The 212293-nt window shown below is 48.4% G+C and overlaps 1 protein-coding gene across 1 annotated transcript; it reads left to right on the top strand.

Annotated features, from left to right (window-relative positions):
* Positions 1-50199: 50199 nt before the first annotated feature.
* LMX1A (LIM homeobox transcription factor 1 alpha) lies at positions 50200-202173 on the top strand. The gene is made up of 8 exons (XM_028104751.1): positions 50200-50275; positions 52530-52716; positions 153879-154111; positions 193132-193304; positions 196102-196179; positions 197472-197538; positions 200138-200308; positions 201921-202173. The coding sequence occupies exons 1-8, from the start codon at positions 50200-50202 to the stop codon at positions 202079-202081; spliced, it is 1146 nt and encodes a 381-aa protein (XP_027960552.1). The 3' UTR covers positions 202082-202173.
* The last annotated feature ends 10120 nt before the right edge of the window (positions 202174-212293 follow it).

The following is a 212293-nucleotide window of genomic DNA, read 5'->3' as shown; positions in this document are numbered from 1 at the left end:
AAAAGACCAGAGTACACCTAATTTGTTTTCCATCATTATCTGACCTTACATAGCCTGTTCTTAAAATGGAAAGAGAAAACCTCTCCCAGCTTCTAGCCTATGATTTCCTGGTGGTCCTGGAGCCCTACTGTTTGCCGGACAGTAAGCTCCTCGAGGGCAGAAACTATGTCTGACACCACAGTTAGACTATATATATAGCCCATCTTCTTCGAGTCACCATCCTGCCATCTGCAGGAATAGGACTTAATGGATACACAAATCTATGCTATGATTTACATGACGCCCCCTAGGGTTGTCAGTGTACAACATGAACAACTGCCCATGGCAGTCCTACTTACCTTTCCTGTGCCACAGGAACCTGATCTAGGACCTGGCACACAGCAGATGCATAGTAAACGTGTGTTGTTGAATTGGGGTCCACATAACTGGAATGAATTTCTTAAAGGGCATTGTGGATGGCAGTTGCCTCGTTCCCCATCGATCACTTGTCCTCTCAGAAGACCCTAGAGCTAACTCTCCAGTCCAAATACATCCATCCGTGGTCATACAATTTTGGAGAAATTAAAATTGTTTTATTCCTGGGGAAAGTTGAGGGATCCCTTAGCCTTGGACATTAAGCAATGGAATGATAATCTTAATTAAGCCGTTTTTTTCCCCCTTCTCTTTTTTATCTACATTTACCGTGAACCATGATGAAAATGACTGGAGTCGTGGGAGACTAAGACTTAATCGTAGACTCCCTGACCTCCCCTTTCTGCCAGTATAGCTCACCGGACACATTCGGCTGCCTTACAGGTAACATGTGGCTTCCAGGGGAACTCACCGTGGCCCACCATTCATGGGAGCTCAAGTGCCGTTCTGATCCTTGATCTCTGGAGCAAAGTACAGCCTGATGAAGGCGCAGCAGGGTGTCTGCCCATCCATCAGGCCATGTCCCCCAGAACTGTTGTCCTAGAACCCCACACTGAGCTTGGCCGGAGAGGAGTAGGCATCTCTCCCCAGGCTGGGTCCATGACATTTGGGGCCCCAGAGGCCATCTCCTTCCTGACCCTATTCCCCTCCCACCCCAAGATGAGCCGCTGAGTGGATGTTCAATCTTCCTTAAGGCCCGACTCCACAGCAACCACGAGAAGCTTCTCCAGAGAGAAACCCTCCTTGTTCTGCTCACCTCCCCAAGAAGAGGAGACAGCCGTAGAGAGAACACATTGTCCTATCAATGCTGACTAATGTTTGCTGAGAGTCACCACCCAGGCTGATGACACAGGTAAACAAAACCAAGGGACTCGCCCTCATGTTCCCCAGGCTTTTTGTGGAGCCAGGGCCAAGGCTCCGGGTGAATGGAGGCTGGATTCTGGACACAGCCCGCCAGAGCCCGCTCCTGGGTCTAGCGGCTGGTGGTCCTGTGTTTGGGGGGAGGCCGCTCAACCTCAGTGGCCCCTATTTCTTTCCCTTATTTGTAAACGTCAGTAATAATGCACACCTTAAAGGGGTGCCTGGGGGCCTCAGTCGGTGAAGCGTCTGCCTTTGGCTCAGGTCACGATCTCAGGGTCCTGGGATCGAGTGCCGCGTCGGGCTCAGGTTTTTGAGGAGATTACTAGAACATCCCATTCCACAGCCTGGTCAGGATTGCCCAACCTACTTCTACATAAGGAATCACCAAGTTGTGGTTTCTAGTGTTGCTTTACACTTTTCTTCTTGTTCGTATCTTCCTCGGTACGGTGGGAATCAGCCCCCCAGCCCCCCTGGCAGCACTGACAGCGCAGAGTGTTGGGGGAAGCTTGTGGGAGCCGTGGGGCCCATGTCCCAAAGAAGCTGCCACACTCCCCACCAGGGCGCCGGTGTGCCCCGACCGCTGTCAGATCCCCAGCTCTGATCTCTCAGGGGCTTCACCTCCTAGACCTTCATGTTTGGCTTTGCAAACAGGGACTAATAATGACACCTGTTCACAGGGCTGTCGAGAGAACCAAATGGGGTGATCTGTGATGGCTACGTGGCATGTGGTCAGCTCTCAATTAACTGTAGTTACACCATTATCGATCCAAATATTTCCACGAGATTCCTGTTCTGAAAAGAAAGTCCTCGACTCCAGGGATAAGCCCCCACCCCATGCCTCACCCCTACTCACACCTTCCTTCCTCAGCCCTCCTGCCCTCACCACGGCGGCCCCCACCCTCCAGGCTTACACTGCATCAGTGTCGCGGTCCCCTGCCGTCCTCGGATGGTCTGAGTGGAAGTCAGTGAGACGGCTCATGACAGCCCTTCAGATCCTAGCAGGGATGACCGAACAGGTGTCATCTGTACGGTAGACGTTTCCTGGCCTTCACCATTCCTGTCTGTCCCATTCGGTGTCACCAACCAAATGGCATTTGATTATAATTCTTTTTTTTTAAGATTTTATTTATTTGACAGAGAGAGAGAGTGAGAGCAGGAGCACAAGCAGGGGGAGTAGGAGAGGGAGAAGCAGGCTTCCCGCGGAGCAGGGAGCCCGATGCGGGACTCGATCCCAGGACCCCGGGATCATGACCTGAGCCGAAGGCAGACGCTTAACGACTGAGCCACCCAGGCGCCCCCGATTATAATTCTATGTCACTTCCTTGCTCCAAAATTTTCAAGGACCTCCTCTTGTCTCTTAAGCAATGGTGGTCACCAGGGGGCCATTTTCCTCTGCTCCCCACCCCCCCGCCTGCCCCCGGGGAAGGTTTAGTGATGTCCGAAAAGGTTGTCACAACTGGGGAGCTCTAGTGGGTCGAGGCCGGAGACGTTACCGAACATCGACAGGGCACGGCCCGGCCCCCCACAACAAAGAAGCGTCTGGCCCAAATGGCAACAGTGCTGAGACCGGGAAACTCAGCTGTAAAGCATCGTTAATGGAACAGAAAATTAAATGCGCTTTCCTGTTGTTTTAGAATTTTGGCTAAAGCCCCAAGGTGAGGCCAGGAGGCCCCCCAATGTTCAAGAGGAACTACTGGATGTACCCACATGAACTTAACTAAGATAGAAGAATTCTTTCTGTAACTTTTACCTTATATTTCTTCTTGAGCTTGTATTCACAGAAGATTGGAATTTAAGAAGGAAGTTCCTAAGAATAAGGGGTACTTGGGGGCCTGCTGTGGCTTTATCCCACTCCTCCAGGAGGAGGAAGGACCCCCATCGCCAAGCCAAATGAGGACCACAGAAGAATCACTCACTGAGACCGATCTCTCAGGACAGGGTACTGGTAGGAAGGGAGGCTGGTGCCTCCTTCCTGGCTGGATGCCTCGCTCAGCAGCAGAAACACCAAGTCACCCTCAAGGGAGGGAGTACGTACTGGGGAGGGCTCAGGGATACTTGTGAACATAGAGACTGATGCCTTCCCCTTGACTAGAGAGCTTGGAGGACAGGAATCCATCCTGAGGGTAACAGTGGGACAGGGGAGGGGGCAGCTCTGTGAGCCAAATTAATACTCTGGAAGGGAGTTGTGCTCAGAATTTCCCAAAGGTACTGAGCACCAGGGTGGCTCAGTCGGTTGAGCATCCAGCTGTTGGTTTTGGCTCAGGTCATGATCTCGGGGTCGTGGGATCGAGCCCTTCATTGGGCCTTTGTCAAGGCCAAGGCAAGGGGGCCCCAGCAATAACAGGCCATGGGTTGAGCTATTGTGGGCAGTGACGAAGGGCTCAAACAGGGAAGGTGTCATATCAGACATGCATCAGCAGAACAAGCCGAGCCATCGGGTGGGTCCTTGCCACATGGAATGCATCGACAGCACTACCTCCTTAAGAACGTTTCCCCTCTTCCCATCCTTCCCCCAAGGCCCCAATTCCCTGGTGGAGAGAGGGCAGGAAGACCCAAAAGAGGGGGAGAAAGGTGGAGGAAGAGGGAGAGCGTTGTCCCTGGGCCAGGAGTCAGGCCCAACAGGATGAGGCTTGGGGGGTCCACGTGAGGTCGATGGTTTCCACTGGCCTGGGTCTCTTACCTGCCAGAATGAGATGTTCTGAGCTTTGCAGGAGGTACCGTTGGCCAACGGGCAAGCAGCGGCGATCCCACAGAGCAGGCCTGGAGGCTGGGGCTGGAGGAAAAGAAAGCCTTTTCCTGTGTGTGTCCCCCTGCCTTCCAGCGCTTCCCAGTACCAGCTGCACGTGTCCAGACTGGGGCCACGGGCAGGCACCACTTGGCTTTGCTGTCTTTGCCCCTCAGCTGGGCTGCCCCCAACCCCCCCCCCCGCCGGGAGTGAGTACAGGTGGCTTCGTGCATCCGCTACAGTGACTTCATTTCACCGCGGACACAAGCCCGGGCTTTTTAAAAGCAGGGCGATTGAGGCTGTCCGTGGCTGCAGCTCCTTCTGCAGCCTCTGCTGTCTGTCCGTGCTCAGGCCTGGCCCCATGGCTGCGCTGGCCGTACCCACTCACGTCCCACTCCACCTGCAAAGCCAGCTCAGGCGCCACATCCTTCGGGCGCTTTTCCTGATCGCTCCATCCTTGTGATGTCACATTATTTTGTGTCTGCATTTCACACACATCCACACTGCGTTTGCCATTATGGGGTGGCAGCATATACAGCCAACGTCCCTTGTAAACACCCCGGGAACAGACATCATGTCTGATTTGTCTGTGTCTCCCCGACAGCTCTGGACAGGGTGCTCAGCCCAAAGCTGGCATTCCATAAATGTTAGGTGGGATTGGTGCCTTTGGTTTCACCCCCAAGATGGCAGCCTGTCGCCAGTAGTTCAGTCCTGCAGGGAGCCCGGGAGCCTCCCCACTGGAGCCACGAGCTGGAAAACCAGCTTCGGGCAGACTGCGAACAGAAGGTATAAGGTCTCTGCTGTCTGTCAAGTCACTTTTCATGGGCACAGTGGGCTGCGACCAAAGACGTGGAGGCATGTTCTTTGCCTTCAGGGAACTTCTAGCTGAAAACGGTACAAGGCACGAGGATCAAGGGATACGAAGCAATGATATGTCCTGTAGCACTTTAGAGTTTACAAAGACCCATAAAGATCTGTGATTGTCATGTGGCCCGGGAGAAGTGGGCAAGAGAACTTTTGTTAACTTCTTTTTTAAAATTAATTAATTAATTAATTAATTAATTAATTTATATTTTTTAAAGATTTTATTTATTAATTTGAGAGAGGGAGGGAGAGTCCAGAGGGAGAGGAAGAGGGAGAAGCAGGCTCCCCTGCTGAGCAGGAAGCCCGACGCGGGACTCAATCCCAGGACCCTTAGATCATGACCCGAGCTGAAGACAGACGCTTAACCAACTGAGCCACCCAGGCACTCATGTTACCCTCACTTTAAAGATGAAGAAAGTAAGATGCTGGGAACTCAGAGACTTGTGCCAGGACACACATGGTGGGCAGTGGATGGGACTCAGCCACTGTCCCTGCCCATACACAGCAAGTGTCCCCCCAGCCTCAAGACCTTTGCACCTGTATCCTCAGCGAACCATCTATTCTGTGCCCGAGAAATACCTGTCCATTGAGGGATTGGCACAATGAGCAAATATAAAATAAAAAGGAGGGTGTTTTTTTAAATAAACGAACTTGGACAAACACATCAGATTTAGCCTTGAAACCTTCTTTAAGACTTTTGCTGCGATGATATTTTCTTTGGAAAGTTCTCTCTTCCATTTGTCTTCAGAGCTGCTTTAGAGACCGCCTAAGAAACATGATCTCACGGTTCTATATTAAAAACTCATCAAATAACAACAGGGACAATAACTACCCATGTGACCCCGATTCACACTCGACTCCCATCTACCCAGAACCTACTCTACACCAGGCCCTGGGCTCAGTTACTTTCATACCAGCTTTATTTACTCTGTTTAATAGATTCAGCTCTGGATGATTTTTGGCTGTTTCCAAAAATCAAATCTGCTCTCTCTGCTAGTGATAATTTGTCACCACTGATGTCATTCAAAAGACTGGGGCTCAGGCTCTGAAGGTTCCTTCCCCCAAATTAGGCCATAAACCAATAATGTCTTTTCCCCCAGGGAGGAAGATTGGGGCCCCTGATGTGGAATGAATTTAGGGCATTCCTGGGAGGCACTGAGGGGGGGAGTGGAGTGAAAAGCACGCCCCCCTTCCCCCTAAGGCAGGCAGGGATGGCGGATCTGGGAAAGGGCTCTGCTAGCTTGAAGCAGAGGACTGGGGAGCCAAACGCTTTCCCAGCAGGGGAAGAGCAGCCTTCACCCCGTTCCATGGAAAACTCCATGGAAATGTCTCCCATGACAGTGTTGGAGCACACAGCCGTCTCCGACCACACTGGACTGGCCGGGGTCCAGGCCCCCCAGGGGGAGCTCCTCGTGGTCGGTGCAGCTGCGGAGATGCCTGCGACCCGCCCAGCCCCAGCGGGACACTTGGTGCCAAGATCGTTAGGCGCGGGCGCCCTCTGCTGCCGGCTCGGGGTATCACCCCCCACCTTCCCGGGAAAGAGGCTTCCAGGAGGTCTGGGAGGGACAGAGTTTTCAAGATGGAAAACAAACAGAAGAGTTTGAAAAACGAGGCTCAGGGAGACTCAGAAGGTCAGATATGCCCCTGGCCAGATGCCCTCTCAGTGGAGTTTTAGTTTCTGGGCAAATGGGCTCCAAAGAGGAATCTCAAAGAGGGAAGAATGGAGAATCTCATGGGGAATGCCTAGAAGCAGGTGCGGATCTCAGCTGGGAAGTACCACCTCCTTCTCAGCTGCCAGCCCCTCACCAGCTAAACACCAGCTAGATGCAGACCTGCAACATCTGCCACGTCACCAACATCACATGTGAAGTCGAAGGGTAATGCCACAGCAGGGCTGGCTCAGAGCCCGTTACCCCTAGGTGGCACCGCGGCCGCTCCTAGGACAACACCGTCTGCCCATTAGACTTCTTTCTCAGAGGCGGAACGGGGCCCTGGGACCGTGCTTGTGTGTGCGCTTCCAACGGGACTGTGTTTTAGGGAAACGTTCTGTTGTTCTTTGCTCGTGAAGACTGTGAGCCGGTTACACTGCCAAGTGTAAACATGCTGCCTTGGCCCTTCCCAAATTTGCAGAGCCAGATGCACGTTCCCAGCAAGTGAGGTCACCTGCATATCAGCTTACCTGGTGGAAAGAGAAGAGGACCAGGAGCTGCGGTTATGCGGCAGCTCCTCGTCTGACCCTGGTAAGGTCGCTGGACCCCTCAGGGCTTCGAATCCCTCCTCAGCGAAGTCAAAGGTTCTGACAAGATGATCTCTGAGTTCCTTCCACCTCACTGAGCCAGCCATGTCTTTTAGAACTTGATGGATTCTCTAGTCCACAACCTTCCATGGAAGTCTGGAGCTCTTCAGTACTGAGTCCAGAGAAAACCCTGAAAGATCCTATTCCTCAGAGAGCTCCCAATGTGAAGGATGAAACAGGTTAAAAACTGTTAAATTATTTACTTGAGCACTTGCTATGGGTTTAGTGCTCCATTAAACGATAGAGGTAGGAAGGTGGTTCCTAGCACCAGGGAAACAGAATTAGTTTATCCTTCTCAGCTGATGGCGAAGCCGACCATCCGAAGCACCTCTTTTGCTTAATTTTTCCCCCCTGTTATCTTCTCTCTCAGATCATAATCCTCCCAAAGGTAACTATTTCTCACGTATTTCTAGTAGGTCCTTGAAAATCCACCTTCCATTTGTTACTTCTCCAGATGACATCGATGGGAATTACATACTACTGTTTTATGTGTTCTTAAAATGTACGTAATTGTTTTGCTATCAGCAAACTCTGTGCTATGCGCTGAGATCGATCAGTGATGCTCTAGGTAACTCCGGCTAATTCCTCCTGACTGCTGCCCGGTATTCCAGTAAAATCCTCAGTGGCCCGTAGTTCTCTGCCAGGATAGGCATGCTTGCTTGAGTCTCCCTGCCAACTTGTGTGGGAGTTTGTCGGGGGATAGCTCAGGAATAGGAGTTGCCTGCATTGCAGTCACATACCCACGTCCCGAGCACATCCACGCTGCTCTCCGAGAGGTTGCAATATATATCCCATGTCTACACGTCTACACGATATATCCCATGTCTACACGTCCTTCCTAGCGTTTGGTAGAGGTCAAGTGATTAATTTTGTGGGCTGTGCATCAAGGGAGACCTTTCTCTGAATTGCCTTTCTCTGATTAATAGGAAAATTGGGCTTCTCCCAGGGTCTTTATTAGCCTTCCAAATTTCCAATTCTGTGAGTTACCTATTTCTGGTGTTCTAAGGGACTCGACCAAATTCTTAGTGACCTGAAGCCCCAACATTCCCCATATTTATTTATTTTTTTTTATAGGAAACCAATGGGCTCAGAACATTGTTCCCGTTCTCTCTTCACTCAAATAAATCACAGCAAGATTTATATGCAACTTCCTCAGAAAGATACATTTCACATCTTGGCAACAACTAGAATACATAATGCATGCGTACATCCTATCAGAAATTTGGGGTCAAAACTTGGACCGGCTTGCTATTTAGCACAGCTGCTAGAAAACAGAAAGGAGCCTGCCTATTTGATGAGCCTCAAATGACCAGTGGGATTTTGACGGATTGTTATCACTGTCAGTCATGTCTATCCTAACAGGGGTGCGGGAATAACCATCTCTCACATTCAGAGGCAGACACATAAGCACAGGCAAAGCCCCCTAAAAACTGGGGAAGCGTCCAGTTTTGCGTGGATATAGGGAAACAGAAATCTCAAGAAGAATACTGACACAAGTATGGCAAATCCGAATGCTGTATGATAGTGTGTTGGGTAGAGAATAAATGGGGGGCTGAATGACAATTTGGAAGTATCCTGAAGTTTCTGTTTTGCTGCTTATCTTAATTAAAAGTTAGGCTTGGCCTCGAGGGAGTTACTGCCCTTTTTTAGGCAAATGCCTAATACTTGATTCCCTCTTTGTCCTTCTTTCTATTGTTATTTCTTTTTTTTAAATTTTTTTATTGTTAGGTTTATCACCATACATTACATCATTAGTTTTGGATGTAGTGTTCCATGATTCATTGTTTGTGCATAACACCCAGTGCTCCACGCAGAACGTGCCCTCTTTAATACCCACCACCACGCTAACCCATCCCCCCACCCCCCTCCCCTCTAGAACCCTCAGTTTGTTTTTCAGAGTCCATCATCTCTCATGGTTCGTCTCCCCCTCCAATTTCCCCCCCTTCATTCTTCCCCTCCTGCTATCTTCTTCTTCTTTTTTTTTCTTAACATATATTGCATTATTTGTTTCAGAAGTACAGATCCGTGATTCATCAGTCTTACACAATTCACAGTGCTCACCATAGCACATACTCTCCCCAATGTCTATCACCCAGCCACCCCATCCCTCCCACCCCCCCACCACTCCAGCAACCCTCAGTTTGTTTCCTGAGATTAAGAATTCCTCATATCAGTGAGGTCATATGATACATGTCTTTCTCTGATTGACTTATTTCACTCAGCATAACACCCTCCAGTTCCATCCATGTCGTTGCAAATGGCAAGATCTCATTCCTTTTGACGGCTGCATAATATTCCATTGTGTATATATACCACATATTCTTTATCCATTCATCTGTCGATGGACATCTTGGCTCTTTCCACAGTTTGGCTATTGTGGACATTGCTGCTATAAACATTGGGGTGCACGTACCCCTTCGGATCCCTACATTTCTATCTTTGTGATAAATACCCAGTAGTGCAATTGCTGGATCGTATGGTAGCTCTATTTTCAACTGTTTGAGGAACCTCCATACTGTTTTCCAGAGTGGCTGCACCAGCTTGCATTCCCACCAACAGTGTAGGAGGGTTCCCCTTTCTCCACATCCCCGCCAACATCTGTCGTTTCCTGACTTGTTAATTTTAGCCATTCTGACCGGTGTGAGGTGGTATCTCATTGAGGTTTTGATTTGGATTTCCCTGATGCCGAGCGATGTTGAGCACTTTTTCATGTGTCTGTTGGCCATTTGGAAGTCTTCTTTGGAAAAATGTCTGTTCATATCTTCTGCCCATTTCTTGATTGGATTATTTGTTCTTTGGGTGTTGAGTTTGATAAGTTCTTTATAGATTTTGGATACTAGCCCTTTATCTGATATGTCATTTGCAAATATTTTCTCCCATTCTGTCGGTTGTCTTTTGGTTTTGTGGACTGTTTCTTTTGCTGTGCAAAAGCTTTTTCTCTTGATGAAATCCCAATAGTTCATTTTTGCCCTTGCTTCCCTTGCCTTTGGCAATGTTTCTAGGAAGAAGTTGCTGCGGCTGAGGTCGAAGAGGTTGCTGCCTGTGTTCTCCATTAGGATGTTGATGGACTGCTGTCTCACGTTTAGGTCTTTCAACCATTTGGAGTCTATTTTTGTGTGTGGTGTAAGGAAATGGTCCAGTTTCATTCTTCTGCATGTGGCTGTCCAATTTTCCCAACACCATTTGTTGAAGAGACTGTCTTTTTTCCATTGGACATTCTTTCCTGCTTTGTCAAAGATGAGTTGACCATAGAGTTGAGGGTCCATTTCTGGGCTCTCGATTCTGTTCCATTGATCTATGTGTCTGTTTTGGTGCCAGTACCATACTGTCTTGATGATGACAGCTTTGTAATAGAGCTGGAGGTCCAGAATTGTGATGCCGCCAGCTTTGATTTTCTTTTTCAATATTCCTCTGGCTATTAGGGGTCTCTTCTGGTTCCATACAAATTTTAGGATTATTTGTTCCATTTCTTTGAAAAAAGTGGGGATTGCATTGAATGTGTAGATTGCTCTAGGTAGCATTGACATCTTCACAATGTTTGTTCTTCCAATCCATGAGCATGGAACGTTTTTCCATTTCTTTGCGTCTTCCTCAATTTCTTTCATGAGTATTTTATAGTTTTCTGAGTACAGATCCTTTGCCTCTTTGGTTAGATTTATTCCTAGGTATCTTATGGTTTGGGGTGCAATTGTAAATGGGATCGACTCCTTAATTTCTCTCTCTTCTGTCTTATTGTTGGTGTATAGGAATGCCACTGATTTCTGTGCATTGATTTTATATCCTGCCACTTGACTGAATTCCTGTATGAGTTCTAGCAGTTTTGGGGTGGAGTCTTTTGGGTTTTCCACATACAGTATCATATCATCTGCAAAGAGTGAGAGTTTGACTTCCTCTTTGCCGATTTGGATGCCTTTGATTTCTTTTTGTGGTCTGATTGCTGTGGCTAGGACTTCTAATACTATGTTGAATAGCAGTGGTGATAGTGGACATCCCTGCCGCGTTCCTGACCTTAGGGGGAAAGCTCTCAGCTTTTCCCCATTGAGAATGATATTCACTGTAGGTTTTTCATAGATGGCTTTTATGATATTGAGGTATGTACCCTCTATCCCTATACTCTGAAGAGTTTTGATCAAGAAAGGATGCTGTACTTTGTCAAATGCTTTTTCTGCATCTATTGAGAGGATCATATGATTCTTGTTCTTTCTTTTGTTAATATATTGTATCATGTTAATTGATTTGCAGATGTTGAACCAACCTTGCAGCCCAGGGATAAATCTCACTTGGTCATGGTGAATAATGCTTTTAATGTACTGTTGGATCCTATTGGCTAGTATTTTGGTGAGAATTTTTGCATCCATGTTCATCAAGGATATTGGTCTGTAATTCTCCTTTTTGATGGGGTCTTTGTCCAGTTTTGGGATCAAGGTAATGGTGGCCTCATAAAATGAGTTTGGAAGTTTTCCTTCCATTTCTATTTTTTGGAACAGTTTCAGGAGAATAGGTATTAATTCTTCTTTAAATGTTTGGTAGAATTCCCCTGGGAAGCCATCTGGACCCAGGCTTTTGTTTGTTGGGAGTTTTTTGATGACTGCTTCAATTTCCTTAGTGGTTATAGGTCTGTTCAGGTTTTCTATTTCTTCCTGGTTCCATTTTGGTAGTTGATACATCTCTAGGAATGCATCCATTTCTTCCAGGTTATCTAATTTGCTGGCATAGAGTTGCTTATAATATGTTCTTATAATTGTTTGTATGTCTTTGGTGTTGGTTGTGATATCTCTTCTTTCATTCATGATTTTGTTGATTTGGGTCATTTCTCTTTTCTTTTTGATAAGTCTGGCCAGGGGTTTATCAATCTTGTTAATTCTTTCAAAGAACCAGCTCCTAGTTTTGTTGTTCTGTTCTACTGTTCTTTTGGTTTCTATTTCATTGATTTCTGCTCTGATCTTTATTATTTCTCTTCTCCTGCTGGGTTTAGGCTTTATTTGCTGTTTTTTTCTCTAGGTCCTTTAGGTGTAGGGTTAGGTTGTGTATTTGAGACCTTTCTTGTTTCTTGAGAAAGGCTTGTATTGCTATATACTTTCCTCTCAGGACTGCCTTTGCTGTAGCCCAAAGATTTTGAACAGTTGTGTTTTCATTTTCATTGGTTTCCATGAATTTTTTAAATTCTTCTTTAATTTCCTGGTTGACCCATTCATTCCTTAGGAGGATGCTCTTTAGCCTCCATATATTTGAGTTGTTTCTGACTTTCCTCTTGTGATTGAGTTCTAGTTTCAAAGCACTGTGGTCTGAAAATATGCAGGGAATAATCCCAATCTTTTGGTACCGGTTGAGACCTGATTTGTGACCTAGGATGTGATCTATTCTGGAGAATGTTCCATGGGCACTAGAGAAGAATGTGTATTCCATTGCTTTGGGATGGAATGTTCTGAATATGTCTGTGAAGTCCATTTGGTTCAGTGTGTCGTTTAAAGTCTTTATTTCCTTGTTGATCTTTTGCTTAGATGATCTGTCCATTTCAGTCAGGGGGGTGTTAAAGTCCCCCACTATTATTGTATTGTTGTCAATGTGTTTCTTTGCTTTTGTTATTAATTGCCTTATATAATTGGCTGCTCCCATGTTAGGGGCATAGATATTTACAATTGTTAGATCTTCTTGTTGGATAGACCCTTTAAGTAGGATATAGTGTCCTTCCTCATCTCTTATTACAGTCTTTGTTTTAAAATCTAATTTGTCTGATATAACGATTGCCACCCCAGCTTTCTTTTGGTGTCCGTTAGCATGGTAAATGGTTTTCCACACCCTCACTTTCAATCTGGGGGTGTCTTTGGGTCTAAAATGAGTCTCTTGCAGACAGCATATGGATGGGTCTTATTTTTGAATCCAATCTGATAGCCTGTGTTTTTTGATTGAGGCATTTAGCCCATTTACATTCAGGGTAACTATTGAAAAATATGAACTTAGTGCCATTGTACTGCCTGTAAGGTGACTGTTACTGTATATTGTCTGTGTTCCTTTCTGATCTATGCTGCTTTTAGGCTCTCTCTGTGCTTAGAGGACCCCTTTCAATATTTCTTTTAGGGCTGGTTTCGTGTTTGCAAATTCCTTTAGTTTTTGTTTGTCCTGGAAGATTTTTATCTCTCCTTTAATTTTCAATGACAGCCTAGCTGGATATAGTATTCTTGGCTGCATATTTTTCTCATTTAGTGCTCTGAAGATCTCATGCCAGTCCTTTCTGGCCTGCCAGGTCTCTGTGGATAGGTCTGTTGCCAATCTAATGTTTCTACCATTGTAGGATACATATCTCTTCTCCCGAGCTGCTTTCAAGATTTTCTCTTTGTCTCTGAGGCTCGTAAGTTTTACTATTAGATGTCGGGGTGTTGACCTATTTTTATTGATTTTGAGAGGGGTTCTCTGTGCCTCCTGGATTTTGATGCCTGTTTCCTTCCCCACATTAGGGAAGTTCTCTGCTATAATTTGTTCCAATATACCTTCTGCCCCTTTCTCTCTTTCTTCTTCTTCTGGGATCCCCCCTTATTCTAATGTTGTTTTGTCTTATTGCATCGCTTATCTCTTGAATTCTGCCCTCGTGATCCAGTAATTGTTTATCTCTCTTTTTCTCAGCCTCTTTATTTTCCATCATTGGGTCTTCTATATCACTGATTCTCTCTTCTGCCTCATTTATCCTAGCAGTTAGTGCCCCCATTTTTGGTTGCACTTCATTAATAGCCTTTTTTATTTCAATTTGGTTAGATTTTAGTTCTTTTATTTCTCCAGGAAGGGTGTCTCTAATAACTTCCATGCTTTATTCAAGCCCAGCTAGTATCTTTAAGATCATGATTCTGAACTCTAGGTCCAACATCGTACTAATGTCTGTATTGAGTAGGTCCCTGGCAGATGGTACTACCTCTTGTTCTTTTTGCTGAGGTGATTTTTTTCGTCTTGTCATTTTGTCCAGAGGAGAATAGATGAATGAAAGAACAAGATGCTAACAGGTTAACAACGTCCCCAGCAAATATACTCTAAACAAATCAGAAAAGAACTGAAACCAGGGGAAAAGAAAGGGAAAGAAAGAAAAAAAAGAAAAAGAAAAAGAAAAAGATAAAAACAAACGAAAACAGAACAAAGCAAAACAAAAAAACAGAATATGATCAAATATGATCAGGCTAGTGCATAGATCAGTGCCACACACTAGATTTTGGGTGTATTTTGGTCTGTTAGAAGAAAGTGCCTCCTAAAATTTTAAAGAAAGAAAGACTTATATATGTACAAAATAAGGGTTGATACAATGAAGGGATGGAAGATGACTGTAAAGATGAAAATTATAAAAGATTTTATAAAAGGAATTGATAAGATAAGAAGCTGTTTGAAAAAAGAAAGAAGAAGATTTAAAAAAAAGGGAGAGAATGTGATCAGGGAGGAGACTAGAACAAAGCCATACACTAGTGATTTAGGATATATTTTGATCTGTTAGAAGAAAACTGTATCTCAAAATTTTAAAGAGAGAACAACATATATATATATGCCAAAAATAAGGGTATCTACTATGAAGGGATAGAATATGACTCTAAAAATGAAAAATAAAAATTTTTTTTTCAAAAAGGGATGGATAAAATGTTGGTTGAAAAAGGGAAAAAGAAAAATTCAAAAAAAACCAGTTAAAAAAATTAACTTCGAAAAACTAATGAATCATGGTAAAAAAGCCATGAATTCTATGTGCCGTATTCCCCTAGCGCTGGAGTTCTCCCGTTCTCCTTGATCGGTAAACTTGGTCTTGGCTTGCTGTTCTTGCTGATCTTCTGGGGGAGGGGCCTGTTGCCGTGGTTCCCAAATGTCTTTGCCGGAGGCGGAATTGCCCCGCCCTTGTGAGTCCGGGGTAAGTAATCTGCTGGGGTTTGCTCTCGGGAGCTTTTGTTCCCTGCAAGCTCTCCGTACAGCTTTGGAGGATGAGAGTGAGAATGGTGGCCTGCTAATCTCCGCCCAGAGGAGGTGAGAACTCGGGGCCCCGCTCCTCAGTGCACCCCCAGAGAAAAGCTGTCAGTCACTCCCATCTCCCTGGTTTCTGGCCGCACTCCGTGCTCACCCGGCCTGTGACCGAGCGTTTCTATCTCTGGCACCCGACCCCGTGTGGAGTCTCCAAACCCAGCAGATCCCTGCGGTGCGCTCCCGCGCCACTCCTCCCGGGGGAGGGAGGGGGGGTCTCCCCGGCTCTGCCACTTGTTGGGTCCCTGCTGGAGGAGCAGTGGCCCGACTGGGCCGCGGATCACGATTTATGGCCACCCCGAGCTGAGAGCCCGCGCCTCGGCTCCGTCTCTGCAGCCGGCTTCCCCGCTCCGATCCCTGGGAGCTCTGCCGCACTCAGGCACCTCAAGTCTTTCTGTGACCCCGAGGGTCCTGAGACCACACTGTCCCGCGAGGGCTCCACCCACCGCTTAGCCACTGGAGCGACGTCCCTCAGCGGAGCCGACTTCTAAAAGTTCCGATTTTGTGCTCCGCGGCTCTATCAGTTGTCAGAAGCGGCCGACGGAGGCCCCCTCCCCCGCCGTCTATCCTCCCGAATATCGCCTCGGATTCACTTCTCCGCACGTCCTACCTTCCAGTAAGTGGTCGCTTTTCTGTTCAGAGAGTTGTTGCTATTCTTCTCTTCCATCTGTTGAGTTCGTAGGTGTTCAGAATGGTTTGATCCCTATTCAGCTGAATTCCTGAGACCAGACGAAATCCAGGTCTTGCTCCACCTCTATTATATTTCTTGATTTCTTGTTACCAATTGGCAGGGTTTTTTTTTTTTAATTTTTTTTTGAGAGAGAGAGAGAGAGAGAGAGAGCGTGCACATGAGAGAGATCACGAGCAGGGGGAGGAGCAGAGGGAGAAGCAGTCTCCCACTGAGCAGGTAGCCCGTCGTGGGGCTCGATCCCCACGGATCGAGGGATCATGACCTGAGCCAAAGTCAGACGCTTAGCTGACTGAGCCACCCAGGTGCCCCAAGCAGCAGTTTTAAAAATATTCTCTATATTACACCTTTGAAAGCTATAGATGTTACAAGTAGCTTCTCCCAAACTAATACTACTTACTAACTTGAACAGAATTTTACTTTTGAGGTAGTAGTCAAATCCATTCCCCTACTTTAAGGCTTACAATGCTGGAGTCTTGTAGGAGAAGTTCACCCCAGGGTTTCAGAAACACTTTCTCGTTCTGAAGTATGTACAAAATTAATCTAACGAGAGACTCAAGGAGCAAAGTACCTGCTCTGAAAGTGATAGATTTGGCCCGGAGAACACAACAGGCCTCTCTTCCCAAATTAAAGCTGTCCGGACCCACAGCGCAGGTGGGGAAGCTGGAGGAGGGACACGGCCGGTGGGGAGAGCAGCCCTGCTCGGTCTGTCCTGTGGACCCCAGGAGCGCATGGCTCACTGCACTTGAACACGCCCAGGGCCAGTTAGCCCCTCGGGCCTTCACTGATCCACCTTTTGGATCCGCCCCCCTCGAGGGGGAAATGTGACTGAATGTCTGCTCTCCCCATTCTCACCAATCAGACTCATCATCTTCCTTTCCACGAGGAGAAGCAAGTGACAGGGTGGAAAAGGGGGCCGAATGGTCTCTCCCAGGATTTCTATTTCCAGTAAAGTAGCAGAAGTCTTGTGTCTTAAGTTTGAGATGGAAATGTGAGATTAGGCACCGAGTAAAACAATGCCCTTCCCTAGGCAATCTGAATAGCTTCCTGTTACAGTTGAAGAGAATGTGGCTCAGAGAGGTTGAGTAACTTGCCCATGGTCACACCAAATGTGTGACCATGTAGGACCAGCAAGTAGTGCAGCCAGAATTAAAAACCAGTCCCTAGAGTCTGCCTGACTGTAGAGACAAGCTCTTAATTTCTCCTCGGTTACCCCAGACAAAAAGGCAGACTCTGACCCCCTCCGTGCTCTAGCGCTCTCAAATTGCAGATGCCCATGATATTGGATCGTCAGTGTCCGTCTCTCACAGTGGCCTGGTTGTATTGTTGAGAACTTTACTGCTGAGAGCCCAGCGGGCAAAAGGGCTTGCCCAGAGCCACCAGCGAATTGGGGCAGAGAGCGGGCATCCACCAAGCACCTCGCGAAGAATTCTGCCTCACTGCTGGATGCTTTCAGCCTTGAGCTCGTGCTCCAAAGAGGACCACTGTCAACAGCAGAAGACCCAGTACAAACCAACTTGAGCAAAAAGGGGAATTTATTGCCCCACAAGACAGAGAGTCTGAAGGCAGGGCCCCAGGCACCCGGACGATGCCTCCTGGACTCCCCACGCCGTCTCCAGGGCCTGCCTTTCTCCTTGTTAGAGCCATTCTTGGCAAGGGCGACCGAAGATGACTACTGGGAGCTCTGCATGGGAATCCCTGCCAGCGGGTGCTCACAGCGGAAAGAGAAGGGTTTCTCTCCCCACCGGATTTCCGGGGAAAGCCTGGTTCTCACAACTTCTAATCTGTTGGAACTGAGTTCCGGATACACCTGTGGGGCTGATGCCAGGAGCGGCGACCCCTGAATCACATGGGCTGAGACAGTGAGGCGGTGGTTTCCCAAAACAAAAAGGAAACTGAGGCATGGTCCCCCGAAGAGGTGTGGGGAGGTGAAAAAGCAAGCTGTCAACACAGCCGGCAAATTCAATTTGTGGTCACTCGTGCGTATTTCTCTATTGCGAGCCCCCTCCACTCCCAGGCCACCCATATGGGGTGCCAGACACGGGGCCGAGGGGCCTGTGTACATCACCTCATTTCGTCCTCGGTGCACTTCTGTGATGTGAGGACCACCACGACCCCCCTTTTTGTGATGAGGCTCTCAAAGCTCAGGGAAGTTCTTTTTTTTTTTTTTTAAGATTTTATTTATTTATTTGAGACAGAGAATGAGAGAGAGAGAGAGAGAGAGCACATGAGAGGGGGGAGGGTCAGAGGGAGAAGCAGACTCCCTGCAGAGCAGGGAGCCCGATGCGGGACTCCATCCCGGGACTCCAGGATCATGACCTGAGCGGAAGGCAGTTGCTTAACCAACTGAGCCACCCAGGCGCCCCAGGGAAGTTCTATAACTAATTCAAGGTCACATGGATAGTAAGGGAAAGAACCCAAACCCAAACTCAGGAACGCCTTGACCTAATTCACATGCCATTCACCACTGAGTCTAGGGCACAGAAGGCAGCTAATCCCAGGGAAAGAAGACTCCCTGCAGTCTGCAGATAATATAAATCTCTCCCACCGCTCCCCCCTCCCCACCCCACTGTAGCACAGAGAGCACAAATCCATACTTGCACTGCCTATGATTTCTTTTTGGAAATTCTGGATTTCAGCTCCCCTCACAGACACTTCCTCCCTTGGAAAAGGCTGACCACCCACATGAGAGGGCTGGTGTTGTAAGGGGACAGCTGTTTTGGGGTTGTCCACAGCCAGAGAGACATTTTATTTGTTTTTCAGCTGAAAAGAAGGATATTCTTCCCCCAAGTTGCCCGGTTCCAAACTGGCTAAACCACTTTTGTTCAGATTTCCCAAGCAATTTCATCCCCGGGGTGGAAACAGAGCATGGAGTGATGTGGAGCAATAGGACCATTTTGGGACAGTTATGAGTGAGTGAAAACAGGAGGTTATAATGGATGTTGTCTCTCAAGCCTTAACTCCGGCGTTTGTAACCAAGAATTCTGTCCCTCAGGTTTTGGTGGTAGGAACATAATGCTGAGCAGTTGTCTGGAACTACTTCTAGATGTTCAGTAATTAGAAACAGTGACACTGACTCAGGGGCCCATCAGCTGGGTTACAGAGCACCAATTCACGTAAGAAAAAGAGGGGAAAATGTTGGAAACATGTAAAGATAAACATCGAACAAAAATTAACGAATATTTCATATATATTTTAAGAGTGACTTGCATTTCTCCTTTCAAAATTGCAATGGCAAACATTTGGTATACGTAAGTCCTAGAAGAGGAATGAGCTGGAACCAAGGATGAAAATTTTTCGGTAATGACGAGAAGGCAGAATCCCTTGCTGGGGGGCATGCAGTCAATGGAAGGAGACAGTGTGGTTTAGGAGTGAGTCAGGTGACACAGCTAGGAAGTTAATTTGTCTGCAAAAGTGTATTTTGAAATGTGGTCCAGGATGGGATCAGACATGTTCCAATTTCCTCGAATAGCTTTAAAAGCTGGAAAACACCCAGCTATTGTCCATGACTTAGACATAGGGCTTCCTGGAGGCAGAGAAATGCTTTTTTGGAGTGTTCCTTCCAACTCAGTGATTTCTCAGGGCCTTTGCGTCTTAGGATGGGTGCGGTAGCAAGGATCTGAACAGTAAGGGGCCTTCTGTTTCTCCAGGGAGTATTGCTGGTTGGAGTACTGGGGCTGGGGCCACAAAGACTGTCTATGCATTGAACTCTGGGGGTCCTGGGGAGGAGTCCCCCAAACCTTCCCCAGGTGGCTGACAAACAGCACCTTGTTCATACCCCTTCTTTGTCCCCAGGTGGTGGGGGGCTCACCAAAGCATGTGACCATTACCAGGGGGGCCGGAAGGACCAGGTGCCAAACTTGGACCTGGCTCTGAGGTTCAGCGTTAGGTGGGCCTTCTGAGAAGTTTGCTCATCCGACATGCACTGCATTTAGAGCAGACATTTACTCTATACAATATACATGCAATATACATAAAGTACTTTTCCATTTATGCAAAAATAACCATATACGGGTTTATATGGTGTACAGAAATGCATAGAAGAAAGACAGGAAGGACTCGCTGAGGTGCAGATGGCTACTTCTGGGAGCAGAGTGGGGTTGGAGGCTAAGTGTGCTTTTACTTCTTACTCTACTTCTCTATTTCCTTTCACAATGAGCATTCAGAGGCATTCATACATCGCTTCTGAGATTCTTCGTGACATTCGTCATTTCTTTTATTAAATAAAAAAATGCATATGAATTTGTTTATTTTCTGTCTCTATGAGGACAGGGACTCTTGGGGGGATGTCATGGATGAGGGGCATCTATTTTTTTACTATTGTATCCCCAAAACAGTGTCTGACACAGAGGAAGTGTTCAGCATGTATTTATTGACCCAGTGAAAGAACTATCGACAAAATAAAAAAAAATTTGCAAAAATATGTATGTTCCAAATGCAGGGCTTATGCCTCTGGAACAGAGCTTGGCTTATGCTAAGTACTTAATATGTGAATTAATTAAATACTTTGGTATGTAAAGTTTGCTGCTTGCACTTAGAGATTTTAAAATCCAGACGCCCACACTTATAACCATGTTACAAAACAGATGATGCAAGATCTCCTGAAGAGGGATAAGCAAAGAGCAAAGGGGGTCAGTAAAGGGAACTATAGTTTCTGTCAGAGGTAATCAGAGCAGGCTTCACGGAGAAGGTGAGGTCTGGGAAGGATTTTGAAAGGTGATATAACAGTTTCTTGGGGCTGCCGTAACACATCACTAACAACCTTGGGCTAGAAGTCCCTAATCAAGATGCTGGTAGGCTGTGCTTCCTCAAGATTCTCGATTACGTCCTTTTGCCATCGAAGGTAATATTCACAGGTTTTGGGGATTAGGAAATGAAGGTCTCTTTAGGAGGCGTGTTTTCTGCCCAGTAGAGATGGAGAGAACTCTAAGAAGTGGAGGAGAGGAGAAAGGTGCTCCTCGCTTCCTTACAGGTCTGTTTCTCGAAAGCACTCCCCGGTTGACCTTCTGCATGCGGTTCTCCCATTTAAATCTGCTCCCAGAGGACCCAACCTAAAATAAGAACAACTGAGAACTTTGTTTTGTTTTTAAAGATTTTATTTATTTATTTTAGAGAGAGAGAGAGTGCGAGCAGGGGGCGGAGCAGAGGGAGAGGGACAAGCAGACTCCCCACTGGACTCAGAGCCTGGCGTGGGGCTCGATCCCACGACCCTGAGATCACAACCTGAGCCGAAATCAAGAGTCGGCCGCTTAACTGCCTGTGCCGCCCAGGTGTCCCTGTTTTGTTTTTAAATGTAGCAGTGGCCAGTGCGAGGCGTGAGATGGGGAGATCTTCTTGGCAGAACCACGTCTGATTCATTGGAGGACAGAACAGACCCAGGAAAACCACGTGGGGTCCCATCAGAGGAAGCAAGGACCTGAAGTAGGACGCAGGTGCAAAGAAGGAAGAACAGGCAAGAAAATCAGAGGCAGATCGGCCAGCGAGGCACTTAACTGGAGAGCAGCTGTGAGGGGGCGTGGAGGTTCTGAGCCACTGGCAGTGGTGGTCTTGACAGACAGGGCATACAGGGCAGGGCGAGGATGGGGGTGAGGGGGCAGTGAGTTGGGGCCGCTGGTGGGGCCTCCTGGTACACGGGCAGTGAGAAGAGAGGCCCCCACAGTGGGAGGTCTCCCCGGGATGAGAGGGGAGGCTCAGGAAAGCATTTTGGGCAGAGGTAACCAGTGAAGGAGGTGAAGAAAGAGCAGGTGCAGCTGAGAAGCCCAAGGGAGAAGAGCATCAGATGCTGCAGTGCGGCCCCGGGAGACCCATGGGTGTGGGTCCGTATTGCTGGTCTGGTAGACTACGGGTGGCTTGTCCCCGGCTGGAGCAGAACCTGGCTCCTCACCTCTGACCCCTCAACCACGCTCTCCTTTTCTCTGCCAACCCACACCCCCTGTTCCTTCCCTGGTGGGGGATGGGGTATGCAATTGGAAACCCAGATCACCATCCTTGGTCAGACTCCATAGAAGCCATAAATATATATTCATAGTGATAAAAATCCAGCCCAGTCACTACAAACTACAAGCCTGGAAGGTATTACTCTATTTTTTTTTTAAAAGATTTATTTATTTATTTGAGAGAGAGAACACACAGAGGGAGAGAGAGAAGCAGGCTCCCCGCTGAGCAGGGAGCCCAATGTGGGACTCGATCCCAGGACCCTGGGATCATGACCTGGGCCGAAGGCAGATGCTTAACCGACTGAGCCACCCAGGTGCCCCCAGAATGTATCCCTTTAGTTTCCCATAGAAATATCACCACAACATGATAATTTATTGTTCTTTTTAGACTGGGTCATTTTGGTGAAATGACTCAGAGATACTACTTTCTTGTTCACTGATATTTATACAAAGATCTTTAAAATAAAATGTTCTTATTCTTTCCAAGCTGAAAATGTTGGCCTTTCTGCACCATCCGATGTGTTTTCTCTTGCAGACAACTAAGGGCTTTGTGATATAACCTAGTTCCTACTTTTATGCCATCTCTTGGGATGCTCAGGGCCAAGTTTTGCAGCAGACTGCAGGGATACATTATGTTTGGTTTTCTGGTACAATCGTTCTTCCTATTGCTCACCCTCATTCACCCTAGCCTTCCTCCATACTAGCCCCTTGGTCTCCTTCTTTCTCTTAATAGTTTGATGGCTAACACTACCATTCATGACATGGCTTTTCAAATCCTTTCCAGAAATTGGCGAGATGTAGACACCAGACAGGGGGACAATCAAGGTAGACTTTGGTGCCATGATGGGCAGATGGTTGAGTTATTTGGGGCCATGGGCCTACTCCAGCCTTCTCATATCACACCACAGAGCCAAGGTCAAGATATAGATGTGGCTCATGGCACCAGGATTGTGCACCAAATCTGAGCCTCCCTGGCATTGTGCAGCACAGAGCAGGTGAAGGTGGCATGAGTCTCTCTGTCTCTCTTGTTCTCTCTCTCTCAAATCAATAAATCTTAAAAAAAAAAATGGACACCTGGGTGGCTCAGTCAGTTGAGTATCTGCCTTTGGCTCGGGTCATGATCCCAGGGTCCTGGGATTGAGAAAGTGGCATGAAGCCGCTATGCCAGCAAGATGAGCAGGGCAAGCCAATGGCTACCGTAAGTCCCTTCAGGCAAGACACACTGGCTTTGTAGAGAAAGACCACGCCATGGCCACCTCCCTGGATGTTCCTTATGTGGCTCAGGATCCGCAGAGAGGGATGTGGGAGACAGGTGAGGCTTTCTTTCTATTCTGTTAAGCAGCCTCCCCTGTGCTGATGATGAAGTGGGAGTGAGCCTTTGGTGCTTCATTGGATGGCTGATTTGCTGCACAATTCCACCGGACTCCTGGGAACCGGAATGTGCTCAGGCCCCCAAGGGGCCACTCACCTTGCCCCCTGCTGTGTAGCCCGACGCTAGGGCTGGACAAATCCCCAGCAGCCTGGTCCCAGCACGCCAGCCACGAGGCCACCCTGAGTCCTGCCAAGAGCTGTGGGGAAGCCAGAGGTCTTCTCTGCTGGCTCCCTGGCATTGCTGTGGTCACTCCACCAGTCCAGCCACGCTAAGGCCCCTGGTGTCAGAAGGACAAAGGCAAAGGGGAATGGAGGACCTGGATCAGGGCTCTCCCAAGAGCCAGACCCGAGGGTTTTGAGGGTTAGCTGCCTTGGTCTGTGCGGCTGGGAGGGCACCTCCTGGTGTAGGGGATTCCAAGTGAGAGCAATGTCCAAGGCTGAGCACAGGGACCCTCTTCAGGACGAGGCCTCTCGGGCCTGGGAGCTCCACCTTTCGGGCAAGGTTAGGCGACGCTTCCAGGTAGCCTTCTGCTTACTAACCTTCCCAGTGCCACCAGCTCTTAGCACCCAAAAGGGGAGCCACCCCTTGAGAAGTGGGTTTGGAGCCCCCAGGAATTGCTGGGGGTTGAGTGGCTGCTAGAATTGTGGCAGAGGCCTCAGACACGTTCCTCCCAGAGGTCTGAGGTCAACCATGGGCATGGTTCGAACACCCAGGACAAAGAGGACACTGCAGTGCTCACTGGGTGGCTATCGAGAGAGCAGAAATGTGTCCTGGAATGATCTAGACCAATGGCACCCGAATCTGCCTGTGCATCAAAGTCCTTATAAAATTATAAAAGCCTCTGAAAACCACGGAGGCCCGAGCGTTGGCCCTGATCTGTGGAATCACAGTCTCTGAGGGTAGCTGGATAGTTGTCTTTTTAAAGCTCCCCAGGTGATGCTCATGTGCAGGCAAGGTCAAGTCCAAGATGCTGACTCCATATCTGGGCGATTGGCCCAGAAGAGTGACTCACCGGGGCTGGCCGAGCCGGGCCCGGGACCCACGTCTTCTAGCCCCTGGACCAGGCTTGCCTCATCCCGTGACTGTCATGCTGTCCCAGCTGGGGCCTGCCCACCCCATCCCATGGCGCCCTCGGGGCCTTCCTGACCCCACGTGGCCACACGGTCATGCTGTGCCTGCACTTTAATCTGCTTTTTAGGAAAGAAGAAAATTTTACTTGTCTCAACAAATCAAACTCTAAGTTATGGTCCAGAACAAGGATTGTGGGTGGGCCCCACAAGGCTTGGAGAGGCATAAAAACGGGATCTCTTCCAGAGTGCGACGCATCAGAATATAGTGGAGAGGGGATCATGCCAATCAGCTTTGGAATCAGTTTTTGAATCTGAGCTTTGAATCCCGGCCTCGCTGGGCTTCAGTTTTCATGAAGTGTAAAACGAGGCTCAAAGGAGGACGTGTGATCACACGAGGCAACGTGCGTATGTGGGAGCACCTGCCTTACTAGGTGGATGACGTCAGAATAGGCTGGGTTTGCGGCTCTAACAGACCTCAAGATCTCAGCACGGAAAGCAGGGCTGTATTTCTCCCACATACCACAGGCTCAGGCGAGGGGATGGTGGAAGGTGGAGCGACCCAAGCTGATAGGCTCCACATCAGGCTTCGGGGTTCACATGGAAGATCACATGCCGGCTCTCAAATGTTTTCCAGAAGTAAGTGCATCATTCCATCGACATTCCATTGGCCAAAGCAAGTTGCAAGAATGTATCTAAGTTTGAAGGAGCTGCTCTCCAGAAGGGAAGAGAATGGGAAGCCTTGGAGAGCACTAGTCATGCCTACTGCTGTGTGTAAGGTCTGGTTAATGTCCAGGTGGCGCAAGAGCCATCACCCAAGACAAGGGCCCAGCTTCCTGGGCTCCCCTCCCAGGCTGAATCTCGTGCGTCGAAGCGCGCAGCTGCCAATGGCTTGCTTTCTGCTGCCTGAACTCTCCCGTCTGACTCATACACCCCTCCTCTAGTTGAAGACTGAAAAGAAACATTTCCAATGGTTACAAAAATGTCAGAGCAAACAGAAGGAGATTCCACTGCCCAGCCTTCTGGCTCAGGGATGGCTCCTTCTGCCAGGACTCATAATGCCTGTCGTACTTCTAAGTGGCTTGCGCTTGTCAGCAATCCTACTGCCTCGGTAGACAATGGAATTTGAGGTATGACTTACAAAAGATACATCACTTTTCAATACATGCTTTTGACGTGATGGCGTCGGTTTATGTTATGGGTCCCCGAGCAGGTGGCGCGTGGACGTCCACAGTCAGCCAACCTCCTCTAGAAGAATCCTTACCATTCTCACTGGCAGAGCCCCGGATTCGGGGGCTGTCCTGGCTCTGCAGAGAGCAGCAGGTCCACCGAAACCCCCATCCATTCACAGGAAATCAGAACACTCGGGGCGCCTGGGTGGCTCAGTGGGTTAAGCGTCTGGCTTCGGCCCAGGTCATGATCCCAGGGTCCTGGGATGGAGTCCTGCATCGGGCTTTTTAGTGACCGATTAGATATGCGTCTTACATTCAGCTTTCCTTCTGGATTTCAGGACTCAGTGGTGAGTCAGACCACTCCTTGCTCTTCCTGGAGCTGCTGTTCGGGGGAAGGAACAGAAAGACAAACAAGGAAGCCCAGAGGTAAGGCATTCTATCTCAGGCAGAGCACATGAGAAAGAAAAGCGTACGGAGGAGGGGGTTGCCTGGGTTAGGGAGGAGAAGGCTATTCCAGAGGGGCCCGGGAAGACTTTTCTGAAGAGGAGACAACTAATCCGAGGAGTGAATGAAGAGAAAGTGCTGGTGATGCGATACAGCTGAGTGGCCCATTGAGAGGGTGTGTGTGTGTGTGTGTGTGTGTGTGTGTGTGTGTGTGTGTGTGTATGCTCCTGTGTCCATGAGTAACAATGTCCAGGGCAGGGCAGGTTATAGGCCATCCTGTTTTGTGCAGATTGGTACATACATGGGACGTGTAGTTCAGTCTGCGGTACAGAGGGAGGTAAGAGCAAGTGTCAAGGCCCTGAGGCAGGTATAGTTTGGTCTGTTTGAAGAGCAGCAAGAAGGTAAGTGTGACCTGGTGACCTGCTGAGCTAGGGGAGGAGAGGGAAGGGATGATGGGCCCCATCGAGACAGGCCTTGTTGTCCACAGGAAGGGTCAAATTCTGATGCCTCCAAAATGTAGCCCCCTTTCAAGGCTCACACTGCCTTTCACCGTGCACGGCACAGCTCCACTGCAGAAAGGGGTGCGGTGCCATAATCACTGTACCTGGGGGTCCGGTGTACCTGGGGGTACAGTACAGGCTCCGGGGTCCAGGCTCTGTGATGACACAGGCTCACTGTGTCCCAAGGGAGTTTGGCATCACTTAGTAGCAGGCCTGGGAAGCAGGTAGAGACTCCTTTCCACCCTGCTCGCTTCTATCCACCCATTCCATCACCCATCCTTACAATGCTCGGGGTTGTGACTCTATTTTACTCCTGGGAAGTTTCCAGGGCTCTTACGGAGCCCCAGTAAGAGCCAGAGTGGTCTGAGAGAAAGACAGGAGCCTCTCCGTCTTTGGAATGGATTGTGCCACCCCAGAATTCCGTGAGTGGGGTACCCTGGGAGCTTCCAGCAGAAGGTCCTGCTGGCCAGCCCTGAGGTGGAACAGGGTTCAGAAAGCACACCCATTCTCGCCCAGCTCATCCACAACCGGCATCTCCTCACCGCACTCCATAACCCTGGTAATTGTTTTGCTTGGCACTCCAGGGTAGCAGGTCACGTTAGAGTCTTCTCTTTCAAATATTCTCCTGACATCAAAGTGGAAGGGATGTAAGGTAAGAAGAAATAAATTGGGGAGGATTCTGCATGTTTCCCAACTGCTTTCATGTCTGGGATGTGCAGGAATGCTGGGGTGGGCACAGAATCTGTTATCTCCCCCAGTTCAAGGAAGGCTGGTGGGTGGGAGTGTGGTGTCCAAATGCAGAAATGATCTGGACAGATAGCAGGGCAGTGGGCTGCATGAAAGCAAGAGTCAAGGGCAAGATTTTTCAAATTGAGATATCGCGGTGGGTAACTCAGGGCTGAGCCTGAGCCATAAAACAGGCGGACTGGTGGGGGTGTGGCCCAGCGGTGGGAGGGATGCAGAGTGACCAGGGGTGACTGTGGAGAGGGTCATTGCTTCTGTGTGAACTTAGGGGGGGATACAGCCCCTGCTGGAGCCCCCATTTTCCCACCTGGACATGACATCTTTAAGCATGTGATTCCTTGTCTCAGATCTGGCTGAACACTTCTGACTTGGGGACAATTTATTCTCTTCTGAAAAGGCAAAAGGTGAACTGAAGAACTAAGGGTGATTTCAGGATTAAACAGGGGTTCCCTGGAGGATGCCCTAGAAGGTGGAAAGGGTCAGGTGGCAGCAAGAACCATCACCGCGCTCAGAGGAGGAAATTTTTAGGGGACGGCGAGATTAGTACTGGTGGAAAGAAGGCTGGTGAACTGCTGGATCATGACATTTGGAGGGTTGGGAGAGTTTCGTTCGTGTCTGTTCCTGAAGGAGCCCATTAGAGCATAGGCACACAGGGCTCAATCACAGTACAACTGTGATTTTTAAAAATTTCTCCCTGCCTCCCCCTCCTTTTAAGTGAAATTTACATCCTTCTTCCTTATAGTGCAACTTGGCGGTACACCTCAAAGACCTTCAAAACGGGGGCGCCTGGGTGGCTCGGGGCGTTAAGCCTCGGACTCTTGGTTTTGGCTCAGGTCATGATGTTGAGGCTGTCATGGGATCAAGCTGCGGGTCTGGCTCTGAGCTCAGCATGGAGTCTGCTTCAGATTCTCTCTCCCTCTCCCTCCCGTTTACTCTCTCCCTCTCTCTCAAATAAATACACAAAATCTTAAAACAAAACAAAACACGGAACTTCCAAATGGTCAAACCCCTTCACCCAGAAGTTGTAGTCCAAAGAAATAATCAGGGCTAACAGCTACCATTAACCGAGTTTTCTGTGCCAGGCGTGGCCCAAATGATTTCAAGATATTATTTGGATTTTGTTCTCCACAATAACCTATACAGAAGATATTGTTATCACCATGCAATGTGTGAGGAAAATGAGGCGTAGGAAAATTTAGTGGATTTATAAATTTAGTAAAGGTATCATGAACAAGAAGTAAAGTCAGGATTTGAACCCACGTCTGAGTGATCCCAAAGCCTATTTCCAGCCTTAACAATCTTCTCTGTCTTTAGGAACAAATACAGTGATTTATGTATAGGGATTGATTAAACTAATTATGGCTCATACATCACGGACGTATGAGAAAGACACAAAAAGTGATGTACAACATTTTGCCATGGAAAACTATTTATATTATATTAAGTAAAAAAATAGGTCATGAATCATTGTGTACAACGTGAACCTGATTTTATGAAAAAACATGACAGCAGTTAGGTGCTAATGAAATAAAATGTTCATATTTGTTTTGTGTTGATATGGAATTGTGGGTGATTTTTTTTTTCTAATTAATGCTTTCTGTAGTCTCAACGTTTTCTTAAAAGAAGGGGTGTGGCTTCGGGCGCCTGGGTGGCTCAGATGGTTAAGCGTCTGCCTTCCGCTCAGGCCATGATCCCAGGGTCCTGGGATCGAGTCCGGCATCGGACTCCTTGCTCCTTGGGAGCCAGCTTCTCCCTCTGCTTCTCTCTCTCTCCCCCCCCCCCCCCGTCTCTCATGAATAAATAAAATCTTTTAAAAAAAAGGGGTGTGGCTTCTTTTAACCAGAAAAAGGTAAGAAATATCACAAAACAGTTTTTTTTAAATTTTTGTTTATTTTTTTAAAGATTTTATTTATTTATTTGACAGAGAGAGAGAGACAGCGAGAGAGGGAACACAGGCAGGGGGAGTGGGAGAGGGAGAAGCAGGCTTCCCCCCGCCCCCCCTGAGCGGGGAGCTCAATGCGGGGCTCCATCCCAGAACCTTGAGATCATGACCTGAGCCAAAGGCAGTTGTTTAACCAGCTGAGCCACCCAGGCGCCCCACAAAACAGTTTTTAAAAAGATTTTATTTATTTATTTGAGATAGAGAGAGCACGTGTGAGCCAGAGAGCAGAAGCAGGGGAGCAGAGGGAGAGGGAGAAGCAGGCTCCCCACTGAGCAGGGAGCCAGATGTGGGGCTCGATTCCGGGACCCCGGGATCATGCCCTGAGCCGAAGGCAGATGCTTAACCGACTGAGCCACCCAGGGGCCCCGAAACAGTTTGCTTTTTATTATAAAATTAATACCTGATCGGTATTGAAATTTTGGAAACTATCTAAAAGTAGAAGGAAGGAAATAGTTATTCTAATCTCCCTACTTAGCTGTCCAGGGACAACTGTTTGGGTGAATTTCCTTCCTGCGCATGGTCCGTTTATTGGTGTATTTTACACAGTCCCGCGCAGGTTTAAATAGGAGCTCTGCGGTTTCAGTGGCAACTGGGGGCAAGAAAATTTTATTTCTTGTTTAACTGTCTTCCTCACTTGACTGTACCGACTGTGAGGGCAGAGATGTTTATTTTTGTGTTCTTTATTGTATTTGCAGTTCATGGCTCAGTGCCTGGCGCTTTATAGATGCTCGGTAAATACTTGCTGAATGACTAAGTGGTGGGGGGAGGGAGGGCGTGGCTCGTGAGTTTTGCATACATTCCGGCAGAAGTTGTGCTTTGCAAGAGTTAGGAGAGAAAGTCCCTGAGGTGGGGCAGGCAAGATGGGGGGCCATGGGGGCGGATCTTAATGCTCATGGTTAGAAATTGAGATTTGACATATAAGGCCACTGGGACTCGCTCTGGCCTTCCAAGCGGGGATGTTACATGATCAAAACCAGGGAACGGAAACGTGACTCTGGCAGCTTCGAGGGAGGGTGGGAGCCGCAGAGGGAAGGGGTTGGAGGCAGGGAGGCCGGAGGCTGCCCTCAAAACTTCCTAGTTCTCGAGCGCCGATCTCTGCCTGGGGCTTAGGGGGTTCAGGCTGGGCTGTGAGCGCGCACACGGACAGGAAAGGGTCACTCGGGGCTCTGCTTCCAGGGCCCCGGGAAAGGAATGAGCAGCGGCAGAGACAATGCAGGAGGGCGGGGCCCAGGGTTTGGGAGGCCCGGGTGCCAGCCGCCTAGTGAAACTGCCATTATAGCAGCACCCCGATCCCCCCACCTCTTTTGGCTTCTTGGTTGCCTGGGTGTACAGAGGAACAAATTTGTGGTGTGGACGAATTCCAGGCCAGTCATCCATCATCCGCAATGAATACTCACTAAGCACTCATCACACACTCGGCAGCCTCACCCTTTCCAAGAGAGAGTTCTGGAAGCAGTCCAGGGGTCTGCCCAAGGTGACTTGCCAGATTCTCCCTTGAACTTTGCTCCCTCCCTTGCTCCGTTCCCCTGTTTTCTTTTATTCAGAAAAAGCAACAACAAACAGTTCCCAGCCCCCTCCCTCCGCCCGGCCTCGTCCCCTCCTGCGGTTTGGCAGGGAAAGCGCCTTGGCTGTCCCAGAGATTATCTAACGCCGCGAGCTAAGGGCTGAGCGGTCGGGGCGGGGCCGCGCGCCCCCGGGAGAGCCGAGTCCCACCCGCCCCGGGTCCCACCCGCCCCGGGTCCCTGCGCGCGGGGCGCCGTGTGTGTGTGTGTGTGTGGGGGGGGGGGAGCAGAGCGCAGGCGGCCGGCTGGGCCCCTCCACCCGAACAGCCCCCGCTTCTCCAAGCCTCAGTTTCCTGCTCTGTAAAACGGGAGTGGGGGACCCCGCCCTCCTCACGGATTTGCTGTCAAACTCCGAATGCGGGAAGCGTGAGGAGTACTTGCCGTGTGTATTACACAAGGACTAACATTAAATAGTATTGATTATTAGTAGGAGTGCAATTTCCTGCTCAACCGTTCTTGTAACCCTGTGCCGCCTTGTCCTCACAATGGGCTTGCGCGTTCCCACGCCTTTGAAGGTTTTGGGATACTGTTTTCCCCTGATTATTTGCTCAGGATTTGGGACCAACAAAAATCAAAATATTTCGTGTTTTCAAAAGCAGCAACATACAAAACACAATAAAACCCACAAAAGTAGAAATCCTTGCCTAAGAGGCTTATAACATTTCACTCGACAGACAGGGCAGTGGTAAAATGGAGATCTAATACCAAGGAAGGGGATTGAGTGCAAAGTGCTGGAAGGCAAAGCCACTTTCAGGAGCCCATGACCATTTTCTTGGAGCGTGGCATTCCATGCCACACAGGTGTGACTCAACGGCACAGCTGCCTGGGTCTTCTACCGCCATGGCCCCAGGCTCCCACCACACCTGTGCCTATATTGGCGCACCCAGGGCACTGTCCTGAAATCTCTGCTTTCTGTGGCTGGCTCCCCCAGCAGTCTGTGGGCTGCCCAAGGGCAAGGTGCACAGCAACCTTGGGGCCCCCCTTCGCAGCCTCGCTGGGAGCCCCACACCTGGCCTGTAGTTGCAGAATGGGTGGGTGGGCATGGCCGGCTGCTACAGTGGTGGTGGGGCGCACTGTGGAAGTGGGTGGGAGGAGAGGCTCTTTGACCTAAAACCATCCCCTATCCTCTCCTTTCTCCTCTCCTTTCCACACGCAGGAGGGCTGATAGGTCCCAGGAGCTTCAGGTAAGTACAGTGAAGGTGAGAGTTTTGTTACTGTGATCCACTTAAAAGGAAACAAGATCTAATTGTTGTCAGGCTTATCTTGTGATCCATTTGGGTGACTTCATTTTGGAAGTAACTTGCGAGAATTTACAAAATATGTTTCCGATCCCTCTCCTGCGTGGCTGATGGTCACCCCTGAGGACTCTAAAGGGAGTCTGGGAAATCTATCGGATGATCACGCCCAAAGGATCAGTCTTAACAGACAGAATAGGGAACCCCCCCCCCCCCGCCCCCAGCATCAGTAGCTGGAAAATCCAAGGGAGGTCACTCCCAGCAGCTGAGTTTACTCACCTGAAAGACCCAAACTACTGTGTCTGGTCTTTGTGCATCTCTCCAGGTGAGGGAAAAGATGAACTTCTGCAATTTCCCATTGGGAGCTTTCCTGAGGGGACATGCCAAGTCTGAGGCCTGGTGCTCTGCTTTGCTGATGACTGACAGCTGGTCAGGTAGGGGAGACTGTGCAGCCCTCCCTCTCCTGGGGCTGGAGGGAGGCATATCTGATGAAAGACGTGCACGGAGCTGGAACATGGATTTTTCCAGTACATGTGTTCCAGGTCAATTTGTTAAATATAAGTATCACTCTGAAATAACACAAACTTGGAATAAACCATTACACATTTCTTCTTTAACTTTGCAATACAGGGAATCAGTTCCTATCAAATCTACACTCTATTTTTTTTTTATTAAGGAAAGATGTTGTTCTTTCTGAAGGTAATACGTCCATCCTAGATCTCGCTACTCAAACATTAAGCCTTGTTAACCTCATGTGACCCACGTCACCTGCAAAGTTGTGCAATGACGCAAAAGCTCGCCTACAGGAAGCCTGAACACAGGACTTCATCTGGCTTTGTCTTTTGGAGGCTGCAATAGTTTGGGGGGGTGGTCCATGGTGGAGTTAGCAGTGCTCTGGGGCGTGCCCTAGGCTCTCGGGCCTCTGCCAGGCCACCTGAAGAGGAGAAGCAGATCACAGGGCAAGGGCCATCTGCCCCTGGAAGGGACGGTGAGACCCCAAGTTCCTTAAGAGGAATAGGGTTTGAAAAAGAAACACAAACATCGGGAAAACATCAGTGCCCGTGGGTACCTCGAGGCACCGAGTCTTGGAGTATCCATGAGTAGATTTAGCTGCACCAGTGGCCGTGGTGGGAGGGCAGATCCAGTGTCCTAGCTGGCATCTGGAGAGGGACCCCGTCCAGTGCCCCACACAGCAGATGAGGGCCCGCCGGGCTCCTGCAGCTCCCCGGGACCAGTCTTCCTACAGTCCTCCCAGAGCAAGCAGAAACATTTGGGTTGGAGTCGGCTCTGAGGCTGAAGTATCGTGGCCTGTGGGAGTGAGAGGCTTGGCTTATGTGGGGTACTTTGGGGCCACACTCTAAATTAGAGGAACAACTGAGACCAGCTTGTGAATGGAAATAATTACTGGGAGCTGCCTCAGAAGTTACTCAATGAACCTGGAGGGAAAAAAATCAGTCCTGGGCAAGAATGTTCAGCATATCATGGACCAGACATAAGGGTTTTGGGTTTTTTTGTGGGTTTTTTTTTTTTAATAAGCAAGATTTATTTGAAAAAATATTACAGCATTTAAAAACTACATAAAGTCTCAATTTCCACTCCTGCAGTGGTAGATTTGCTAGAACACATAAGACAAGAGGGCTTCTTTTAGGGGTTGTTGAAGACATTTCCCAGGAACTGTAGCCTGTTTGGCTCTGAACGCATGACTTGGAAAGAACCATGGCAACCTAGAAAGTTTCACTCGTCCCGTTTCTGATTCCAGGCTGGGCGCTGACAGATTTTATGTGTGAGTGGAGAAGGTCGTAAACCCCGAGTGACTACCCCACCCCTGCCCCCACGCTCTCTGGAGCAGTGGGGAGACTGACTTGTGCGTGTGGTTCCTGCTTGCAGACCAGATGTCAGTGTCAGCTCCGGGAGGGAGAGGACTGGGGACGGCCCAGGTTTGAAGGAGAAACACACACACATGCATGCACAGGACCTCCTGATTCGGAACCCATGATCGATCGGGCAGAAGTGTTCCAACGTGAAACCCATTCCCGCTGAAAAAAGGAAAAGGAAATGCAGGGTGGATGGCGAGAACAAAATTGTTGTAAGAATTGCTCGAACTACTTGAGAACAAGTAAGGTTCGAGGCCTTTTAAAGGTATTTGCATAAAATAAGTGTGTTGGTTACACTGATTAAAAAAAATTTTTTTTTCAAGATTTATTTATTTATTTGAGAGAGAAAGAGAGAGAGAGAGAGAGAAAGTGCGGGGATAGGGTCAGAGAGAGAATCTGAAGCAGACTCAGCCTGAGTGTGGGCCCCACGCGGGGCTTGATCTTACAACCTCAAGATCATGACCTGAACTGAAACCAAGGGTGGGTTGCTCAGCCAACTGAGCCACCCATGAGCCCCCCCAAACCCATTCAAAAATTTAAAGTAGCTCCTGCGATGACTTGAGTTGTCAACACATCTAGATGAGGAATTCTAGAAAAGTGATTTTCTGGATAATCAGTTTATGAAAATTCAAACAAGTTGAGTCCCCTCCCTCCTGGGTCATTACTCTGGAGGTTTTGTGGCAGTGGGCTGACCTATGACCTACAGACTCAGTGACCTGTCCCATAGGACAGCAGTGCCCGGAGTCACTGAGCCTTCCCTCTCAGCCTCCCCTGTTCTCTGCTGTCCTAACTGCCTAAATTCTCTGCTTTTTTCCTTCACGATTGTATGGTCTGTGCCTCAGTGTCCTCATCTGCAAAATGAGGAAATGACAGTCCTTCCCTGGTTTGGTTGTTAGATGGATTAGCTAAGTAATATATGGGAAGCAATTGGAGTAGGGCCAGTCATGTAGTAAGCGCCCAGTAAATACTAGCCCTTGATGTTGTTTGGTACTATTCCTATTCTATCTGTCTCCTCCTGTTCTTCCTGACTTGGATGTTGGCACAGTTTCACTTTTATAGGCACTGATAGTCAATGGGAGTCCCACTTTCTTTTGGTTAGCAAAAATAACTGAATCTCAGCAAATTTCCTGCTTTGGGCTATTTTTGGATATTTTCATTGCTGCGGGTGCCTGAAGGACTCTTTGATTACTTCTGGGTTTGTGGCTTTTTGGGGGGCAGTGGAATTGAATTAAATTGAATGGAGATATTAAGTGTCCAAATGCTGAATAAGGAAAGTGCCTCTGGATTTGAAAATAATAAAAGTGTATTTCATTAACAATTTTAATAGCTTGAACTTTCCAGTAATTCACTTTTGCCTTATTTCTAATTAGTCTGAGTTAGTGAGGCATCTTATATGTGCTGAGGGCATATTCTCTATATGTTTGCATATACTGTCCAACTTGGGGTTTATATCAGTAAAGGGGAATAGGAAGGTTTATATTTACAGTCAAATTACTACTATGAATTTTGTGTGGGGAAGACCTACTTGGAGGTTGTCTACTTTCTGCATCTTGTCTTTATTGCCAGTCTGTCTGTGCAGAGAGCAGGTGGTTCCCTTTTGGAAGGTTTCTGTCACAAAATTCTTTATTTGTTTATTAATGGACTCGTTTATTCATTCATGAAGCATGCATTCATTGATGGCTCACTCTGGGCATTGTGGAAACAGCAACAAGCAAAACAGCCCCTAATCTATGGACCTTACTTGCTGGTAGTGGAAACAAAAAAATCAAGCCATAAATAACCGAGTAATAAATCTGATGGTGATAAATGCTATGCAGACCAGGTGAGCATGTGCAGAGTGAAGATGGGAGCAGAGGGTGCTTGTTTATCTAGAGAGGTCCAGGGACACCTTTGATAAAGCAGTAATTGAACACAAACCTAAAGAAGTGAAGGCATGAGGCATGTAGGTATCCAGGAAATGAGCAGGGCAGGCAGAAGGGAAGGAAGTGCAAAGGCCCTGAGGTGAGAGAACATACTGAAGGAACTAAGATGCTCTGATTTTAAAGAGGTGGAGAGGAATTTGAGATATGTACAAGGTCACAGTTAAGCTGGTTTGAAACTCAGATTTGGAATAATGAATGTTCCAGATGACAATAAATCACATATTTATATTTATGTTTTCAGATATGCCAGGATGAGAAGGTTTTATCTCATTTGTCACCTCCACTGAATTTGAAGTGGCTGTTTGGAGCTTGCTGTGGAGCAGGAATTAGAATGGCTGTGGTCAGTTGTGTCGTCCACGGGAGTGAGTGTATGCTTGTGGGGTCTGGTGGGATGGTACGGAGGCCTCATATTTGCCATCCTGGAAGTAGAGTGGCTTGAGGAGAATGTACATCCAGGTTTCTAAAAGATCTCCTTGTTAGTGGACACTGGAACAAGACCTGGGAGAGATAAGCACCCATAGTCACCCCTGCCTTTTCAGCCCTGACCATCCCCCCCCCGACCTCGATCTGACCCCCTCACATACCTTCACCCTGCTTGTTGACAGAGTGAAGAGGGCAGAGGAAGGTCAGAGAGGTTCTCAAAAACTATTTGCATCCCCCCAAAGTTTCTTGGGAAGGAGACTCAAGCAAGGAAGTTAAATTCTTATTGTCCATTAGGAAAGGAAGTGAATTCTTGAAACAGGAATCCATACCTGCTAGGGATGGATTGTGTCTGCTCAGACACACACCCCTTCAGAGCCACGGTGCCCGGTCCCCAGAAGGGAGAGTGGTTGACCAGTTAGCTTCTCTCATCCTGGGCTCTGGTAGCCTGCCATCAGCTGGAGGAGTGACCCGCAAGTATCCGCTCAGTGTTGTCCTTGTGCCCTAGTCCCTACGTTTGGTTCTCTTCCTCCAGGCCTCTACACCCAGTAGTCCGAGAGTTGGAAGAGACTCCCTTTCCCCATCTCCACCCTCCCCTGCAATAAATACAGTGACTTCCACCAAGAGCTGCACCTGGTAGCTTGAGGGGTAAGCAGGACAGCCTTCAAACTAAAAGGGGACTGGGGTGGGTCAAGCAGAGGCGCGGGCAAATGGAGAAAGCTGGTAATAAAAATCAGAGCGAAGAGGGAGACGAGGATGCTGAAGCTTGTTTAACCCCATCGAAATGCCGAAAAAGAACAGAAAGATTTAGGTAAAGTAACTTTCAAGGTCACCACTGCGGTGCACGCAGGTGGGCCTGGAGGCGGGAAACGCGACCCTCGTGCCTTTCGGGCACTGGCCACCAGGGGGCGCCCGAGTTCACGGCAAAGTCCAGGTCCTGCCGGATCTGGGTCCGGGGCATTCTGGGAAAGGAGGGCAAAGACTTTCTTGATAGGAATCCTCGCTAAGTAATGTGTTTGAGTCTGTGCTTCCCAGTGATGACAGGGAGGAGGTTCTGCTTCCTAAACGCCACGGCCAGCACTCTGGGTCATTTCAGGGGCCCCTGACTAGGTGGCATTGGTCCGCCCAGAGCCCAGCTCTGTGTTAAGCAGAGACCCGTGGGCCATCGCCCTTCCTTTCTCCCTCCTCGGTGCCCGCCGGCTTCTCTTCCTGCTCTTTCTCCCCCGCCTTGGAGCCAGAGCTTGCTGCCGGACAGTTTTAATTTTTTAATTTTAATTTTTTCCAACCCTGGAAAATAATCTTTGCCGAGATCCCATCAGCCGCACGATGAGCTCCTGACATGAAGGTGTCTTCTTTCCTTGCCATTTGGTCCTTTTTGAACCAGTAGGCATTCTGTGCCCCCTTCTCTCGTGCCCAGCGTGGCTTCTTTCTCCTTCCCCAGGCGTGGTGCCACCTGGAAAGAAGTTGTATCTGAGAATTGTTCTCTGCCAGCCCAGAAACAATTGAGAAGACCCGCGAGAGTCTGACCCTCTCTCACCAGGCTATCGTGGGGCAGTGGGTACTTTTATTTTTCCGGGGTTCCTTCATCTGGATGATGGGGTTGAGGGGCTGGGTGAGAGTCCTCTGCTCTCCCCCCCACCCCCCGAGCACGCACAGGTGTGGAGCTGCCTGGCTGGAGAAGGACAAGAGGGCGCTAGGGTCCGAGGCTGAGCGGAGGCTCCAGGAGGATGAGATCCTAGCTGGTGGTTCGTGCCTGTTTCTCAGCTTGCAACCAACATCTTTTCCTTCTAAGTGCACATGAGGCGTTTATAGACTTAATTTTCCAGGCAGGCTGTAGGAGCCTCTTTGATCCAAGAATCTCTTGTTAGTTTTAGGCTTGAGCAAAGTTGTGTATCAGTTAGAGTCCAGTTGGGGAACAGAAGCCACCCCAGTTACTTAAACAGTGAGAATTTAATATAAACAATAGTTTTAACTAGTTGTCAATTAGGTCACTGAAAAGGCAGGAAGAGAACACTAGGTCATCATAAACGTAGCAATCACAGGAGACCCTACCACTTGTAGGACTTGGGGGACAAAGGGAAGAAGAAGGAATTATAAAAATTAGGACCTTGGGGGGGGTGCCGGGGGGGCGCAGTCAGTTAAGCGTCCAACTCTTGGTTTCAGCTAGGGTCCTGATCTCAGGGTCCTGGGGTCGAGCCCCGCATTGGGCTCTAAGCTCAGCTTGGAGTCTGCTTGAGATTCTCTCTCCCTCTCTGCACCGCCCTTCCCTAAAATAAATAAAAAATATGAAATTAGGGCCCTGGAGGATTGGCCTGGTAGACCTGGGACCCAGACCTCTGAGGGTGGGGCATGGCCAGCTGGTTTGTCTCTGACGTAGACACCGGGGAGCTAGCTGTGTGGTGTTGGGGGGATGCAGACGGCCTTCAGCATTGCTATTACTGGGGTGAGAAAATATTGCCGGGGCATCCCTCAGAGCCACAGATAGCAGTAAGGAAGCCCAAAGAGGCAAACTTCCAGGAGGAGGTAAATCCCTTCTTTCACCATCTTCACTTGGCAAAGGCTGACATGGAGTCATCTGGAAAAACAGAAAAACAGAAATGTACAGAATCCTAGCTCCAGCATCTCAAGAGTGATTTTAGAGCTGAGAGACCATAGTCTAAAATCTGGCACAGTGTGCTTGACTAGAATAGCAGAGGGGGTGAGGTGTGGGCAAGGGCGAGGGAGAGACGCTCAACCCGTATTTTTTTTTCCTTTCCTTTCCTTTTTTATTGCTGATACTTCAAGTCTAATAGGTTTGATGATCGACCCCTAAGATGTCAGACTGGCTGCCAGGAGGCTTATGTGGTTCCTGCACAGTAAGATGGCCCCATTCTCAGCTATCAATCCAGAGAAAGTTCTGTGCCGGCTTGCAAGGCACAGGGTCTTTGGGGCTGCTCCCCTAAGCTGGGACTGCAAACAGGAGTGCTGCCTCCCTCTTGTGGACACCTGCAGTTCTGCACGACGGCAATGTGACCTGCCCTTGGTAGGACTTCACCTACCCACCTTGAACTCCAGGAGTAAGGTGGGAGTTGGCTGGGAAAGGTCAGTTTTATTCTCTGATGTCAATGAGGAGTCACTGGTTCATGGTGACGGTGCCTTTCTTCAAAAGGGATGAAAGTCTCATCACTGAGATCCAGATCCACTGCATGAAGAACCCAATGGCCTGTTTGGCCAGCTGCAGAGACCCAAAGCTATCTCATCTAGACATCAGCTTTGGGCCTTGGAGTATCCTTTAGAGTGGGCAGGGTGCAGACCTTCTCTGGAAATAGCCCCGATAGTAAATACTTGAGGCTTGTGACCATACTGTGTCTGTCTCAATGATTCACTCTGCTGTCTTAGGGGGATAGCAGCCATGGACAGTAACCAAACAGAAGGGTAGATTGTGTTCAGATACAGCTTTATTAGTGACACGGAAGTTTAAATTTCATGTGATTTTTACCTGTCATGAAATATTATTCTCCTTTTGATTTTATGAAATTATTTAAACATATAAAAATCATTCTGGGCTTGCAAGCCTTATAAAAACAGGCAGTGGGTTGGATTGGGCCCATGGCTAGAGTTGATGGGCCCTTGATTTGCAGTCTTCAACAGTTCGGATCCTTAGGTGGTGCCACTGTGAGCTAAAATCATCCAAGCGGCTTCTGTACTACCTTGCAAGTTCTAGAAAGTTAGCTGTGTACCTACAGGATCCCACAGGCCGTGAGGTCAGCCTGAGCTTTCTGTGCCATCCTTTGCAGGTTTGGGGGGTTTCTGTGGGAGAAACTCGGGCTTTAAATTTTCTACCTTTTTTTTTTTTTTAACAAGACTGAGAAACTTATTCTCACTTAAATGTGTGGTGCTGGATTCTAACAAATTGCGCTGTCCATCTGAACCTAATACGTAGTCTGAAGAGTAGTGTAGTCTACCATTTCATCACTGATGAGAAGAATCACTCCAGATATCTTTAAACAACACGCACCCTCAATGCACTGAGAATATGATGGGTTTAATGACAATGTGATTTTTTACATGGTTTCCCAGAAACGCCATCCTTTTCAAAAGCAAGGTGCACTGTATTACAACTTATGTGCAACGTGTAGTTTCATTTGTCTCATGGATATTTAAATTGGAGATTCAGATGGAGACAGGGTACATATGAGGAACTCTGCAGGATTTTAAAGGGCTTTGGTGGAAAAAAAGTTGAGGGCAGTGTTACCTTTTGGGCTACAAAGTAGGGCGTGGATCTGTGTTTGTGTTGTCTTTGGGCTGTGTACAGAAGCTTGGAAAAAATGCCCAAGAACTGAATACCTGGTAGATGTGGGGGAGACGCTTCAATGCATCCGTTTTTATTCCCTGATGTGAGCCCTTTCTCTGCATCTCCCTCTTCCCTTTTCCCTCCCCACCTGTCAGCAGGACCTGACTACGGGGCTGTGAGGACACAAGGCTCCAGAAGACACAGATGTGTGTGTTTCCAGCGAAGGAGGCGGGCATCTAAAGGAACGCTGGTAATACCATGTGGTAAATGCTAAAGAGCCTGCAAAGGGACCCAGAGGAAGTGCTAATTACCTGTCCAGGAGCGGAAGAGGTAGGTATTCGGCCCGAGGAGGAAGGGAGGCGGACTGCTGCCTGAGGACTGAGCCTGTGCCCCAGCACCGGGGGGGGGGGGGGGGGGGGGGGGGGGGGGGGGGGTGGGGGGGGGGTGGTGCTGGCAAGCGTCTGGGCAATGTCTGTGTCGCCGCTAGGGGTAGGGGGTGGTGTCTGGGGTTGAGTGAGTGAGGGCCGAGAAGAAAAGGGGAGTGGGGGGATGAGGCCTGGAAAGTCCGTGGGGGGCAGTGTGTGAGAAGAAATTTGTACTTTTCTGGGGCTGGGGGGAGCCCTCAGAGGACCCACAGCAAACAGGGCGTGGGCCAGCAGTGGCTACAGACTGGGGGTCCCCGGTCTGTGAAATGAGGGGGGGTTGGACTAGCTGAGCCCCGGGTCCCTCGCAGGGCTGACTTTTTGTGACCAGGTCAGTGTTTCTTCTCTTTATGAGATCGGTAGACCCATCCCGCTGAGGCTCAGCCAGGTACCCCAGGGAGGCCTCTCATTCAGGCCCTGCCTCCAGGAGGGGAGCAGTCCTCTGCCCTGTTGCTCAGGGGAGAAGATACAGCCTGAGGAGAAGTCACCGCCTGGCCTGGGAGTGAGTCAGTGGTGGAGCCAAAGCCCGCTACCCAGTGGGAAGAAAGATGAGTCGCTAAAGAAACTGATGGATGTGCTCCTCCCTCCCTCCCCACCCTGCCCAGATGTTCTGGGAGACTCTGGCTGAACTCTGGGGCACACCCATCCATATTCCTGGCAAGCATGGCAGGCTGGAGTGTTTCACTACCTGGCTTTTAGCTGCTGCTGGCGCAGACCAGGACGGGATGGCTTAGTCCTTGTGAGGACTCCGTGATGCCCAGAATGGGTAAGACACCTCAGGTGGGTGCCCTGCTGTGGTTGGAAGGATCCCAGGCAAAGGTTTGGTCACTGGGACTTGGCAGCTCCAGACAGGGCAGAGTACTTTTCAGGCCGATGTTCAGGGTGGATCTCTCTCTACTTGCATATGAAATCAATGAGATAATGAACATGAAAACATTTTGAAAAGTCACCCAACGTCTTGCATCCCCATGCTGCTGCTCTTCTTGTGCATTTCCCACTTCTGTGTCTGTGCCCCCACCCCCCAAAGCTTCTTTGATTCCTTTTCTCCTTCGGCTGGTCTCACCTCCTGACTAAGTGGACACTGAGCTTTGTTGACTCGATTTCTGAGATGTCTTTTACATGCGTGCCCCTTGACTTCATTTCTGCAGTCCCTGCCCTGGCCCAGGCCCTGCGTTTCTTACTTATACTAGAGTGATAAAGTCTATCTGTTCTACTTCCCCTTTCTTCTTTTGAATTATCAGCCACACCGCTACCAGATGTCGTCATCTTAGACCATACTCCTGATTATTTTACTCCTCCAGTCCAAAGCGTTCGAAGGCTATCTGTTGTCTCCAGAGTGATAAACTCTGAGGTCCAGTATTCAGGCCTCCTGGCTGGGCCACTTCCCTGTGTTCACAGAGATCCTCTGGCTCACCTTGGCTTTTTGACCTTTGTGCTTTCACTCAAGCCCGGCAGTCTGCCTGGAATGCCTTCACTTTCAAAAACCTCCTGACAAGTCTTTTCTCCATCCTTCAAGGTTCAAAAAGGGTGGTAGATAAATTATGTACAGGATACAAAAGGTGGGAATCGTTATATTTTGGATGCATCAAAGAATCTTTTTTTAAAAAAACTGATCTCATTAATGTATTCACGCAGCATCGATTCATTTTGTGCGGGGCACTATGCTGTGGGTTGGGGTGGAAAGTCTCACTGGGTATGCACATAGGCACAGGGATCCAGAGCTCTGAGGATGAAGCATATGCCTTCTTTTTTTACTTACTCAGATCCGCAACTGCAACTCCAATGCTAGCGCAAAAATATCTGTGGAGTGGCTGTGTCCCTTTTTACTCCAGCTACTGGGAAGCTCAAAGGCAAATCGGACTCTCAGTCACAGTATTCATTAGCTTATTCAAACAATCACACATAACAGGTGCCAAGGATATACTCAGAGCTATGTTACATCAAACTGATGAGCAAGACATAGACATAGTTTCTGCCCTGAAGAGGCAACTATTAATTCTTAATATAGTTAGCACATCTTCATGTCTATTTTCTTTATTCCTGATCTGGTAGTTTGTTGAATCTATCTTTAGCAGGGTTTTTGTTTGTTTGTTTCAAGTTTTTATTTAAATTCCACTTAGTTAACATATAGTGTAACATTAGTTTTAGGACTAGAATTTAGTGATTTTATCCCTTACATACAACACCCAGTGCTCAAATATACCTTTAGTCTCATGTTAACTAAAATGACTTTCAGACGAGGAGAAGTACAGTCCATATATAAAAGTGAAAATGTTCCAACGCTGATCATGAGGTCCCAGATTTGATCTCTGTTGTCATGAATTATGTATTTTTGCTCCTCTGTCATGGGATCTCTCCTAAAGCCAGCTAGACATGTAAATATAACCGATACAAAGTTTGATGTGATCACGCCAATCTTGCAGGGCTTTATTTTTCTCTGTTCCACCTTGTAAACTCAGAGTGACCTTTCGCATTCTGTCACAATGAAAATATTAGCCCCAAGTTGTTATTTTGGGGCATGATTTGCTTTTCTGTTCCCAGTATATAATTTTAATTTTAAAAATCTAATACAGTATTGATAATAGTTGTATGGCACCTCAAATCCTTTCTAGAAACTAGGCAGGGTATATGATGGAAATAAAATAGCATTTGAGTAAACATGGTGTATCCGTCAGAAGAAATGAGAGCATGGAGGTTCAGGGGTTAGGGGTCTCCTCGGCGTTCTCTCAGAGGCCATTCTGGTTTAATGGACTTGGTGGGTGGAGAGGCAGGTCCTCTCCTTGGTCCCCTCCTTCCTGAAAATACCTGTAAGGAGCTAGGGCCTTGCTACTGGGTTGGTGGAGATGGGCTCTGTACCTGCTTAGCACAGAGCTACCTCTTTGCTGGGTAGTGCCTGCCCATGGGCACAGTCTGGAGGTGCTGCACCCCAGCACCGAATGCCCCAGTCCCACAGAAGGCTTTAGTCGGGCCTCCAACTGTCCCCCCAGGCCCCTGTGTTCAGGGATTTCTGCCTGATCCACTGACACATTCACCACGTAGTGACTGAGGTGTGGCGGGCACGTGAATCAGTGAACCAGGCCCAGGATTTTAACAGACCTCATGTCTTTAGAGATCTCTCTCTGTTTGGGTGCCTGGGGGGGGTTCACTCCTTGTGCCCCCCCCCCGCCCATTATTTCCAGGTTCTTGGTATTGAGTGTGAAGTATCACATGTAGATGTCAAAGATGGGGCTTCTTAGAGCCCACAAGTGAGAAGCTTGGGCAGGAAGCCTGCAATCTGGGGACTTGGTATGGAGCATGTGGAATTTTTCCAGAAGAAATCCCTTCTCAGGTTGGGGGCGGCCAGATTATACCCGAACCTCACTGGGTGCCAAAGTCTGTCTTTGCTCTGTTTAATTTAAGGCACGTTCTCTGGACACCCGTGCCCACATGCTTGGTATTAGGGCCACACATGTAAGTAAAATATGGTCCCAGAGGTGCTTATTGTCTCATGATGATGACAACGATGACAGCTAAAATTCACTGAACCCTTACTACGTGCCATTCCTGTGCAACGTATTTTGTATTATTTCATTTAACACACACAAATTCACCCCAAATTATTCCCTCGAGTTATTAAAAGGCGAAACTGAGGCTTGGAGAGATTAAGGAACTTGCCCAAGACCATCATAAGGGGTAGAGTCAATGATCAGTCCCAGGTCTCTGTGACCCCTAACTGCCCTCCAATGCCACCCTCCCAGTCAGAGGGCACAGGCTCTCTGGGGCACAGAGACACCTCAACTTCCCAGCGACAAGTGTCATGGCTAAACACAGGGACTCTGTCTGAATGCTGGTGTCACTTGTATGTGCTCCTGAGAACATGGCAAAGCCCAGATGATTTTCTATCAGAAACTCTATCTGCTCGATCCCCGGGAGGCTAGACAGGGCCGTGAAGGATATTCGAGCATTAAGTGAACCAGATGGATTATTAGAGGTTTCACAGCCATCTCTTCATTAACTCTTGAAGACTATTCTATTCTTTTCCTTGTACAGATAAGGACGCTGGAGCCTGGAGGAGTTGGCTGATTTAAGTTTGAACAGTTCATAAATGTCACAGCTGGGATTTGAACTCAGGCCTCCGTGTTTCCAAAGCCAGGCATGATCTTTCCAGTACACCCGGTTATGGCATGGAATCGACTAAAACTTGAGGACACTCTCTGTTAACAGTACTTGCTGGGGCTCTGGAGGGAAAGCATTGTGCTGGGTGCAGGAGAGACAGAGGAGTCTGCCACGGAGCCCTCTGCGAAGGAGCATACAATCCAATGGCGAGGTGGAGTGGGCCATGCAGATGATTCTAGACAAGATCCAAAGAATGCGGTGCTGTAAATGGTGCCTTTGTTAGCTGACCGTTCCCCTCCACCCCCAGTCCGGCAGCTGGTTTGGGATGCCCCCTTTCACCCCCAGAAAGTGCCGAAGCACCTGGTGCTCCAGCTCCTTCCAGAGATCTGAATTGTGAGCGCAGGACCAGGGGATTCCTGGGGGAAGATTTCCGAGGTCAGGAAAGTTTGCAGCTCCAGCGCCCCGCACCACACTGGTCTCTGGCCGCCCCACCAGAGTACGGCCTTCTCTGTGTCTAGGCAGTAATGTGTCTGCTTTTTTTCCTCTCGCTGGAAACGCACTTTGACACTTTTTAACAAATAACACAATTTTCCCTTTGTGTTTCCCTTAATAAAACACAGAAATGAGAGCAAGAAAAGGAAAGTAAAAAAACATGTTCCTGTCATCTCCACTCTGTAGCAGAATGTCCCCCCTCTCTTGCTGTCTCCCTCCCACCACGCGAGGGCCTCTGCCTACCCCATCCTCACTCCTCGCCCCAAATCTCAGCCACAGGCATTCGTGAGTCTGGTGGTGGTGCTTCGGTGTCTCTGCCATAGAAAGGGGGCTCCACGGCCAGTCTCCTGGTCTTCCCGAATCTTCCACAGATGGCTGCTTGACAGGGGACAGGTGATGGCGGAGATCTCAAAGAGGACCAGGGCCCCCTCCCAGGTGAAGAGGTACCGGCAGGTTACAAGGTCCCTGTGCACCCTCTTGAGGCTCCTTATTCATTGTTGCTCCTTATTTATTTGTTATCCTGGCTTGTCTTCCTCCAATGATGGCAGCTTCCAGACCAGCCTGGCAAGGGCCCTCTACTTCCTCCTCAAAGCAAAGCACTAGGCTTCAGACATAGTCCCTGGATCTCTTGGAATCTGCTTGAAGTTGTAGGATTCCTGATATTTGGAAGATATCTCTGCCTATCTCTTAACAGGGATAAATGTTAAGTTTCCACACTTGGGGCCAAACACCAGTTGTACAATTGCAATTGGGGGGGGGGGATGTGGCCTACCAGCAGCCCATGTGGAAAAGGACAGAGGGGGGTTTTGTTACTCACACACACAGGATGAGTCCGTGGCAGTCACGGAAAATGCTAACCCCCAAATCAGGCCATGTTAATGGGTGTTTTATGGCCAGAGAGAGGAGACGAGGTCCTGAACACACGATCACTGGAAAGCAGGTCTGGGTGGCATAATTTAGGAGGGATAGAGAAAAAACCGGAGCAGGTTCAGAAACAAACGGAACAGAACAGAGAGGGCAGCTCTGCCCACATCTGGCAGATCTTGGAAGTAGGATTTGACATTTCCAATGGCCAACCCTGAGCAATCAATGGACCAGATGTGGCTGCGCTAGGGAAATGAATTTTGACCCAATATAAACTTAACACTTGGACCAGACAAGCTTTAAGGTCACCTCCCTCTCTAAACGTCAAGTCATATGGGGTGTCTCTTCTAAAGCCTGTTTACCTCACTTCCACAAACTCTCAGAAAACTATTTCTGATAAAAGGGAGAATATGGCTTCTTCTTCATAAAGAGCTTCTGGACAGTGGGCTTTGTGGCCTCTTCGGTCATTAAAAAGGTGAAATCATAGCATTTGAGTCTAAAATGAAAAACCATGCGGCATGATCAGGAGAATCTTTCAAGATGGCAAGGTGTCTGTCGACCTACCCACGATGTCACCGAGGTGGCTCAGGCCAAAGTGAGATGATATTGAGGGAGGAGTGGGGTTCATGATCCCCAATTCATTGAGAGGGAAAATAAAGCATAAAAGAGAAAACCCCGAATACACAAGGTGTATCTTTAATGGTTTGGACACACCCCTTAGCCACATCAGTGTCTACCCCTGGACCAATTCTGCAAAGTACAATAAGGAGCTGTTGGTTCTACTGCCAACTCTACCCCATTGTTTCACAGATTTCAGACCGGGAAGGCCTTCCAGACCATCACAGACAGGAAGGACAACTGCACAGAAAGGTGAACTTGGCCTGCTAGACTCAGTGGCAGAGCTGGCCATGAAAGTGAGGTCCTTGGATACCTGACCCCATGAGCTTTCACCTTTCCTAGAGTGCCCCCCCCCACCCTAGTGAGCACTGCACTCACCCATCAGTTAAGTAAGTGGCATTTGTTAATCACATATATGTGCCTGGCTCTGCACGAAGGACCCCAGGGCTCATAATGGGATTATGAGACAGTCCCCGGGGTGAAGGTGCCCAAGAGCCAGCTGGGGGAAAGACAGTCCTACGCAACGCTTGTGAGTGGTCTATACTCGTCAGGCTGCCTTCCAGATGCAAAGACCATTTCAGGGATTGGGTCCCAGATCAGATGTTCTCATCTATCCCTATGCACTTTCAAGCTACTTATTCTCTAAATTCTTACACTAGTTAAACATAGCTCATAAATTCAAGACCTTTAGTGAAACCAAAACTCTGTTGGGCATTTAAAAATATTCCTTATGCTTTTATTTGCCTGACTCCATTTTCTTTTTCTTGCCTGACTTCTACTTTATATGTTATCCTAAGAATACTTTTGTAATTCATATTTTCCCCCCCACACGCTACTGGGGTGGCAAGAAAGGACAAAGGACAGGTGTCTGGGGACATGCCACTAGCCATCTGGGCAACATCAGAGAAATCTCCCAGCCCTGCTAAGCCCCAAAGATTCATCTAAAACAATGGATAAAACTATTTGTTCTGCCTACCTCACAGGTTTGTTGTAAAGATCAAGCAAAATCATGTGTGTGAAAGTACCTTGGAAAGTATAACGCAGCATTCAAATGTAAAGTATTAAAGTCTTTGCCCTTTTCCCTTGTTCCCCGAAGTCATGTTCTGGGTTTGGCTTGTGGCGGCTGGCAGACAGGACTTACCAGGGCGAGCGGGGTCAAGGCCCCCCAAGCACTTTTTCTTTAAAAGGAAGGAAGTGGTCCTGTCCTTGGAGAAGGGAACAGAAAGGGCTGGCTGTGTGGCATCTCGCCTGCTCAGGTTCACTCTGCCAAAGCGCCTGGCAATTCCAATTCAGTTCCCTTTAGGACAGGAACTGAGGGGCCCCCAGAGAATCCCGGTGAACCGATCCTCCTCGTGGTACTCACTCGGCTCCCGTTTTCCTCACCTGTAATATGGGGATAATAATTGTCTCCACCTCATAGGGTTGCTGTAAAGATTAAATGAGTTAACTGTGTAACCAAACCTGGCACATAATAAAATGTTCGATAAATGTGAGCCCGCGTTATGATTTATTTATTGAGTATCCACTTGGGGCCCGGCACCGTGCTAACCTCCTGGAGTACACGGATGATTAAGACCCTGGTCCTGCTCCTGGAGGGCTAAAGGTCTACCACTGTAAGCTAAGGTCAGGAGGTGTAGGGAGTTGACATTTCCCCCCAGTACTTTGCTCCCCTAAGTATGCCCCCTTAGCTGACTCAGTGTCATTGAGGGCTCGGTGTCTGGGGGGTCAGATCCCACCTAGTCTCTGCTAGGAGCCCCATTCGAGCTTTGGCCATGGCTCCTACGGCCTCTATACACCCCATCCCTGAACAGGTTTCGATCTGAACCCGTCAACCGCTTTCGAGCCCGGCGGAAGTTGGGAACTTTGCGGGAGCCCCGGCTGACCGAGAAGGGGATTGAGGAGCTCAGAGCTGTGGGCCTCCCCGCCCCCCACCCCCGCCCCGCGCCCGCAAGCAACCACACGCAGCCAACAGCTTCCCCGCGCTTCCGACGGCGCGGGGAGGGCCGCGGTGCTGCTGTCGCCTGCGGCGGCGGAGAGCGGCCGGGGACGCGGCGTGCGAGGGCCGGGGCCGGGGGCGCGGGGGGCCCGGGCGGCGACCCCGCCGGCGCGCCCCGAAGGAGCCCTTGCACGTGGAGGGGAGGAAACTTTGCGTGCCTGCGAGGCGGCCTCGGCGAGCTGGGCCGCGCAGCCGGGCCGGGAAAGGGAGCACGGCGGCCGCTCCAGGGGCGCGTTCCCAGCCCGCCTCCCCGCGCACCCCACCCCTTCCCTCCGCCGCGCGCCGCGCCGCGGCCCCTGTCAGCAGCGGCCGGATCCGCCCCGGCGCAGCAGGGCCCGACTCGCACCCACGACCCCGGGCCTCGGCGCTCCCTCCCGGCCTCGGAGAAGCCCCGGCCCTCCCCGCCCGCCCCCGAGGAAGCGACGCGGCCGGCCAGGACGTCCCGAGAAGGCCGGCCGCCCGCGGCCACGTCCCGGCCCGGCCCGGGCGCGCCGAGGAGCGGAGCCAGGGGCCGGCGCTCGCTCGGGCTCCCTCCCGGCCACGCCGGCTGCAGCCTCGAGGGCCTACGCCTCTCCCGGCCGCAGCTCCCCGCGGCGCCCGGCCCCTTCCTCCCGCCCCTGCCGCGGGGAGCGAGCTCGCCCACCAGGTAAGGAGGGCTGCGCGTTCCTGGGCTCCGGCTCGGGCGGGCGTGTTTCGGAAAGTTGATTTGAAATGCATCCAAGAGTGAGCAGGGCCAGCCGCGGCTCCTCCCCGAGGCGACTTCTTCGCTCGTGCAGACGTTGCCGGCACCAGCCGACCGGCGGGAGGACCGCCCCGCGCGCCCCCAGCAGCTCTCAGCGCCCGGGGCCCGCGAGCAGGCGGGTGCGCTCCGGCTCGCTCTCTCGGCCCCGCCTGGGCCGGGGCAGGTGAGGGACGCCCCGGGCCGGTCGGGGCGCGGGCCGTAGACCTCGCAGGCCCTCGTGCCTGGGCCCGGCCCCGCGAAGGGAACACCCCCTCCTTTTATCCCGGTCTTTTAACCCACGTCGCTGGGTTCCCGCAGAGCTGTCCCTGGGGCCCGCTATAGGTTAGGGCGGAGTCGGACTCGGGATGGGAAACCTGGGCCTGGGGACGGGGTGAGGGTGTGTGTACGGGGGGGGGGGCAAGCGAAGGAGAAGCGCCGTTGGGGGGCGGAGGTCTAAGTACAAAACGCGTTGACTTCAAGTGAAATCAGATCAGTCAGAGCAGTTCGCGGTGACTCGTCTCTCTCCTCCCACCCCACCTTTCTCTTGGCTGGACTCTACCCTCCCGGCTCATTCTGGTGACCCTGGACACTCCCTCCGTCCTTTCCCAGGAGCGTGGCGGCTGCGGGCTCCCGGTCCCCGAGGGCACGGACCCCAGAAGCATCGTTTCCTCCCCTCTACAGGTCCTTCCGGCCCGGCCCGAACATGCTGGACGGCCTGAAGATGGAGGAGAACTTCCAAAGCGCCATCGAGACTTCGGCGTCCTTTTCCTCGCTGCTGGGTGAGTGTTCAGGCCGTGCGCCCCGGGCGCACCCTCTTTCCACCAGACAGACCCCAGCTCTGTGCAGCCCAGCTCGCCGGGACCCGTTCGGCAATAAGGGAGACCGCGCCCCGCGTCCGGCACTCAGTGGAGCCCACGCTCCGTCTGTCCGTCAGTCCCCATGGGTCCTTCCTACCCCAAACCGACAAGCCGCCCCAGGCCTCGCTCGCCGGGCACCGAATTCCCCAAAGCCGCGAGGGGCGGGCGAGATTGCTCGCGGGCGTCTGAGTGGCAAGTGATTAAAAATACTCCGGGCTGGATTTTTAATCACGGAGCTGATCGACATCTCATAAACGCCGCCCGCTTCTCGGGGGCCTAGGGGCGAGCATAGGCAACCTGAGGCTCGAAGGCGCCCAAGTTCGAGGCAGCTTCTGGTCCCCACCAACTCCAGCCCCAGTCTCAGCCTCGGGCACGGCCGAAGGGCTTTTCCGGGCGGGTGGGCAGCGCAGCGCGGGGATTAGCCCGCACCGCAGGGCCCTCGCTTGGGTTTTATAATTAACTGGAGCCGGACCTCGAGGCGGGCGGCTTTCCCCGCTACCTCCCCAATCCATTTGCAGCGACCGCTAGGAGCCGCGAGCCAAGGGCCTCGGAAGGGTGTTCACACGCGCGGGTCTCGCTGATCTGAGGCCAAGGGTTCTCAACCCCACCTCCCACACCGACCTTGGTGGTTTTCAGGTGTGGGCAGCGGGTGTTTTAGTATTTTAGCGGGAGGGATTTTCGTTTTGTCATTTAAACCTCTTGCCTCTTTCCGTCCTTCGGAACCGCTAGAGCGGGGTGAAGGCGATGAGACAGTTTGGCTGGAGAAACCACATCCGGAGAGGAATTCCCCCCTACTCCCCAGATGAAACGAAATCACGCGCACTGCGTTCCCCTCTTTCAACCGCGATTTGGGAAACTTCTCGACTCCGTGCAGCGTCGGAAGAGCGCGGGGCGGGGGGGCAGAGCTGGCATTGCCCTGGCACGGAGCGCGCGCTACCTTGTGTCTACAGCGGGCGCCGGGGCCCGCGATGTGCGCTCCGCCGGCTTACGGCGGTTCCCAACGCCCGGGGCCTGGCCCTAAACGCCGACACAGGGCAGAACGAATAGAGAATTTTACAACTGAAGACTATCTCGCTACTTTTCTTAGCCCTCCCTGCATGCCCCAAGGCGACTGCCCCCACTCAGGAGCTGGTAGCGGGATCCCCCAAGGGAAAAAGCGACAGGAGTGTAGCAAGGAAATGGGGAAGGGTCAGGCCCTTTGGGACACCACGCACAAGAGTATTGTTATCAGGGGGCAAGGCCTTCTTTAAATAGCTGTGAAATGTGCCGACAAAGGCGGCCAAGCGTTCCCACATCCTAAAAAAGGGCACCCCCCCCAGCAAAATAAAGGAACAAAACAGACAAAAATCCAAGGGGGTAGGGTAGAGAGCATTCCCCATTTGCGTGGAGTGGGTTTGGTGTGGGTTTCGCTCGACTGCGCTGTAGCTGAGCTTGCGGGATTCCTGGAATGCCCCTGGCATCTCGGCGCCCTGCTTCTTTCCTTTTTCCCTTCTATTTTGATGCTTTGTAATTATGTATATGTCAACATACATATATACACATGAAAGTATACGTGTAAACCCACCTGCAACTTGTACTCCAACCAAGGCGCAGCACTTTGGGGTTCATTGCTTTCAACGATACTGTTTGCCTGGAGCGAGATGGTATTTTTCTGTACGTCTGAGACTTTTTAGGAAGGAAATAAAAATTTTAAAGTTTTCCCTCAAAAAATACAACAGAATTGCGTTTTAGCAGAAGAAAAAACCAGTCCCCCCAAATTCTTTTTATAGACTCGCAGTTTTCATATTAGTCAAAAGAGACAAGCATAGTGAGTGACTTAATGCTTAGGTGATAAACCTTGGAGCGCAAATTTATCTGTAGCCTAATTTTACTGGCTGTGCGCACATTTGCGCGAATACCTCGGTAGGTTTGATAATTAAGGTCCCTTATTATTGATTTACACCCCCTCCCCGGTAGAATGTGAACCTTCCCATAGAGCTGCTGTTTGTTAGAAACAACACCTGGTTCGATTTTTCTCTGTTCTCTAAAACGCGGTTTGGTTGATTAGCGGGGGCTTCCCAGGGTGGGGGCGCGGGAGAAATCCGTGGGCGTGTAGTGAACAGAGCGGGTCCCGGCCAGCTTTGGCCGGGATGCTGGGCCGGCGCGGTTGACCCGAGAACGTCTATTGCTGCTGTAGGCAGAGCGGTGAGCCCCAAGTCTGTCTGCGAGGGCTGTCAACGGGTCATCTCGGACAGGTTTCTGCTGAGGCTCAACGACAGCTTCTGGCATGAACAGTGCGTGCAGTGCGCCTCCTGCAAAGAGCCCCTGGAGACCACCTGCTTCTACCGGGACAAGAAGCTCTACTGCAAGTATGACTACGAGAAGTAAGTGAGCGCGGCCCCCACGCGGTCACCAGCAAGCGCTGGAGACTCGGTCCTCCTTTACCCCCATCGGCTTCGGGATGGCGCTAGAGGCACCCGTGCACCCAGAGACGCGGAGGGCCGGTTCACCCCCAGCTTGTAGCGGGCTGCCCTCCCCCGGGCCTTGGAGACGTGCACGGTGCGCCCTGCCACTGCCCGGCCCACAGGGGCGCGAGTGACGCCACCGTCCACGGTGTGCTCGCCTGGTATGCAGTCCTCCCAGGCTCCTACTCCGACCTGGCGCTTCCAGGGGGACACACCTCTGTGGGGGCTCTGACCCCATCCCTCTCATTCCCGGCTCTCCCCTTCCCTGGGGTGCCCTGCGGGCTGCCAGTGGCCCATGTCTGCTCACGGGGTTCCCACTCCGTCTTAGCCACGTGTCTGCGCCACCCAGGCGCTTAGGGCGAGCAGCGAGGTTTCTGCTCCCACGGCTTCCGTCCCCTGTGCGCGGTTCCCGCTTGGCTTTGTCCCCTGGCTTCGCGACAGACTGGTCTCAGAAATGGCGCGGGGGGCCCCCCTGAGCTCCGCGCACATCCTGTTTGCCTTTTCTCTCCCTGTCCCCGATCCCCGCCCCGTTTCTCAAAAACCCTGGGGCGCAGGGGCCGTTAGGCCAGAAACGGGGCCTGATCTGAGACTCCCTCCTCCACTGCACAGCTCCCCCTGCCCCGACCCCGAATTCCCGCGTGGGTGTGCCCTGCAGCCTTGCGCCGGATTCAGTTGTCTCCTGCCGACGTGACCGTTCTGGTGTGTTTGGAGGAGAATTAGGCGGCAGGTATTTAAGAAAGTAAATTATTTGGAATCTAGATTTTTGTAATGCCTAAAGCCTGGATGCGGCCTGGATGGGAGTTAGAAGGATTTCCTGGTTCTCGCCAGACAGGCCCGGAGTTGCTTAGTGGGTCCATGGAGAGAGAACTGCTTTTCCTTGTCAAAAGGGCTAGTCAATGCGGACACGGACTTCGCAAAGCTGTGCGTGGTACTGAAGGAAAGAAAAGCGGCGGCATCGCAGGCCTCTCTTTTTGCACACTAGATTGGTGTGTGTGGCCGAGGGGACGCGCGTGCGCGCCCAGGAGAATTCCGCATTTGTTACTGGTGAATAAAAGAGACAGCAGTCGGGAGGATAATCAAGGGAGGGGCAGTGTGCAGGAAAAGCAGTTCCTATCACGTTATTGAAAACACAGGGAAGGGGGGTGTGCAGAAGGCTCCATATAAGAAAAAAGAAAAAAAACCCACTGAGAACAGAAATATCTTCCTTTCAGGGTTGCCTGGGCTGTGAGGTTTTCTGAACACAGGCAAAGTGGTTACACCTAGTGACCACACACACACACACACACACACACACACACACACACACACACCATTTTTTCTGCCGGACAGTGCTCCTTTGCCATTCTCTTCTTGAATTTTACTAACCCTAATCCTCCTGTGGAAGGGGTACTGGGCATTTTGAAAAGATAACTTTACATTTTTAGCACTAAAAAGAATACACATTCTGCTTTGGACCCGTTGGACAATACAGGAATGAATAAAGAAATGAAAACACATGACCACTTTACAAAGTGGTAATTATGGTTAACATTTTTTAAAGAAGACATGCCCGTATCTGTTCTTGGTTGTCTGTTTGTTGCCACAGTGTCTGAGTGAAAAGTGCAATTTTTAGGGAATTAAGCAGATTTTGCCTGCAGAACTTCAAGTATCACCTTTGGATAAAGCTTCTGGTTGATTGTTCGCTTCCCCCCCCCCCCATCTTGCTTTTCATCTGAAGGTTTTGGGATGGTGTAGACCCAATCTTTATCTTTCTGCTTATAGATTACTGAGATGTCCACATCCTTCAGGCACAACACTAGCGAATTCAAAAGTGTTGGAGCTTAGGAAAGGATTTGGATTGTGAATTTCTATTCTGTTTGTTAAAAAAAAAATCACGAATCAAAGAAGGCTTAAGGGTCAACACAGCTGTCTGGCCAGTCAGATCTTCTTTAAGGAAGTCAGGCTGTGTCAAGAGGGGAAGAAACAGTTGTTGTAAAGTACTTAACACAACAATGTCCCCTCCATTTCAGCCCCCCAGGTTTGGCGCGGTTTGGGCTTATTAGGAGCCCACTAAGGTCAGTTCTCCTCTCTCACAGCTATTTCTGCAAAGGGAAAATTGCAGGGATCGACTTGCAAGCTGTTGGCCGGAACCAGGAAGATTTTGTAGAGGAACGCAAGCTGTATTGTTCAGAGAGGTGTTGACGTTACAATGAGGGGGTTTAATTTTAATTTTAACATCTATTTTGGAAACACATGTCCAAAATGGAGTTGCTCGCACTCGTTTAGCTCATGGCGCCCTGTCAGCACGGGTCTGTGCCCAACCCCTCAATATTTTTTTTAAAAGATGAGTTTTATTCTTAGTTTCTCCTCTGTTCCCCATCCCAACCCCATTCCCTTTTCCCAACAAAATGGGGTTTTAATATATCCGATCATCTTCAGCATCAGCATGCATCGGGGTTGCTGCGGTTGTTTGTTTCAAAACTAGGCTGCAGACAAATTCCTTTGTTCAGCCACCTGTTATCATCAAGCTTCTCTATGCAAGGCAAGGGGCTGTGTGCTGAGAGGCTATGAGATGGAGTTGCCTTCAGGGGGCTTTCAGCCTCGCCCGTTTGCCTTCTGTATTCTCCCAACTGTCAAGGATTTCTTAGAAGCCTCCTCTAAGTGCAGGAATAGGTATTGCCTAGGAGCCCTCTGGAATGACCAGATCTTTGTCATCCAGAAGGACGTTTTCAGTTACAGGTATCATGAGATAGTCACAGAGAGCACTTTTTTCCTCTTGAATGAACTGATTATTTAAAAATAATTTTGCCCTTTTGGGTGGATCTTTTTAAAATCTGAGGCCCAGACAAGGCAAACGGAGGGAGAGGAAAAAGAGCTGGAGGTGAGGTGGTGGGGCTGCATGGGGGTAAATGAGGAAGCACATCATGAAGATGCAGGTCAGGCATGCCCTGCTCGCCGGATTCGCCAAGTTGAAATGCTGTTCCTACACATTAAAATGAAAGAACGCATAGCTAGTGTGCAGTCTTCGGTGAAGGGCAGAAACATAATATTAACAAAGCAAGTTTATTGTATTTGTTTTAACCATTTATAGGTGCTTTCCTGGCTGTGGGCAGTTTTACACTTGAATTATTAGCTGCCTGTTCGTGGAGTCAGGTGGCCAGCTAAAAAGTGCAAATTCTACTCGATCAGCTAGTGGTTACACCTTCTTGGTGTCAAACACCAAATTTGTCTAATTAAAAAAAATGGAATGGACAGTGGCATCTGAGACACAGCCATTCATTTCAGACTTCAGGATGTTTTGTTAAATATTTGTCTCTTACACTATGACACCCTTAGGAGTCATTTATCTTCTGATCATCCAAAACAAATAAACATTTAGGGCCAGAGTGCAGAACACTGATTTATGAATGTCCACAGAAATTAAGAACTGGAGGTGATCTTTTTTGAGCATGACAGGTCATCAAAGAAAAATAACTAGTTAGGTGGGATGAGACGTTTACAGAATTGCTGAAGCTGTACCGAGTGATTTAAAACAGGAGGGTGCTATAGGTAAGGATGTTTAAAAACTGGATTCCACTCTTTTCAGTGTGCCTGAAAGTTAGCAGATAACCAAATATTTTCCAGCCTAGGGGACTTCTATTTATATAACTGTTGTTCCCTATTTAACTGAGTCCTCTGTGATCTGGGTAGTTTGGAGTTTTCCCTGAATTTGTTCCAAACAAATACTGTAGTTGGACTTCAGCTGGAGACAGAAGAGGCTGCTGAATAACGGGAATGTAGTAATACAATAGATAATTAAGCCTTCTGGAAGGGATCCCACATTTAAATCAAGTTTATATTGTTTCTTTCATGTGCCTGGCAGCTTGGTGCGTCAGCCGGGGCCCTCTCCCCTCACATGTGAAGTTTATCATTATCCCTTAGATTGTTCTGGACACCCTCGGAGCAGAGTGGGATAGTGCTGCTGTCATCAGGTCTGTTCTCATAACATCACAACTCCCCACATGTCAGCAAATCCCAGGCCTTGGGAGACCTTTCCTCAGAGGGCCGGTCCATGTTGTCTCCCCTTTCTTTTGGAGCAGACCAATTTTCTGAAGACAGGGACTAAAATGGGGGCAGAGCGGATGTCACATTTAGAGCTTTCTCTGTCTTGCCTTTGCCCTGCTGATTGGCAGCCCCTCGGAGAAAATGGCTGGGGTAATGATCTCTATTAGGACCAGTAATGAACTAATTTTGCGTTTTATCAAGGTAGTGTAGGGGGTGTGTGTGTGTGTGTGTGTCTGTGTGTAGGGAGAAGAATTAGTTAATTAGTTTGGTTTTATTACTGTGACATTACTTGCAGATCAAAATTGGGCATACAGTTACTCCTAGAAGGGAGCCCACAGATGAAATTACAGAGGCAGTTGTAGGTTTTTGCTGTACTTGATCTTTTGTTGGCCCCACTCCTGGTATAATAAAATGTAAGGAATATAAAAATCAAACACAGCTAGGTAATAAATTGATGTCTGCATTAAATTGCAGGGGGGTTTAGCTCGGGATAAGCACCGTCCACGGGCTGTGGCTGTGTGTTGGTGTGGGCCGAGTAATCTCTTTTTTTATTTGCAGGGTGATTGGAAACAGTCCTTGCTCAGAGGTGTTTTCTCTTTTTATATGGATTGGTCCCCGGGTAGGACTTCCTTGGAATCTAAGACTTAAAATTTTGAAATAAAATTAGACAGCACAAGTAGATATTAATAGTATTCTGGGAATTGTATATGAACATTGCTTTTCAGTGGAGGGCTGTGGGATTCTTTTGATCCTTACATAAATGGAGCACATTATAAAAAGTTATTTATCCAGTCCAGTTGTACATACTCTAGAGTCCTGGGACTTCTGTCATCTACCCAGCTAAGGAGCTGTTTTTGCTTTTAGATTTCAGTGACAGGAGCTGTTCTGAAAGTTCATTGTTTGTCTTGCCTTTCAGTTTCATTTTTCTCATTTATAAGTTTTGCATTCGCCAAAATACTGTTATTGATTTTAGAGAGGCCTTGTCATTGCTTTCTAATTCCGGAAGAAATTTTTTTGGAGGTCATGAGCAGGTATTCTTGCTCTAATGAGAACAATTCCATTTCTTAAATTATCGGCTAATTATTCTTTGCGGTCAAAGAAATTGTTTGGGTCGCGGCATTTCGAAGTGAAACAAGAGGCGAGGATTTAAAATATTCCTTATATTATCAGAAATTTAGTAAAGCCTCTTAGAGTCAACGCCCATACCACAGGTCATTGTTGAATCCCATCACGTTCAAAATGACCCACATTGAATCCCGATCACTTGAGTGTTAAGTACAGTTGTACAACATTAGGGAATGAGCGATGTGGGGGAAATGTGCAATCACATGGAAAGATTTAAAAATAATTTCTGCCATAACTGAACCCTTAGCCCTATTTGAGTGCTTTTCAATTCCTTTTTTTTTAATATCTTTCTAATGTGGATTTTTCAGTGTCCTTTCACATCTTCAGAGGGGAGCTCTTAGCAAGCCACTTGCAGGCTGAGATCAGGAGGATTGGGGGCCCCGCCGGGGGTGGCGTGCCTCTCCCAGCCTCTGTGGCGAGCAGCAGGGTCCCTCTCCCAGGAGGGCCCTGTCCTCTTGCCAGCAGGCCTAAGGCTGCCCCCTAGGAACACCTGTGTTTTTCTGAAAGTCTCTTAGTGACATGCAGAACGGTGTTGCCAGTGGCCTTTGCAGCTTTGGTGTGGGAAAGTTGGTGATTTTAGGAGCAAAATGAAGAAAGGGTTCTGAAGGAAATGATATTAGGGGACAAGAGACCAGAGGCCCTTCTTTTTCCTGTGTGCCCTGTTTTACTGGAACCTACAGGAAAACCGGCTTGGGATTTACATAGTCTCCGCAGTCTTTTTGACTAGCACGCTGCGGGACATTTTAGTCAATTTATCACAATTGGAATTAGTTATGTTATCGCTGACCAGTGTCGGCTGCCGCTTTGTGTCTCTTTGTCATATATTAAATGAAACCCCGCCAACCGCCTTGCTGAAATGAGGGAAACACCTTCCAAATGTCAAATTGTTATTTTAGTGAAGCACAATTATCTGTCTCTATATTTTTAACCAGGACGAAATTAATAAAACTGCTACGGGCCCTGGCATTAATTAGCGGGAGGATTAGAGCTGTATCGGCTAAAAAGGAGGTGTAAACACTGTCATCTTGCTACATGTTTGTTTTCACACTACTGAAAATAAATAAAATGAGACTTAGGATAGGGATTAAGTTTCTTTGGGCATTACACAGCAGATTCGATTGGAATGCAGCAGAAACACTGACGTATTAGCGAAGACATCATGGAAGGAATAAAAACCATGGCCCTCCATCCGTTTCCCACCTTATGTGTAGACTTGGTCCCATCACAGACAACCGCAGCTGAGTAATTAAAAAAATTTTTTTTTAAAACCTACCTCTGGGCTGTTCTTCTCAGTTGGCGAACCGAGGAGCTTGTCACCTGGCCACCATGCTTGGATTAGCCAGAACCTAAGGAAACCATTGCCGGATTCCCCATTAGCGTACCATAATGTCACAACAACTGAAAATACAAAAATGGACTGTGCTTTTCCCAGCCCTCTAGCTGAAGCTCCATGAAAGAGTTTGGTCTCTCCCAGCCTTTCCAGCTTCCAGTTTGGGGATCCTATTTTTGGATAACAGTAAACATGTCTGGGTTTTCTGACTCCAGTGTCTCCCCATCCTATTAGATTGCTGTTTGATCATTATTATCCTATAATGGACCAGCCCTGATGGATGGCTGGCCACTATGGGCTGGCCTACCTTGCCTGACAGGCCCAATTAAACTCTGCGCATATAACAAATATCTTTAGCGTCCAGCATTGCTGGGAATGGACCACATGCTCTATCTGGTGCTCACATCTGGCCCCGTCCCATTCTGCCTCCCCCTCACCCTCCTGTGCCCTGTGGAATTCTAGTAACTTGACTCTTGCCAGCATCAGATCTTACTTAAATACCATCTCATCAACTGTTTCATTCCCCCCCCCCACCCAGGCCATCCGTATGGACCATGAGTCCTCTTTTGATTTGCTCACGTGGGGGAAACTAATTAGTCTTCTGGATGCAAAAGTCAGAGTCCTGTCCCATGGCCACCCAGTTATGGAGCAGGGTTCAGCTCAGTCATTGGCAAGGGGCATACCCCTCAGGTTTGCACGATCCCATGACCCTTGCTCTTTGGGTGACCAGTTAGGGGCCCCTGCACATCTTCTGAGTGTGCCTCGTACCTCCATGGATGCCACCTTATGTGCTGCCACTCTAGATGGATGTTTCTGGGGGAGGGGGGGTGGTCAGAGAAGCACCTGCGTCTGATGCTGTCACCAGTAAACCAGAAGGAGTTATTTGGTGAGAAACCCGACTGGCATCCTGATAGGATGTAAACACACCATTCATTCTCAGCTTCTTGCTGCTTCTGTGGACATGGCACTTGTCCAGCCTGGGAAGAACCCTCCTTTATCTCTAGAGCACCAGGTTCTGCGGCTGCAGTGGGGAGGGATCTTTCTAGCAGCCTCCTTTCCTGTTCCATCCGGGCCCCTCAGCTACTCCAGCGCCACGCCTTGACTCACAGTTCTGGTGCCCCCTCCCTCTGGAGCCTCAGGAACCTTTAAAAGGATTTTTGAAAACAAAACAAAACAAAACACCCCCTCCTGAACTCAAGATTAGCCTCTTAAGCTCATTAAAGTTCCTTTAAATACCAAAATGTTGGGCTCCTGGGGACGATCCCCCCAAACCATATTTTCATTCTTAACATTGTTGTCATTCACTGTGCAGCAGATTAAGGGCAGCTCCCTCTGGGCCCAGGAACGGTCCCCTCTCTCTCTGCAGGAGGGTCCAAATATGTCTTTGTTTGAGTACTCCAATAGCCTGAACCTAACCAAGTAGGAGCCGATGCCACAGCTTGGCCTGGGGCCCCTAGCTCCATGCTGGAGAAGGGGTTGATGTCTTTGGGGGATAAGGTGGGGTCCCCAGTGGGGAATGGGCAGTTGAGTGGAGAAGGCGTGGCTTGTACAGTTTTCAGGAGCTTGGCGGCCACTGGGCCCTCTCCTAGTCCCTGGGGAGAACCAGGGTGGATGAGTGCTCCAGGGGCCTGGACTTAAAGGACTGTCCTTGCCCTAGAGAGTGAGGCTGGCTTGGGGAACCCTCTTTCTGGGACCCAGCAGAAATGCCAGAGCCCAGTTTCTGTCCTTTCCCCAGGCGTTGGCGGACGGACCATCCCAGTTCAGAGGTGGATTTTTCCGGCCATACCTGCCTTTGGCCCAGTGCCACTCTCCCCCTCACTTCAGCCTCTTTTCCAAGGAGCCTCCTTAATACACCCACCCCCTCTCTGTCATTTCAGGCTTCCTTTCCTAAAGCAGGCTCTTGGGGAGAGCTTTCTGGTTTTGACAGTGGAACAAATCCTTTTTAACATAACCATCGAGAGCTTCCTCCCCTGCTGCTGGCTCCTCTCACGCCTTCTCCTCCTGCCCTCCTGCATTGTAGCAGGGATTCCTTTGTGCATGTCTTCCGGCTGCACAGACAGTGATGGCCGCCCCCTTCACAGGGATCCAGGCACAGCTCCTCAGAGACGAAATCCAGTCGGCGGAGCCGCGAGGTATACTTTGGAAACCCAAAGTGGAAGAACATTCCAGAAGACCCTCTCTTGCATTTCCTTGGCAGGAGTGTTGCTTGGTCCCTGTGCCTCTCTTTCCCTTGGGGCTCTACGCACCTGGCATCCCTAGATTCATCCAGAGCACTAGTTATACCACCCCCTTTTCAGGATCTCAGCTCAGTCTTGCCTTCTTGCTTATCTTGTGCTCTGAACCCATCTTGTGACCTTTCAAATTTCATATTATCTTGTGTACAGGCTAGCGCTTGGTCTTAGTTATCTGTCAAATTGGACAAGCTATTATGAAATAATTCACTTGGGATGTACATGAGAATGTGGTGTTCTTTCAAAGATACTTTTTAACTCGAAGGGCATTCAGTTGAAAAGGAATGACTACCTTACAGTAGGATTTGAGGTCCTAGAATGGGACCAGTATAGGAGATAATTATGGACAATGCAAATACCACTTTGAAGGTGCTTTCCTGTTTGTCTGTGTATAAGGCTGGGTCGTGATTATATACCTGCTCCTTTTCTTCTGGGTTCTGCTCTTGGTCGGGCTCTTCCATTTCAAAAATCCATATCCATAGATGGAAGCGGTTGGACAGGTGGGTATGGTTGGTTTGGGCACTGTGTAGCTCCCTCCATTGCTGGAAAATAACTGGAAACACATGTCCTACTGTCAAGAGATGTCCAAACCACAATGTCCTTATTTGTATGAGGGAATATGCTCACAACCTCGTAGCGTTGTTGTGAGAATTGAGTAAGAAAATGAACACGGAAAGCTTTTTGGTAAAATGCAGAGAACTATACGAGGTTGGGTATTATTGCTGACTTTTTTTATATGAGTAAACGAATGTAGATTCTCAGGAGCTGTGCATGGTAACTCTGCATGGTGTAGTGGTTAAGACCATAGACTGTGGGTGTCTGGGTGTCTGGGATCACGTCCTTGCTCTGTTGCTCACTAGCCATTTCCATGGGCAAGAGTCTTACTTTCTCAGTGCTGGTTTCCTCTCTCTAAAATGGGGGTAATGAGGGGCGCCTGGGTGGTTCAGATGGTTAAGCGTCTGCCTTCAGCTCCGGTCATGATTCCAGGGTCCTGGGATTGAGCCCCACGTGAGCAGGGAGCCTGCTTCTCCCTCTCCTCCTGCTCCCCCTGCTTGTGCTCTCTCGCTCTCTCTGTCAAAAATAAATAAATAAATAAAATGTTTAAAAAAAATAAAATAAAACGGGGAGTAATGATAGTACCAACCTCATAGGGTCACTTTGGGTTAATATTTATAAAGTATACAGGTCAATGCTTGGCTTGTAGGAATTACCATAAAAGGACGTGTTGAAAAAAATGTATCCTTTTCCATTTTCTTTTTTTCTTTTTTTTAAGATTTTATTTATTTTTGAGAGAGAGAGAGAACAAGCAGAAGGGAGGGGTAGAGGGAGAAGCAGGCTCCCTGCTGAACAGGGAGCCCGATGCGGGACCCGATCCCTGGACTTTGGGATCATGACCTGAGCCGAAGGTAGTTGCTTAAATGACTGAGTCACCCAGGTGCCCCACTTTCCCATTTTCAAAGAGCCTTTGCATGTATTATCTTTTTGGACCCCACAACAATTTCTAAAGTTAGATAAGGAGAGGTTTTTTTTTCCCCTCCCTCTGCATTTTATAGCTAGGAAACTAAGGCTCAGAGAGGTTAAGAACTTGCCCAAGGTCATGCTGTTGGTGAAGAGGGAAGCTGGGATGCTGTCCCCAACCACGGACTCCTGGTCCAATGGCCTTTCCTCTAAATCACACCATCTGCTGCTTGAATTCTGGTGTTCATACCTCAGTGAGATCACAATTCTCAGTTTGTCCTGTTGAACCAGCTCTTGGAAAACAAGTCCCCACCTGCTAGATACTTGAGCTTTCAGGCAGCCTTCTGATGGTCAGCTGTTTATATATTGCGTGATTTTAAAGGAAGTTTTTTGGATTTGGGGATTGCCTGTGTGTGTGTGTGTGTGTGTGTGTGTGTGTGAAAGCTGCTAGCATACACCCATCACTCCTGTTTATCAAACTACACCCACAAAGCCATCCTGCCTCCATCCTTTCCTGTCCCATACCATCTGCATTGGGCTCCATTGTCCCTCTAGCTTAGTCGTTCTTCCCCACCGGAAGAATGACAAAAAGGCAGACAAGCATCCATTTTTCTCTCTGCAGCTCCCAGAGTTTGCTATTGGTGGCTTGTTCTGGGAGCCTGTCTGCACATTTGGCAGCAGAACTGTTAAATATCAGATCTGGAGCCTTCCAAACATAACTTCCATTGGGACTAGCTAGCAGCTGTCCATCCATTCCTTGCATAACCCTTTTCCAAGGTTTCTTCTGAACTGTGTTGTATGCTCAAGCAAGCCCCAGCCTCAGCTAGAAAAGATCCCGCTCTGCCCTGGTATGAGGCCGATTTCCAGAACTGCTGACTCCCTCTTGTTTATTACGTGACCTGGCTGGATCAAAAAAGGGAGAGTGGAATCTTGGTTTTAGGAAATACAGTATTCCTGTATTGTATTATTTCACTCACCGGTGCTGACGCTTGATTCACTTAAAACTAGTTCCAGTCAATTTTTGAGAGATGGAATGTGGGTCTGAATTTAATCTCTGTAAACTGGCGTGTAATGAAACTAGAGATTTCAGGTAATACAGCAGTAACTGGAATGCATTTTACCTGGTTGTATGCGGATTTCTCAAATTGAGAATTAAATGGAATCTTATAAACAGTTGGTTTATTAATTAAATCACTCATTCATTCATCTAATCATCAAACAGACTTATTAAATTCCTCTATGTGCCAGGTATGTAAAAAATGAGTAAGATGAAGCACGGATGTATTAACAATCTAGCAGAGACTGTTTAGAGACATAAATTAAACAGATGCCTAAGAGAAGAATAAGATTGTTTGAAGAGAGGCCTGGCCTGTAGGACAGAGAGCCCACTCATTTAAGTCCCTTGGTTCTGCATTACTCAGTGCTCTTCATGATCTCCATAGTGCTTGTCACCGTATGAAGTCTATATTTTTTGTTGCTTTGTGGCCTGTGTCAGTAGGTCATAAACTCTGTGAGGGCAGGGACCTTCCTGTTTTTGTTTGGTGTTTTGTTTCTTGAGACCTGTATCTCCAGCATCTTGCACGGTACCTGACACACAGTAGGCATTAGACAAATGTCTGTGGGTTGAATGGATGAGTTAATCAATGGGTAACTTGCTTGGGGTTGTTACAAAAGCTTCATGGAAGGTGACAGAAAATAAACCAATAAATAAAGGCATATTTCAAATTGTGGTAAGCGCCAAGCTACTGAATAGTACGTAGTAATACATAACCAAGGGACCCCGAGCTTTAGGATATATTATCACATAAGTCACGAGAAGAGGGGAATGCCCAAGGGGATGCCACATAGGCTAAGAAGAGCACCGGCATTCAAGAAGCCCATCCGTGGGCGGACGACGCAGAGGCAGGAGAGTATGCCAGGGTGAGTGAGGTTCTGGAAGACATGGCAGTGGTGGGGACTTTCCAAAAGTAGGGCTGCCTGTTTGCTCTTGAAATTGGCAGTTAGTCATTGGTAACCTTATCAAGAGTAGTTTTTTCTTTTTTTAAGATTTTATTTATTTATTTGTCAGAGAGAGACAGAGAGCACAAGCAGGGGGAACAGCAGAGGGACAAGCAGGCTCCCCGCGGAGCAGGGAGCCCGATGCAGGGCTTGATCCCAGGACTCTGGGATCATGGCCTGAGCCGAAGGCAGACGCTTAACCAACTGAGCCACCCAGGCGTCCCTCAAGAGTAGTTTCATCAGAGGCATAGAGGGGACGGGACAGCATTTTAATGGGTAAACGTAAAGGAAAACGTAGTTGAAGTAGCAGAGGGAGTGATATGACCAGCTCTTCTGAGAAGGTGGACAGCAGAAGAAAGATCAGAAGGAAGAAAACACAGTAGTACCTGGGGTGGAGCTAGAATGAAGGGAGGATGTCATAGGATGCGCTAGTCTTGAGCCTACTTCATGGCTCAGATGAGTTTCACCAGGAAGGGAAGGAGGTTGAGGATCCAGGAGAGTGAGGGGCATCCAACTGACAGAGGAGAAGACTGGGGAAGGCTCAGGGACCCACGCAGGGCACAGGGTCTGGCCCTGCTCTCCTCTGTTCTGACCATTTATATGCCCTTTGTTCTGTGGATTAGCTGGAACTGAACCACAGAACGGAGGCCAACAAAGGTGGGTCTGTTTTCTGTCACTCCTCAGGTAGCCACTGCAGCTTCCCACGTTGCTTCTTTCCCAAGGCCACCCTGGGTCAGGGGCCGGCGGGGGCCAGCGGAGTGAAGCTCCAGCCCGTGTCCTTCTTCTTCAGACACTAGTTGTCTTAGTGCAAACCCAGGCTGTCTGTCACCTCCCTGTCTCTGCTCTTCATTTGTCCGAACTCCATTTGGTTACGGCGTGGTCCAGGGTGTGCATGGTGTGGCCAATTCCCCAAGCCCGGAGCTCGTCAGCTGGGCTTGGCAGCTAGACCGTGCACATGTCTGGCAGTGGAAGGGCCTTTGCTTCCTGGGAGACTCAGCAGAAACCTGAAGAGAAGGGCGTCCAGGATGGGGACGTGGTCCTCCTTGTCAGCTGTGGTGGCCCGGTCTCTCTCCACCTGGCTATCACTGCTTATGGTCTCGTTCACACAACCGGTTCGTATGTGAACTTTCTCAGACTAGAGACTGGAGTGACCCAGAAGATAGCAGTAGGTTTTTCCAGAAGCCTTGAGCCTTAATCCTTCCCTTGCCTCTGCTTTGGCTGGGTGGGCCTGGGCAAATCACATAATCTCTTTGAGTTTATATGGTTTGCCTCCGTGCCTTTCCTTTGAGTTCTCGGAGGTGTGGAGCATGATCACAAACTGTCTGACGCGCACAGTGAAGGTGTGGGAACATTTTTGACAGAGAGTGGGAGAGCAGTGTATGGGTGGGTATGCATCTTTCCTTGGGTCTCGGGCCATCATAGCCATATGACCCTAGGAAAGAGAAAAGTAAGTAAGTGTCAAGGGGCCAGACCTCTTCACTTAGAAGGGGATGAAGCTGAAATTGGTGCTACCAAGGGAGTTGAATATTTTTCAATGGCTCTGTCTCTGTGGCCAGTAAATTCAGGGGAAAAAAATCAGTGACAGGTTATTTAATATCATAGACACCCAACTGATTCACGAAATGCGTTTTTCTATTTGATTTCGACTGAGCTCCACAGTGCTAGAAGGGAAAGCTGTGTGGAGCGCTGTGATGCACATTTCGGTACTTCATGATGAATTATTTTTCCATTTCCCTGTTGACAGTTAAAGGGCAAGGGCCAAATGGACTGCACTCTTTTAAGTGGCACCATGGACACAGTGGGATCTTTAGAAAGGCATTAGCAGCCAAACCTAGTTCATATCAGCTCAGGTAAATGCTCTTCCTCACTGGCCCCGTTCCCTCAACTCAATTATTAAAGGATTAAAGGACTTCCCCAATGAGCTCCCTTAAAAATTTAATGATGTACAGTATTGCAGGGGTTGAACTGTTACGACAAAGTGATTCAGCTTTGCCCTGGTATCACTAGTTAATCGGAGAGAAAGGAAGGTTCTGAGGCTCACGTTACCTGTAATAGGAGAAGACTCACCATCAGTAAGGTCATGTGCTCTGGCATCCCCCGCAGCTCACACTCCTGACTTTTTACCAGCTGAGCCATCTTCTGGGGGCAAGATGGAGGGACAGTATATCCTGCCTGTGGCCCTCCGTCCGAATAGTACTTACTCTTTCTTAGAGTTGGATAGCATTTTCAGGAGAAGTTGATGGAAGAGATGTGTTTAGGGTCATGGTTTGATATTGTCACGTCCATAAGGGGGTCGTTCGGTTCTCAGTGGTCACTTTTAGCCTTCTTGAACATGAAACACGTGCCCTTTTGTGTGTGGGGGGAGTAACACGTGTGTGCACATGCACACACACGGATGCACTCTGTCCCCTTGTATAACTGGGGATACGCACATGTGGGATCACTGGACAAAGTCAGAGGTGTAATCTGTGGCCAGAGAACTGAGTCAGCGCTTGTTTGTTTCCTTGGGGACCCAACCCGTATCCTCAGACTCATCAGCATCAAGGGGTAAATACTGAGCTAATAGCCACAACCAAGCTTAAAATCCACGGTCGTCAGTGCATGGTGAGTGTTGTGGATGTGCGGGTCTGCAGTGGGGAGTACAGCGAGGGGTGAGTGGCTGACACTTCCCAGGTTGGGGGCATCTGTCTTAATTGCCACATGTCCATGCACCTCGCTGACAGCCTAACTGATGAATCACTCAGCATGTATTTATCTTTTTAAAGATTTTATTTAGTTCTTTTTGTCTGAGAGAGCGCGAGAGAGCACAAGCAGGTGGAGCTGCAGGGAGCGGAAGAAGCAGACTCCCCGCTGAGCCTGGAGCCCGATGTGGGGCTCGATCCCAGGACCCTGGGATCATGGCCTGAGCCAAAGCAGACGCTTCACCAACTGAGCCACCCAGGTGTCCCGAATCACTCAGCATTTAGAAGCCCTATATTTCAAGGGTCATTTCTAATTTTAAAACCCTATTTGGTATAGGATCTCCTTTTTTGTTGTCATTTTGTTTTTTTAAATCCCATTCCTTATTTGGTTGTTCTAAAGTTGGAGTTCAGATTAGCATCATTTTTCCCGTATAGTTTTCAGTTTTCCCTTCTAAGAGGTGCATCTGTCTTGACTCAGTTTCTTTTCTCTCTGCTCTGAATTTATCATTTAAATGAGAATATTGTTGTAGTTAGGGTAGGATTTAGACCTGTGGTCCTAACCCTTCATTTTGGCCAGCCCGAAAGGTAAATTTTACTTTGTTCACTTATTTACCTATTCAGCTGTATTTGTTGAGGACCTACGACACGCTAGACATCGTTACAGGCACTTGGGAGAGAACCGGGAACAACAGCAAAGAGAGAATCCCTTAACTTCATGGAGCTGACATTCTAGAGGGGAAGGAAGACAGTAAAGAAACAAAATACACCTTCCCTCCCCTGCCTCTGATATCCACAAGTTTGACTTTTCTTCCTACTTAAATATCCATCTATTTAATGCTGAAACCCACCCCTACAATCGCCACTACTCCATTATATGTCTATTATTTTCCCTTTTTCCAGCCACTGACCACCTTCTAGCATATGCTGTAATTTACTTTTTTATCATGCCAATGTATTGTTTCCCCCATTAGCAGGCAAGTCTCACGAGAGCAGAGCCTGGAACAGTTTTGTTTACTAGTCCAGTGCCTGGAACGTAATAGGTACCCTGCACTGGCGGTGGAAGGCCTGAGGTGATGGATTCATTGATAAAGCTGTGTCACACCGGTGGTAAACAGAAGAGCAGATGGGAGGTGATTCCGGGGTATTGCCCTGAGCTGGGTATTTCACTTCTCCTGAGTTGGAGAAGACTTGAGGGGAGAGGGGGCCGTGGGGGTCGTGGGGGCAGCAAGAGTTTTCTTGGATGTGAACAAGATAATATATCTGCTTCTGAGCCTTATTTTATTCTTTAAACACTCCCATAGAAGCCAGAAAGGAGGGGGAAGCTCAAAGGAGACAAGTGAGTGAAAAATCCAGTAGGGCACCTGGGTGGCTCAGTTGGTAAAGCATCTGCCCTTGGCTCAGGTCATGATCCCAGGGTCCTGGGATCGAGCCCTACATCGGGCTCCCTTGCTCAGTGGTGAGCCTGCTTCTCCCTCTACCCCTCCCCCCTGCTCGTGATCTCTCACTCTCTCTCTCTCTCAAATAAATAAATAAAATCTTTAAAAAAATATCCAGCCATGTTGATACTTAGAGATTTTGTCTTAGGAGTAGGGGTTTCAAACCTGGGTTTTGCTTCAGGGTGTCCGTGAGTCCCTTGAATTATTTTCTCAGAAGTGTGTGTGTGTGTGTGTGTGTGTGTGTGTGTGTGTGTGTGCGCGCGCATGCGTGCAAGCGTGCATGGGTACACACGTGCACTTTTCTGGGTCCATAGATTTTGTCAGATCCTAGAAGCTGCCTGTCATCCCAAAATGGGTAAGAGTTAGTGATGTGGAAGAAAGGAGATCATGAGAATGGACCGCAGAAAGTCAGACGTACCCCCTTAGCCCCACTTCGCTTGTGGACAAGGGTTCAAATCTCAGCTCTGTTACTTGGCAGATTAACCTCTGAGGAATCTGCCTCCTTATTTCTTAAAAGGCAGAAACTATCTCTTTACATATGTTATAGGGATTAAAGATTATGTGTGTTTATACAGCATCTAGTAAAGATCCTCGGTAGATGGCAGCTAATTATACTAATAATTTACTCACTCATTTACTCAGCACTGCCAGCCAATTGTAGATTATTATTGCCCATATGGGCAATTTTATTCTCATACCAGTGGTTTGTTTCTTTCATTACTTTTAAACCTCAGCATTACTTTTCTAAGAATTCTCCATGGATGTACCTAATATTTTAAAAGGACATAAAGACAGACAGATTGCCTTGTAAAGTAAAAACACACATCAGATGCAAGAAAGAAAAATCAAGAGCAAGAAATACTTGGTTGGAGAACAGGGGCTTTCAAAGAGATAAAATCTACTTCCCATTGTTGGTTTATACAAACCGACTTGATAAACTTAAGCCACAGGCATCCGGTATTTATTTGTTACATTAATCCTAAACTGAAAGATAATTAGCAAATTTGTTAAGTAGGCTTATGTTTACCCTTCTTTGCCAACAATTGTGATCATTTGTTGGCGACTGAAGGTTGAACTGAGTCCTCCTGTCTTGATCACAGTTGTCAGGAGGAAATAATGTGCTTGAGTTTCACAGACGTGTGAACTTTCTAGGTCTCGTGTTATATTTAACAGAGGCTTAGTCTCTCTCAGAAGGTACTAATAATGATGAGACTTACTGAGTTATTGATCATCCCTTATAAGCAAGGCAGCAGAATGGACTCTAATTAAACAATTCGTTAATAGTAACTTGGCAAGTGGGCGTGCACTCGTTTTCACGTTTACCTATGATATGAATTTATTTATGCATATATTGTATTTTAGCCTTTTTAAAAAAAATTTATTTATTTGTTTTAGAGAGAGAGCAGGGGGAGGGGCAGAGGGGGAGGGAGAAGGACTCTCAAGCCGGCTCCACACTTGGCGTGGAGCCTGACATGGGGCTTGATCTCATGACCCTGAGATCACGACCTGAGCCGAAGCCAAGAGTTGGATGCTTAACCGACTGAGCCACCCAGGTGCCCCAATGAGTATTTTAGCTTTTATGAGGGAATTCAAAGTCTTTGTTTGTATTTTCTTTTTAAAATCACAGTTTCTCTCAATTCTTCTAATACTTACTTTGAAGCTACCATGAAAACTACTGGCAATGGACAGCGAGAGCCTAAATGAGAGAGAAGCCTGAAGAGTCTATGATAACAGACACTATATCATGTAATCACCAACCCTCATTCAAGATGAGGGGACTGAGGCTCACAGAGGCTGAGCTGTGGTCCCGATGTCACATGGTTTCTTTCTAAGCAGTGTAGATGGGAATCAGGCTCACGCTTTCCAGAGCTCCCTGCACAATGTCACAGCTGCTTTGCCTGTGGGGCAAAGCCCTGGAGATGTTGCCTGTTCTCATCACCAGGTTGTGTGGAAAGGTCATGCCAGTCCCTTCTGTGGAAACTTAAATTTAAGCAGTTCTGGGACAGATCTGTTGCTGAGCCCATAGGTTTAAGTCACCCTCTAAGAATGAGTGAAGTGATTATCCTGGACACAATCGCGCAAAACTGACGGAACAGTGATGGAGAAACGAAATCTGCAATGATGGATGTGTTAACTTGGTAAATGGTTCCTTCCACCATTTGGTCTGGGTTTGGACACATACATTTGACCATTGCGAACTGTAACTGTATCTTGAGCATAAGAGATGTTTATATATTATATATGTGTATTTGATATGTATCAACACACACATGTGGAATCATTGGATTTTAGTGACAGAAGGTACTTCGTAGATTTTGGATGGTATAAGTAGTGAAAAACAGGAGACAGGTTGCCTGATTTCTATTTTTTAAAAAAATATCTTATTTATTTATTTTAGAGAGAGAGAGAGAGTACATGAGGGGGGTGGGGAGAGGGAGAAGCAGGCTCCCCACTGAGCAAGGAGTCTGATGTGGGGCTTGATCCCAGGATCCTGGGATCACGACCTGAGCTGAAGGCAGATGCTAAACTAACTGAGCCACCCAGGCACCTTGACAGCCTGATTTCTAATCTTTATTTTTAAAGTACTCTTCTATAGATGGCATATAGCTGAGTCTTTTTTCTTTATCCATTCTGACAATCTCTTTCTTTTCGTTGAAGTGTTTTGTCCGTTAGTATTTGATGTGATTATTGATGTAGTTGGATTTCGGTCTACCGTTTTGCTATTTTATTTTCGCTTTCTATTTATGCACTCTATTTTTTTGTTCTCCCTTTCTCCTTTCATACCTTCTTTTATTTAATGGATTTTTAAAAGAATTTTGTTTTAATTTACTTATTGGCTTCTTAACTGTATTTCTTTAAATTATTAATTTTTTAATGGTTGTTCCCAGGATTATAATATGCATCCTTAACTATTCACAATGTGTGTAGAGTTGATATTATACCACTGCACATAACACTTAAGAACCTCGGAACTATATATACCCATTTACTTTCTCCCTCTATTCTGCTTGCTATAGTTGTTGGATTTTTTTCTCTGTTCTTTGGATTGTGTCATTTCTATTGATCTATATGTAAGTTCATCAACACTTTCTTTGTCATCTTTGATCTGCTGTTAAGCCAATCCAGTATATTTGTTTAATTTCAGATATGGTACTTCTCAGTTCTGGAGCTCGTCTGTCCATTAGCAACATATGGTTATTTAACTGTACATTAAATGCAATTGACTACAGTGTAAAATTCAGTTCCTCAGTTGCACTAGCCACATGGTAAGCACTCAATGGTTACATGTGGCTGGTGGCACTGTATTGGGCAACAAAGACATAAAACACTTCCATCATTGCAGAAAATCCTATCGAACAGTGCTGTTACAGAGTCTCTGTTTGATTTCTTTTTCAAAGTTTGAATTTTTTGGTGATATTTCCTATCTTTCCACTTTTTAAGCATATTTTTTTCAGGACATACTCAAGCATAGTTATATTAGATGCTTTAAAATCCTTGTCGGATAGGGGTGCCTGGCTGGCTCAGTCAGTAGAGCATGTGACTCTTGATCTCAGGGTTGTGGGTTCGAGCCCCACGTTGCATGTAGAGATCACTAAAATAAATTAATAAAGTAATTTAAAAAAGCTTTAAAATCCCTGTCAGATAATTCTAACCTCTGGGTCATTTTGGGGTCAATCTCTGTGGATTCTCTTTTCCCTTAAGTACAGGTCATGTTGATGATTTTAAATTGTGCCCGGGAAATGATACAGTATAGGTAACCTGAATTCTTATGTTCCTTCAAAGAGTATTCGTATCTTAAGAAATTTCTAGGAGGCAACTAACTTGGTTGAACTCAGACTGCAAACTCTGACTTTCCTAAGGTGAGCTATAGCTAGAATCTTAGTTCAGCATTTTGATCCTTCATTGGGCTGCTTGGAGTCTGCCCAGTGCACCTGGGATCCAGGGACCACCTAGAGATTTAGGCAGAGCTTATACATAGAATTAGGGCTTCCCCCTCTGTAGATCTCTCCAGGTTTCTTCTCTCACTTTTAGATGCTGTGATTGCTCCAAATTCTGTCTTCTGGTCCTTTCCGTCAGTGAGACTGGAACTTTTCCGTTCAAGTCTCTTCGTTACTCTGTGTGACTAAGCACTGTAAAAACAGGAAAACCACTCAGTTCTAGTCCTTTCTTCCATGTGCTGACTTCCCTTCAAGTCTGTCTGCTTTTGGTCATTATCTGGTGCCTTCACATAGTTATTTTCTATATTTTGCCTAGAGTTTCCAGTTACTTGTGGGAGAGTTGGGCAGTAGGAGCTACTCAGTTTGTTTCAGATCTTGACTCATCCATCTCCTGTGTGACCTTGTTACTACCTGTGATGCCTCGGTTCCCTCATCTGTAAAATGGGAATAATAATACCAAGCTTACAAGATTGTCATGAAGATCAAGGAGGTGCGGCAAGTGGACTTAGTTATTTCTGGCTGCTGTGAATGTGATTCTGGTCTCAGTCTTGTCATTTGTGTATGTGGAAGTCACTAGCTGAGGGGGGTGCACCCAGCACTGAACCCCGATCTTCAGCTGGGCTACACATATACTCCATACACACAAATGAGAAATAATGTCAATCTTAGAGATGGCTATTTGCCCATCAGAAATGTTTGTGATTATTTCATGTGCTGTAACTCTACACATTATGTTTCCATGGGATTTGATATTTGGAGAGGTCAGAGGGCAGGCTGACAGATTTTACTAACAGCCTTTTCTGTCAAATGCCACGAGAGTTTTTTCTTTCCTCCATTTGATTAGCTCTCATTCAGCTGCATCAGTGTGAGGCTTTTGGAGGGGAGTTATTTAGGCGTGTGGGCTCTTACTGCCTTCAACGACATGACTCTGTCCTCTCTTCCCATTTAGTGGGACTGTCCAGTTTCACTCCTTTTACATCATTCGTGAATCAGCCTCTCCAGGCCCATGTCATGCTGGTTGCCCTTCACTGAATGGCCTTCTGGTTGCTGACACGTTTTGGGGACAGAGAGGCCCAGTCTTGCTGCAAAAGTGTGTGTGTGGGGGGGGGGTTCCCCTACAGTTCTCAGCTCAGGACTCTCACCATGGGACGAGGTGTGCCCGAAGCAAATTGATATCATCATGAGCATCATTTTGTATTCTGAGATTTCTGCCCCAGAGAGACAAATTTTTGTCTTTTTCTCTCCTGACAATTGCCACATGAGCTGAGATGGTCTTGGGAAAGCTGTGTTCTCTCCATGGGGGGTTGAGATAAGACCGGAGGCCCAAGAGAGTGAGGTAATAGGGCACGCATCTCTCTTTATGATTCAGCAGGAAACCTAGAACTCACTGGAAGACTAAAGTCTGCCTGAGTCGTCTCTGAACTGTGACTTTCTGTTGGCCCACTTCCCTGAGGTTCACCCCCACAGCTGTGCCTCCCTCGGGCCGCCGGCCAGCACCCGCACAGGTGCACAAACCCTGAAGGTGTCCCCACCCTGTGAATCACCTGTCTCGGTCTTTGCTGGGTTCCTGGCCAGGTGCTGGGACAGACTTGTAGCCAGCTGGGAACACTGTGGAGGTACAACGGGGAGCTTGGTTTTCAGAGCCGTGGGGCTCGCATCAGACTCACATGTTAACTGTTTGCTCTCAGGAGGTAGCTCCGTGGGACTGCCTTTGTGCCCAGCATCTCTGTGCCCTGCTCCTTTCACACGCTGACAGGTTGTTGCCGGGGCTGGGACTAACAGTCTCCACCAGTGAACCCTCTCCCCAACACTCCTCACAGGAGCAGATACTTGGCCCAGTGGGCAGCTGATCAAAATCCAGAGGTTTCTGTGTGAAATCCTGAGAAAGTGCTAAACAAGGGCCTAGCTTGGTGTTTTTGTTACGGGGTTTTTCTTCCCCCCAGTTTGTGTCCCTTGCTCGTCTTCTCTCTCCCTGGCCTCTCTCATTGCTCTTCCTTCCCCCAGTCTCGACCGGGGAGCTAGAGGGAATGAAGCCCTGCAGGTTCCAGGCCTCCATACTTGATGGAAATATTTTCCATTAAAGCTCCTGGTTGGACTCTCTAAATAGAGGTGGTGGCTGCAGCAGGCTCGCCCCACCTCCGAGAAATCCCTGGTTAAGGCCTCTTAGTGAGAAGGATTTACAATTGAGACAATGCCGCTTTCACAGCTTTTAATTACACTTGACTCCTTCCAAAGCCTCCCGCTGGCTGGAGCTACCTTGTTGAAAAGGGCCAGGATCTGGACTGAGAGCAACGCGGGAGGCTCGGGGCTGGGCCGAGTGTGCAGACCCCTCGAGGCCCCCAGTCCAGCCATCCCCTCCCTGGCGGAGAAGCGCAGTCCCAGAGAAACCTGGGCCTGTTGGAGGGCGGTGACGGCCAAGTGTAGCGTTTGGAGCAACCCACGATGGCTGCCCTTGGGTCTGGTGTCGCCCCTAGTGGGTTCCGGGCTGGGATTCGGAGTGCAGTGCTCAGCTCCAGGACGCGGCGGCGGCCACCCAGCTCCTGCCTCCTGGCTGTCCTGCACACCCAGGGCGCTGGCACCATGTTTTGGCATCTCTCTCTCTTAAGTCGGGTTGGACTCTGTTGAGGTCAGAATGACCTAGAGCTTTTTCTGGGTGGCCCTATCGGCTGCAGCAGCTCCCTGAAACAGGGCCGGCGCCCGTGGTTTGTTCTGGATGATGTGCCAAGGGAGCATTAGCCCATGATTTGGGTTGGGTTGGGATCTCTTCTCTCCTTGGGTTCGTCGCTTCTTCCTCCTTTGGGTCCCTCTGTGGTCTTTCCCCGTCGCCCTTATCTCTCTTCTGCCTGCCTTGTTCTCACCAGTGAGTTCATCCACTCCCCTCGTTTCAGCTGGTGCCCCGAGGAGAGGGGCTTTTGGATCTGAAACCCACCAAGCCCCCCGGTACCCTCCTCTCATCTCTCGACCTGTGTTTTCAATGGCCTCGCAAGGAGACTTGAAGCTAAGTGAGGTGTTGAGCCAGAGAGGTCAGGGTGGGGCTCGTGCACCTCAGCCTGTCCACATTTTGAGCTGGATCACTGTTTGCCGAGGGGGCTGCCCTGGGCACTTGTAGGATGTTTAGCAGCTTCCTTGGCCTCAGCCCCCTAGACAGATGCCCGTCTCAGTCGTGACAATCAGGACTATCTCTCAACGTGACGGTATCCTCCACGGGGGCAAAATCTCGCCCAGGTGAGAGCCACTGGGGTATAGGGATACTAGGATCCACATGGAACTGAGCAAGTTTGGGGCAAGAGATGAGTTGGGTTTTTGAGATTTGACACTAGGGGTGTTGGCAGACACAGCCTGGGAAGAAAAGGATGCCGTCACTGCAGAAGGAGGTGCTGGTGACCAGAAGGCCGGGCTCTCTGGCCTCGAGGTTCTCCTCTGGTTCTCCCAGTCCCGGGACTTAGTCGGGCCTAAAAGAAGCTGGTCCAGAGGGACGGCAAGGCTCTGCTGTCCGTGACTGCGCTGGATTTGCACCACTGACCAGTTCACAAAGGCTGCCTTCATGGATGGCGCTGGCCCTTCCGGGGCACAGAAAGCAGGTAGAGGAGGAACACGCTGGCGGGGAGCTAGGAAGCAGTTGTGTCTAATATGGCCCCCATGGGCAGATGTTCCTAGCTGACCCTAAGAGACCCACGCATCGCCTCGAGGGTGCAGGGAAGTACTGAGCCTCGGAGGGCCATTGTATGGAAATGGGCCTCCCTGACGGCTCAGGCACGTCCAAAACCCAAGTATCTTCCCTCCTGTCTCGTCTGCCCGCTTTCCCTCCTCCCCTCTCCAGCCCCCCGTAATCACCATTCCCATCCAGCCTCCTCCAGCCTACTGGAAAGATCTGGGAGGCTGGTGATGGATTTGACTGAACAGTGTGTAATATAAAAGGGCAGAGCTGAGCCTGCAGGGACCAGGGGCTGCATGAGCTCCAATATTGCTTCCTCCAGCAGGGCAGTGCCGGGGAGCCCCTCTGGGATTACTCTCACAATATTACTGCCACCGGTGAAGTTGAGGGGGGGGCAGGCGCGGGGAGGGTCTCGGGCTAGCTGCCTACGAGGCCTGGAATAACAACAATAATAATAATGGCGATATTTTCATAATAGTAAAAATAGTAATAATTGTGTTTTCCAGGTTTATTAACTTTGGGAAGTCTGGTTTATTAACTCTCCTGGCTTATTAACTTTGCCAAGTCTTTGCTCGTCACAGCATCTGCCTGAGCCTTGCGGGTGTGTTTGAGTTCATCAGTCTCAGGCTTTCTAAGAGAAAGAGGGGCACAGGAGAGAGGGGAGGGGCAGGAGCAGTGATATTTGAAGTAATTAGACTTTATTGAAATCAAATGCCCGGGCAAGAAATGGTAATTAACTGAGAGAGGAGGATGCTCCGTGCTCCCTCATCCAAGGACCGTGGGGCTGTCAGAGATTAGCCTCATCTTGGGGCCACTGGATAGCTTCTAAAAGGCTGTGTTGGAAGGAATATTTTTGTTTAAAAATAGAGATCTCAATCGAACAGGATAGGAAGGAAGCGTACCTTCCTTCCCCTAGTTACCATTGGTACAAAATACAAAAAGGGAAAAAATAAAATTTAAAAAGCTGGAATGGTTTAATTGGAAATTCCCGTTCTGTCCCTGAAGTAATTCACTAGTGCAGATAATCCAAGACCCACTAAATGAGGGAAGAAACTGATTATGCATGTCTGGAGAGGTCAGATAGAAAACTTTTGATGAGGATTATGATGAGGAGGATGATTTGCCGGGTGGGGGGGAGGGGGACATTTCACTATTTTGAAACTGATATGATGGTACCCAGGGTTAGGGACCCAGTAGGTTGGTTTCCTCGGGTTCCTTCTGGGGGTTGTGTGGTTGCCTTTGGAGGGTTTTAGAGGTGAAGGTGTGGGGGCCCTCTGGGGCTCAGGGCTGGGACTGGCTCCTTGGAGAGCCATTCAGCTCAACTTAAGGAAGACTTTCCAGCACTGCTTTTGAACTTGAAGAGAGTGAGTCCCTTACTATAATGGTGGCATAGAAGGCATCCCAAATCCTTATGTTAAACATATATTTACTATCTGCGATCCTTCAGTACAAAGAAAAAAGCTGGCCTAACTCGATGACTTGGAGATCAAAAGAGCATTGGATTTGGAGGCAGGAAACCAGGTTTAAGACACCCTTTGAACCTGAGTTACTTTATGTGTGAAAATAGGGCCAATGATGTCTGACAGGGTTGGTAGAAGGATTGCACGAGACGACCAGATCGGAGTAATGCTTTGCAGACTGGAAAGCGCTCTATCCCTTCAAGGTTGAGAGCAATTATTGTTATTATTAATGTTATTATTGTTTTACGCATGTGAGCCTCCACGGTTGTGCAGTCGCAGACATTCTTTTTCTCCCAGCCTCTCTGGTGGTTTTGCTTTACGTTTGCCCTCCTGGCGCTGGACGATAAAGAGCCGCTGTGTCAACATTGACACAGGGATTGCTCTGTGTCTGGATGTATTCAATCAGTAATTTTCACTTGCAGCTTCTTTTGTCAGTGCTCTGAGACTCATGGCCAAAATGCACTGTGGACACGCAAAGGCTCTCCTGTATTACGGGGATTTACTTCTAATTAGGAGAGTATCAAGTTGAGAACCGGGCCCCTCATCAGGGTAGAGCCACTCTTGGGCTGATGGAAGGAGGCTTAGCGTGGAGGCCTGGGTGGAACCGTGTGGTCCCAGCCCTGAGAACACCCCCCGACTTTCAGCCCGTCATCCCTCTCACCTTCTGCAGCTGGTCTGTCCAAGGAGGCAGGGCCTTCTGAGTACTGGTCCCACTTAATCAACACTCATTCCCCCAAATCTACTGCATGCCTGCTATGTGCCAGGCACTCGTCTTGTTTTAACAAACCATCCTTCTCGCCGATTGACATCTGCATCAGGCTGTTGATGCGGCCACACAGTGGATGAGGAAATGATGTGGGTGAATTTCTCTCTAATTTAGAACACAGATGATAAAAAGATAACCGTAAGCATTCGGTGGGCGCTTTTTGTTCACTTAAACCTGATCCATTCAGCAAATGTTTGCTGTAGTGTCGTTGGGCCTATGGGAGAGAATAAGAGGAACAAGACAAGATTGTTGCCTTTTGGTGTTTTATGAGCTAGTGCTGGACTTGAAAGCCTAGGTGGGAATGAATTGAGAACACCGACATCAACAAGTGCAAAGGTGTAAATTAAACATGCACAGGCTTATCACGAAGGAGTCTCTCAAACGGGGTAAAAAGCCAATCAGAGAAGGTGTCCTAGAGGAGGTAGGTTTTGATTCGGGTCTTCGAGAAGACCGTTGGCAGAGATCAGGGTTTCCTAGGCGTGCTGCCAGCCATGTTGCTGATGGGGACTCTACATGGCGCGTTAAGTACGCACTTCCCACAGGGGCGGTCGTGTCTTCTAACATGTGTACAAGAATCATCGTGTCAGACCGATGATGTCCTAAAAGTGATCTAAAGTTTCCATTAAAATAAATCTGGTTTGGGGCGCCTGGGTGGCTCGGATGGTTGAACATCTGCCTTCGGCTCGGGTCATGGTCCTGGGGTCCTGGGATCGAGCCCCGCGTCGGGCTCCTGGCTCGGCGGGGAGCCTGCTTCTCCCTCTGCCTCTCTCCCCAACTCATGCTTTCTCTCTCTATCTCTGTCAAATGAATTAAAAAAAAAAATCTTTAAAAAAATGTGATTAAGATAAATCTGGTTTACCTAAAGTAAGTGAATGGATTACAAGTGATAAGTTATAACCATGCAGGTGGTGGAACGCTTGGCCTAAACCACATCTGTGGACGTGAAAATTCCTGAAGCTTAGGGGAGTACTGGCACAGAAGAGATTATCACTTTACATAGGTTGGGGTTTTATCATTTACAGTTTGATATGGTTTCATCTATTTTCTGTGGCCTGTCGTCCTGAGTGCTCCAGATGGTGGGCCGGCACACCACAACCTTGGCATAGATTGGAATTTCAATGTACTTAATTGTTCATTGAATTTTGACGATTTATTTTACACATGAGGAAATGAGGCTTGGAGAAGTTTCCTTACCCAAGGTGAGACAACGAGTGAGTAGTGGATTGGGGTTAGGTCCTGGGCCCTTTGATTCGGAGACAATTATTCCATCGTAGAGGAGTAAGGGGGTATTCCAGGTCGAGGCAATGGGACTGGAAGACGTAGAGTTACAGCTGGAAAATTGTGTTCTAATACAAGGGATGCAGCGAGAAACTGGTGCACTGAATTAGAGCATGATTACCATGAATTGAAAAATTGGGAGGGACAGGCGTGGGGATAGTTAGGGTTTTCAAAGGAAACATAGTGTATTCTTTATTATTATTGTTAGTAGTAGTATGTAAAAGCCATATAACATGAAATTGACCATCTTAACCCCATTTTAAAGTATACAGTGTGGTGGCTTTCAGTCCATTCGTGATGTTGTGCCATTGTCACCACTAACTCTAGAATGTTGCCATCATCCCCATTCCATCAGCCCTGTACCCATTAAGCAAACACCCCATTCTCTCCTTCCCTGAGCCCCTGGCAAACACTGCTCTGCTCTCCATTTCTATGGATTTGCCCATTCTGGATATTTTCATGTAAATCGAATCATGCAATATAGGGCCTTTATATCTGGCTTCTTTCACTTAGCATCCTCTTGAAGACTTATCTGTGCTGTAGTAAATATCAGTATTTCATTCCTTTTTGTGGGTGAATAATATTCCATTGCATGGATATACCACATTTGGTTTATCATTCTTCCGCTGATGTTTGGTTTGTTTCTATTTTTCAGCTATTATGAGTAACATTGCTGCGAATGTTCATATACAAATTTTGCTTGAACACCTGTTTTCAGTTCTCTTGGGTATATACCTAGGAGTGCAGTTGCTGGGTCACATGGTAACTTTACACTTAACTTTTTGAGGAATCATCAAGCTATTTTCCAACTGCAGCTACACTGTGTTTCATTCCCTCCTGCAATGCATGAGGGCTCCAATTTCTCCATATTCTCACCAGCGCTTGTTATTTTCCCATTCTCTTCTGATTCTAGCCATCCTAGTGGGTATGAAGTGGTATCTTACCGTGGTTTTGATCTGTATTTTCCTGATGACTAATCATGTAGAGCATCTTTTCATGTGCTTATTGGCCATTTGCATGTTTTCTTTGCAGAAATATCTCTGCAAATCCTATGTCCATTTTCAAATAGTGGTTTTTGTCTTTTTGTTGCTGAACTGAAAGAGTCTTTATCTGTTCTGGAACTACACTCTTATCAATTATGCGATCTGCAAACATTTTCTCCCATTCTGTGGGTTGTCTTTTCATTTTCTTCTTCTGATATATAGAAGCTTTAAATTGTAATGAAATCCAATGATCTATCTTTTCTTTTGTTTTAATTTTAAAACAAGGGGGTCAACGTGGTTGAGTGTTACAAGGTTGTAATGGTCAAAGACACTGAATTATGAGGTAATTAAATGCTTATTGGGGAACATTTGGAAAATATTAAAAATATAAGGAAAATGGAAATCATCTATAATATCACTATTTACAGAACACCCTCTTAGTATTTTGTTGTTCTTTCTCGTCTTTTTTTTTCCTCCCTTTTTTTCATGGGTATTTATGTGTATCTGCCTGTCTGATTGCCCTTTGTTTATTCATACTGAATGTACGTTCTTAGAACCTCCTATCTTCATTTGACTCTATGTGGTGAACGTTTCTCCATATCATTTGTCTTTGAAAGTATGGTATTATTGGTTATGAAACTTAATTATACCCTAATTTGTGTAGTCATTTATGTTACTATAATTAACATTTAGTTGATCTTCCTGGTAATACATATTTTATTGTATCTTAGATTATTTCCTTAGATTGCTGAAGGGAGGATTACAGCATAAAATATATTAACATTTTTAAAGGTTCTTGAGATCTTTTCCTTCCTTCCTTCCTTCCTTCCTTCCTTCTTTCCTTCCTTCCTTCCTTCCTTCCTTCCTTCCTTCTTTCCTTCCTTCCTTCCTTCCTTCTTTCCTTCCTTCCTTCCTTCCTTCCTTCCTTCCTTCCTTCCTTCTTTCCTTCCTTCCTTCTTTCCTTCCTTCCTTCTTTCCTTCCTTCCTTCCTTCCTTCCTTCCTTCTTTCCTTCCTTCCTTCTTTCTTTCCTTCCTTCCTTCCTTCCTTCCTTCCTTCCTTCCTTCCTTCCTTCTTTCCTTCCTTCCTTCTTTCTTTCCTTCCTTCCTTCCTTCCTTCTTTCCTTCCTTCCCTCCTTCCTTCCTTCCTTCCTTCCTTCCTTCCCTCCTTCCTTCCTTCCTTCTTTCCTTCCTTCCTTCCTTCCTTCCTTCCTTCCTTCCTTCCCCTTGAAAGGGACCAGGTTGAGTGAAAATCAGTTTGGAAATGGTGTTAAGCTGGGGCAGGGCCTGGGTATTTGTTGGTCAGGGGTCAAATGCCTTAAAAGGGGCCATACCATCTCTACCATCTCTGAGGTGGTCTCAGAGTGTTTTTTAGTGACATTGCTTTCTTGTCTCTCTTTTCACCAGAATTTACCTGTTTTCAAATATGAGGTATTTTGGAAAATATACTCATGAAACCCAATCATTTTTCTCCCTTCTGGTTCCAGGTCTGAATCATAGAATCAATGTGGTCTTTCTCACCTGCCTGTCCCTTGCCTCCCAACCATGTAGTAAAGTGACAAGTGCGTATTGTACGTTCTGTTGCTGAAATGCCTCTTGGATTTGCTTTGATTTTTTTTCTGTCCTATAGAAATAACTAGTTATTTATTTCTTTATTTTGTTGAAGTATGGCTGCTACACAGTGTAACATGGGTGTCAGGTGTACAGCGTCATGACTGGAGAAGTCTGTGCGGTCTGTGTTCACCATCTGTCACCACACAAGGCTACTATGACACTGTTGGTTGTACTCTCTGTGCTGCGCCTTTTATACTCCTGACGTCATCATGCCATAACTAGAAGTCTGTCCCTCGCACTCCCCTTCACTCATTTTGCCCATCCTCCACCCCCTCCCCTCTGGCAACCACCAGTTTGTGCTCTGCATCTGAGTCTGTTTCTGCTGTTTGTTTATTCATTGGTTTTGTTTTTTAGATGCCACATGGGAGTGAAATCATATGGTATTGGTCTTTCTCTGACTGACTTCTCTCACTTAGCCTAATGCCCTGTAGGTCCATCTATGTTGTTGCAGATGGTAAGATCTCATCTTTTTTATGGCCAAGTAATATTCCACCATGTATATATATACACCCACGTCGTCTTTACCCACTCATCTCTTGATGGACACTTGGGTTGTTTCCATATCTTGGCTCTTTGTAAGCAATGCTGCAATAAACACAGGAGTGCAAATATCTTTTCAAATTAGTGTTTTTGTTTTCTTTGAGTAAATGCCCAGAAGTAGAATTGCTTATTCACAGGGTACTTCTTTTTATAAATTTTTTTTGAGGAACCTCCATACTGTTTTTCACCAGTTGACATTCCCACCAACAGCACATGATTCCTTTTCCACGTCCTCACCAACACTTGTTAGTTCTTGTCTTTTTGGTTATAGCCATTCTGACAGGTGTGAGGTGATATCTCATTGTGGTTTCGATTTGTATTTCTCTAACGATTAGTGATGGACATCTTTTCATGTGTTTGTTGGCCATCTGTATACCCTCTTTGGAAAAATATCTATCTGTTCCTCTGCCCATTTTTACCGGATTATTTGTGTTTTTGCTGTTGAGTTGTATTAATTCTTTATACATTTGGATATTAACTCCTTATCAGGTATATCATTTGCAAATATCTCCTCCCATTCAGTAGGCTGCCTTTTCATTCTGTTGATGATTTCCTTTGCTGTGCCAGAGTTTTTTGTTTTGGTGTAGTCCCAATAATTTATTTTTGCTTTTGTTTCCCTTGCCCGAGGAGACCTATCTCGAAAAATGTTGCAACAGCCAGACATAGCTATCTAATTGCTGACCTTGCCCCTTGCCTTCTGTTGCTCCCTCCAGTCCTTTCTCTCTGTCAGTTTTGACTATTTACTGTGGTAAAACCAATCTAGTCTATTTGCTCACTTGTTTAAAATACCTGTACGGTCTCTCCATTACTTTCCAGATGGAGTTCCTCCCTCATAAACAGGTCTTTACAATCTGGTTTTTGTTGGGACTTTAGGGAAAACTTCTGTACTATGGTTTTCAGTGTTAGGATGTCATGAATATTAAGTTACTGTATTAACTTAATGCAACCTTTTTAAGGAGAAACGATAAAAGAAAAGGCAGTCTTTTAAATCTTGTTTTTGAAACAGTTGTCTGCTTCTGAGTTACTTTCCAGGAAGTTTCCACCAGCTTGTACTCCCATTAGCACTAAGGGAAGGTGTCAGGCTCTTTTCATCTTTCCCTCACTGACCATTTTTTTAAAAATAGATTTTATCTTCTATTTTTTTTAAAGATGTTATTTATTTGACAGAGACAGAGAGAGCACAAGCAGGGGGAATGGCAGGCAGAGGGAGAAGCAGACTCCCCACTGAGCAGAGAGCCTGATGTGGGGCTCAATCCCAGGACCCTGAGATCATGACCTGCGTTGTAGGCAGGTGCTTAACCAACTGAGCCACGTAGGCACCCCTAGATTTTATCTTTTAGAGCAGTTTCCAGTTCACAGAGAAATTGAGTGGAATGTACAGGGCTCGCTCGCCCATATGCTCCCTGCACCCCCATGTGCACAGCCCCTCCCATTATTAACATCCCTCACCAGAGTGGGGATCCATTTGGTATTGTTGATGAACCTACGTGGGCAAGTCATTATCCCCCAGAGCCCATAGTTTATATTAGGGTTCCCTCTTGGTGTAAATTTTATGGGTTTGGGCCAATTTATAATGACGTATTCACCACGATAGTATTGCACAGAACAGCTTCACTGTTCCACCTATTCATCCATTCCTCTCTGCAAACCCCTGGTAACCACTGATCTCTTTACCTTTGGTTTACCTATGGAGCAAAGGCTCCATTTACCTATGGAGCAAAGGCTCCATACCTTTGCTTTTTCCAGAATGTCATGTAGTTGGAACGACACAGTATGTGGTCTCTTCAGATTGGCTTCTTTCACTCAGGGATAGGGATTTCAGATCCTCCATGCTTTTCATGACTCCATAACCCATTTCTGTTTAGCACTGAATAATATTCCATTGTCTGGATGCACTCCAGCTTTATTTATTCATTTACCTACCAAAGGAAATCTTGGTGTCTCAGAGTTTTGGCCATTACGAGTAAGCTGCTGTAAATAGCCATGTGTCAGTTTTTGTGTGGACGTTAGTTTTCAGTTCCTTTGGGTAGTACCAATAGTTGGATCACATAGTAAAAGTATGTGTCATCTTGTAAGAAACCACCAAACTGTATTCCACGGTGCTGTGCCATTTTGCATTCCCACCAGCAATGAGTGAGAGTTCCTGTTGCTCCACATCCTTGCCAGCATTTGGTGCTGTCAGTGATTGGATTTTGGTTTTCTAATAACTGTGAAGGGGGTAGCTCGCTGTTTTTCATTGACCATTTTTTTTAGAGGGGGCGGGGCAGAGGGCGAGGGAGAGAAAGATTCTGAAGCAGGCTCCACGCCCAGTGCAGAGCCTGACATGGGGCTCAGTCTCACGACCCTAAGACCATGACCTGAGCTGAAATCAAGAGTTGGAGGCTTAACCAACTGAGCCACCCAGGTGCCCCTTCACTGACCGTTTCTTACTTATGAACATTTGCTGACTGATAGTGTTAAATTGGATTTTAGATTATGTAGGAATTTGAGTAATTTTTCAAAGGGTTAATGGCTATTTTTTCTTTGTCTCTTCTCTTATAGCACTTTTTCTTCTCTTTCACGTGTATATATGAATGAATACTTTATCATATTTACTAGATATGTTTTTCCTAATTTTTTTTTATCCCAGGGATGCCTGGGTGGCTCAGTCAGTGAAGTGTCTGCCTTCGGCTCGGGTCATGGTCCTGGGGTCCTGGAATTGAGCCCCGCATCAGGCTCCCTGCTCAGTGGGGAGTCTGCTTCCCCCTCTCCCTCTGCTGTTCTCTCTCTCTCAAATAAATAAGTAAAATCTTTAAAAATAAGTTTTTTTTATCCCATACATACATTTATTCTATAATGAAATGTTCCTTTCCTTTTGTGATTTCTTCCACGGCATTCATTAATGCTTGTTAGTCAGTAAACAAAGAGGAATGAGAGCCCACGTCTGGGCCAGGAAGTGCACGGAGCACTGTGGAAATAACCCTGAAGGGGCAGTCATGGTTCCTGTCTTCATGGAGCTTGGAGTTCCTGAGACCATTGACCTTTTCTTCTTGCCTTGATTCTTTCACAGTTAACTTTTCTACCCATCTAGAATTCTACTACTGTGTATTGTCAAGTGAGGAGATCACTTTGTTTTTCTCCAGTGTCCAATTTTCCTGACGTCTGTTGTAGGAGAGCTTCTCTCTTCTCCGTGGTTTAGTGTTTTTGTTACATGCCGACTCCTTGTACGTCAGAGGGTTTTCGGGGCAACTGAAATTGTGTCACTGACTTTCTATCAATTCTAAGGCTGCCAGTACCCTGCTATTTTAACTTTTGTACCTTATAATTTATTTTCATATCCTCAGTAGAGCATGGCCTCCCTTATCACCATAGTTTTTTTTTAAATAAAAACTTTTTTTAAATAAAAACAATTCATTCTTCATGCCGTACTTTGTATTTATTTTGTCAAGTTAGAGAAAAAAAATATGATTAGGATTTTGACAGGGATTGTCCTCAATGTTGGGAAAGGATGGCCTTGGTAAACCAGTCTCCTCCTTAAGGAACAGGCTGTGTCTCTGCATTTATGCAAATCTTTTCCATCTCTCTGTGAGGTTGCATTTTCATTGTGATGGTCCCACATATTCTGTTTTAGGGTTATTCCTAGATAGTGTGTGTTTCCTTGCTCCTGTGGATTTTTATCATAAATTTTGTTTGAAAAATTAAATGTTTATATATAAAAATGTTTACATATAGAAAAATTAATTCTTACGGATTGTCTTGTCTCTATATTTTACCCAATCTATTAATTTTGTTTTTCATGGCTTTCTTGGTTTGCTTCATCTTCAAATAATGAAAATGTATTGCATCTTCTTGTTTCCAGTAGTTGTAAGTCTATTTGTCTGTTTTATCTGTTTCTTTATACAGAACTTTTTAAGTATTTAAATATTGGAGGTTTAATAGGGAACATTCTTATCTTTTCCCTGGATTTTAAGGGAGGAAATTAATGCCTTTTTTTTTAAGATTTTATTTATTTGGCAGAGAGAGAGAGAGAGAGAGCACAAGTAGGCAGAGTGGGAGGGAGCGGGAGATGCAGACTCCCCGCAGAGCAAGAAGCCCGATGCGGGGCTCAATCCCAGGACCCTGGGATCATGACCTGAGCCAAAGGCAGCCGTTTAACCAACTGAGCCACCCAGGTGCCCCTGCCTTTTGGTTTCTTAAGTACGATGTTGGCTGTAAGTTTAAGGTTGACTTTTTTCTTTTATTGATGTATAGTGTACTATTAGTTTCAGAGGTAGAGGTCAGTGATTCATCAGTTGTATACAACATTCAGGGCTCATCACATCACGTGCCCTCCTTAATGTCCATCACCCAGTTACCCCATCCCCCCACCCCCTTCCCCTCCAGCAACCCTCAGTTTGTTTCCTAGAGTTAAGAGTCTCTTACGGTTTGTCTCCCTCTCTGTTTTCATCTTATTTTATTTTTCCTTCCCTTCCCCTATATTCATCTGTTTTGTTTCTTAAATTCCACATAGGAGTGAAATCATATGATATTTGTTTTTCTCCGACTTATTTTGCTTAGCATCATAACCCTCTGGCTCCATCCATGTTGTTGCAAATGTCAAGATTTCATTCTTTTTGGGCGCCTGGGTGGCTCAGATGGTTAAGCATCTGCCTTCGGCTCAGGTCATGATCCCAGGGTCCTGGGATCGAGTCCCATATCGGGCTCCCTGCTCCTTGGGAGCCTGCTTCTCCCTCTGCTTCTGTCTCTCTCTCCCTCTCTCTCTCCGTCTCTCATGAATAAATAAATAAAATCTTAAAAAAAAAGATTTCATTCTTTTTGATGGCTGAGTAATACTCCATTGTGTATCCATATATAAGGAATAGCTCTGTTCCCTGCGATGAAGTTGGTGGGCATTGATTGGTGTATATGTAAGAGAGAGGGAAAGAGATCCCAGCTGAATTACGTTCAGCTTCAACTGACAACAAACCCAGCTAACCCTGGTTTAAACAGAAGGGGAGTTTGTGTTTTTCCACACTGCAAGAAGTCTGGTGAACAGAGGTGATGTGGTGGCTCATCAGTGCCATCAGCAACCAAGCTCTCCCTGTATTTCTTCTTTCCATCCTTGACACAGGGGCCTTTATCCTCTTGGTCACAGAAAGACTGCAGCCCCAGCCTTGAAACCACATTCCAGGTGGGAAGAAGAGGGTGGGGCCTGAAGGTGAATGGTAAAAAGGGCCAAGAGTCACACCAGCTGAGTCTTTTCTCCTTTAATGAGCTCTCCAAGGGGCCACCCAGGGTGTTCTGCTTGTGTCTCATTGAGCCAGATGGGGGATCTCTAAAAGCAGAAATCATCTGAGCATGCTGGCGGATGAGCCAGCCAATAGTAGCTGCCCCAGCTTGGAAGCAAGTGGCTTGGAGCCCTCAGAGAAGAGAAATAAAGTAATACCTCAGGGAGCCGGCCGAAATTCTCTCCTGACCCTCTGTGCCAGCATGGGTAAGTCACTTAGCCTCTCTGTTCATGGGGTGCTGTCTGCCTAGACTGCCGAGAAGGGTGGTTGTAAAGGACAGATAAAGTCAAATCCTGAAAACGCTCCTATTTTCATGCTGTTTTTGGTGTTAGGATAATTTTTGTGTTTGTTTGTTTTTTGGTTAATGAGTAAACTGTTCTTTCTCCCTGATTTTTATGGCGTTATTATTAAATTACTTTTGCCTGAACAGAACCAAAAGGTGAACAGGATGTCAAGAAAGGGAGCCCGGACAGCTGTTAGCAACAGGAATGGCTCCTTTGTTTTTTTTTTTTTTTGTTTGTTTGTTTGTTTTGTTTTGTTTTAAAGATTTTATTTATCTATTTGAGAGAGACAAAGAGAGTTCACATATGCCGGGGGGAGGGGCAGAGGGAGAGGGAGAAGCAGACTCCCAGCTCAGCACGGAGGCGGGGAGGCCAACGTGGGGAGGCCAACGTGGGGCTCCGTCCCAGGACCTTGGGATCATGACCTGAGCTGAAGAACAGATGCTTAACCAACTGAGCCACCCAGGTGCCCCAGGAGTGACTTCTTTGAAAGGGAGTAGATATAAGGTGCTAAAACAAAAAGGCAGAAAGTTGTCTCAGCTTCTCCCCCAACAAGGGGAAGGAGGAAGACAGAAGGCGTCATGGAGCTGTTTAGTGCTTTTCCCCAGTCTGCATTGCTTCCCTCGTCTGCCTTGGGGTAAGAGAAATGCCTAGCTTCACAGCTTGATTGGGAAAAGCACCCTCAATCATGTTGCTTTTGTGGCAACTATTAATTGCTTCCTGAATTTATATAGCATAAATAAAGCAGGTTGCCAGGGAGTGAATTACCCGGTGGATAAATGGTGGGTCATTAATGTAGTGTTGACCCTGAACCCAGAGGATGACGTGAGATCTGCGAGAGCACTCGAGAAATTTACCAGAACCCATTTCAGCTGGAGGTGATGTGTTTTAAATCCCCCTGTAATGCAGTGAGGGGAATCAAATTAGATAATAGTTTGCAGAAATCTTCTGGGCTTGGAGCCCCACTCAGAGGGATTTTATCCTCTTGTGTTGTCATGCTTTCCTTTTAGGGCTATACCTGTGTCCCAGCCATTCCCAGAATGCCTTTATCGTCCACCGCCCCATGGCGTAAGCCCAAGTTGACCCATTGGAAATGTCATGGTGTGTGGGCGTTCCCTGTTTATTATATTTTGCATTAACAAGTAAATTCCGATTTTGCCTTATTCTGAAGCCTAAGATTCTAAAGAATACAAAGAGAAGGGTAAGTTCAATAGGTCATCCATCCATCCTGCTGCCTTATTTATGATTTGCTCCTTTAGGAATATCCAGGGCGTCCCTCTGTGGGTGTCACACCGTTGGGAGAGTTGGGGTGTGTGTGTTAATCGTATTTGTGGAGAGTGGCGTTTCTCGGGGCTTTAGAAACCAGAATCAGAGCTACTTGGGAGTCCCCTCTCTTGACTCTTCTCACTCGGACCCGCTTCCACAAATTCAGAGCACCTCCTGAACAACAGAATGATTAACCTTCGTGAGGGGCTGTGTGTAATACGTATGCTAGGTACCGTGGGGGGGGGGGTCACAAATGGATGAGAGTTCAGTTTCTTCTTGGGCACTTAAAGTATCAAGTCCATAAATGACCCTATCAGGGTAGGGTTTTGTTTTGTTTTTTTCCTCATTATTCCAAACTCACTGTCCCCGAACCAGATCCTGATCAGAAATGGGAAGGGAAGCCTCAGGCCTGTGGTGGGTGGAAGCCTTGCCCAGGCCCGGGTGCGTCTGGGGACGCAGGTGGGAAGGTGCTGTTCCTGCTGGCCGTGGGCCTCCCTTGGGCTCCCTCGGGCTCCCTCTCTTTGGTCCCATCCTTTCTCGTGCCGTGAAAGGGCAGAGCTACCTGGCTGCATGGCCAGCCGCACGTGTGTAGCGCAGGTGTGTGTCCCTGGGGGCCCCACCTGCCTGTGCGTGCCAGTGAGGCCATGTTAACGGGAAATTTAGATTCCCTGGTCTGCACCACCACCTCTGCAGGACCGTGAGGACTCTGCAAACACCACCCTCCTTCCCCCCCCATCCTTCCCCCCCCCCCATCCCCCAAGCGTTTCTGTATGTGGTTCTGCAGCAGCCTGTCAGCCCTGATCTTCAAGCAGAATTCCTCCTGGCTTTCTCTTCTGTGCCAGCCCCTCCCGCGGTGCTCTCTGCGCAGGCAGCGGCTTGAGCGTGAGCCATAGGCTCAACGGCCCGGGGTGCCTGCCACGAGGCTGGTGGTGTGGCTACCACGGGGTGATGCCAGTGTTCCCAGGACTGCCAGGCCTCGGGTGACCCGGCGTCCCCATGGAAGCTGGGTCCTGTGCTCTCAGGCCTCTCTACTCTGCCTTCCCACATTTCCCTGTGAGCTCTTGGAGCGAGTTCGTGGGACTGGGGAGGAGACAGGCACTGTACGATCCCCTCCAGTGCCTACTGATGACCTGCCTCTCCCTCACACACAAGGCAGAAAACCACCAGAGCAGACTAAGGCACTCGGCTAAGAGAGAAAAACCTTCCTCCTTCTGCCCCGTGCCCACCTGTCACACAGAGAGACGGGGCGAGGGTCTGGACTCTGATTCGGGCACCTTCTGGTCCCTGCTTAAGTGGCTCTGGTCCCCCTCCCGTGACAGGATGTGAGACACGGGCACAGGGGTGAGCCCTTTGGGCCTTTAAGACTTTCAAGTGTCAGGACCCCGATTTATGCCGTGTGCTCCCTGAGGGTTTTCTTAGCACCTTGGTGTCGATGAGCTCTCAGCCGCTGGAGACAGGGGTTTCCAGGTGCTGGGGAGGGGGGGCACGTGTCTGCAGCTGTGTCAGGGCTGGAGGGGACTCTCCAGAGCCTCTTGTGCCTGTTGGTTGCTTTTGAACTTCTGCCAGGGGCCCCGCCGGCTAGAGGGGCCACGTCTCAAGGTTGTCGGGCTGAGTGCAGGGTAGTGAAGTCCCTCGCTGAGCTGCACACTCCCTCGGAGTCAGGGTGACAAGGATTTAGTTTTACAGTGTTGGATTAAGGACCAAATACAAGATGACTTGCATAATTTTCTCTTTGCCGGCTCCTTAGCTACGAATAATGTGTTCTAACCTTCTTCCATAATGCCAATTACAGCTGTTAGCACATACTTCAAAGCCAGGATTCAAAGTACAAAGCTATGGTTAGGATTTCCTGTGCTGGTGTCCCAGAAGGCTTTCAACCAAGGTTGGAGCTGGAGGAGATGAAAGGCAGTGGGGCTTTTCCCGAGTGTTCTTGGGGTAGCCTGGATGCTGGGGGAGCTTTAGGGAAGGTGGGTGGAGCCAGCTCCCAGAACGGCTTGGCCCGAGGGAGGGCCAGTCCGGAGCTGTGACAACATCGTAATCACAAGGGCTGTGGCTTTCTAGAAGCCTGATTTTCACTGAGCGGGGAGGCCCAGAGAACGGAATGATGGGGAAAGAGAGAGAGAACAGGCCTGTTAAGGGACCGAAATAATTGATAGACACATCTTGCTGGACACGTCAAGAGGGACAAACAGTAGAACTCGAGACTGTCCTTTCTTGTGTGGGGATCTGATCTCACCTGCCGGTGGGTGACCAAAAAAGGAGCTACATAGCCAGTCCACCAGGAGCCTCCGGGGTGCCGCCTCCGGCGCTTTGGCCTGGGAGGAAGTGGACTGCCTGTGGCCACCGTGCTTCTAACTGGTGTGAAAAGGACACCACCGAGTGTCAACCTGCTGGCTGTGTGTCACTCCAGTAATTCCTATCAATGTTGGGTGCTTCTTACGGGGAAAGGCAACATGCCCGGCTGCTAGAGGAAAGGGAAACTGCCAGTTCTGCATCAAGGGGGAAGGTGCTAGAAGTCTCGTGGGTCTGGAGACATGGTCAAGCACTGAGAGACTAAAGGGAACAGGGAGAGAATTTTTGGGATGAGAACTGAAACAGATACCGGAATAAAACATTTTAAAAATGTAAAGGAGAGACTAGAAGAAATAAAAGGAAGAGAAGGAGAAGCCAAGACTCGACGAAGGAAAACCAGGGCAGAACCAGCTAGAAAGGGGGCTGGTCTTAGCGTTCAGGTTATGGCACCCTGTCTTTTGTCAGATCTTAAAGTCAGGAGAGGAGACTTGTGAAAATGCTCCCAGAGACCCAGAGGCACCCGGCGCTTAGAATGCGGCAGAGATGCTGAGCTCTAGGAAAGAAACTGAGAGTGGTGGGAGGGGAGGGTGGTGGGGGGACGGGGCAACTGGGGGCTGGCATTAAGGAGGGCACTTGATGGAATGAGCACTGGGTGTTGTATGCAACCGAAGAATCACGAAATTCTATCTCTGAAACTTAAAAAAAAAAAAAAAAAAAAAAAAAGGTCAGCAAAAAACCAGAGTTGCTGGAGTCCATTTGGAAGCATCCTGGAAAGTTTGATTCTTAGAGGCTGATTCGGTGAAGCCCTCTATCCCTTTGCCTCGCTCACTGCTTTGGCCTCCAAGGGACAGGCTAGCCGTGTGTTCTGCAGCTCAGAGGCCTCCCACGTGGGGACTGTTCCCCTGACCCCCGGGCATCTCCCACACAAATGGCTGAGTTGGCCATCATTTCTCAAGGAGGCACCTGCTTGTGGAGATGTTTGCCGCCTCACGTAGGTAGCTGGCTTTGGGTTCTCTGTTTGCTGTTACCCCTCCTGTAGGGGGGGCGCTGTGGGGTGAGGGCTGGCCCCAGCCATTTCCCCCCCTCCGCTACCCAGTCCAGCCCTGGGTTCTGATGATAGCTGGGGAAATGGCTCCAGGGGATCCCTCCTGTGCCTCTGGGCTTGTGTCTTCAGATGAAAAAACGGGAAAATGTTGAGATTTTATAAAGAGGGCTTTGCCAGTTTCCTTAAAAAGAAGCTGAACATTCACGTGTGCTCCTATGAGACTGACTTGCAGACTCTTCCTCAGTGGGCTCACTTGGCCTCTGGCTTCTCTTGGGTTTGACCAGTAAGAGGCACTGGTCGGAGAACTGAGGGCGGAAGGGGAATGAGGCCGGTGTCTGCTCCCTGGCCCCTTCTCTGGGCCACCCCGGCTTGTTGGCATTGTCCTTTCACCAAAAGCCTTAGAGGACTCTTTCCGCTCAGCTCTGTCTGGGTCTGTAGCTGCTCCCAACCCTACCTTGCAGGCCCAGGGATGGTGCGGTTCCCTGAGAGGCTCCCAGCCCGGCGTGCTGTGGCATCCTCTGCCACTTTCCCTAAGCCCTTTGAATTTTAAAGGGCAAAAGTATCTCTTAAAAACTCCTATTACCTGACCCCCCCCCCCCCCCCAGTGACAGCAACATCGACAAGGAGAGCATGTAGGTGTGTCACTGAGGGTGAAGTTGGTCGGTCCTTTCTGAAATGGTTCATGACACGAGGCAGCTTGTTCTGGCTTGCTCTAAGTAAAGTGACCAGAATGGGTTGGGGTAAAGAGCAGAGGAGGTGGGTTTTGGGGGCTTAGGATCCATGTGCCTATGATGTGAATCAGCTAGGCCATTAAGCTGGGATGGAGGGCAGCTTCATGGGTGGGTGATCCGTGCAGCCCTCAGAAGGGTCCCAGGCTTGGATTCATTCTCTGCTGTCCCATCTTGGTAATTCTTAATAATGTAAAAGTTAAAATCCTTAATTCTTAGTAAATAGACTGTAACATATCTTATATATCCATAAGGTACTAATATATACATAAGAATATGTATAAATATATATATTATAAAATTGTTTTCCTTAATTTTCCAACAAAGGGCCCCGTATTTTCACTTAGCCACTGGGTCCCATAAATTCTGCTGGTCCTGCTGGGATGAACCTGCCGGTGGATTCTCTTTTGTTTCCAGCTGGTGTGAGTTGAGCATGACTGTGACAAATCCTCTGCCCATGATAAGGCCATTGATTAGAATGCTACTTCTTCGGGGGACATTTTTTTGGGGGGGTGCAGCCTCTTTGTTGGAGCTAGAGAGCAGTAGTTGGAAGATAATGCCTCGATATTTTGTTCGGTTCCGTCTTCACCCAAAAGTCTGACCATCCAATCCCATCGTTGGCTGGCACCTAACCAACCCGAGTGAGTGGCTTGAAACAGAAGCAGCCGTATATTTTGGTACTGGGTCTGCAGCTCGTGTAGGGTTCGGCAGAGGCGGCTTGTTGCCGTGGGATGCAGCTGTCAGCTGGGGTGGCTCAGCCGGGGACAGAGGGTCTGTCTCCAGGATGGCACACCTTGGCTGGCAAGTTGGTTCTGGCTCTTGGCCTGGGAGCTCAGCTGGGGCTGTGGCCTGGGGGGTCTTGGTTCCTCTCCATGGGGGCGTCTGCACAGGGTTGCTTGGGCTTCCTTACAGCATGGTGGCTGGTTTCCAAAAGCGGATGATCCAAGAGGCAGGAGATGAAAGCTGTAGGTCTTTGTCCCTCCTACTGTCACAGCACCCACTCAGATCCAGGGTGAGGGGAGCCACACGGATGAGAAGAGAGTCAAAGAATTGATGATCAGATACCTAATCTGCCACATAGGCATACCTTTTTTACATGCGAAAAAATTCAAGGCAACAATGGAATGAAATCTCAGAGCAATAGCGAATATGGGGCCGAGCTGGACTCAGTGTCTATAAGCTCCTGATTTCCCAGACGATGCTCTGTCTAGCATACCATACTGCTATTTTGCATAATCTAATAAACAGCAGTAACTCTTCTCTGTCCTTGTGGCCCGGTTTTCAGCCTCAAAGCACATTGGAATAGTAATCAGGGAGCTATTCCAGTACTTTTTTTTTTTTTAACTGTTGAGACAGAGAATGTTGATTTAGAAAACAAAGGTAAGCATCCAAACCATAAAAACAGAAGCAATTCTCCTTTGTCTTGGTTGATGAGGGGGTGTGGGGCTAGAGCAGGACGTGGTAGCTTCTTGTTCTAGAGGCAGAGTGGGTGGTTTGGGACCACTGTAGGAATGGCCACAGGGGTGTTAGGAGTCCTCCTCTGGGTCGCTTTGAGGTTGGGTTAAAACTGAAGGTTTTTGGGTAACACTCAGCCCTCATGAATGGCCCGCCACACACCAGGGGCCCCTGAGGAACACCTAGGCGAACTGGGCCTTCCAGCTACAGCCGTCCTCGTTCTCCTGCAAAGAGCTCAAATGCCCATGTGCAGAGGCAGCTGGAAGATGAAGAGTCCCTTTCCCCAGAGCCTCTGGGGGAAGCCTACCCCTGGCTTCCCTGGGGTGCAGCGTCTGCAGATTAGAACTCTCTCAACCCAGGGTGATGGGCCTGAACCTTTGACAATTCTGGGAAAGAAGTCAGTGGTCTCCAAAGTTTGGAGTGTGCGGGCCTCTGGTGTGGCACTTGGAACCCACTGCTATCTTCAGACGTGTCTCTGCAAAGGCATGAGGCTGCGAAGAGCCAGCCAGTGCCCACCCCCCGCCCCCCGCATCTGTCACTTGCTGTCCTGGGGGTCGTGAGGGGCAGGGTACTCCTGGCATGAGTCTCTAGGTGGAAGCCGAATGGGCTTAGGGACTTCTGGTGGCTTGAGAACCCAGTTGAGTGGAGATTTCTTGCCACACAAACCCGTATGAACCTGGGAATGTGGCCCAGGGACAGCTGGGCCCGGGACTCACTTTACACCCGGGAGATTGTTTTGCGTGTGATTATGAACCTCTGATGCACTATGTATCACTTCAGGCCTGTCGTCTGGAAAACTCAGACGAGTAGATGCAGTTTATTCCGACTACTCTGATTCCAGTCAGGCATTCCTGGGGAAGAGTGAGGGGCCCCGAGGGAAGAAAAAATGTGAATCCTGTTGACTGAAATGCTTAGTTCTTGGGATTCCATTACATCTGCGGATGAGATTCCAGATAAGTCTAAAACTCCTTGAATGCGGGAAGAAGTGGTCAAGTCAGACGAGAAATAGACGTTCAGATCTGGGGACGTTGAAGCACATCCTGGCATAGTGGCAGCTTTTGTATAAAAAATTCTTTCATTGTCCTGCAGATGATCAGATTTACCCAAGAATATTCTAGAACCATCATCAAATACAGGCTCCTTCCCAAGTCCCGTCCATGGGGCATCCCCTCTGAATTGCAGGGACCTGAGTGTGTGCAGGTGGTTGGTTCTGCCCCTCAGCTGTGATTACCTCCACGGTGCCCAGCTCATACACCCTGAGGACTTCTGACCTGAGGACCTGCAGACCTCTGCAGATCATCCGCTAACCTAAGACCAGTCCAGAAACAGGGGAGCAGAGTGAAGGCAGTGGGGGAGAGGCAAGGCGCGTGGGCCGCGGCCATACCACTGCCCTGCTGGGTCGGGTCCAGGAGCCCGGTGTCACTTGCTTCTTCTGCCCAGAGACGGATCTGCTTTGTCTCCAGGCCCCTCAGCAGGTGTGGTGATGTCTGGCTGCACCCAACAGCTCCCTTTTACTTTCAGCTCCGCCTTGGGTGCCCTGTGGGTCTTGAGAGCGGCAGCTTTGAGTTCGCAAGGCTCCATCCGCTGACTTTCTATTGAGTCAGAAACAAAGGAGCAGGCAAAGGAGGCACTTCTCATCCCCTCACCCAACTCACTTGTGTTCTAATCTGCAGCAGGCCGAGTCTGCTCCTCCAGCGAGCCAGCTTGGGTGGAGGGGGAGCGGAAAGTTAGGAAGGTGGCAGGAGACCAAGTCTGGGTCGGAGAGCAAGGATCGTATTCACCCATCACCGAGGAAGAATTCAGGCTTATGCTGCATGAGGCGAGGATGAATTGCTGGGGGGTCCAGCATCCCTGCCTTCAGAGAACTATCCCGTAAGCCTAAAACTCTGGGACACAAAGCAGAGGGCAGGAGCCTTTAGTTACCGGACCTGGGTTCAAATGATGATGGCCACTGACCGCCGGCAGAGCGCTAGGCAACGTTTTCACATTCCCGAGGCTTTTGTTGATCTGTAAATTGGGGAGATGATTTATTCCGTGAGATTTTACTGTGACTGTCTAACGAAACAGCTTTGAAGAAAGGGCGGTTCAGGGTAGGTGGCAAGCATTGTCGCTCATTCCTCTAGACATGAGGAGGTAATGGTTTTCGTGGGTCTTGGGGAAGGTGGGTGGTTTGCTTCTTGAGCACCTGGTGATGCTCAGTGCCCAAAGGTGTGGATTCCTCCCCAGGGAGGCTGCTGAGAGCCACGCGGAGATGCAAGTTTCCCCCAGGAGTCTGCAGCACCAGCAGAACCCACAGGAAGGACTGGCACCCAGCTGGAGGTGGTGAGGGAGGTTCTTGGAAAAGAGGGGAGGACGAAGCCACCACGCAGATGGTTGCGGCTATTGTCAGAGCGAAGGCAGAGGGTCTGAGAGCAAGGTCACGGGGTTCCCTTGCATCTCGGGGCGGGAGGTAACAAATGAGCTGGCAGTCTGCCCTCCAGCCCCCCACCAGGACTTCCTCGGTTTGGCCACTGGGGGCTCTTGCTAGGCAGAGGTGCCTTCCCTGCCAGGTTTTTGTTATTAACGTTGATCCCATGTATCAGAGAGTGGAAAGCAAGCCTTGGAAATCCGCATCCAAGTGGGATTCAAGGCTCGCTGGAGCAGCGTGTGCCAAGGGCTGGGGGTGGGGATGCTGCGGCGGGCTCTTCGCTCAGCATCAGGAGCAAGCCCTAGGCATCATTCACTCTGTCAGGGTATCGCGGTGGTAATCACTTCCAAATGGTGGTGGGGTGGGGAGGGGGTTCCCCCCCAATCGCCCAAGGAATGTCTTGACTCAGGACGGAAAAGGAGGTTTTCCATAAGCAGCTCCTCTTTCCAGAGGGGACCAACTGTAGAACACGAGACGCCCCCGAGCCTCTCTTAGCATCATCCATAATAATAGCCATGTCAACCAAACGGAGGGGGAGGGAATGATAATCCAGGAGAGGGACACGTCCCATCATCTGACCTGGGAGTTGCTTTCAGGAAGAGCGGCTCATTCCTCCGAAAATGACACGTGACCTCTCGAGCGTCTCCTGAGGAGTGATTGTAAGAGTGTGCGTGGGCACCCGTTATGTCTCTAAATGGATGGACAGGCACGGTTTGTTTGGCCTGTGTTGCCCACACTGCCCGATTCCTTTGCATGGGGCCACAGGGAGTTCTCATTACCAGTGCCCATATGCACAGACACAGCATCTGTCTTCTGCCCAGGAGAACTCGGGGCTGAGCCCTGTCTCCTGCTGACCAATTCCCTCTGTCCGCTGCCCGGACGGGGAGGAGAAGGAGGAAGGTGGTGTGGCACGCACCGTTTCCAATAAGGACTAGAGTGAAAATCCTGCCGATGGTGGGAAGTCAGGCAGAGGCAGCCCAACCACCAGCCATCTTATCTCCAGGAGGAACCGAAAACTGTATCCCAGGTGTGTGATGGCGTGAGCACCGCCAACAAGCTGGTGGTGAGATTTGGAGACCTTCTGCGCTGACTGCATTTGAGGGCACTGTCACCGCGTGGTTCAGATAAATGGAGGAGGCACAAGCTGACCATTAAGGTTAACTTGTACTGAGTGTACTGATTGGCTGTTGCCCCAGGAATGCTGCATCGCAAAGCATCTGGAGACTCAGGACTTACAAAACCAAACCTGTGTCTTACTGATGTGCTCTGTATTGGTAGGGGCAACTCTCTTTTAAGCTGTTGGTCGCCTGGACTTGGCATCCAGTTTCGGGTTGGGTTCAGGTCTTACTGATCTTATTGGATCTGCAGCCATTGGGTCATGTTCTTGTGGAGGATGCTGGGAGCCAGACCACACATACCCATTGACCCACATTCCGTTGGCCACACAAGTCCTATGGTGTAGCCCAAAGTCAACTGGGGAAGGGAATTCACTCCATCTCAAGTGGAAGTGGTGGGAGGGGAGTGACTGTTTATTAAATTAGAAGCTAAAGCATCACACAAAGTTATGCATCTATAAATTCCACCAACTCAAGTTCTGAAGATTGAGAGGGCAGGGGGAGGGATGAGGAGGAGGGTGAAGGAGCGAAGGATGTCTGGTGGGTGGGTGGTTAGCTGGGGGTGGTAGTAGTATGGGTCCAGGCAGGAGCTGGACAGCGAGAAGGTTGGCTTCTCTGTAGACACATCGGGTGAGAGGGGCTGCACCAGCTCCCGTGTGCCATGGCCCTTGCTCGTTAGTTCTTATCTCTGAGGCCCCACCTCTGGAGCCAGCCTCTCCTGCTGTAGTTTTCAAGGAGCTCTGAACAGGAGCGTTTAGGCCTGTCATTGAGACCAGTAATAAAGGGAGAAGAACCAGATTTGAGTTGGATGTTGCCGATACTCGGGGTAGATTTCTGTATCCCTCTATTTCTTTGGAGCAACCAGTAAATACCCAGTTTGAATTTTCTGCTGTGGAAGGTGTACCCAGGAGCCATGGCCGGAGGAACAGCGGTTGTAGGGACTTCTCTGCTTCCCCACCCTCGTGCAGCTCCCCACTCCTGTCTCAGCCCCGGATGGAGAGGTTGATTTTTTGGGTGCAATATTTGGCCTATTGAGTCCTGTCAAACTTAAGCTTTAAGGTCTCCCTCTCGATGTCTTTTTTCCCCCGTGTGCTAGTTTTTGAGATCACCCCGGTGCAGATAATGTCCTAGGTCAGAAGCTCCTCTCCCCCTTGCCCATGTGTTTTTGGAGGCCCTCCCACCCAGGGCCCTCCCACCGCTGGGTGGCAATGTGTTGATGAGACCCTTTACTTTGGCAGAGTGCTATTTAGCTAAGTCACCCCTCCCTGTCGACCAGTCCACCTGCACATTTCCGTCTCCTCCCTTCCTTCCACAAACACCGGCTGTGTGCTGGGCACTTGAGACACACACACATGAAAGCAACAGAGACCCGTCCTTGGCTGTCAGGAGGCCCACATTCCCGAGTGCCTCAGAGACCAGAACTAGAGATCAATATAATGCAAAGTGCTAAGGTTCGCGGCAAAACAGTGTGCAAGTTATAACTAGAACATGAAGGAGAGGCATCCCAGCCTGCTGGTGGGGTTGGAGATGGTAGTCATGCATGGAGGGCGTCCAGGAGGAGGTGATGCCTGATGAGAATGAGCAGAAATGGAGAGGAGAAACTTGGCAGGCTGGTGGGACGCTAGAAATAAAGGCACCGGGCAAGGTGCACAGGGGAGAAAGCAATAGTTCAACATTGCGGGATTGCAGAGACGAAGATGGGGGCTGGCAGATGATGGGGCAGGGAGGGTCGACCAGGGTCAGATCAGGGACGTCTTCAGGATGTCATGTCAGGAGCTTGCATTTAGGGACCCATTGAAAGTCCCCTTTGAAGCAGGCAAGTGACCTGATAAGATTTGCATTGTGTTTAGGTAAGAGCATTAACTGTGTACAGTTCATTCTTAGTTATTGGGGTTGAGGGAGTAGAAAAAAAGCACAGACTCACAGCAGATAATTTCCATTATTTTACTGCTCATCCAAACCAGTCCTGCGTGCCCTTGACGACCAGGTTTAGAGGAGGCCTATTCTGGGCGAGATGGTCCCAAACAGGAAATGTTATGTTTTTGAAAATAATTGAGAGAAGGCTGAACTATGCTCATGGCTGCTGGGTGGGTTCCTTTTTCATTCTGAGACCAGGCTGTAGTCTTGAAGGATGAGACTTATTTTGAGAGGGAGAGGCAACATTTATATGGCATACCATGATTCTCCCAATCCCATGAGATGGGCTCTATTATTATTATTATTATTATTATTATTAATTTTAGATGAGGATCCCGAGGCCCAGAAAGATTAAGTAACCTTTCCAGAGTGACCTAGGAGCCGGGCTTGCCCACCTCACTTCTGACCACCTCCAGAACTAAACTTTAAACCAGCATGTGGCACAGTGTCTACCTGACTCCCTCCTTCCTCTGGGCCCAGAATCTGAACCCCTTGGATCAAGGGAGTGATAAGTTGTACACTTTAAGAAAACAACAGCATCTGGTCTGGGATAACACACACACACACACACACACACACACACACACACACACGTAGCTTGCACACAGGCTATTTAGAAGGACCACTGTTAGGGCAGCACTATTGGGGCAGACGGGTCTGAGAATCCGGCAGGGCCCTGAGTATGGAGAAGTGGCTTCCTTCTCCGGTCCTTCCTTAGCCCCACAGGTACCCACCTACGCCCCAGCATGCTTTGCCTCCCTGGGACCCGGAGGGCTGGTGGTCGGAGTGAAGAAGGCGTGGGCGTAGGCGGTGTCTGGAGGCGCAAGTCATCGGGCCGCTGAAGCCAAGTCCGTGACCAGCACGATCCCAGGAGGGCCAGCAGTTTGTGGTTACTTGGCCACTCTTCCAGCTGAGGAATGTGCTTCCCCCTTCTCATATGTCTTGTGCTTTTGTAAATTTTGACGAGGATCCATGAACAACCCAAAGCACCAGAGTGGGTACAAGGTCAGCCAGCCACAAAGTATTCCCAGCCCCCAGCACATTCGGCCTAAGTCAGATGCCACTTGTGAGTCATAAAGGAAATGATCACTTGGTGGATGCCTGCAGCAGGGACTCTGTGAGCTGTGGAAAGGGGGAGGCAAAGGCAGCCCATCCCAGGTTTACCTGCACATTTGGGAGCCTCTAGGAGTTCTCTGCTTGGTGTTGTAATCTTGGCACAAAAACAGTGTTCTCACTAGCTCTACATTCCTGGTTTTGGCCCAAGATGTATAAAAAATTATACATTATCTTTTCAAAGCTTGAGTATTTCATTATTATTATTTATACTGCACTCTTGATTTAAGGCAATTTACAGTCACAACAAAGTCTGTGGGCAGAACATCTGTGTGTCTCCCCCCCCCAGCCCCCGCCCCCGACAAATCCACATGTTGAACTGTGATCTCCAGTGTGAAAGTGTTTGGAGACTGGGGCCTTTCGGAGGTAATTAGGGTTAGATTAGGTCATGAAGGGAGGGGCCTCACGATGGGATTAGTGCCCTTCTAAGAAGAGGAAGAGAACGGAGCTCTCTCTGTCATGGGAGGACACAGCTAGAAGACACCGTCTACGGATCGGGAAGCAGGCCCTCGCCGGGAACCAAACCTGCCGGCACCTTGGCACCTTGATTTTGGACTTCCAGCCTCCAGAACTAAGCGCTTGTTGTTTAAGCCCCACAGTCTGGGGTGTGTGTTGTAGCAGCCTGAGCTAAGACAGCAAAGGTACAATAAAATGATTGAAATAAGAATGCAAGGAAAGGGGCAAGGCAATGAAGAGGAGAGTGTGGGGCAGGAGGTATTCCAAGGACACAGGCTTAGAGCATCCTTCAGGCGAACACATGAAACTTTGTTCTGAGTTTCCGAGGAGCCCGGGTGAAAAGCAACGATTCTGAGTTGGGGGTGGGTGGGTTCCACTGCTAGCCACTGGCAGCCTCCCCATGCACCTGGAGAGAGAAGCTTCACACTTTTCTCTAAAGAGGGGGAATCCTAGGGAAGATTATCCTAGGGTCACTGGGCAACTTTGTGGGCAGTGATTTTGTAAAATGATTATCTTAGGGTCTCCGGGCAACTTTGTGGGCTGTGATTTTGTAAAAAATGATCACCAAGCATTCAGTAATACTGGTCTTTCATCTTTTTTTTTTTTTAATTTTATTTATTCGACACAGAGAGATAGAGAGCACAAGCAGGGGGAGCAGCAGGCAGAGGCAGAGGGAGAGGGAGAAGCACGCTCCCCGCTGAGCAAGGAGCCCAATGTGGGGCCCAGTCCCAGGACCCTGGGATCACGACCTGAGCCGAAGGCAGCCACTTAACCAACTGAGCCACCCAGGTGCCCCTGGTCTTTCATCTTCGTGGTACCCAGGTGAAGTAAAAAGTGATTGGGCACAGGTATTTTTGATGGACAGTTGGAGAAACTGAGGGCAGGCCTTGGACCATCATTGTCAAGGGGTAGTTAGGGAGTGAGGAGGAAAGCTTTGACCAGCATCACCAACATCTGAGAACATCCTCTTCTTTCGGTAGAAAAGTGTGAGGGAGGGGGAGGGGGAGGGGGAGGCGGGAGGCGGGGGTTTCCTGTTGGCTCTGCTGTGTGAGCATCTGTCTGCATGGCTTTGGGAAAGCCCCCGAACTGCCGGTGAGTGACACGTGGGCCTTGCGGTGTCCTCCGCTGCAGAAGGAGAAGGCGAACGATGTTTTGAAGATGTCTTTGCCTGCGTTTCTGTGATTCGGTATTCCCGGCCCCTGCCCCCCTCTCCCTGGCCCAGTCCCCGAGAGCCAGATACATAAGTAAAACCAAGTGAAATAAGTCATCTCACAAAGAAATACTTCATCTTGAAGAAGTAAGCGGCTTTCTAGGGATAAATAACTTGGCAACAGTTGAAAACAAAGGAAAAAAAGAAAAGAACCCGTTTAATCTGTGTTCATTGTGTGTGTCCTTTCTGTTTTCACGATCCCATGGCTTTGCCCCAATTTTGTTTTCTCCTTAAAGTACATCTTGGAACCTGGCTGTCAATTTTGACACTGGAGGAGCATATTTAGCAAAGCTTTCTCGACTTTTTTTTTTTTTTTTTTTGACACTGAATTCCACCAGGTTGGAAGCCGCTTGGCTGTGTAAACAGGGAGGCGGGCTCGCGCCTGAGTTAGTGGTGCGAGAACCGAGAATGGTTTGGGGGGGGGGGTGATGCGGCGTGGTTGCGAGCCCCTCCTCATCCTGTGTGTGTGCGTGTTTCAAGCGAATTTCAGGTCTTAGAGAAACCCTGGCATGTTATAGTATTGCACTGGCAGCAGAGTGTGTTTGGGAGGAGGGTGTCTTCAATTCCTGCTAGTGTGGCGTGAGCCAGATGCTATGTATGTGTCGGGGGGGGCGCGGGGCTCTGGGTTTGCAGGGTCCAACCGTTCCGGTGCCAGGTGGGATGACAGGCAGGTAGGGGTAACACCCCAGAGGACCGGAGCTGTAGAAAGTTCACTTGTTAAGGGGGAAGGGGTATGAAACAGACGATCAGGGTTTCCACAGATGGCACAAGGTAGCTGCCCCATGGCTTCTCACCAGGTGCAGGATTGTGTTAAAGCCGGTCCTGGGAGCTGGTGGTTTTGAGTCCCCATTGTGCATATTGGCACAGTGGACAGTGAGGAGAATTTTACAGTGATTGCGTGCATAAGGAAAGCAGATATCTGGGCTCTGATTCACTCTCCATCAGAACGTACCGCCATCAAATGCCTGCCCCTCAGAGTCCCTCGCCCCGAGATGCCACCCAGGCGCTTCTCTGGCTTAGTCCCCCGTGGTCCCAAGTCTGTCTGTAATTTTCCTGGGTTCACCGGCATCCTGGGATTCCTGGGTAAGGAGAAGCAGGCGGGGTGGGGAGGGGGCAGGGAGAGTTCTGGGCATTTAGACAATATTATATGCAAGTGCTGTGCAAATAAAATGCAAATGAAAACGGAGCGCTCAAGCACTGAGCAAAGGTGATGCAAATTTGCTTTTAATTTCCGCACAGTTGCCCGCACTGCGGAGGCATCCAGGGAGGGGCCATGGGGAGCCGAGCAACCATGGGGAGACAGAGCTGGGCACTCTGTGGTCAGTGGCGGACTTGACTGTGGGTCTTCCTGCTTGATGTGCACATAAAATGCGGCTCTCAGGAGGAGAGCCGAGGAGAACCACTTTCTCTGCGCTTGGAAGTGAGGGAGGTTGGGGGAAGGGAGAAGCCTTAACTGGGGTCAGGTCAAGGTTCTGATGGGGAAGAAGGTTGTGTTGGGCACTTTCTGGGGTGTCTGGGGAACTCTGCTGAGGAAGATCCTAGAAACGGCCCCAGTCCCTTAGCGATGAGGAAGCCCTTTCTGGAAAGCCAAGGGGAGAATTAAGTATACAGGTCTCAGGTTGGGAGCACATTGTAGTTGATGACAGATTCTGGTGAGCTCTGAGATCAACATGAATTGGTGAGAACTCTGGACGTCAGCTGAGGATCGTATGGGCTCTGAAGGGTGCATCGGTCAGGGGTGGGCCTGCTACCACCTGTTGGTGTCATGCTCAGCTGGGCTTCTGATGAATCCATCACCATGTAATTGACTTCCCAAAGAGTTCTGAGGGCAGGGTTTTCTGATTCAGTGGCTATTGCCCCACAGAGCCTCTTGGGCAGCCAGTTTTAGGTATCTGAACCAGTGACCTGACAGTCATGCTGGGTCAAAGGGTCAAGGCCAGGCCCCAAAGCAGGGCTTAATTTTTCCTGACTGAGAGGAGGTCTGAAGGGGGGAAAAGAAAGGATTTGGGAGATGAAGTCAGGCGTCAGGAGGAGCTAACTACCACCTTTAATAGTATAGTCCCTGAAAGAATACTTGTCTCTTTTCTTTCTTTATTCTTGCGTTTTTTTTTTTTTTTTTTTTTTTTTTTTTGGTAGCATGTTTCTTGGTTGCCCTGTTATCAGTCATACATGCAGGAGCTCCAAGAGAAATATGTTTTAACATCCTGAAACTGAATTATTAAATGGGGATTAACTTGGTGTTGACTTTTCTTCATGGCTGATTTGCAGTATAAACTGGGTTTAAGGCATCTTTTGCTAAACCTTCCGGATTTCAGTGGATCGCATTGGATGAGCCATTCATTAAAGATTTCATGCTGATGTTATTTATTTAGGCTTTGATGCCCTTTTTCTGTTTTCCCTCCCCTTTTATTCAATAATGATATCTTTCAGGCGGAGAATACCTTCCATCCTGTGGTATTAAGGGCTTTCCACGATAGAGAGCATGGCCCCGTGGCCAGAAGTGAGGCAGGAACTCAAGAGTGTGAGTTTGGTGGCCCCGCCTGATCCCCAGATGGCCATGTAGCCAGGACTGGCTGCAAGGAGGCATAGGTCCTAGACTCCCTGGTTGGTAAATGCGTCTTCTAGCTGCTCTTGGAAACCTCGGATCCATCCACAAGGGAACTTGCCTTTTCGTTTTAGTCTTCAAACACCCAGAGAGAGGTCCATCACCACATTCTTGTCAGAGAGCAGATCCTGAAGGGAAGACAAAGGGGCCAAGATCTGCCGGAAGCACACTGGCTTTGTTACAACCGTGCATTCCGAACCCTGCTACCCCCCTAGACAAGTCAGTCAGCCTCTGTGAGTCTCATTTTTTCATCTGCAAAGTGGGAAAAATAAACAATACTCTTGGTGTTGTGAGGATTAAGTAAAATTATTCTTGTAATGAGCTCAGCATCTGAGAGATGCTCAGAATTTTCCTTCCCACATGCAGACACACTTCACAGCTGAAGTCAGAGCGTCGGCATCATTTTATGTTACCCTCACAAAGTAAGTACCTCCTTTGATCCTATGGCGTCTCTCTCTCTCCATCATTGTTCATGGCCGCCCAGTATCACGTGTGGTCATGTGCTATGCTTATTGTGGATTCTTTTGGCTGTTTCCCAAAGCTGCAGTCCCTTCTGTGGGCCTTAGAGACTCCTGTCTAAGGAACACGCTGCCTCTGTTCCTTCTGGAACACTGAGATGAGAGATGATGTCAGATGGCGCGGTAGCATTTCGCACAGACCAGCCACCTCGGCTCTGGCCAGAGGTCAGCCGCCCAAGTCCAGAATGGCACTTAGAATGTCATTCTCAGCCCCCCGGGGCCCCGTGTTAATTGGTCTCTTCTTGCGGCTGGGCCTCCCGACTGTGTGTGTCCGAGCCCAGGCCTGCAGCGCCACGGACGTGCTGCTCCATCTCTCTTTAGAACGAACCCTTTGGCCGATTGTACGGAATTCCTCCCATTGACCCCTGCTGACAGGGGCCTCTGCCCTGGTCGTGCTCCCCCACTGACTGGGCCACAAGCCTGTCAGCTGAAAGTTGCACTTGAGCCTCCAGAACCATTTAGTCTTTAAGTGACAGAGGTCCTTGCTGGCAATAAATTAGCTCTCGTCTCCCCAACTCCCTGGCCCTGCCGGAGAAAAGCACGCCTGCACTGAGAAAGGGAGAGGTCAGCCAAGGGGCTTTAGTACCTGCACCGGAGAGGATGCCTCTCTGGGACATTTTAGGTTTCAACCTTTATCTCGAGTTTTAACTCTTGCAAGTCAAGTGAGGCGACTTTTTCAAGGAACACCTCGAATTGTCTTTACGTCCTATGACTTTGCTTTCCTGGTTTAGGAAATGGCAGTTGGCTTTTAATGGGATAGACCCTTGACATATATTGTCACATTGAAGCTTTGCACAGCTTGGTGCAGTGAGCTGGGTTTGCTTATCCCCATTTTGCAGATGGAGGAATTTTCCAGATGAGGTATTGGGCTTTGAGAGGTTGAAGGACGTGCCAGAGTTCCCAAAGCTGGATAGCATTGATGCTGATAATGGGACTCAGCTCTACTGACACCAAGGCTGGGGCGTGGTGGAGCAAGGGTGAACCTTCTTCCTGGCTCAGTGGGCTGCAAGGTCTTAAGGTCATTTGGGACTCAGCCCTGGAGGTCACAGTAAGTGCCTAAAGTTGGTCTAGAGTCTTCTGGGAATCCATTTCTATTTCTACAAATGTCCAGCCACTAGCCCTCCCTGACCACCACTGTATTCATCCAGAATGCAGAGGCCTTAAGACCATTGCCCACCGTCTTGCTTTTCAGTGTTGAGTGTTTTGCTCCTTATGTGTGAGCTGGGGACATCCAGAGACTTTATATTAGACCATTTTACCATTTTAGCCTCACTGGGAGTTGAAACTTACAGGGTTGCTTTCAGCCTTGTGTTCGCTTGATGAGACAAAGGAGGCAGGATTCCTTTCTTGAGAAGCTCTAGGAACTGATTCCTGGGTCCTGCCCAGAGCGATTATACCAGGACCAGTGGGGATGTGGCTTGAGCATCTGAGTGTTTTAACCCCCCACCCCCACCCCCACCCCCACCCCCTGTTAATTCTAGTGTGCAACTAGGAAAGAGAGCCTGTATTTTAACCTCTGAAGGAAAGAAATTTTCAGTACCTGGGTGGACACAAGGGCAGAAGGTCTGAGTGAGCAGGGGATAGACAGTGGAGTTTACATGTTCATTCATTCAGGACCTAATGTCCCAAGAGTTGTGCTTGGGGCTCTAGAGACATCTAAGACACTCTCTTTATAGTCTGATGGGGAAGAGAGACACATAGAGAATTAACTGAGTCAGCTCAGACCAGGGCATATGTTGCTGCTTTGCAAACTTCCATGTAAGTGGGAATCACCCAAGGAGCTTGTTACAAATGCAGAAGCTAACACACTTGCTAAATGTGGATTGACTCTCCTGCTAAATCAAGCAAATTCAAACCCCACAGCCTTTCTTGTAACCTACACAGTAAGGGAGAGGAAATGCACATTCTTTAGAAACAAAATAAAACACAAAGTTACATTGCTTGTAACACCAGCCAGTTCAGGAAGTTCTTTGTAGTGTCTACTCATTCATACTAGAAAAAGCATGTGTGAGAGGGAACTCGGCTGGGGGGCCTGGACCTCAAATGCACCAAATCTGAAATGTACCAGATCTGATTTGGTAGCTGAGGGTGGGGGGCAGGCATCTGCTGTTTATGCTACACTTGAGGTATGGGGAGGATGCTCTAAGTGATCAGGGCAAAAGCAAGTAATTCTGAACAGAGACCGTGAAGGAAGGCTTCAGAGTGGGGGTGATGTTTGGTACTGGCCCTTCTGCGTTGGCCACACGCCTTCTTGGTGGCATTCCCATACCACATCTGCATTTTGTCGGGTAAAGCTGGCACCTCTCCTCTGAGATGGTAAACTCCGGTGAGCCCAGTAGGACCTTCCTTGGCTCTTCCATTCCCTGTCTCACGCTTCGTGCCCTGGTATGCATCGCTGCACCTTGCAAATGCTCTTCTTCCCCATCTGTAATGCCCTTCCCACTTCAACTGATAGATTCCCACGTCAGACCCCTTCTTGTGCAGGAAGATTTTGTGATCTTTTTGAGGAACATCTGTATAAGTTTGACACTCACCCTTTCACCATATCTTTTGGAGAGAAAGTATCTCAGGATGGGTAAAATCTGGCAGAGTGGGGTGAGGGAGGTTAGGAAGTAGCATTCTGCAAAGGAAGGAGTATAAGCAACACAAGAGAGTGTTCTTAAGGACTGGCAAGCTGTGGCAAGCCTTGGGCAGGGCACAGGGTTCGGTCAGGGTGGCATTTGAGGCCAGGATGGGTTTCATAGGCTAAGTTTGGACGTGGGGCTCTGATGTGGGCTTTTCAACAGCACGGTGATGTGATCAAATCTGTTCGAGAAGGAAAAGCATGCACTTTTGCTGACAGTGTGGAGCATCAGGTTGCTTCAGTGAATCTGTGTAGGTTGGAAAGAAATTTTGGGGTTAACTTACCATTTTGCTTTCCAGCTGTATGTCCCTTAGAAATATGTGGTTGTCTTTATGTGTATGTTTCAGTGATTTAAAAGAATTCACAAGAATTCACAGATTTATTGGCTTCTATTTATGTATATAATTTGGGTGGGATTTAAAAACTGGATCTTTAATCAATTCTCAAAAAGGTTATGACTGTTTCCAACCAGCCTTTTCTGGCCAAAGAAATATTTAGAACAAGAGAAGAATAAATGTTCAATATTCTCTCCTGTTGTTTAGGATGGTGCCCCAGACCTGAAGCAAAGATTCCAGGCCCATCTGTTCCATTTACTGCTACCAGCCACATGAACTTTATGTTTATTGCTGCTCTCCTCCCCTGTGCCTCCAGGGAGCTAGTTTTCTCTGGGGGTTGGGGCTGAGGATTGGCACTAGGGAGGGTCCTCTTCTTAAAGGGCCAGGACCCCTTACCTTTCCATTCATGGGTTTGATACTCATGTTTCCCTCTCTCTCTCTCGAGGAGAAAAGTATCTCCACTTTTACACACAAGTAGGTGGAATTTATCCACTGATCATACACTTTGATTGCAGTGTTGACACAGATGCCCCTGTCCTTAGGAGGGCTGGGGGCTTATATCTGAGCAGAAGAAAAAAAAAAGAAACTTAAGCTTTCTCAAGACAATGTCATTAGGTTATTTCTCTTCAAAAGAATAGTTATATCTGATTATGAAAGAATGACATATTTATAGAGAATTTGGGATATATAAAAAAGAAATGAAAATAATCTATCATTGTACCATCTAGAAATAATCACTGTTAATGTTTTGTTACTAGGCCTCATGTTTCCCCTCCCAACCTCCTCCCATCTCTATATTTTTGTAGGCATCGCATTATACATATTATCTTATAAACTGCTTTTGCATTTAACAATTAATCATTAACACTTTCCCATCGTATGAAAAGTGCTTTCACATTTCCAATATCAGTTTCAATGGCTGCGTAGTGTTAAACCGGATTTATGTGCCATTATGATCTAGGTGTTGGGCATCCTTGATTTGTTTTTTTTTTTTTTTTCAGGGATTCAAAGCTGAAACTCAGATAGGCTTTAGATTGGCATACATGTGTCCTCTGTAACTGCATGCAAACATTCATGTGCATTGCATTTTTATGGGGAGCAGTACCATTGCTTTTATTAGGTACACAGAGGTTTAACTGCTGAAGGGTCAGAAATGGATAAAGGTACTTATATTAAATCCCTAGAAGAGGAATTGCTGAGTCTAAATGGTCTGTACGTTTTTAAGGCTTTTGATGACTTTGCCCCATTGTCCTTCCAGGGGAGCTGTAGCAGTTGACCCTGCCCTCAGCAGCAGCCAGGGGTGCCTGTGTCCCTAGACCCCGGCCAACCATGGACCAACCCTAGACATCACGCCTTTAGAAACTTACTGTCAAGTTATTCCTGGCGTTCTGACTCTTGGCTTGTAACTTACCCTTAAGCTTTGTAGAGTCAGTACTACTGTTAGAGACGTAGGCACCCCAAATGCTGCGGGGGTTGCTGAGGTCTGGCTGAACGGGTTTATAACTAGAAGGTCTGGGCTTGTCCGCCAAGTCCGTACAGCCACCTCCCCTCCTGGGCTGACCAGGCAGGGCGGTGGTTGGCAACTCAGTCTCCAGGCTCATACTTGATTGTGTTTTCACATTGGCCCCTGTGCTTACTAGCTGCGTTACCTGGCGCAGGTGTGTGAAGACTCTGTGTCTCCGTTCCTTCCTGTACAGACTAGGGATCTAGCATTCATGCCCGTCTCACCGTAGGGCTCTGGGTGCACCCCCTTGTGTGGCATTTAGCTTCGTGTCCACGGCACGTACTCAGCCAGCATCGCCTGTCACTGTTATGTGCCCCCCCCGTGGCCTCCTGTGGCCTCCCGTGGCCTCTTCCCTCGCTCTCTCCAAGTCTTAGACTGTGAGTCTCCGTGTCACAGCTTTTAGAGCTGGAAAGCGTCTTACGTTTCAGCTCAGGTCTTTAAGTCTGCAGATGAGACAACAGAGGAGACGGACCGGCCCCCACTGAACCAGGAAGAGTGGTCCCTCCTGGTTCAGAGACTGGTTTTGAGGACCAGATATTGTCCGTAAAGTTCTTTTAAACTTGTGCACATTGATCCTATGTTAATTAGTTGTGCAATGTCTGCGTGGCCCATGACAAATGAAACCCAAATAGAAATTGACTACCCGGAACCCAGGTTTAACTGAAATCTTCCTGAGCCCTTGCTTTCCTTGAGGGCATCTAGCCCAGTGTCCTGCAGAAAGCTCGGCTCCAGTACGTGTTTCCGATGTTGACAGGGAGTATGACCAGTGCTCCGGGCTGGGGCAGAGGATTGTCAGCAGCCCTGGGTGTATTTGTTCCAGTTCCCTGGGTCTTGTTCATCTCTGAGGCCCACCACCTTGCACACATTTTGAGGGAATGAGCAGATGAATGACACCTCCCTAGAAGAGATAAAGGGGAATAATTTTCATCATCAGGCATTTTCAAGCCTCAATGCAGTCTCTTCGCTGGTGGGTACACAGGGGGATGCTGCGGGCTGAGCATCCCGCTGCACAGGTGGCCTGCAGGAGTGATGCTGGGCCTCTCTGCTCTGAACAAACCTCAGAGCCACCTCGCGTGTCCAGCCTGTCTTCCCCTTTCCCCTCTGCCTTTCACTGTATAACAACCACTCCTACGGCTGCCTCACCTTCTGAGCCTTGCTTCCTCTCTGTGTGGTTCTCAGAGCTTTTAAGATGAAAACAATATTTCCAGGGTGGGCAACTGTGAGTCTGCTATAAAAAGGAGGTTCCCAGTAGCTGTGCTCACTTCCCCCTATTTGCTAAAGAAAAAGAAAAGCCCAGGAACATGATGCCAAATTCTGCTTTTTACAGCTGGTGTATGTTGGCTGTCTTTCAAAGCCAAAAGTAAGTGTGTGTGCCTTTGCCAGCCACCCCTGCCTGTCCTTGTCCGTGGTGAGCAGCTGGGTAGCATATAGTGGTTCAGAGGACAGGTTTAAATCCCGGCCCTGCCACTTCCTAAGTTGTGTCCTTTCTGGAGAGTTATTTAACCTCCCTGACCAGTTTCTCATGTATGAAATGGAGATATTGACAGAACCTACCTCGTGGGGTTCAAATGAGGACCAAATGTGTCCAAGTGTTTAAAACAGCACATGCTACAAGTAGGCATTCAAAATTGGGCATCCTCATTATTTTGAATTCAGCTCGCACTTTTAGCCCCAGGAAGAGTCACTGATGATTAGACATGGTCCAGTTCACTTACCTCATTTTATAGATGAGGAAACTGACGCCCAGAGAGGTAAAGTGAGGGGCCCAAATCCAGTCAGCTGGTATGTCACATAGATGGAAAGAGGCCGACCTGGTCTTGAACCACCCCCTTCACCTCTAAGCCAGGGACAGACACTTGCTGCTATTCCCGAGCCTTTGACTCGTTTGTGCATTCTGGTGGTCACATCCTTAAAGCCAGCACCTGTATGTTTTCTCCTTCTGTATCCCCTCTGTAGACCCCATCATCTGCTGCCGCTAGGAACTGTCGGGAAGGTGGAGGGTATTGGTGATGTCTGGAGTTTGCAGGGTAACTGTCCTAACAGCCCTTAGGATCTTCTATTGGTAATAACTGTAAGCCATTTCTATCCGTATTAATGGTGAGCAATGGAACAGACAGGTGTCTGAAGTGGTGATATTTAAGCAGGTGCTGGATATAAGTTTAGCAGAGATACTAGGGAAAGAAGGCTTGAATATAGGAACTCCATCGCCTCTAGTCCCGTGGTTCTCAAACAGAAACCTGCATCAGAATCACCTTGTTAGAACAGGCTCCATAAATGTAGATTGCTGGGTTTCAACCCTGAATTTCTGATTCAGAAGGTGGGGAGGAGGGCCAGGAATCTGGCTTTCAAACAAGTTCCCAGGGTTGCTGCTCGTCCAGGGAGCACACCTGGAGAACCACTGCTGTAGCGTCTTTCAAGTCTGAGAGTCCGGAATTCTTAACACTCCTTGAGAGTCGTTAGCATCTTACAGTCGGCTGTGTTCTCAGCAGTTAGCCCAACGTCTGACCCACGGTAGGTGTAGTGGGCTGAAACGGTTCCCTCAAAGATACCCGTTCCTAACCCCTGCAGCCTGTCAATGTGACCTCATTTGGAAAAAGGACCTTTGCAGGTGTGATTAAGTTAAGGATCTTGAGAAGAGATTATCCTGGATTATCCAGGTGAGTCCTAAAGAGAGGCAGGGGGAGATCTTACACACATGCTCACAGACACACACACACACACACACACACACACACACACACACACACACACACACACACACACACACACACACACTCCGGGGTGATGTGAAGATACACGTAGAGATTGGAGTGATGTGGTCACAAGCCAAGGAATGTCAGCAGCTACCAGAAACTGGAAGAGGCAAGGCACAGATTTTCCACCAAAGCCTCTGGAGGGCATTATGACCCTGCTGAGACCTTCCTATCCACCTCGTGACACAGTTCTGACCCCCCCAGAACTGTGAAGAATAAATATCTGTTGTTTTAAGCCACCAAGTTCGTGGTCATTTTTCACGGAGGCCAGAAGAAATGAGTATATAGTAGGTATTCAGCAAACATCAATGAGATGAGTACTGGAGTTTAGATGCAGGTATTACGATGTCCATTTCATTGATACATAAACTGAGGGCTCTGTGGATCTGGCCCAGGTGTACTGCACACGTTTACTGGAAGGGAGGCCCAGGCCCGTCACCTATCGCTGTTTTCTTTCTGCTAGTCCGGTGGCCCTCCCCAACCTCCCCACTCCCCAACTACATGTTAGAACAATTGAACTGGGATCCCCAGCCATGGGGCCTATGTGTTGTTATTTTAGAAAAGTTTCTCAGGTGCTTCTGGTGTGCAGCCCGGGCCGGATACTGCCTGGACCAAGTTCTTCACGGAAGCTGGCTGACCCTGAGGTGGCAAGTAAGACCTTAAACGCGTGAGCAGCTTGAGCGTTTGTAAAGCACGCCTGTCAAATTTACCCTGCAGTGGCCCCCTGAGGCTGGCAGGGTGGGCGCTGTCTTCTTTCTGCAGGTGTATGATGAGGCCTACAAGTGGGACCCAAACTCAGCCCTCGACCCACACTCCGTGCTTCCTGCCTCGCAGGACAACATTGTTTGTGATTGTGTGCCCCTAATGACACTCACAGGGGTGGTCAGTCCTGAGATTTTGGACACTGGACACACGAACACTTTTATATATGGCCTCATGTGAGATGTGTGATGGGAGGAGAGGTTGGTGAGATTCAAGGCCAGGGAGCCCTCACAACATTTCTCTGCAAGAATTTCATGTCCCTCCCCATGGCAGTTGCTGGGACACTTTGCATCTGACTCTGGGGCCAGGCTTGGGAGACCAATGGCCCCAGATGCCTGTTAGAGTGCTCCGTAGCCCAGGGACCCCTCTGGAGAGTTCTGCAGTGCCATTTTGCTCATGTGAGTACCAGGGCCCCTGGCTCTCCTTTCTCTCGGTGACAGTCCGAGAAAGGTGGCCGAGCACACGTTCTGGTGACTTCGGGGTCAGTGGGTTTTTAAGTTGCATCCTCCACGCCCCTCCCCATGGCAACTGCAGGTGCACACTTCGCTGTGACTTCAGAATGGGATGGCAGAGGATGAGGTGAGGCCCTGGGGCACGTGGGCCCCCAGCTCTGGCCTGGTGTGTGGGGCGCCCCAGCAAGGCCCGCCGGTCTGTTTGCTGTGTCCACGCGGCCCAGCTGCTCACACTGGTGCCTCGCTCTGCCCATCGGATATTACCTAGTGATTTTTATGGGGTGAAATCTGAAGGAAATTTGAGGACGAGATCACTTCCTCTACTTTAATTAGCGGTCTGAGGCTCTTTGCCTCCAATGCAGCCGCTCTGCCGCACCTCTGCAGCGGGCTGGCTGCCGGGACCACGGTCGGGCACCGTGACTGTTAAGTATCTGGAGAGGGTTGTTTGTAGAGCTGGGTCAGGACTGCCATGGCCGGCCGAGTGTGTGTGTGTGTGTGTGTACGTGTGCGTACGTGTGCGTACGTGTGCGTGCAAGCACAGACACACACTCGCGGCGTCCCCCATACAGATGTTTGAACAGTCCCTGGAGAACGCACATTTTCTGTTGTAATAAAGGAAAACACAGTCCTCAGCGGTAACCTAGGCGACACGGAGTCCCCCCAGAATTGGACTCTTTAACCACATGTCGGCTGCTTGCAGGCCCGGCCTGGGGAGGGCCTTGGCTGGTGTCGCCCGCGCGTTGCCTTGCAGTTCTCTGCTGCGGAGGAGACAGCTGTTGGCTTGCACATAAATCCCTGGGGAGAAATCAGAGCTAAGTGGCTGTTACAAAGGGGTGAAGGGTTTGACTCTCACGGAGGCTAGGCCCAGGAGTGTCTCTGCTCTGACCCACGACGCTTCTCATCCCCAGACCCCTCGCTGCCCCTAATCTCTGCCCGTGTTTTGGAATCCCAGAGCTGGAAGGGGACTCGGGGGGCCACCTGCCCGTCCCCCCCCCCCCCCACCACTGCCTCTCAGTTCTTCTTTCGTGCTGGCCCAGCCCGGGAGAGCTGTCCATCCAGTCACCCCCTGGGATGGGCATAAATGTTGTTATCTCCACTTAATAACGTGGGGCTGGAGCAAGGTAGAGCATATTTGTTCCAGGGGAAATGAGAGCGGTTGTAAGCCTGGTGACTTGGAGGTGATTTAAACCCCCTCATCTGGATTTGTTTAACACACTTCAGTTTTATTATTCGGTTTTCATACAGGAAGTTAATGAATAACTCAGTCCGGCTCTATACTATACAACCAAACAAGGGACCCTGGCTGGGAGTTCATTCTCAGGACAGGCGTACCTCGATTTACACAATAGCAGAAGTCTTGGGAAATGGTCTCTACACCAGATTTTTGAAATAAGAGTCTTTAGAAGAATGAAGAACATAGCAGTCCACTGTGGGTTTATTGTTGTTTTTGAGGTTTTTTTTTTTTGTTTGTTTGTTTTTTTTTCCTGTTTTGAAGCGAAGCCAAGATGCATTTTGGAACATGGATGATTTTCCTCTAATTGACTTTTTATGGGTTTGTTGGGAATAGAGTATTCTTCAACAGGACTTTGTTTTAAGCTTGGGGATGGTGGCTCAGGGGACAGGTGTGGCCCTTGTAGGAGGTGCTGCCTGGGAGTTAAAATGAAGCGATACTATAGATGCTAGACTGTTGGAGCAGAGGGACTCATCACCCTTCCTGGACGAAGCGCACCGGTGTTCTGGGACACAAAAGGATAAAATAATTCACAGATGTAACTGAGTGGCTCAGGCTTCCCACTGAGCAGGGAGCCCGATATGGGGCTCGATCCCAGGACCCTGGGCTCATGACCTGAGCCAAAGGCAGATGCTCAACGACTGAGCCACCCAGGCGCCCCTTGGTCAGGTGGATTCTTTGGGAGGAAGTCCACTCCACCCCGAGGCAGCTGGCTAGGCAGTGGACTAGGAGGTCATTCAGACAATTAGCAGTTTGCATTTTTAAAGCTCATATGCTTCCTATGATCAAGACAAACACAACGGGACGGCCTTGATTTATTTTTCCTTAACTAACCTTAATAGTAATGCCCACTGTAATTGCCTCCTGGGTTTTAACCTAGGTGGGTGATAAGTGGGGCAGAGAGATGAGACTTAAGGTCATTGCACCTTGCACCCTGCAGAATTGTCCACTCCTTTCTGGTACCATTCTTTATCATGTGGTGTTATCATTTACTTTTCTCTCTTTCTAGACACAGCCTTGCAAATGCTCAGAACACCTCTGAGAGGTGTTCAGAAATTGGAAAGGGACTTGTCTTTAGAACTGGGTAGGCTGAATTTGAAGCCTGGGGCCCCACGTGATCTTTCTGGTTGGTCTCAGGCAATTTACCTTCCCGAATCTCCAAATCCTCGTCTGCAAAGTGACTGTGTGGCAAATAACCCTGTAGGGCTCTTGTGATGATCAAAGGAGAGAAAATATAGACAGTGCAAGTTTTGGTGCCTGGTATGTGGTGGGCACTCTCCCCTCCACCCTGAATGTTCCGGTTCCATCTTTACTGAATTAGGGGAAACTGAGGCAGAGGGAGGTTAATGTCCCTTGATCAGGGTAAAACCAACGTGGAATCCTCAGACTCTGGTTTTCAAAGCCGTGTGCTTTCTTTGTCCAGGAGCACAGAGGCAGGAGATTTAGAACAGTCGATGGTCCAGCGTGAAGTGAAAGGACCTGGCGTTTCAGGCTCTTCCCTGGCTCCTGGCTTCCGGGTGAGATTTATGCAATCTGTCAGGGCACTTCCTGCACAGGTCCCAGGCCTGCCAGAAAGAAAAGGAGGGCGCTAAGATTTACTGGGTGCTTTTGCATAAATTAACTCATCTGATACAAGAGCCCTACATGGTTGGAATGACTGAACCTCTCTTAAAGATGAGAACATCGAGGTTCAGGCATTTTGCGTAATTTGTCCATAGGCACAGAGATGGTGAAAGCCATGAAGGTGGGGGTCAACCCAGCCTGCTGGACTCTAGCTGCTGGCCCTTCTGCCTACCCCCCCCCCTCCCCCCGTACAGTGACTGCTTGGGGTCCTGCCTCCCCTTGGACTTCAGCCTTTGAGTCTGGACCAGTGCTGGGTTGGTTTTTCTCTACTGGCCAAGGAGAGGGGCTGTCCTTTTTCTAATTAACTAGTCTGTCCTGGGACTGACGCCGGGGAGCTGGGTCACGTGGCTGACAAAGTTGGGAGGCCTCATCACCCTTGGCCTTCCCACCCATTTCCATTCCCAGAAAACAGAGCCACTTTGGGGAAGCCAAGGCCCCTCAGACCAATGAAGAAGCTCACACAGCTTCTCTTCGTTGTGTTTAACAACACGTCCTGGCTAGGAAGGCCTCCCTACTTCTAGCCTAAGCCCTGGTCCATCAGGCAGAACCCGTTCCTTTTCATCTGGTCCTTAGTAAGATGGCCAACAGCTAGTCACAGAGCATCTGTCCTGACCTTTCACGAGGAAGCCCCAGTGCATGCACCATGGACATTTAAGCCTTTTCTCCTCTTCTGGGCAAGAGGACCATGAGCCCGTGCAGCCCTGAGACCCAGAGCAGCTCTTAGGCCAGAAGAGGTCTGTGGCATTTCTGAGCTGCCATGGCAGGGGACAGCCAGGATTAAAGAATCACAGAGTTTAGGGTGCCTGGGTGGCTCAGTTGGTTAAGCGACTGCCTTCGGCTCAGGTCATGGTCCTGGAGTCCCGGGATCGAGTCCCACATCGGGCTCCCTGCTCAGCGGGTAGTCTGCTTCTCCCTCTGACCCTCTTCCCTCTTGTGCTCTCTGTCTCTCATTCTCTCATTCTCAAATAAATAAAATCTTTAAAAAAAAAAAAAGAATCACAGAGTTTAGAACTGGAAGGAATACAAAACAGTGTTTCATCCAACTATGTCCTTTTATAGACGAAACTGCTCCTACAGTGTCCAGACCCTCACCCAGCATGGGTGTTAAGGAGCATCTAGAATTCCAGCAGAACCTTCTCTACCTGAGGGTTTTCTTCCAAGTATGTGATGGGCCCTAACTGTGAAGTGGAGGCAAGAATTTTTATTCTCCTAATGAATTCCTGTATCCAGACCAGAGACCCTGTAGCCTGTTTTCATATTAACATTTAAGTAAGTAAAGGAAACACATTTATTCTTTTTAACAATAGCACTGTGGACGTGTGGCTAAGATCTAAATGGTATTCTTCCCAACATCAAGTGCATCCTGTATGTCAGAGCTTGGCAATGTCACCTTTCATTTTTCCTGTCACCCATTTTGCAGATGGAGGGACTGAGGCACTCTGGCTATCCCAAAGGCAACAGTCATGGGTGTTCTCCCACATCTGTGGCTCCTGGTGGCCACGGAGGCCTGGTCAGAAATCCCAAAACTTCCTGCCATCTCTCCATCCCCTCTTCCCCGTGGGAGAGAAGAACACCCAGATGGAGGCCGCCTTTCTTCCCGCACGGGTCCTAGGTGGGTGCTAGGCGGCCGCTAGGCAGCCGAGGCTTTGTAAACGGAAGGACGTCCGTGTTGGCAAACCTGCTCACCCTCAGCAGACACGTCCATAAATCTGGCTGAAAACAAATGCTTTAACTAGAGGAGAGTTAAAAGGCCCTGTGGGCATATTCTAATCACTGCTCACGAATATCAGCCAACTCGGATGGAGGATGCGGTGTTCCCGGCGGAGGGGGCCTGGGTAGGCACCATGTAAAATGCTACTGTAATTAACTCTGACCTCCACCGCCTATGTGCTTGCTCCTAATATTAGCTTTGACTCCCAGAATGAGCCCCCAGTGCTCACTGGTGTGATGTATTCTTCAGACCTCCTTCACAGCCCTTCTTTAGCTTCTGTTCCAACCCCAAACACACACACACACACACACACACACACACACACACACACACACGCACACACACACCCTGAGCCAGGTGATCAGATGGTATCAAATGAAATCAATAACCAGGAAGATTTTTGTAGTCATGAAAAATGCCGTTTATCTCGAGAATGCTAGCCATCCCTGCATTTATGGCTCACAGTTTACAGCGTGCAAAGTGCTTTTGCATACGCGCTTGTTCCCTGTTACAACCCCGTCTGGCGGCAGGGCCGATACTCTCTTCATCTAACAGATGAGAAAAAACAAAGCTCAGAGAGGGGGCAGCTTGTCTGATAGCCCCTGGGTCAGGAGTGGCTGTGCCCTGGATTCAGACCTGGGTCTTTGAGTCTCAAACACGGTTTCTCACATACAAGTGTTCTTATGGACCAGAGATGGTTTGTAAAGTTGGAAGTTGGGGCGAGAGGGAGCGAATTTGGATCTTTTCTTTACTTCCTGCCAATGGAGTGATGATTATTCAGCAATTTCTTTCTTCTGTCTCCGGGCAACAAAGGGGTATTAGATGTAAAGGAAGCATAGCCTGGCGGTTCGTGATGTCTGGTGGACAATGACGAGGAAAATCCCACCTAGATGTTTGTGACTACGGCGAGTGTGTGTATCTTATTCGTTAGAAGAGCCGTACGTTTGAAAAATGTTTTTTAGAGCATGCTACCTGCTGGGCTCTGTTCTAGCCACTCAGACATGATTTCTCTGCCCACGGAGTGACATTAGATTTGGAGTAAAGATGCCAGTATGAAAAGCAGTGCTGTGTTGGGTGATGAATAAGGTGACCAGATGGGTACTTAGGGTGGGTGACCAGGTCGGGGGGAGGCTATTTGAGCTGAGATCTGACTGCCAGAAGAAATTGTTTATGTAAAGAGGGGGGAGAAGGAGGCTATTCAAGGCAGAAAACAGGCCGGTGGAAATGCCTGATGTTGGGGAAGAGCTTGGGGAAGACCCATTTGAGGCACAGAAGGAAGTCCGTGTAGCTGCTGTTGGATGAAGGGGAGTGGCGAGGCTTGGGTCGGAAAAGGAGGCAAGGATCAGACTGGAAGTTTAGTAAACCTGAGTAGGGATTTTGGATTTTATTCTAAATCCATTGGAGGAGCCACGGGAGGGCTTTCCACAGGGGAGTGAGGTCTGATTTACATTTTCAAAAGGTCACTCGCTGCTGTGTGGCTGAGTGTAGGGAGGCAGGAGATGGAGGTAGCAGTGGAGACGGTGAGAAATGGAAGGACTCTGGCCAGGAGTGAGAGGCCACGTCGGGCTGGTTGGCTTAGATTGTGGCAGAGGGATAGAAGGAAGCAAAGATGAGTGCTGGGTAGATGGAGGCCCTATGGGCTGCCGTGTGGACGACTGGGCACGCAGAAGGGGGCATGGCAGAGAGTTCTGTCTGGCCACGTTAAGTTGGAAATGGGTTATATATCCAAGAGGAGGTGTCAGGAGGCAACTGGATGTGAGTTTGGGGGGCAGAGGTCAGGATTTGGGGTTCATCCGCTGTAGATGGGATTGGAAAGCATGGGGTCAGATGGGTGGCCTGGACGGAGTATGCATAGAGGGAAGAAGCAGAGGCTGGGATCTAGGTTTGGGGTTCCAGCCAGAAGCAGAGGCATCGAGGCTGGGGGCCAGGTGTGCCACGTTCTTCCTTCTGTCTGAGGCCTGAGGTGTCTGCGCTCCTAACCCCAGTCAGCTGGGGTCACACCTGTGGGCCACGGATCACAAGGGGGCTGAGGGGGACGTTGATTTATCAGTGAAAACTCATTGCCATCTCTGGAGGGAAAAATCCCTCAAATTATGTGGATGATCTAAAAGTCTGTAGGACTCTGATCAGTCAAGAGGTAACATTCTCCATGTCTCCTATCGGTCAGGCACTATTCTGGGCAGCATGGCCTTGTTTCCAGAGGATGGCGCGGTGTGGCTTCAAGAGTGCGTGCGCACACACCTACGTGCCGATGTGGGCAGGCGCGATTTCCTGCGGGTACGGTCGGCTGAGCGGCGGTCCTTCACTGTACACACAGATGCACCCATCCATCCTTCACGTACGGTGGCCGCCTGGCTTCATAAGGCCTTCTCCTGTTCTGCCTGTGGTCCTCCTGAAAGCTTTCCTTTTGTGCACCTTCTCCCATCCTTACCTCCGGGAGTCCTGAAGTCTTCAGTCTTTTGGGGATGGACCTGGACTCTGTTGTCCAGCTCTGTGTTTGGCATGGTTCCTGGCTTCCACGTTTGCTGTGGCCACTGCTTAAATCTGCCAGACCTGAGTCCGTGAACGTTTAGGCCACAAGTTTGGGCCAAGCGGACCACTGTCAGAGGCCCCGGTCTGTGCTTTGGGGTTGGGTGTTCCTTCTCTGCTACTGCTTTTCACTGAAGGTGAGGGTTCAGGGTAGCCATGTGCAAAAAAATCTTCAAGAACTGGAGAATTCTGGAGATTTTTTTTTTCTTAGAAAGCTTAATATCTTGCATTTCTGTGTTTTCTTTCTCAGAAGCACTTGAAGTGTTTTCTGCTCCTTACCCCATTCACCCCCTGAAGCCCTGGGACTTCAGCAAGGGGTAGGAATTGTTACTCTCATTTTATGGAGGAGAAGGACCCTAACAGAGAATCCTGCCTGAGGTCAGAGAGCTAGCCAGGGCTGTTGGTGGGCCTCTAGCCCCCAGGGTCCGGTTCTCTGTATCCTGGAGTGGAGAGGTCCCTTCTTCTGCAGGAAAGGTGTTGACCTCATCAGATATGCAGATGGTACATTCGTAAAGACCCCTGTCTAGTCTCCAGACCTTCAGGGCCTGTCCTGTACTAAGTGTCACAAAGGGCCCATCCAGTGCACAGATCCTGGGGAATTTGGGTTAAAGGGTCGATGGGACACCACAGGGGAGTGAAAAGAATTGAAAGCTGCATTAAGTAATAATGAAGCTCAATAATGTTTGTGTTTAATCTCAGTTTTATAATAAGACTGCTTCCATACCTTTGTCATTTCTGCCTAGCCCTCTAAATTCTTCAGTAGAAAAACAGACCGAACCACAAAACCGTGCCTACCAGTTTCCCGAGCTGGCTTCCCATGTGGTGCACAAATACTTAATATTGCTAATGATAACCAGTGAGAGTGGCATAGCCAAAAAAAAAAAAAAAGTAACCTCCAGGTTGAACTTTGGGGATCATGGTAATAAATGGTCTGGTATAGCAGTGACTGGGCATGTGGGGTGTCAGTCAAGGTGGAACAGTGAGACGTGGAAGTGAACCTCCCCAACCCCACACCTCTGTCTTTAAGAAGTCAGCCCTCAAACCACCAGGACCGGCCCTGGGCGGGTGGGGGGGCGGTGGTTCATCAGGGCGAGGTGCTTTGGGGTGGGGGGTGGTTGTTTTTAAGGGTTAGGATCAAATTTAAAAGCACCACCATTCACCTTGGTTGCTAAGCCCCCCTGAGCCCGAGGTGAGGAATTCTGATCGGCAGAGTCTCTAGGAACCCAGACAAGGGGAAGCAGCACGGAAAAACGGGAGGCTTGGGACGGGTACCCTGGCCGCAGAGCAACTCGGGGCTCCAATAAGCCCGAATCTGCTGAGAATACATTTTACGAACATGCAGCGAAGTTGGCTGCCTTTGTTTGGGGGTTTGTTAAGCATTATCTAAAGAATGCCATGGTTCAGCCTGCTCGGTGTGAAGCCTAATTCTTCCCCTTTCTGGAGCCACGGCCTGGTGTGTTCAATTTTTCTCTCTCCGTAGGGCTGCAGGCTCTCTGGTACTCCAGCCAAAAAAACACTCATATTTTAGCAAGCTTAGTCCCAGTCTGGTTGCCAGGCAGTAAAACGAGCACTTGCCCGCCCCGGGGAGAGGGGGACCACGAGATGGAAAGGGGTCATGTAAATGACGGCTCAAGCCCTCCCCCCAAATCTCCACTTGAGAGTCTTTGGGGCAGTTGATATGTTTATTGATGTGGAGGGACGCTGCTGCCTAGGCCCAAACTGGGGCCACTTGTTGGAACTAATAATACAAATTATTTTTGTCATTACAGAGATGCTCATAGCGAGATAAGTTTGCCCTGTGCCACTTGGGGAGGGTGTTAGATCTTTGACGAATGCTCTGGGCAGGTGGCATTGATCCTGTTGAACCAAAGGGGAAACAGAGGCATAAAGCAGCTGAGCTGCTTGCAGGGAGAGAACAGATGAACCAAGCACCCTCATCCCCTTCCCTCCGTCCTCTCAAGGGAGAACAGCCCTGCAGATGGAGCTCATGCCGGCTTCTCTCTTAGGTCTTCTCTCGTGTTGCCTTGTAGGAGACCAGGCCACGTGCCCGAGAACTAACGTGCGCTTGGGTTCTGGAAACACTTCACTGTGTTGGGTATTAGGAGGAGGGCAGGGAGCGGGGCCCGCGGGCACGGCTCCCGGGGCTCCACTGGAGCAGGCAGCATGCTCAGGCCTGCGCCGGCTGACCGCAGTGGCTGGGGCCTGGTGGTCGGGGATGAGGCCTCTCCCCACTGGCTTTGGTCGTCATCGCTCGCTTGCTTCTCACAGACTAGAGTACTTGTCAGGGAGTAACTGAGGCCAGCCTCTGTCGGACACGTTTGGGGAGTTTGCAGCCCACAGTGAAGAGGCTCCTCCTCATCCTGTTCTGGAGCGCACTGACAAATGGAAATGCATGGAATGCCCACAGGACATGCACTGGTGGTGGATGTTTACCTTCTGAGCTCCTTGAGCCGAAATTGCAGTAAAAGCCCTCGCAGACACAGAGGAGCCTGCCTGCTTTGATGCAGGGCAGTGCCTACCTGGCACCCCCTTCTGCCTCCCGGGGGGCTGGGGTGCCCTGTGGCGCCATGAAACGAGGTGCCGCCCGCAGCCAGGCCTCTACCCTGGGTGCCAGGTGCAGGGTTAAGGCGCCAACGCCCTCTGTCCGGCCCCTGTGCCGTTGCCTGGCAGGTGAGTTTTCTCGGGGGGAGACCCCGGCTTCTGTTGCCCTGGGCTTGAAATATTACTCCCGCCGGAGAGCCAACCACCAGTCACACCAGGAGGCAGTCCAAAAGCAGCTGGTGCTCACCGCGCCCCTCCTGGGGCTTGAGGGGCTGGTGAGGTTCAGGGTCACGCCTGGCGCGGAGGGAGGATGGGGCAGACAGGGAAGGCCGAGACTAAAATGCCCATGGCAGCGAAAATGCAGCGTGTGATGGAGGGCTTGGTGTTGGCTGAGGTGCCAAGAAGCGCGAGAATGTGAGAAAGAGGCTACTGGAAAGGCAGGTCGCTGCCCAAGAGAGAGCCTGGTCCGTATCACCGTTCTTTCCCAGAATAGCTGGCGAGTGGCTCCCGGGTGCCCCGGCCCAGTTCTGGGTTGTTGGTGAGCAAGGATGAGTAAGTCATAGCCACGTGCTGGATGTTGAGAGCTGGATGCCTTCAAGGCAGTTAAACCGGTGAGGTCCTGGACGTCTCTGAGAAGGCTGAGTGGATGGAGACGTTAAGTCAAGGTGGTTTTATGAGCAGGGTCTCTGGGGCAGATGGCTTGGGTTTGAAGCCTGGCTCCACCACTTGTTAGTTCTATGACCTTGGGCAAGTTATTGAGCTTCTTGGTACCTCTATTTCTCCATCTTTATTTATTTAAAAAATTTTTTAAAGATTTTATTTATTTGAGAGAGGATGCATGCACACACGTGAGCAGGGGGGAGGGGCAGAGGGAGAGGGAGAAGCAGACTCCCCACTGAGCAGGGAGCCCGATGTGGGGCTCGATCGCAGGACCCTGGGATCATGACCTGAGCTGAAGGCAGACGCTTAACCGACTGAGCCACACAGGCACCTTCTATTTCTCCATCTTTAAATGGAAGATTAAAACAGTTCATATCTCCTACTTAAGGATTAAATTAGCTGACATATGTTAAGCCCTTAGGATAGTGCCTAGCACATGGTAGCTGACATTATTAGCTATTGTAGTTGCTCCCAGAAATTAGCCATTAGTGCTCCCAGAAATTAGCCATAAGTGCTCCCCATAAGCGCTTAGACACAAAGCCATACAATTTCTGGGGGTTGATAGACCTCCTGATGCCCAATCCTAGACCCCTGGATAAGAATCCCACTTTATTTCTTTTTCTATGTTACCCAGCCAACCGGAAGAAGCTGGATTCTTGCCCTCTAAGACGACAGATAGCCCCCAATCACACACACTTTCTCTGCCATTCTAGCAAGAAGCATTTTCGGTGCTACTGGGTGCAGTGTGTGTCGAGATGGGGCACACTCACCCGAAGATCAGACCTGCCTGTGACCACCATGGATGGAATGGGGGATCCAGGGAATCTGCAGTCCAGGGAGGGCTGGTAGAGCAAAGGAGGACTTGGGGCAGCAACACGGGATAATCTGTCTCTGACATGAACATACATTCACCCATGGGGAGACGCAACGTGAAATGCAGGAAGACGCAATGAGGGACTTTATCCCATGGCTGTAGACCCTGCCTGTGGCCCCCGAACCATCTCCCAGGCCCTGGCACAGCCCTGGAATGCTCCTTCCTGAGCGGAGGATTTGGCAGAGATGCCTCTGGAGGCTGGTGCTCCTGCTGGCGAGCCCCTGGCGGAGAGCAGCGAGGTGGGCAGATGCCAAGACAACTTCATCGCCTCGATGTGCCACCCACAGAGCCTTTCTGACCCCCGCCTCCTGCTGTCGCCAGTGTTTTCCCGGCTCCAGCCTGCCCTGCATTCGAGATTCCTCCGGGTCCAGCCAACTTGCCACACCTTCCCCATGTGCAGCTTTCTCCAGTGAGCACAGACAGATTCCCTTCCTTGGGTGCTCCCGTTCCTGAGCCAGACAGGCCAGTCTGGGTCCCCAGAGCTGTTGCGCTGTTGCGTCCCTCCTTGTAGCTTCCAGAGCACCTTCGAACCCTTTCTGTGCATTGCTACTCCTGAACACAGTGGTGGCATGCCTCGGATTTGACTGATTACGGATTTTATTGCCCAGATCTTGAGCTCAGCTGAGGCCTGGAACAATGTTTCTCTACATCTCTGTACTCTCAGCGCCCTGTTTCTCCCCTGTAAGTTGCAGGAGAATGGTAAGATCCAATTACGTGTGCAGAGTTTCTGTGAAGTATGCTCATGGGCGCGCTCTTACTGATATTCTCCCTCTTCATGAATGTCTGCTCTTCCAACCATTCTCTTAAGAGCTGAGGAATCTGTTTGCAATCCACGAAGGCTGCCATTGATCACACTTACAAAATTCGTTTTGCTTTTCTTTACAAAGACCGTGTGATGTAAAGAACATTGTCTGAGGCGATTTTAATAGCCCACTCGGGACAGGGTGATTATAACCTCACGTTTTGGGGCCTGTGTTCCCCCCTGGGCTAGAGCATAAGGTTGTGGGGCTTCTGGCCTTTCATCTCGTAAGTTCACCATCAAGTTACATGTGCCGATCCTTCCTGGGACCTGCAGGCCTGGGCTGCAATTTGCCAAAGCCTGCAAGGGTGAGGTTGGAGGGGCAGGGCTGTCTGGCTGGAATCCTTTTATGTTTGAAGAGCTCTTCTTCGGCAGGGGTCTGATTTTAAAATTTCGGCAGACTCATTATCAGAAAAGGAGGGGCTTGTTTCAGCCTTAAAGACCTCTTGATGGGCAGGAAAGGCAGAAGGTTTTCCAGAGTATGCTTTGACCTGGGAGTTTAAGTCTGTCACGGAGAATCAGAAAACACATTCTCAGGAATGTAGTGGGGATGACTCCTTTGAAGGGGTGCCTTTTTGGTTTTTCCTCTGTCCTTCCTGACATCTCTCATGCCCCTCCCCCACTCCCGCCTCCAGCCTCTGGTGAGGGCACCCCACCACTCCCGCCGGGCTCCGCTTTGTGAAGCCTCAGGGACATTCCCAACACACTTGTGGTTCTCTCCTGCCTAGCCCCAGTCTGCTCTCATTCTCAGAGTTGGCTAGCGTTCAGGCTCACAAGGAGGAAGACGCACACGGTCTTGCACTGTGAATGTTCTAGAAACCAGAGGGAGGGGAGCACAGTTCTCCCCGTTGTCTTCCCCGGATGCGGCACTTTCCTATTCCTGCTCTTTTCCCTCCCTTTGACCTGCCCCTACCCCGCTCCCCACCGTAAGAGCCCTGGGCTTAGCTGCAATGGTGGACCATCTTCTTTCCCTGGGGAGGACATGTTGGTGTCTGCATCTGGATTTGCTGGAGGAAGGAAAGCAGGGGGTTTTGCCGAGGCAGGGGGAGGACAGAGTGTGGTGGAGGGGGGCCCAGCGGGGGCGTAGGAGAGGTGACTAGAAGTCACCTGGAAGTGAGTCGACCTCTGTCACTTGGGTCAGGTTTGGTGGGGCACCCTTGGATGCTTTGATTGGGGTGTCCCTCACAAATGCTAACGAGCAGTTACATTGGGCCCACTAGCCCAGCCAGACGGCTGGCTGCTTGTTGGGGGTTTTATTCACACTCGCTAATGAATAACTGCCATTAAGGCATTAACCAACAAAGCCAAACAAGTAACTTCAGGGACCCAGAAGCAAATGGCTTGCCTGGGAGAGGCCCAGCCTAGGACTCAGGGCTGCCCAGTACTGTGAAGTTGGTTGAGTTCAGTAGCCCTTCGGTGGCAATTTCAGATGTCAGTCTGGCTGTGTTTGATCAATGCGAAACCTTGTTGATTAGAAACCATAGGGTTCCTTCCACCATTAACCCCAGCATTCCTCCAAATCCTGTTCTGCTGTATTTAAATAAAGAATCAAAACACGACGAAAAAACCCCTCTCACTGGTGATGAAATAATGGGAGAGCTTGGATCCCTCCTAAGTGATGGAGGGCCTACTATGCTTCAGCCACTGTGCTTTTCCTGTATGACTATATTCAGTCCTTCCAACGACCTTACGAGATGTTGACATTTCCACGTTAACAGTTGGGGAAACCAACTGCCTGTGAATGCGTCCCCACCAAAGCTTCACCTCTAGGGGAATTTCATTTTTTGCCTCCATGGCGCGTTACATCCGTGACCGCCATGGTAACGATGCCATAAAGTTTCAAGGGATTTAGCAGCCCCGAGGCTGTGGCTGGACTGCATCCCACAGCTCTTTGGGAGGGTGCTGGCCATCCATCAGTCCCGCTGCCACTTCTGATGTCTGCAGTAAATACTCACCCCTGCAGTCCGGCACCGGGAAGGTAGATTAGCTAAGGGCAGTTTGGTCATCCCTCCGTTCTTAGAATCAGCAATAAACCCTGACTTCTATGCCCCCAAAAACCTAACCCCCCAATTAGTTCAATTTCCTTCAGTGTAACCCAATCTCACCAAGAGTTACTATGTATCTACTATATGCTGGGTACTGCTATGTGCTAAGGATGTGAAAATGAATGTTGTTCCTCTAGGGATGCAATATAGTGCTGGAGACAAATATAAACCAGTACTTATACATACAGTGACATAAACCAAAGTAGAGGTGTAAAACTGTTCTTAGCACAGGAAGTTGGAAGGGCAAGTGTGTGTGTGTGTGTGTGTGTGTGTGTGTGTGTGTGTGTGTGTAGGGGTGCTGAGGGGGGGCATGGGGGATGGACAGGGGAGGCCATAATTGGACTGAGAGGTAGAGAAGAGAGAAAAAGTCATTCTAGAAACCCAGGCAGGTGTTCACTGCCCAGGACCCAGGGCAGTTCCATGGTCAAGCGTGGATGAGGGTATATGGTCATTTAACCTTTCTGGTCCCAGGTTTCCTAATCAGTAAAATGGGGATTATAACTGTGTCTGACTTGGTTGGTTTTGAGGGATAAATGACAGTCTAACATGTGAGGAGTGCCTTGGGCAGGTGAGACAGGTGAGTGAACATGACGATGCTAGGGTTTGTTGCCTTTTGTCTTCGTTTGGTGCTACCTTGGGGTGTCTCTCTGTGACCCTGTGTGCTTTTCCCAGTGGTGCCAGATTTAGGGTTGGCACTCCACCGAATGTCCTTTTGCACCCTCATCTGGAACTAGTAACTCTCGTTGTGTCACTTAGCTTTTCTCCTGTATATGCTCTGAACCTCCAACTGGTCGTTAGACTTGTCTTGGTAAGGCATCGTTTATATTTTTGTGATACTCATATAATGGGGCAACTCAGTACAATGGGTACTTAATATATACTTGTTTATTACAAATAAAATATGTGACTGCTGCAGTGTGTTTGGTGGGGCAACATTCATATGAAAAGAGACAAAACAAGGACTTAGGGAACTTAAGGAAGTACTCATTGTACAGGAGCCCAGACAAGAAGGTGAGGTCTGCCTCAGTGGACAGGCTCCAAGGGACCCCTGATCGGTTGACTTGAATTTTTTTTTTTTAAGAGGTATTTATTCTGAGAGATGGTGGAGGGGATCCCAAGCAGGCTCCCCGCTGAGTGCAGAGCCCCACGCAGGCCTTGGTCCTACAACCCTGGGATCAGGACCTGAGTTGAAACCACGCATTAGATGCTCAGCTGACTGAGCCGCCCAGGTGCCCCCAGTTGACTTTTTTTTTTTTAAAGATTTTATTCATTCAGGGCACCTGGGTGGCTCAGTTGGTTGGGCGACTGCTTTCAGCTCAGGTCATGATCCTGGAGTCCCGGGATCAAGTCCCACATCAGGCTTCCTGCTCAGCGGGGAGTCTGCTTCTCCCTCTGACCCTCCCCCCTCTCATGCTGTCTATCTCTCATTCTCTGTCTCTCTCAAACAGATAAATAAAATCTTTAAAAAATTTTTTTTCATTCATTTGAGACACGAGCGGGGAGGAGAGGGAGAGGCAGGCTCCCTGCGAGCAGGGAGCTCGATCCGAGGACCCTGGGATCATGACCTGAGCTAAATGCAGATGCTTAACCGACTGAGCCACCCAGGCATCACCCACCCCCCCGGTTGACTTTCTTGACAGATTTCTCCCTGTCCAGGTGATTGCATATTTGCGTCTGCTGGCTGAACGTGTGGATGCAGACTGAGTGTCTTGGGACTTTGCCGTTAGGAGGTGCCCACTGGGTGGTGTCATGTTCCCTGTGACGCTGGCCAGGTGGGCTCCCCTCTATAGACCATGCATCCTACTCACCCTTTGGAAAGGCCTGGGAAGGAGTCTCTTGGCACAACAGGCCACTCGGTGATGGTGATGACTTCACCATTGCTCCGGTAAGAGCTTGCTCAGGGGTCCATCAGCCGGACGCAGCACATTTGGACTTGCCTCCTTGGCCAGTGCCAGGACTTGCTCCGTACACACAGTGAGTGGTGCTCTTACCTGAGCCAGAGCACATCTCTGGCTCCTCTCAGCTTGTGTCTCCAGCTGTGTCGGTGCAAATCCAAACCACGAAATCCTTCTCCTGGGACAGACAGGAACATGGGTGCTGTGCAGAGGCTGAGCCATAGAAGTCCTCCCATTTCCTCTCTGCGCTGCCAGGAATATGCTTATGGATGCCTCTCCATGGCCCAGGGAAGAGTGCTCAAGGAAGATCTAAGTCTTGCCTTCTTCCCAGCCAGCCATGCTGTGTGGGGACTTCCCCGGCTGCACTCTAAGCTGAGGGCCTGTGGGCCCCAGGGTTACCCTCACTGGCCTCTTCCTAAACCACACTATCAATAACTATCACTCGCAGGCCCCATGCAGACCCCTAACAAACCAGCCGAACTGTTCTGGGCCTCCTGGGGGCTTCTGAGTTTCTTCCTCCCTCTTATTTCAGCACTCACCGGACAGTGGACAAGCCAGCTGACTTCCCAGTCTGTCCCCATCCACCCACCCCTTCCTGCCACTCTCTCTCCCTGCCCCCACCACCCGGGTCCTTCTAGCCTCCCTACCGTGGCTTTCAGCCTGTGTTGCTGGGGTGGTTGCACATTCTTGGGCCTGGGGTGTGCCCTTGTTTGAGCCTGGTGGTGGTGGGGACGGACTCGATGGGAGGGGAGGGGGCAATGAGTAAGGGGCCATCCACAATTTGACTGCCACCCTCGGGGTGGCCCCGCTGCTTTCAATGAGTGAACGAGGCTGGTCGGGGCTTCAGCCACCAGTGTAACCAGATCTCTGTGGGCTCTTGAAAAATGGAGCTCTCTTCAGCAGCAAATGTTTGCAATTAACTTTAACATATGGTGGAATTTGTTTTTGTGTCCGTAAAGCATGATAGGCAGTGAGGATCTGGCAGGGAATGGACCCAACTCGTCACGCCCTGGGCCGAGCTTGTGGGCGGGCTCTTTCCCCTCAGTTTGGAGCACGAGACAGTCGGTGAACTAAGCGGTCGTTGAAGGGTCAGCTGCGGCTCTGAGTCCTGTCTTTGGCTTGCCACATCCTCTTCTTGCCAGATGTTTCTACCTGTCTGGCAACGGCGTACGGTGTGGTCCCCTTCCTTTTATGATGGGGCTCAGTGGCCTCTGCCCTTAATGATCCTTGCTTCTCAGTTGTGGCCACTGCCCAGCTCCTGTTCTCTTGGTCTGTGCACCTTCTACTGCAGATGCCCCATAGGATCGGCATGCTTTGGTCAGCTACAGCAACAGGAATCATAGATCGGCTCTGTGACCAAATCCCGGTTGACGTCTATGTTTTAGTTCATGTTGGGCTGCAAGTAACACAAAACTAAATGAACAGGGGCTTACACCAATAGAAGAGAGATCATTGCCTAAATGGAAATGGGGGGTATGAGTTACTGGGTTGGTTGGGCAGTTCAGTGTCATCAGGGATCCAGTCTCTCTCCAGATCCCCTTTGTGTGTCTTCAGGATGCTGGCTTCATCGACCAGCTTGTCACTCAGTGCCTGCAAGGTAGCTTCCCAGCCTCCTATGACAGGGTCCAAAGTGAGAAGGAAGGGGCTGGGACCAGGGCTTTCTTCATTGTATGCCTTTTACACAGAGGAAAATCTCAGGAGTCCCTAGCAGACTTCCCCTATATCACTTTGACCATAACTGGGCCACAGGCCCACCCTCAGGCTAGTCACTGGCCAATGGGAAAGAGATTCGTCTTCCTGGCTTAGATAAGTCATGACTCATCCCTGGACTGGGGAACACTGCCACCCAATGAAGTCAGGGATCTCCGAGCAAGGTAGAAATGGTGGTCGGGAGGACAGCCAACCATGTGTGGTCTAGTGATCCTCCACTGTTAGAGAGGGCGATGGTCGATGGGACGCTTGAAAGTGCTGGGAGGGGAGCAGTTACTCCTGGGGACACAAGGCCATGGGATAGGAGATTGCAGTGGCCCACACCTCTTCGGGTCCTTGCGCATCGCGCCTCTTCGGGTCCTTGCGCATCGCGCCTCTTCGGGTCCTTGCGCATCGCGCCTCTTCGGGTCCTTGCGCATCGCGCCTCTTCGGGTCCTTGCGCATCGCGCCTCTTCGGGTCCTTGCGCATCGCGCCTCTTCGGGTCCTTGCGCATCGCGCCTCTTCGGGTCCTTGCGCATCGCGCCTCTTCGGGTCCTTGCGCATCGCGCCTCTTCGGGTCCTTGCGCATCGCGCCTCTTCGGGTCCTTGCGCATCGCGCCTCTTCGGGTCCTTGCGCATCGCGCCTCTTCGGGTCCTTGCGCATCTATCCTGTGTGTTGCCCCTAACTGCCATCCTCCTATAGCGCCGCTTCCTTAAGTTAGGCCTCTGCTCAAAGATGTGCCAAGACTCCCCATTTCCTGTGAAAAAGCTGTCAAACTCCACATTTCAAGGCCCTCTCCGTCTAGCTCAAAATAACCTCACATGGAGTGGAAAACACACACTTCCTGTTTTATCTCTTGATATTTCTTTGTGCAAAGCAGGCAGCAAACCGGCCTACTTTCTGCCTGTATAACTCACCTTGGGGTTTTTGTCTCCACAACCTTGTCCCTCTAGAGTCTCCATTTGGCATATCTGACTCCATAACTCAGCCTGCTCTGGTTCTCCTTTTTGTTTGAGGTGCTCACTTAAGTCCTCATTTCTTTGGAGAACACCTCCTTGATGGCTCCCAACTGGAAGTTTCCTGAGTCTCCTAGGAATTTCTGTAGCCCCTGTTATCGGTCTACCTACATGAGCCACAGAGAGCGCTGGAGGGGCATAGATGACCTTTGAGCAGGGTACAAGGTTTGCGCTGGCTCTTGAAGGCTGGGGAAGATTTGAGTTGGCTAAGAGAACAGAGATATGCCAGGTAGTTGGGGTGCAGGATGAGACTGTGTATTAAGAATGCACTAAGAGGGGCACCTGGGTGGCTCAGTCATTAAGCATCTGCCTTCGGTTCAGGTCATGATCCTGGGGTCCTGGGATCGAGCCCCACGTCCGGCTCTCTGCTCAGCGGAGAGCCTGCTTCTCCCTCTCCCTCTGCCTGCCGCTCCCCCTGCTTGTGCTCTCTCTCTCTGTCAAATAAATAAATAAAGTCTAAAAAAAAAAAAAAAGAATGCACCAAGATAGGGATGCCTGGGTGGTTCAGTCAGTTGGGCATCTGCCTTTGGCTCAGGTCATGATCCCGGGGTCCTGGGATTGAGCCCCACGTCGGGCTCCCTGCTTAGCGGGGAGTCTGCTTCTCCCTCTGCCTGGCACTCTGCCTGCTTGCACGCTCTCTCTCTCTTTCTGACAAACAAATAAAAAAAATCTTAAAAAAAAAAAAAAAGAATGCACCAGGGTCTTCAAGTTCCCACTTTTGTCTCCCCTTCCAGCATCTTAACACTTCTCCAGGAGCAAATAAAACCGGTGTGTGGTTACCCTATTGGGCAGCTCAGATATAGGACATTTGCAGAAAGGTCTGCTGGGCAGTACTGATGCAGACCAGGGCAGGTCTTCAGTGGGGCTGAAACCCTGATGTCCTTTGGCACAGGGGCAGTTCCCACATCCGTCCCATTGGTTTGCTGAACTCTGAGCTGGTAGTTTCTGGTGTGGGGATGGAAATGCAGAACAGTACAGACAGATCTTCGAGGCACTGAAGCTCAGCAAGCTTCTTCCAAGCAGGCCTGCTCTCAGTACCTGTTTAGATAAAACCCTCTGGAGGCCATCTTCAAATAGGGAGTCTAGACCACGACTCTTGTTCTCTTTTGTCTTGAACCCTCCACAGGACTGAAGTGTGCTAAAAGAGGTAATGGGAGTCCATGATTGAAACAGGAAATTGGGATCTCCGGGCAGCTCTTGGCAAGACTTCGGTGGCTTAGCCAGGGGTGAGGTAATGAGCCCAGAGCCTTGAAGAGGCCACATGCTGGCACTGTTGGGATTTCTCTCTGTCCTGTTCCTGGGCTTCGGGTCTCGTATACAGAAAGTACAATTCCTCCTCTGGGGATTCTTGTTGCCTGTCATACGGTCTTTGTAGTAGCTTTCAGAAACTCGTAAAAATGTGAAGCACATCGAGACAAAGCCAGGTTATATGGATAACCATGGATTGTTTTATAAACTGCTTTTAGAGATATCTCCTCATTTGCTGCTGAAGGCTGGTGATGTGGGTTTTACATACCCCATTTTTCAGGCTCAGAGAGGTTAATTAGCTTGGCTGAGGTCCCACAGCTAATAAGTGGTAGAGTGGGGTCTTAAATTCAGGCCTTTCTATGCTCTTTCCACTACAGTATCATTGCCCCTTCAATGATATTATAAAAAGACATTTTAGCAAACCTTCCACCTTGCTTCCAACTGGTACACGTTGGCACACGTGGGACCATTTCCCAGCCTTCCTCCCGAGTCACTGACAATCTCTCCCGGCATCAGACCTAAGGCCTCGATATTTTGCACCTTAACCAGCCACTCTGCTCATGCCAAACCAGCTGCTGCACCGTTCACGACCACAGCTTTATCGTCAGCCCGAGAACATCACAAGAAGGGTAAAATCTGAGGCAGAGGAAAACACCTTGGACTATTCCAGGGTCAGACATTAGTGCTGTGGTTTTGTGCTGTTTTGACTTCAGTGGGGCTTCTCTTGTCATTAGATCCGATAATCCAGAAGGGTCCAGACCGAGGCTCCTTCCCATACGCCTTCCTGAGAATTCTCCCTACGACACCGAGGAGGCTCACCCTGCTCTTGGTTAAGGCCCGTGGCCACTCCATGTGTGCCCTAGATGCCGTGGGGTCCCCGCTCACGTTCTTGTGGGGTCGCTCCAACCCCAGCACCTCTCCCCACCTCTCACCTGCATCCTGGCGATTCCTCTCCTCCGACCCCGTGCATACGTGCCACCACTGCTTAATTACTCCCTGAAACAAACCTTTGACCTGACATCCCCGTCCACCTGTCATTCCAGTTTTCTGTGCTTTTCGTGAAACTCTTTGAAAGCGCTGTTCCCTCTTGTGTCTCCCATGTCCTTCCACTCCACCCAGGCCTTCCCCCGCCGCCCCCCCTCGCTCCCCTCGGTGTTGCCCAGCCCAGTGCGTAGCGCTCAGTCCTCATCTGGCTGGATCTTGCTTGAGGGATTTCATCACTCCCGTTTCCTTGAGACACTCCCTTCCCTTGGCCCCCCCCTCCAGTTGCCTGTTTGTTCTCCTCTCTGCCTGGTTGCTTCTCAGTCTCTGTCTTCGCTTACCTGGAGTATTTCAGTAACCTCCTAACTGACTTTCCTCCTGTCCTTTCTCTCAGATAGACCGCAACCCAATCCCAAGCAGTGATAGCAATCCCGTTAAAACTTCATCCTACGTGTATACCCAAAGGAACTGGAAACAAGTTCACGGACACACACGGTCATGGCAGCACCCTTCCCAATAGCCCAAAGGCAGAGACAGCCCGAACATCCATCAGTGGCTGAATGGATAAATAAAATGGGGGTATAACCATGCAATGGAATATTAGTTAGCCTTAAAAAGGAATGGAGTACTGCTATATGCCACAACGTGGATGCTATAGAAAACAAGCTAGGTCAAAAGAAGCCAGGCACAAAAGGTCACATACCCTATGATTCATTTATGTGCACTCTCCAGAATAAGTATATAAATAAAAACAGAAAGCAGGTTGGTGTTTACCCACATTTAGGAGGAGGGGAGAATGGAGGAGAAACTGCTTAATGTGTAGGGGGTTTTATTTTGGCATGATGGAAATGTTTTGGAACCAGAGAGAGCTGGTGGGGTTGTACAACATTGTGAATGTGAATACCCCTGAATTGTTCCCTTTAAAATATCTGATGTGTCTTTTCACTCAATATAAAACAACTTCATCGAGCATGTCACGCCTCTGCAAACACCCTCCACTATCATCCCACTATCATCTGCAAGATCTCTGCCTATCCAGCACCCTCCCCCATGACGTCTCCAACTGCAGCTCTTACCACGTTTGACTTTGCCCACTCTGCCCAGCCACCCTGGCCTCTGTGCTATTTCCCAGCATGCTGGCTGTGCTTCTGCCCCAGGGCCTCTGCACCTGCTGTTCTTTCTGCCTGGAATGCTCTTCCAGCAGGCAGTGGTGAGGCTCCCTCCTTTCCAGCTCTTCACATCTTTGCTCAAACATCAGCCACTCAGTAAAAATCACAGCTCCCCAGCCCTGGCACTTCCCGTCCTCTTTTATGCCTGCATTTTTATTCATTGCACTCATCTGACATTTTATTTGGTGCCGCTTGTTTTCCATCAAAGGTAAACTCCAAGGGCTGGGAGTTTTGCCTGGTTTACTCACAGTTATATGCCTAGCACCTGGAACCGTGCCTCGATATTAGCAGTTAGAATTGTAGTCACTTAATAAAGACTTGTTACAGGTACTGTATGAATAAAACCCTTTCCTTAAATGATCTATAATTCAGGTCTCTCAGCTTTCTCTTCAATATTTGCTAGTTAGAAGGACCCTATGTGCCTTTGTGAGGGATGCCTCAAAATTCATAACTTTTTTTCTCCCAAGCATGCCCATAAATGAGTTGGTCATGACCTTTAAGTGGCTTTCTGGTTGCTGAAAATGCATTGTGGTGTTTGTCTAAGCTTCGTTGTCTCTGCCCCTCTTGTGACTGCATTTTTGGGGGAAGAATATTTATCTTCGTGGAAGTACTGACCTATCTTTAGAGGCATTCATCCCGTGACTGTAGTCTAGAGAGTCATATGTTTCAGTGATGGTGACAATCCGCACACTGTCCTTCAGCGTGGCTCTCTGGGTACGGTGGGGATGGAGGCTGGTGCTGGGGCATGCAGCTCCCCCTTCACCATGCAGAAATGTGCAGGGCTTGAGGTCGCGCTCGTGTTTGAATGCAAAGTCCTTCTTGCCTTTGCTCAAGAAAGTCCCTTCTTCCTAACAGACTGGGGCAGCGTCTGCAGGCTTTTTGAGAGGTAGCCTCACAAAAACCCCTTTGCCAAAAGATAAAACCAGCCCCACCCTTTGTGCCTAGTTGTAGGTGATCTGCTCCACGCAGTGATGGAAGCAGGCATTTCTCTTCTATCTGGCAAGAGGAGCCTCTCGCCTTACGTTTTGGCTTGGAAGAACAGGTCTTCAGCTTCCTCCTTGTTCTTCACATTGTCATTGGGAACCTGGAGGTCTCTGAGAAGCAGGGAACTGGTGAGCTACTTCATCAGCACCCTCTCTCTGGTCCCGCCTTAGATCTGAGAGCTCCCTTCCAAAAAGCTCATGCTCTGAAGACACTGTCTGGTCTGGAGACACCCTAGCTTGTCATTGTTTATTCCCATGGTGGGGAGAGGTTGTTGTGAACTTTTTTTTTTTTTTAAACTTCTGGTTGTAGTATGCTATGAAACCAAGCTGGATCCCCAATCCAAGGGAGCGCGCGGGCATGTGTGTGCGCGCGCGCGCGCGTGCGTGTGTGTGTGTGTATTGGGGGAGGGGCACACATTCACATCTGTACACGTAACTCGGCCCTGTGATTTCAAACCAGGAATCCTGTTTCACAGAGATTTTTGTGGTTCTTTAGCTCCTCATGTCTGTCCCTTGTTCTCTAATGCCCTGAATGGAGCTGGATGTGGGGAGCAGAGCCATATGAAAGGCATCCAAGATGAAAATTATATCCTAGACTTGCGCATGAATGTTGTGGTCAGAGTTGGGGGTGTATGCTGGCTGGCGTTACACACTTGCCACCATTCCTCCTGGACTTTGCATTTCTACCCAGTCCCATTTTTTGTTTCTACTAAAATTCCAAGGTTGAGGCTCTCCTGGGTTAGACCCAGCCTGGGCCGCTGATCTCAGAGCCTGGGCTCTCTTTAAAGAAATGGCGGCCCGTCTCTGGCCTTTCCTTCCTAGGTAAAATATTTCAGTATAAGTTGATAACTTCATTCATCCAGTTCTAACTTACGAGGAGCTTGGGTTGACAATGATGGTCATTGTCACATAGAACACAAAGTCACATAGAACTTTTAATTTGCAAAATACAGTACCATCCTACCATTTGATTAGGACAACACTCAGAGCTAAGTTAGGCAGTGATATAGTGGATCTTTGGTGGGTTTTAGCACTGACAGACTTGGTTTGAGTCCTGGCATTCCCAACCACTAGCTATGTAAAGTTGAGCAAACTACTTAGACCTTCATAAGCCTCTATTTTCTCACCTGCAAAATGGGAGTAAGTTTTGACAGATGAGTGACATGATCTAATTTAGTTCTTAGTGAGATAAGCTCATATTGAGCAAACTACTTAGACCTTCCTAAGCCTCTATTTTCTCATCTGCAAAATGCGAGTAAGTTTTGACAGATGAGCGACATGATCTAATTTAGTTCTTAGTGAGATAAGCTCATATGGAAACTATATTGAAAATCTACTTTGTGGGTGGCAAGAGGAAGCAGGTGGTCCCTTGGGGAGACTGCTGGGGTGATCCAGGGAAGATATGATGGGAGCGTGGCCTAGAATCAGAGCAGTGGACATGATGAGATGTGATCAGATTCTGGTTATATTTTGATGGTGGAGCAGAATGGCTTGTTGATGATTTGGATATGAGGTATGTCGGGGAGAGGAGTCAAGAATGATTCTGAGATACTTGTCTTGAGCAACAAGGAAGGTGGAGGTGCCATCTATCAACAGAAAAGGGGAGACTGTGGTTCGTTGGAGCAGATATGAGCCAGCAGGAGGTGGGGGAGAGTGAAGATCAAGAATTCTATTTTGGTTTTATTAAGTTTGAGATTTTGATTAGAGATCAAGTGAAGACACTGAGTAGGTAGTTGGATATACAAGTTAGATTTGGGAGGGAGATCTGGGATCGAGATAGAAACTTCAAAGTCCTTTAGTACATACATGATATTTAAAGCAATGAGACCAGATAAGCTCCCTAAGGGTAGGAAGACTGGAGAAGAGGATGAAACCCTTCAAGTTTAGGGAGGGAAGGAAGACCTAGCAGAGGACACCAGGGAGCAGTGATGAGTGAGATAGGAAGAAAACCGGGAGAGTGAGGGATCCTGGACACCAAGGGTCACAATATCAGATGCTGCTGATGTGCTCAGGGCAATGAGGACTGAGCAACATGGAGGTCACAAGTGACCTTCCCAAGAAGGTTCCATTGGAAGGAGTTAGACAGGTGCCTGATTGGACTGGCCTCCAAAGAGAGTGGAAGGAGAGGAGGAACTGGAGATAGAAAACAGAAGTGATTTCTTTTTGAACTTTTTTTACAAAGCCCCTCAAATAAATGGGGAAGTGGTTGGTAGAGAAAGTAGGATCAAAAGAAGGGTATTTTTTTTTCTCAGTATGGGAGAAACGAGGAAAAATAAGTGTAAAAATAGTGACAAAGAGGGAGGATATATGATGTTGATTCTGAGTAAGTGTGGAGTGCTGAAGTCTAGCGCCTGGGTGACAATTCGCCCTTAAGGAGCACAGCGGTATGCTACCTTGAGTGGAAAGGGGAAGTCCGGTATATAGCTGGGTCCTGACCACAGGGGGGGTTAATCAAAGAGTTTGATTTTTCTCACTTAAAAGAAGCCAAAAGGGGAAGTCCAAGGATGGTGCAACTGCTCAAGAATGTTTCAAGGATCCAGGCTTTTCTCCTTTTATGATGCATCCTGAACAGGTGGCTTTCACTTTCTTAGTACCAAGAGGGCTTCATCTCTAGGTGTTACGTTTAATTCCAGGCAGAAATAAGGGAAAAGGTAAAGAGTGAAATGTAATGTAAAGTAAGAACTCAAAGGTGAAATGTACGTACCGGCTGAGTCTCATGTTATCAAAAGAGTAATAGCTTTTTCAAAACTTCCTGCTCCTGTCCCCACGTCTAGCGGCATCCCATGTATTGCCTCCGAGGGCCACTCCTAGCTGCAAGGGAGTCTAGCAGGTGAGGGTTTTTTTTTCCCCCCTGGGAACCCAGCCATCTAAATTTCGGTTGTAGGGGGCAGAATATGAAAGCTTATTGGTCGTTTCAGTTAAAAAATGTTTTCTAATTGATCTTTTTATTTTTTTTAAATTGTAGTGAAAAACGTCTGAACATCTAACAACATTTACCATCTCAACCATTTTTAACTGCACATTTCAGTGCCATTAAGTACCTTCCCAGTATTGTGCTACCATTTACCACCATCCATCCACAAAACTTTTTTGGTGCAAGCCTGAAACTCCATACCCACTGAATGGCTTCCCGTTCCTTCTTCCCACAGCCCCTGGCCACCACCATTCCACTTTCTGTCTCTAGAAATTTGACTCTTCCAGATTCTCCTATAAGTAGAATCATACGGTATTTGTCCTTTTGTGACAGGCTTATATCATTGAGCATAATATCCTCAGTATGTTGTAGCATGCGCCAGACTTTTTTCCCTTTTTTGAGGCTGAATAACAGTCCATTCCAATATATTCCAATGTAGACACCGTATTTTGTTTATCTGGTCATCTGTGGATGGGGGCTTGGGTTTCCTTTACTTTTTGGCAGTTGTCAGTCACGCTGCTGTGAACGTGCTTGTACAAACATCTCTTTGAGTCCTTACTTTACATTTCCATATACCTAGAAACAGCGTGGCTGGATAGTATGGTGATTCTGTTTTTAGTCTGTTGAGGAACTGCCATACTGTCCTGCACCATTTGGCAGGCAACTGAGCGTGGGGATTCCAGGTTCTCGGCACTCTTGCCACACTTCCTGTTTTCTGGTTTTGTTTTTGTTTTTGTTTCTTTTGATTGTAGCTGTCCTAACGGGAGTGGCGTCTTCTGGTTTTTAATGGATGGGGAGAGAGTTGGGATGGAGGGGGAGTGAGCTGAAAGATAAAAAAAAGATCAAAAACAAGAAATAAGAACTGTCTTACTTCCACTGGGTCAGACGTCACTGAGAGCTTTCTGGAGCGCTCTGGACACCTCGAGTCTAACTGAGAAGGAAGGCAACATGATCTCATGGGACAGAGGTTGCATTGGAGGCTCAGGACACCTGGCTTTTTTACTCAAGGCTCCACCACTGCTGGATTTGGGGAGTGTCCGTAGAGTGCTCTTTACCTGTTTTACCTTCTGTGTGATGAGAATAACAGAATCTGACCCTCCCCCTTCTCACTTACATCAGAGCTGAGATGTTACACAAGATCACACATGTTTGAAATCTGTGAACGAAAGGCATTCTGGAACTTCAGATTATCCAGAGATATTTTCCATCCCTTACATGGAAAGGGAAAGTCCCACAGGGCAGCTCTTTGTGGCTTTTATGCGATGGGAGGAGATTTTGACTCAGATTGTTAGCCAATGTTTGTCTTTTCCTGTCTCCCCTGGAAGACTGGATGATCCTTGAGAACAGGTGTTGTACACAAGGAGAAGGAGCACAGTGACAACTGTCAGTGTTTTGAACATTATCTTGTGCTGGTGGCTGTACTAGATGCTTTAAGAACATCATCATTGTTCTTCGGAATACATCTAGTTCCTAATACAGTACTGATGGTCTCTGTTGATTCAGTAAGGAGCTCTTGGTTTGTGACAGTATGTCTTTTTTTTTTTTTTTGGATGTATGGCACAGTGGTAGTCATGAAAAGCGAAGGTGACAAAAGCAAACAGAATTCATAGAGAAGCAAACAGAATTCATAGAGAGCTCGGTGTTGCCCCCTGCTGGGATCTCAGAATCTTTCCCATCAAAACACCATCAATAATGCCCTTGTCCTTCCTACTGTTATAACACTCACTCACTCACTCACTCACTCACTCTCTCTCTCACTCTCTCTCTCACTCTCTCTCTCTCCCCCCCCATGGGTGTCTCTGTCTCTCTCTTGCTCACAGAGCCCAGGAAGCATACAGTCTTTGTAAGAGTATACATTGTGTTGGCCATGTGCCATCCAGCCAAGCCAAAAATTGTGGAACAATAGGAATCTGTGCCTGGAATATCAGCTAAAAATACCTCATTCCCTCTGCTCTGTTGTTTTCTGGGTATGGTTAAGAGTGTCCCGGGAGGCTAATGAGGATGAAGGGAAAGGAAAACTGACAATTTCAAAGGAAACCAAACCTTTAATTCCCTAAAAAGGAAACATGTATTTTCTGTATGTCTGTTTTATGTTTCTTGCCTTTTTTGCATGTCTGTGTGACAACATGGAAAGTCTATAATATGAGTTGTGCCACCTTGGCTTGGATCATTGGAATCCGTGCTTTTACCAGTCTTTTGCTCTACGGTCTGACTCATCGTCTGCTTTCCAGGTTTTGGTAAAGAAGCGGGGGAAGGAAAAGAAAGCGCTCCTAAGCAGGAGACTCACTGTCTCACACACACTTTCTACTCCTTCCACTGGTTCGGGTACTGGTTAAGTGCCAGGGGGACGCATTTCCATCACTGGTTGGGCCATATGTAACCTCTTTCATTTCTTGATCACTGCCCGAGCCTCAAGCTCTGGCTGGCCCTCTCAGTAGTGTCCACTTTCTCTGTGATTTGGGGTAGGTCCTCGATCCTTCCCTGGCATTGGTTGCTTTCCACTTATAAAATGAGGAGAGAGGTTGACTGATTTCTTGGGGGGAGGGTCTGAGTTGGGTGAGCAAGGCAAGAAGTAGGGTGTCTCAATGAAGGTCTACACGGTGGTCAACGGCCTCAGTAAGAAGCATTCATCTGAGAACTGAAATGATAATGGGGCAAGCGTTTGTCCCAAATATTTGTCAGATAATGTCAGCATTAACCAAATAGCAACTGTTGGTTTTGGTTGGCTAAACATGGAGCTGCTGACTTCCTGAACATATGCTGGGTGTTAGGCAATGAAAGTGGGTGTTGGTCAATACGAGTTGGCTGATGTCAATATTTACCTTGGGTTAGGGTGGACCATAGCCATAGTTGCCTGAATGAAATGCCCTGTTTCCTCTCAAGTATTTGTCCTTTCATATTTGCCTTTTGGTCTGTTCTCCTAGCATATGAAAGGCTTGTTGAATTTTGATTTAATTTGTCATATTCCTGAAGAACAAAGCCTTGAGACACACATGAGTTCTATTTTTGGCTCAGGCATCTGTCTTGATATCTACATGGGTAGATATGACGAATTGGTTTCAATAAGGGGAGTTGAGAGTTGCTGCTTATTGAGAGCAATTAGTATTGTCAGATACTTCAAATCCATTGTCTTAATCTCCAGAACATCTTGCAAGTAGTTACTATCACATTTTTTATGGATAAAGAAGCTGAGGCCCCAAGAGAGTCTAAGACTAACCCCAGTTCTCAAGGCAGAACCAAGATTTGAATCCGGGTTCCCTCAGACTTCCAAAGCCACGCTCTCATCATTCTGTCTCACGGACTCTGGAACAGATACCTCGTAAGGACAAGAAAAGTACTTAGTGCACTGTTTCGAGGTCAAAGCTGCCCACAGCCAGCAGTATTTTCAATGGGCGATGAGCCATGTGTGTTCGGCCCTGCCCTTCTCCGCGAGGCAAGCACCGAGCCTCCAGGACGTGCAGACATCATCCTTAGCGGTTCTCATCCCATTGTATGGTCCTCCTCACTGCTCCCCAGGAGCCCCAAGGAGACAGAGACTCTGATTGGCTCTGCCTGCCACTTATTGTTTTCCATTTTCTCCCCACTGCAGAGTCTTGAGACTGTCTCCTATAGAAGATCCTGCCACTTCTATTGTCCTTGCAGACTTTCCCACCGCCCCAGGACCACAGGCTCAGTTGCTTATTGTGGTGGTGTTGGCTCAGCCTCAAGGACAGAGACCTTGAGCCAGCTGACAAGGTTGCTCGTGTCACTACTTCTAAGGCCACAAGCCATGCTTTTGCTTCCCAATACTTTTGAATGCTCTTCTCTCACCACTTCTCCTTCAGTGTAGCCACACGGTCTCCCAGACTCCCAGCAGCAGATTTCCCCGACAGACAGTTTTGGCTTGTGGCCAATCCCCTCTCTGTGCCTGGATGACCTCAGTTACCAAGTCAACATGGCGCTTAATGTGCGCTGCTGTGCCGCCCCCTGGTGGAAAGGGTGGGAACTGAGCGAAACGCAGATGACTGCCTCCCGGGGAAAGAGCTCCACAAAGACCCCTCTCCTGCTTTCTCAAGCAGAAGTTCATCTCTTCGATTAAAACTAGTTTTGGTAGTGCCGGCAGCAAGACAGCATGATCTGCAGTTGTCAGCTGTCCAAGCCTAAAAGCAGCTCTGAATTTTTTTTTTTTTTTTTTTTTTTAATGTTGGGGCAAAAGAAGTATACAGGCAGTTGGCCTCAAGTGAGAATTAGGGTTTTTCCACATACTTATTTTGTCTTCCATCTTTCCACTTCATTGTCTATGGTGTGGAGGCTTTGAGAAGCTCCCTTGGAGGTCTGCAGGACTCTGGGTCAAGGTTAAGGAAGATCTCAGTCTTTCCAAACACACCCTCTGTTCAGGAACCTTCTGCCATGTCCCTAATGGGGGCTCTCTGTATATTCCTGCTCAATCCTCATGCATCCCAGGGCCCCTGCCGTGGGATGGCTCTGGGTTTGCATGAGGCTGCCATATTTTGCAGTATTCCTATATGTGGGAAGTAGTACCATCTGCCTCAGGGTGGATGTGCGGGATGATAGGGCATCTGGTACCTGGTGTCTGGAGGATGATGGGGCAGGGGTGGGAGAGATTGAAGGAAGCCATGGGAATTCATGGGTGAAAAAGGCCGGTGTGTTGAGAAGAACATGAAGCCTCGGTCGACCTTGGTTTTTACTTTGATATCTAGGGCAAGAAGGCGTTTCACCTAACCGTGCCAGGGCTGTTAGGGAAATCCAGATAAATCCCGTGTGGATGGGCTGGATGCAAACCCTAGCCCGAGGCCATTTCAGCAGGTGGGAACTCAGTCCTTGGCTCCATGATATTGTCAGGGCTGACCCCCAAGTTCACAGCCAGCACCGCCAGAAAGCTGACCTCTGATATCCTTACATTGTTCATGGCCTTGGTCCTGAACTACTCTCTCCATACTCCTTTATCTAATCCTGATTCTCCTGGTCTTGAACACTGTGATTCTTCATCTTTTTTTTTTTTACTAATTTCGCTCTCATATTCATATTCAGCTCTTTTTTCTCCATCACCATCATTACTACCATTGTGATAGATACCACTTTATTGAGGATTTACCTTGTGCCAAGCACTATGCTAAGCAGAGTCAACGCATCAGTTCAATTAATTCTTCTTGGGACTCTATGAGAGATAGGTCCTTTTCTCATCCCTACTCTATTAGATGGGTAAACTAATGCCCCCATAGCCTGACCAAGACCACCTGGCTAATAAGTGGTGGAGTAGGGACTTGGACCTAAGTTTATTTAATTACATCATCTTCCTCCTTGTCCTGTTTCCACACCCAGTCTGTCTCTGGCTGGGCTTCCTTGGGTCTTCCTGGGTCCAACCCCACTGGCCTATATTTTTGTCTGTACCTTGAAAATAGTGACCCCCCCCCCCAGGTTCTCGTGTGAATGGGGTTCCAGCAAGAATTATCTCATTTTGCGGTTGTTTGGGGGCCCGTGTAGACTTGCATGCAGGTGTTGGGTTCTACAGGGTCTCCCAAACACTATTTGTTCCTCACTTAAATCCATAGAGGACAGACCCCTTTCAGGGATCCCTTCAGGTACTTTGAGGCCCAAGAGCTGAGTAGCCTGAAGGGATCAACTTGATTTCTAACCCTGCCTTTCTCCCCCATGTGGACAGCAGAGTCTCAGGACCCAGCCATGGCTCTCCTGACATAGCCGTTTCAGCTGCTTGATCTTTTTACATATTTCTCCTGTGGAAACAGTGCTAGAGAGCCATAAGAGAGAAATGGAAGAAGGAATCTATGAATCAGACGCCTCAGTCTCTCTCCCAGGGAAGAGAAGCATCATGAATGAAGCTGAGCTGAAACCTTGTGAGATACTCTCTGAGTTCACAAAATAGTTCTATTTACTCTTCCCTCACAAATTCACTGTGGTGCTAGAAGGAATTTCACAGTTGCTGGCTCCAAGTGGGTATTTGATAGAGATTCATCCCCTTTTGTTTTTCTCCTCTCTTCCACAAGCTTTTCTTCCTTTGAAGTAAAATAACCGGGGGGGCTGAAATACAGTCTAACTATGAGGAACCTGGCATTTGGAATGGGGGGTGGTCTTCCTAAGATCACACCATTGGCATCAAATCCAGCTGTGTGTCTGGTCCCTCAGCAGGGGTCCCCGTCTTTCTGCTGTGATTCCTGCAGCAGAGGCCTGGGCTGGGGCCTCCCAAGCTTCTGTGCCTCCCTCCCGATGGCCTTGGACGTGTCCCTGAGGATATTCTCAGGTGTCAAGACTTCATGTCTGCTTTTTGAAATGCTCTCATCTCCTTAGCTGTAGAGTAGGATTCCCAACCCTGTAATAAAGTCGTGAATTATAAAAATGGGAGTGAATTAAGAAATTACCTAGCCCTAGTGGGTTTTGAACGTGCCTTAGGGGCAAATGGCTTTCTTCACACAGAATCTGTTCTAGAAATATATCCAGAGAGATCCTTCTTAGAGTGAGCTGTTGGTTGTAGCTGGAGTGTGCATATGTGAGTTTTGTGTTTTTGTGAGCCCATACACAATCTCTTTGGGCCTCGGTTTATATGCATATCGATATATATACATACACATATATAAACCTGTGAATGTGGATGATACGGTTCTGGAAAATATTTGGTTTGGAGAGTGACCGCAGCATGGCCGTGTCGTGCCGAAACACCTTCTGGAGACCTGGATTTGAGTCCCAGCAGTGTCGGTTGCCAGGTGCGGAGTGAGGAGCCTTGAGGAATAGAGACTTGCCCCCTCTGCAGCCTCTCGGTCCTTGATCTGCCACCGATCTAGGCAGTCCCTGGCCATTCGGGACAAGAAAGGCGAAGGACGGTGGCTCTTCTGAGGCCGGTTGGTAAAGGAGGAGCCCTTGAGTCCTGGTCTCCCTGCTGCAGTCACATACCTTCCTCTTTGCTGTTCCCAGGGGCAGCCAGCATGGGGCAGGAGGGCGGGAAGGCTGCAGCTGGGTTGTGGGGCTTCACTCCTGGTCCCGGTGGCATGGGGGCGCACATGCTTTGTCTCAGGCCTGTTCTCTGTCGGGGGGCAGCCCTGGATTCGTCCCCCGGGGCAGGACCACACTCCTTGGAGACAAAGTCACCCCCCCTCGAAGCTGGGACGTGTGGACAGACGGGAGCTCACGCTGCTGAGGAAGAAGTGCTCTCCCAGGATGGGACTCCAGGTGGAAACTCCTAAGTGTATGTTGCCACCTTGGGGGCAAAAAAATACCCCGAAGATCAAAATGCAGAGGCAGGGCAAGTAAGAATGATGCAAGCACGTGCTACCCCTGGTAGATGACAAAGTACCCCCCCATCCGTGTTCTCATCTAGTCCTCACCAGTCCCGCAGTGTTGGCATCGTTGATTGCCTTCTCTATCTGAGCAAACCGAAGCTGCCAGAGATGGAGCGCTCTGCTCCACGTCCTCCTACTGACCGCTTGGAAGTGGCAGCACCTGCCAACTCAGGCTCTCTCACCAGAACTAAAAGTGGTCCCTCTCGGAGCTTGTGGGGGGGGGGGCGCTACCCGATGAGGTGGAAGAGGACATTGAATGGAATTGAGGTGGAGGGCATGGGAAAGCGCCCGGGGGAGGGGGAGAGGGGGGACGAGACCAAAAATTCCTGAACCCCTAAGCGAAAGGGGTGGGTCTCTCCTTTGGGCCGCTCTGGCTCTTCCCTCCTACAGACTCCAGACACAGGGCACTGTGGTCTTTGCTCAGAGCCCGCTGCCTGCCCGAGCCTGGGAGCTGCCTGAGGCCAGGGCGGCCCGGACCGTGGACCGTGCGGAGGGCGTTCGCTGGAGGAAGGAGCGCGCTAACCGCCGGCTCAGTTTCTGGGACGGGCCCTGCCCCGGGTGCTTTTCCGTGAGCTAGAGGGTCTTGTGGCCATTTTCCAGGTGAGGGAATCCGATGCAAAGAGGAGATAAGGAATCATTCGAAGAGTTTTGAGGGGTAGGAAAATCTACAACGGTAGGAGAAGTGGGGAGTTATTATGTATGCCTAGAAGAGCCGGACCTTTCTGGATACCTTGTCTAGCTTTTCAAGGGCACAGCCAGTCTGCCAGGCTCTGAACCCAGAGTGAAGTCTCATTAGCATTCAGAGGGGGAAGGAACCGTGGGGGACGCCATCCAGGGCATTGGGAAGAGACAGGCTGTGTTTTAATTACGACCTGGACTTTTGAACAAATCCTTTTCTCTGCTTGTCTGAGCCTTAGAGAAAACAACTTGTGGGAGGTGTGCCGTCAGCAGCTGGGTCCATAGTGGGACCCGCACAGCTGTGTACACATCTGGCACACAGGTGGTGGACGGCATGAGTCTCTTCTCCTTGAATTGCTCTGGGGTTAGGGAGGGTAGCAAGAGTCAAGGTAGCGAGGTGAGGTTGGCCCGGTCTTCACCCGGAGCGGGAGGGCCGGTGGAGGGAATGGAGAGAAACAGCACTGCGCCCCCCTCTTCCCGGCCCCGGCATCCCCACTGCCCGTGACCATTCCAGGATTGGAGCCCAGACTCTTCTCCAGCCGCTCCTGAGTCAACATGGTGGGCTTTCTTTGTAGAGCCCCCTCTGACCCTCCCATCTCCAACTTGGGGGGAACTTTTAGGAGAGGGGGATGGAATTCAGAAGGGGGGAGGAGGGGGAGGGGAGTAATAAGGTAGGAGTTAGGCAAGCGCGGAGGCTGCCACCTGCTGCTGCAGATTCTTGTTCTTGCAGCGCTTGTTGACTCCCCGGGGCGTTCGCCTTCAGTCTGCCTAACAGTTCATTCCAGGGGAAGGGGAGGAGAAGGAGGGCTTTGGGGACAAAGGGCCTTTGACCAGCTCCTGGAAAAGCACTGATTAGTTTGCTCAGGTTGGCAAACAGTGACTAGGGACTAGGGGCCGGGGATGAACTGGGTGATTTTTCTCCCCGATGCGTGGCATCCAGCATGGGGGCAGGAAGTAAAAGCAAATGTTCGGGGACTGGTGTTGGATATGGAGACCAAAACCACACAGGGCAGCTGGAGGAAGCGGGGAGGAGAAGGCAGGGCTGCTGGTGTCTGGAGTTGTGGTTGGCGGCTCTTGCATACCTTGTCAGTGGCGAAAGAGCCATGCCAGCCCCTTGGAGGTTGAGAGACAGAGGGCAGGCGTATCAGGATGGGGATTTCTAAGGTGCTCCTGATGGCCAGGAGGGAGGGGCTGGTGTGGTGGCCCAAGGCCTGGGTTGAGAGAGACAGAGCAAGCTCATGCATTCCTGACCCCGAGCTGTGCTGGAATCACCTGCTGGCTGGCCTCTGTCCTGGGAGGCTCTTCCTTCGTGGTTCCATGGGAGGCAGCTTCCTTCTCTTCCCCAGGCCTTGGCTTCCTTCACCCGAAGAATCTGAATGGCCTCCATGTTACTTTGGCCCATCTGTGTGCAGTGCCTCCTTGGGAACCCCTCCTTCACTTTCTCTTCACCCTCAAAACTATTCCCTTCTTCCAGGAAGCTTCCAAGATAAACACCCTGGGAGTCATGAACCAGTAAAGTTTTAGAGCTGGGAAGTGATTCTGTTATCAACAAAGTATGGCTTGATGCCATTCTATTTTGTGTTCACTGGACACTGCTTTGTGTTGTTCTTGTATTCCGTTTCCCACAGGTAAATCTCTGTGGGTAGACATTATTTGTTTGTTTGTTTGCGCTTTCTCTCACTGGTGTGTGAGCTCCGTGGGGTTGGGGATGTGGTTTTGGATAATTTTGTGCCTACAACAGTGCCTGACACCAGGCGGACACTCCCTATAGACTCGCTTATGTACGTGAATGTTGCCAGGGTGGTGGTTTCTTTTCTCCCCTCCCAGTTAGGACAGGTAGTGCCTAGACGAGTAAGTGAATGTGTGAATGAGCTTTTGAGACGGGGTTGGCCACACTTAGGCCATGACGGTGGTTGGCCTGCCTATAAGAAAATGGTCTTCCGTTATTCTGCCTCCTCAGCTCCCACCAGCATGGGGCTCATTAGCAGAGCCTGGATGTGCTCTGAGTCCGCTTGTGTCTGGCTTTGCGATGAGAGGAGGGGTGAGGAATTTTCTGTACTCTGGCCGTTCCATCGGCCCCACTGCCATCCTCACCCTACACCATCTGAACGGTCCATGTCTGTTGAACCCTCTGGTATGTGAAGACAAACAGGGAGAGAGAGTATGTTTTTTTTTTTTTTTTAAGATTTTATTTATTTATTTGTCAGAGAGCACAAGTAGGGGGAGCGGCAGAGGGAGAAGCAGGCTCCCTGCTGAGCAAGGAGCCCAATGTGGGACTCAGTCTCACGACCTGGGATCATGACCTTAGCCGAAGACAGATGCTTAACCCAGGTGCCCCAAGAGAGTGGTTTTGAGAGAGATTCTTTTCTGCCTATTATACTACTATTTAAAGAAAAAAAGAAAGAAAAGAAAACTTGTTTATTTTGAGGAGATATAGAAATGAGTGCTACAATGAATGAATCCCAGAGATAGTTTTAGGGTGTGCTTATGCCAAAGGGCATAAGGCATAAGGCATAATTGCCAAAGGCAATTGTGTTATCATGAGGCAATTTTAAAAAGGAATAGATCTGCTTTAAATTTTAGTCTGTCTCAGACTAGCCTGAACTGTTATTGATCTGGGGGTGGGCAAGGAGAAGAATTACTTTTATTGGGACCTACTGTGTGGCAGCCCCTATTTGAGGCTCTTTGCAAGTGTCATTTTAGGAGAACCAGTTAGATTCATGGGTCAAATCAAATCAACTTTTAGTGAGTATCCACCGTGTGCAAGCGGTTGTGGGTTATAGAGCTTTTCCACAGGTTGTCTTCTTCCAATGCAGGCTGTTGGTGGGAGTAGTTACAAGCATGGGGAAAGTTAGACAATAAGGCAAGATTAAGATGTGTCAAGTCAGCCGTAGGAAGCGGTCACCCTAAGGCTTTTTAAAAAATTTTTTATTTATTTTTAAAAATATTTTATTTATTTATTTGAGAGGGCGAGCGAGCCTGAGCAGGGGGAGGCAGAGGGGCAGAGGGAGGGGGAAAGAATCTCAAGCAGACTCTGCGCTGAGTGTGGAGCCCGATGGCAGGCTCGATCTCCTGGCCCTGAGATCATGACCGAGCCGAAAGCCAGAGCTGGATGCTTAACCCACTGAGCCACCCGGGCACCTGGTGTTTGGCATCTTGAAACACCTCCGGGAAGCTACTGAATGAGCAGCACAGACAGATCGTGTAGAGGTATTCAGAGGAGGGGCAGTTTCTTCAGACTTGGGCAGGGCAGGCCAAGGCAGGATTCTCGGAGGTGGGACCTGCTATATCCTGAAGGGTGGTTGGGATTGGCTAGATTCAACAGACAAGGATGGGCTTCACAGGAGGGTGGGATGGCGTTAATAGGCCCAGAGGCAGGAAATCAGAAAGAAGTGCGGGGGCGGCGACATCGTCATTAGCCACCAGCTCTGACCACCAGGAGCCTGGGAGCCAACCCCCCACGCTTCCCTGTCTCCAAATTGTGGGTTCTGTCCCCTCCTCTCTGCCGACCATTGTCACTACTCGGCGGCTTTCCCTCCCTCGTCTCTCTGACTCCATTTCCATTCTACCCTTCATGCTTACAAAGAGTTCCTTTTCCTAAACGGGGCTCTTATCACGTTAAACATCGTTCAGCGACTCCCCATTGCTTGCCAGACGATGTCCAGCCTGAGTGTGTTGAGCGGTCACGACTGGCCTCCCCTGTTCCCCTGCTTGGGCAGCCTGCCTCCAACCCGCTGGAGCACGTAGCACACTCTGAGCCCTGGGCCTTCACACCGGCTGTTCCCTCTGCTTGAGATCCTCTCCTCCTACCCCGTTACGCCATCAGCCTGCCCGCCTTCCTGTCTTTCCTTTGACGGAGATTTACCGACCTCATGATAAAATGTGAATCACCCTCTGTGCACCTGATTGTTCCTTGTGCCCCCCCCTCCATGCTCTGAAGCCATTATTTGGATGCGTCATTAGCCTGAGCTCATTTCTGATAGGGATTTTCTTTCATTCACCTTGGCATCATTTGTACCCACTGCTTTGGCTGGGCATAGAGGGACACCTTGACGTGGTTTGCTGGAAATAACTGAAATGAAATGAGAAGTCCCAAGAGAGAGACTGAATCCATCGAATGCCACCACGGGAAGCTGTGATGCAGTTCCTCTCTCAAAAACCAGATTACACATCAGAATGCCCTGGCAAGCTTGCTAGGGGCTGGGGCTCCCCTTTTCTAACTGGTAGGAGGGGGCCTGGACATATTTGTGTTCCTGTTATTTGGTTTAAACTATAAGCTTCCCCAGGAATTCTGGGCAGCCATTGGGCCCCAGTGCGTAGACCTCCCTTTGGGAACACTGTGTCCTAGACCCACACCAGTCACATTCTGGGCTCAGACTGCAGCCAGCACCTCTGCCCCTGCTTTTCTTGAGCCTTGGTGAGGAACTCACCTGCATCCTTTGGTTCCACCCCGTCAGAGAATACATCACCCGGATTTCCAGTGTATTCCATTCCAACCAACTTCACCCCAGTTCTTGAACTCTCTTTTGCCGTTGGCCAGAGGCCCGCTGGGCCCAATTCGACCTTTCTCAAAGACCTTGCTTTTCTTTCTTCCCCTGCTGCCAGGCTGTTTGCAGTCAAATGTGGGGGCTGCTTCGAGGCCATTGCACCCAATGAGTTCGTCATGCGGGCCCAGAAGAGTGTATATCACCTGAGCTGCTTCTGCTGCTGTGTCTGTGAGCGGCAGCTCCAGAAGGGCGATGAGTTTGTCCTGAAGGAGGGACAGTTGCTCTGCAAAGGGGACTATGAGAAGGAGCGGGAGCTACTCAGCCTGGTGAGCCCAGCAGCGTCAGACTCAGGTGAGTGCCACGCGGGGGGAGGGCGGGGGGGGTGCGTGGGAGGGGTGGGACGGTGGGGTGAGCTCACCGTCTGCCTTGCTTTCTCCCCAGAGGCCCAGCCACTGGGGCAGCCTAGGTCCATGGCAAAGCAGGTGTGTGCATTCCAGGCAGTATCTTTATAAGGTTGGAATGATCTCTCGTTGGTCAGGAATTGTCGTGATGATGCCATATAATACGTTACCTCCAAATTCTGTGGTTCACGACTGTGAACGCCTAGTCACAGGTTAACAGGAGTGACTCTGTGTCAGGCTGAGGGTCTGCAAGTCACCTGGAATCTGCCGAGGTGAGCTCTGGGCTGCAGACTGGGCTCGGGTCTGCTCTGCATGGTTCTCTCCAGGATCCAGGCTTGAGAAGTGGCAGCTGCAGGGCATGATCTTCTCTTGCCAGGGACAAAGGTGCAAGAAGGCACGCTTAACCTTACAAGTGCATTTCAAGCCTCTGCTCATATTGTGTGGGCTAACGGTCCACTGGCTAAAGCAAATTAAAGGCTCAAACCCAAAGCCCAGGGGAGGGGAGGTATACTGCACGCCCTACAAGGCCCTGCTAGGGTATAGATATGTGATACTGTTAAAGGGAATGATGCACTGGAACCAGTAATTCGGTCTGTTTCCCCATCTGTCAAGTGGGAAAGCTGGAAGCTACCTGAGGCTGGGCGGGTCACGGAGAGAAAGGAACTAGAATGTACCACCCACCCAACCCCCACCCTTCCTGCCTTAGAGCGGGGGGGGGGGGGGGGGGCGGGGGGCGGGGGAGATGGCAGAGCTCCAGCAATTGCATAGAGTGCATTTCAGAAGGCCAGGGAAATTGAATTAAGTGTCCAGGTTAAGCATGTGTCTGTCTCCACTGGGTAGCATTCGTCTGGCTCTGCCCCTCCCTTCTCTAAATTAGTGAGAGCCCTGTGGCCTTCCTAATTCTTGCCGATCTCAGTGTAATTCCAGCCCCCTGAACATGCCTATAACCTCCTGCTGCCACCTCTTCAGCCGTTCGGGGACCTCTTAGACGCCCCCCCCCCCCCGACTCTTCCCTTGGCCTTGCGGGACTCCAGTGCATCAGTGTCTCCCACTCAGCTCTGTGCCTTACACTTTCATCCCCCCTCTGTCCCTCTCCTGCCCTTTGGGGTCTTGCCAGCATATTCTTTCAGCTTCTGTCTCGGGGCTCTTTCCCCAGGGAAGACTCTTCATCCCTGGCGTCACTGAGTTGACCCTTAACTCCCCCTCCTGGGCCACCCATCCCACTTTATTGCGGTTGCTTGTCTGGCTCTTTGTTGTTCTTGCCAAGTGCTAAGCCCCACGAGGGACGGCATGTGTCTCTTTCGCTGCTGTGTCCCCAGGGCTTAGCACAGGCCTGGAACACTCAGGGTGCTTGATAAACTCGTACAGGAGTGAGTAAACTCTTGAAACAAAAGCACTGCAGCAAGATGCTCGAGTCCAGGGGCTTTGGGGACAGGTGTGGGTGGGGGGGGCTCCCCCTGGCTGCCCTTACAGCCATGTGACTGTGGGCAACTTTTGGAACCTCCCTAAGACTCAGTTTCCACAGCTGTAAAGTCGTGATAGTCAGGCCTCCCTCACGGTTTTATTGAGGGGGAATAAAAGAGAGAATGCATACCACAGCCTGAAGCGCATTACACTGCAGGCGCTGAACACCTGCCTGCTGGTGGTGGATCCTCATACGAGGCTGTTTTGCTTCCTTTACCTCCCCGTTGGTTCTTCTTGCCTGACTCTGCTTGCAGCCTTAAGTAAGTGGACACCAGGGCAATCCCAACTCTGCCTGTCTTCAGTTTTCCTGGATTTGTCTTAATTTGGAGGCAGTTTCTCCTTTTCCGGAACGCTGCTACTGACACATTGGGAATCTCCTGCTGGGGTAATCGGGCCCCTTCTAACCAAACTTCACGGCCTCCGCTCGGTATAAGAAGGTCAGCTCAGCGCTCAGCATGGCTGTCTTGCGGTGCCCACCCACTGAGGCCTCCTTCCCGGAATATTGCAAAATCTCCAAAGGGCTTAGGTGCTATGGTGATCAGGATGCTAGTGGGACTCTGAAAAGGGACACGCCATTCTTCCTCACACGGGCAGATGTGCTGTGGTCTAGCCCTTCTTGGCACAATTGTGTGGGGCTTGACTATGAACTTACCCAGTCGGTCCCTGTGTTAAGGACTCACAGATTTAATTGACTACAGAATTAGGGTGAGGCATGAATGTACCGTCCCCCGCATCCCACCCCCTGCGCAACGACCAAAAAAAAAAAAAAAAAAAGCTGTATCTGAACAGTGTTAATAGAAATAAAATGTTCAGAGTATGGGAACTGCTAGGGGCCCACTTTTCTGACCCCGTTTTCAGCAACAGGTTCCATTCTGAGCATTTTCTTTGGAGGCTGCTGTAGACACAGTAGAGCTTTCTGGTTCATTTATGCACATTTGTTTGGCCGACATACCTTGAGTGCTTACTTTATGCCGGGGATAGAGTCAAAATGGGAATGACAAGCATGATGCAGGGGTGAGGAGAGCTCAAAATCATGTCAGATGAAGGAAGTATAGATGTTTAGGCTAGAAAAGTAAAGACGACATGAGGGCGTAATGGTTGCCTTCCCAGGGTTGGATCGGACCTATTTCTAACTTCAGAGAGCAGACTTAGAATTCACTCAGTTATCTAACAAAATCTTTGAGTATTTACATTATAGATAGGAAGGTAAAGGCTAGCAGTTCTGACTCAACATTGGGAGTGTTAGAATGTCATCCTAATTATTAGAGCTAACAAAGAATCAGGCTACTCAAAGAGGGAGGTCCCCCACTTGTTGGAACTAATACTGGTGTGGCGGGAGAGGAGAATGGTTCTACAGGATGTCCGTTGTCCCTTTCGACTTGAAAAATCTATCCTTGTTTAGCAGCTTTAAGCAAAATGATATTAAAATCTCAGCCAGAACCAAATGGTATTTTTTTTGTCAATTTTATCATTTTGTCAATTATATAAATATTGCCCGTCTTACATCAGAAAATGTTGCGTGTGCCAAATTCTACCTCACTAACAAGAGGATAGAGAAACAGGGTTGTAGGTTTTCATTCCTTTGTTCCCTCAGCAAAGCTTAGCCTGATGCCAAGGGGAAGAGTAAGTGATCAATAAGTACCTAATGAGCAGAACTCAATCTTCAAGGAAAGAAGCCCACCTCGTATCGGGGGGCTTACAGAAAGCAAACAATTTTAGGATGTGTCTCAGTACAAACACAATTTCTCCCCTTATATCTGTCTTGAGTGCTCTACATATCACAGGTACTTGATAAATATTTGGTGAGTGAATGATTGAATGGGCTGTCATCTTGAAGGTTTTTATCAGTGACTTGGATGAAGACACAGAAGGCAGGTTTCTTCAATTTGCGGATGACACAAAGCTGGCAGGGAACGCTCCTGGTGGGGCAGCTAAGACTCTCCATGTTCAAAAGGATTTTGACAAGCTCACAGAATAGCACAAAGTCAGCAAGATGAAATTGAACCATTGGCTTCCAAAATTCAGTAGTGATGATGTGGAACAGGGCCTGTTTGGGTGGAATTCCACATGGGGTTTCGTCAGTGGGAGCCACAAGGAATCCTGTATTAACAGAACTATAATGTCCCTAACTTGTAATTGTAGCTCCAATTTTGTATTGATTAGTGCACATTTAAGATATGTGGTCTCATTTTAAGTAATGCATTTGAGGACATCACTGACAAATTAGAGAGAGGGTCCAGAGGAGAGTGATTACCTTATCGAACAGTAAATAGCTAAAGAAACTCTGTATATTTAGTTCTGTGAAAATAAGTCTAAGGGAAATAGGAGAGTCATACCCAAGGGTGCAGACCCATGTCATGTGGACGAAATGACTGGTTTTGGTGTCCAACAAGGGTGCAGACTAGACCCTTTATGAGAAGTGGAAAGGCTTGTCTCTTAACATCTTAATCACAGTGGGTGGAAGACAAGACCAGTGACCTCTAGGGCTGCTTAAATGGAGGATTCTAGAATCTATGGTGCTATGATGCTGACTATTCCGACTTACGGAAAAGCATGGGGCACATTTGCAGCTCTAAGGGACACCAAATTTGGAGATCTTTAGCTGCTGTATCTCTTTTCTGGTGTGGCTAGAAAAGCTTTTATCCCGATCCCTGCTTTGCCAGTGGCCTGGAAGCAACCTCTCAAGAAGAATGATATTTGTAGCTGGGGTCTGACAATTTTCTTTGGGCTTTAATGGGCAATGTGAATGCCCGGGCCTCCAGGAGAGACCTAGTGACATTCATGCCTGTGCTCTCCTTCTCGGCCAGAGAATCACACGGGCTTGTGATTGGAAGGCACACGAGAGGTTCTTCAGTTCACATCCCACCAAATGCTCATGCGGCCTCCGTCAGTGTGTCTCCAGCCATGGGGAATGCTTGGTCTCACGTTCTGAGTGTGGATTGTCAGAATTGTTAGACAGAGCCCCAGTGTCTGTGTCCATGTACAGCCTCAACCTTGGTCTTGGTTCTACTTTCCAGAACTCACAAAATCAGCCAATCTCTCTGACATGTGGCAGCCCTTTGCATTGCAGATGGAGAGCCTCGTACTTCCTGAGTCCTCTGTTGTCCTGTCTCATTCTGCCCCATTCTTCCAACTGTCCTGTCAAGGGGACTGCTCTATCTGTAAACGTACAGCAGCCTCTCTAGAAGGTACCGTCCAGAAGGGCATGAAATCTTCGACATGTGGTCTGAACTAGCACAGTGTTATCACTTCTACTTGTCATGGACGTCATGTTCTATTGACATGGCCCATGATTTCATTGGCTTTTTTGACTGGGGTGGGGGCGGAGGCTTGGGGGCTGATCGTAGGCAATCATATTCTCCTGGCTGGTTCATGTTGCATGTCTTAGTTATTTACCCCCTTCACATTTCGACCTCAGAGGTCATCTGAGAGTGTCTTGTGCAACAGTTTTTAAAAACTTTATTTTGAAATAAAATTTTAGATTTACTGAATGATTGCAAAGTAAGACAAATTGCCATATAGCCTTCATCTGGCTTCCCCTAATGTTAGCATTTCACACTGACGTGAACGTTTTGATAAGTGCATCACGTGAACTAAGAAATTAACATCAGTCCAGTACTGTTCACTAGACTATATAAGCTAAAGCTATGGTTTGATTTCACAAGATTTTCCACCAGTGTCTTTATCCATCCCAGGATTCAATCCAGGATACCAAGTTGTGTTTAGTTTTTTGTTATTTTTACATTAAATTGCCTTTCCTTTTTCTTCATTTTTGGGATCAGGGACTCAGACTGTGTTTTTGGCTTGTTCATTCTGGGGTGTGTTTGTTTACCATTTTAAGGTTTTCTTTCTTGAAGACCAGCATGCATTTTAGATTATGCCCAGCATTGATTCCTTGGCCATTATTTTCTTCCAAGTTTCAAACCCTTGATTCCTCTCGGTTTACCCACTCTTCCTTGGTCAGAACCAAAGTCCAAGAGTAGATGGCCCTACATTCCTCCCTTTAGCTTCTGAGAGTTGAAACCATCAGCAGGGTAAGGCAGGGCTCTCTCTGGTGCTCTGCTTTTGTGGAGGGATTTTCCCAGAGGAAGCCCTGGGCCATGAAGGCCCTATCATGAGGATGCCTTTCTGCAAAGTAGGTTTTATGTTTAAGATAAATACAGCAATTCCATGGCCTCTGTTTATCCAGTCGTCCGGACTGCTTGGGGAGGCTTCTGCCCTTTCTTGCCTTGTGGTCTACACTCGCCTGGCCTTTGCACAGTGTCTGGTATGCAACAGATGCTCAGTACATGTTTCCTTACTGTGTGAATAAATTAACTTTGTCCGGTTCATATTAGCCTCTGAAGGCCTTAGCAGAGAAGCACAGATCTCCAGTATGGCGGCTTCTTACTGGAGCTGGAATGAAGATTCCTGACACATACTGGAGTTTGGGGATTCTTCCTTCTTAATTTTCCTTAGGATATGGGCTGTTGATGCTTTGGGAGATCCAGATGCCTCTCTTGTCACTCAAATTTTGCAATATATCTCTTTTTCCTTCTTTTCTGTGTCAGGTTTAGGCATTTGTTTTAATTTCCTTCCACAGCCTTGGAACTGATTTAAAAAAAAACCATTACAGAAGTATTTCTTTCAACCTATCTTGGAACTCTTGTTCTCCAATAAATTAGAGCAGAGAGGTAGTGGTTACCTCCTAAGTTTTGGAAAATGCCTGACTGTTCTATAGAATTATCCTTGTCAGTTCATAGTTATGAATTTTAGAATGCAGAATTTGAAAGAAAAAGTCAGCAGGAGGTATGAGGAAGTATCATTTTCCAAACGGTGATGCAGAGTGTGTGGGGTCTAAAGTTAGGTCTGCATTTGAGTCTTGCCCTACACTCCCAGCAGTGTGACCTTGGGAAAGTTACTTTGCTTTCCCAGGACTCTCTTTCTGAACCAGTGAGAGGTGATCAACAGCCTGAAACTTGGTCCATGTCCAGTAAATGGCAGACATTGATCTTATCTTCCAGTGCGAGGGCTGGGCAGCTCACAGCTCATATGCTTATTTTGCCAAAGATCCATCATTTCACAAACATCTCATCTTCTGTCTTTGCTCTTCTGTTTCAGATGCTTCTGGATGGCTGACCTGGGGCCATCTGAGGGTAGTACAGGGAGAGGGCCTGTGATTTTGGGTGGCTAGGATGTATGAACTACAGATGGACTGAGTCACCCCATGGGGCCTGCATGCCTCAGAGGTGCTCCCCAGTCTCTGAACATTGTAGCTAGTGCTGCATCCTGGAAAGTCCATGCAGAAGGCCAGGAGGAAACAGTCTTACGGTCACTTCTGGGACTTAATAGGAATTTCAAGCAAGAATGGGAAGCATGTGTTGTACTGAGCTACCATTCTTTTATCAACTGGGGAACTGAGGTTTAGAAGGATTCTGATTTGAGCTCTTTTGAGTGTCCAAGTATCTTCTTATTCCTGAACATAACATTTCCTGGGATGTGGTTATCCTGGCTGTGGATCTATCTGTGCCTCTTGGTCTGAGGGTGGTGGTATATCTCCCATCTTCAAATGAATTGCTTTTGGAGTGGATTATGCTTCTCTTCTGCAACACTGGTCTTCGAGTCCAGGAAGGACATTGAACCTGACAGTTACCTGTTAGTGAATGCACTGTGTTCCTGAATAGGCCTGTTAGGATCACTCTGTTACCCACTGTAATCTGTTTATATCTTTCTGGGCAGCCAGCTTATCAACCTTTAATTCAACAGATATTTCTTATAGATGCCTACATGGTCCCAGGCTCTGGGCTAAATGCTGTGTTTCAGTTGCTGAAAAAGAAGGGCAGAGGAGTTCGAGAATACTGAACCGCGCAATTCAGAGAAATATCTCAAAGCCAACCTCCTGATGCCAGGGGAATAGTGGGGCCCTGGTATAAAGTGATATAAGGAGGCTGAGAGCTGGGAAAAGGGACAGCCTGGAAATTAGTTTTGTCATTCTTTCCTTTAAGAAAAGGATTTTTCTTAAAGGAAAGATATTTTTTATTTTTTTAAATCTTTTATTTTTTAAGATTTTATTTATTTGAGAGAGAGAGAATGAGAGAGAGAGAGCATGAGAGAGGGGAGGGTCAGAGGAAGAAGCATATTCCCCGCTGAGCAGGGAGCCCGATGTGGGACTCGATCCCGGGACTCCAGGATCATGACCTGAGCGAAAGGCAGTCACTTAACCTACTGAGCCTCCCAGGCACCCTATGCTACTTATTTTTTAATTGTAGTCTTATCTCTATTAGTGTCATAACCCACCAACGGATCGTGACCTGAAGTTCGAAAAATACCATTTCTAAGGGCAATTTACTTGCAAACCTATCCCCAGGTTTTGGAATTGGTATGGATTCTTCAAATTTCAAGCCAATAACTATGTTTTAATCTTCTGTATATACCCATTCTGTCAGGTGCTGAGAATAAGACCAAAGACACAGAAGAGATCATCTGGCCCCAAAGACTTGGCACAGAGCCCTGCACAGAGTAAACACGCAATAACTATTACCCGCTTTCATTGTGGTTAACATTATCAAGGGGACATGAAAAGCACACACATTTATATCATGACTAACACAAAGATCTTTGTGGACATTTTCTGATTTATTAATCTGGCATCTCTGGATAGCAGGGAAGAGAAAGTTATAATTGCCTGCGTTCTTTACCTTGTTTTCAAAATGAAGTTTTGTCTCTTGTTAGTATCACAGCCGTGAAATTGACTACAGAATTATTTGTTGCTTTCAGTCTGGGGCTCAATGCTTCTTTTCTGTTCTGAACTTTTGTCTTCCCGTGTATTTGTTTTGTCTTCATATTATAGATGGAGAAATAAGGACACAGGATACTTGAGTCAGGGATAAGCCAGAATAAGAACTTAATTCTACCAATTACCAAGTCAGGACACTTGATACTCAGCCTCTGCTATAATTGTGAGTTGAGTATCTTTCGTGCTTGAAAAGTTACAGGCAATGTACAAACTCAGGCAATGCATTATCTCTTTTCCATCAACTGTGATTTAATTTTAGGTTTATGCTCACACTTAATCATTTTAGTAGAAATCATCATTTAAAATTAGTGCAATTGCTTCAGAGCATATTTAATCTGTCATAGTGTGCTGTGTGCATTCATTTCTCTTGCACAATCCCTAGAAGAACAAAACTGGTCAAATGGACAGCTGATCTTGTGATGTTCACGTGATGATGATGTTAACAATTATTGAGCCCTTACTTTGCAAAAAGCATTGCCTTAGGCACTCTAAACAAATTAACTAACTTAAACGTATGTCAGGCTGATGTGGAAGCCGATGTTATGATTATTCCCATTCTACAGATGAGGGAAGGGGACCATGGAAAAATCAGTAATTTGTTTAAGGTCCTATAGCTAATAACTGAAAGAGCCAGAATTGAAACTAGGGCAGTCCAGCTCCAGAGCCTGCATCATTAAGCATTATGCTGTGCTGTCCAATCGATAAAGATGTGAGGTCTATTAAAATAGACCTCACATTTTGTTCTCATGTTTCATTGACAGCTCTCCCTGGCTGCCTATGGCAGTGCTCCAGGTCCTCGGTAAGGACTTACTACCTGAGAGACCCCAACCGAAGAACCTTCTCACATATAATTAAAGCAACGAAAACAAGGTGAATTGAACTAAGTTTACACTCCTTTTCAAATCAGTCAAAAGTTCACCTTCTGTTTGAACTCCAGATCCTCCTCAATAATTAATTAATCACTGTCGCTATACTTCTCTTGGGCAACTCCTATAAGGAAGTAGGAGGTTTTGAAGGATCCAAAGACAACATGGTGTCTAAATATGGAAGTACTTGAAAAGTGCACACAAAAAACTTACTGGTTTTGTTTTGTTTTGTTCTGTTTTATAATGATTCATCAAACTTCTCCTGTGGTGATCTGATGGTTGTAGGAAAAACCAATTGACATTTTTGTCCAGATGAGAGGTGTCAGCTGTGCAACCCACAGCCCTCATTAATTAAGTGAATAAGAGTACGACGGTGGAGTAAATCAGTCAGTATCAAAACTTCTAATAGGCTTCGCTGATCTGCAATGTCCTACCATCTGTTATGACCCCACTTTCAGGAGAAATGCACTCAGATATGTTTTTCAAGTAGCAGTGTTGACATTGTGCCTGTATCTCCATCATTTTAAAAATATTTTATTTATGAGAGAGAGAATGTGGGGGGATGAGCAGAAGGAGAGGGACAAACAGACTCCATGTTGAGCACAGAGCCTGACACGGGCTTGATCTCAGGACCCTGAGATCATGACCTGAGCAAGAACCAAGAGTCAGATGCCTGACTGACTGAGCCACCCAAGTGCCCCTCTATCTATCCATCTTTATATTGGATCCTTTTTGAATACAATGGCAGGACTTTGCAGGATGACTAGTGAATGTTAGGGGTGAAATCTCTGGCCATGGAGACCCAAACCATGACTGACTTGTCATTACCTGAGCTAAATGACCAGAGACTCCCGTTTCTGGAAAAGGTTGGGGGAGTAAGTGCAGGGAAGATGCTGGTTTTCTTGCACTGACATGCCAGCCAAGCCCATCAACTTTTAGACTTCCAACCCAGAGGTTTCACGATGAATCTGAAGATGCTTTAGACCATATACTGAGCAAAAGGAGGAATCACCTCCAGTATTTCTCTGTACCATGGCATCAGTGACCTAGGAGAAACCCGAGTCTACTAAGGTTTGGTTGCAAACCAGCCTATAGCTTCCTCTGAGCACGTTGGTACTTGGTGCTGTAAAAGTATGTGGAAGACCAGGCAATATAAGAACCACTTGGATTCTTACTGGTCCAAATCCATGTTTGCATGCAGGGACCCAGCGGCATGCTTCCTTTTTCTTGGTGATTCTGAGTAGGGATTTGAGATGCATGTGCATGCATGTACTGGGTGGGATCAGTGGACCAAGCTGGTATTCAAGGTAAGTGTCCAGGAATTTCTTAGGCATCTGTGAGGGTGGCAAGGTAGTGGCTTGAACCAACTCAGCATCTCTTCAATGAGTGGGAATTTGCTGAGCACCTGCATCAGGCAAGGATTGGGTTTGGGGCGTGGGGGAACACATAGAAGTATATGATATCTGACTAATGAGTAGATATTTTGGGCATGGACTATGTAACAGGACTGCTACGGGTGCAGCTTATATCCTAGTGGAGAGGGACAGCCAGTAATCAAATAGGTAAGCAAAATTAATGTGCTCAAATGAGAGTGACTCTTCAAAGTAGTCGCCCTATAAGACTTATTCTTCTTATGTATAGGGCTTCTATGGCATGGGTCTTTAAGTGGGCCGGGGTGCTCCTGGGCTTCTGGTTAGTTTGTTTTTTTAAATCTCCCTAGGTGAGTCTCATGTACAGCTGAGGTTGAGAACCACTGGCCCAGCAGAAGGTGAAGGTCAGGGGGACAGAGTCGGGGCACCTCAATCAGTGTTTTCACCCAATGGCAGAGCTTTGGGGCTGATCCAGGGAGCTTCTGGAATTAAAACAAAAGGCAGCTGTTTCCTCAGAGTAAGCAGGGCTGGGAGATGTAGCAAACAGGAATCTAGTTAAATCTGAATTTTTGATAAACTGTGTTTTAAAGGATGTCTCATGCAATATAAAGTTATTGCTTATCAGAAATTCAAACTTAACTATGTCTCGTATTCAGTTAACCGGCAGCTCTAGATACAGAGACAATCTGGTGGGGGGCGGGTGGAGAAACCAACGGCTGGTGGTTGGTACTGGAGCCTGCAAGGGTGTATAGAAAGATGGTTGGTTGGTTGATGAAAGGTAGATAGGGAGAAATGTAATTCTGTCCCAAGGCCGCCGAGTGCCCTCCCATTTCCCTTCCGTGCCCACCGAGGCAGCGAGTGGGAATCGCCCGTTACCCTAGCAACTCCCCCCTGCCCTTGGCCCACAAGGGTCTGAACGACACCCCACCGAGGCGGTCAGCCGTCCGATCGCTTTTCTCTGGGGCGCACATGTCCCCTCTGGCGCTCGGCTGGAGCCCGCAGCGGGCACTGGGTGCCAGGCGCAGTCGCCGCGCCGCCCTCCCTCTCTTCAAAGGCTTTGGAGCCGGACGAGGGCGGGCGCAGAAGCACCCCGGCCCGCCGGCAGTTTGATGAGAAAATGCAGATAAAGAGCCCGGCGGTGGGGCCATATGTTCCCCATAATCTCCAAAGCCGTCGCTTCAATTAGAGCCTCCCCTGAGTTCTAATGCCCGGTCCTGAGTAAACAAGCCGCCCTGAAAGAAGAACTCGGTTTCCAATTAAAAGTGTACTAACATTGCTCCTTCCCTTAATTCCCGCGGAGCAAAGCCCCGCGCGGGCGGAGGCGCGCCCGGGTCGCGGCGAGGTCGTCGCTGTCCCCGCCGCCCTCGCCGTCCGTTCCCAGGTGACGTCAGGCGGGCCCGGGATTAGGCACCCCCCCCGCGCCCCCCGCCCGCGCCGCGGACTTAATTAAAAGTAATGCCACGGTAAATCCGCCCGTCGCTTCTGGTGGAGCCGCGCCTCCGGGCCAGCCTCGGAGAGAGGGCTTCCGAAGCAGGTGCTGGGGATTTGTGTGCTTGTGCGTGTGTGTGTGTGTGTGTGTGTGTGTGTGTGTGTGTGTGTGCGCGCGCGCGCGCGCATGCACGCTCGCTAGGGTGGATTTTAAAAGGGAGGGTCATGTTGTTGATTTGGGGGGTACTGAGATTACCTTCTTGCCCCCACGCCTCCACCTCTGCACACGCACTGACAGACGCACCGCGGGGCGAACCGGGCTTTTCCTTCTGGCTCGGATTTGGGCTCGGCTAGGGGGACTCGTGCATGCTGTGCTACGGGGATCCCTGCCTTCTCCCGCCAGGCCGCCGGTCTCTCTGGCCCCAACTGTGCGAATTGTAGGGCATAAATAAATGGTAGCCAGAGGTGAGGTTATTTAAATCGCAGGAGAGCACCTGCACGGCTCCTGGGTCCTCAGGAGCTCTTCAGAGTGCTGAATCCGAACTTCGCAGGCCCTTCAAGCTCTACCTGATGGCATTCTAAAACTTGGTTTCCATTGAATTTTTCTGTTTCGGCAGAACCGGTTGGAAGTTGCCTGGTTTCAGATGGGAGAGTGATTGACAGATTAACTTTCTGGCCTACTCTCCACACCCTGAAAGAATCAAAGAATTGAAGGCATTATCTGAAAAATTCCAGAAACATCAACAAGCAGAAAATCCTTGCTAGATCATTCAAATGCAAATGCTTTTCCTTCTTTCATGAATTATCTGCCCAAGTAATTACTTTAGTTTTTGGTTTGGCCTTGCTGGTGAAGACCCCAGAGAATTAGTCTCACTAAGGCCGTGGCTGTTGGTTTATTCCTCACTGTCTGATTGATGCTAACTAAATTAAATTGAGGCAAGTTCAACAAATATTTGAGGGCCTGGCAGACGCTGGGTTACATGTTAGTGAGGAAGGGAAAGGACCTCTGGGTTTACACACACTCAGGTTCTTCCATGGAGAAGAAACTCCTGTAACAAAATGATTACAGTAAAATATCATCTGCATGTATATTTCAGTAGAGACACAAAGTGCTCGGATCACAGAAATGGGATCAGTAGTACCCCCTTGGGGTATGGGTCTATATATTGGGGCAGAGGGATCAGGGCACTCTTTGGAAAGTACTTCACAATGAATGTGGCATTGCACTTGGGTCTTGGTGGAATAGGTCATTTTCAGATGATGAAAAGTAGATGAGAAAGTTGTTAGAAAGAATGGTGTAGCTTCGTGTGCACCCATTTGCAGGAGTAGAGTTGTATCCCGCCATGGGAGGAGGGGCTGGAATGTAGGGTTCTTCTGGGGGACAGAGATCCTGGTACTGGTATGAATGGCAAGATTGATGCCAAAACGTGGAAGGTTTTGTGTTTCTTACTTGGATATATTTTGATGGTTAAAGTGAGTCTGATCAGAAGTTTGTAAAATACACTTAGTTGTGAAACTTCTCAGTTTGTGCTTTCAACAGGGAAGTATGGACGGTGGAGTGGAGTTGGGGTAACATTGCAGAAGTGCGGAGCTGGGCAGGAGGCTACTGCAGTATTCCCATGGGACATGAAGGTTTGAACTCAGGCACAGATTAGGGAGGGGTTTCAGAGAATTCATTCCTTCATTTATTCATTCGACACCTGGTGGTTCCCTACATCATCACAGATGTTGTTCTGAGTGCTGGGGATATGGTGGTGAACAAAACAGGCCGAGCGTGTGCCCCTGGAGAGCTTAAATTCTAGAATTAAATGATGTTACATGTAGGAAGAAAAGTAGAAGTCAAGGATGACTTTGGGGTTTCTAACCTGTATGAATGGCGATAGCAGAAGCAGAGATACAAATTCAGAGAAGAAAAATCTAGATAATGGATTCAGGTGGGGTATGTTGAGTTTGAGGTTTTTTGTGGACAGCGTGGACGTCTGGTGGGCAGTTGAACCCATCTGTCTGGGGTTCAAGAGGGAGGTTGGGCATGGGTTTTTGAGAATCACAGAAAAAATGAAGGTTTAATCCTAGGTAGTTTTTCACCAGTGTCTTCCCTGATACAGTTGTCAGAATTTTTATGGCCTTGGGAAATAAATGAAACAAGAGCAACAACAGACATTCAGTAGGGCAGCAGTTCTCAAAAGAGTGTTCCAAGATTGGCAGCGTCAGTGTCTCCTGGAAATGTGTTAGAAATGGGAATTATTTTTTTAAAAGATTTTACTTATTTGAGAGAGAGAGAGCGTGCGCGTGCATGGGGAGAGAAGCAGAGGGTGAGGGACAAGCAGACTCCCCGCTGAGCATGGAGCCCGATCTCAGAAGCCTGAGATCATGACCTGAGCAGAAACCAAGAGTCAGACGCTCAACCAACCGAACCACCCAGGTGCCCCTAGAAATGAAAACGCTCAGGCCCTACTCAGACCTATTTAATCAGCCACTCTGGGGGTAGGAGGCAGAAATCTGAGTCTGTTGCCCAGAAAGTTTGAGAAGTACTGAACTAGAGCAGCCCATAGAGCTTATCAGATACCAGTCATAATGACTGTCGCCTTAGCATGAGCAGTGGGCATCTGTCCTTCTTAGTGACCATGGTCTGCAGAAATGAATCTAGATCTCATCCTGAGACAGCTGTCGATTGCTCTGATTCCATGAGGGAACATGTGATCCCAGACCATAACTAAGCCCTGAAGTGTTACGTAGTGATTCCCAACTTCCTTTTTTTCCTTCTAGAATAATCCTATGACAGGGTGGGGCTTTTTCCTTGTCCCATCCACCTCAGATTCTGACTAATACAGTCTTCTGTCTGTCCACATTTCCTGCTGCATCCCTAACCACACTATGAATGGGTGGATATGAAAGGACATGGGCATCAGATATATATCTTGGACCAAACAGTTCATGAAATTCCTTTTAACCCTGATTCTGTGGGATAAATCTCACACACACACACACACACACACACACACACACACACACACACACACATTCTGCAAGTCCCTCTTTCTTACCATCACCTCTGATGTCATTCATTCAGGCAGTACAGAGCCCATCCTCTGTGACCAGCCTCAGACTGCTCACCCGGGGAGCATAATCATACAAAAGATACCACCTCTGTAGTCGGATGGACTTTAACACACTTTTGAATCTGTCAGTGGGGAATACATTATTGTCTGAATAATTAGACAGCGATTTGATGTACGTTTTAAGTGTTTAAATGGTTTTATTTTGAAGATTTTATTTATTTGAGGGAGAGCGAGAGAGAGCACGAGTGGGGTGACGGGCAGAGGGAGAAGCAGACTCCCCGCTTAGCAGGAGCCTGAGGTTGGGGGCTCGATCCCACGACGCTGGGGTCAGGACCTGAGCAGAAGGCAGACACTTAACGACTGAGCCGCCCAGGCGCCCCTGCATGATTTTAGAGAAGAGAGAAATGGGTGAGGACAGGAATAGTCAGGGATTCAGCTAAGACAGTGTTTTAAAATAAAGGCTTTGGGGGTGATGGACACTGGATTTAATTTCTAGTTCTTCTTCCTGGTAGCAGGTGATCTTAGGTAAGCACTTTGACTTCCCTTCCCTCACTTGCAAAATGGCCAGTTGTGACGCTTGCAATAGGCTAATGTAAAGTGTTTATTACAAAGTAAGTGCTCAATAAAGAGAACTTGTCATCACTATGCAAGCACTAGGGACTTCTGCTGGTCCTTTTGACAGCCTGTTCATACAATGGCAAAGGAGAGTGATGAAACCTAAGACGTTGTGACACTCCAAGGACATCTCCCTGACTCACCACAGTACACTTTTCATACGGATGAGAAGCTGCTTGACAGGGACACAAGGAACCACAGCTGGCCTTACCTCATCTAACAGCTGGGGTGTGACGAGAGGGAATTCAGGTTCTTGAAGGAGGGACAAAGGACACCAGACACAATCTCTGCAATGTGGAACACGCCAAAGGGAATGTGACATTGGTTCTAGCATTTTCCCCAAGAATTCATCTAGAATTATATGTTGGGGCATTCAGTTTATTTGAACTGTGTTTCTTTTCTTCAGAAACAACAGGCTGCTCCTAGGAAACTCCTCATCTTAGCAGAAGTAGTGTTTCCTCAGGAGGAGGTGAGGCAGTCGCACCAGACGCCTCCTCCCCTGAAAAACGTACAAAGGAGTATTCACCCTTCACCGCTCCTTCCTTTGCTGGTGTCTCGTGGTTCTGTGGGATGCTGTAAGCCTACTCCACGTTATATGGAGTATAACATACTCCATGGGACTCATGGAGACCTGGTTTTCCCATCAGGGGGCTGGTAGAACCATGCACTGGCATTCTCTGGTGCTCTTCCCAGGTTGAAAAAAGGGATAGAAATGCCCCCCCCCGCCTCCGGCTGAACGCTGGGTCTTTGAGCCCGGACACAGTAACTCCCAACGTGGAGGTCTCAGGGCAAGGCAGCACATCTTGCCAGAATGTCAAGGCTCCCGTGGACCTCTCCATACCCTCACCTGAGACCCTTTGCTTCTCTAGCACAGGAGCATATCCTCAGCTCTCCCTCCACCGTGATTCAGGGAGGCAGGCTTTTTACAGAACCTTCCCCCATCCTGTTCATCTGCTTTGACCTTGGATGTGCCCAAGGATCAGAGGAGGACAGCAGAAGGAAGTTTCTCTTTCTCCTTGTCTGAGAGATCTCTCTTGAGAGTGTTCATCAAATGCAGATGACCTTCTGGTCTCAGTCCCCGTGGTGCCCTCTGTGCATTGGGTGGTCTGTGTAGGCAAATTTCCAGTAGTGGGAGAAACTTCTATCAGAGTATCCTGAAGGCTAGAATTCTCAAATTATAAGCTTTAGAATTTATAATGTTCAGAACAGTTAAAAATGCCTATTGTATTAGTTTAAGTATGGGAAGAAGGATTATTCAAATCTAATAACAACCCTAATTTTGCATCAAATGTAGGTTCATGGAACCCAACTAACCATAACTCTCAGTGAAGCAGAGTAGGTCATTTGAAAGTCCTCCTTTAGTATAAAGAAGGAAGTAATCAGCCAAGAAGCTGATATTAAAGATTTATTTCCTACAACATCCTTGAGAAAGTTTTCCAGAGTTATTCCCTGCTCAACCCAAACTCCCATACTTTCTACACATGCACTTGTATAAAGCAACTGCTTATGTTTGAAACAGTAGCCTTTAGGGCTTACTAAAAGAGGAAGACCCATACCAAAAAACAAATAAATACTGTGTCTACAAACTCTACTTAGTAAGCCTGAAAGATGGAATAATTCACTTTAGAAAAATGTTTTATTAACAGACTTTAAAGGGTAGTGTTTAACCCTATAGATTGAGTGTATGAGATTAACAAGAGTTGCCTCTTTCCACAACATCACTCCTGTGGTTCCAACCAAAAACACATAACTTAAAACTAATAATGAGGAAACCTCAGGCAAGATGTTGTACAAAATAACTGGCCTGTATTTTTCAAACATGAAGGGCCATGAAAATTAAAGGTTGAGGAACTGTCCCAGATTGGAGATTAAGGAGTCCTAACAACTAATTGTAGTGTCAGTTCCTGGATTGGATCTTGAACCAGAAGAAGGATATCATAGGGACAATTAGCAAAATCTAGATTCAGATTTGTAATGTATTAATGTCACTTTTTAATGTTGACAATTTTACTATGGTTATGCAAGAATATTCTTAATTCATGGGAGATACTGAAGTATTCAGTAGGGGGAAAAAGAACAGCTCATTCTCTGGGCAGCGAGTCAGTGAAGTTTTATAACTGATGTATTATTCACCTGTCTGATCGGCACCGTCGAGGATTTTGTCTTTTCACCACCTATGACAGATACTCCCTGTGGCACTGGACTCTGAGCCAACAGACTGGCAACCTGGATTGGGAGCTGCTAATACTAGGTGTATGATCTAGGATGAGCTCCTTCACCTCTCTGGAACTCCGTTTCCTCCCCTGTAATGTGAAGTCATTGATCTCAATGCTCACCAGGTTAATTTCTTTGATGCTGTCCTTTCTTTTAGCATGTTCCAGCAAGAGGCACCTGGAAGGTAAGTCATAACTCTGTGTGTGGATTTGTGATTAATGTAACAGGACAATAGGAAGCCAATTGGTTCCTCTTATCTCAGCCTGTGCAGGGAGTTATTGCCTTATATGTGGGACTGGTCCCAGCACCAGAAGAAGTGAAACTTGAGAAGTTCATGGGAGAATGCTAAGATTCAGATAGTCATCTAGATAGCAAATGCTGGGGCTTGGGGGGAGTTCTTTAGGCAAGGGAGAGTCTGGCTATCTGCCTTCTATGTTATTGACATTAAGCCGTCATAATAAAATTAGAAAAAAAATCATTATGGAAACAGAGCATAAGCTCAGAGGTGTCTGTTTAACCATCGTAAATACCTTCTCAGGAGGTATTTAGTCAAGATACTTTAGTGTGAGCCTTACTGGCATTTTGGGTGAGACAGTTTGCTAGTTTGCATCTATGGCCTCCATCTGCTACATGCCAGTCAGGTCATCAGGCATCGTACCAACCAGACAAAGAGCCTTCATGAATTTGCAGATGACCCTGGGGACAGAAAAATTCCTTATTGAGAACGATTGGTCAATTTAGTGATCATAACCAGACAGCATATTTGCTTGTATTTCCCCCTTTCATTTAGAAGATCAAGTTGAAGGGAATTTAAGACATCATTTATCACAACTCCGTCACATCATAGTTGAGGAAATTGAGGTATCATCCATGTTATAGTTACTACAGAAGGTGTGTTTAGTATCAGGCTCTCTTGCATCCACTGACATGGTCAAAGAGTTATTTGGGACTAATAATGGAAATGACCAGAGGGCTACCTATAACTTTTATTGATGGATGCTTTCCCTGAGGTCCTAAGCCTTGGGGTTTTCTAGAACGACTGGACCCTTAAACAGTTTATCTGGTTCAAGAAGAGTTAGGTGCCCAAAACAGAGCCAATGCTATATTTAATATTCTAAGGCACTTTTATTGGTTGCATTTTAACATATCCAAAACTGGGATGTGACTCATAAAATTGAGATGTAGTGAGAAAGTAAGGTATCAAAGTTTAATTGGTCATCTTTTTTCTTTCTTGGTGGCCCACAAAATAAGGACATGTCTTGTAATTAAAAGCATCTTGTATTTGATGGATGGTGGTAACTAATTTCCAGGACAGGCTGTAGGGATCATTTCAATTTTAACAGTTCCCAGAGGCTTGCAGCACGTGGCAACACCTGTCTTCTTAGTTGTTTTGTCTGTATATGACAAAGAAGTACAGATATTTGGAGACAAATTGAAGAGAGGCGCTACAAGCAAAAAAGATAAGCTGTCCAATTTCTCTCTCCTGTCCCTGGAATAGATTTCCATTAAAGTCTTTTCTGGCTTCCAGTTTTGTCTGTGGCCTTTTGGATCTGGCCATGGTGCTGACTGCTCAGAGCACTTTAGTACTGACTTCCAACAAATCTTGTACCCAAAGTCTAAATCCGGGAGTAATAATTGCCATGTCTCATTACCTAACTGCTATTCTGGCATAAGCATTCAAAATTAGTCCAAGAAAAACAACAATGTGAGAAGGCGATTTGAGCTAACTTTGGTTTCAGTATGGCTAGTGGTATGGAATGTCATGAGAGGCTTACCTGGCAAATGAAGAGACAGTTGCCCAAACCATAAAATCCCTTGTCATTCTGGGAACTGTGTCAGCCAGGGGCCAACCAGGAGGGTAGAAACAACTGTCAACATTTAAAGCAGAGTTTAATCCATAGCATTGGTTATACAACCAGGAGATTGTTGAGATGCAGACAGATGAGGCTGGTGAGACAGTCTACAAATTTGCAGCAGAGAGAAGCTGTAGAGTGACAGGTGATATAACTTCTGTGAACATCTGGTGGAAACTGGAGCTGCAGTGGGATTTTCAAGTGTGACTTGGAGCCATGAAAGAGATGTAACAGCTGCCAGAGACACCATCCAAGGCAGAGGGAGGTCGAGGAAATACTTTGGTTTTCCCTTTCTTCTGACTTCTTTGTAAATACCTGTAAATAATATGAATGATGGAAGTATTAGGATGTCTCTGTATATTGAAGAATATTTATTTATCCTTGAAGATAAAGCAGCTGTTAAGTCTAAGAACTTCTCAGTGGGAGAAGAAAATTCAGCTTTACAAAAGTTTTATTCAGGCACAGTTTCTCAGGTGCACATCCATTATTTAGAATGACACACATGATGTAAAGAAATGCTCTATTAACTTAGAACCTGATAGCAAGGTTAAGCTGTAGCCACTGAGCTAGCACATCAGCTACCTGCATTTCCCCCAAAGCTCAACTGTACCTATAATGGCAAGACATTTCCCACTGTCAGGCTGCTTGATAGCCTCCAATTCTCACAGGTGTCAGTGGAGATGAGACAGCTGACTGCAAGGGAGGGCTCATTTCAGGCTTGGTCTAAGACATTAAGCTGAATGGACACACTTGATAACATTTGTGTTTTGTGAGAGATGCTAGTTGGGTCATCTGGGGTTTGCAGGCAGAAGGGCTGCTTAGCACTTTGCCTCAATCCTGGAAGAGATGATAATGAACAGAGGTGGAGAGAGCAACCTGATGTGAGGGTAAAGGAGAGGTGATTCATGCTGCAGAGTCCTTTCAGGGGCTCACTATTCTCTTACCAGCTTAGGTATCCATGGCTCTGGTGCTTAGTAGCCAGCACACTTGACAGAGGAGGGAGAACTGGCCCCTGTGCTGGGTGTAGGGCGCATGAAGTTGTTGTATGCCTGTGGCTTTCCCTGTTCATGTCAATCTTAGGCCACTGTATACTCATCCCCACCTTTTCATCCAATCACACTATTATTTTTTAAATAGAATTCCATTCTCCCCTAATTATCAGAACTAGCAGGAATCACTCTGAAGAGGTAGATGAATTGAAAAGGTATCAAGGCCTCTGTTCACTGAAAGTAAGAATGCATTATGGAGAGAGTGACGTCAGCAAGATGGTAACATAGGTCATTCCTGACTTTACTCCCTCTCACAAGAACAACTAACATCTATTCAGGAACAACACACCGCTGAGTGAATTCTAGAACACGGGTGAGACTGAACCCCCCCGCCACCCCACCCCCCCCCGCAGCATCTCAGAGACCAAGCAATAAAGATTGCTTTAGAAGGCTAAGGGAATAGGCTGTGTGTTGATCACATTGCTTTTGCCACAGAACAACAAAGCACCATGAAGAGAGGTCTACCCTGAGCCACTGGTTCCTCAAGTGGGAAAAGACAACCCAGAAAGGGAGAACCAACCTCCTCCTCTGATCTCACATCATGGGAATCTGACCATGACAGAGAAGGGAGCAGGGCTTGAAACAACCAGCACATGGATCTTGGCAGACCAGGTTCATACCTACTGTGCCCAAGTAATAATCCCAACCAGCAGTTTTGCTCATCTGCAGAATCAAGTTGGAGGCACACTCTGACCAGAGAACTTGGTGGGGTATATATCTGCCTGATTTGGATCCTTAAATGAGTAGTTTTTTTTCCTTAGAGCCTAGTTTGCCCACACCTCGACAAGGTGCTAAATCACAGCCCCATCTGATCAGAAAGGCAGGTGACGATTCCTGGGAGCTATGAAGCATAGTGGTGCTCATGACAAGAGGTGGGCAGATAGAGCTGCTCACCTGCAGAACAGAGCCAGTGCTGGGCATGGGGGCTATGCATAGGCAGAGGGATTAATTCATAGCCAAGGCTGAGGGTATCTCCTGGCCCCTCGCAACCAGAGAGCCTGTTTGGAAAATTGAGAGTATCATGGAGTGGTCCTTCCCCTTACCACCCATGCAAGGGGGCTGAGATATAGCTCTGTGTACTGTGGAGAATATTTTCTGGCCCCATCTGACCAGAGAGCTGGAGACAACTCTTGGAAGCTCTGTAGCCCAGTGGCATTCAAGCCAAGAGAAAGGCAGACAGAGCAGATAGTTTGCAGGGCAAAGCTGGCGGCCCTCTTCAGCCAGGGAACTTGGGGTGTGGACTGGCTGGAGTTAGGACAACTTAGAAGAGCTGCTTTAGCTGCTTTTCTTGCTGTACCCAGGCAGGGGACCTAATTCATAGTCCCACTCATGGCTGAGTACAGCCTTCGGCTAGTCCAACCAGGGAACCTAACCAGAGCACACAGGAAGCTGCACAGATCATCCAACAGCATGATATGGCATTTGAACAGAGAGCATTGTCTGTGGCTTCCCTCATCTTCAGAGCAAAACCAGTGGCCTCACCTGACCAGGGAATTCAGAGCACACTTAGAACTGATTTGAGCCCCTGAACAGTGAGCTGCCTACTGCCCTGCCAGAGCAAGGAAGCTAATTCATGGTCCCATTTGTAGTATATAGTACCCAGTCCCAACACTCTAGTAAGCCTGACCAGAGAATTCGTGCAACTGCAGAGTCCAACCTAGAGCCACGTGTGCATAGGGAGACAAGCCAGCAGTCCTATCCAGCTGTTCTCAGCTGGTGGCACCCCCCCATCCTCATCTTTGGAGCTCAAACAGTTGCCTCACCTCAAAATAGACCATAGCAGCAGGCCCCACTTACCTAAAGACATTACCATCAGACACACACAGAAACCTAAACTGAGCTAACCGGTGAGGAGCTGTCTCTGCCGAAGCAAACTTGTAAAGTCTTGAAGAGGAGCCTCATTACTCAAATGCACGAGATGCTGATGTAAAGAATCATGGATCTCACACACACACACACACACACACACACACACATACACAAATCAGATAAATATGACACTACCAAATGAAAATAATAACGCTCCAAACACCCTAAGGAAATTGAGATCTATGAATTGTCAGACTAAGAATTCACAATAAACCTCTTAAGAAAGTTTAGTGAACTACAAGAAAACACAAACAACTAATGAAATTAGGAAAACAATGCATGAACAGAACCAGAAGTTTGACAAGGAAATAGCAACCATCAAAAAACCCAAACAGTAATTCTAGAGTTGAAAAACACAATAACTGAACTGAAGAATTCAGTAGAGAGTTTCAAAAGCAGACTCACCTTGCAGAAGAAGGAATTAGTGATCTGGAGGATAGGATATTGGAAATTACCCAGTCAGAGAAGCAAAACGAGAAAAAAAGAAAGAATGAAAAAAGTAAACCCTATGGGAATTATAGAACACAATGAAAAAAACAATGCATGATGGGAATTCCAGAAGGAGAAGAGAAAAGGACAGAAAGTATATTTAAAGCAGTAATGGCTGAAAATTTTCCAAACCTGAGAAACGGACATCCAGATCCAATGACTCAAAGAAGAAATTAAAGGAGAAATAATTTTTCCGAGACAAATGAAAATGGAAATACATCAGAACTTACGGGGTGCAGCAAAAGCAGCTCCAAGAGAGAAGTCCATAGCAACAAGCCTCTCCATTAAGAAGCAAGAAATATCCCGAATAAACAACCTGTCTCTATGCCTTGAGGAACTAGGAAAAGGAGAACAAACTGAGCCCAAAGCTTTCAGAAGAAGGAAATAATAAAGATTAAAGCAAAGATAAATAGAGAACCAAAAAATAGTAGGAAAGATAACCAAACTAGCAGTTAGTTCTTGGAAAAGATAAACAAAATTGACAAACCCTTAGCTAGACTAACGAGGAAAAAAAGGGAAGGAATCCAAATCAACAAAATTATCAATGAAAAAGGAGATAGCACAGAAATTCAAAGGATTATGAGACTACTATGAACAATTCTATGCCAATATACCAGACAACCTAGAAGAAATGGAAAAATTCTTAGAAATGTATAACTTACCAAGACTGAATCAGGAAGAAATAGAAAATCTGACTAGACAAATAACTAGTAAGGAGATTGAATCAGTAATAAAAATCTCCCAATAAAGAAAAACTCAGGACCGAATGGCTTCATTGGTGAATTTTGCCAAATATTTAAGGAATTAACATCAATCCTTCTCAAATTCTTCCCAAAAATTGAAGAGAAGGGAACACTCCCAAACTCATTTTACAAGGCCAGCATTATCCATATACCAAAAACCAGAAAAGGAACTACATAAAGAAAGCCACAGGTCAGTATCTCTGATGAAGGTAGATGCAAAAATTCTCAATAACATTCTAGCAAACCAAATTCAGTAGCACATTAAAAGGATCATTCACCATGATCACATGGGATTTATCCGTGGGATGAAAGGATGGTTAAGCATACACAAATCAATCAATGTGATACACCAAATTAATATAATGAAAAAAATGATATGATCATCTTAGTAGATGCTTAAAAAGCATTCAGTAAAATTGAACATCCATTCATGTTAAAAACTCTTAACAAATCAAGAATAAAAACATATCTCGGGGAGCCTGAGTGGCTCAGTCAGTTAAGTGGCTGCCTTTACCTCGGGTCATGATCCTGGGGTCCTGGAATCAAGCCCCACATCAGGCTCCCTGCTCAGTGGGGAGTCTGCTTCTCCCTCTGCCTCTGACCCTCCTCCCTGCTTGTGCTCTCTGTCTCAAATAAATAAATTAAAAATTAAAAAACATTAAAAAAAACATACCTCAACATGATAAAGGCCATATAGGACAAGCCCACAGCTAGCATCATACTTAGTGGTGAAAGGTTGAGGGTTTTCTTCTAGGACCAGGAAGATGATAAGGGTTCACCCTCACCATTCCTACTCAACAGAGTGCTAGAAGTCCTAGCTAGAGGAATCAGGCAAGTAAAAGAAATAAAACGTATCAATTGAAAAGGAAGAAGTAAAATTGTCTCTATTTGCAGAAGGCATGATTTTATATAGAGAAAATCTTAAGGACTCAACCAAAAACTGTTAGACTTAATGAATTCAGTAAAGTTGCAGGATACAAAATTAACACACAAAAATTCATAGCGTTTCTATACACTAAACAACATTTCTGAAAAAGAAATAAATTGATCCCCTTTACAACAGCATTAAAAACAATAAGATACTTAGGAATCGTTTAACTAAGGTGAAAGATCTCTACTTTGAAAATGATAAGACACTGATGAAGAAGAGGGGTGCTTGGGTGGCTCAGTCGGTTAAGCGTCTGCCTTCAGCTCAGGTCGTGGTCCTGGGATTGAGCCTCATGTAGGGCTCCCCGTTCAGCCAGGAGTCTGCTTCTCTTTACCTTGTGCACACGCGTGCTCTCTCTCTCCCTCCCTCCATTCAATAAATAAAATCTTTAAAAAAAATTGAAGACATGAATAAGTGGAAAGATATCTCATGTTCATGGATTGGAAGAATTAATATTGTTAAAATAATGTCAGTATTACTGAAAGTCATCTATAGGTTCAGTGCAGTCCCTATCAAGATTCCAAAGACATTTTTTTTTTTACAGAAGTAGAAAAAAAGCAGTCCTAAAATTTATGTAGAACACAAAAGATCCCAAATAGCCAAAAAATCCTGAGAAAGAAGAACGAGGGAGGAGGCATCACACTTCCTGATTTCAAGGTATACTATAAACCTGTAGTCATTAAAACAGTATGGTACTGGCATAAAAACAGACCAATAGACCAATGGAACAGAATCAAGAACCCAGAAATAAACCCAAGCATATATGGTCAACGAATATTTGACAAGACTACTTAATGGAAAAAAGACAGTTTCTTCAATAAATAGTGCTGGGATAATTGGATATTGACATGTAAAAGAATGAAACTGGACCCATATTCTATACCACTCACAAAAATTAAGTCAAAATGGGTTAAAGACTTAAATGCAAGACCCGAATCCATGAAATTCCTAGAAGAAAACAGGAACAGGGCTTCTTGACATGGGTCTCGGTAATGATTTTTTGGATAGGACACCAAAGCACAAGCAATAAAATAAAAAATAGACAGCTGGAACTACATCAAACTAAAAAATCGTCTGCTCTACAAAAGAAACCATCAAAATGAAAGATAAGCTATGGAATGGGAGAAAATCCTTGCAAACCGCATATCTGATAAGGGGTTCATATTCAAAATATATAAAGAACTCCTACAACTCAATAGCAAAAATCCCCAAATAACCCAATTTAAAAATGGGCAAATGACCTGAATAGACATTTCTCCAAGGAAGATAATATGGAAGGCCAACAGGCACATGAAATGTTGCTCAGCATCACTAATCGTTAAGGAAATGCTAATTAAAACTACAATGAGATATCACCTCATCTCTGTTACAATGGCCATCATCAAAAGGACAGAGATGGCAAGGAGAGAAGGTAACCCTTGTGCACTGTTGGTGGGAATGTCAGTTGGTGTAGCTGCTATGGAAAACAGTGTGGAGGATCCTCAGAAAATTAAAAATAGAACTGCCATAGGATCTAGCAATTCCACTGCTGGGCATATATCCAAAAGAACTGAAATCAGGATCTTGGAAAGATATCTAGACTTTGATGTTCACAGCATTATTTACAGTAGCCAAGACATGGAAAACCTAAGTGTCTATCAATGGGTGAATGGATGAAGAGGTTGAGGTATATATACACAATATTATTCAGGAAAATGAGGCAGTCCTATCATTTGTGGTGACATGGTTGGACCTTAAAGGCATTATGTTAAGTGAAATAGGTCAGACAAAGGCAAATACTATATGATCTCCTATGTGAACCTAAAAAAAAAATAAGCAAACAAAAACAAAACAAAAAACCAAACTCATAGAAAAGGAGATCAGATTTAGGGCTACCAGAGGGGATATTGGGGGGAGGGAGAATTAGAGGAAGGTGATCAAAAGTTACAAACTTCCAGTTACAAGATAAATAAGCACTAGGGATGGAATGTACAACATGATGACCAACATGTTAAGCTAACACTCATGTATGGTACATGCAGAATTGTTAAGAGAGTAAATCTTAAGAGTTCTCATCACAAGGAGAAAATTTTTTCCTTTCTTTTTGTTGTATCTATATGAGACGATGGATGTTAGCAGAACCTATCATGGTAATAATTTCACAACATATATAAATTAAATCATCATGCTGTCTGCCTTAAACATATACAGCAATGGATGTCAATTTTTTCTTGATAAAACTGAAAAAAAAAAAGACTCTGTTATGATTGCTGGACCTCCCTGTGTATACATACAGGGGTAGGGGTAGGCCAAGAGAGGGAGGAATGTTCTAGGTCAGTGATTCTCTTAAGTGTGGTTTCTGGACCAGCAGCATCAGCATCACCGGGGAAATTGTTAGACATGGGAAGTCACAAACCACTCCCAGACCTACTAGGGGCAAGACCCAGCATCCCAGAGACTCTGGGTGGAGGGAGAGAGGCCCAGCAATCCTTGTTTAACCAGTTCTCCAGGTCTTCTCAAATTTGAAAGCCACTGTTCCAGAGTCTAGACTATAATTACAGTGGTCTTAGGTTCAGAGCAACACCATGCTTCCTCTTACCTTTATTTCAACAATAAACTCTATACTTTATAAGCAATGACAGTATTGAGAAGAGTTTTTAGTGTTAAAAATTCAAAGCTAGCTAATTACATGAAGTGTTCGTGATGGTGTTATTCGCGATGATTTCCTCAACATCAGGATCATCTCGGGCCACCCAACTTCACTTAAGGGTAATGACCATAAATATTCTCCAGATGGTTGTAGTGGGGTTCATGACACAATTGTACTCAGTTTATAGTTAATTTAGGGAAAGCTCTTTCTGCAAAAAATACTTGTTTTCCAATCCCATGAGTTATCACCTGTGAAGGACCGTGGCCATGTGAATGTTGGTTGAGGATCTTGCACTTAGGAAGGGCAGCCCAGCCCGAGAGGGCTGAGGGCCTCCTCCTCCCCGCAGCTGTGCTTGGGGACCGTGTGTCCCTGTCACCGGATGACTGGCTAGAGGACTGATTGCACCATGGTCCCTGCTCCACGATGCTGGCCTCTCTCTGTCCACGTTTCCAGTTTTCTTTTCTTTGGTTTCGCTTCTTCCTCCCTTTATCCCTAATTATCATAATTTTGGGTTTCTCTTTTTTACGGCCTGCTGTCTTCTCCTCCTCATGAAAACATAACTGGATGGTGATGAAACTGAGGGCTGTCTGTGGGATCAAGAGCAATGTGAAAGAGAAATTCAGATCATAGTTTAAGGGGCGTCTATTTCATCCCAGCTGAGCCCCCAAGTATGGGGATAACTAGTAATTCTCCAATAATTTCTATAACTACAGGAAGTTGGTTGGCATTGGTGAATGGATTTGTGAAAAATGGGAAGACAGAACTCTGCAGTGTGCCAGTTCATGCCATGCATTACCAATGTGACTTTTGGCTTCATTCTGTCCACTCTGTATTAATTGGACATGAACTATTTAGCAACTAATTATTAATCTCCCGAGTGCTCAGCATGGTGCTGTGTTGTGGAGGATACAAGATTATTTAGATGTGTCTCTGTTTCCTAGAAGCTTATTCTACGGATATGGAAAATAGAATAATAATGATAATATGTATTCAGTAAGCATTTATTACGTTCTTACCATAAGCTTAGTACCATAAATACTATACATAAATTGTTTAGTTTAACTATTATAATTAGCCTATTGGGTAGGTGCTTTAAACCCCGTTTTACAGTTGGGAAGACCAAAACTTCATGCCAGGCAGCTTGGCCAAGAGCACCAGCTAAATGATAAAATGATGGAGCAAACTATTTGAGTCCAAAACACTGCTTTTAACCATTCTGCTATACTGCCTCCAGAAGTATGTCCTGACAGGAGTCTTAGGTTAGTCCCGTGTAGTACTTTTTTTCAAAAAATCCACACCAATGTTTATAGCAGCAATGTCCACAATAGCAAAACTATGGAAAGAGCCAAGATGTCCATCGACAGATGAATGGATAAAGAAGATGTGGTATACACACACACACACACACACACACACACACACACACACACACACACACACACAATGGAATATTATGCAGCCATCAAAAAATGAAACCTTACCATTTACAATGATGTGGATGGAACTGGAGGGTATTATGCTGAGCGAAATAAGTCAATCAGAGAAAGACAATTATCATATGATTTCACTCATATGTGGAATTTCAGAAACAAAACAGGATCATAGAGGAAAGGAGGGAAAAATAAAATAAGATGAAATCAGAGAGGGAGACAAACCATAAGAGACTCTTAATCATAAGAAACAAACTGAAGGTTGCTGGAGGGGAAGTGCATGGGGGGATGGGGTAACTGGGTGATGGACATTAAGGAGGGTACGTGATATAATGAGCACTGGGTGTTATATGCAACTGATGAATCACTGAACTCTACCTTTGAAACTAATAATACACTATTTGTTAATTAATTGAATTTTTTAAAAAATCTACACTTAGAGTTTATGATACTATTTTCAGCTCTAGTGGTTGGAGAATGTAAGGCAACATATAAAGTTGTCTTCTAATTCAAATATTCTTGTGTGACTAAAACATTTAAGGTAGACAAACATGGGCTCTGGGTTTTTGGAGAGGGAAGGAACTGACACAGAAGGGAGTCGAGGGTGGTCCCGGGAGAAGATGTGGATCTTTTCGGTACAGAATTGTGGACCTGAAAACAGTGTTCTTTACTCTCCCTGGTCCTTCAGTAGCCTCTTGCTCTATTTTATTTTATTCCCGGCATTTAACATTGTCATAGACTGAATTATGTTTTCCTTCATTTATTCACTGTCTGTCTTCTCCCACCAGAGATAGGAAGGCAGAGACTTTATTCCCCTTGTCCATGCCATCTCACCCCGTGTCTGCAAGAGAGCCTGTATGTGTAGGTGCACACCCGGGTGTAGTTGTGGAATGATGGGACATTCTGGATGAGGAGTGTGAGTTTCATAGTGGGGACAGACAGTAGGTTCCTAAGCCATCAAGAGACGTAGTAAAAATAAGAAAATTGAAAACATCTTACATTTTAATAGTATTTTACAATTTTTAAAAAAGTGCTTTCAGGGGCGCCTGGGTGGCTCAGTCAGTTAAGCGGCTGCCTTCGGCTCAGGTCATGATCCCAGAGTCCTGGGATCGAGCCCCACATCCCCGCTTCTCCATCTCCCTCTGCCTGCCGCTCCCCCTGCTTGTGCTCTTTCTCTCTCTCTGTCAAACAAATAAATAAAATCTTAAAAAAAAAAAAAAGTGCTTTTACCTACTCCTTCTTTTGAGTTCTCAAACCCTATCAGGGTGGCTTGGCAGGTCTTTATTCCCCTGATTTTCCAACTTAGGAGGGTAGGGCTCAGAGAGGCTAGGTCATTGGCCTTGGATCACATAGCTGGTGAGTGCTGGAGGTAAGCACAGAGACGGTGTATCTGACCTCACTTTTCCCTGCTCTTTTGAGTCTCTCCGTGTTTTGTGGGATGAATTAGAGTCTGAAGGTACAGACCTGGCCTGGGTAGTGGCCTCAGCTTGCCCCTTCAAACCAGCAGAGGGCCTAATCACAATCAGGACGTCTCTGCCAAGGGCATAGGCAGTCAGATCAGCTGTGGTCATCTGAGCAACTTCTCTGTATGATTAAGTCTGCAATGAACTTGTCCAGGGAGGATTCACTTCCCCATGAGAACATTAACAACGTTAGCCAACTCACTCAACTCCGCAGTCATCTCGAGGATTGTTGTCTGGGTCTTTCTTAATTTGGAGAGATAACTAACTCCTTGTCTCCCAACCCTGACTTGAAACAGTTTCATTTTCTCAGATAATTTTAGCCTCCAGAGGACTAGTGATTAATGCAGCAAAATTGGACTACTCCAAAGAGATACAGCATTCAATCCGCTTTAGTCTGTTTCTAAACCAGAACAGTTGCACTCAGACCTTATTAATAGTAACCTAGGACAATGTTGTTGTTTTTTTTAAGATTTTATTTATTTATCTGAGAGAGAGTGAGGAAGAGAGCATGAATGGGGGAGGAGGAGATGGAGAGGGAGAAGCAGACTCCCCACTGAGCAGGGAGCCCCATGCTGGGCTTGATCCTGGGACTCCAGGATCGTGACCTGAGCCGAAGGCCGATGCTTCACCCGCTGAGCCCCACTCAGGTTCCCCTTTAACCTAGGACAACATTATGCATATCACAGCCCACACCTAGTGAACCATTGGTGCATCTGGATTAATGAGCTTTTACTGAGGCTGAACCCTGAGCCCCAAATACCTGATTTGGCTTATTATAAGCTTCCAGTCTCTCTCTCTGGTGCTAGCCAAATCCAAACAACACAAGTCCTGGCTTTTGTGTAGTGCTTTTGTCTGTTCTTGATTTGCATACAGTGATGTTGGTGTAGAGGAATCTCGTGATATCGTAATTATTAGTATTTCCATATATGACAAGTCTGGGCATAGGGGCAGTCAGCATTCACACCTGTGCTCATCAGTTTGGATTGCATGTAGATGTGTGTTTATTAAAATGGGGAAAGCAATAGAACTCCAGAGAAAAGATGCAGTGTGTGTGTGTGTGTGTGTGTGTGTGTGTGTGTGTGTGTGGCAAGGTAGGTGTAAGCATAAAGCCTATTCAAATGTGAAGAGGCCCCAAACTGATGCAAATCCACAATAATCCCGGCAATCTGCACCAATACTGTCGTGTTTCCCTATAGACCTCACCTGGCGAGGTTCCATCCCACGAGCACCAGTCCACCAGGGCAAGCAAGTGAGGTGTCCAGGCTCTGGTGGCTGCCATCATCCCCAGAGTGGAGCTGTAGCTCCCTTCAGGGTCCTGGCTGGCCTGCTGGCCCCTCCCCCTGCCTGGCACAGAAACCCCCATCCATTGTGGGCATGGCCGTACGAAGGTGCCTTTCCAAGACACTTGACCTCCAGCCTGACTCAGGCGTGGACTTGGCTTCTGTCTGCTGTGCTCTGCAAAGGCTTAGTGCCCTGTGACTGGAGATTTTGGCTGGGACTGCAATGGTAAGGTATGTGTTGGGGAGGGAGGAGAGGTTCTGTCCCTTCTGGACAGAAAAGAATGGCTTTCCACCCCCGAAAAAGCCTTCCTGTGAGCCTTTCTTTTCTCCCTCTTTAATAACGGCGATGCCACCTGTAGGTGGCCAACACGTGATATTTTGCAAATACCAGGGACCCTTGGATCTTCATACCTATCCCATGAGGCAGTTGAGGCAGGGAGAAGGGATGTGGGGGCACAAGACAGAGCATCCCAACCCTGTGCCCTTGGGCAGTACAACTCCCTCCTTGGGCCTCAGTTTATGCATCTGTAAAAAGGGAAAGAAAAAAAAGACAAACACGCATTTCCTGCTTCCTGGGTTGTGATAGAAACAATGAAACAATGCAACTGTAAAATGACTCCATGCCAAGGATTAGGTAAGCATAAGGGATTTTTATATTATCTTGTAGATGAAGAAATGGAGTCTCCGAGATGTGGGGAATTTCAACCAAGGGTATACAGCTGAGTTGCAGAATTAGGGCTTAGAACCCAGTCTCCTATTTCATGCCCGGAGTGACTTTCTAGCATTCTTTATGGCCCCTGATAAAAGAGTGATCTTTCAGTGGGCTGTGGGACACAGAGCATCTGACTGTCGCCACTCTTAGGCCAGGATGCACAGGTTACTGTCCTTTACTTATGTCTGGTTTGCTGGTTAAAAAGTCTGTCTCTCAGGGCGCCTCGGTAGCTCAGTTGGTTAAGCATCCGACCCTTGATTTCAGCTCAGGTCGTGATCTCAGGGTCGTGAGATCGAGCCCCGTGTCAGGCTCTGCATTGGGCGTGGAGTCTGCTTAAGATTCTCCCTCTCCCCCCTTCTTTCTTTCCATCTTAAAAAAAAAAAAAAAAAAAAAAAGTCTTGTTTCTCTCCGCTCTGCAGGAGCGCCTTGGGCCTGGGCTTGGAAGTAGACAGGCCTTGGATGAAACCTGGTCCTGCCGTGGGGGCCCTGCATGTTGGTGGGGAGATTCCTGAACCTCTCTGAGGCTGTCTTTATTCCCTGGGCAGGAGCAGAATGAATGGTACTACCTGTCGTGCGCATTGCCATGGAGATGAGAGGACACGTGTGCCCTGGGCACAAAAGGGCTGACACAGAATTGGTGCCTGGGACATGGGCATTGTCTTCTGTTTCAGGGTCCCTGTCTAGTGCTGGGACCTGAGCGGTTTCCTCAGCCCGGGCTTCAGGGTGGATATCATCACCCCACATGGGCCCAGCAATTCCGGGCCTGGCGTCTGGGCCTTCCCCGGTCCACCCTTTTCCCATGTGGCTCCAGCCACAGGATTCCCCTTGTCATTTATCTCGTCACTGCCGACAGCATCGGCTCTGGGACATTGGGGCCCCTCTCCACCTGTATTTCTTCTTCCTCCAAGTTGTGTACCCTCCGATGAGGCCCTGAGGTTCCCTGTTGTGGTCCCTGGGTGTGCATTCATTTTCTTCCCCTTCCTGAGGTTAAAGGCAGGCTGAGCCCTCCAGAGCTCCAGCTTCCTGCCCTTGGCCTCTGGAAGACCTCGCCTCCCTCGTCCCTGTGTTTAAGCTCCTGCTACTAGCCTCTCTGGCTCACGGAAGTGTCTTTTCTAAATGCCCACGTTTGTACTCACATTTCTCACCATGCCCGAAGAACTTAGCCAAGTTCTGTGTGATATTTTTGATCATTTCGTATGTGCTAACTCTGTTTTCTGTTCCTTAAGAGCAAGGGGTTATGTCTGAGGTCTTTGTTACCCCTCCCAGTGCCCTGAGCAGTGCTGGGCTGGAGCTGCGTGCCGGCACACTGGCTATTTGATGAGCCCGCTGCCTGGGTCGATGTCTTGCTGCCGTGCCATTGGAAGTTCTGCTCTTGTGACATGCGGCGCCCCGTCTCCTATATCTGGAACTGCTGTGCGTTGTTTGTGTGACTCATTTGTAGTTCAGGTGACACCTGCACGATGTCACCTTCTCCGGTCCCCTCCCCTCGCTCCTCTGAGCAGAGTTATCGTTCTTTGACCATTGGACCTTTTTCCCCTTTCCGAATCTGGGATCTCTGTGAGAGGAGGGGGTGAGTCTTCATCATCTCCATATCCCAGGGTTGTCCTGGTCCCGTGCCTGACACGAGCCCATAATGGATGCTCATTGAGTGAAATGAGGCAGTGAACCGGTTCCAAGTCTGATCTTTCATGGGAACCTGGGTTTGGTCGGAGTCGAGACCTCCTTGCAGAACCATGTGCAAGGTAGTTTCAAACAGTAGTTTGAAAGTGTACTAGTTCTAGTACAGAGACTCGACGCTTCTAGAGGACTTCACATCTTGCCTCTTGGATTTTAGATGCTGCACTGCATCCAGAGTTGACCACCGCTCGGCTCCGGGAGAATGGAATTCCGATCCTGCAGTGCAGGGCAGCAACTGAAATAGCTTCCTGTCTTCATACATCCCGCCCTTCCTCCTTTCTCTCCCCCTCCCCCCACAGCAAGTCCCAGACCCTTCCTCTCCTCCCCCGGCCTGAAGGACATTTATGAGGCTCATCATGGGGGCAGCATCTGAGGTCCGTTCCTGCCTCTCCCTTCCCGAGCATGCGGGTCTCTCCCCCCACCCCTCCCACTACCACCCTCACCTCCTGGGCCAAGCTCAGATATCTCTTTCCCTGTTTATGGGCCGTTGGGATTTTTCCAACAACCTGAAATGAATCTACGAGGCCCCACAGGTAGTGGCAGCCCATCTCGGGGCCATAAACCACGGCTGGGTCTTTCATCTGTGATTGCTTATGTCATAAACGAGTGGGAGGGCCAGGCAAGGGGGAAGCAACAGCCCTGAGCCATTCCAGATTTTTTTTTTTTTTTATGAGAAAGGGGAAAGAAAGACCCTGAGAAACATGTTCAAACTTTATGCCAAGCAAATTCATTTCACTATGGCAGGCTGTGTGTGGAGACTCAATCTCTGGCCTTCCCCACTAGGAGTCAGATTTATGCTGTGTTTGTGTCTAAATGGCCTCCAGGGATGCTGACATTTGTTGTCGGAGACAGCGAGTGGTGTTCCTTTCATCTCCACTGAGGGGTGTCAGCTTAAATTATGAGGGATCGCTCTGACCTGCATCTGGGTGTGGGAGCGCTGGCAACAGAGCGGGGCCGGCTCCCTCTTGCATTCCCACATCTCTGCGATTTCAAAGTCGCTCTTCATCTTCTGCTCTCCAGGCTTCCTGCTGGTTCTGGGAGAAATTTCCTAGCTCTTTTCGAACGTTTCTTTCTCTCGGACCCATCGATAAGTGTGTATCCTAGGCATTGCGTGTTTTTTTTTTTTTTAATGGAGAAGTTGGGGTCCGGAGTCCGACAGCCCTGTCCCTGCGGCAAGAGAAGGCGGGAGCCTCGGTGAACATCCCAGGAGCAGCCTGGAAGTTCCCCGAGAGAGTGAGAGGGCACTGTTCTGCCCGGAATATTTACAACCCAGCAGATAAGGAGTAGGTGATGTTTAGTGATGGTCTGCCTTCTCCTGGGCATCTGTCAGCACCTTGAGAAGTGCCAGAAGGCCCCTCCCTGCTCTGTCTTCAGAATCCCTCGCTCGGCTCTGCCAGGACACCTGGAATTCCACAGCAGTGACTGCTTGGTTGGAGGCATTTTCTGTTCAATGCATAGATGTTTTTGACCGTGGGAGAGAACCCATCCGACTGTGCTCATCACTGACTCCTCGGTGTCCATCAGCAGAGCTCCCTGTCCCCAGAGTCAAAACCTGAAAGACTAGCACGGAGGATATGTAAGTTCTGATGGAAGACGGGTCAGGAGAGGTCTACAAAGGGATCAGCCCACTATGGTATGCAGGCCCAATCTGGCCTGGGGCCCGTTTTTGGAATACACGCCTACTCGTATTGTCTGTGGCTTCCGTGAGGCCTGCAAAGAGTAAAATAGTTACTGTCTGGCCTTTTACAAAAAAAAAAAAAAAAAAAAAAAGTTTGTAGGCCCCTGGTCTAGAGCATGAGGAGCTTCTTGGAAGGCAAAGGGTGGGACCTGAGGAGACAGAAGAGAGAGAGATTAGGAGCAGAAAACAGGAATCGAAGGGAGAAAACGTACCCCAAAAGCAATAGAAATACTTGAAACCGATTGTAATCTCATTCTTTCTGTCCTGCCCCTCCTCCCCCACCCCCCCCACCCCCGGCCCCCTTCTCCTTCCTCTTCTGAAAACAAATGTTTTCGTCTCTCCTCCTCCAGGGACCGGGAGAGGATGAATGAGCCACACATAGTGCTCTCCACATCCTCCAAAAGTGGGCACCGGGGACCAGCCCACGAGATAGTTCTCTTTCCTCCTCCCCACTGTTCCATGATGGAACAGCAGCTTTTGGGGAAGGTATGGGTATCCCAGACAAGGGGGGCAGTGCGCAGCGACGCCAGGGGCCTCGGGCAGCCTGCCTCCGGGGCTCCCAACAAATTTCAGCAATTACATCTTCCGTCTGGAACCGGCCCAGCTCCGTCTCCCTCCCTTCACCTTCCTTCCTGAAAGCACTCACAGGCTCCCAGCTACACAACCAACTCTCAGTGTTGGCTGGGGTCATGTCCGCAAAGAGAGAAATGAATGCTGAGTTTGTAAAACCTCAACTCCGACTTCCGTCGACAGGCGACTGTTATTAACAGAAAACATGTGTCTCCCCAGGTCAAGAATTCTTCTTTTATGTTGAAGTAATAATGGTGACGACGATGATGATGATTTAGAAGGCACCTGTTACGTTCTAGACAGCGCTAAACCCTTTACATGTATCATCTCATTTAATGCCAACAACCCCGTCACCCTCCCCGATGAGACAACTGAGTCTTGAGAATTTGTTCAAAATCACACATCATAACAGGCAGAGCCAGAATTTAAACCTGAGTTTGGATGACTCCAGAGCCCACATTGCTTTCCCAAGTGATGGCAGCGTATATGAGCCGTTACCAAGGAATCTAGTGTGACTTTAGACCTTATATTGTCATGAGTTTTGTTCTCCTAGTTGTCAATAAGCATTTACATCAGACCACGTGAGGAATGACTGTCAAGAGAGTCAGACTGACTCCAGAAGACATTTGCAAATATCATGTTATGGACAGAATTGGTTATAACACATGAGGTTCCTAAATTGTATGTTTTCTTTTATTGTTTTTATCTGATAAAATATTTTATGTGTTCCATCGCCTTTTTTAAAATTAAGCTTTTAATTTAAATTCCAGTAGAGTTAACGTACGGTGTTACAGGAGTTTCAGATGTGCGAGACAGTGAAGCCAACAAGTGCATTTTCAGATGTAGGCTGCACGTTGGATTTCATAGTCGTTTGTTCCAGATTCAGCCCCCCGTTCATCGCTGGCCTTACAGGAGGTCTGTATGCTCCTGCGGGAGCGGAGGGGGGGTGTCAGCCCATTTCCAAAGAAAACTCACTGAAGGCCTCACTGATACCAGAAGAGCACACTTTTAACCATGGGAGTCCAGCAGCAGACAGAATTCTTGGCCTCAGGGAGGGACCAGGCTTTGGGGAGAGGAGGTCTTCGAGCAGTGGGGTATAGGGCCTTGCAATGGAGAATGTGGGGAGTCAGTGGCTTTTTTCCCACGGTCTCTCTTCTTGTGGGGTCTTCTTATTTCCCTGTGGCTTCGAGTTCCTTTGTGCTCATTTTTTCTTGCCATTCTGAAAATATCCTTCTAGAAAGATCCTAAAACCCCTTCCTATGGAGGGATGGCTGAGGTCAGCTTACTGGATTTGCCCCAGGGAAGAGCTGCCTCAGAGGTGAAGATGCCAGAGTAGCCACTCCTTGTCATGAGGATTCTTCATCTTTTGTCTCTTCTTTAATCTGTCTGAGTTTTTCCCCTGTACTCTTGAGGGGAGTGAGACAGAAGGAAAAGACATTCTTTCCACATCTATTTCGAGCCTCCTGTGCACCAGGACCGGGTTAGTTGCTTTGCCCGCAAGAGCACTACCCTGAGCTGCCTGCAGATGCGTGTTATTGCTGCGGTGGTGCAGGTGGGGAAACTGAGGCCCAGTGCATGACCGCACTCCCATAGCGCTGTGCTTATAATGGGGGGCTGAGCTGGATGGAGACCTAGGTGTGCCTACGTCAGACCTGCTCAATGACATTGCAAGGGTCATGCCCTCAAGAAACTCACAGGTTAGTGTCCCTTCTTGTTCCAACTCTATGTCTAAATGTTCATAGAGAAAAGAAGCCACTGTCCCTTCAGATGGAATAGTCAACAGAAATCTAAATGAAAATGGCATATGCAGATGAGCATCCTTCACAGAGGAGGGTGGGATGAAGAACAGGGGTTGTGTGGCTCACACATGGAGGGTCCCCTCCACCTGGATTTCTTGAGGTGTCCAGAAGGGGAGCCAGCATCAGGACACTAGAGCCGGGGACACCCTTGGGATGGGGTTTCCCACTGAGGAAAGAGGAGAGCTGAGCTCTATGAAGACCCAGCGAGAAACAAGGTTCTTGTGGGGATTGTTTGGGTATGTAACTGCCAATGGCCTTTAATGCTGAAGGCTTTGCTTCCTTCAGAAGTTACTCTTCCTGTTGCTCACTGCTTATGAAGTAATCCACACAAATATAAATACAGTTACTTTAGTAGTTATTTTATACACAAGCAATTTTGGCTAACCACCTATGCTATATCTACTCTCAGTTATCAGTCCCTGCAAGTAATCTAATGCTGGTCCTCTGTGGCCTTTTAAACAGTAATATTTTCTACCCCTGGCAGTGGCTAGAATTTCAGACACAGTGTCTAGGAAATTATACAAAACTTCTCCAGGCCTAGACTTGAAAAAATGACGTCTAAGAAATAACATTAATAACCAGTGCTTATTGGGCATTTATTGTATGCCAAGCAGAGTTTTGAGTGCCTCATTGGTAAACTCATTTAATCCTTACAACTCTTCGGATGAAGTAGGTTCTCTTCTGTTCCAGTTTTGCAGGTAAAGAAACTGAGTCAGAGAGAGTTAAGTACCTTGCTCAAGGTCACGCAGTTAGTAACTTTGGAGCTAGGACACGATCCTGGGAGAAAGTTCGGAGCCATACAGGCGGACTTTCTGATTGCTGTCTCTGGATTTTAGAGGTATTTTCCTTGGTCCTTTCCTGGAGGCTTTCAAGTCAGTCCTACAGAGGTTACTGCACTCACCTCTAAAGGCATCCTGGGAACACGGACCCGAGTGCCTTGTTATAGAATAACATACAGCTCCAGGAAGTGGCTTTGAAGACCTTAACACAGTGTTTTCTGCTTCTTTTAGGCAAAAGTGATGATGAAGAAAGTCTTTGCAAGTCAGCCAATGGGGCAGGGAAAGGAGCTGCTGAAGATGGCAAAGACCATAAGCGCCCCAAACGTCCCAGAACCATCTTGACAACCCAACAGAGGAGAGCATTCAAGGCCTCATTTGAAGTATCCTCCAAGCCGTGCAGGAAGGTACGGGGGGAAGAAGAGGGGAAAGGAGACCGGGCCCCACTGTTTGTGTATACTGCCCTCCTCTGGAGTGTCCATGGGCACACGTTGCGGGGGTCAGGGTGGTGAGGGAGGCTGTTCAGATAGAGTCGATAGCCTTGAGCCCTACTGGAGACCCCAGATCCCTAACGCTGTGGCCAGGGAGACAATAGGATCTCCCTATACTTTTGTGCATCTATACCCATTTCAAGTGGCTGCTGGCTCAATTCATGGAGAGCAACAGGAAGAACAACAACAACAGGTACCAGTTGGAGGGTATAGACCCAGATGCTGTAACAAGGAGAATAAAAATATAGTGGCTAATAGAAATCTATTTATTTATTTTTGCTCTAGTTTGTTCCACTTGGATGGTGACTTTGGGCTTCACTGATGTCTTAGTTCATTCATTTTTGTTGCCGAATGGTATCCCACTGTACGGATGCGCCACAGCTTCTTTGTCCATTCACCTGTTGATGGGTGTGTGGGTTGTTTCCAGTTTGGGGCTGTGCAGATGGGTCTGCTGTGAACTTTTGTGGTTTAATGAGGTACGAGTTTGTTTCCATCTTATGTCGCAGCCCAGAGATGAGCAACCCAAGATCAGCAGGGAGCTCTGTTATCCGTCACATGGTTCTAAGGGGCCATAGGTACCCCCATCTTTTCTAGCCACCATGGTGGAGAAAGAGGAAGTAGAGGGCAAGGCATGCCCCAAGATCCTTTGCATCACTTACACTCATACGTGGTGGCCAGAGTTCAATCCCATGACTACACCTCCTCTAAGGGAGCTGGGCAATGAGTCTGCCTGGTTGACCACATGCCCTGCTAAAGCTTGGGAATTCAACGGTTAATCGGAAGAAGGAGAGAATGGGTACTGGGGACAATCAGCAGTCTCTGCCACAACCAGCTGTGCCCGTTTATTAAAGACCCGCCATTTATTGACGGCCATATGCTCAATCTTGTTACTGATACGATACAAATAAGAACTTTTTAAAATTGGAACTCGTGGAGGAAATACGTTTTTAAAAACCTTAGCATTGTTTTTCTCTATCTGTATTAGTTGGCTTTTGCTGTCAAAACAAACAAAATCTTAGTGGCTTCCAGCGGACATTGTGTTCTTGCTCCTGGACTGTGGCTTGGCTGTGGCCCAGCTGGGCTCAGGTTCAGGCCTGCTCCACCTGTCTCTCCGGGGCTCCAGGCCGAAGGAGCACGCTGTTTCCATGAGGATGGCAGAAGGCAGGAGGCCAAGTCACACCGGGCAAAACCACTGAAAGGCTCTCCTTGGATCACACGTACCGTGTCCACACACATCCCGTGAGCCAAAGCAAGTCATGTGGCTAACCCAGTGTGAGGCAGGGGGGAAGGCCCGCCCGTGGGAGCAGGGGAGGGAGGGGGCGTCCTTGCTGAACTGACCAATAATGCCGTTTGCCACCACCTCTGGCCTCCTGCAGACCTCTTTCTCTCTCTGCGCTCCTGCTCCCTGGGCTCCAGGGAAGGTGCTGGTAGGAAGTAAAGTAGCCCCAAAGTAGGCTTATGCAAGGACAAATGATCACCTCCTTCTATTACTACTGATTCTACGCGTGTTAGACTCCCAGCCCCTGTACGGCCCCGTGCCTGGTGCTGGTGGCCAGGCAGCCTGCAGGCCCCCAGCCGGTGGGGGAGAGATGCGAATGTACGTAACTAACACGGGGGAGAGAGCTGTGAGGACCATTACCGAGGGGCAGCTGGGAGCCATGGGAGCCCGGGGAAGGGGAAGGTCACTTCTGTCTGGGGAGTCAGGAAGGCTTTGTGGAACAGGTGGCTTTTGAGCCGGGCCCCTGAAAAATGGATAGGGTTTCAGCAGGTGGAAGTGGGGCTGGGGCACACTGCTATTTTAGTTGGCTTAGCAGAAGGATGTGTTTTCAAGATCTGGTTTAATCATCTCACTTCTCCTAGGCCTCAGCCCCAGTGGGGTGATAGAGGTGGACCGCTTCCCAAGGCGTCCTGTGAGCTCTTTGCTCCTGTGTCAGGCGTTCAACCCCATGTCCTGCCCAGAATCTAAGCAAGAGGGCGGTGTCTCTCAGCCTCGCTCTCAGAAAGGCTGAGCTTCTCGCCTTTTCCCTTCCTGCCCCCTTGCCCGCCCCTCAGCGTATGTCTGCGTGGAGGGCGGATGTTTCAACCCATCTCTTCCTTGGGATCCCGACAGTCCTGTCTCTACGGGGCCACAGCGCATGTGCTGATCAGAGCTGACTGCTTTCGCTCTGGCAGATTCCAGATGGCTCTGGTCTTACTCTCCTTGAGTGGGGCTCACTCAGGGTAACAGGGAATATGAATATTCATGAAACACTAAAAGTCACCTAGAGCTGTGAGGGACAGAACCAAAAATGTAGGTTAACGAATTGAGACGGAAGAGAACAAGAGAGAGCCGTTTGTTTTGCAAAGTGATTTTCGCCCTCCCTTCTCCTTAAGTAGGTCAGTACATAGACATGGATGTGACTCTTAAAGCACAATGATAGATTTTGCTAATGTTCCAGAACCCCTTGAAGGCCTAATTTCCAGAGTCAGAGAAATCCCTCTTGGAATGCACATCTAAATTAATTATCCCTTCCTTTGTTTACCTGGTGAAGGACCTCTCTCCACCTCAAGGGAAGCAGTGGTCTTGTGTTTGGGATCACACTGGCCATCGAACACCAGCCAGCTCCCGTGTAAGATGCAGCCTACGGGCCTCCCAGTGTGCCGCGTAGGGAATGTTCTGCCCCCTCCCCTGAGATGCCAGTGTTTCTCTATTTCTAATGTTCCTTTTGTCAAGGTGAGGGAGACCCTGGCTGCAGAGACAGGGCTGAGTGTCCGCGTCGTCCAGGTGTGGTTCCAGAACCAGAGAGCTAAGGTAATCTGCTTCATACTGTCGTTTGTCTCTGTGTGGCTGGTTTCCTGAAATAATAAATACTTGTGGGTGGGTTATCGAACCAGAACTCACTGGATAGAGGAGTTCTTCTGATTCAAAAATTCTGTTATCGATGGTCCTGTCAGCCACAGCAGCCCCGCAGCAGGGGAGAGACGGGGCATTCATTTTAGTGAAATGACTTTGATTTTCCTAGTGGCCGTGACTGTGAATCTGGCCAGCCGTCTGCTGGAATGAACGTCTTTCTGTGTCTTCTGGTAAAAGCGGATTCTTTCATTCACCTTTATCTAACCCAGCTACCAAAGTGCATTTAAAATTGCAAAGAGAAACGTCCATAGCACACATGTGACAGGACTGAGGCCATATCCTAGCGTGGTGGCATGAATCCCTTTCCTCAGTGGCCTCCATAGACACCCCAACCGTCATGTTACTGAGGTCTGCATTGCCCCGCCGTAGTCTTTCATTTATTTTAGACCTTGTGCTCATCCAGTTTCCTGCCCCTAAAAAGGCATGTGGCCTGTGGCCTGTATGTCGGGGGTCCTAATCTGTAGTGGGTGATAAATTCGTATCTCATTATCGGATCCTGATTGGCTCAGACAGCACGGCGCTGCCCTAACTGAATTCCTCAGCACGGGGCCATTGATACGTACTCCATCCTGAGAGGACTCCGTGTCTCCGTAGGTTTGAGAGGCCCCGTAACCTAATGGATTCATAAAGCAGAGGAGTTGGAAGCTCTGAGAAATGTTTGCTCGTTTTTGTTAGGGTCGCACGGGACCGTAACGTTCCACAGAACACCGTGTGAGAAGCATTGGGTTAAGATGCTCCTTCTGGGAAGTTTTGGTGGTGACAGGGTGCTCTGGGAGATCAGCTCCTTACCTGGAGTCTCCAACACCAGGGCCGGCAGACGGGGGGAGTGGGCGGGGAGTGCCACATCCCAGGTGACACCCTGTCAGCCAGCCCCTTGCCATGCAGCTAGGCTCGCCTGCGGTCCCCACATGCCACACTTAGAGCTCACCGGAAACTGTCACAACACAAGTGGCGATGTTTATCTGCTGAGAGGAAGTCCCTGTGCTTGTGAGCGGCCTGGTGCTTCCCAGCCAGCTGACTGCGCCCGGCAGCGGGTGAAGAGCCCACAGCAGCCGTGGACAGCCTCATGGCTGGCTCCTGTCCTGAGTCAGGCCGCGGGGGTGGTCTCTCCGCTTTCCACACGAGGCCTGTGTGCCTGCTGCCGGCCCCCTGCCTCCAAACCCCTAACCCTGCAACCCTCTCCTTGTCAGATGAAGAAGCTAGCCCGGAGGCAGCAGCAACAACAGGACCAGCAGAACACCCAGAGGCTGAGCTCCGGTAAGCAGGGCCCCTCCAGCCGGGCCTGCGAGCGTCCGGGCCTCGCCCACCACCCGGCTCTTGCTGGAAGGCCACTTCTGGGCTCAGCAAAGCCCTGTCCGCACCAAGGACAGAGGCTCTTCCAGTGAGGATCGAGCCCCGGGGAATCTGGGAGAGGGTCGAGGACACCGAGCTGAGGCCTGGGAGGCTGACTGAGGTGGTCCGAACCTTCTCCAGAGCCCCCGGGGCCGTGGCAGGACTCCCCGCAGAGCCCAGGACACACCCAGATCCCCCTCCTTCCCAGCAAATCAATTGACAGAGGACACCACTGTGACTGACCCCTTTCTAAAACGACATAAAACAGTAAAAATACGGAGAGTAGAACAGTAACCCTCTCCCTCGTCGGGCATGTTCATAGTTCAAAGAGTGTTCTCACACTGACTCTGACAACACTCTGACAACACCCCCCACTCCACCAGGGGAGCAGAGAAGTCCTTTGTCCCCACCTCACTGATGAGCAGACAAGGGCTCTGCAAGGCTGACCCGGGTCCTCGCTGAATAGGGGGTGAGTCAGGACCGGAGCATAGGTCTCTGAACCTCGGTTCCGCTAGGCCATGCCACCCCAACTCTCCCTTCCTGTGCACACCTCCATTTGCTGTTGTGGTTAATAGTTCTGGTGTGAGGACTGGAAAGAGGTGAAGAGGGACAGGTTGTGGGACTCTTCAAGGGAGTTAAAGGAAAAAAAAATCAAATAGAACTATATTATGACCGTGTGATTCTTAAAGGGATATGCCCCCAACAGCCATCCAGCGGGATTCCCTGAGGGGTCTGCTTGTACCTCAAACAGGAATTGTCAGCCTTCAGTGTGGACCTAAATCACTTGACATGTGGTAAAGTACAGATTCTGATTTCTCTAGTCTGGCTAGGCCCTGAAATTCTGCATTTTTAAAAGACGCCCACCACCGCCACCCTGTGGACCACACTTTGAAAAAGGCCATGACTGTGACAATTGTTCTCAGGCCCCTAGACAGGGCTCCTTGCCCTTGCATGATGGACCTTGCCTTGTGCTTGATACCTGGGCTCAGCTCAATCTAGAATCTGACTCTTGCAGCCCAGAGTTCCCTTGGCTTCTTAATCTTCTAGGCCAAACAGTATCTTAATAGCAAGATAGATGCTCAGAGAGAGAATTTAAACAAGGACATGGGGACCGGGGAAGGTTGTTGGGGCAAGTTGTTCAGGAGACCCGAATGCTGCCCCAGCTCCACCCCTAGAGCTGTTTGATCTGGGACCAGCCTTTCTGTCTCCTGGCGCCTCAGGCTATCTGTCCCCGGGGTGGGATAATGCCGCCTACCAGCCCTGCCGCACTGGGCCCCTGGGAAGTTCAGAGAGGGTCACTGACATGGAAGAGCCATGCACGTCGACTCCCATAGGCCAGCACACTCAGGGTGGGGGGAGAACGCATCAAGGCATTTTAAGAACACAAACTCAGAGTGCTTGAGACTCGAAAGAATTCGAAGGGCAACTCCTAGGGCAGACCTAAGAAAGTAGAAGCTGTGGAAAGTAGAGTCTCTAGAGTTCATGGGCCGATGTTCAGAGAACCACAGCAAGATGTGGAGGCAGGAAGGGAGTCCTCCAGTCTCCGACAATTTTCTACACAAGTGTAGCAAGTTGTTCCAAAGCACATTTATCAGCTCCACGAGGTCAGCGGGGCCGGTGTCATGAACCCCACTTGATTGACGGGCTCTCAGTGGGGTGATGGTGGAAGGATCTTTGATCCATCATCTCCAGTGGCTGCCAGACTCATGTGTAGCCTTGGTTTTAATGATGTATTTCGAGAAAGCTCTCCAAGTTCAACTGCACCTCCCCCATGCCTCTTCTCTGAGGTTGACCCTTGATGGCCCCTGAGGGGGCACAGGCTGGGAACCACTGATGTCGCCTTGTTCCAGACCTTTTTTTTTTAAATTTTATTTTATTATGTTATGTTAATCACCATACATTACATCATTAGGTTTTGGTGCAGTGTTCCATGATTCACTGTTTGTGTACAACACCCAGTGCTCCATTCAATACGTGCCCTCTTTCATACCCATCACCAGGCTGACCCGTCCACTTTATAAATGAGCCAGGAAGTAAAATGACCTCACCACAGTCCCACAGCCAAGATGGCGCTCCACGATTGTCACCACCTGGTGTTCACACCCTTGTGTCGTCCCCTTCGACACTGACGAGGGCTGACCTAGGGAGTGACTTCTGAGGCGAGGTCATGACAAATGTGGCAGTTTCTGCTTTGCGCTCCGCTGGACTGCTGGCGCCGGGGAAGCCAGCTGCCATGTTGCCGGGCTGCTCAAGCAGGCCTGTGAGAAGTCCGTGTGGTGGGGCAACAGTGCGATGGCAGACACAGCACGTGCCACCCCAAGTCTGGGGCTCCCGGTATCACGAGCACCAGCCCCTCTCACGCCTCCTTACAAAGCTGCAGCAAAGGCTGGTGCTGGACGGGGACACCGGGCAGCGGGGGGGGGGGGGGGGGGTATGAAGTTCAGAAGATGCTCTGGGCCTTCTCTCCCAGCATGGGGCCCTGGCTGCGCGTGGGGAATGATCTGCCGCCTTCTTTGTCCTCCAGCTCAGACAAATGGCGGTGGGAACGCTGCCATGGAAGGGATCATGAACCCCTACACGGCTCTGCCCACCCCACAGCAGCTCCTGGCCATCGAGCAGAGCGTCTACAGCTCAGACCCCTTCCGACAGGGCCTCACCCCACCCCAGATGCCGGGAGACCACATGCACCCATATGGTAAGATGGACTCAAGCCCCGCAGGGACCTCTCACAACCTGCTTGCCTGGGATTCTCCTTCCCTCCCCGACGCATCCACACAGTTCCCAGGTGCTCCCCCGGAGCAGCAAAGGAGAATACGTGCCCAGAAAATGCTGCTAGGATCATCTAACCAGTGGCTACAGAAGAAGGACCAACACACAGAGTCACTAGTGATATTTCCATTCATTCTCCTTTTCAGAGATTCTTGTTGGTTTTAAATGAGAGGTTGTACTTCCATTGTAGACCTGTTTGCTGTGGTCAGATTTCCCTCCTTTCCTTTCATACCTGGTCCCACATGCTCATAAGCAGTGTCTGCAGTGATGTGGGCAGGGGCCTTAACCAAGCAAACTTTTTACCTGAAGAAAGAACATATGTAACAGCACAGAAAGCACATTTCCTAATTGAACCGATACTCTTTAAGTGCTCTAAATTAACTCCTGAAACATAACCTGACTTGTGAAGTGAAATCATCCCCTGCCCCCTCCCACCCCACCCCTCCAGTCTGGGGTTGCTTTAAATGTTGGGTGTGTGAATAGCTTGGCCTCCCCTACTTGCCCTGTTTGCTGCTTCCCCTGATGGTCAGCTCTGGGCTGGGGCGCTCTGATGAGGTGGGCGAGCTCTGGAGTGCAGGGCTGAAGTTCAGTCTCAGGGCCAAATAGAGGTCACTGCGTTTTTATACGGAGAAGGTCCGTGGCCAATGAAATGCATCTAATCTGTGTAATCTGTGATAAACTGCACCGATGGCTAAAAACACAGTTTTATTTCCAAACGTTCAAAACAGTATCAGTCAGAGATACATGGCTCAGGTCACAGATTTTGTCAAGCAAAATGCCTTTTTTGCCTTCATTAAAAAGCATTGTTTGTTGTTGAAGTAACCCCTGTCCTCCCATGTGATGCGTACAGCAAACTAGGATTAAGATCCAGCTCTCTGCAGACTTGACTGACCCTCATTCATACATAGATACATCTGAGCGGGTACCATGTGTCAAGGCTGAAATGGAGACACCTCCATTCTTGTCACAGTGCTCCCAGAGCGATCCACAGTTTGCCCTACCGGCTGCTCGGTCAAGGGTGTGAATTAGTCGAGGGCGGGCACCTAACCATCTGTCCTTTGCAGGACACATTCCGGGAGTCAGCAGGCACTCAGTCTGATGTTGCTGTTTGAAGGGACCCGTGTTCCCCCCCGGGGTTGGCACGAGCCTCCTTCATAGCCCCGCTATTTGTCTTAGTCCCGGGCCTCCTTCAAGAACCGTTTTGGGGGGGCGAGTCCTGCCAGAGCCCTGCCCCTGCCTCTCCAGCCCCCACTCCCCAAACTCACCGTCTAGATGTTCTGACATTTGCTTCTGCTGCACCCCATTCGGCCCTTTGTCCTAACCGAGTTTATCCTGTTTTCAGGGGTTGCGCTTTCCATCCGGGCCCCCTAAGGCCCTGAGAGATCTGCGGACGGGGATCCCCTCCCTCCCTCCCGCCCCCCGTCGCAGCTCTCCCTCCACCCGCCCCGCAGCACGCAGCACAGGGGGGCTTTCGCATTCCTAGCCCCTGAGGGAGTCACTTCTTTGAGACCCTCATGACCATATCATCTCTATTTCAGGTGCTGAGCCCCTCTTCCACGACCTGGATAGTGACGACACCTCCCTCAGTAACCTGGGTGACTGTTTCCTAGCAACCTCAGAAGCCGGGCCCCTGCAGTCCCGGGTGGGAAACCCCATCGACCACCTGTACTCCATGCAGAATTCTTACTTTACCTCTTGAGTCTTCCCCTCGAGTTCTGTGGCTGGGCTCCCACCCGGAACAACCGTATGACGTGAGGGGTCGGCCGACATTAGGATGGGGAGGCCAGGGGAGAGGTGGGTTGGGGAGGGAGTTTTGTCCGATTGCTGTTGTATAACGACCTGGTGTAGCTCGGCATTTCCAAAGACTGAATACATAATGGATCGCATAGTTTCATGTTTCTGATAAGTCTTAGCTTTAGGTATGAAGATGTGTTTATCATTAAGGACAGGGACTTTTAATATAGACATTCTCATGCAAACTAGGTACCTAGAGACTCCTAACAACTTCCCGCCATTTTCGGGGAAGCTCTTGACAAGAGGTGCATATGTCTACCCATCCATATACCCATAGACAGACAGACAGATAGATGTGTGTGTGAGTGTGTAACCTTCCATGCTTTATCATCAAAGTTTATTCCTAATTATAACACACCAACTGTACAGCAAAAGTAACTTTATTTTCAGTGTGAACTATATTTAAGGAAATGCTTGATGCACTTAAGTTATAAAATGAGATAATTTACTTTTATAAACTTTATTTTTAGTTCGAAGAGACTTGTCGGCAGGGCAGAGAGGACTGCAGCACCTGAGCCCAGAGCTTTGAGTGCTTGAGTGAATTCTGTTTTCAAGAGTGTCATCGAGGTCTGGAAAGCAGCTCCAGGTGGCTGACCGTACTCCTTCATGGATTCTTGCTCTCTTGGGGACTGAATCACAGGGCTTGGGTGGGACAGAAAAAGCCTTGACTGTGTTCTCAGAAAAGGTAAAGCCTAGACTCTTCAGCTTTCTTTTAAATTCTGACGTGTAGTTGTGGGCAGCAGTAGGAAGGTCAGTTTTGCTCTTGAACTTCAGCATCTACAGGTGTGGGATGAGGCTGACACTATGTACCTACCTCACTGGGGGACACCGAGGCTTCATTCACCCCCAGGACACATGAGCAGGGCTGAAATGATAGCCGATATTTGTTTAAAATACCAGACCAGTCACTTGGCAAAAGAGGCTATGGGGGTGGGGGTGGGTCCGCACCCTGAGCCCTGAGGGCCACTCTGCCTGCCAGGGTCCCTTCTGCAAAGCCTCGGCTGGAGGGGCCAGCTCAGGGCAGCTCAGGGGGCCAGAGTCCTGCCATGGGGAGGAGGCTGTCGCCAAGGGGATGGAGGAGGGCATCGTGGTGTTATAGACCAGGGTTGACAAACTACGGCCCGCAGGCTGTGTTTTATGGCCTGCCAGCTACGAATGTTTTTTTTTTTACATTTTTAAAGGGTTGTAAAAAAAAAAAAAAAAAAGTACGGGACAGAGTGTATGTGGCCCCAAAAGCCTGAAATATTTACTACCTATGCTGTCTGGCTCTTTTCATAAAATGTTGGCTGGCCCCTGTTCTAGAAAGTCTGTTTCTAAACAGCCTTCTGGAGCTCATAGAGGCAGCAGGGATCCAGGTGGAACCCCGGGGTTCTTCATTCTGTCTCGCTTTTCGGACTTGGAGCGCAGAAGAGCCGGCTGCCATTGTACACGGGGATGCTTCTGCACCCTGTCCTCCAGCTGTGGTGCTAGGACCAGCTACTTCTGTGCTAGGATGCCTCCTGAGAAAGCGGACGAGGTGAAGGGGGAAGCCGGGGGGTCAGCTTGCACTCCCCTGAGAGGGGCCAGTCCAGGCTCAGCCTCACTCCTGAGGACATCCAGGGTCTTAAGAGCCTTGTCCCCTTCACTCTCTGCAAAGCCAGAGGGAACGTGCTCCCTTATGGTAGAGTCTGTGTTGTGTGATTTTTGTGCTCATGTTTATAATTTATGCAAACCACCCAGAAACCCAAACCAGTCTGGCGAGTGAAAATCATGCAGATGCTGTAGGACTCCGCAGGCTTCTGTGGCGGAGGTCCGTTGGGGAATGTAGCAGATACTATGTGAGTGAAAACAAATAGAGATCCTTCCTCCACTCGTGATGGCATACCAAGATGAAATTAAAAACCTCTTACAAATGAGCTGTCGTTGATTCAGGGGCAGGGGTGGGGGGCCCGGAACCAGGGGGACACGGGTATTTATCAACAGGGGCCTGGGGATGAGCACATGGCGAAGCTTAACATGAAGGGAAAGCGAGTCCAGCAAAACCGAAGGAGAAAGGAGTCTACACCTTCCCGCCAGGGTGAACGGGAAGACCTCAGTCTTCACAAACATGGCTGCGGGAGCAGGCCCGGGGAACATTCCGTCAGCACCATCAAGTTAACTCGAGGCAGAGTGGTTTGCAGTGTGTGGTGTGAGAATGTTTGCTTGGAAATCAGAGCAGGAGAAAGATGTCTCACGCAGGACGGAAGGGAGATGTCCAGCCAGGATGGGGGAGCAGAGCCACAGACTGGAGCTTCTCCCAGGGTTCTCAGTGGTCTTCAATGTGATACATGGGTGATTGTTATGACTATGAAGAAAAGAAGTTAGGAAAACAATAGGAATGAGGGCAAAACCGCCAGTTACACTCCAAGTGTGACGTCACTTCTGTGTGTCCTCGCACCCGCCTGCCAGACCCTGTCCCCCCACCTCTGCTCCCTCACCCCGTTAGAAGCTGGCTCTGCGTCTTGCTGAGGGCCTGGAAGGAGAGAGATGTGAGTTAGGAAGCGGGGCTGGCAGGAGGAGCCCACCAAGGAAGGCTGCCTCACACTGCCCTCCCCCGGGCTGGCCCTGGTTCCATCGCCAGCTTCCAGAGAGAGCGCAGGCTGGACACCGTTCCCTGTCCCCGTCTGTCTGCCCGACACTTCCTTATCCTTCAGCGTCTTGGCCTCCTCAGCAAGCCTGCCAAGCTGGGTGCCGTGCCTGTGTGCAGAGCCCGGCTAGTGCTACCTGCTGCAACGAACACCCCCTGATTTCCTAATCGCTCAAACACAGTAGAAATTACTATTTTTGCTCATGTGAAGGACCTGGGGAAGAGTTTGGGTTCGGAGGGCACCTCTCTTCCCTGCATAATGAAGGCTTCCAAGATCTCACCGCCTGCTGGTTTTCTTTCTTCTTTTCTTTTCTCTTTTCTTTTCTTTTCTTTTTTCTCGACTCTTCTTTTTTTCTTTTCTTTCTTCTGGCTCAAAGTGGGCACATACTGGTCTGAGTCCCAGTTCGCCACCTCCCAACTGCATGGCCGAGCTGGGCAGGTTACTTCCCCCTGCTGAGCCTCTGACTCCTCATCCACAGTGCAGGTATGACGCTTGTCCCTAGCAGAGGTGACAAGGTCAAGTGAGGTGACACAGGCAAAGCCCGGAGCCCTTCCCCGGGCACACAGCGAGTGCCCAACCTGTGGCAGTGGCTGCAGCAGGGGCCAGGCCTGCTCTCAGGGTTGAGTTGTTGATGGAGGGCCATATTTGAGGAAAAAGGAGAAAACACTCTGGTTCATCTGGTCGTCCCCCCCCCCCCCCCCCCCCCCCCCCGGTCAACATAATCACTTCTTATGTAACTTCTTTAAACCTCAGTGTGGGTCTTAATATAGCCTGACTCACTGTTGTGGGGGAGTTGGGTTGGTTGGTTGATTTTTGAAAGGCATGCAGATAAAATTCCAATTCCAAGGACACAGTATGAACTCTGGCCCCTAAGGAGAAGCAGTCAGGTCATAGGCTATTTCTCAAGCCATCTGTTGTCACCTCAGGGCTGAGATGAGAGGGAGACCCCAGATCCGTAGTCTGAGCCTTTTCTGAATGGCAGCGTTTTGTGTTGACCTGACGTGAATCAAAAATGGGAAGAAATTGGAATTAGTCAATCCCAAACCCAAAGACACTTTTTTTAAAGATTTTATTTATTTGAGAGAGCGAGAATGAGAGAGAGAGAGCGCTCACATGAGGGGGGGGAGGGTCAGAGGGAGAAGCAGACTCCCCGCTGAGCAGGGAGCCCGATGTGGGACTTGATCCCGGGACTCCAGGATCATGACCTGAGCCGAAGGCAGTCGCTTAACCAACTGAGCCACCCAGGCACCAAAGACACATTTTTAACCTCACTGCAAGTGAAATCCAAGTACCTCTCTCTCTCTCCCTTCCCCACCCACCCAGTGCAAATACATTCAGTCCAAACTGGTTATAAACAGACACAATTCAACCAGAATGAAACCCAAAAATACATTGTTTCCTTGAGTCCCTTTGTCTAGCATGTTGCAACACTGTTCCATGACAGGGCGGGGAGAATTCAAAAGAAGGCCTCCCTGAGCACATAGGCCCTGTCCACATGGCGGATGGGGAGGATTGGGGGTCCCTGGCCCTAACGTTTGTGTTCTATCTGAAGTTCCCAGGATGTGCAACCTTGACCAAGGCTCTGGGCCTCCCTTTCTTCATTTATTAAATGGGGCCAATGACCCTTGCCTTTCTTACAGGTTGGTTATCATGAGCATCAAAGGAAACAATTAGGAAAGAACTTGGTAGGCTGTGGACTGCTGTACAAATAGCAGGGTGTCTTAGTATCTCGTCCCAGGAGGCACACGCAGATGGGCCACCTGCAGAGCCTGGCGCCATGTGCAAAGCTCCTGCTTGGGTGGGTGCCCATGGCAAGGAAGGGATACTGCAGATCTGAATGAGATCATTTCTTTCCTCCCCCAGCAGCTGTGGATCACTGCTGCCACGGCCGGATGGGCCCTTCTCCCCTCCAGGGGATGATTCTGGGGCGGGGGGAAGCCTAGGATGGCCTAGCCCCTAGTGGACGGTGCATTAGCTCACCTGTCTCTACCTGTAGTCTCCCCACCCCCCCGGCACCCCCTGTGCTTAGGAAGGGAAGGTGGAGCCTGCCCTCGACAGGTGTGTAGCTGACCAATTGGCTACTTTTAGCACCTCGTGCGTTCATTGGATTCATTCTACAAGTATCTGCTGAGCAGCAAGAATATGCTATGCTATGGGTCATAGAAATAGAAGTGGGCAGAAAGAGCTGTTGGCCCCACTCTCATGGAGATGACAATTAGTGGGGGTGTGTGTGAATGAACTGAACTTGCATTGTATTGAGAGCCACAAAGGAGAAGACACGGGGCTGGGAGAGTAGAATGTAGGCCAGCGTGACTTAGTGTGGAAGGTCAGAGGTTTCTTGGGCTAGTGATGACAGAGCTGACTTGATTCATCTCTCCTAGTGCCCTCCCCTTTCAAGTAGCTTTCCATCTCTCCTTTCTGGAAGGTTTTGTTCGAACTGCCATGGGAGGAAAGACTGTGATATACCAATGTCCTCCAAGGTGTCCATTGAGAAGTTGCCCATAGTGTCTTAGAGTGCAAAATGAAAGGAGGCCACTGTCCCCCAGTTGACACCCATTTATTAAGCCCTGTGGTGGACATTTGCTGTTTTCTAGCCACCCAGCATCTACTCGTGATGCTGATGATGACACCCTGATTTCCTTTGAGGACTTGATCTTCCTTCATCATGCGTGGACTTCATGAGACTATAGATCCAGGTGACTTAGACTGCTGGACCCAAGGAGTGGGGGCACATAACCAAAGCTAGGCCAATGTCCCTTTCCAGGACTTGAACCTGAGGGACTGGCACAAAGCTGGAAACTTGTTTAGAGCTAGCCCACTTCCCAAGGGGCACCTGCCAAGATGACCACATTGCCTGCTGCCTGACCCCAGAGCTGCCCACTCCCCATCTGTTGCCAAGGTCAGTCTCCATACGCCCTCTGGCTCCATGAGCGGTCTGCTCTGCTCATCCTGCAAAAGGCCCTTTTTTGCTCAAGTTAGCTTGAATTGGTTTCAGTAGCTTGCAGCCAAAAAAATCCTGATAGGAGCTATATACCTACAAAGTTTGTGGTGTTTTGCACTTTAGGGAGGGTGTGTGTGTGTGTGTGGTCCTCTGGATTCACTTGGATAGCTGTTACATCCTTTATTTTATAGATGAGAAACCTGTAGCTCAGAGAAATTAAGCCCAAGGTTGCAGAACTAGTTAGGGTCGGAGTTGAGTTTCCAATTCATTTCTCTTGGCTTTCTGTCTTTGCTTGTTCCCCCTAATCCTGACTTCTCAGTGGCTAGGTATGTGAAAGTCAGGAGCACATACATGGTCAGGGACTGGGAGAGGTACAAAGAAGTCACAATATTTTTCCTGCCTGTAAGGAGCTTATAATCTAGTTGCAAGTAGAGAACATGCACATGAACTCCACATGTATGCCTGTGTATGCCAGGTGTCAGGGTGCTGGCACGCATGATGTGCTGAGGCATTCAGAAAAGAGAGAGGTTATTGGGACAAAGGAAGGAAAGAAGCGGCTTTACCAAGAGGGTGGGGCTGGAATTGAACCTTCACAGATGGGCTTTGAGACCACAGATGTAGACTTTAGCAATTATATGTCAATGATTTGATATATATGTTGAGAGGAGGAGGGAGGGCATTCTCAACAAAAGGACCAAAGTGGATAACGGCACAGAAGAAAGGATGCAAGGCATGTTCAAGTGTAAATGCACGAAGACCATTCTGGTTGGGCACAGGGTTGACTCATGGCGGAACTGGAGGAATCAAATGAGATCAATGGTGAAGGTGTTGGTGACAGGAGCATGTTGCCACTAATTCACGAATACAGATCAAAAGCTCCCCATTTCAAGGTAGCTTCGGCCGCTAGTTGCTCCCATAATTTATTCTGTCCTAAGATGAACTCTCCATTTGTTACAAGGTTACTTGGAATAAAGCCTATACCTCTCAAACTCTAGTGCAACTAAGTTTGTTCATTTGACCAAGTTCTGCCCAGCGAGGTAAATGGAAGGGTCATATGGCATCTTTGAGGCACCTTCTTTAAAAGACGACTGGCATGTTTCCCTTCCCTATACGGTCACTTTCTTCTTCCTGGCTGTAATGCAGATGTCATGGCTGGAACTGGAACAACTATCGCAGGTCATGAGACGAACCCATGAGTGGAGGCGATGCACGGTGAGACAACACTGAGGGAGTCTGGATTCCTGAGGACTTCTGGGAGCCAAGCTGCCATATTAGCCCTGATTACCGACATCCTAATTATATATATGCAGAGAGAGAGAAATAAACTTCTTTCTTTTATTAAGTTACTGTTGTTTTGGGTTTCTTCGATTTACAGCCAAATTGAATCCTGACTGATACACAAAGCCAGTCCCAGTTAGGAAGAAATCTAAGCCCATTTTGTTCCCCTCATGCTGCTAAGATAAAGAGGGAAAGGTCCAGACTATACATTCCTAGGTAATGGGAGTCAACTGGGGTAAGGCGGAAAGACGGTGGCATGATTGTCCTGTGACTTTAGAATTTATGGATAACTGGAAAGCAGTTACTTTAGAGCTGGGTTCTCTTATCCCTTAAAGAAAAGGAGGTAAAGGTGGTTTGTTTATTTGCCCACCTCATCCCAACACACTTCTCTAAGTATCTCTTTAAGCAACATAGAATTTGATGAGCTCACCCAGCCTCCGAAAGTCCCCTACAGTCTTTCCTGCGTACCTTGTATGTAGTATATGCACACTGCAGTATACACCTGCTAAGCATGGGATACGTACCCATGCGCATATTTACATTATTTACATACATGTATGTATGTACTTAGTGTGTACGCACGAGGAGTATCACATGCCATGTCAATGATGAGCTACTTACTGATTTTAGAGAGAAACCTTCATTCCCAGGTCCCCCGTTTCTGTGAGATTTCCACTGGGGAAATGCTCCTGGGCTCTCCTCTCAGCCCTAACTTGCTTCTCCTCAAAGGAAGAGTCGAGAAAGTACCTGATTAGTGGTTCGGGAAAAGGAGCTGAGAACACTTGGCTCAGCTCTGCTGGCTCTGTGGGTCTCTGGTGTCTCTCCGTGGTCTGGGCGCATTAGATGTTCTTGGTGTATCTGTGTGGGATGTAACTGGGACAGAAATGGAGTTTGGGGGACCGTTCCATTCAAGAAGTTCATAGTTAGGGGGATCCTCTGACTGTGGGTATAAATCTAAGCTTCCGTCTTTAATTAGATTTACCAATAAAGCGGATTTTTTTTCAATAAAGCTGATTTAAAAAAAAAACAACTCCATTTCGCTGGTTCCTTTGTAATAGTTCCTGGTTAGTCACAAGTATAGGAAGCAATGATAGTGATGTTATTTATTGTCCCCCTAAAAGTCCAAAATTAATATCCGTTAAGCATGTCACAAAAAAGTCCAGCAATTGTGTGGTCAGTCTAAATACATTGTTTATTTGTTCATCCACTCAACATGTAAGACAAACTTTTTAAGAACTATCTTTATGCCAGTCAGTGAATGAGGGTAGTGAGTATGGATTTAAGGTTGAAAGCATAGCTTTGTAAGAAACATATGTTTCTGCATTCTTTTATGACAACCTACAGTCTAATTTTGGTCCCTTTCCCGCTGGGCTGGGTTTCCCTCTCCAATCCCATGACCATGTTCTAGTCTTGGGTCTTGGGCAGGGCCAAAGCGGCAGAGGAGTTAGGGGAAGGGGTTCATCAGATGTTGGCCTCTGCCATCCACCCAAGGTGCCCATTACCACTGTTGACACCATGGCTGTCTTTCTTCACAGCTGTCATGGTCCTGACGCACCCTGTGGTACCTTCTCTTGGGTCTTCTGATAGCATTACTTGGAAGCCTGCAGTCTCCTGCCCTTTCTCTTTCTCCTAATCAAGCCAGGAAACCCCTCCCCTCTTTTAATATGGGGAAAGCTTTTCTTCCTTGTTTCTAGTCAAGACACTTAGTCTGCATCCCGAATCTTTACTCTCATGCCTTTAATTCTCTGATGATAAAATAAAATAGTATTTTATTTTTTTATTTTTTAAAGATTTTATTTATTTATTTGACAGAGACACAGCGAGAGAGGGAACACAAGCAGGGGGAGAGGGAGAAGGAAAAGCAGGCTTCTCGCTGAGCAGGGAGTCTGATGTGGGGCTCGATCCCAGGACCTTGGGATCATGACTTGAGCTGAAAGCAGATGCTTAACGACTGAGCCACCCAGGTGCCCCAAAATAAAATAATATTTTAGAGGTGTGTGTTTTTCTGCCACACGAGGTTCTGGAAATAATATTTCCCCACAGGGTATAATTCTAGCTGGTGAGAAAAGGTTTGTAAATAGATCGTTACGATGTAATTGGGCTTTTAACAAAGGCATATACTCAGAGTTCCATAGAGGCAAAGTGGAGAGAGGGTGGGTTAGGAATGACGTCATGGTGGGGCTCATATCTGATCTGGGCCTTGAAAGATGAGGAGAATTCCAGGAGTACAGGGTGGGGAAGGGCAATCCAGAAAGGGGAAAATCTGAGCATGAGCAGAACACTGTTTAGGGGAAGATGGCCCTTGTGGCTAGAACAGCAGAGGCATGGGGAAGTGGGGGTGGGGAATGGCTAGGGCACTAAATTAGGGCCCTATGGGCTGGGAAGGGTCTCAGATGCTTCCCTAACAGGTTGGGCTTTATCTGTGAGGCATCAGGTATTATTACTCCACAAACATTTCCTGAGCATCTTCTAGAAAGGGGCACTGCTATGGGATCCCATAAAGATGAAGGCACAGCTTCTATCCTTACAAAGCTTAAAGGTTAGCAAGTGGTAAGGCATAGTATTAGTTATTTTGAGTATATTTAACAAGATATATGACAACTGTTTAACCATCTATATAAGACAAATACATATACAAAAGACAGCAGTATAACAGTGACCTAAGTGTAGGTCCCAACAAGTCAGGACTGTGACGTGTCAGCCAACCGGGTCCTACAACCCCCAACTGTCAGATGTTTGAAACACCTCGGGTGATGGATTAAACCTTTTACTCTTCACTTAGACATTGACCAATGTAGAAACGGACACAGCTGAACAGAAATGGCTTTGGTTCTTTCTTTTGGCATGACACCCAAGATGGGGAAACCAGCATGAACAGAGCACAAGCTTTGGACTCGGACATGCTTGCATTATTATTCTGCCCCTTACTGCCACACATCCCCCCCCCCCCCCCCGGCAAATCTCATATTTCCTTATCAGCAAACGGGGCTAAAAATTGGTATGAGGAGGAGAAGCGCAAGATTAGTAGCAGCACGCAATATGGTGGCAAGAATTGCAGCCACTCTGGGTGCAAAGTCACGGCCCGGTGCAGGGATGTGGGATCAGGCAGGGAGAGAAAAGGGTACTAATTTGGAGAATCACCTGGTGGCAAAAGTAACAGGACCTGACCACAGGGAGAGGGAGGAGTTAAAAGCATTTTGAACCCCAGGAACTGGAAACAGGGTGATATCTTTAAAAATAGCAACACAGAGCAAATCCTGCTGTCCGGTCCTCCTTTGTCCAGGAAGCTCAC

This window comes from Eumetopias jubatus, unplaced genomic scaffold (genome assembly GCF_037043125.1).
Source record: "Eumetopias jubatus isolate StellerSeaLion01/CBP00866 unplaced genomic scaffold, mEumJub1_p1.0 scaffold_12, whole genome shotgun sequence".
NCBI classification, from domain to species: Eukaryota; Metazoa; Chordata; class Mammalia; order Carnivora; family Otariidae; genus Eumetopias; species Eumetopias jubatus.
The sequence above is the reverse complement of the archived record's forward strand: the minus strand, read 5'-3'. Positions and strand labels throughout refer to the sequence as shown.

Coding starts and splice junctions, on each gene's coding strand:
- LMX1A (XM_028104751.1), top strand. CDS start 50,200: ATGCTGGACGGCCTGAAGATGGAGGAGAACTTCCAAAGCGCCATCGAG. Junction 52,717..153,878: donor TGCAAGTATGACTACGAGAA/GTAAGTGAGCGC, acceptor CCCTGCTGCCAG/GCTGTTTGCAGTCAAATGTG. Junction 193,305..196,101: donor CCTCCAAGCCGTGCAGGAAG/GTACGGGGGGAA, acceptor CCTTTTGTCAAG/GTGAGGGAGACCCTGGCTGC.